The following is a 288,358-nucleotide window of genomic DNA, read 5'->3' on the forward strand; positions in this document are numbered from 1 at the left end:
AGGAAGTGGAGAAGCGTCGTCCATCTACATATACAGTCTACACGCAGATAAATAAGATGGAAAATAGAGAAAGAAACAGAGAGAGTTTGCTTGGCTTGGTGCTGGCAGGCCGGTTAGATAACTGAAGCTCAGAAGTAGGGTGTAATGTACTGTGAGTCGCACCGGGCTCTGAAATACCACGGGCCCGGGGAAACAGGGCGAGCTCTCGACCCACACCTGACCTCAGCACCTTTTTCCCACCCTTCGCTCTCTTCCACAACACTCTTCTCCTCTCTTTCATAACCTCCTGGTCTTATACACATCCTATGGTTAGCATGTATCCTGCCCTTTCTCATTTTAACCCTTTAAACCTCCCTGACTTGCTGATGGCCCAGTGAGCAAACTTACCGGTGAACAAACACAGCAAACTCCTGCAGTTCAACCAAATTCAATTGAATCTATTTCACCAGGATAATGCACACAGTATCAATACGGTTTTTCAGGGATACATATATTAAAAAACAAAAAATTAAATGCATGAAACAGTAGTAACATATGCAGAGTCTGTTGGTAGTGTCCAGTTTTCAGTTTACATTTGAGAGCCTGTAGACGACTTTGTTCTCTTGTACACCGGTCTGACTGGTTCCAGATAGTGACTCTATGATAATGCAGGCTGTTCGTTAAAGCAGCATTTTTGGCTGCAAACAAACACTGTTCAAACTCATGAAAATTAGTTTTGAAGATCCCAAACACATTTTCCAAAGATACCAAATATGGCAGACTCAAATTTGAGTAAATGCGCATAACGTTATGCATATACAAGACACCTATAATATTTCTATCCAACGGAAAAGTACAGCCATAATCAGGTACTTTTTGACCCCTACAGACCAATAACAAATGGCATGCCAAACCTGTTGTCCCTTGTTATCTCGCATGTCAAGCTGTTTACATAAGATGCAGGCAGGACGCCCGGGTCAGGAATAGTGTCACATCATTGTCTGCTGTGTGTAATCATGTCCTGCCTTAAACATTCCTCACCGAGCATCCAGAGATGGAGGACGTATTCAGATCCTTTACATAAGTAAAAGTACCATTACCGCTATGTAAAAAGACTCCATTACAAGTAAAAGTCCTGAATTAGACTTCTTCTTAAGTAAAAGTACAGAAGTCTTATCAGCTAAATGTACATAAAATATCAAAAGTAAAAGTATTTGTTCTGCAGAAAAACGTCTCTTCTGACTGATATATTATTATATATGACATTATTAGATTTATAAAACTGATGCAAAAATGTGTAAGCAACATTTTGCTGTATTAGTTGGTCATGGTGTCGCTAGTTTTAACTACTTTATATAAAGTTTAATTTAGTCCAGTGGAACCCAAACCCAGGGGTCTGGGCCCCTCCAGTTAGTCACAAGATACATCTGAGAGGTCATGAGATGATTAATGGGGTAAAAGAGAAGAAAAAAAGCTACACAATTTGGATTAAAGAGGACCTATTTTGCTTATTATCAGATTCATACATGTATTTTGCGTTTCTAAAAGAACATGTTTACATGCATTAATGTTCAAAAAAAGGCTTTACTTTTCTCATACCGGCTGAGTTGTAGCACCTCTTTTCGCCCTCACTGTTGTGATTGGTCAACTGAATCAAACTCTTCAGACTCTGCTCCAGCTCCGCTCTAACTAGCTTTGTTTGAGGGCGTGCCAAACTAGCCGCTAGGCAGGTATTATGTAAATGTATTTCTTGGTGACATCACCACGTTACGGAAGAAAAGGCGGGACCTCAAGCGAAGCGTTTCAGGCAGTTCCGGAGCAGTGTTCCTGTGGGAGGATAGTAACTCCCTTTGGCGTGTACCTTGGGTTGGGCTTTGTAACTTTGCAGACCTTTTTCATGCACAAAAAACTATACAACACACTAATGGAGAGAGAAAAAGCACAAAAGCATAATAGGTCCTCTTTAATCTTTTGGACTTTCCTCTGATCTTTGCTGGTTTTGTGAAATATTGGATAGTTTTACCTCAAACTGCAATTTAAATGAAACCATCTGAAAGGAAGTGCAAACAACTCAGACATCTGTAACATGACAAGAGGCCCCAACAAGACACTGCTTTTTTTGTAAAGGGTCACAAGCCATAAGGTTGGCAGGCGGTTTAATCTTTAACAATATGTTAGTTTTTTTGCTAAAAAAAAACCTTATCTGAAAAGTAGCAAGTATGTAGTGGGGTAAAGGTACAGTATCTCTCCATGTGCTTAGTGACTTTCCACTGTGAGCAACCCATGTTATGTGTGTGGGTGTACCTGGACTCAAATATTGTTGTCCATATGGACGGACCACTGAACAAAGGTCAAACCTTTCAAAAGGACAACAAGCCTGTAATTACCACCCTTTACTTACATGTGATCACACCAAAACAGTTATTATTAGTTATTTATTAGTAGTAGTAATTGAATGTGTTGTAATGGAATGAAATCAGTGGGCTATATAGATAGTAGATAAACACAACAGTATATAATGATGTAGTTATTAGAGGGGGATTTGAGGGACAAACTACTTTTTGTGTTTAATGAGGTAGACGAGTGGCGCTGGCTCAGGAGGAGCTGTGCCAGAGGGTCACCTTGCCTGATTTTTTGTCTGTTTTTGGAAAAGCTCAAGTGTAATCTGTGTGTAGAGCAGCTCACAGCTGAAGGTAACCTGTTGTTTACAGATTAAGTCCCATTCCTTCGGCAGAACATGCTGACCCAAATCGTTAAGGTCAGGAGGAAACCACATCATACTGAACAGTTACAGTCATGTTTGTGTGTGTATGTGCGTGTGAATAATGCACACCTGCTTGTGTGTAAGGGAAAATGTCCCTGCTAAGGCCCCCGCTGCAGCCTCTGGGCCAGTGTCATATGTGAGTGGTTGAGGATCCTGTGGAGAGAGTAGAGTATTGTGTTTCTATTTTATTTATTAGCCTCTTATATAAGCAGCAGCAGGGGGAAGGGACATACTGAGATGGGGGTAAAGGGCAGCGAGCTATGAAATACAGCCAGTGTACACAGAGTTAGACTGTTAGGATTAAATCAAGTGAACAAAAGAGATATAACAGACAGAAAACATAGAAATATTTTGACTGAGTCTATGAAATTAAATGGGAACTAAGTTTAATGCAAAAAGGTTGTAATTTCTTCCTGTTTCCAGCAGAGGATAAAAAAAAACTTAATGACTGCACTGTTTGTATCTCTTTATATTAATTTTATGGTTACAAACGTGTTCATCTGACCATCTAATAAAGCTGTATTCATTTTCAGTTAAAGGGACTCACTTTTTCAGTGCTTGTGTACATACATTTGGGTATCTGGAGTGCCTACCAACCCACAAACTGTGAAGTAAGACAGTTTTTTGTGGGCTGTTTAGATCAGAAAACATGTGACACAACAAGCCATTCACATTTGGCTCCATTTCCTCTGTCACATGCAGGTTCATTAGAATATACCGCCCCCATCTGAATATGTCCATTCACGGCTTGAGAACTACCTATGTAAAGCTAAGTTCACGCTATAAGACTTTCAAAGTCGACAGATCTCTGTACTGTTCACACTATACAACTTGCTGTCTTGTAATCAGGAGTCTCTAAGTTGTTGTGGTTTTCACAATATGACTGACCAGAGACAGGGGGGTCACACGCTACAAGATCTTTAGCCAGGAGGAATCCCCGATAAGGTCTCCAAACTATGTTTTGTCACAAAAACCCACACAAGAAATACACGGTAAATGGCGTGATACATACATGAGACACATTGCTGATGATGTCATTGGCACGTGTTCACAAAATAGTCTGTTTCCACCGGTTTCCACACTCTTTTTTTTACTATTTATTCCTCTGGGTGCAACAACAACTTTGCTCCGTGTTGCAAATGCAGTTCCTATTGTTACAGGCGACCCCTCAACCTGTGTCTTGCGCTCTCATTGGCTGCAGCTCGTGGCCGGAGTCCCCGACAGGTCCAGATATTGAGCCCGCTAGATATCTGGAATGTGTCTGCGAGGCATCGGCGAGCCTCTCGGTGCGTCTTTGAGCAGTTCATACGTGGACCTCGAGCACCGATGTGCGAGCGGCGAGCCAGCGCCGATTTGCCTCTGAACTGTGGCTTTTGTTTGGGAGCTCCAAAAACTGTTGTGGAGCGGAAAATCTGGGCTAAAGTCGTGTAGTGTGAACTAGTTATAAAGTTGCACCAAATTTTCTTGCAAGCCAATCAGAGCAGACTGGGCTTTTTTCGGCAGAGGGGTTTAAAGAGACAGGCGCTAAAACAGAGCGTTTCAGACAGAGGGTTAGGGTTAGGGTTAGGGTATATTCAGACTGACAGGATGAGAAAAAGAATGTGTTTTTTGAACATTAAAGCATTTAAACATGTTCAAGTAGAAACCAAAAATATAAGTATGAACCTGAAAATGAGCATATTATGTCCTCTTTAACACCACTTTGTGTCTCTATAGAGGGTCTGCTGGGACTGAAATTTACACCATTTGTATTGCATTTTGAACAAGTACAACACAGAAAACATTGCTCTATTGAGACAATACAAAATATGAAAATATAATACAAAATATATATTATTATACACAAGAGGAGGGGAAAAAAAGAATGGCAGAAAAAATGTTAACGTGAATAAACACTGTTAATAAACAAATTTCATGTCAGAATATTTTCTGCCCCTAGATTAGGGCTGTACAATTGTTAAATATCGTGATGACGATATCACTTGCGATAAATAAACAGATATTAAAGTGCAGTTCTGCCTTTCTGCTTCTTTCACTATTCTGCGAAAATACAACAAATTGCTTGTTGAGTGAAAACAATAAAAGGAAATTATTTCCAACATTCTTTTATCGAACTAAATGAACATTGAACTGAACATAAAGGCACAAATAAAAAAAAAAGTATGATAGTTCTTTTCCTTTTCGTTATCTCAACCTGTTTCTGCCACCGTACAGCGTGTATAATATCTACTGTTTCAACCTGAACGACAATAGAGCTACACCAAATGTCGTTTCCCGGAGGAAGAGAGCAGTCTATCCTCGCGACACAGCGCAGTTTGAGCTCTGCTCGGCGCTGGGCTAAGCGCACATCACAGCGTGTAGCGCCCAAAGTTGCGGCACAAGCCATTTAAATTAATGGGTTTCAAAGCGCAGTTGTCACGTTGTGTCTGAAGGGGCCTTCAGTGAGTGAGAGACGGAGAAAGAAATGGAGAGAGTTGACAGAAAGAAAATACTCAAGCAAAAAATGAATAAGAACTGATGAATATTAGTTTATGCTAGATAGTCTCACGCCAAGTTAACGCCAGAGGGGCAAATTATTCAGTTTTATTTCCTTAGAATTAAAGGTAAAATTAAAAGTTTAACATTAAAATGCTGTTGCAGTGTTATTGTTATTTTGTTATTGTCATTCTTTGTAAGTCACCCGAATGCAGGAAATAAAAAAAATCTCTGAAACTTTCTCGGGGGGGAACCCCAGACCCCCCACTTTGGCTTTGAAATCCTCCCTATTTGTAAGATCTCAAGGTTGACAAGTTTGGTGATGACAATAAAAAAATGATACATTGTACAGCCCTACCCTTGACTGGGAGGAGGTACGAAACGTTACTTAAATCTTCAGTAGGCAGTATATTTTGGCATCATTGGGCAAAATTCCATAATAACCTTTCAGCATATTGTAATTCAAGTGTTCTGAGAGAAAACTAGACTTCTGCTCCTCCTCATGGCTCTGTTTTCAGGCTTTAGAAAATCTAGCCCGTGACGGCAGACTTTGACCAATCACAGGTCATTTCATTGAGAGAGCGTTCCTATTGGCTGTGCTCCGGTCATGTGACCAGAACTTGGCGTTCCTTCACCAGATTCCACACCAGCGCCGGTGTCATAAACTTTCTAATTTTACAGCTAAACCGTGCACTACAAGATGATCCTGAAAACATTTGAGGAGCGAAATAGACATTAACGTAACATAATATTGATTCATATTTGATCAGCGCTGCCTAGTTTGGTCGGACTTCGCGAGTGATTGACAGCCGGCTCTCATAGACGAACAGCTGGACAACAGACCTCAGATCAGCTCTTACTGCTTGTTTTCCCTCCGGTGTGTGAAATCTTGCAGATGCCGTTATGAACACAGGAGGACACCGGAGGACACAGGAGGACACAGAGATACATGATTTTTTTCAGGTTACCTGTTTCATGTACTACTGTCACGATATAGCGACCGTTTTATAAAAATAACTTTTTTTTAAACATATTTGCTCCAATCTCACCTAGTTCAGCTTTAAGTTTGATGTACTGATTCAATAGATTCTTGAAGTTGTGTGCAGGACTCACACCACCGCAGCATCAAACTTTGACTAACAAAGCAATGTTATAGATGAATCCGGGAATTAAACCAAGGTATGAGTCAAGGACAAAAAGCAGGCAGAACAGCCAAAATATTACCTGAGTATCCAATCAAAGCAGGTATACACGTGGAGTATCTGGATACACACACACACACACACACACACACTCAGGTCAACTCAGGCATCGGTGCAGGCAAACAAAGGAGGCTGAGACTAATGAAAACACATCTCTGTTTACTTCAACAAGCACCTGGCCTATTACTGACCCAGCTGCCCGTCTCCCCTCAGGCCTGATGGGCAGAACAGTTTCCCCTGAGTGACACTAGAGTTTATCCGAGTGGCTCAGCCGTGTTTCGGTGTGTGTGTGTGTGCGTGCCCGCAAGGCCCTAGCAATAGAAAACATACCCTCTCTGCTCTGCTTTGCTGCTGTCTGTGCTTTCTTTACAGAAAATGGGATGTTACGGAGTCCAGGTTCAGGCTGGACGGTGGAGGTGGAGGTGGCGGTGGCGGTGGCGGTGGCGGTGGGAAAACGGGGTGGCTGGGAGAAAGAAGTGACACAGAGAGAAAGACGAGATGAAGAGGGAGGAGAAAATAAAAAAAGAGGGTGAAATGCTGCAGCCCTCCCCTCTGCCTCATCCCCCGTCAGTCATTGCTGACTGTGTGTAGCAGTGCCTCCCCCTCTCCTCCCATCCCCTCCCTTCCCCACTCCTTACTGTGTGGAATTGGGTTTACATAACCCACTGCAGTCTGAGATAACGCAGCACACCACTACTGACGACACCTTCTCTTTCAAGGCAACAAAGACACACAATATTTGCATGAAGCTGCATTAAACATACACGGTATGCACTATATATAGCTCAGCATGCTCCATCGAGAGGAGGAATCTACTCACAGCTGTAAACATGCATGTGCAAACATGTGCACACACGCAGGCCTGACCTGAGTAAATGTTAAAAAATGCCGTCTGGTACAACTCGCCCCCTCAGCAATGAGTGGTTTAGTCGCATAATAACCTCATTCCAAACACGCAGCTCCCTTATGACTTTTCATGGAACTGGTCTCTGATTCCAGACACTCAGAAAAATACCAACGGCTCTTTAAACTCTGCTGTCTTGACAGAACCTCTCTCATATACAAGCCTACGCCGTGTGAACCGTACTCAAGGGGTCTTTGGTACTTTTCTCTAAACTGAGAGTAGCGTGTGGCCACGTCAGTGCAGTGTGGCACAGAGAGGTCGTTGTCAAGAGAGAGAATGCAGCCAATTTATGTAACTCTTACTTAATCACTTAGTTGGTGCTTTACCAGTTTTGTATTCTGGGTAGCTACAGCCAGTTCTGTCTGTACAGGGCTGGGGGGGGGGGGGAGGCACGATTCGAGGGTTGTTATCTATCTCTGGGAACTCAGTTAAATGCTCCTGTGTGTGTGTGTGTGTGTGTGTGTGTGAGACAGTGTGCGTCATTCTGGCCGGTGAACTTGAATCAGTAACCGGGACTGTTGTTCTCTACATTCCCCTCTCCCTCTGTGGCTCAGAAGAGATCAAGTCACACAATACCTCACCAAACCTCACTTGCTTACTAGCAATTGGAGCACTGAGAGTCCTCCAATCTTTACTTTTAAATATTTCACACAGTATGGTTTGCATTATACTATTGGCTTTTGGATTTGAAACAGGGAGGCCCCAATGATAAGGTTGACTTGTAGGCCTATGTAAAATATCATGCTTGTAAATAGTAAATAAATAAATAAATAAATTAGGGCTGTCAAATGTTGTTTAACTGTTCAAAATGTGCCTTAAAAGGAGATTTGTCAAGTTTTTAACGCTCTTATCAACATGGGAGTGGACAAATATGCTTGATTTATGCAAATGTATGTATATATTTATTATTGGAAATCAATTAACACAAAACAATGAGAAATATTGTCCAGAAACCCTCACAGGTACTGCATTTAGCATGAAAAATATGCTCAAATCATAACATGGCAAACTGCAGCCCAACAGGCAACAACAGCTGTCAGTGTGTCAGTGTGCTGACTTGACTATGACTTGACCCAAACTGCATGTGATTATCATAAAGTGGGCATGTCTGTAAAGGGGAGACTCGTGGGTACCCATAGAACCCATTTTCATTCACATATCTTGAGGTCAGAGGTCAAGGGACCCCTTTGAAGATGACCATGTCAGTTTTCCCTCACCAAAATTTAGTACAAGTTTGGACCATTATTTAGCCTCCTTCACAACAAGCTAGTAAGACATGGCTGGTACCAATGGATTCCTTGGTGGTTTTCATATGATACCAGTATCTTCACTCTAGCTTTAAAACTGAGCCCGCTACAATCTAAAAATTGCAAGTTGCGTTAACGCTTTAAAGGAATTAGTGGCGTCATTAACACATTATTATCGCATTAACTTTGACAGCCCTAAAAATAAATAAATAATTCCACCAACAATGATTAGTAGAAGCACGTAGAAAAATAAAACGGAAGTTAACAAGCCCCTGTTATCATTATGCTCACATAATCTTATTTGTAGCCATGATAGCAGCGTGGCTCCATGGCAGCAATGTCAGTCCACCAATTTGGTCCAGACTGGAATATCTTATTGGATATATTAGCATGCAACTTTGTACTAATATTTTATTTATCAAATTCAAAGACCTCATCCACATTGACAAAATCATCTAAAGATTCAGCCATGACATTGAAAATATTTTAGATAACTCTAATCTACACTTTCTGTGTTCCAACACAACAAACTCTGCCCGGCTGGCACTCGCATCTCTATCATTATTCCACCGTTGTCTTCCGGCAACACGTCACCGCGTGAGATTTCAGAATGAGATTTCGTTTCCCCCAGTAGGATTACACTGCAGCCTGTGAGAGGTCGTGTTTAGAAGGTAATCCGCAAATTGCAACAAAAAAAAAATCACTTCCCGACGACCCATCCTGACCATGACCAATCGAGACAATGATTAACCTTAACTATCTTGCGAGAGTTTACCTTATTGTGGGTTACCTTCAAGTCACGACCCCTGTGAGTGGCTGCTGTCTACAGCGCTTCACTAAAGGTTGTCCCTATTAGTCAGTTAGACACAAAAACATGGACACAGGTTGAAAAATAGGCTACCGAAGTTACCCGTCACAGACAAAAACATTTACATTTTCTAAATGTCAGCATTTTAAAAAGCATGTTTCTAATATGCATTCAGTGTGATATGCATTCAGCCCATTAGTGCTTGATATCTTAATAATAAAAGGTAAATACACCAGTCCAGAAATATAATTAAAATTGTTAACAATAAAAACATAACGCTATGTGGTTATTTTGCATGGTTCTTGTTGTGGTTATTTTGCATGGTTCTTGTTGTGGTTATTTTGCATGGTTCTTGTTGTGGTTATTTTGCATGGTTCTTGTTGTGGTTATTTTGCATGGTTCTTGTTGTGGTTATTTTGCATGGTTCTTGTTGTGGTTATTTTGCATGGTTCTTGTTGTGGTTATTTTGCATGGTTCTTGTTGTGGTTATTTTGCATGGTTCTTGTTGTGGTTATTTTGCATGGTTCTTGTTGGAAAGCTATCAAGCTTTTGTCAAAACCCTGTTCATTCAAATTCAAGATTTGTTGGACAGTTGCCCCAATATATCATCATGTAGCCCAGCAGCGTCTTCAAGCTGTGGATGTGTGACAGAGGCACGGTGATGATGAGAGGATGAGTTGGAAAATAGAGTGGGAACCAATGTCATCTTGTTTTTATAAGACCCATAATTCCTAGCTAGTAGCTAGGACTCTATTCCCTCCCTTTCCTCTCTGAGCTGGCAGGCAGGTTGAGGAGGATCTTATCTCACAGTATTACAGCTCCTTTGTCTCAATTCCCAAATCCCCTGTTCTCTTTTCCTCTCCTGTCAGGTGGGTTTAGTTGGTTCTCGTGTCCCCCAACTACCCTCTCCAGTTCTTTCCTCGAGGGCACATTTCCATCTACATGAACTTCAATGCTAAACCGGCACACTGGTAAAACATCAATGATGTGTTTTGTTATGAGAGTAAGCAGTAATCTGAAATCAACCTACAGCACTTATCGCATTAAATTCCTTTTTGTTTGGAAACTGGACTAAGCAGTATGTTTCATAAACTCACAACAGTGTGATTCATGCACATGAATCATAATGGTAATAAAAGATAAAAAGGGGCCTTGGGAAACTTTGGTTACATAAGACAACCATTTCTTTATTTCTCACCTCTGCTGTACATAACATAAACAAGCAAACACACAATCATACACACATACACACACACACACACACATACACTCACCCACACACAAGTCCTAAGAAAATATACAAAACAAAATATGGCTGTTTATATGCCATGTGGGCTGAGCACTGATAATACAGTGGAATGATAAAAAAGGGAATTATTCATCATCATCGTCTTCCTCCTGCTCCTCCGGTTCCTCCGGCTCCTCCGGCTCCTCCGGCTCCTCCGGCTCCTCGGGCTCCTGCTCCGGCTCCTGCTCCTCCGGCTCCTGCTCCTCCTGCTCCTCCTCCTCCTCTTCGTCGCTAATGACATATTTCTTGGCCTTCTTCGTGGCCGTTTCCTCGTCCCCGTCCTCTGCCTTTCTCTTGCTGGATCCCTCGCCCTCCTGCACAAATCACAACAGGACAGATGACGCACCGATGCTGACAGCAGCAGACATTCTGTACGGCTTCTCGGTACTTCCAGTTTGTCATGTTAGTTACATTTTCTTTTCTGGCAGCACCGTCAGTTCAGAATTAAGTGCATGTTGTTTAGAAGGACTAGTATTTCTTGTCCTGTTCGGTTCACATGAGGGTAACAACTGGGCTTTTTTAAGCTCCACAGTGAACTGCGTCACACTGCCCCCTGTCTGTCCAGCAGGATACTACACCCACCTCATCGCTGTCTAGCTTCTTGGCTTTCATCAGCCTCTGGGCCTTGTCGTCATCAGAGCCATCATCACTGTCTGATGAGTAGATCCTCGCTCGCTCCTCTGGATTGGGTCGAGAGGGGGCCACAAAAAAAGGAGGATGTTCATTAGACCTCAGTGACTTCATAAAAATCTTGTGAGAAATGATAGCGTGACCGTGTATTCATCCTCACCTCTCAGGCCTCCTCCTCCTCCCTTGTATTTGCTCTTGATGGCTGCCAGGCTGATGGCTTCGTCGCCCTCCTCCTCGTCATCGTAGCGGTCGGGCTCCAGGTAACTGCTGCTCAGGCCTCTCTGGTGCTGCTTCTCCCTCATCCTCCTCTGCTGGGACTCTCTGCGGATAGAAGCTCGCAGCCGCTCCTCCTCTTTCTGTCGGGAGACACACCAGTGGGTATTAGTTTAAGTTTGACATTTTGTTTCTAGCTGGTAATCTAAGTGCATAATCACTGTATGGCACTTCTATGATGGGTGTGGGTGTGTCATTCATTTCTTCTAAATATAAGCTGTAAGGTGGTCTGTCCACCTTTTTACATATATGAAAAAAAGAATGAACACTTTATTTGAAAAAGTAGGATGCAGTCATCTATCCAAACTAATTAAACAGTCAATTATTTCAATCAAATATTGGTTTTCAGAAGGCCGCTTCAACATGGGCTGTATTTAAATATATTTAAATATTTTAATTAGGGCTGTCAAAGTTAATGCGATAACACTAATTACCTCCGCCAAGGCCGAAGGCCTAGGAAGGAGGTCATGTTTTCACCGGCGTTGGTTTGCTGGTTTGTCCGTTTAGAGGATAACTCCAAAAGTCCACGATGGATTTGAATGACATTTTTTGAAGGGGTGGGGTGTGGCACAATGAACAATATTAGATTTTGGTGGCGGGGGGCATCGACGTACATGAAACCTGCCTTGGGGGAGGTATGCACTCTCTGAGTGCACTTCTAGTTTCTTAACTAATTTCTTAATTGACGGAATCTGCAATTTTGAATGTTGTAGCGGGCAGGTAGTTTGAAGATACTGGCATTATATGAAAACCTCAGGAATCCATCGGTACCAACCATGTCATACTAGCTTGTCGCCAAGGAGACTAAATAATGCTCCAAACTTAAGCTAAATTTTGTCGGGGAAAAACTGTCATGGACATTTTCACAGGGGTCCCTTGACCTCTGACCTCAAGATATGTGAATGAAAATGGGTTCTATGGGTACCCACGAGTCTCCCCTTTACAGACATGCCCACTTTATGATATTCACATGCAGTTTGGGGCAAGTCATAGTCAAGTCAGCACACTGACAGCTGCTTTATGCTAAATGCAGTACTTCTGAGGGTTTCTGGACAATATTTGACCTCGTTCTGTGTTGTTAATTGATTTCCAATAATAAATATATACATACATGTGCATGAAGCAGCATATTTGTCCACTCCCATGTTGATAAGAGTAGTAAATACTTGACAAATGTCCCTTTAAGGTACATTTTGAACAGATAAAAAATGTGAAATTTATTTGCGATTAATCGCAATTAAATATTTTAATCGATTGATTAGCTAAAAACATTTTTTCTTTTCTTTTTTCAAATCAAGAGGTTACATATGATAAGGATCATAATGATATATGATAAGGTTTTCAGCTATAGTATAAACTTTAGTTTCAGGGTTTTTTTTTACATAAATATTAACCATGTACTATTTGCACCATCATTATACAGTATATATTCAGTTCATGTTTAAAATGTCAGTATGGATCAAGCTGTTCAGTTTCTTGTCTCAGAGTCTAGTCTGTTATTTACTGTACTTTGTTTCATATCTACCTTGTTGAGTACCCTTATCCTGCTTATTGTTTTGTGATCAATGTAATATGGCTGCTGTAACAAAGCCACTTCCTACTGGGATTAATAAAGTACTCTATCCATCTTAAATGGACAGCTCAAGGCGGTGAGAGGAAAGAAAAGGGAGAGTGGGGTTACAGTTAAAGATATGAGGCTAGGGATGCACCGATATTGATATCAGGCCGATATTGACTCAAATAGCTTGATTCAATTCACGTCTATGTTTATATACTACATACAATATATACAGGAATTTTAATTCCTGTTGAAGTTTTGACCAATTTGTTGCTGCATTATAAAAGTTTACACTTGAATTATAATTTTGAAGATTTTTTACCAAGTTGCTGGTGTACGTTTTATATATATAATATATATCTATATCTTTGTTACATTTTGTTTTACAAAGTTAGGAAAGCAATGTTTAAGTCAAGCCTGATGTTGCCGTACACATAACAGAATGATCCCAGTCACTTCCACACAGTGAGGCATACAGCTCTCTCAAACACTGATATCGGATCGGTACTCGGTGTCGGCCGATACCCAGAGCCAGTATTGGGACTAAAAAAGTTGGCTCGGTGCATCCCCATAATGAGGCTACAGTGAAACTCAAGATGTTGCAAGCACATGGTGTGCATATAACTGTGAAAATAAACTATAAATGTAACAGAAATTAGCTGCAAGTGCAACTTAACAGCTGCCATGTTAATCAGTTTAACACGCTGCAGTGGGAAAGCGCTAAACTGAAGAGTTCTGTGTCAGAATATGGACCACAAGCATGACTGTCACGCTGGTCTGACAGATCTGGTGAATCACATATCACCAGTTTATAGAAGCAAAAAAAGTATAATATATTCCCTTGTCTAACACTTCACACAAAATGTCTAACAAAAATATCTACAATCTTTTGACACGTGTATTACATCAACGTTTTCTTTATCAATATTTGCCATCCTCCACCAGCCAGTTTGGGATGCCAATCTGCTACTGCTAGTTAGCCAAAAGCCTCTCAAGTCACACCCCAGCTGAATAAGCTGTACTTTGTAGAACAAGCTGTTTGATGGATCTTTCCAATGGTAATTAACATGTCCATTGAAAAACAAACAAAAAAACAACAAATTGTTCAACCTTCTGTTGTAGTTTAATGCCAGTACAAATGCGACTGGCAAGTATAAATTGCAAATGACGAGGAAAGTTGTGTTAAGATTTTAACATTACCAGCTCCTAAACAACCTTATGTTACAGATCATGCTGAAGTCAGACTACATTGATACCTATAGTGATTACAAAGCATGTAGGTATAAGCAAAAGATAGAACATCAAAGTTGTGTTTCTAAGTTTGAAAACCGCAGTAGCCTGAAGCCTGTACAGTCATACTGGCCATGTTGAGCGCCGGGCACAGTGAAACTATAAATTCTGCTGTCAGCAGTACTTGTTTGGGTTGACAGTAGATACATAATCAGTCCCCCTCCAGACACGCTCACACTATTTCCATTTCACTGACCACTGTGCAACCCTATTATGTAAGCACGTCAGGTTATGTCTTTATGTAACCGGTCATGATGCTTGTCAACAACTGGCCTCGTGCCACATATTTTGGTCCCTGTGGCAACGAAATCTTTCTCAAACAGGGCTGAGGAAAGACAAGCAGAACAAGCACAGATGGACAGAGTGTGAGAGCGTGTTACCTTGATCATTTCGTTGCGATGCGACTCGGGATCTCGTCCGGCCATGGGGAGGATTCTGATCTTCTGCGTCTTGGAGCAGCGGTCAGCCAGAGACAGCGTCATCTTCCTGTGGGTGGCGCTGTCTGTGGAGTGGGGCCTGGAAATACAGAAGAAACACAATGTCAGATTTAAGGTGCATATTTCCCATAGACTATATATAAAGATGGACGACATAAAGCCTCCCCGAAAGTGAAGTCAAAACATCTTGATCGCCCCCTGGTGGCTGGCTGCAGTATAGGGAATAAATCCCGCCCCCTCCATGTTAGTGGATGAGACATGGGCCAAACTAAAAAGTATGCATCAAATTATTTTTCCCAACGATGGTTTCTGTCATTTTAGGTCGTTCTTATCACACTGATGTACATGTACTGTTAATTTTTTTGATACGTTTGTTTTTTATTAGTTATTTGATGCCATATAAAGGGGGTGAGATGTCATGATTGACAGCTGTGATTGACAGCTGCTCTGAGTGAAGTAGTCGCGCAGCCGGAGGCTCGGGAATTGCACAAGAGATGATATGTAACTTTAATTTTTCATAACCGTCAAGAGTCTGTTTAATAGATCATGTGTTAATTTGATAATAAATGTAGTGTAGTTAAAGATATTCTGGTTAGTTGTTGTGTCTTTCTAGCCAAACAGCTACCGTGGTGCTAACGTAGCAGCTAGGTGGCTCACGCTCAGAAGCCGAGGCTGTGTTCGGATAGTGATTGGTTCAGGCGCGTGTGTGTGGACGGGACCTTGATACCGCGGCTCCAGCCCCCCCGATCACCACGGCGCAGACTCTGGCTCCAGATGACGTTAAAATCTCAAAATAGCAGCTCCCGTATCCGGGATGTTTTGGCTTCACTTATGTACAGTGGGAGGAAGTGGAGACGCGTCGTCCATCTTTATATACTGTCTATGATATTTACCCAGTGCTTTTTCAAAATGTAAACATTAAGGCAGTTTTCCCCTTTTCTTTGATATTTATCTCATTTTTGTGTGTAATTTTGAACAAAAGCTTAATAAAAGCTTATAAAAAAAGGTTTTAAAATGATACCTTTGCATTGCAAACTAGCAAAAAACATCAAAAAGTATACTGCCAAACCTGTTTTAATCCACACTCATTAAAAGGTACTTTGTGGAGTTTTTCACTACTAGTAGCGCTATGGAACAATGTTTTTATGAGTGGGCCTTCTTTCTCGTGCACGCACATGCATACGGGCCAGGTGATGCATATTTCAGCCAATGCTGTCATGCTCTTCCACTGATGTTGTTCCATTGGAACAAAAAGACTGCTTGAGAACACACTTGGATGTAACCAATGTAGGTTTGTATTTTGACAATATTGGCTTTGTAAAAGTTTTTTTGCGGAAGGAAATGTTTTTTGCAGGATGCATCATACACCTCAGATTTCTTGCCTCGGGCTTGAAACTGTTGTGCTGTTTTCCCACACTGAATTGAATGTTGTTGATCCATTAAAGTGTGAAGTTGCCTCTTTAAAAGAAAAACACTGTGTCCTAACCACTTGTACCCTGCTTGAGCTCTAATCCTAATCAAAACTCTGATGATATTACACAACCAGAACAAATGGTAATGTCCTGTCTGGCAGCGTGGAGGGCTGTTGTGCATTAAAGCAGCTTTGGCCAGTGTCCTACTAGTCCCATGTGGTCTGAGGAGACAGAACATCCAGGTGGACTTGGGGGCCACTAAGAAGCTTACGCACTTCTTACTGGGAGAAACCTGGACGGCTTGCACAAGGTGATCCAGGATTTAAAGCATAGAGTACATTTCTGAATGAATCAAGGCTGCTATTGTTGTTGTTGTTTGGAATTAGAAGTGGCCTGGGGCTGATCTAGTGCCTGTACGGATGTCAGGGAGCCACACAGAGGAGGGGTAACCCTAGCAACTCATAGGTTTTGCCTCAAGTGAAAACATTAGTCTCTGTGTGATACTTGTGTCTTAATAGCAGCCTATCACCAATAACGACAACGCCATGTTACTGTGTTACCTGAATGTGAGCTTGGTTTTGAACACAGCCTGTCCCTGCAGTCCAGTACCCTGCCGGATGAACAGGTGGTTGTGGTCTCCCTGGAGAGGAGCTTTGTAAACATCAAACACTTCGTTACCCAAGTGGAGGGACATGCTGTGGCAAGAAAAAAAAAAGAAATTTAAAACCACATAGTGCAGAGCACGTCCTGTACACTACTCTGCGTAGTAATAACTTATCAAAGTTCAGCTTGATATGAGACACACCTGCCATCAGACCATTTGACAATGCGTGCGTTGCTCTCTCGGGTTTCATTTCCCTCCTCGTCTCTCTTGGCTCTCCACCGAATTGTATTCTCCACCTGTGGGAGAGAAAGAATAAACTCTTTTGACAACAACATCGGCCTTATATACAAGATTTTTTAAGAAGCTGATACTGCTTTTTATTTATTTCCACTTCAGCACACACAGACGACTACAAACGGGATGTTAAGGTACCAGAAATTTAGTATTCGATACCAATACCAGTGATATTCCATGACTCACGATACCAATTCGATACCGCGGTGAAAAACAAAAGTAAAACAATAAATCCCATATACTTCAACATACTGTACACTCCTTTATTACCGTTTGCAACTGGTTTTTGTTAGGAAGTTAAACAAGTCATAATTCCCTCTCTGTTATCTTTTCTGTATTGCTGTGAAAACATCTCCTTCAAACAACTGGATTTATTCAAGTTTCTCAACAAAAACTACATTTTACAAGATTACATTTGAACACATCATGATAACGTTTGAATTTGCCTTCGCCAAATACAAATTTTTACTCGAATGAATCGTCCATCCGATTTTAACACGGATTTGTTGTTTGTTTTGTCGTTCCTCTGTCGCCCCCGGGCGCCGTTAGTCTTGAGCCCTGACGTTTTCAGAATTTTGGCATGAACTTGGTACTAGGGCTGGCCAGAATAAAATTTTTTGGGCTTCAAAGCTTCGCTGAGAAATATTCAAAAGGTATTCAAAGTTTTGCGGAGGAGCGCGCCGTGGCAGGCTGACATGTTCTTCTGTCTGTCTGTCTCCATCTCCCCCGTTTCAGTGCCCGGGACGGTGCTGCTGCCGCACTACTGTACACACACACACACATCTCTACACACAACAAACAGTGATATCCGTCTGAGAATAACTATTAATAATTAATAATTTTGTGGGATTATTCCTTATTTCATGGGCTATTTTGGGATTTATACATTATTATTACTACATACTTATATAAAAAATAAAAAACGAAGCATTCGATTAGTGATTTGGAGGTCAAATACCAAGGTAGCGCTCAAAGCTTCGAAATATTCAGGTCAGCCCTACTTGGCACCGAAGTATCGGTTCTCCCTATTACAAAAACATTTCCATACACACTTGACGTGGACAACAAACCTTCAGCTTGAGCCTGGTCCGTCCCTCTTCATCCAGCATCTCTTCATCCTCAAATTCATCCTCATAGTACTGAGGATCAAAGGGTCTGTAAAGGGCGATTCAATGAAAATCTAAATGAGTATACCTTAAATTTACACAGAGGCTTTTGTGCTCATCAAGACCCAACAGTTAGCTGAACACTTCAAAGTAAGTATAAGCTCTTTCACTTCTCCTCCTCACTAGCAGCAGAGTAAAATGATCCTAGGCACTAATTAAAAGTCCCTTTTCATTCTTCTTTTTTTGTAATTCTTTATCCTTTACTTATATTTTCAAAGGACTTGAGAGCTCATCAAGTACAATATGTGTTTATATTGTATATTTTGACAGTGCCATTGATCTGACCTGGGCTCCACAGACAGGAAGTTGGGCAGCTTGACAAAATAAAGGTCAGATCCCAGGTCTGTGCTGACTTTTGGGATCTCTACTTCGATACGAGTTTCGGCCGCAGCCTCCTCTGCGCGCTCCCCCTCCATCCCGTCCTCTGTATCCTAGACACACACACACACAGGAGAGGGAGAGAACATTAAAAAAATACTGTATGATTAAATGACCCATGATAATAAGGATCAGCTCAGAGAGGCTTAGCGAGAGGCTCTGAGAAAAAGAGATTTGGGAACTCTTATTAAAAAAAAGACTGGGCACAATTAAAGAGGCTTGATGATCAGTGGAGGACAAAGACAGAGAGCGAGAGGACGGACGCGTACCAGGGGCTGTCCCGGGGTCGGAGGCTTATCTGCATCGCTGTCTGAAGAGATGTCGTCAGCCTCTCCAAACAGGTCGTCTGCTGCCGTCTTCTTTACTGTGTGTAAGAAGAGTATGGAAGAGTGACTAATTTAAAGTACATAAAAGCAATAAAAATGGCATCTTCAGCTGCAACTAATAGAATTAAAACTCAGATTTGAATTGTAGATGCCACTGTGAACCAGCGAGGTTAGGTGTGCAGTAACAATAGTGTTTGCTCAAATGGCATCTTACCTTTCTTTGTTCCGACATCGCTGTCTGAATCTGAATCAGAGGCGGCTTTTGCTTTGGATTTCACTCTGAGGAAATCATCTTCACTATCACTGCCCTTTGCAGACTCTGAAAAATATAAATCACAGCAGGCGCTTAGGCAGTATAATTTCCACATGACAGTATGGTATAAAGTGAAGGTGCAGGATACAAGAACACATCTTAGAGTAAATAAAAAAAGGACCATTACCACATACATAAAAAGTCTAAGAGAAAATTTGTATCTCCTATTAATCTGAGTCCTGACCTCATGGATCAGGATATTTTTCTCACTTTTGGCCCTAATCCTCTTCCACAAAAATCCAATGTGTCAAGATTATCACAGACGGCTGGTTCGTGATCCACTTCATGTAGGATATTTCCTCCACATGTAACACGAGACTCGGTGTTTACCTGGCTTCCTGTTCCTCGGCCCCTCGTCATCGGAGTTCTCTCTTTCTTCATCAGAGTAATGACGTTTCTCCTCCTCATCCTCCGACTGGTCACTCTTAACACCTCCTACCCACTTCTCATCATCTGACTGGTTCTCCCTGCCAGAAGCTTCTGCCTCAGAGTGAGGGGTGCCCGGTCCTGACTGTGGAGTGGCAGGTTCACTGTGCACGCTGGTTTAAAACAAACACATCGGAAGAAATAGATCAAGAAACGGAAATCTGGCCCTCTGACAACAAAGGAACGTTTCTTATATCTAATAACATTACAGGTTAGGTTGTTACTTTGTTTTCTGTCTTCTGAGATTAAGAAACAAGTACATGTTGTGATAAAGTCTAAGGCTACATTCACATTACAGGGCTTAATGCTCAACTCCGATTTTTTGCCCAGATCCGATCTTTCTGCCTTAACTGTCCACATTCATGTTTGATGAGACCCATATTTGACCTCAGTGTGAACGGATCTCTGTCCTGAAACGCCTCACAAGCAACCAATAACGTCACACACACGGGGGACTGCCGTCCAAAGGCCGACTGTTCCAAAAATACACACTGGAGTTGTTGGAGTCCCAGTGTCTGCCAGACTCCTTTAACATATTGCTCAATTTAACAGAACTGGCTTCCCCGTTACACCGATGTTACTCCTAAATCATAACGTCTGTCTTTGTAAGATTCCTAAAGAAAGACTTTTCATTTTGGCTGATATTTGACTTTAACAGCTCTTCTGTGAACTAAATTAAATAAACTAAAGTACGATGTGTAACATTACTGTTTGACATCCGCCAGTCAGCACGTCCACGCAATTTGTATAACGTGATTTCATTAAATCAGAGTTCTGCTTTGTGAAACATGACGAATTTATCAGATGAACTGAGTGAATTGTGAAAAGTCTGCTTGATGAAGTTAATTTACATTTTAGACGAGTGAAAGATGGTCTTCAACCATTTCCTACTGTCGGAGGAAAACCTCCGTTGACATATTGGTAAATTTAACAGAGCCGAGCTTACCAGTAAACATCTACTAATACAAGATAGTTTAGGATTTCTTACGACTCATAAACAGACACTAACTTATTCGGCGAACATATTTTAACATTTTTAGCTCCAAGTCAATTCTAAACTTGATGTTTCCTAGATAATGCTCGTCTGCCTTAACGACGCAGTTTATACATTTTGTAACTGCTGATTTATTAAATCGGAGTTCTACTGAGTGAAACATGACGCCGAACTTGGCAGAAGAATAGAAAAAGTATTTTTTTGTCAGGTAACAAACATTATAGGTGTCTGATTGACGCACACTGTCACTGTGGAGAGAGGTTTGTCTTCTTCTGTAGTTTCAACGGACAGCTCCGACACTGTATGGTGAGTGCTCTGCACCTGCCCCGTTAAGTATAATGTGGAAAAACACACATGAATTCCGATATGATCGTTCTAACAGCTGTCGCATTGCCAGTGATCGGATATGTGTTGAATTTAGGACCACAAATGAAAGTGGCACAGATCTGACTGGAAAAAAAATCCATTTCTGTTTTCTGTGTCCACTCTACTCTGGAAAAATTTGATCTGTGTCGCATGAGAGCAAAAAAAACAACGGATTTTGGTCACATTTGCTTGCTATGTGAACGTAGCCGAAGAAATGTCATAAAACAGCTTGGCACTTTGGTTTTATGAAACTGGAGTAAATAGTATATTTGTTGGGGTCCCCTCTGGCATCATCTCATGTTATGTCAGTTAAACAATAAGGAACATCCAGTGTGTGTTGGCGTACCTTCTGTCTGAACGGACACTGCCCCTCTCAGAGCGAGGGCTCCCCGCTCCAGACATCCCGCTGCCAGCCGGGCTTCCAGCCGGACTGCCAGCCGGGCTGCCAGCTGGGCTTCCAGCCGGGCTTCCAGCCGGGCTTCCAACCGGGCTTCCAGCCGGGCTTCCAACCGGGCTTCCAGCCGGGCTTCCAGCCGGGCTTCCAGCCGGACTGCCAGCTGGGCTGCCTCCATCCGACCGGCGGCCAGCGTCCTCCTCGTCTTCATCTTCATCTCGATGTCCGCGCTCTGAGCCGCTATGCTGCTCTGCGTCGGAGTGATCGTTGTCCGCCTGGTCGGAGTGCATGCTGGCGTCCGACTGGTTCCCTGACCGTTCGGACTGGTTGTCGCTGCCGCTGTGTTGACTGTGCCGACTGTGTTGCTCATCCTCACTGTCGTCTCCAAACAGCTCCTATTAGGTAGAAGGAAAGGTGAGGACGTTTGTAAGTGAGAGAGGCGAGGTAAACACAGTGCAAGAACCACTCTTATGAACAGATTCGTTGTCAAGTGGTTTGTACGAGTGATTTAGGAGAACTTGTTGCATTCACCAATTTCCTCGTATTTGGAATTTTCTCTTATGTACGATTTTACGAGTGGTCCAGACCCGTCGTAGGAGACGTGCAGTAAGTCTACAGTTATCAAAACCTACGTTTTTCACTGATGGATTTTATATTTCATTACTCTGAAGCAACTTTGAGTTTGAAAATCTTATATAAATTACACTTCACAATTATGTTGACATTATCCTGTTTGACTCTGCAATACCAATTATAATATAATTCTAAATATATTCATATAGCCTAACAGTATCATCATTAATTTAAATTGGCCGTTGATGCTATTGTATAACACTGCAAAGTCAATATGAACATCTCAAACTGCACTAATATAAATTTATGGAAGGTTAATTTGTCTCTGTATATAATAATACTGGGAGTGTAACCAGGCACGTCGTGGCTGACTTACTTCTTTTGGATGCCCGTCAGGCTCTTGGAAGAGAGCGTGTCTTTAGACAGCGTGCTGATATATTGGTAGAGACAGATAAATGGGGAAGGAAACGCCGCCTTATATGTATCATTGGGGCATTAATTATGCTAATATACAAATTATCATGAACGCGCACTCATTTACGCACCGGCGGCATTCATCATGTTTAACTCAGGTCATTTACACAGGTATGTGAAGTTAGGAGTATTTGCTGAATCTGACGTGTAAACACCTGTACGAGCCCACGGCCCGAAAAAAATAAAGAGAAAGTCAAAACAAGAATACAAAAATGGTTTTGCATGAGGCCCAATGTTTGTAAATGACTGTGTGTACTTCTTCTAGCAGGTTGATGGTGGCTGACCCCTGGTGTAAAAAGGTAGGCTTAACATGCTACTGGGAAAGAAAACATTATAGCTGATACTGGCTGCAAAACATTCACAAGATACACTTCAATTAGGGAAACATCTGTCTGAGTGCACATGCACCGTCCATTCCAGTATACTTTTCAATCAGTCCATAGTTCTCTTCTAAGCAGATGTTTTTAAAGGGAGAAAAAAATTACTATGTGCACACTAAAATGTGTGTTGGGCAGAATCACTGTTACTTATGTGATGATATCTCAGTGTATCCGTTGTTTCAAATATGCCTACATATTCTTTGTTTTTATATTTCATCTAATTATTTTTGTAACATATGCTACATGTAATTAGATTTCTGAACTCACGTTTAATTGTTTACACACTTTACAGTGTGAAACCTGAGCTCAAAATTTACCTTTGTTCTTGATAACAATGACGTCTTCAATGAGAAAACGAGGATCGGAATATGTCAGCCGATGTTTTGGCGAGACCGTTTCCTGGTTGAGTTTTCCGTTTCTCCTCTTGGTGTGATAATAAGCAGAGTCTAAGGTAACTGACCGTCTAATGTCACTGATATTAAAAAACAGGCACAATAAAATAAGAATGTAAGATAGAAATGTTCACTCATTTCTTGTCCATACACCCCTATTACTCCTCAGAGGTTATTGTAGGAGCAGCATTTGCAAGGCAACCTGACTTACACCTAAGCAACTATGATAAAAATGACATTATCAAATTAAAAGTTTAATGAAGTGATTATTGGATAGGGGTCAGGCTTGCTGGCAGAACATGTCTGACTGTTGTCTATTCTTTCAGTGCAAGACCTAAATAATCCAGTTTGTGCTGAGTTTCATCAGTCAAAAGCAGGCACACACACACCTTATTAATACTGGGTTTTCCCGCCTCATGGCCTTCTTCATCATCATCCCGTTCCCTCTCACTGTCGCTGCCGCTGCCCGAGGCGTTGCTGGCAGATCGGGGTTTCTCCGGCTCCGAGTCTGAACCGGAGCCAGAGCCAGACTCTGAAACACAGTAAAGCAGACTGGTTTTCTTCTGGCACGTAGAACAGTTCATCAGTTTACAGCAGGTGAGTGTTGTAGAGGCTTGGTCACACATTTCAATATCAATATCCAATCATGATTCACTGCATGATGCACTCTACATTGATAGCTCATCACTGTATAGGTAGATTTCACTCCTTTCACACAGAGTGAGCCTTGGCGACCAGAGTAGGTTACGTTGCTTTTCTAATTAATTAGATTTCACCCAGACCCATTTATTAGTATTATTATTAGATTTTATTTTACCTTTCATTTGTTTTCCTGGACTACATTATATTACCAACATCACTGCAAAGTACAACCTGAATAATAAACATATACTCTAGTTAAATGAATAGCTCTCTGACAGTGTCAGTCTAAAGGTTGACTTTGGAGCTGTTACCTAATAAAATGGCACGTTTGCAACAGTGATTATCAATATTAAAATGTAGATATGCTGTATTGTTTTGTCCATGTCTTCCGCCCCAATGCATACTGTGAACAGGTTGCATACTGGTTAGGTGCATGTTTGTTAAGAAACTTCTGAATAAATATTTTACATATGAAACTGGTGTTTGTATGGCATGAGATTTGGGCGGTTGCTTTTATTTGGAAAATGTGACTTAATAACTGGGTTATTATACTGTTAAGGCTCAGTGAATGTCAGTGTAATGTTACTCTCTCATACTGACAAGATGCCCTTTAGCTATTCAACGGTGCAAAAACACATTTTGTGGCACTAGTTCAGTTCAGACGACTTTATTTATCCCCAAGGGGGCAATTCATTTGTAGCATTCCCAGTCCATACATCCATACATACAACAGACAACCAATAATTAGTTAAGACAAAGGAAACATATTAAAGGCATGGGGCAGTTGGAGGGACAAGTTACAATAAGAACCATATAAATACATAGGATTATGGCAATAAAAGCCCAAAAAAATAAACAATATATGAGAATAACATATCTTAAAGTTCCTCTAAATAACAGTCATTTAAAACAGGTATGGTCTGTGATCAGCAGCTTAACAGCAGAAGGGATAAAGGACTTGGAGTAACGATTTGTTCTCCTTAAGGGCACATTATAACGTCGGCCTGAGTTCAACCCAAACAATGTGATCTGGTTGGCTGATCATTTTTCTTGCTTTCTCAGCCACCTGTTTCTCCCAAATTGTGTCTCCCAAAAGTCCTTCTGCTGAACTCCAGTACTCGTGGAGCACACTTTGACTATAGTATTGAGACTGTTCTTGTCCTTCACAGACAGCCCGTTAAACTATATGCACTAGTTGGTGTATAAATCACATCTTAATACACCATGTAATCATGTTGAGCAACAACTGACTGATGAAAGCTCAGAGTTGTGCTGCACAATAACGTGAAGGCTGATGAGAACATGTGCTTGAGGAACATAATGTTGTTGCAGTAACTTCAGAGCAGCTAACTATGCTAGCTCATCAAAACACAGAAAGCGTGTTAACGCTGGCTAAGGTAAACATTTAGCTTAAATGAGGGATTGAACAGACTTGTATTCGTTTCTAACAAAGGTAGCTTTTATAAAACATCTAGTTAGTGCATAACTTATGATAGATATCAGTGTAACGTGACGTCCAGGCTCCACTTCTCCCGGTCACTGTTTGGGTAAAGCTGGTTTAACTGCTTAGCATCAGGACAAACTGCACACCGCTAATAAGCTATAACACTGTAAACAACTAAGGTTTTCAGCGGCTGATCGGCATCATTACCTCGCTGGTCGTTGTCGCTGTCTCCATCACTCCCGAACAACTCATCCATGTCCGCCATTTCTCACAAACTGAGGTACAATGTGACCTAACAGGAAGTGATCGCCGGGGTTTGAGGAGAGGTTTTGTTTCCGAGTTCAGGCCAAGGCCTATAGAAGGAGGCTAGATCATGCGTCATCAATGCGTCATATCATAGGGGGTACGGCACATGCGCAGTAGAATCTGGTCTGCACTCGCCGAAATTGAGCCAATCGCAACACACGACCGCAGCTTCAGTTACACTGCGCATGCGTTATACCCCACACCCCTAGACCCGTGTCCTAGCCTCCTTCTATAGGCCTTGGTTCAGGCTGAGGTGGACAAATTTACAAACAACATGGCTCATATATTACTGCATTAGAGTAAAAAGACAAGGTGCATACAGAACAGGAACAGATACAATATGTAAAATTATACATGAAAATAATAATAAATTAAATTAAGGGCTATGGGGCTGTACCTGTATTTCATATTCTTCTATTATACTAAGAAGTTTCAATGCATTTTTGTTTTTCATGACTTTAAGGGCTTTTATGTAAGAAAGAAACTCAGAATGAAACACATTAAACCTAGGTTTCACTTTCATATACTTGGATTTGTGCAAATAAAATTTACCAAGAATGAGAATGTTATTTACCAGAAAGTCATCTTTGTTGTTGTCCATGACAAGACCATAAACAATGTCCTTTTGAGAGAAGTTTCCCAGATGAGAAATTTTTAGGAAAAGCCAGTCATGTATATGAAGCCATAAAGCTCCAGAATACATACAAGGAAAAAATAAATGATCAGTAGTTTCAGTATCATCTCAAAATGTTGGTGTAGCAACAGATAACGGCCACAAGGAGGAGGTCCACACCACAGTAAACTCTGAGGCTCTGGTTGTCTCAACAAAAATACTCCAATAAATGGAATAATTTGAAAAATTGTATGTTTTGCCAATAACCTGATACATTTTGTGGAATTTCATTTAATTCTCACTGTGCAATATTATTTTCCACTTGTGCAATTGTGTTAATAGTCTGTTTATTGTTAATACTCTATATACTGCTCCTATTTTTATACTTCCTTCTATTTAAATGGTTCATATTTTGTTACACTTTGTTTAGCTCTTTTTTTACTGTGTTAGCTGATGCATCTTGTTTTTTGCACTATCCCCTTTGCTGCTGTACATTGCAAATTTCCCAACTGCGGGACTAATAAAGGAATATCTTATCTTATCTTATCTTATCTTATCTTGTTTTTTTCGTTTAAATATTTTCCTTTTATAACATAGTTTTTATTCATTTAATTTTTTTCCATCATATATTGTTGAAGAACATACATATAAACAATATATAAAAATCAGAGTGTGGCAAAAAAAAATAAAAATGAAAAAAGACCCTTCCCTCTTTTTTGCATCACTTTCTTCCCACTTTTCTTTCCTTTTCCAACTTACATAATGTATATTAAGAAAAACAGAAGGATTGTCACCAACATTTACACATGTAAAAATATAACAAAAAATCCCCCCTAAAATTTTAAAAAAAATGACCATATGAGGTTAAGTTATATCTTATAAGGTATACCATTACATTATTAATATGAAATTATATTAAAATATTTCCTTTTTATACAAAATAATTAAGCTGCCAAAAATCCACGTAGCTACTTGATTTCTGAAGATATAATAGGAGAAAAGTGAGTATTATAAAGTACCTTATGAAGAAGTATATGTTTCGCATGTGTGAAACAATCTGCGATATCATGGCTGGATTAAAAACCTGATTATCGATTTCATTTTATTTTATTATTTGTTATAGCAAAATTTGAATGACTTTCTTTTTGCTTGTAATTAATTATGTTGGCACATGAATGATCTTTGAGTTTATTAGTAGTAGCAGTGTGATGCTAGACTATGGTTCACAGTAGGAATATTATAGCAATCTTATTGTGATGATATAGGGGATAGAACAAAAAAAAACACAATTTATGAATGGTTAACTTGTACTAATAACAGTTCCAATAAGAATATTACATGACATGTATGACATGTATATGATATATTCTTAAATATTTCGTCTGATGAAGCCAATCCCAGCTGACTGACATAAATCTTCACCCTTGATTTGTTATGTTTCCTAGAGGCAGAAAAGGTTCAGCTAATGTGTATTGATGCACGGACATTTATCTCTGGTGTAGACATGGTTTAAAATGACAGTAAAGAAGTCTTCCTCTCAGTACATTTCAACCCCTTTATCTGATTACTATCACTCATCTGATTTCAGCACCCACATCTCTTCCCAACGTTTCTGTGTTACATGCAAGGCATCTTGTTACAGTGCACATATTGTGTGAACCGAGAGGGTACATGAAATTCTATCTCCACTATTGTGCAGCACAGTGTAGTCAAAAGAGGATGAGCTCCCCTTGATCTTTACAATCAAGGGTAAGGTAAGGGTTTTAGTGTACACACTGTGTTTCGTGTGTGTATTTGTGTGAGAGAGGGAGAGTAAGACAGAAAGAGAGAGAGATTTTTGTTTCACATGTGTGTATGTAGTCTGTCTTTCCAGGTCTCTGTGGTATTTTGTAGTCCACTGCTTGGCACATCTGGAAGAAGCTTGACATCTTTGATCCACAGACATTTTGCCTGAAACACCTTAACTTATTACACTTAACATTTACCCAATATAACAATGTTATGTTTGTGTTAAATTAATTCATTCTTAATAACTATAATTCTATATCTTATAAATTTGTATATCTCGTTGCAATTCTACCACTGATACATCTGTCTTCTCTGTATATATGACATCTACTGTATCCCTGTTCACCCTGGAAGAGGAATCCCTTCACTGTTGCTGTTTTTTGGTTAGTTTTTCTTTTATTGGTGCAAAAAGAAAACAGCAGTGACTTTACAAGTAGTACAACAATCATAAGAACAGGGGAGAAATACGCAAGAAAAGACTAAGAAAACAAGGTGACGCTCAGAGCTTGACATGAGACATAACAAACCAAACAAACAAAACAAAACCAACATAACAAAACCAAAAAAGGATGAAATAATAGTCATAATAATTCTAGTAATAACATCTTAAATAAATTAAAAATAAAACAATAAACAATACAATAATAATACTAATAATAACTAGGTGGTGATAATAAAGAAGGAATTGAAAATAAATAAATGAGTAGTTAGATATTTAGAAGTGACAGCTATTCTAGTAATGAGGGACCTGGCAGGGCTTGAGAACTGTCTATTAAAGTGTGTGGTGGTGGTGTCACTGGTGTCACTGGCAGTTGCTGTTGTCTGTGTGTGTGTGTGTGTGTGTGTGTGTATGTGTGTGTAGATAGATAGATAGATAGATATCACTTTATTGATCCCGAGGGAAATTCCACTTTCTAGCATCACAGTTCCATCGTGCAAAACATGTTGGTAAAAAGGCAGAACAAAGTTAGTAGTGGAAAGTACTGTGCAAAGTGTGTGTGTGTGTGTGTGTGTGTGTGTGTGTGTGTGTGTGTGTGTGTAGTTTTTCCTTATTCAAATCTAGAGTCCAGCTCTTCCAGGGGCTTTCACCTGCTTCTTATGGTCTCCAACAGCAGACTGTAGTACAGTGTTTTTGTTTTTGTTGGCTATACTGTAGATTGTCACAGGATACAGGTATGGCTTTTTATTATACATGGGAAATATATTAACACTAAAGTAGTGGCAGTAGATATTTTATTTTATTTTATTTTATTTTATTTTATTTTATTTTATTTTATTTAGTTTTGTTTTGTTTTGTTTTGTTTTGTTTAATTTAATTTAATTTTGTTTTGTTTTGTTTTGTTTTGTTTTATTTAATTTAATTTTAATTAATTTAATTTAATTTAATTTAATTTAATTTAATTTAATTTAATTTAATTTAATTTAGTTTAGTTTAGTTTAGTTTAGTTTAGTTTTATTTTATTTTATTTTGTTTTATTTTATTTTGTTTTGTTTTATTTTATGTTATTTTATGTTATTTCATTTCATTTTATTTAATTTCTCTTCCCTATCTCTCATCTGATTGGTTCTTCCAGATAAAAGGGGCGGGCTAACTAACGCCATTGGTTCCCGCACGGCAGCCTCTCTGCTGATTGGCTCAACCAGCCGTCACTCAGAGAACAGCTCCGTCTCTCCCCACAGTGCCAGTCCTTCCTGTGTTACCGCCCTTGGGCTGAGTGAGAAGAAATCAAGCAGTGGAGACATCGCATTCATTGAGAGAAGACTGGCTTTATCTGGAGACTCCTTTAGGTTAGGTCCCATTAGCCTCAGGTAAGGAAACAGATAAATCAGTATGTCAATTCGGGGTAACTTGTTGTGATTTACATGTAACTTGTATATATGTGCTGCTTTAGCTAAACGCCTAGCAACTAGAGTTGTTAGCCTGTTAGCTGCTACATGTCATCGAGTGTTACTGCATCCGACACAATGTTGCTAAGTTACCAAAGTAAAGTGTCCCATAAACCGACTGCCACGACTTTAACTATGTCTTATCTAATGTGTGGCACCTTTAGCTAGTCGGTGATAATCACTATAATCAACGTGTTTACTGTCAGCGTGATGAAACATAAACATGTCAGGAGAGAGTTAGCTAACACCGTCCAGTAGCCTGCTGTGTGTCCACCAGAGAGATGGAGGGAACTATCTCAGTTAGGGTAGCTAAGTCACCACCAAAGGATCATAACGTTTTATATGTATGATATGATATCTCATTTTATGGCAGTGCTACGTATCATCTAATGACTCTGCTATCTGCTGACTGTTGCTTATTGTATTAACAATGTAGGATCAGTTTAATCTGAGCTGCCCATCCCTGTCAGCCTGACAATGCATTTTACAGACAGACAGGCAGGCATCAATACCGAGATTGTTTGACTAAGACAAGAGTTTCAGTGTTTTTAAGGACGTGCTTTTTTGGTGTGAACAGTCACACTGGTGTGCAGGGTTATTAGGGAAAGGCTGTGGCTTTAGCAGCAGTTCTACTTGTTTGATAGGTGCAAGGTCATTGTACATGTGTCACTGAGTCTCTAACAGTTTAATGTGAGGGTTAATATGTGTGTGTGTGTGTGTGTGTGTGTGTGTGTGTGTGTGTGTGTGTTCACAAAGGTGCTATGGTAGTTTGAGCAGCAGGGCTCAATGGTGAATGAAGGGTGTGGTCCAAGATAGTCTGCTTAGGGAAGTGTGGCCCAAAGGCATATTGACCCTCCTGAAGGTGTGCAGCAGGCAACTGAGTGGAAAGTCATAGTGACTGCTGCTGACATGGCATTTTTTGGTGATACTGCCGACCGTACCACCCTCTGCCTGCAGTGCAGTATTGCAGATAAACAGGCTCCTCAGATAGGGATGTGTTGTTTAACCTGCATACCTTTCACTGGAGTGGAGAGTGAAACCTGGCTGTGAGTGCCTGGTTTCACCCTCGGTTTTAATGCAGTTGCAGTAGTGAAAAGCAACTGTGCAATTTAGTTTTTACAAAGTGTCAACCTTTCCAGATCCTGCATCATTCACACTCCAGCCCTTACAAGTCCGGGTGGAGCTGAAAGACGAGGCACACCTTGAAAGCTGTTCTGATTATATGATAATGGAGTGTGTGTCTGTAGTTTGTGGCTAAAACAGGGGAATATACAAATCATGTGTGTTTGTTTGAGAAACACCCCACTTCCTGTCTGGCCCTTGCCAGGTCTGTGCAAGAGTTGGAGGGACTGAACGTGCATAAATGTTGGTTGTTTTCTTTTTCTGACATGTAGTTTTATTAACTGTAGAGATAACAAGGAGGACTATTATATGGGTCTAATGGGGGAAAAAAGCCTGGTCATCGTCTGCACCATAACTGTTTCTCTCCTGACACCTATATCCTCTTGTTTTTACTTGTCCATGTATTGCCGTCAACATACCTTAGTGACAGCATGATCAGTCCCTCTGTTGCTATCTTGGTCTCCTTCCATCTGTTTTCCATAATTTCTGACACTTCCAGGCACCTTAGGAGGCGGAAGATAAAAAAGGATAAAGGAGAACAGAGTAACAACAGGGTGGAGAGACAGAAGAGTAGAGAATCAAACTGTAGGAGAGTAGGTGGGAGGATGAAGTGCAGACTCTTGTCCCATGGGTAGCAGAGCTGGGTCATTCTAACTTTAGTCTTTTTGTGCGTTGATGGGGCGGTGCTCTATAATAATGTAATAACCAGTCAGTGCTTCCTGTTCATCTCTGAGCTGCAACTTACTATTCCTCCTGCTTCTGCCTCTGAGATCTAGAATAGGGCATGCAACCTGGATATTGATTGCAAGAGTATATGACGGAGATAAACTTACTAGCTGCTAAGGGTTACGTAATATAAGCCAGAGGTATATGGGATGGCGTCTGATATTGTATCACATAATTAATGGCCCAAATAATCTTACAGTTTGCCTGTCAGCAATACTTTTTGAAAGAAGATGAAGCCTCATTTCATTGACCTGAAACATGTTCAGACATTTCAGGTAAAAACATGGTTAGGTTTTGTTGGATGTGGTGATGACAGAAGTAGAAACAGATATGTTACATTTCACTTTCCCCTTTTCTATTACTTAGTTTCTAAAAGATTGTGGTCAGTATTATGCGCATGAAAGAAACATATTCTCACTCCTACCCACAGTGTAACTTCAATTAAATATTAGGGCCGTCAAAGTTAACGTGATAATAACACACATTTGTTTTAACGCCACTGATTTCTTTAACACATTAACGCAACTTGCGATTTTTAGGTTGTAGCTCAGTTTTAAAGCTAGAGTAAGATACTGGCATCATATGAAACTAGAAAAACCAAAGGAATCCACTGGTACCAACCATGTATGACATGGTTAGCTAGCTTGTCGTGACGAAGGCTAAATAAACTTACGCTCCAAACTTACGCTAAATTTAGGTGAAAAACTATCATGGCCATTTTCAAAGGACTTTTATTATTTATACATATTATATATTTTAATTTTGTTAATAGGACTGTCAAAGTTAACGCCATAATAATTCATCATTCAATCATTTTAAACTAGAAAACCTAAGGAATCATTGGTACCAACCATGTCATACTAACTTGTTGTGAAGGAGGTTGATTTAACCTCCTTCACGACAAGTTAGCTCCAACTTGTGCTACATTCTGGCGAGGAAAAACTGGCATGGCCATTTTCAAAGGGGTCCCTTGACCTCTGACCTCAAGATATGTGAATGAAAATGGGTTCTATGGGTACCCACGAGTCTCCCCTTTACAGACATGCCCACTTTATGATAATCACATGCAGTTTTGGGGGAAGTCATAGTCAAGTCAGCACACTGACACACTGACAGCTGTTGTTGCCTGTTGGGCTGCAGTTTGCCATGTTAGGATTTGAGCATATTTTTTTATGCTAAATGCAGTACCTGTGAGGGTTTCTGGACAATATTTGTTATTGATTTGTGTTGTTAATAGATTTCCAATAATAAATATATACATACATTTGCATAAATCAAACATATTTGACCACTCCCATGTTGATAAGAGTATTAAATACTTGTCAAATCTCCTTTTAAGGTACATTTTGAACAGATAAAACAATGTGCGATTAATTTGCGATTAACTATGGACAATCATGCGATTTAAATATTTTAATCGAGATTGACAGCCCTAATTAATATGCATACAGGTTATGCACACTCTCAAGAATAATATTGCTGTTTCTTTGGTCTTTTATGCACACATACAGTGGAGGAGCTTTTAAGGCTTTGTTTAACTTTGTAAATGGGATCATCGGCTACATCTTCTGCTTAAATCAGCATGGTTTCTATCACTTGACCTTTATCACTAAACATCTAGCCTGTCAGGGGAACTTAAATCGGGCTATTTGTGGCTTTGTCCTTGTGCAGTCCCCAATAATGTGTTTATGTGCCCAACAGTAGCTTGAGTGCACGGGTCAGTGTGTGGAAGAAGAGTAAGGTGAGCGTAGAGTGCAGACAGATATGCAGTATTATTGGCTCAGAGCCATATGTTGTTGTCTTGAAGGATTAGCAGAGAGGAGAAGGAGAAAGGAATCAATCAGATTGGACTAATGGATCCTCTCAGCGTCTCCACTTCGGCCTGAGCCCACCCATCGCCATCATTATCCGTGTCTGCACGCTCCATTACATTTCTGTAGTGCTGGACCTCGCTGTAAACAGTGGCTGTCTGTTTAAATGTGTTGAATTACATGTCAGTGAAGTGGAAAGTGTTTTTGAGAAAGTAGGAGAATATGGTAACTGCTGTTATTTTGGGCTTATCTTGTCATAAGAGCATTATGTGTGTTTGTGTGTGTGTACATGTGTGTGACTTAACGCTTATCCCAGGCTGGTGTCGCTGCTTTCTCCAGACCCTGGCTAGAAATGTCATCACATCATTGCCTTCCGCACAATATTAGAATTAATCTGGGAAATTTAATTTTTACCAAAAATAGGATAAAAGAAGCACTAAATCAAACTTCATATGATGCAAGACCAATCTTTGACTGGTGTGGAAGGAAATGAAAAGAGTTAGGGCTAGATGTGGGGGCTTTTTGGCAGAATACATCAAAGTCCACATAATCACAGTAAAGCCTGATTTGATGATTTGATTAAAGTTGATTATGAGAGATGAACAAAACTGCCCTTTCCAAAAACATGCGAGCAAAGGCTCGTGATGACGTCAAACAAATCCTGGCGCTGTTCCATGATCAGCACAGAAGACTGCTGTTGTGGTCGCCACATACAAAACCGTTTTCATATGATTTGGATTCATTTTTAATCCGTCAGATATAATGCTCGAGCTAAACACTTGTTTGGATGTGTGTTGGTTGTCCAGTTAAGTGTTCATGGTTTTTGATAAATAATTATTTCATCTTTATGTAATTTTTTTGGATTTTCTTCTGTAAGCCTATGTAAGTGACAGTTTTATGTACATTATTTTTGCAGCCTGAGATTTTCATTTGGGACAGATTTTAATGTCCATTCATTACGGGTGGGGAAAAACCAATACAGTATAGTATCGCAATATTTTGCATGGCAATATTGTATCAATACATGGACGTCAAGTATCGATCTTTTATTATATAAACTATTAACCTCTTATCAATCCGACGGCCCGGCTTAGACGCTATTCTGTCTTTCAGAGGTTGTAGCGGGCTTGAAGCTTAAAGCTAGAGTGAAGACACTGGTATCGTATGAAACGAAACGAATTGCTGCTAACATGTAATGTATAACGCTCCAAAGTTACGCTACATTTTGTTGAGGAAAAACTGGCATGGCCATTTTTAAAGGGGTTTTCAAGATATGTGAATGAAAACTCTGAGATGAACAGAGTGAAAACTGTATCTTATTCGATAAAACAGATGTTGACAAACTGCATAATTTGCTGTTGAAAAAAGGTAATAAATCGCAGTATATCTTATCGCAATACTCAGCATATCGCAAATGTTTAAAATCGCAATAAGATCGTATTGTGACTATAAATATTATATATAATGTGATTCCCCTCCCGACCATTCATATCGTTTTACTACCTGGATTGTCTAGCATCATTAGCTTAGCTTCATTGCAGCTTGAATGTCTGATCTCCTTCCTCCCTGTTACTGTAGCTGTGATAATATCCTGCAGTAGCCGTGCACCAGTCATTACTCTACTGACTCTGTTTTGCAGAATGGGATTAAGCTACTCTACAGTGGAACATTAGGGTGGGATTATTATCGTAGCTCATTATATTCATACGCTTTTATTAAAGTCATCAGTGCTGACATTTGAGGCCCAGCTTCGTCTACTGGCTCTCAGGCTTGTAAATGTCCCTGCCATGACTCGTAATAATTTCAGACATAAATGTGTTTAGCCGTAGTGGTTTAATGGAGGAGCTGAGGGGATGAATTAGTCCGGGACAGAGCCTGGATTGTGGAAAAGTGAACATTGCGAGAGACACAGACAGTGTCAGACTCCGAGGGAATTCCTCTGAACTGGAGAAATCACTCAGGCAGCTCCGGGGAAATGGCACTAAAAGTTTAAAGAATCCTTCAGCTGGCAAAACCAGAGCTGGAGCACAAGGTATTTTTTCTGCTGTTTAGAGAAGGTGCTGTATTTCACAATTGACATGAATCAGTGAGACTGATGCGATATTCCTGCAAGTAAGAACTTGTTGTGCCTAAGTCTGTCTTTACACAAATGTAAACCGCTTTGTCTTTCCTGAAAAGGTGTTTTTTTTTAACAATAGTGTCAGCAAGGCATTTGGGAAAGTACAGTGTAAGTTTAAGTGTGTGTACAGTTAAAGGGAAACTACGGCCATTTTCAAAATTCATACATTTTATTCCTATGGTTTAAGACCGTCCAAAAAATACTAAAGCTGTTTAGTATTAGTAATTAGTAGACATGAACAACTCTCTCCCAAATCCAAAAACTAGAGTGCTAAAACTCGAACTTGTTATGTCATAGGGTATAAAGTGTGGAGCTGCTCCATAGACAATGAATGGGAGACCCAAGGAATGTTTGTTTTCTTTTCTATACCCAAATGAGCTTTATTCTGTTGTGGTGTTGTCAGTTGTGAAACAGAAAATGTACCCATATACTCAGATCATCCCCCTGGGTACTCTGTGTCATCTATAACATCCCCCTCCATTCATTGTCTATGGAGCAGTTCCACACTTTATACCATATGACATCACAAGTTTGAGTTTTGACTTTTAGCACTCTAGTTTTTGGATTTGGGAGAGAGCTGTTCATGTTTACTAATACTTTTGGACTTTCTTAGACCATAGGAATAACATGTATGAATTTTAAAAATGGGCATAGTTCCCCTTTAAATGTCTGCAAGTGATTGGGACCAAGACCATCTGTGGAGTCCTGCAGGGAATGTGGAAATCATGAGGTCATTTAGTGTTGGACTGTGGCGTGGGAGAGCGAAATGAAGCCTCTTCATTTTGTTTGACAGGGTACACTCTCACTCATTCACTTATCTGAGCTTTATTTAATCTTAACTGAGGGTTTTGTGTTGATGTGCTTGTACATCCACATAGTTTACTCCAGTGTTCCTTGCCACTGTTACAAGTTTCCTTTATTTTTAGGCCCTTAATTTTCATATCCGGTAGAATAAGCTTCTTTTGCTTCTTCTTTTAAGTTGTCATTGTTTTTCCAAAGTAGCACAACGTTTGGGTTCTCAAAGAGTTGTTGGTGCTCCTCTTGGGAGTGGTCAGAGGATTTATCTGAGCCTGAGAAAGTTCTCTCTTTGTTCCAGCTGTGTGTATGTGTTGCATCACTGAAAGGCCTCATTATCCGACCCAGCTGTGATCCACTATTGTTTCACAGGGATGAGATAAACAATATTTCATTTAGATATATTTATATTACATTGTTTTAGTCAGGTAATATATATATAATCATGCATTTTACGCCCCACCCTCATGAATGTTTCTTTGTGTGTGTTTGTCTTCAGGTAGCCTCTCCCTGTTCTAGAGCAGTGAGCCGGAGAGGGAACATTGTGGCTGTGGTCTGCTGTTCAGTGTTGCTTAGCAAGCGATAGCCGGCACCATGGCGCTGTCATTCAAGAAAGACTTGGAAAAGTACAAGGATCTGGACGAAGATGAAATCCTCAACAAACTGTCGGCGGAGGAGCTCAAACAGCTGGAGACGGCCCTCGAGGAGATGGACCCTGAGGTCAGAACGCAGTGAGGGTTGGAGGAGCTCCAGGGCTCTTTAGCGGGAGGGAGGGATTTATTGGAAAATGGCCAATTTAAGAATAAAAGAAATAAATACTGTAACATTTTACACACTCAAATATAATCTTTGCAGCCATAATTATTTTTCTCAAGTAAGGGACACAACTACAATAAAAAATGACACCTAATTTATCCATAGACTGTATACAGTATATACTGTAGATGGACGAAGCATCTCCACTTCCTCCCACTGTACAGAAGTGGAGCCAGAGTCTGCATAGTAGTGATCGGGCGTTGGAGCCGCACTATCGAGGTCACCTGCTAAAACCATTCGCGAGCCGAGCACGGCTGCAGCTGGTCAGCGAGAGAGACTCACAGCTGTCAATCATGATGTCTTACCCCCTTTTTATAGCATCAAATACCTCATTAAAACCAAACTTATCCGAAAAATAAAAATGTGCACACACATCAGCGTGATAAGAACTACCTAAAATGACAGAAACCACCTATGGGAAAAATGTATTTGACGTGTACTTTGACTTTTTAGTTTGGCTCATGCCCCATCCGCTAATGTGGAGGAGGCGAGATTTATGACCTATACTGCAGCCAGCCAGCAGTCAAGATGTTTTGGCTTCACTTTTGGGGAGCTGTCATGTCGTCCATCTTTATATACAGTCTATGGTTTTACCTAGTACCAACAAGTTTATGCCTCTTGTCGGGGTTGTACTAAGTCTAGTGAATTTTAGAAAGTGGACATAGTTAAAGCAGATGAATGAAAATGGAATCCACCAAAATATATTATTATCCCACATCATCACAGTTCAACTTCCTGTGATGCATTGAACGTTCAAATCCAAGGGTGGATTTTTCCATTGCACCCTCCAACCACCCCTCCCAGTCCCCAGCCTCCATGGTTGGGGAAAATCATTTAAAGGGGGAGCCTCATCTGCAGCAGCTCTGTCAGCAGGCTGCCAAGTGTTTGTGTGTTTATTTGTGAGTAGAGCTAGAGAGAGTATAATGAAATCCCCCCAGGCGCCGGGGCGTTTTATTTAAATTCCATCTAAACTGAGTGAGATAAATCGCCCCACATGGTGAACCCACAGGAAACAGTCACTCAGCAACACTGGGAAAATATTAATCTCATGTCATTCAATAGACAAAGTAGAATGTGGTGTGTTCACACAAGGAAGCACTGCATTTAGATTCAGTTAACACAAGCTGGCTAGACCAGCTTCTCTAAATGTTCACACATCCTCGTTCACCTCCTCCAAGCTTTCACTCACCTACAACAAATGGTCCACAATTAGATGCATTTTATGGTGGGTGGAGGTGTTTTAAGCCACGGGGTTTTGGTTCACACACATCAAGTTCAACAAGTTCATAGTATGTTTATTTCCTTTTCTGAGGAACTCGTAATTCATGTCTATTTCCCATGTGACTCTCAGACTCCTACATCTGGCATTGATGCAAACTACCACACAGTCCTGAAGCACTGTATCTGACAGAAGTTAAAAAAGAAAAAATACATTGTCTGCTTAAATACATTTGATGCTACTATACTGATGTCATAGTACATGTACCTTCACAGAGTTTCTGACATCACAATCTGACAACACAATTTTAGCATTTAGCCCTTACCCTTTTGAAGTCTTCATCAGTCGACAGGTTTAATGTGTCTCCTTGTCTCCTCTCCTCAGAATGCTCTTCTGCCAGCGGGCTTACGTCAGAAGGACCAGACGGCCAAGGCAGACTCAGGATCATTCAACAGGGATGGCCTTCTGAAATATCTGGAGAAGGAAGCCATGGAGCACAAGGACAGAGAGGATGTAGTGCCCTTCACTGGGGAGAAAAAAGGTGTGTGTTAGTCTACAGAGAGTCATTCCAACATATATATTTACTCTTTTAAAACCTTCTCATGACTGAAAATCAAAACAGAGAAAGTTAGGATAACAGTACTTGGTTGACGGATTACTAGGGCTGTCAAAGTTAACACGATAATAACGTGTTAACGCACATGTACGCTAAATTTTGGCGAGGAAAAACTGGAATGGCCATTTTCGAAGGGGTCCCTTGACCTCAAGATATGTAAATGAAAATGGGTTCTATGGGTACCCACGAGTCTCCCCTTTACAGACATGCCCACTTTATGATAATCACATGCAGTTTGGGGCAAGTCATCGTCAAGTCAGCACACTGACACACATTCTTACAAACAGTCCCTTTTAAAGGTACATTTTGAACAGATACAAAAAGTTTGATGAATTTGCGATTAATTACGATTAACTATGGACAATCATGTGATTAATCGCGATTAACTATTTTAATCGATTAACAGCCCTACTTTCCAATTTAGAAAAACTACTGAAGTCAAGTGTTGTCATTGAAATGATGACAACAAAATAAATTCCAGTGGGGATGTTGTACAGTGTTATATAGTGTACCCGCTCTCATTAAGAACATCATTAGCGTGGTGCTATCACATGTTAGTAATGGGTTTCTCAGGGGATGAAGAACCGATGTGTGTTTGTGTCTGTATCAGCAGTACAGACACATGGCAGTAATTACTGCTCTGCTGTCTTAGGCAGGTATTATTAATGCATGTCTGCTCTTATGCAACATACAGCAGTGTGGGGGAGGTGTGTTTGTACCAGGGGAGAGGAGGTAGGGAGTGTCAAAGGAGGAGGCAAGGTTAGGATTAAATGTCTTTCATCCATCTGTTTTTTGATGTTGGTTCAGTTCAACTAGAGATTAGTAAAACTTGACACAAAGTGCTCAGTCAGGACGCAGGCTCACGCTGAGGTTTATCCTCGCACAAAACTATGCAAATCTGAGCATGAAGACTTATTTGAATGGGAGTGATTTCTCAAGTTGACGTTTTTTTTTTGTTTGGCTTTGCTCATCGATTGAAATGGTGATGAACCAATATGTTGGGGGGCCCATTGGTTAAAGATGCATACTGTGAGTCCAGCTGTGGATAGGGGTGTAAATCACAAGTTTCATCACGATACGATGTTATATTGATTCTTTGCACGATACGATATGTGCTGATATCACAAAGTCTGCCACGATACGATTTCAATTTGATTCGATTCAGGGGCCTGCGATGGATATGAGACAATATCATATTTCCTATATATTTAACACTCGGTTACATTTATATCAACTCAAAAAGCAATTAAATTATGATTTGAAAGTTTTATACTGGGCTCTTCCAGACACTTGAATGAAAAACAATCTATTATTTTTAATAAGAAGAATAAATATAAAGTGGGAATAAAGGTGCATCTTAATGATGATGATATGTATTGATATTTTCACTTTGCATCGATATATTGATACAGATCGATGTATCGTTACACCCCGACCGTGGAACGTTGTCTCATGTCCGTAACTACACAATAAAGTCTTAATGCCATAAAGGTAATCTTTTATATTATAGTAGTTGAATGTGGTTGTACTCACACAGTTATATAATCAGGCTTTTTAGCAGCCTGAAGGAGTGAAAAGACAGAAAGCCTTGAACGTGGGATGCATCATCATAACAACAGTCTGTGATATCCCAAAGGGGAATACAATTGTCAAAGGACTCCTGAGTTTTGAACACATTAGATGTTTGTAGCAGGAAGCTTCTCACATAAAGGTGAAATAAACACCCACTGCTGACCCAGATGGATTCATTTTGCTGTAACTGAAATAACCTGATCTTCTTGAGAGAAACCAGTTCTATTCAAACGGGTTATAAGACCTACTTGTGGTAATCTTAATCACGTTCTAATGAGAAAAAGGAGATGATTTATGTGACAGCATGACACAGAAAACAAAGCGAGTAAAGTCGAAACATTACTGGGTAGAAATCCTCGTCCAGAGGAATTCCTTTTGAACGCTACTCCCTCACTGGAGAGGAAATATGGAGCTGACATCTTCCCTCTTACCCAACCCTGGCCTGTTAGAAATTATACTCCAGCTGTGTGTGTGAATGTGTGTGTGCGCATGAGTGTGTGCACGCCCTGTGACAACATGGAAAACTGAAATCACTGTGGTGGTTCTGTGGAATGTAGCCGATTCTCTTCCCCTTGTTAAACTCACCCCCTGCTGATAAATAATGTGGTCATGAGTGTGTGCGTCTCCTTTCAATAACACACACAATTCAGAGGGAAAACAGCCTGCTTTAATGCCATGGCAACCATTTGCAGGCTTTTAACCGTTATTATATTGGGTCAGCTCTTATTTTCTATAATCCATTGTTCGTTCTGTTTGTCCTTGATTTCCTTCGGGGGTTTGGGAACATGATTAACATGAAGAAGTTCTGGCTCGATGACGGTGGAAGTTGTTGAAGGAAGATAAGCAGTAGGATTGTATTTTTCCGTGGGGTTCAGTTGAAGTTTAAAATGGGCACAGTTGACTTAATCAGTTGACTAATGTCAGCGCAAGGGAATTACTTGTTACTCTAATTGGAGCATTCACGGCATGCTTCTGTTCAAGGCTGATAAACATCATGGTTGTGGAGGGTGTGGCTGTTGGACCAATGAAAACATACCACAGCTTTGTTCAGTTCTTGTTTTGAATTGGTTTCACACTTGATGCATTTGCTATTAAGTAAGCAGCCATGTGTAACAGGGAACTGGTGCTGCAAAGACAATAAATCAGTTACTGCAAATGTACTGCTAAAGATGTAATAATAGTAGGGCTGCCTGCTCTTAGTCGACTAATCGGTAATTTTGGTCTTAGCTGATTAAGATATCTTCAGTCTATTAGTCATTTTTTTAATGCTTTTTTTCATGATGAATTACTTATTTCCAAGAAACTTATAAGCACATCTTTGGTAAACACAAGATTTAAAGTGGTGCTTTTGTGTGATCCTTTGTGGAGAACCTCAGTTTTACAGATCTGTCGATTAATTCAACTAATCGATTAGTCGACAAAATCGTGAGTCTTGGTCGACTAAAAATCTCTTTGGTGGAGGACAGCCCTAAATAATAGTTCGGTTTACAGCATTATTCTGGTTGATTACATCATATTGCCGTCATTTTGGCCTCATTTCTTTGCGGTCAACAAACCCCACAGGTTAGACAAACTTATTTGGAAGACAAAACGAAAGCCTACAGTTTATTGTAAATACCAATGACAATTTACAGACCAATTCCTGGGTTCAACTAACTGACCCATCTCACTTGCTGTGATCGTATGTAGCGGGGTAAGAAAATATCGATCCACTTGAGTAAACTCGCGTTATATATTGAATCGTAACTCTGTATCATGATACGTATCGTATTGCCAGATTCTTGCCAACACACAGCCCTGTTTGTACGTAAACTGTTTTTCTGTGCAATGAGGGATTGTTAGCATCATTTTAAGGGCACTCAGTTTCTGTTCAAATATTGTGGTTCAGGTTATCTGGCTAAACGGCTTGTTTGTCTGATTTTATGGGTATTTCTTGCCTCATCTGACTTTGTTATAGCGATTTAACCATGTTCCCAGACCTCAGCAGTTACTTTGTTGTGTAAAATGTTATCATAATCCATAAAATTGATCTCCAAAACTACAAAAGTCAGTAATTGGAATCAACTGGAAATATCCTTTAAGTTTCAGTACTGCTACTTTTACAGTACTGCTGCTATCAGCATGCAACAACAGGATGATTGTATTATGTTTGTAGCTTTTTGTATGAATGGCCGGGATGAATGACTCGTCACATTGAATTAAAATACATTTAAGGCATTGCTTGCATGAATGACAAAAGCTTTGACTGGAAAGAATGTGTCTGATACTCCAGTTACAGGCAGACGCTGGGTTATTGACATGCCTGTTTTCCCCTCAGGATTTGTACAATGTTGTGTTTTCCTCCTTCGGTCCATGATATATGCTCCTTTGGTATCATACACATGACAAGACTTTGGGGCTGTCAGTCTCTTGGCTCCGTCTTCTTTTGGCCTCTAAATGTCGCTCCAGAGGGACTGGCACAGGATGCTGCCTGATGACTGTATTTTACTGTTTACTGGCTTTCAGGAAGTGCCAGAGCCCCCACTCGGGACCAGTTTGAACAGTTTGACTGGCTTGGAAGGAGGGAGAGAGGGAGGGCCTGTTCTTGGGGTGTTTTTGTTTAAAGAGACGGGCATGTAGAGGCAAATGGCACCCGCTGGATGGTCTCTCCGTCCACTGCAAGTGTTTGTTGCCTCAGCAGTACAGCTTAGATTAGACGCCAGTCATTGTTCCATAACTTCCTTCGCTCTTTCCGTAGATAGGTTACTATGGCAATACCAAAGTTGTCAGGCTGTCGTGGCTGGACTGAGTTCAGCTGGTCTGAACCACTGATGGTTGGGGAATGTTGTGTAATTAAACAGTAGGAGGCCCAGACTTGTTTATACAGCCCATTTCTGTTGTTCAGACTTCACTTCCTTGTCAGAAAGATTACCATTATTATAAAATGGCTTAAACTAGGATTTCGGTTAATTTTATATTTTCATTTTGTTACTGGGTCTGTCAAAATTAACTCCATAATAATTCATCATTCAATCATTTTAAACTAGAAAACCTAAGGAATCATTGGTACCAACCATGTCATGCTAACTTGTTGTGAAGGAGGTTTATTTAACCTCCTTCACAACAAGTTAGCTCCAAACTTGCGCTACATTTTGGCGAGGAAAAACGGTCATGGCCATTTTCGATGGGGTCACTTGACCTCTGACCTCAAGATATGTGAATGAAAATGGGTTCTATGGGTACCCACGAGTCTCCCCTTTACAGACATGCACACTTTATGATAATCACATACAGTTCGGGGCAAGTCATAGTCAAGTCAGCACACTGACACACTGACAGCTGTTGTTGCCTGTTGGGTTTCAGTTTGCCATGTTATGATTTGAGCATATTTTTTATGCTAAATGCAGTACCTGTGAGGGTTTCTGGACAATATTTGTCATTGTTTTTGTGTTAATTGATTTCCAATAATAAATAAATACATACATTTGCATAAAACAGCATATTTGCAAACTCCCCACCCCAATTTGCAATTAAATGCGATTAACTGTGGACAATCATGTGATTAATCGCAATTAAATATGTTAATCGATTGACAGCCCTATTATTTACACATATTTACATTCAATCCCAGTGGAAATATTAGGATTTTGTAAAACTAACTAACAGAAACAAATACAGTAAATGTCAAAGTGAAATTAAGTATATAGAACTTAATCTGTGCTGATTCTCTGTGCATTGCAAGAAAGCATAAAACATTTAATGGATTGAAGTAAACAAGCTAAGAAACGCAAAGTGTAGCAAAAACTTAAAATGAGAGATTAAGGCTCAAAAGTAAAGGAGATTTCACGGTCCTGCTGTGTGAAGTGTGCCGTCTGATGTCAAAGAAAGAAAGTAAAAAGTGTAGTGACTCGAGATACAAGCCCCTGATTCGTGTTAGTGTTAATTCCAAACCTACGTATATTAATTATACAGTTGCTTTATCTGAAGAATGTGTCCATTTACTTGTAGGCACATTTACACAGCACTTGACAGTCATGCGGTCTCATGATTGTTGCATAAGGCAAGCAGATAGGAATGGCTGTAGGAGAATAACGAGTCACATTAACTGACAGATAACACTTGGACAGTTTTAATAGAAATTGAAGTTGTGTGACCTCTCATAAAACCTTCACCCAGCCCGCATATACCCGTTTCCTTCATTTGTGTTTATGTTTAATTCATTTATTGTCTGCCCATTTTTATGAGGACTGAATCATCTTCTTTGAGTCTAAAATTCTCCTTTCCTTCTTTCTCCGTAGGTAAAGTATTTATTCCTAAGCAGAGACCAATAGAATCACGTCAGGAGGAAGTCACCCACCTGGATCCAGAATTAGAGGAAGCCCTGTCCAGCGCCACTGATACAGAACTGTGTGATCTAGCAGGTAAGAATGAATTGAGAATGATCCTTTGAGAAAGCTAAGAAGTTATTGTTAAAAGACTTTAAAGACATAACTCTGTATTAGGGGTTCTTTGAAAAGTCTGCTGCTGGGACAGTAAAACACAAGCTCCTTTCACTCTGACTGTCCTTCCCACGGCTCCGTCCCTTACTGCGTGTGTTGATGGGGGAATAAAAGGGCTTACTGAGCAAAACAACACCACTTGTCTGCTATGGGCTCTAGATTTGGTTACCCTTCATTCACTGAACCCTGGAGAACCCATGCGTAGTTTGCGTACTCACCGATTCTTCACCACAGCTGCTGAGTCTATGGCTTGCTTTTGTTTTGCAGCGATCCTGGGTGTTCACACGCTGGTCACCAGTAGTCAGACATACGATGGGACTGCATCTAAAGAGGGTTACAACAGTAAGTACAATCATATGATTGAATTAATTCAAAGCTCCCTGAAGGATCAGTATGTTGACCTGTGCCTGTGTGTCTTTCCTAGATGTGATCAAAGGAGAGAAGATGAACCCGGTGTTTGATGAGCCTCCCAATCCCACTAATGTAGAAGATACTCTGCAGAGGATAAAAAGCAACGACAGCTCTTTAACAGAGGTCAACCTCAACAACATTAAGGTACGCAGACACACAAGCTGAGAGTGTCAGAGTGTGTATATAGCCCCGTTTCCACCGCAGGAACTTTCCCTCGGAAATAGGGACCTTTTGCGGAACTCATTGTGTTTCGATCGCAGGGACCAGGGTCTAAATTAAGTTCCAGAGATATTTTACGGGGCTTTTTTACCCCCCGAAAAGGCCCTGGTCGTGGGATAGTACTTTCTGAAAGTACCAGAACTTTTGGGGTGGGGTTTGCAGGGATGACCGTCGCTGATTGGTAAAATAAACACACAGCACCGCTGCTTCAACCGTACCGCTTCATTCATAAAACCAGGAAGTACTCTAGTATCGATACAAGGGGAGAGCATTTCTCTTTGTTTGATAACGTTAAAAGTAAAGTTAAGCTCTGCTATCGGCTTCCCGACTGATTAAAAAAAAGACAGAGAGAGATCGTGCGAGCAAGCCGAGAGGGCGAGCGGTAGAAGAGAGAGATGTTGCGCGGCGGTGCTGTGAACGAGAGAAAGAAAAGTTATTTTCTGATTGTTTCACGGCGTTAACATTCTAAAGCACAAATAAATAACCATCAATCAAAAGATGATTTACCATGGAGACATATGCTCTTAGTTTCATTTTCCTCTTCTGCATTTCATTCATTACTGCCATGATCATCAGTAAATACTATGCAGCAGTAAATATTGTCGCAGTGAGACAAAAATATTTTTTTCAGCATGTTTTTTTTTTTTTTAAACGAGCGGACACACTGACCTGCAGGATGCCGAGTGTGTTTACTGCTGTGACCACCAGCAGCCCTCGTCTCATGTCATTTTGCTTTTTCATACGTCAGCGCAGTGGAAACGCAGACAACAGTGGGCTGAAGGAACCGTTTAGTTCCTTGAAAAGTAGTTCCAGGGACTAAAAGTCCCAGGAACTTTTGTTGGAAACCTGGCTTATGCTTGTCTATCCCCGGACCAATGGCAGTGTGTCTTTGTTGGTTTTCCAGAACATTCCAATTCCTATGCTGAAGGAACTCGCGAAAGCCCTGGAGAAGAACACGCACGTCAAGAAGTTCAGCCTGGCAGCAACACGGAGTAACGACCCAATCGCTGTGGTGAGACGGAGGGGCTAGTGTGCTTTTAATGGTTTTGTTGACACCTGACAACTCCATATTTACATCTTTGCTTTATTTCCTCCTCCTCCTCTTCCTACTTCCTCCTCCTCCTCCCAGGCGTTCAGTGAAACGCTGCGAGAGAACAATACGTTGCGAAGTTTGAACCTGGAGTCCAACTTCATCACCGGGACGGGGGTGCAGGCTTTGGTGGATGCGTTGCGAGACAACGACACACTCATAGAGATCAAGATAGACAACCAGGTACCAGATGCTTTGTAACCATGATGATAGACAATGTTAATATAGAAAGAGTAAATGAAAATACATTTCTAAGTGTGATATTAGACCACAAAATCTGTTGGAAGCAAAGTTGGCAAAGGAGCGTGGCAGTTAGTGTATTAGGGTATCTAAATTACTGTGTGGAGGTGTGGGATAACACGTACAAAAGCACATTGCACTACAAAAAAGAGCCATGAGGAGAGTAAACAATGTAGAATATCGCAAACTAGGGCTGTGCAGTTTATCGATATTATATCGATATCATGATATGAGACTAGATAGCGCATAAGTGTTGTACTTTTCTGGTTTTAAAGGCTGCATCACAGTAAAGTCATGTAATTTTCTGACTGTTCTAGCTGTTTTATTATTTTCCTTTACCCACTTACTCGTTATATCCACATTACTGGCGATTATTTATCAAAAATCTGATTACGTGAATATTTTGTAAAAGCACCAACCTTACAATATCGTAGCAATATCGAGGTATTTGGTCGAAAAGATCGTGATATTTGATCTTCTCCATATCACCCAGCCCTATTGCGAACACACTAACATGCTGTTTTTAAAGTCACATGCAAGTTAAAACTGCACAAATTATGTACAAAGCAGGAAATAATTTACTTCCCTGGCAACATACAACAATATGTTCTCAGACAGAGAGGGGGGTTATAACCTAAGAGGAACATTTAATCTAAAAAAACATTGTGTTCGAACCACTAGGAAGAGCATGTGTATATCAATACGTGGGGTGAATTTTTGTTTAGATGGTTTAGATGAAGAAATTAAGAAAAGTACAAACAAAACATTTTCAAAATCAATTAAAGAAAATGTATTACAAAAATTAGTTTTTGAGAGGTACAGGGATGAGGAAGAGGCTTTGTGTCTCTCGGGACTGTGACGTTCGTTGTTGTTGTTGTTTTTTGTAGTACATATTAAGATAATTATTTATGTGTATATGTGATAAATATTAAGTTAATTATTTCAATTATTAAAGTTATAGAAATGGGCAGGACCTTATAAGGGTTTAATTTTGCCTTATTCTTTTCAAACATATAAATATTTATTTATTTATTTAAAATTTGCTGTATATGTTTACTGTTCATTTTAGTGGTTATTCCTTTTGTTTTCTTATTTGTTACATTTTCGAAAAATAAATCGAATCGAATCTAAAACATGCATCAGCACACCAGGATCTGAAATAATCAGAAGCTTCATAGTTCATAAAAAAAAATCCTGTATAATTAAAGATTACTATGATAAAGAGTATTTTTTTCTCATTCAAGGTCACTGTAGCTGATTACAGGGAACTTGTGACTAAAGAAGTCCTTGCACTCTTTTAAATAAATAAAGTGGTTTCACGCAGCCTGAAGTAGTAGAAAATGTTTGTGTTATGCAGTTGAAGAAAAAGCCAACCAACACAAACCACTGCCTGAATAAAACATAAAACACCGGTTGAGAGTTTCCAGAAGTGGAAAAGAAGTTAAATCATAACCCTGTGGTACGAGTCTGAGTGTTATAAGTGAAGCTCTGACTCTGATGTTCAGATCTGTGTATGTGTGTGTGTGTTTCAGAGGCAGCAGCTGGGTACCACCGTAGAGATGGAGATAGCTAAAATGTTGGAAGACAACAACAACATAATTAAGTTTGGCTACCACTTCTGCCAGCAAGGCCCTCGCTCCAGAGCTGCTGCAGCTATCACCAAGAACAACGACCTGGGTATGACACACACACACACACACTAGGGCTGGGACGATGCACCTATCTCCCGATGCGATACTATCTCGATACTTGGGTGCCAATTCGATATGTATTGCGATTTGATATTAAGATTTATTGCGATTTTTGTTAACTTTTTTAACACTAGACTATGAGAAAAAGTTGAATCATACACTTCTAGGGACTTTGACTTTGGAAAATATCTAAATTGATACAGTAACAATGTTTGATTTTCAGCATGTATGTAGTCAGAGATGTCCTGAAGTCAAATATATCAGTTATTGTCATTATCAATAATGTCATTAGACGTTATTTATTGATACATTTCCCTCACAAATTAGTGGTATTTTCTTTTAATTTATAAGGGACATGTAATGTTTTAAACTACTTGTGAATATAATCTAATCAATCTTATTTCCATATATGTATTTTGTATATACAGTTCCTTTCGTTAACACCTTATTTTGAAAAATAGACGTAGTCACACGTGTATGCTAACTTCGCCAAGTCCGTCGCTAGCTCTCCTCATCAGCTCCGTTCTCTTTATACATCCATGTTCAGCTCCATCGGGGCCGTTTGAATGCCTTTAACATAAATGTCAGTATATGGGTGCTCTACAGTTGTAGCGTCGGCCGATTTGACCACAGAGATGTGAGTAACGGCTGGCTTGACCGCACCTTACCACAATATGATTACGTTTCCTTTCCATGACAGAGTCAGCATGCAGCTTTAGCTGTGATGTCTAGCTCTGCTTTTCCTGGTAATGTGTGAAACCCAAAGTGTTTCCATACTTTACTGTATGTGTAGTGTTTACCACTTTGGATTTAACATATGAGGGTGCAGGTCGTATCCATGTGGACCTTCCGCCGTTTTCTACTTTATCGATTCGGTTCGCTGAGACCAGTTGCGGTTTGTTTTGGTAACGAATACGGAATGGATTTGACGTCACGTTACTCAGACTACAACAATAAAAGCGGTAACTTCCTTCTACCTCTGCATAGACTCAGATGAAGCAAATAAAAAATCGTGATACATAGGTGAATAGATTTTTTTCCCCCACCCCTAATACACTCACACTCTCGCACACACACACACAAATTTGAGATTTGTTTAAACTTGTAACAGCTGGCTGAGTTGTTGCCCATTACGTTATCTTCCACCTGGTATTTCTGTCTCTGGGACAATGAGTCATGATGATGCAGTTCATCTGCGTCTGTATCTGCTATGTGTTTTTTTCCACAAGACGTCAGTCAACAGTGACGACCTCTGCTCTCTTTTAGCTCCTCGTCCTGTCAGAGTCGCTGTAGCACAGGTCTGATGCATGGGTGTGTCAGTGCATCAAAGTGTTTGAATGAATTAACAGTATGGAGATTGACACGGTGTGAACACACAGCTTTGAGAGTGATGACATCTCACTTCCTGTTTTCTGCACACACTGACACATGCTGTTGAAATGGGTCTAAACTTTGACCGCTTTAGCTCATGACGACTCACGTAGTGTTTTCATGACAAACTAACAGGCCTGTGTAGGTTGAAGGTTGTGTAGCATGTTTGCAGTTATTCATTCTTATATTCTTTACTCTGTCAATCACTTGATTTTGGGGGGAAATTCATGCTTTTTGCTCTTTTTCATTGTACTTCTCTCCAGTCCGCAAGAAGCGAGTGGAAGGGGACGTGTAGAGGCGGAGCCAAACCCGTCTCCCAGCCAATCCTGTTGCTTCATCTCACCTTGTGGAATAATTACAGCCAATGCCCTGGTCTCATCTCACTGTGTGGAAACTTCAGTCTTGTGCCAAACTGTGGGGCAAGGCGCGCTCAACCAGAACATACATCTGAGAAGAAGGGAAATAACTGGAATTGCCCTCTCCCATTTACATGTTCATACTTATGTTTATTATTATATGTTGTTATTGAAGCTGTAAATCTGATTTAGTTTTTAGTTATTTCATTTTTTTGAGCCTTTATGTGATCTGTCCAGACTTTTTACTCGCTTTTTTTTTCTTTTATACTACGTTATAATTATGTGGAATAAACATGAACATTACCAAGTAACGGAAACAATAACAGCTTTGTGGAAACAATAACAGCTTTGTAAAAACAATAACTAACAGTTAGAGAGCCCTGTACACTCTACCATGAAGCTAAACCTCTCTACCTAAAGCTACCAGTGGAATACCTGTATTGAACCAGCAGAATTTGTCATTAGAACGATAGGGATAGCTGTAAAGTCAATCTAGACTTAAAGGGATAGTTTGGGTGTTTTGAAGTGGGGCTGTATGAGGTACTTATCCATAGTAGGTGTATTACTTACAGTAGAAGACGGTCGGCACGTCCCCAACTTGGAGAAATAGACGAGTACTGGAGCAAAGCAGTACAGTGCTGTGGACGGAGACGGCAGAGCAACGTATTTTAGTCACCTAAAAGAAAGGCTCACATAAAAAAATCATTAACCGTTTAGGTGTACGAATATTTTCACCGCTTTATCTTGCCGTCAGACAGTGCTTTCCGACGGGGAACTGAAGCCGTTGTATTCATCTATGCTCTCTTCAAAGACACCAGACTAACCGATCGAGGCAGCGGTAGACCAGCAACTCCCGTGTTCTGCGAGGTAAAATTACTGTTTTTGTCAAAGGAGTCTGGTGGCTTTGAAGAGAGCATAGATAACGGCGGAAAGGAAAAGGTAAGTGGTAAGTGAAACTTATTTATGCTCTCTCCCACGCCAGCAGGCTCAGATGACGAAAACAGTATAGATACGTATCACTTTCAGTTTAGTTCGTTGTCGGAAAATAGTCTACATATAGCGTACACTTAAACGGATAGCAATTTAATTGGTGGCTAAAATACGTTTTTCTGCCATCCCCGTCCACAGTACTGTGTTGCTTTGCTGCGGTGCTCCTGTCTGTTTTTTTATGCTGGGGGCACGCCTTTTAACTGTAAGTAATATCCCTACTATGGATAAGTACCTCATACAACCCCACCTCGAAACACCTGAACTATCCCTTTAAGCTTCAGAAAAGTGACGTGAAGCAAAGTCAGACCAGGCTATGACTACTGCAAACCTTGTCAGACTGTGCAGCTGTAGGATAACACAAGGTACCATAAGGTAACATAAGTCACAGTGTGATCAGATCACGGATCACTTCCATCTGCATGGTGGTTTGCAGGTGTTTATTGGAGTTGCCTTGTAAAGCCAGCTTGACTGTCTGGCTGCTGTATGTAACGGTTAAGTTTGTGCAGGCCTCAGAACAGATGCTGGCTCACCCCCTTATATGAATTTAATACTGTAAGTATCAATGCATAATGTTTTATATTACTTTACTGTTTTATTCTAACTAAAGATCTTGTTTTCATATGGTAAAAAAATTCTGATGTTGGTTATTCTGGTCATGTATATCCCTGAACAGGAAATAATAACTAGGTTTGGATATTTTGGATCATGTAAAAGAGGGATTATACTATAAAAGGAACAGGATATTAACTCCAGTCTAGACTTGAGAGGCTTTGACCTGCTCTTACAAATGCCTGCTCAACACACTGGGTTTCTCTGATGCTTAACAATGCCAAAGACTAACACATGCAGTGCTCCAAGCATCAATATGTAACGTAATGGTTATTGGTTCAGGTTTTGGCTTTGTCAGCTACAGTCACTTCCTCGCAGTACACATCTGGGAAAGGAGTCTGTGGGTTAACAACAGGGATTTACACATTTCTTTAGATTACATCATGCCATTACATTTAGTTTTATTTCCATTTTGTGGGCCGTTCAAAGCAAAATGTTCAGCAAGTAGTTCACTAGATGTGAGGAGGAGTTGGCAAACAATTTGTATGCGTTACTTCTCAGGCATACTACTTGTGAAATGTTTCCATGAACTACATCTCCCAGATAGAAAGTCATATACATATGTTAAATTTCACTTTTCCTACTCCCTCTTTCACACTTCCACTTGGCTCTCAGCAGTAGCATGTCATCCATTATGTAACCGATAACAACATGCTACGTGTGCCTCAAACTGAACTTCCTGAGGTGCACTAACCTGCTTGAGATGGGTATAACAGGACTAATTCAGGATTACTTGAACTTGTATATACTGTTAATGTGTAATAGGAACAATATGCTGGCATGAACATCACTCGTGAACATCATGTTTCTATCTACCAAAAATGTTCTTTCATCCTAACAGCCTCACATTCCCTGGACAAGAGTTGTACGGCTGAGTTCAGTACTTTGGGTTTTATATCCGTGTACTTCGTCCATGGTCACATCTGATAGTATTTCTCCTTGGACCTTTTTGTTTTTTAAATTGCTGTGCTTCGCTGGTGGACAGTCGGCTAAAGTGGAAAACTGCTTCTTTGCCTGGGCTTGTTAAGAATATTCTGTGATTGATAATATGTATATTAATTGTAAAATGCCATCTCAAATTCAAAGTGCACGCACACACACACTCACACACACTTTTATGTGTCTACACGACTCATCGCTGAGATTTTTTTATTTTTACCTTAAATAAAAACCCAGGTTTCAACTCAATATAAGGAATATGTACTATTATAAAACCACAAGACTGGTAAAACGCACTGCTGAATATAAGATATCCTCAACAATAAATGTTTTTAAATACTCAATGTGCCAATTTTTTGCATTTTTAAAAAAATTTATTAATACAGCTGAGATTATCGACCCAGTTTTCTCTTAAAGTTGCATAAATATCTTTTAATCTCGTAAAATAAAACTATATTCCATACAAAAAAGAAAAATCCACTTTTGGAAAATGTCCATAGCTTCCAGCTTCCTCTAGTTGGTTTCATCAGCAGATGGAGTTTCCTCAGTTGTCATGGAGACACTCAGTTGTTAACAAAGGAGCAAACTCCACTCGCTGATTAAAGGCCACCAAATGTTTCTGAAAAATGGGAAATTATTTTGTCAAACTACTATTTCTTATTAAGGTCAATAATTCAACTTCAAGCTCAACTATATTGTAGATATCTTGTACATATTCATTGATAGAAAGAGATAGGTGGAGGTGGAGATGGTGTTGATATGGATGTTAAAGAGTAACTTGTGTATTTTTCAACCTGGACCATATTTCCCCATGTGTTTGTTCCTAAGTGACTTATGGAGACAACGTGATCATTTGGGGCAACCTGGCACAGTCATTTGGCGTCCACTAAAAGTGCTTGTTTTTGCCACTGACAGGCTCTGATTGTTATTATAAGAGTCTTGACATTATTATGGAAAGGACCCTACAGAGAAATGAAATTTTCTTCTTAGCTTTGACTTGATCCGGTCTGTCTGTTATTGTGTGTCTCGCTCGGAGAAGCCACGTTCTGAAACCTCGCGTGGCATCAATATTGTCAAATCAGCTAAATATTCAGCCAAGACATTGAAAATCTTTTAGATAACACTAAGCTACGCTTTCTGTACTCCAACACAACAAACTCTGACAACACCAGCACTCCTCTCTCCAACTGTCACTCACATTTCAACCGTTGTCTTCTGGCAACAAGTCACATGACACAATGATAAACAGGAAGCGAAAGGCAAGGAAAACGTTTCATTTCTCTGTAGGGTCCTTTCCATAATGTTGTCAGACACTTATAATAACAACCAGAGCCTGTCAGTGGCAAAAACAAGCACTTTAGTTGATGGTGCCAGGTTGCCCCAAAGGATTACATTACAGATCGTTTAACGACTGGCGGCTGCAGCGTTCTCCCTCAAAACTGGACCAGTTTCAAAAAGTGTTGTTCCTATTAGTCACTTGGACACAAAAACATGGCAAATAGGGTCCAGATTACCCTTTAACATGCCAACATTTTCTATTCAGCACTAAACACAAAGTAAAGGCTGATGGGAAAGTAATTAGTTTAGCAGGTATTTGGTCTTAAATCAAAGTCTTGGACAAATTGCATTTTCGACCTGATGCTAGAGGAAAAGTCAGAGGATCATCAAAGTCAGCAGGCTTCATCCTCTGGGGACCAAGAATGAAGGGAAGTTTGGGGTATGCTGCTGGAACTGTTGCCCTCGCGACCCAAGCACGGATAAGCGGTTGAAGATGAGAGTTCCAACTACAACCTGAGCCATACCGCTAGCATGAGTAAAAAACTACCTAACTGTGTGTAACCACTGAAGTGCAGATTTAAAGTTGGTTGTGGTTCAAACAGTATTTTTCATGCCTGACAAACAGGCCCTGTGGTTTGGGAGGTACTCTAGGTGGTGTAGCTACGTATGCGCCCTGTAATCAGATCCAGTTTTTCAGATTGTTTGCACATGCCTGGGAGGTGATGTCATGTGTATGACTATGCCAGTGCCTACATGTGCGGTGAGCTGCTGTCAGAGAAAACTCTACGTTGCTGGCAGTGAACTGTGGCTGGAGTGAATGACTCAAGTGTTTCCACTCTGTGAGAACAGAGAGAACGAGAACAGCAGCTTTATATATGTCATGTCTGTTGATCACACCAGACGGCATCATTTCAAAGGAAAAATCTAATCCTAGAATCTGACACTACAGTACAGTAGTATACAGTTGTGTGCTTATGTAAGTACAGCACAACTGTTCTCTCAGACTATTAATAAGCACTGCTCCTCCGCATTTAGAAGTAGAACTAACAGCTTCTAATTCATGTCTCTATTTGAGGTTGTCCAGAGAGAACTGTCATAAAAAGGATGCTATGTTTAAGGGGGAGTCTCTGGCAATCCATGAAGATGAAGCCTAAAAGTGGACATGAAACACTAGATGTAGTCAGCATAAATTACAAGACGGATTCCCACTCTAAAAAAACATTATAGGTTTAACACTGTAAGTGCAACTGTATTCAAATAATAAGTAATCTAATTCACATTTTTCAATCAATTATAGCACCATCTTGTCATCGCGTAGCCTGTGACGTCATGAGGTTGGTTGGCTTGGATGTCCGATATTAGCCCACATTAGCTAACTAGTGACAACACTGACAATCACTGGCTCAACGGAAAATGAGGAACCCCAAACTAAAAAGTGATGCAAGGGGGGTCACTTTAGTATTACCCCTGGATGCAGCAATACATTTTACAGAGTCACAAACCAAGGAAAGATTATCCACTTTTATACTTTGCCTCTTAAAGGAGATATTCATGGGTCATCTAAAACCAAGCTTGCTAGTTGTGTTTAACATCAAACAGCAAGGCACCAGCTCATAATGAAATAACAGTAACTGAGTATGAAGTTGATGATATTCTCTTTAACACTTTGGTATGGGCAGTCTGATTAGATGTGATATTAATGCACCTTCTGGTCAGCAGGTTGGATTAGGCGTATCTCAGCCAGGCAGTGATGCTGACAAGGATTAAACATCACTGGACTGGACCCACTCCAACACCAGTCAAGTCGCCCTCACATGAACATCCTCTCCAAAAATCTTTGCGCTAACATATTTATGTGAGAACACTTAAAGGTCCCACATTATGCTAATTTTCATACTTGTATTTGATGTTTCTACTAGAGCATGTTCAAAAGGCACTTTATTTTCCTCATACTGTCTGCCAGAATGTGCTTGTATTTAGTTTACCCTCTGTCTGAAACACTCTGTTTTAGCACATTTCAACGAAATTGCAAAGGAATTGTGTTGCTAGGCAACAGTTAGGGTCCATGTTGACTTCCTGTCAGCTGATGTCATTCACATACACTGCAACTGCGAATCTACTGCTACACATTTAGAATTTGTCTGATTAAAACTGTGAAATGGTCTATTATTGGTGTCTTCAAATGAAACTCATGAGCTCGTGTTTACAACATGGGAAGTTGTGTACACATATGCTTCAAGTGGTTCAAGTGGTTAAGTCGTGAGAACACCGCTGCTAAGCAACGGCAATATTAACGCTACTGTTGGCATCTAGAAGCCACAGAGGCTAACAAGCTAGCAAGCGGGTAACATAAAGCAGGAAGTGCAAAAGCATAATGAGAGAGAAAAAAGATTTGGCAGTTGGAAATATCAACATTTTCCTCAGACCTACTATAAAATTACGAAGAAAAACAATATACGACTAAACTTACAATATATTAACTTATTATGCACCGAAAAATTAATTTCCATGGCCTCCGCTATTTCTGTCAACAAACACGTCACAACTTATGAACTCTGAGCTTTCAGAAACTTTCCACTTACGGGGTCGTGAATACCACAAGAGGGGGGCATTCATATGGACTCTTCATGTGAACACGGTAAACACGACCCCATTTGAAGGCACCATATGCAGCTATAAAATTAAGACCACTGACAGGTGAAGTGAATAACATTGATTATCTTGTTACAATGGCACCTAGCAGTGGGGGGGATATATTAGACAGCAAGTGAACATTTTGAACTTTGAACTTTGTGTTGGAAGCAGAAGAAATGGACAAGCGTAAGGATGTGAGCGTCTTTGACAAGGGCCAAATAGTGATGTCTAGACGACTGGGTCAGAGCATCTCCAAAACTGCAGCTCTTGTGGGATGTTCCCGGTCTGCAGTGGTCAGGACCTACCAAAAGTGGTCCAAGGAAGGAAAACTGGTGAACCGGCGACAGGGTCAGACCCGAGGCTCATTGATGCACGTGGGGAGCGATGGCTGGCCTGTGTTGTCTGATCCAATAGAAGAGCTACTGGAGCTCAAATTGCTGAAAAAGTTAATGCTGGTTCCGATAGAAAGGTGTCAGAACACACAGTGCATCGCAGTTTGTTGCGTATGGGGCTGCGTAGCTGCAGACCGGTCAGGGTGCCCATGCTGTCCTAATGTTATGGTTGATCGGTGTATATTGTAGATTTGTGACATCACAAATATAAAGAAATCCTGACAAGAGTCACCATGGCCTCATATCAATGGTTTTGTTTTACCCCCAAACGCTGCCCCTCTGTCCTTCCCCTACTTCTCTCTCTCTACCAGCTCTCACACAGGGGCTTTGTTCTTAAACAGGTGTGTTCACCTGCAGTAGATTTCCCATCAGAGTGAGTGCTGCAGTGAGTCATCACTGAACAAACTCTCAGCAGTCCCGCTCTAGCATTACCTCATGCGCTTGGTAAACAAAGGCTCACAGATTACAAGGGAGAGGAGAGAATGGGAAGGGCACCAGTTTTGTACTGTATTCACAAAAAGCCAAACAAAAAAGTGTGAGTCAATCACTCACTGAATAAACTACTATACCACTGTTTATTTGAGAGGAAATCAAACTGAACGTACAACCTCATTTGATGTAAAACAGAACTAAAAATCACCAGCTAAACTCACTGGGCTCCTATCAGATTACTGACATGGTATCAGGACTAAGAGAGCGGTGAGAGAGAGAGAGAGTTGTCCTCCAAACACTGCCTCAAACCTGACTGGGTTATGTAAGCGCCCTGACTGAAAACACCTTGACGAAGAGAGCAACATCTGTGTGAGTGTGTGTTTGATCTAAGCCTGAACCTATGCAGCTGTTGTTGGTTTAGTATTAGGGAAAGCAGACAGATCACTGTTTATATAAGAAGTGATGGTGGATTTGAAGATGTTATAATGAGCCATGAATCGCCGTGATGAATAAAAAGTGCATCCTGCCCTAAATATCAACAGTAATCTCTATTACAAGGCAGCCAAAGCAACTCTGTATTCATTTCCTTTCCTCTTGTGTTAAAAATAGTAAGTTATCTCGGCCTCATGATGTCAAACACAGTCTGCCAAGTGAAACTTCCGGTGCTGTTCGGAGTGGAAAAATAATTATCAGTAGCACTATAAAACAAAGGCTGACTGTAGAAATCTTCTCTGTGGGCTTGATTGTAACAGAAAGTTTACAATTTAAAGAACTTAAAGACGACTAAACCATTACTTCCCATTATATGAAGGAGTGGATAACCTTTTGTTGTCCGGAATCCAGATTAAAAAGTACAATACTATGATAACACAAATCGCGGTTGTTCATCAGTCTTTCATAATGGCTCTGGTTGTTGAATATTTTTTGGACAAACAAATCCAAAAAAGAGTTTGTATATAACCAAATCAAATCAAATCAACCAGTTCCCTTCAACAAAGAAAATATCATTCTTCTAAAGTGAGTGGATACTCTTAAAGAGGAACACCAGCTAAATTAAGAGTCCCAGTATGTTATTTCCATGGCCTAATAAAGTTCAGTCAATATGCGTGAACATGAGCTCCTCTCTCTCAAAGCCAGAAACCAGAGAAGTAAGTCTCAAACTTGTGATGTCATAGGGTATAAAGTGTGGAGCTGCTACATAGACAATGAATGGGAGACTGATTTTGTGTTGTTTTTCTTTATACCCACTTTTTTATACCCAAATGAGCTTTATTCTATCGTAATGTTGTGAAACAGAAAATGTCCCTATATACTGAGATCATTCCTCTGGGTGCTCTCGGTGTCATCTTGAACATCTCTCCCTATTCATTGTCTATGGAGCAGCTCCACACTTTATACCCTATGACATCACAAGTTTGAGTTTTAGCACTCTAGTTTTGGGATTTGGGAGAGAGTTGTTCATGTTTACTACTATTTTTGGACTGTCTTAGACCATAGGAATAACATGTATGAATTTTGAAAATGAGCGTAGTTCCCCTTTAAATGCAGAAATATCATCATGTAATTATATGAGTACTGGACTAATTTCTACAGTATTAAATGGTGAAAAACAGACACGTTTCACTTCATTTATGTTTCAAAAAGTTGCAGGAGTGACTGGCAATTAAATGGCACCACCTGGTGGTTGAAAACATTAAGGACTTGACACAGGTGCAATACCCAAAACTGTCCAGTAGGGGTCAGAATATAACTGACTAATACTTGGAGGATATTGAAAGAGATCCCATAGGTGACTCATGTTGATTATGTTTAGTATGACAGGGCGCTGGTAGATAGATAGATAGATAGCCTCTATTCAACCTCATTACCCTAACATAAACCTCATGTAGATGCATACATTTAATTGTATTGTAATCCACAGACAGCAGGGAAGCACTTACTGATTTAACAACTGTAAACTTTTAAACCACATGTGTATAATTGGAACAAAAAATACTATCATCTGATTCACTTGGTCAACCTATTTTCCTCCAACAATTACAGACTGAAATGAACTTCAGTCCTATCAACACCATAAAAACCTGAGAAGTCCTGCAGGCTTAATCACATGTAGCTTACTGCCTCTTTAAATATGATAAACTGATGGAAAGAGTGATACTGCACTGATTGCAAAATCTTCTCTCCCCCAAGACCTGTGGGTGCAGCTGGATCAGGAGGCAGCTCGAAAGATTGTTGTCATGGTGACGTTGTGACATATGACTCACTGTTTTGTTGCTTATCCTTCCTCGTTTCTTCTTGCCTTTGTCTCCTTTTTTTGTTGTTTCCTATAAAAGAAAGAGATAGCAGAGTGATTCGTACTGTAAGGTCAGTCTGCTCATGCAATCTCCTCTCTCTGTTGACCCCTGAGTAGATCCTAGGAGTTCATCGTAGATATACGTTTTTATAACAATTAACATTTCTGGGAAAAATCGGATCATTTTTTATTTAGACAAAAAAAGCTGTGATTTTTGTTTCCCCCACAGCAGATACAACATGAATAATGAACTGATTCGTAGTTCAATCCAGAAAGTGACATCTCCCATTGAGAACATTATGTATAATTAATGCATTGAGCTCCCCCCTCTAGGTCTGTCTTTGTACTCTTACATAAGTTTAATGACCTGATTTCCATTAGAAAATGCCAGACAGGGAGATTATCTATAACCAAGAGAGACTAATTGAATAAATGAATCATTCAGAGATCATGAATCCACTTGTGCTTCCCAGTATTTGTTTGGCAGCGAGTTCGATTTCATGGAGGTACATCCTGTGCATCCCAAAGTAGCACCTGCAGTCTTTGTGTTCCTGTTAAATAACATTCTATCACCTTTCACCAACACTACATTAAAATCACTTAGTATGTTAATAACATTTGTACCATCTAGAGCTGCAACGCTTAATCGATTAATTGTCAACTATTAAATGAATTGCCAATTATTTTGCTAATCAATTAATTGGTTTGAGTAATTTTCTAAGAAAAAAAAAGTAAAAATTCTCTTGATTGCAGCTTCCTAAATGTGAATATTTCCTGGTTTCTTTACTCCTCTATGACAGTAAACTGAATATCTTTGAGTTGAGGACAAAACAAGACATTTAAGGACATCATCTTGGGCTTTAGGAAACACTGATCAACATTTTTTTCTGACATTTTATAGACCAAACAACTTAATTGATTCATCAAGAAAATAATCAACGGATTAATTGACAAAGAAAATAATTGGTAGTTGCAGCCCTAGGCAACGCAACGCAAGGCAGCTTTCTTTGTATAGCACATTTCAGCAACAGGGCAATTCAAAGTGCTCTACATAAACATTCAAGAACATTGCGACAAAGTGCAAAAGAACATTAAGACATAATTAAAACAATTATAAAAACATTAAAGATTAGAAAATAAAAACAAGCTAAAAGTAAAAGCTAGGATAGAAGCTAAAATAGAATATAACACACCAGAGTAAAAGCTCTAGGGCAGTAAAAGATCATTATCTGGTTTAATAAAAGGCAGCAGCAAACAGGAACGTTTTAAGCTTTGATTTAAAAGAACTCAGAGTTGGAGTTGGTCCTGCAGGTTTCTGGGAGCTTGTTCCAGATATTTGGTGCATAAAAACTGAATGCTGCTTCTGCATGTTTAGTTGTGACTCTGGGGACACTAAGCAGACCTGATCCAGATGACCTGAGAGGTCTGGATGGTTCAGAACATAGCAAAGTTCAGAACTCTATTTTGGCCCTAAACCATTTAGTGCTTTGTAAACCAGCAGGAGTATTTTGATATCAATTCTCTGAGAGACAGGGAACCCTAGTACCATCACTGCTTTCCACTGCCAGCACATTGTTTCTATGAGTAAGTAATCGCATGGCTTTAACTTCCGAACACAGGGATTCAAAAATAGAGAAAACAACCTCAAAGAATTCAGCACCATTCAGGGATCTGAATAATCATGAACTGTAGTGTACTGTTACCTGAGATTTGAAACAAGGGACTTTTCTTCTGAATGTAGAGATGTTTCTAACTCAGTCTCAGTCTCTGAGCAGGACGCCAGGTTGGTGATGGAACCTCATAAAATAAAATCACTTTTTAAACAACTCTGTACTAAGAAGGCCACAGGGCCAGATGGGATATCTGCTTTTCTTCTTAAAACATGTGCAGAGGATCTAACAACAGCATGGTGCCCCATCTTCCAAAAATCTGTGGACTCTCACACCATCCCCCCCCCTCTGGAAGAAATCAATAATTACACCGGTCCCTAAAAAAACGTGCCCAAAGGTCAACAATGACTTCAGGACGGTGGCTATGACATCCATTGTCATGAAGTGTTTTGAAAGGATTATGGTGACACTGCTCAGGAAGGAGGTGGAGGTGCATTTAGATCCTTTTCAGTTTGCCTATAAGCGAGGCCGCAGCACAGATGATGCTATTAATTGTATCACTCATTTGGTAAGTAAACATCTCGAGGATCAAAAAGCTTATGCACGTGTGTTGTTTGTTGACTTTAGCTCAGCCTTCAACACCGTGCAGCCGCACTTGCTCATGGGAAAGATGAGGGAGATGAGTGTAAATCCTTTCACCTTAAAATGGTACCTCTCCTTTCTGACAAACAGAACGCAGCAGGTCAGGGTCAACAGCGCCCTCTCTGAACCAAGGTTGATCAGCACTGGTGCCCCTCAGGGTTGTGTTAGCTCCCCAGTCCTTTTTACATTATACACAAATGACTATAAGTGTTCCCATCCTGAGAACTTTATTATTAAGTTCTCTGATGACACAGCCATACTCAGCCTGCTACACAGGGATAGAAGCCCACTGGACTATTTCTCTGAAATAGAGGAATTTGTGCAGTGGTGTGACAACAACCATCTTGAGTTGAATGTGAGGAAGACAGAGGAGATGGTGTTTGACCCAAAGATGGTGGGTGACCTCAGGCCTGTGGTTATTAAAAATACACCTATCACACAGGTCTGTTCATACAGGTATTTAGGGGTCCACATCGACAACACTCTCAGCTGGAAGGTACATGTTGGAAACCTCTGCTCCAAACTTCAACAGCGGATGTACTTTCTACGCAGACTCAGGTTCTATGGAGTGGAGCAGAAGATCATGTTACTTTTCTACCGGGCTGTCTTGGAAAGTATTGTAAGATATGGCATCACGGCCTGGTACGGTAACCTGACTGTGCAGTCGAGGTCACAGATTTCTCGCCTGGTGCAGACTGCCATGAAGATTATGGGGGTCAAAAACCACCCTACCCTCCAGATGCTTTATGAGCAGTCTGTCATCAGACAGGCACAGAACATTGTGTCAGACCCAACTCACATCTTACATCAGGAGTACCAACTTTTACCTTCCGGCTGGAGATATAGAGTCCCACGGTGCTGATTGAACCGTTACAAACATTCATTCCTGCCGATGTCTATTAAACTCCTCAACAACTCGTAACATCAAGCTATCATAATGACAGTGCAGTGTGTTGAATGGGGACAGTGCAGTGCAGTATGTGAGATTGGGACAGTGCAATATGTTAAATTGGGACAGTGCAATATGTTGCATATGTGTAATATTGGACTATTGTTTGTGCAATATGGGCAACGCGGTAGACGGTGCGGTGCACTACCGGTGCAATACCTGCCATGGTGTGTGTGATAGTGTGTGTGATAATATGTGCCATTATGTACGTGGACTGTGTATGTGTTGGAACATCTGTTTCTGTGAAACTGTTCCCCTGTCTGATGTGGAATTGTTTATTATTGTTGTTTATGCTGTTTTAATTTAGTGTTTGTAACTGCAGTTGGACGGAGTCCAGGAAAAATTTCCCCACGGGGGACAATAAAAGTATATCTTATCTTATCTTATCTTAGTGACTGCACAGGCGACAGGGACAGAGGACAATGAAAATTTCCCCTCAGCTACCATCCATGTTCACATATTGGCTATCATGGTTATTTACCTGGGATTTATCTTGTTGTTCATTTATGGTCTTTCATTTTCCATTCTACAATGATTAACTGACCTGTCGCAGGGAGTAGGTTGATATCTCATTATGGTAAAAGATGCTCAGGTTATCGTCACACTATTTAGAAAAAAACAGATTAGATAATAGGGATTTTATTGCATGTCAAACTGTAGAAAAACTAATTTACGTTTGCTACCGTCAGTGTCGTACATGTAAACATCAATGTACTGAAAAACATTTAATTATTGGTGTAACCATACAAATAAAAATAAAAATTGGTTTGGCATAAAGAAGACAATAGTTAAAGCCAGAATGGAAAAACCATAGAGCACCTATGTATTCTTGAACATGCTAGTATGTATTTAAACCAGTGATTTTCAAAGTGGGGTCCGGGGATCCCCAGGTGTTCGTGACACTGTGTCAGGGGGTCCGCGAAATAAATTGCTATAATTATAAAAAATTGTGCTGTATCATTAAAAAGTGCATATCTACAGATGGGGACCATTTGTGCCAATAAAACAAGCATATTGTGTCCATTACTACAACTTATGTTAGAAACTCTGATATTAGTGTGACACACAGCAATAAGTTCATTATTTTTAAATTCAAGCACTAACTGACAGTCAGCTTTAGACTGGTAAAGTTAAATATCTGGATTTATTAGGACTATGCCTGTTTTGCCACTGTTAATTTTCTGAAAGCTTTTAAGATCAATTGCTTGAAATATAGGCTATAAATGCTGTCAAGTTGAATAAAATCACCTTCTGTTTAAAGGTATATAAGCGGTATTAACATTCAATAACATTCCCCGCTGTGGCACTAATAAAGGATTATTTCTTTTTTAATGCTAACATGATCTATTTATCACTATCAAAAGGTCTGAAATATTTAGGTTCAACATTTTTAGAATACAAATAGTTCCAATGGCATCAAATAAGTACAAATGGTAGTAAGCATGTGCTTAATCTGTGTTATGATTATGAAAGGGTCCTTGGAAAATGTTCTCCCCTGTAAGGGGTCCCTGGCCCAAAAAGGTTTGAGAGTCCCTGCTTTAAGAATCATATGGATCAAAACACAATATCACAGGAAAGAATATGGACCTTAAATGACGGACTATGATTATAAATTTACACTGAAACAAACATCTTCCAAGGAATTATATCAAAACCCTCATTCAATACACTTAGACAAAGTGTAAAGAAATATATATATAAAAAATATACAGTTTCTACATAATTAATGTTGTTTTACTGTAACTGTATCACCTCAATTTAATTCTTCCTTTCCCTTCTAAAAATAAAGGTGAATGTTTTGTTTGTGCGACTGATGTCAATATGACTGCCAGGAATACGGGAAAATTCTGTTTAGTGTATAAACAGTCAGGTCCTCATTTGGCAGACTTTATGACACTGATATCCCAGCTTGGGAAAATCCCTCATATGTTTTTTAATAGCTTTTACCATGTGGTAATAATGAAAAGCACGTTATTTTTATGCATGGTGGTTGGTCATGGGACTGTTAACCAGGTTCCTCTCACAGAGGCCATCCAGATGTCACATGCAGTGGTTAGTGGTCACAGAGACCTGCTGAATATTTTCACCCAATGTGAAGGAATCTCAGTCCTACTTCATTATGTGTTACACAAGAAAAGTGAGCTAACTAATAACCAGCTCAGTCTTGGATTTATAAGGACGTTTCATTGTAGCCACCTAATGAGGGACTATTTTACTGCTGTTTTACAAGATCAATGCAATTGATGGCAAGTATCTGATAAAAAGGGATAACCGGCATAACTCTGAGTCTAAACTCCTGGGCTAGCTTTGTATTAGCGAGCAATAACTGGTTTGTTCTAACTGTATTACTCACAACTTTATTTAGTAAGATAAGCACAATAAAATTTAAACAATAAAGCCCTTAAAACTAGATTTTAACTACATCAACAAGATGCAGCCTCAAGATTAGATAGCCTAATAATGCAGGTGTTGCTTTAAAGGTCTCATATTGTAAAAAGTGAGATTTTCATGTCTTTTATATTATAAAGCAGGTTTATGTGCTTTATATAAATACTGTTAAACTATCAAAACGCTCAATTTACAGAGAAACACACACAGCCCGTATTCAGAAACTGAGCGTTTGAAACAAGCCGTCAGGATTTCTGTCCATTTGTGATGTCACAAACCTACAATATTTAGACCATTTCACAGTTTTAAACGTTAACATTCTAATTGAGCTAGTAAATGACTCCACTATGTTGTTGCTAAATGTTAGCTAACGTTACCAGGAGGTTAGCAACTGTTCTTTAACAGGCAAACTGAACGGTTACTGTGACGTCATTATTGCTGTCATTCATGTTATTAGACATTTCAAATGTATTCACATTGTTTAACAGCCACGGTGGGTTTTTATCATTTATTGATCATTTCATTTCATTAAAAAAATTATTACGAACATGTAGAATACAAAAATAAAGAAAAGAAAAAATAAAGAAAAATAATGATCATACTAGTGGACAGTCAGAAACAAGTAGTATTTACATACAATGAAAAGCGTAAGAAAAATAAATTGTCTAACACTTGATGCCTTGATTTACATATTTGAAAAGGAGTGAGAAGAAGTATAAACTTATTTAATCCCAGCCCCCATCAATCAATTATTAATTATTAACCATCTTCCTTATTGAGCCATAAATATATACTCTAATTACATTTTCCTAAATTTGTTTAACTATAATTATTATTTATAATTATCCTAACTATAATTATTACCTTTAATCTGTGTCATACAGAAATATAAATTAATTACTGATGTAATTATCCTTATCAAAATATAAATTTGTTATCAATCCAGAATACCAATTCATTACTTACATATTTAGCTTAATCATATTGACTATTTGTTATCTTTTCTTATATGCGCAAATTATTATTTATAATATACAATTTATAATATACAATATGCACATGGAATACAACCCGCAATATATATATACATACACATACACATATACATACATATATATACATATATATATATATATATATATACATACATATATATACATATATATATATATATATACACATACACATACACATACATACACCGCACATTGCACTACATGCGCACACTGCATACCACATATACATATATATATAGAGACATATATACTGTAAATATATACAATACACAGCATCCGACCATGCATATTCTTAAACCCCAAATCAATGCTTTTCCTTTCCTTACATTTTATTTGTTGTAAAATTGTTTTATTTTAATATTATTTTTATTCCATAAAATATTTTTGCTGATTTTTTTTGTAATGAAAAATCTGAACATGTTTATGTAACTATTGAATTTTCGAAATAAAGTATGAAAAAAATAGGTCTATTTGACATTTTCAGTTGAAGCAATACTTATACATTTTAGTTTACTCCACCTTATTCCAAATACTTACATTACTTGCATTTTGTACTTCAAACCCTTTCAACAAATATTTGTAATTATCATATTATGAATTATTTTGAAAGTGTAACCGGAAGCTGTATTATTGTTGTTCCTGCCGGGTGTTTTTACGTCAGCGTGAGGATCTATGACAGAGGCTACCCGTGAGGTAGTGGTAGTGGTAGTGGTCCCGAAACATGTCTCTGATCCCCCGGGTGACCTGCTGAACATGACCAGGGATGGGAAGCTCCCTGCGGCCTGAATCAGAGACTCACTCCGCCGCAGCGACTCAACCGGAGCGGTAACACAAACGAACCAGAGAGGTAACCAGCTCTTTATCTATCTATTCAAGAGAAGATGGCGGAGTTCTCGCCCGTCCTGCCGCTGCGGGATGGAGGAGGAGGAGGAGGAGGACGGTTCGGCCAGCCCATCTTCCCTCGGTCCAGGTCCGGTTCCGAGTCAGAGAGCGAGCTGTCCCAGAGCCTGGCCCGGACCAAGATCCGCTCGTACGGAAGCACAGCCAGCGTCACGGCCTCTCTGGGGGAGAAATACATCGAGCATCGTGTTGCAGACAGTGATACCCTGCAAGGGATCGCTCTCAAATACGGTGTCACGGTAAGGGATGCTACACAACACAACCGCTGCATCATGGTAGGCTGTGTTGTGATGCTTGACGTAATGCATTCGATCAGTCCTCACCATAGACTGTATGTATGGTCCTCACTGACAGATCAGAGGAGCCACACACAGCAGCATCAACGCCTATTTCCTCTATGCATGACATTTCATTGATCTTCATTGATTTCATGGATCTGTCAGCACATCAGTTCATGGAGCAAAAATAGACTTGAGACCAGAAATAACCACATGAAAGCCTTTGAGCACTCTGTTATGTTGGTGTTTCAACAACCAGAGCTCTTTAGAAATGTTGCTGTAGCATCTCATAGGCCCAGTGGAGGGAGTTTTCACCTAACACATTTAGATTATTTCTGTATTAAGTTTCACTTTTTGGGAATAGAGCTCACTTCTTGATTTTACTCTCATTTTCACAACACAGGCCAACACCCAAGGTGGTGACATTCCTGAGAGCACACTATTAATGCAATAGGATTATTATATATATATATATATTTTGATACTTTATTTATATTGTGTTTCCATCACAGAAAGACAACATACACATAGAACATTAAAACAAAAACATGAAAGGATATAGATGGCCCTGTCTTTACAAAGTTTTTTTTATTTTTCTATGACATATTCAGTGGTTCATTTCTTCATCTTGTGGTTGACATGTAAACATTGTCCATACTTCTCTCCACATTGCTCCTCTTGTGCTCTCATCCTGTGGGTTAACAGTTCCATATCATATATTTCATTCACAATTTTCAGCCATCAATCTTGTGTGTAGGTGGTTCTGCCTTATATCATCTCTTCGTAATGGCCTTCTTACAGGCCACCAACAACACTTTCAGCAGGTATCTTTCTTCTCTTAACACAGTTTTTCCAGTCATATTACCAAAATACAGTACTATACATGACTTGTGTAGATCATAGCCCAATTTTTTTTTTGCAAATAACCTCATGAACATTTCCCCAAAACTGCAACTTCAGGGCAAAGCCAAAATATATGTGAACGGTCTACATTTATGGCCCCACATCTTCTCCAGCAAGGATTATTATATTTTAATAATAAGGAAGTGGAGAATGAGGGCAGACAGTATTCATTTACAAGTTTGCATGCGTACTTCTCCATACGAGGCTGCATTACCACCCTGGTAAAGTGGAAACTGCCCCGGGGCCCAAGTTCCCCAAACCCTCGTTGGCCTCAAATACCCAAGGTTCACTGTGTTGATTGGTTGTCGGAAATGTAATTACATGCACATTTGTTTGCCCAAATGTCAATTAAAACAGGACATGCATTATTTTATTTTAGAAAATATTCTACATTCCTCTTTATCCTACTTTTTAAAGAAATATTGCATATCTAAGTACAGTCAAAATAACCATCTAATTTAAATGTAATGTTTGATAAGACGCTAACTTTCAATTTAAAGACAGAATTGCATAGGTTTCCTCTGTTCATTAAATTTAGGACACTCAAACAGATGCTAACAAACCTAATTTCTGACCCTAATTTCAAAGTATAGGGTTTTAATGGAGAGTTTGTGTCCAAAGATGCACGTATAATCTAGTAATTTTGGTCAATCAAAAATATTTAAAGGGGGCTTATTATGCTTTTGTGCCTTTTCCCTTTCCTTTAGTTTGTTATATAGTTTTTTTTTTGCATGTAAAAGGTCTGCAAAACTACAAAGCCCAAAGTCCACGCCATTGGAGTTACTCTCCCTATTGAAGAGGTATTCACTTAGGACTGGATAGGTGTTGGTTGCAGAGTAGTGATGTAGAAGGTAACATTCAGGATGCTCAGATACGGTTGGTTCCTCTTTACTGTCTTATCTCAACCCAACAGCACAGTATTGCAACCACAGGCTTAAAGGTTTCCAGTTGAACAATGTGTGAACTTGAATGTGTGGTCAATAACAAGAAGAACATACAAAAGTGCCACAATATAATGAGCATTAATAACTGACCAATCAGCCAGTATGAGAGAAATGGTGTTTATAGTGAATAGTGTTCTAGTAGAAACCTTAAATACAAAAACCCCCCAGAAAATAAGCACAATAGGTCCTCTTTAAAGACGGACTGTTGTGGATAAATAAAAGCAACTCCATATATTTATATCAGTGACACCACATATTTATATAAGGGGATTTGGTCCTCAGGTCTAAGCTTAAGTGCAACGGATCAAAACAAGGAAGGTGATACTATTTTTTTTGAACACTGTATTTTTTGCTGTCACCCTGATCTGCCAGATGGAGCAAGTCAAGAGAACCAACAAGCTGTTCAGCAACGACTGCATTTTCCTGAAGAACAGCCTCAACATCCCCGTGATGTCGGAGAAGCGCTCCATATTTAACGGACTGTCTCTGGACTCTCCCGACGGGGACGGAGAAGCAGCGTGCCTGGAGGCAGATACAGATTGTGTCGTGTTGCAGGATATCGAGGGACCCTCGCCGCCCCCTTCCCCGCCCCCCGAGAACTCCAAACCCCCCCAGCAAGAGGAGCTGTCAGCCAAAGACTTCTTACACAGACTGGACTTGCAAATTAAACAATCAAAGCAGGCAGCGCGTCGACTGAAAGAAGAGGAAGTAAGGTGAGACGTTGAACAACACCCAAGCAAAGCGCTGCTTCTTTTTCAGCATGTTGTTGACAGGTACACACTTTTTCAGACCGGGCTGTTGATGCTCATCGCCCAGGAATTATCCTCCTGAATATTGCTAAATTAAAAATAAGTGGAGCGGTCCTTCCCTAAATGGTCCATTTAGACTTGTGCTTGTTGAGCATCCAATCAGATGGTATTTATGGTGGGTGTGAGGGCTGACTGTTGCCTCATAGAAATGATGGATACCTGTCAGCAGCAAATGGTGCTTCTGTTTCTTGGTTAGGATAATGGCCACTGAGTGATCATTAAAGCAGACTCATTTTTTTTCTGCCTGCCAAAGTGTTGGTAGCACATTTATAGTTTAATAGACAGGAGGATACATTAAGTTTGCTATGATCAAATCCGACATCTGTAGGCATGTGTCTTGGGAAAAGCCTGGGTGTTTTGTCAGTGTCTTGTTACCGTTCACAGCCCCTTTTCCCCCAAAAAGCAGCTCGTAGTCTTAGACTGGGACTAAAGATCGCTGTAGCCTTGAAATTCTTGCAAGAAATGAGGCCTAGACTTCTTCCTGAGCTCAGTAGGTGATTGTCAGAAGTCCCTATCAGCACTAAAAGAGACATAGAAGTGCAAATGTTCTCACAGAAGGAGGATCGAAGACAGGAATCAGGGTTTTTCCCGAACCTGCTGTACTAGTCAGATGCCACATTATGCAACAATCAGATATTTAGCAGGAGGTTTGGCTTGCTGAATCAGGCCTGAGCACGTCTTCCTGACACTGCATGTTGAGACAACTGAGTAGTGAGGTAGTGATGGATGCCTGGCTGGCATACCTCCATTCATTCATAGACAGACACACAGGCGTTGTTGGTACTATCAGTTTAGTCAAGACTGAGTCACACCGCAGCAGTTTCCAATACAGACCAGACGACGTATGGAGTATACATCGTTTTTCCACTTCAGCCTTTCTAAAAGTGTTTGGCTCATACTACAGTGGGTACAGGCACTCCTGTAGCAGCTGTTGTGTTTGTTTCCTTCCTGTTGGCCTCAGGGTAACATTACCTGACCGATTTGGCAGCTGCACTGGCATCAACTGTCCATTGTCTCTATTATCACGGCTGATCTGAAACCAGGTTATAGATCTCTAATTTCCCCTGAAAGAATAAGGAGGGTCTTATCACATTTATCTACTAAACAGTTCATACCATAACACAACTTGTCATTTTGACCTTGTAGCGGGCTCAGTTTTAAAGCTGAGTGGTACCATATGAAGCTAGAAAACCTAAGGAATCCATTGTTACCCACCATGTCATACTAGCTTGTCGCAAAGGAGAATGAATAACGCCCCAAACTTACACTTGATTTTGGCGAGGAAAAACAGGCATAGCCATTTTCAAAGGGGTCCCTTGACCTCTGACCTCAAGATATGTGAATGAAAATGGGTTCTATGGGTACCCACGAGTCTCCCCTTTACAGACATGCCCACTTCATGATAATCACATGCAGTTTGGGGCAAGTCATAGTCAAGTCAGCACACTGACACACTGACAGCTGTTGTTGTCTGTTGGGCTGCAGTTTGCCATGTTATGATTTGAGCATATATTGTTTTATGCTAAATGCAGTACCTGTGAGGGTTTCTGGACAATATTTGTCATTGTTTTGTGTTGTTAATTGATTTCCAGTCATAAATATATACATACATTTGCATTAAGCAAGTGTATTTTCCCACAAATCTCCCTTTAAGGTACATTTTGAACAGATACAAAAAAAATGTCAATTTGCGATTAATCACACTTAATTATTTTAATGGACTGCCAGCCCTAATCATATGAATATAATTAAACCACAGAATAATAACATTTAGGATTTTCATTGTTTCCCTATTTTCTGTTAATTTGATTTTAATTTGTTTTTTTATATTATGATCTGGTATTGAGTTGTAACTCCTTTTTTCATGTGAAAGAAATCCTCAAGGCGAAATAGTTTACAATCTTAAAAAAATTCTAGTAGAAAGTAGAAAATAGAAAGTAGAAAATTTCATGACTAAATTAAACTAGGACTATCTTTATTAAAATCATGTGATTAACTGTTATTACTTGGTCCATGCTTGAAATACTACTACATAGTATATACTGTACATACTATGTGTCAGTATAAGGTACTATTGTAGTATTTCCTTATTATATGACCACTGACTGCACATTTCCTATGTGTGTTACCGTGTTTTGTTTTTCCAAAGACACGAGCCTTGAGTAAACGTGCAAGACACAGTTTTTTATTTCTCTTTAAATGTTTACCTACCGGCTGAGGCGAAGCCGAGCTTTGTGTTAAAGCTCTGTCTCTCTCTGTCTGCAGCCACATCAAAGGTTGGCTGTGTGGAGCTGCTGCTGTGTGTTTAGACAAACCTCTGCTCGCTTGTTTCCACACAGGCCCAGAGCAAACACAGACCGCATGCCTGTTTGGCTTCCTCCCTCGGATGGAACAAACCACTAACCTCTTAAGCTTAACTGTCGGGAATAGTTGACTTGTTGACACATTTTCTTTTAGAAGACCTGAGATCTTCATATATCTCACAGTTTGATCAATAACTATGATGTTATTATATGGATCTACATAAGTCCAAGTCCAAAGAAATTCTTAGTCGACTAACACTTATACGATTTTGTCGACTCATCGTTTAGTTGATTTAATCGACAGATCTGTAAAACTGAGTTTCTCCACAAAGAATCACAAAAGCACCACAGTGCTCATACGTTTCTTTGAAATAAGTCATTCAGCATGAAAAAAGCATAAAGAAGCATAAAGAAATCTTAGTCGACTAAAACGATGGATTAGATGAGGGGCAACCCTACCTGTCACTTACATTTATTGCAATCGTTTAATACCTTTATTTGTAAATCACTTTTTAAAAAACAGGAGTTATAAAATTATTATAAAGGATGATATGGAAAATAGGGTGAAAAAAGAAACGCTTCCAACACCTAATAACTGGTTATGCCAAATTAGATGGAGTGAAACAAGTTATGAGTTAGAACAGGTTTATAGTTACCGGTTTGAATTAAAATGTTAAGTTGTTAAATATGCAAATATATATCCCCAAAAAATCATTTTCTTAAAGGTGGTTATAAATACCATAGGGCTGCAACTAACGATTATTTTCTCGATTAATCAATTAGTTGTTTGGTCTATAAAATATCAGAAAATGGTGAACATGTCGATCATGTTTCCCAAAGCCCAAGATGACGTCCTCAAATGTCTTGTTTTGTCCTCAACTCAAAGATATTCAGTTTACTGTCATAGAGGAGTAAAGAAACCGGACAATATTCACATTTTTGAAGCAGGATTCAGAGAATTTTGTTTTTTTTTCTTAATAAATGACCCAAACCAATTAATCAAGTATCAAAATAGTTGGTAATTAATTTAATAGTTGAGAACTAATCGATTAATCGTTGCAGCTCTAAAATCCCACCGGAATAACGTGGGATCAGGCAGGTTCAGTCTCCACCAGATCCCTGCAAGAAATGAGTACATTTGGAATCTATTGGAACCATACCCTGTTTCCATGAACCGTCTCTTTAACTTTATTTTTTTTTATCATCACATATAATCATACACGGCACAACGTAGTGAAATTCGACCTCTGCATTTAAGTCATACATAAGCATTAGGAGCAGTGGGCTGCTGTAAAACGCCCGGGGAGCAACTTGGAGTTCAGTGACAATGTCTCAAGGACACCTTGCTACAGATGCCCCTTTTAGACCAAACACTGAGCCCTTCATAGCGAGTTGTTCTTAGTTTAAAAGATTGATCCAGTCATCCCTCAGGATGTTTTCTACTCAAGAAGAAGAAGGGAATCTATAAAGCAACATTATTTCTGCCTCCTACCTTCACTGTTCTCTCTCTCTCCTCTCTTCACATTTTCCTGCAAAGTCATGGTTTAAAACCTTCCTCTCCATCCTCTATTGATTTTGATCGTTCTATATTTCTTCCCTTAATTAAGTGTAATCCTTGGCAGCTGGACTCTCCCTCTCAACCTTGTTGTATATTTTGAACGTGTGCAGTAGCTCTAAAGAGAAACGATTTCCTCCCAATTAAGGAGTTTGTGAAGGCTTGCATTTCTCAAGTAGCTTCTCTAAGAGATTTACCAGCTAACAGCAAAACGTTCAACTTCACGATTAAGCTCAAGACACTGGTGTGTTGTACTGAGAGAACAGATGAGCCTTCAGCTGTGACGGAGAACAAATACGTCCGTTTGGTTTGCCTCATCCATTATTCACACACAGCAGGCTCACCTTGGTGACCAGACAAGCAGAGGGAGAAAAAGGGGAAAGGAGTTAAAGGACCAGTGTGAAGCATTTAGGGGGATCTATTGGCAGAAATGGAATATAATATTAATAAGTATGTTTTTTTTTTAGTGTATAATCACCTGATAATAAGAATCGTTTTGTTTTTGTTAGCTTAGAATGAGCCGTTTATTTCTTCATAGGGAGCGGGTCCTCTCCAGGGAGTCCGCCATGTTGCACCACCATGTTTCTACAGTAGCCCAGAACGAACAAACCAAACTCTGTTAACTTTTCCTGTTCGGGCCCGAGTCGATAACGTTACTCGCTCCCATCGCCGCCGCTCTCCCTCTCTCTCGCTTCACCACTCACTTCCCACGTACACACACACTCTGCTCCAAATGGCTCTAGAGAGCGCGATTCACGTTTTCGCGCCGACCACCGTAGCTCTCCAACACGCTTGGCACACGGGAGAAGCTTCACTAGATCCCGCCAGATCCTACACAAAGTGTGTGCGATTATATTAAAATGTGTTTCCACTGTACCTTCTCAACACAATTAAAGGTTATGTATCTTTTTTCTCATTCGCAGGAACAACGAGGAGGACTACACGGCCCCCACATCATCATATCAGGAGATATAAAGGACCCGTCCATTTACTGCTGACACATCCATGCTCAAACTTACAAACAGCACGGCAACCGCATCGCTTTTTTTTTTTTCCTTCTTTACCTTTTTGGTTTTACCGAACCACGTTGAACGAAAGTGTCATGTTTGCCTTTTATTTATTAATATGCAACTATCACGATGTAAACGATTGTTATTTTGTACAGTTTTAGTTGGAGACTTAACAACGCGGAGGAGCATCTGATATAAATAGCATCCGAGCACACGTCATCATATGCTTCTGAAGCTGCTGTAAAGAAACCCACCTGCTGCATATGTTCACACATACAGTATATAAACTCACACACACACACTGCGCTAAGCATTTCCAGAAGGATTAGCTAGTTGCTAACTGCTTCTGATGTGCTAAATCCCCTCCTAGAATAGTATCATTGGAGAGTATATTCAGGCCTTCCTCATCAGTGTTTTTCCCCAAACAGAAGCGGTGGATGGACTCAAGCCTTTCAACACGTCCCATTAGCCTCATAGACGCTTTGTTCTTTGGGGGGAAAAGAAGGGACTGCTCTATTTTTGAAGTGTGAATGCATTATTTATGTGTGTGGAGAACTGTCTGTAACAGCTGTTTTATTGTGCTTTTAAATTCTATTGGTTTTATTTGGGGAGAATAAATATGTGATTAAACCAGACATGAAGATCTCGTGTGTTTTCATGACGATGCACAACACAGTCTCACGGCAGGTTGTGAAATAGTCACGAAATTTAATCTATTTGCTTCATGTACATAGACACGAATTTCCTTTTTTTTTTCATGACGCATATTTTTAGTGTGTTTTCCTACGAATGTCCAGCAACATGTGACACACGTGTCAATTTCCGCTCCAGTCTTTTCAAAATAAAACTACTTAGTTAGGTTTAGGAAAAGATCGACTTGGTTAGGGTTCGATAAAAAACGACTTTGATATGTTAAGGAAACGTTTGCGGTTTGGGTTTAAATAACACCTGAAGTGGTGTAACTTAAGTAAAGAAGTTATGTGATAAAAACGACTTAGTTATCTTTAGAAAAAGATCGTGGTTTGGGTTAAAATAACTTAAGTATTGAGGTTACGAGACACATAAAACAACTCTGACTTGTGGTTTCACATGGGAGACAAACACCGGGCAAAAGTCTGGTGTTTTTTGTCCCACCCATCCACCTCGACCTCCTCTCTATGTGGCGTTTGTCACTCTTAATACTTCCTGGTTCACGATTACATGGATTACATACAAATTGATTTTGTGCTGAACATCACGAAAAAAATGTGAAATTCGTGTCTATGTACACGAATCAGTACATTCAATTTTGTGACTATTTCACAAACTGCTGTGCAACTGCAGGTTCTTGTGAGCATGTGGATGTCGGTAATTGGTGTGCTTTTCCAGTGCTGCTTCATTGTCACATTTAAGTACACAGATAAAGAAAAGGCAATGTTTTAATTGCGTTTAAACTTTAGGAAAAAATCACAAATATTTACATTTAAAAATACTTATCTTGAGTCTCTACAGAGATGGAAATGTTGAACTCACAGAGACATGCAGAGAGCATTGATGGTACAAACACGGCCCCCTAGTGGTCATCCAGAGGAGTTACAGCAGAACATAACAGGAGCACGGAGGGCACTGACATGATGCACAACAAATATATTTTTGGTAAAATAAAAAGCGAGAATACATTAAGATCTTACATATACACCGGAAAAAAAAGGAATATAATAGGCTAAGACAGGTTACACAGAATGAGTACAATTTGATATATGTGCATTTTGTTGCAAAAACTGTATTGGAAAATGACAAAGCTACAGCTCTCATAACATTCATTTCCCACAGGAGTCAGGTTGGAGTAAATGCTAGCATTTAGTCTGACGTGTGAGTTGGTTAAATAAAATACTTTGATTTCTCTCCTAATAATATTCTAGTGATTATTACTCTGCGATCTTGGCGTGCAAATATAATCAGTTAGGTAGCTGTAAAGAATCATTTTGCTGTTTTGTTGGTAGTATTATTAAATCCCTTCTCTTGATACATTTTGGGAATGTCCAGGAGGGTCAAAGAATTCCCCTCAGCAGGTAGTTTGGAATACACAGTATATACTTTACCATGCCATGGGAAATAACTGTAAGTAGTCGGGGTTTTGTTGGAGATGTTAATCAGTCCTGTGATTTAGGCCAGAGGCTTGTTGGAGGATGGGCGATGGCGTTACAGGCTGCTGTAGATCCTCTTGATGGTGTCGCCTTCGTCCTTGGCGATGATGCCCTTCTCAATGTAGGAGTCGACCTGCTGGTCCATGAAGTCCTTCAGCTTGGACAGGTCGTAATCTGGAAAGAGACAAAACAAAGGATGGGTTGATAATCTGAGATTCAAAGAGGAAGATCATGAGGCAATGGTGGTTGGCAGGATAGATCAGACATTAAACTTCTTAAGACGGCACACCCAAACAAGACCTAATCCGGTACGGTAGTTCATTATCAAGGAGGATTAAGGTCAGAGTTAGCATGTTTGTCTGGGGTTAAGAAGATACCACATACATAATACTGTAAGAGGGCTGAAAGATCAGAGTGAAACATGATTGTCAAGTTATACTTCTTACAATGAAATGTCTCATAGTATTCAAGGAGAGACACCCCACTGTACTGGGTAAACATTCTAACTATCAGTTGATTACTTACATTAAGACAATTATTTTTGTATTACAAGTTTTTTGAAAATGTCTGTTTAAATATGCAAATGAGGCATTATCTTATAAAATATGTGTTCATTTTCATACATTTCCAGAACAGAAATCTGAACATTGGATAAAGCCAGCTTCAAAATTCATGTTTTATTTTTTTTGACACATTAGAGTCAAAGGTTTTTAAAGGGCGAATTTAGGATATATTTCTTTATCACTCCATAAATCAGAAAATACTGTCAACAGTCCTAAAAAAATAATTTTTTGCCATGTTTTTAGGAATAAAATGTTCTATAAATCAGACTATGAATGATATATGAGCAAACCCCTCTGTAAAACCCTTCAGAATATACTGTAGATAGGAATGAAACTGGAAGGTTTGGTGAATATAAGTGCTACTGAAGTGGAGGTTTCTGGCTCAGAGAAAAAACTCATTTTGAGAAAACGGATGTGTTATAAAATTCCATACATTAAGACACTACAGGTGAATAGGATAGAACAATTAACTAATAGATATCACCATGAAACTTCCCCAGTTGATTACTTACATTAAGACAATTATTTTTTTGTATTACAAGTTTTCTGAAATTCTATGTTTAAATGTGTAAATGAGGCTTTACCTAGTGATAACATTGGGTGAATTTAGGAGAAATCTACAGACGCAAAGAGCCAAAGTAGTAAAATAAACACCTAAATGTGTATTTGACACCGTGATTTTTCATGTGGTTACTCTCCTCAATTCCATTTCAATGTCATACGTTTCAGGTAGTAATTTAAAAAAAAACTCCCTCAAATACTAAAAGATCTTGATACATCTTTTAAAAAAATACCTCTTTTGAAGCATCATTTGTATTCACCTTGCTCTAGACAAGCCGTTGTCATTTAACAAAGCAGCATAAGGCAGCAGCAGGATGTGGCTATATTTAGAGATGAAAACAACCTAACTCTGTATTATCCATCACGGTAACTAATGAGTTTCAGAGAGGAGGCAAACAGCTGCTGCACCACTTCTCCCTGCTTTGACTGACTCAGAAAAAAAAAAAAAAGTAGGGGATCAGAAGGACGGCCAAGAAGTCACACAACTTCCTAATGACATTTCTAACAGCAGCAACTTATTGCACTGCCTCAAGATACAGTTGCTTTGCAGATGACAAACATGGCGCGTGTGAGGGATTAACTGAATGTGATTAGAGACGCAGCACCGCTTCTCTCAATCTTGGCTACGAGGAGCCGAACACAAGGATGTCGACTCGACGTCCATCTGCTCCTCTGGCTAATCTGTGTGGTGTGTAGGCGCACACACACACACACACACACACACACACACACACACACACACACACACACACACTGAGATTGTCCTAATGGGTGCTTCTGGTATAGAGTAAACACAATAAATGGCCCGTCGCCCACTCTGTTACTATGACACTGCTGTTAGGTTGAAAAGGCTTTTGTTCTCCTCCAGCTGTACTTTCTCCGGAGAGAGAGAGAGAGAGAGAGAGAAATATAGAGAGAGAGAGAGAAAAATATAGAGAGAGAATAAGGACGAGGTTTAAAGTGGTACAAAGTAGTGTATCATTTCAGCTACTGAGTGCCACTACGGGAACATTGGGTGATTTTGGGGGCACATTTTGACTCTGTGTGTGCTCAGTGTGTCTGTTATCTGTCTGCCCAGATCGCTGACGGGCAGGCGGGGAGGCTGGGAGGCCCCTGTTGTCCCAGACAACCACTCCACGCACCAGAATGCTAATCAAGTGTCCTATATAGAGCCTGGTAGGAGATGAGCAGCGAACAAAACTTCCCTGCTGCTTCGGCCCCTCTGCTCCGGACTCTGCAGCGCTATAAGCTCTGCCCTTTATTTCCTTCTGCGTTTAAGATGCACACAAGAATCTAGGCCAAACTTAGTCATTTTCTATGTCTTTTAATTGTTTCACTGACTCCCAAGTGGCTGAATCACCTATTGATCGGCTCAGATTAGATCAGTGAACCCATAAATTGCACTGAGCTGGATCTTTTTTGTGTTTCGAGATGTCCTGCTGAGATGATCAACAGTGGACGGTTGGCCTGAATAGTGAGAACTCATTAACATTTCATCCTCTGCTGCTTAATGAAGCACCACTGGGCATTGATTTTACACTGTGGAGAGCCCAACAGCAGGCTTCTCCTATTAAGATGGGTGCAGCGTTTTCACAGCTCTGCACACTGGTGCACTTTCTGGGTCACATGCGGATTCTTTATGAATCCTGACAGTTACAGTATGGCTGAGGCAGTAAGTAAACATGCACACTCACCAACACTGTACATCCAGAGACAAGAGCATCGTCATAATCATACCATAAATGTTGGGGAACAGGTAGGAGGGAATAAATGAATAGACCTTTGTGTCTGAACAAGGAAGCTGCATCCCGAGTAATTAGGACAGACTCGTCAAGAATGATCCATATTCATGAGATCTGGAGTGAAGCATCCATCCTGGTATCCCACACTCATTTTAATTGCAAATCGAGGGCTAACAAAAGAGCCTTCAAATGTTCTGTACTTCAGTGCGTCGCCTCAGACCTGTCCGTGACCCACCACAGTTTAGCGAGGAGGAGACGAGGGTTTGCAAATGAGGATGTTTTCTTGGTCTGGCTCTTAAAGGCAGGGTTGGTAAAGATTTTAGAAGCATGTTTTGGTATATTAGTTGAAAACGTCATTACTTCCCAACAGAAATCAATAAATCAAATGCTCTGGAAGAAAAAAGAAAATCATCTGGCCTGAAGCGACGGACTATCAGTGTTGCCGACTTGGCAACTTTCTCTCTAGATTTAGGGACTTTTGGAGCTGGTGCTGTTAGCTACTTTCACTGGAAAAGAGTTGGCAACACTGGGTTCGTTTTTTCAGTTGCATCATTTTTAAAAATCTAGTGTACTCTTGAGATCTCAAGATCGCCCACCCTGCCTTTGAAAGTCGATTTGGAGAGCAGTTTAGACTGACTGGCTGAAATAGAAATCCTCCAGTAACGGAGTGTGTCTCACCATCTTTGCCTTCTTCTTTGTTGTGTTTCTTCAACCACTCGATGTTCTTCCTGATGGCCTCCAGATAAGTCTCTGACTTGCCGGGCCGATCTGAGAAAATGAAGAAAAGGAGACATGAAAAATTGAGAATAAGTCGATTTCCCTTCTGTAGTACATTCACTCAGAATAGCCTACAGTAGTTTCCACCAAAGAGTAAGACAGTGCTAACGTATCAATTATTTACACCACCAAATTGTCCTAAAGCAAGACTTTATGCTTTCACTTTTCATTTTCTGTTACAATGAGAGCACTCTGACGGCCACGATTTTACTTTCACATTAAACTAGCAACACAATAAGACACTTATTTTTCAGGCCCTAGTCTAAAAACGACCCACCCAATGTTTTAAAAGGTAGCTACAGTAAATATATAACATCTACAGTTTGAGATTTACGTAGATATTAACCACTAATTAAAATCAGACTATTGCTTAACCACAGATTAAAGTTGGATTGTGCCCCTAATTTTCATCCATAAATATCATATTTTGCAACAGGGTGCAGCCTGTTTACATACAGATAACAGAATTTAGTTGACATTGCTCAGGATTTACATCATTTCCTGCTGAAACGAATGTCCTGGTGGTAATCCGGCTCTATGTTTCGTTTTGTTTTTCTCTTTTATGCGTGCCTGCATGTGTGTTAGCGTGGATTAGACTGATGAGCGAGTACAGTACAGTGTGCAGGGACAGTGAATAATGGCAGCTGTGGTAAGCTTTCCTGTGAGTGTTATTGGACTGGCCTAGATCAGGGACAAGCAGGGACTTAACTGTGATTGGCCTGGACTACACTGTGTTGTTCACTTCCTGTCAGCCTTGCTGAGTGAATACATGAAATGGTCTCGGCCATTAAAAGACCTTTCACTGAGTGAAGACGACGTTTTGCTTCATTGAACTGATGTGGTGGGAATCTGAGAATTCTGCATTTATTTGGGACATTTGACACAAAACAAAACAATAAAATCATAATTGCAAAAAACAAAACAAAACAAAAAAGGAGTCATGGAATTTACAAGGCACACAGATTATCATTTTTGAGGGGCAAAATTGTATAAAATTATTTTAGCAAATTATCAAATCACTAAACATCTATCTACAATCTATATGCATTTTTCCTCTGGTCATCAGGATTGGGAAGTAGACTGACTGGTCTCAGTTGATGGCTGCTCCTCCTTGGTTGAGTCTTTCAGGTTCTCATACTCCTTCTGCATCTTGGCGGCCTCGGCCTTGGTGTTGTCGTCCTCATCCAGGTTCTTTCCTACAGAGAAGAAACAGTACATGGAGCATTATAACTTATACTTATACTTATAGCAGTAGTTCCTAAATCAGTAGTATTTTGTGAAATATGCGTGTTCGCTTTCTGGCTTATTCCTAATTTTCGTGCATTTTCCTACGAATATTCACCGTCTTTCCGTATTTCCGCTCCAGTCTTTTCAAAATAAACTTCCGTCTTCACAGGAAGTGGCGTAACTTAAGTGCGGAAGTTATGTGACAAAACCTACTTAGTTAGGTTTAGGAAAATATCGTGGTTTGGGTTAAATTAACACTGGAAGTGGCGTAACTTAAGTACGAAAGTTACGTGACAAATAAATGAACGTTGACTTCTGGTTTCACACGGAACACGAACACCAGCCTCCGCGAAAGTCTGGTGTTTTTTGACCCACCCATCCACCCCGACCTCCTTCCTACGCGGCGTTTGTCGCTCTATATACTTCCTTGTTCACAGTTATGTGGATTACATACAAATTGATTTTGTCTGATATACACAAATTACTGTGCATTTACTTTTCGTAGGTATAGCTACGAATTGTATACGAGAACAATCTGTTTTTTTGTTGAGCTTTCGAGGTGCTGGTAGGAGGATTTTGTTATCTTCTGACTGAGCCAGGCTAGCAGTTTCCCCCTGTTTTCAGTCATTATGCTAAGCTAAGCTAACTGGCTGTAGCCTTTTATTTAACAGACAGTTTGAGATGAGATGAGAGTGGTATTGATGTTCTCATCAAACTCTCCGCCAGAAAGCTAACAAGTATATTTCCCAAAATGCCAAAATATTTCTTTGAAAGAAAATTGAACCTCCCGAAACCTAGAGTTTTGTCCCACATCTTTCTAGGTTGGTTTGTATAACTTAAAATTTGGTAATAACTAGGTCCCCAAGTGTTTTTGTTAATTAAATCATTCCCCATAGATAGCAACATGATCAAACCATATTTTAAAACATACAGTATAACCCAAAAAAAAGCATTAAGCCTATGTAGCTCCACAGAGCCTAATAATGATATCTGACCATGTTGAATAAAATGATGTGATTTTATTGATATCTGACATGTTTGGAGAATAACTAGTGAGATTGTTTACCGTTGGGTCCAGTGAAGTCAGGAGGCCCGAGGGCCTTGCCCAGCTTGTTCTTGGTCTGCATGGCGATCATGGCATCCAGGTTCTCTGTAGGTGGATGAAACAAACAGGCCAAACATTTACTTTAGATCTGTCCAGCTTTGTGATGTCAGGTCACTCTACAATGAATGAAAACCTCTTGACCGTTTGAAAGTCCCACGCTGTTCCTGTGTGACTCAGAGGGTGATTATCATTAGAAAAGGGTTTTGTCTAATTAATGAAGAGGAGGTTCAAGAGGAAGTTCAAGAGTATGACAATAGCGATAAACTAAATTTTGTTCCTTTCCACTATCATTTTCAATAATTTAGTCATGCACTGTAGAAAATACAGCATAAGAACAGGCGTTATAGGGATCATTTATCCACAATGTATCCAAACAAACACGTTTATTTATTTTGGGAGTTAGTTTGTCATCAGGGTGTGTTACCACTAATATTACAGTGGGTTACGCTTTCACAACAAGATTAGAGAATATAAAAGACCCCAGATCAACCGGGGAATGACACAAACAGATCATATGGTTGAAAAAGACTGAAGGTAAGTGTCAACTGATCCTCTCTGGATTAACAAAGGGGTAAATATTATGTTAAAAAACAAGAGGAAGCAGATGTTCTGGAGAGACACACAACCCAGAGATCAGCTGGAATTTCATCCTCTATATCAAGATCTGGTAACATTTTAGTTTAAGTCCCCTTATTTAGCTTTAGAAGCAGTATTTAAATATTTAACACACGGTTTATCACACACTATAATGTAGTTGTAGGCAGCTATAAGGATCTATATCTTTTTGGAAATTGGACATTTTGGTCATTTACTTTAAGTACACCTCTGTGCAAAAGTCTAAAAAGAGGAGGAAATATGCAAGTTAGAGCAGAGGAACGTTTTTTCTCTGAACTGGGTCCAGATCTTAAGGGAGTTCTGCATGGTGACAGGATATTCGATTATCTGGATATTACGTCAATAAAGAGATGAGAGAAACAGGAAGGCTTGATTTCAGCGCCGTCTAACTGAGCATCGAGGAGTCGTACAATTCCCTCTCTCATCTGCGTTCACTCCAGCCTCATTTAGTAGCATCTCACTTTCATGTTCTGAGTATTCAAGCTGCTTCCTCCCACCTGTAGCACAGTGGAAGCCCATTATTTCATCCTCTCTCTCTGCCCACACACACAAACATAACATCTTTCTTCCTCCCCCACTCTCTTCCTCTACATCTTTCTTTCTCTATCTATCTCGGGGCCTGTAACGCCCGATTAGCGTTGACTTGCAGCCCTGTGTGTATTCAGTTATGTACCTGGTGACTCATCGGTGCATCACCAGTCGGGGGAGGAGGTGTGGACGGAGGGCATTAACGCGTTGCTAGGTGATGGCGGAATTCCGTCCTATTATCCCCTCACAACCTATAAAGCCAGAGGGGTTGCCTAGGAAACCCCTGTGTAATGGTATATGCCTGTTTTGTTCCGGCGTGTAACGTCAGCAGTGGTCATTTGTTCCGCTGTAAGAGACAACAAGCTGCGGGCGGTCATCTGGAACAGTATTGATTAATCCTTACATGAGGTCAGCCTTAGTTATAAAATACTCGATCGCAGCTCTTACTGTGGCATAACACAATGTAAACTTATTCTAATGAGCTACAAATTATATTTATCATATGTGTTATGACTAATTGTGAAAAAATAAGTTAACAAACTGGTTGATCAACAGTTTTTGATTAATCATTGAAGTCATTTATCAAACAAACAAGGAAACTTATGATGGGTATTTATCATGATTTCAACCTCGAATTTTGGTGATTTCTAAGATTTTAAACCGCAACATGAAATTTTAATGATTATTTAAACTATCAATGCCCATCAAGGGGCTGGTGTTAGAATTAGCTTTGGCTTCATGTACAGTACATCGGACGCTGTTTCTGCAATATTGTCAATGTTTCTCTGTACTTGTCCCTTACAAATAAACAAATACATAAATAAAAAAAACATTACCGATAACAGTAATCTTGCTGCCCTAGATGAGACCACGTCTGCCAAGCTGATTTTAAAGCACAACTAATCCCCTCCTATGTATGAAAGAGCACATCATTTTTTTTTTTTCTGTCTTGGTCTGCGTCATTTGAACAGAGAGAGAGAGAGAGATGTTGGGTCTTGGGTTTCCTAAGGCTCACACAGAGAGATGACAGCTGTCCTTTACAGGTGGCTGACCTTTCCACTGGCTACTGATGTGATGGCCAGCCATAAAAACAAGCCTGGGTATACAGGGTGCCCCTGACACTAATCTGTCCGTGCAGGCTTCACACTCCACTGCACCGGCTGATAGGGAACATTAGCTCGGCTGAACACACATAGAACACGAGGAAAAAGCACATATAACACACATAGACATGTGATCTAGTCAACTAATGCAGTGGATGAACTTCGATTTTAAATCTGTCATCCACATGTAAGCCGCACATGCAACATGGTGGGAATAAATATCACATTATTCTCAACTGTGTTCTACTGTAATGCATTTCATCAGCAAAACTCTTCGCAAGTGTAAAACAGAAACCTCCTTTTTGTTAGTTTAGTTAACATTTGCTAGGAATTAATTTTCACAACATCAACATCATTTTGTAAAACAATAACATAATATGATCATATAATCCTCATTCCAGAGAGGAGATATACAATAATTTGATATAATCGTCTCAAATCAAGGTCTACAATACCAGCTTTTATGGGACTTTTTATGGGACTTTTTCCTGGTCCTTAAACCACATTATGACTGGATGAAAGGTTCATAAAAAGCTAATAAACTGAAATTTAGTCAAGAATATTTTGTCAAGCTACAATCTCAGAGGTCAAGAATGGACAATCACACTAAAGTTATACGATAATAAATAAAGATATACCTGACCTAAGTATACGTAAGGGATGAAGTACAGCGAGTCGGTCATTGTTGTGAAATAAACCCCGACGGGGGTCCACCCCTCTGCTTTGCGTCAGATGCCGCATCGCCCTGAATGGGTTTATTGCACAACAATGACAGGCTAGCTGTACATTATCCCACTTATTACACGGCTACTTACTTAAGAAATCAATAATTTGACACAAAAACGGTCCGCCAGAGTCTGAGATCAGGACTGTGTCCATAGCAACGGTTTGTTATACATAGCAAAAGTCTGCCATAAAGAAATAACACGCCGTTAAATGCCGTGATTGAACAAAGAGTATTCAACAAAGCCGTGTAATAAATAGTATTAATTACCACAAATGCAGTGAGGACTTCAATGAGTGAGGCACCTATTATTCTATTCTATGCCTGACGTTCTGGCACAGAATGAATCAGACTATAGACAAACAGTTGTGGTGTTTGTGTTATGTCTTACCCAGATAGGACACTCCCTCCTCCGGCGTGATGGTGCCGTACTTCACCATCATCTTCACAAAGTCGATCAGCGTCTTCATGATGGTGATCAATGTCTCTCTCTCCTGAGAGTCTTGGTCTGCAACAGCAAACCAGAGAGCAAATTTAGCACCAATGTTTTCTTACAGTTAATTGGTTGCCACGGTGTTAATGTTACCACATGGTGTTTGACAGTGGGGGTCATGACGATGGGATTATAAATAATTAGTTATGTGGGCGCCTTTCATCCACAATTCCTAGGGAGATGTGTCGGGGGAAGCAAAGGAGGATAAAACAAGCATGGACTCATCCTTGAGAACAATATCGCCATGACAACGACAGCTCTCTAGTCCTGAAGAACATCTATCTTTGGATGAAGGATGCTGTGAAGCAATGATTTATAAACTGTCACAGTGACCTCGGGGTGTGTTTGTGTTTTCACCTGAGTCGAGGCTCTTGAGCAGACGGTAGAAGTTGGGGAAGTACTGCAGGTCCTGGAGACCGTCTTCAGGGCTCACCTCGTTGCCCTCCTCGGTATCTTTGTCCCAGGTGTTGGCGTCTGTTTTGCCCCCATCTTCTTCTTCTACGTCCCTGTCCACCTCGTCCTCGTTCTCATCATCGTTTTCTTCTTCCTCGTCCTCCTCATCTTCCTTGTAGCTGCGCCTGGGTGGCTCCCACGTGTCCTGGAGAAGCCAGGAGTTTTTGCTGTTATTATCATCATCCTAACTGTTATCATCACTATCACTTCTTTGCAGGGTTTTTACCTTGTTTGCATCTGAGCCCTGGTCGTCCTGCACTCCCCTGGTGTCTTGGTTGTCGCTCTCGACGTCCTCAATCTCGTTGTTTTTGGCATTTTTGGTGATGAGATCCTGGAGAGCCTCGGCCACCTGGTACTCCAGAGTATCTGCCTGACTGTCTGTGATCTACAGAAGGATACAGAGAAAGAGACAGACTGAGAACAATCATGTGTAATAACAAATGTGCTGTACGAGGTGGTAGAACAGAACAGCATGTACTGGCTATAAACCTCTTTGTATCAAATATTGATCACTCTCACTGAGAGAACCATCTCTGGGAGCAATTTGGACAAATTCACACATTTTTTTCCTCTCCCGGTGAAACAGAGCGTACAGAGAGAGAGTTCCTGTTGAGTGAATGTCACGCTACAGGCTGTGTCGAATCGAACAGGCATACAAGCTCACAACCTACCAGCCCCAGTTTGAGCAGCTTTAAGACGATCCTGTCGAACACCCCTCTGTCATCCTCCTCGTAGATCTTGTTTGCGATCTTCTGGACGATGTCTTCTGCTGTCAGCGGAGTGCCGTCGACCTGACGGAAGCTTTCTGGGTCATCTGAAAAGATACGACACATATGTTATCATGTGTGCTTATTAGATGTGTGCAGGTATGAAGCTGGTGCTTTAATTCTTATGGTACGTGTCCACAGGGGGCGTTATTTATCGCGAGTGATCTCCTCGCTTCCCAGCGTTGGACGATTGATGGGCTGCTACTAGGCACTTGGCACCTGATTGAATGAACGCTCTTCCTCACAGGCTTCTGCTCCCCTGCTTTCAAACCGGAAACTACATGGCGGCTCGTTTGGAAACTTACTTCTCTTATATCATGAAAATAGTTCCTCGAAATATGTTGCTGAAAACATTTTATGTGAGAAATAAGCCATGCAGTTTCTAAATCTGTCTTGACTTTGGATCGCCCCTGATTTGCATAAAGGAGCCTGGATCTCAACTTTATGCAAATGAGCAGCGGCCAACGTGACGCCCCGTCTCTTCAATCTTGCCGCCACGCTACCAGAATGCATTGCACGGCTGCTTACATAGACTATGAATGGGAAGCGTGGACTGAGGCTTTTTCAACTTTTTACCCCCGTTTCATTCTCTACTCTCTCCTACTTCCTCTCTGTCTCTCCATTACATCCCAGGAATTAAATCTCTCTCAGTAGGTGCAAAAAGAGTTGTCACTAATAAATGATTGGCTTTCTCCTCTCCTCACATTCAACACATCTATATCAGCATGCCTGAGTAAGAAATGTGCAATTTGTTACAGCTTGACTCTTACATAACAGTCCCTTCTGCTTCCCAACGTCCACGCACAATAAAAATAAGCAGAACCGGAATACCTTTTTGCCAGTATTGGCGGGTTGAATCATCAGTACTTTGCCCTCAAACACCGGGCCTATTGCTGTCTCACTCCAGGAAATAAGAAATTGAATCCAGACCACGCTTGCCAAATTTAGATGTAGCGTAACCTGACGAGCTGCTTGTTATTGGCGGGCCGACCACACGAATCGATGGAAGTGTAGCACTCAGCGCTTTGTGACTGAGTCACCTCGCCTCAGAGACTCTGCTTTATGCTGATGATTAGATCAGATTACATATGTGTACAGTGAAATGTGTGCTGATCTGATGAAATCTATTGAGACTCAAAAATCTATGTATATATACCTGCAAATGATTGGATTTTGAGTGAACTTCTGGTCGGTGTCTCTGAGGAAAAACCCCAGGCCATGCATTTAAAAGTCTCCTGTGAAGAGGAGAAGCTGGTACAGTAGCTCAGCATACTGCAGTGTGTCTGAGAGGATAATCTTTCTCTCTGGCATGCACGTGTCCTGTCTTTGACTCTTTCTATCTGTCTTTGCTTAGCCCCATCACACGCACGTGTTTTCTCTGCCTACTCTTTCCTAAAATGTCTGCCTGGTGGCCTGCCAGCGACAGGCAGAAGCACTCTGCATGAGGCCTGCCCTTGGCGACGGGGGGCAAAGGTCACACAAGCAGAAAGAAGTCAGACCCAACACCGTGTTCAGCAGCACTGCTGCACCTTAACCAACAATGTCAGGACAAGGTGTGTGGTGTGCGTACCCTGGTACTTGCCGTAGTCCATCCCGTTCTTGGTGGAGTCGTAGTCCTCAGCCAGACGCCGGCTCTTGGTCGAGTCTGATTCATCTGGAACGTACTTGTCCTCCTTCTTCAGTGGTGCCTCAGTGGTGTCCTTTGATTTCTGGCTGTCAGCCAGTGACTTCAGCACGGTGAAGTCATCAAGGTCCTGCTCTGACTCTGCGTCCTTGGAGGCAGCAGGACGCTTGCTCTCTGAAAGAAATACAAGTGGTGAACATGAACTCCTCTCACATTAATATTTGCTATTTCTCAGTACAGATGACGCCCGTCTTTACTGGAAGCGCTGCAACATGAACCCAGCAGGCGGAAGTAAAGACATTAATTGATTGGCAGTGAGGTTTCCTCTTACCAGCTGACTGTACCGCAGCCTTCACGCTGTCCGCCTCAGCAATCTGGGGAAATGACGAACATTAAACAAACAATTTCCACTCAGGATATAAGCTCTGATTAATAATGTTTGCTGGGCTAATACCTTGGTTGTTTGATAAGTGACCATAAAGCCGGTTTGGCCGGATATTGGATGATAGAATTAGCTGTGAGACATGGAGAAAGAGAGCTTACCTGCTCTTGTAGTGGCCTTTCTTCTGTCAACTGTCTGTTGTACACAGTTTTATCTGTAAAAGAAAGAAACGCATGTAATTACTAAACTGGAGGCTCAAACCAGACTTTATTATCAAATTTCTCACAGATAAATATGCTTTTTAACAAATCTATAAGATAATGCACATCTATTAAAAGTGTCACTTTTTTTTTTTACTTTAAATTATGTTTTCCTTGTCATTTTAATACATTCGTATCTAGACTTATGTATGCTCGTTTCTGCATTCCCAGCTCCCAGTGCACCGCAGAGGCAGAGTTTAATCGGATTATCAAACAAAAGATTAAACTGCGTCGAAAATAGACCACAAGCGGCCATAACATGCGACCAGGCGTCGTTACAAACTGCTGAGCTGCAGCTCAACTTTACAGACACTGCTTTGCTCTATTTTGTTAGATGAATAATATAAACGAATTAAACAATGAAGCAAACAAAACATAATAAAACCTAGACAAAAATGAACAGATAATCCAATAGGCTCATATCCCTTTAAATGCCAATATACATGTATACTGTACAAGGTGTACAACTTGCACTGGCAAAATGTAGTTTCTCTGCAGATATTCCTATATTTTTATGCTTTTTTTAAAAGGATTACATTGTCAGTAATGACTTTATAATAGCCTTGTTGTATTTTCTTGTCTGTTTTATTCCAGGCACCATATGTGTGTGCTTAAGTGTTTTGACCTTATTGCACTTTGTGGCGTTTTTAAAACCTCTTTTATAAACACTGACTGCCTCCAGTATCAGTTTCCAGTAAAACGTTTCCAAACATATCATTGCACAAATGCTTCACAGTACAGGACTACTAGACTACATTTGTATGGCAGGTCTATAGAGGCAATAACTCACCATCCGCTGAGGCTGTAGGTGTTGGGAAGGCAGAGATCTGGCTCAGGGCTACAAGGTGGAAAAGGACGAAAAGGCCGACGCATTTTGACGCCATTGTCGTGTCCAGGTGGAAGACGTGTCCTGTCTGCCCGGAAGCAAAGTGCTGAATGTGTTGGACAGCTCCGCTCCGGCCGCTGCTGCTGCTTGGTGCTGAAAGTGCCGCGGACGCTGCGCCCTGGAGTAGCCGCTCTGTGAGACGCACCGGGCGGGGAGGGGCTGGACTGATCACCGCCGTGAACTAGTGGAGCTGTTGAACGAGCCGCGGTGCTGAAACCAGGTCACCTCTCTTTAGTTATAACAGGATAAAGCAGGGAGGCTCTTCAAGCCCCGTGTGAGCTACAGCAGCACCTGCCAAGACAGTAATAGAGGAGCCCACTACAACAAGACCTGCCCACTCTGTATCACACAGGAGGAGGAGGAGGAGGAAGAGGAGAGGGAGGAGGAAGAGGAGGAGGAGGAGGAGGAACGCTGCAAAAAGTGTCCATCTTACCATAAGACCTTGCAGCTGGTGGACTCCTATATATTTCCATTGTTGATCAGGGGAAACAATATACAAAAGCAAGATGATTCCACATATTCTAGTGCCAAAAGATTTAACAATTGTTTAAGATTTTCTATTGAAATAAGCAGAAATGTATTTATTTTAAATATTATAAAAAATGTAATAAATAAGTTTTATATATTTGTATTATTTTCATTCAAAATCCCTTTTTTGCAGGAAAATTCGGAGAAACAATGAATGAATGAAAAACTTTATTTAGAACATAAAAATAAATAAAAACAGATACAAAATAATAACAAACAAAACAAGAGTAATAGTGTCCGAAAAGGAAGAAATAACAGTGAATAATAAAATGGAATTTATTATGCTTTCTCAACGTTTTGACATGTTGGTTCATGTTGTTCCACTAGTGTGTATGTTGACATTTAATGCAATTTATTTTGTAGCCTAAAGATGTTCATTAATTTAACAGTAAGGTACAGTAGTATAATATATCATCATAAAACATTTTCACCTTAACTAACCTATTTTCTTTATTTTTCATTCAAGTACATTTTTACACAAGTAGTTGTCTTGAAAGTACTTTTACCTGAGCACAATATTCAAGTACTCCTTCAAAAAATAATAACAACTAGAAGTAAAACTTATATTTCCCTACCCCTTTCTCACTTCTCCTCTAATAACTCATATATCATAGAATGATAATATAATATAATATATAAACTATCCCAACAAGAGACTGCATTGGAAGTAAACAACATAGTGTTCTGTATCATTTGCTTAATAGTTAACCCATAACATTGATAAGTGTACAGGAGAGTGTGCAAAACGCTGAGTGGAATATTTTTCGCAGCGTTTGAGCAGAAACAATCCGCCCATTTCGTGCGTCACACACAACCTGCGTCACGGTTGTAGATCTTCCACTGGCCGGTCAATAGCAACCGATATTAAAACAGCAAACAATTAGACACAGAAACAAAAGGGGGAGAGATATATTAGGCCACTTTTATGACCCCTTTGCTTTCATGAGTTCAGGGAATTGCTAATTAGATGCAGGCTCACGTCAGATGTGGATGATTCAGGTGTTTAGGATCAGTTTCCATGCAGTGGCCTATTCAGCTCCCATATAGTGTTAAAGTGAGGCTCAACAACAAGACCAAGTGGTTTCATTTCACAGTTCTTTAACAAAAGGAACGCAGAAGAATAATTTGTTTTATTAAAGTTCATCTTCTCCTAACTGAAGACACTGCACTGATAGAAATGTCTTTAAATAGGGATTCAATTTCATGGTAGATAACCCTTACAATAAAAAAAAAAAAAAAAGTTTATTCAAGTCTGCTATTAGTATGCTTCTAACTTAAAACAAGAGAGTGTACTTTTAGTTGACTTATCAGAGATATGCTTTACAAAATTATACTGAAGTATCCTTAGCTTATACCGACAAGTATACAGAAAAGTCCAAGTATACTTAGCTTATACTGAAAAGTATAAGCACATTTGGCTAAGTACTATAAGCTCATCTTAAAGAACACTTACTTAGTATATTTGGACTACTAGTAAACTAAACGTATTCCTATAAGTTCACTTGTAGTATAGTTCATATTATAGTTGCAGTACAATATACAACTTGGATGTAGATGTGTACTCAAAGTTTACTACTCTTACATTTAAAGTATACTTTTATAAATTAAACAGTGGGCCAATTTAGTCACAATAAGTATTGAAGTAGTACACTTACAAGTATACTACTAGTACATTGATATTAGTATACTTATTACATAAAGTATACTTGGGAATATACTTGAACTATACTTAAATTTACTTCAGAAAATAAACTTGAAGTATACTTATTTTTTGAAAGGGAAAACATGTCAAATGTGAGGTAAAATCATGCAGAAGTCATGAACAAATGCTGCATGAATGCAACAAGCAAGTCATTAGTAGCATCAGGACATATGATCATTTGGATAATGTGTCAGTTAATCCTCTGGTTTAAATGGCAGCCTCATGTCTGAGATTAATCCTGGTCAGTGATGGGACGATTATTCTCTCAGAGGAGTCAGTGCATTTCACTTCACACCATACATGTGTTGGTGTTTATCATTGTAACAAGAAGTAAGTGAGATGAACTTCAGCAGGCTAACGTTAAACCTTTCCTTTGGGTTGCATAGTCAGTGGTGGAAGAAGTAATCAGGTCTTTTATTTGAGTAAAAGTAGCAATACGACAGTGTAAAAATACTCTGTTACAAGTAAAAGTCCTACATTGAAAACGAGTAAAAGTACAAAAGTATCAGTAAAAGTGGGCAGAGTGTTGTATGTAGAATATTTGAAGCTTATTGTTGACACATAAGCAGTACTTATCACCTTAATACCACAGCTGGTTTTAACTATGTTGTTGTACACTGTTCTGTAGTTTAATATATAACAATGTATCACACTTTATGAATTGATCATGTGTTTTGTTTGTTTTGTAAAATCATAATCTGCAAAGTAAGTAGTTTTCAGACAAATATAGTGGAGTAAAAAGTACAATATCTCCCTATGACATGTAGTGGAGTAGAAGTATAATGTAGCATAACTCAAGTAAAGTACAAGTACCTCCAAAATGTACTTAAGTACAGTACTTGAGTAAATGTACTGCGTTACTTCCACCACTAGGTGGAATTCACCGCAGTACAGCTAGCTAGCTAACTAGTTATATGAGCTAGCTAGCTAACTAGCTAACAAGTTAGTGGAGCATTTAGCAGCTACAGACTACAGAGCCAAATATTTCCCTCTGTAGAGACACATAAACAGAGTTAAAACAGTGAGTATCGGACTTACCTTCGCCAGGGCGTCAGAACATGAACTGAATGTTGATGTTGCTCCTGCTGGAGCTGTTTGACAACAAGGTCACCATGGCAACGGCAATAACGGTTTAGCTACAGTTAGCTAGCTAGCTACACTAGCGTTAATACACGACCGTTAGCTTTGACGTTAGCATAGCAACATGTCGGTGTTGAGTTCACAGCTCGTCTCCGCTGCCCCCACGTGGCAAACACAAACAGTAATTGTAGGTTTAAGATTTATAAAATATAAAACCAGAGTTTTATTGTGTTTTCTCTCTTCTTTCCTCCAACAGTCGTTCAGTAATCAGTTTGTCTCTCTTGTTGCTATAGCACCGTTCAGATGGGAAGATTACCTGAGAGAAACATCCTCCACTGCTGCCTCGCCTACTTCCTTCAAACAGGTAACTACATGATTATTAAGGTCACATTTCACTCATCCCCCTTATATTGTTTTATTAAATGATTGTATGTTTTAATGTTGTTAAATACAGTCTGTTATGACTCAGAGTCAGGATGAGCATGCTTCATGTTTAGTGAATAGGGGTTGTTTAGTTAAATGTGTTTAAAGGATAAGTCTGGTGATATTATACTGTATATTTTAAATAGAGGTTGTTTAGTTAAATGTGTTGTTTAAAGGATAAGTCTGGTGATATTATACTGTATATTTTTCTAATTGTCAACAAAAACCAAAAGCAACAAAACACAAACCAACTAAAGCTAAAGCCTGATATACAGTAGCGTATTCATCTGAGCCACAGAGCTCCATTGTTGTCCAGAAACTAAAACACATCAATAAGCCACACTGTTGTAGTGAGTGACATGTTTCTTCATTATGATGACATGGAAGTTTATTTTTAAATATAGTAAAATAAACTGGTGCTGTAAAACCTTGGCTGAAAATAGTCCCAAACAAATAGTTTATTTACTCCTGTTAGCACACAGCTTTTTTAGGAAATAATTTAGTCACTTTCTTTTAATGAAAAATGTAAACATTTTGTGACCGATTTTTTAAAGCTTTACATCTTCAGTAGGAACAAATGGACTGAGTATGACAGATGAAGAATATCACCAGCTTTATTCTTTATTCACTGTAAATTAATTTGAAGTCCCAGTGTGCAATAATACAGTATTTAATCTAATAGTACTAGGAATAGTAGTAGTAATAGTAGATTTCTAGAATGTTGGGAAACATAAATACTAAAGCACCCAAGTTTTGGATCAGATACAGATCCCGATTGTGACAGAGTTGCACATATCAAGAGGAGAAGAAACACTGAGTTTCAGCGAAAGACTGTTTGAAAGAATGCTTGACAGTGGAATTCAATTACAAGGAGGTTGAACCTCAAAAGGATTCTTTCCTCAGTTCATTTGAAGAACAACTAAGGTATGAACTGAAGGACAGCTAGGCAAGGATCACCAAAGGATATATAAATATATATATATATATATATATATAATCCAGCTAAAAGCATTAAATACAGAACTATTCAAACTTCTAGGCATACATCTTCATATTTCACTGCCTCTATGAGCAGGGGAATATCATAAAATAGTGTCTTGGCTAAGCTAGCGTTAAACAGCTTTTCATATCTAACATGAAAGTTTAGGACAGACTGTATGAAAGTCAAAAGTTATCATTGTCTGCTGTGTTAAATGCACCGTCTGAAATAATAGGTGGTTGCTGAGCGCACATGGTTACACGGAGAAACTGGTGTCCCAAATGGCACATCCTTGTGTGTACTGCTCATGTGCAAACACATCCATGTTTCACTTCTTCTTTGCCACATTTTAGGAATCATTATAAATAAATTATTAATATATTCAAACATAATCGAACTGGTATCCAATAGCAACAATAAGACCAATGATAAAATGGATTATATATCAATTCAATTCAATTCAATTCAATTCAATTCAAAGTGACCTTATTGGCATGAAAGTTTCATAAAACAATGTTGCCAAAGCATCAAAATACCAAATACAAATACACAATAATATTAATATGATTATTAACATAACATTACAGTTGTTATATATTAATGATATATATATACAGTATACGCTGTGTGTGTGTTCAGCTTACTTTTAGGTACATTCAAGAGAGAATACAATACAACATGATGATGCCAAGCTACACCATCTGATATGATGCAACAGTAACATTTCTTCACAGCAGACATGTTGGATTGTCATAGTAGGAAAAGCACAAGTGTTACTAACATCTTTACAGATGGCTCCATTCTCTTCAAACAGCATGCACAATACTGAAATCTCTCCGAAATCATTCGACTCTGAAATCATCCATCCACCCATCCATCCGTTATCTGTAACCCATTATCCTATTCAAGGTCGTGGGGGGGCTGGAGCCGATCCCAGCTGACATTGGGCGGAGGCCGGGTACACCCTGGACAGGTCGTCAGACTATCACAGGGCTGACACATAGAGACAGACAACCATTCACCCCTAGGCCAATTTAGAGTCAACCCTGAAACCAAAAAGGCTAAAGAGAGTTAAGCCATCATTTATCGTATTATTTTCCTACTATGAAAAAGGCCTATGCAATATAAAACACCCACACAGGTGTTTTCAATCACTCTGGCTGATTAGATCTCCAGTCAGGTTGAAGCTGTTCAACGGTGCAAAATACAGTGAGAAAGAAGTCGATTAAGCTCAGTTGTACGCGCCCACACAGTCCTGAGAAGAGGTCTAATCAAGCTACATAAGTGAAAACACTTGTGTGGATACCTCCACCTGATAGAAAACAGTACACGTCTTTATTTTCAATATAATTTCCACACACTAACATCTGCTTTCCTACATAGCATGATTAAGAGTTGATGCCATTTATTAATCTTTTAAAATCAACTCGGGGAGGGTAGTTGTGAGGGGGTGTGTAATGTTGTTAAAGGAAGGTTTCAGTGAATGAAGTGAAGAAAACATAGTATGCAATGTACACACTATTTATCAACAAGGAACACTTTTTGTTTTTGGTCCAGTATTGAGGGAGAACGCTGCAGCCGCCAGCTGCTAAACGAGCTGTAATTTGATCGTTCGGGGCAACCTGGTACTGTTTACGTCCACTAAAAGTGTTTGTTTTGGCCACTAACAGGCTCAGATTGTTATTATAACTGTCTGACAACATTATGGAAAAGACCCTACAGATAAATGAAACTTTTGACTTACTTTTCGCTTTCTGTTTGTCATTGTGTCATGTGACTTGTTGCCGGAAGACAATGGTGGAAACGTGAGTGAGAGTTGGAGAGAGGAGTGCCAGGGGACACCGGTGTTGTCAGAGTTTTATTGTGCTGGACTTCAGAAAGCGTAGCTTAGAGTTATCTAAAAGATTTTCAGTGTCATGGCTGAATATTAAGCTCATTTCAACAATGTGGATGCGATGTGAGATTTCACAACGAGGCTTCTCCGAGCGAGACACACAATAACATCAAGCGAAAGGTGAGAAAAACCTTTAATTTCTTTGTAGGGTCCTTTCCATAATGTTGTCAGACACTTATAATAACAACCTGAGCCTGTCAGTGGCAAAAGCAAACACTTTTAGTGGATGTAAACTGACGGTAATAGGTTGCCCCAAATGATTACATTACAGCTTGTTTAGCGGCTGCAGCGTTCTCCCTCAATACTGGACCAATTTCAAAAAGTGTTGTATCCATTAGTCACTTAGACACAAAAACATGGAAAATAGGATCCAGGTTGAAAAATACAGAAGTTATCCTTTAAGTTAATCATATTGACCAATACAACAACATCATGTGGCCTCAAAAGGATCATAAAGATAATCACACACCTTTTGCTCAGTGTCAGGACATATGCTTCGGTTATATGTATTCATTAAGTCATTTGTTTCACATGTAGAGTTAAGAAAACTCCCATTCTGAGTCTGACACTTAATAATAAAATAAAGCATCACTGCGTCATAATCATTATCTTTAAATATTCATACTTTAGAAAATTCTGCCGACTCAGTGCAGATGCTTTAAGATGGTAGGATTAATTCTGCCCTATTTGCCCTGTGCAGTGCAGGATTGGATGTTGCGTGTGGGATGACTGTACTTCCTGTCCTCTGCCTGCCTCAGCAGTCTAAGAAGCACGGAAGCACTGCCAAGAGAAAGGCCTATCAGATACTCAGTCCAGTAAGTACACCTCCAAGGAATATCATGTAATCACCCAAAGTCGTGAAAATCCCCAAAAGGAATCAGCTCATTTTCCTCAGCTTTATTTATTTGATTATATTTACTACCAATCCATTAAATTTCATAATTTCTGTGTCAGTGTTATCTCAGTCTGTCACCATGAGCAAAATGCATAACACTAGTGACATCTTGTGTGTAGTAGCTATAATTACACTCCCTCTTCTGTTAATTGTTTCCTCCAGAAGTACCTTGACAAAATGCCAACATGTAAACAAAAAAAAACCCCAAAACAAACAGCTTCCTCCCTGAGAGAGAGGATATTCACAAGGACTTTCTGACCTCTTGTACCAAAAAAAATACCCTCATCTCTTATAAACTACTGGTTTGGCTCGGTTCACTACTGCACTCGTCTATAGCTGTATTAAGAGTGAACCACCTCATAAACAAAACGGTTAGCATTACCTGTTGTGTTGTTATAGTATTCAACAACAACATAATCTCAGCCACAGAAGCACTGTCAAAGCCTCATATTGGAGATACAACTGTTGACTTCTAACTAATAGTTGGTCTTTTGCCTTTGTTAAAATTAAGAGTTTTTTAGATGATTTGCTTTTTGGTCTTAGTTATAATAAGTGAGATTGTTGCACATCATTTTAGTTTTATGCTCATTATTTAAATGCATGGTGTCTTACTGTATTTTCATGGTATCTTATGTAAACTGTTGCTGTTGGTGAATGTTTTTAGGCACAAACATAATTTTCATCAAGTGAATAGTGAATATACTGCCACCATGTGTTCACTGAATATACCACAATTTGTGCTGAAATGACGCTTTTGCTTACACATACATATCATCAGGGATGGAAGGAGTACTTTAATATTGTGCTCAGGTAAAGTACTTTCAAGACAACTACTTGTGTCAAAATGTACTTGAATAAAAAATTTAAAAAATAGGTTAGTTAAAGTGAAAATGTTTTATAATGATATATGATACTACTGTAGCCTACTGTTAAATTAATGAACATCTTTAGGCTACAAAATAAATTGTATTAAATGTCAACATACACACTAGTGGAACAAAATGAACCAACGTGAAAATGTTGAGAAAGCATAATAAATTCCATTTCAGCATACAACTGGTTATCAATTATAAATATACAACAGTCTTTCTCAGTGTAGCCTCACTTGAACTAACCAGAAAAAATATACAAAACTTAGACAGTTAATCAAAAATAACCGTCACCACGGCGGGTGCAACAAGTATTATTAAGCTACATAAATTACATAATGATTATAATAAATTCTTAATAATAATTCTTATAGAATCAACAGTAATCAAACATCACCAAGAAAGCCAACACAGAGATGTATAAACAACATAAACTCCACAGCAGTTTTTAGCATGCACCCACAACGCTACATTGCTAGGCAACGCAGTGATTGCTGACATTCACATCTGGAGAAAGAGTTAACTACATTTGTCAGTGAGTGTGTTGTTGTACTCACCTGTCTGAACGTCATACAGTGAGCCTCGTGTACCACAAAGTCCTCATCAATCTGCTCCAGGTTCAGCTTCCCTCAAAGCGCAATATATCCAGGCGACTGGTCTCTCTCTCCCACTATAACCAGTCCACTCAGCCTCTCTGTCCCACTATAACCAGTCCACTCAGCCTCTCTGTCCCACTATAACCAGCCCACTCAGCCTCCCTATCCCACTATAACCAGTCCACTCAGCCTCTCTGTCCCACTATAACCAGCCCACTCAGCCTCCCTATCCCACTATAACCAGTCCACTCAGCCTCTCTGTCCCACTATAACCAGTCTACTCAGCCTCTCTATCCCACTATAACCAGTCCACTCAGCCTCTCTGTCCCACTATAAACAGTCCACTCAACCTCTCTATCCCACTATAACCAGTCCACTCAGCCTCTCTGTCCCACTATAAACAGTCCACTCAGCCTCTCTGTCCCACTATAAACAGTCCACTCAGCCTCTCTGTCCCACTGTAACCAGCCCACTATAACCAGTCCACTCAGCCTCTCTGTCCCACTATAACCATTCCACTCAGCCTCTCTGTCCCACTATTACCATTCCACTCAGCCTCTCTGTCCCACTGCGATCCTCAAAGTTTTCAAACCTTTTGAGCTGAATGAGGCTGTGCAGTCCCTGACAGAGATTAACAGTCTCAAACAGCAGAAAGGCCTCAAACACCTCACTGAAGCTAGATGTTCCTCAGTGAACGTAGAAGTCCCTGCCGGAGGATCCACATTGAGAATTTTAGCATTTAGTATGTTAGCAAGACGCAGAATGCACCTGTTGATGACACAACATCATGGATGTGTTTGATTTGGGTCGCTTAGCGTGCTCGGCTGGGTGGCGCAGTAAATCAGTGATTATTAAGGTAGATGCAACCTTGTTTAACTATGCTGGGCTACAACAATGCTAACCATAATCATACCTCATAAGGATGTGATCCTTAATTTGATCCAACAGACATTGACTCAAGTGACATCACTCAAGGCAATTTATCACAGCCTCAAAAGGCTTTGTACAATTTTTTTCCACATATACAGTTGCATTCCCCAAGATATGCAAACAGGCTCTGATGTGTAAAATCAGCATATCATTTAAAACTAACATTTCTAGACGGTTAATGATTGAAGTGTCTCAATGTTTTGACATGCACATGACCTGACATGTCAGCCCGTTCTCATTCCCAGGGCTTCAAATACTGAAGCTTTGTCACAGCCGTTGTCATGCAATACCGCCGCACAAGGCACCTTTAGGCAAAAGGCCTTTCTTTAACTACAATATCAACCCATCCACGGCAACAGTAAACGCTCAGAAAAGTCCACCGGGAGTGACTGTGGTGACGTAGTTTAAAGAGCGAAAAGAGACACACCAGGCGGGCAGGAGGGGAGGTGGATGGGTCCAACAAACACAAGGCTTTCATCCAGGAGACCGCTGTTCGTGTCCCGTGCATTAAGTTGCACTTTCACGTTACAATCAGCTGTTCGTTCGTGTCCTGTGTTCACAACGTTTAGTTTAATTTTCAATTTTCAAACATAGTAGTTATAAGCCCAACCATGTAGTTTTTTCCTAAACCTAACTAGGTGGTTTTGTTGCCCAATCCTAAAGTGACGCCAAGGGTAACTATAGTGGTTTTGATGCCCAAAATTAACTGACGCCAAGGGGCGTGACAAAGCAGCTGTATGTGACGAGTTGGTATGAGAACTTGTTGCACATGTAAGTTTGTTGAAATTGGGAAAAGAACAAAAATATGAGTCATTGAGGGTGTGTTTGGGGGGAGAGGTAGTGTGGTGCACTGTTGACAACATGGTATTTATTTGTCTTTTTCTGTTGTTTGTAAATGTCCTTTGACTCTCTTCGTTTTGGGAAGGTCTAAACAGAGTCTGTCTCCAGAGAACAAAGCAGATATGGAAGGACATGAATTTCCTCTTTATATCAGACCCAAGGGCAAACTGTTTGTAGGACTTCAAAGACTGGAGCGGTGACTTTATGGAGCGGGGAGGCTTTTGATATTTCATCTATTTACAGCCTTTTTCAAACACTATGCAGAGGACAGAACACTTTATTTGTTCAGTGTTTTCCAAGAAATCCTGCGGTTATTTGGGACAAACAACCCTTTGTGTGGACACATTTTTTAAGATTCAGATTGCTATCTATGGTCACCAGGTTTGTGTAATTAGGTCCCATTTGAAGTGCGTTCTTTGTTCCATTTGAACAGCAGTTTTGACAGAGAAAATACTTCTGTAACATAAAGAAATCCCTTTAATAAACCTTGATATGATATTATTTCTTATTAGTTACACTGGTTTTTGTGACCTCAGTGAAGTATTAATCATTGTGAGGAGTCACTTCACCACTAGAGGTCTATGCTTTCCCCTTAAACGCAGTGAAGAGTAGAGAAGTTACACAGAATCAGAAGAGGGGAATCTGGCTCAAAGATTTACAAAATTAACAAAAAAAAGCAGCAATTCGAATCATCCTCTTATTTGTTTTTTATGCACTTTGGTTTAATGAAACATAACTGTCGGTAAGCCTCTGCAAAAGTGTCACTCTGGTTTGTAATTTTTTTGTTTTAGTAGCTGTACTATTTCGACCAACCTCAGGCAGGTTACAATGAGCCAGAAGTTCTCTGTGTTCCTTAAGCACATTTAGAAAGGTCTCTACTGTTGGGGATCAAACATGTGACCTCCCGGCAGTTATCAACAGTTGGGCCTCTATTTCACCAGCTGACACTGCTTTAAGTGATGATGCTGCTGATTCCTTCCTCATTCTCTGATCCTTTGGGTGTTCATTAAGCCACGGGCGGTTTCAGTCTATCGACCCTCCTCGATGTTGAGATCATACATGTATTTTTTGTTTTGTTTCGTTTGTGTGGTCCTGTTTAACTGCACGTCTGGGAACCAGTTTTAGTTTAGTAACAACATATTTAATGTTGTGTTTCAGGAGAATTCCACTGATTTTACTCATAATAAGTCATTTTACTAGTCATGGTTACTACTCAGCCTGTGAAAAAAGTTATATAATGTTGTCATAAGTCTGAGAAAATGACCCCTAATGATGTCTTGAGAGTTATTTTTACTCAGGCTTGGAGACTGTTTTTACAAACATGCGGCATGGAGATTGAAAGATGTGGGTTTATACCAGGCAGTTTGAGTTTAAAGAAAATATGCTATTGGATGCATTGTGGGAATTGTAGTGTCCAACTGACTTTTTCAAAGTCAGCATATCTTTTGACCATTCTTTTTGGCTGGCCTACAAACGCAAAAGTCACTGAGTGACTGAATGAGTGATGAAGTCACACGATTTGTCAGCCGAGTGTTGGAGTTTCCTCAGTGGCCGTTGCTCTTTCAAAATGAAAAGGCGGAGAACAGTCCTTTATGCAAATGAGCCCATCCGGCGCGACGCATCCGGCTCATGAAACTTGGACCAAGCTGTCAAACTAGGCGATCTAGTTCTAAAATGAAACCAGATTCAGCAGTGGCATAGCCTATTTCTCTCTTAAAATGCTTTCAGATGTAGGTTTTGGTGGATTGTTTAGACGGAATCACAGAAAGTTTACGAGCAGGCCGCCATGTTGTTTCCTGTTTGAAATGGCGAGCAGAAAACCAGGGACCAATCAGGTGCATTCAATGAGATACATGGTCCAGCCATATACTCAGTTTTGACAGTCTTGTTTAATCTTTAAGAATACGGTTAGGTTTAGGATATGATTAGGTTTGAATTAGGGTTAAAGGAAAAGTCCAACATTTTGAAAAGAGAGTTAGATGAGAAGATTGATATCACTCTCTGACCTAATATAATGATTACTCCCTGAAACTACTCCCCAAACTACACACTGATTACTACTACTTAATTCAATGGTGTTGAGTTTTCCTGCAGGCTTTTGAAGTTTAGATAACGGTTACAAACTGACTCAGGGAATGTGACAAAAAGGGAGTCTACCTAAGGTTATACTGAAAACCAAACATCATTTATTAAAGTTAACTCAAATGAACAATAGAGTGTGTAGATCAGCAATGTCAGCATGGATGTGTGGCATATGTGCTGTAGAGGGGTTGAAGGTGCAGAACCAAAAGACAGGGTGGACTTGGCTGTAGGAAGGGAGAGAGAGAATTACCATATGGGGCAGCTTTTATAGCCTGGAAGGCCCAGGTGAGCTTAATCAAGCTGACAACCCTTCCTGGTAGATATATATGTGTATGCCTTCTCCTCCTCTAACAGTTCTCTAATCAGAACTTATCTACATAATGAATTATGTGTTTGAAACATTTGATCTCTCTCTCATGTCCAGAACGTCTGATTCAAAAAGCTGGAATCAGCTGGAGACAGCAGGAGATAAAAAGAACAAAGGGTAATAGAAGTAAATGAAGTACATCTACACCCTTTTCTTGATGTCCAATGACATTTAAATATACTATAACTACATAACAACCTTGATGTGTGTGCGTGCCTGACAGCAAGTATGTGAGTGCAAATGGAGGCTCAAAGGGTGGGTGGTCTGTCTGTTTCGTGTTTCTACGAGGAGACAGAGGCATAAAACTGGACCTCTTCTCCTCTGGCTGCCAAAATCATTCAGCTGGAGTCCCCCCAAGCCACCAGTAATATGTTTTCCTGGACTGGAGAGCAGGATAGACCAGAGGGCATCTAATGAACCAGAAATGACAAATCACTGATTTTCCTGCTTATTTCAAAATGAGTCTTGGCAAATTTATGCCTGGCGCGCATGTGTGTCAAATGGACGGGAAAGTAGTAGCTTAATGCACCATTTGTGGCTTATTTTCCAGATCTGATCCACCCATGACTTTTCTGTCATGGTGGCTGTTTCCCCCCAGAAAGTCAGGCAGCAAAATCTTTAGTTATTTTAGTTTTAGTAGATTATTCTGGCGTAACTGGTTAGCTGGTTGTTTGATGAGTCATGAGAGAAAATTATCGTTATGACAGGAACAAACGGATCTTCCCTAAAACCTTTTCCCAGTTCACGTGGCGGTATCGTTGTCAGAAGAACTGCAAAATAATGTTTACAAGAAATCTTTAATAAAAGACAAGTGTTACACCCTTGTAGAGAAGATTGACACAGATACATAATACACACACCAGGTCTTATGTACAAACACATTATTCAAGCGAATCCCATACAAACACATGTGCACACACTCACACACACACAAAGAGAGAGAGAGACTGATTACTACTACTGATTTTCTTCCATATCCGACTATACCTAGTGTATGTTTTTTGGCCATTGGTACAGTACACTTTTGCACACAAAGGGGGTGACTGGGAATGCTATACTGCATACAACATGATAGAGGCTGTCCCAGTGTGCAGCAATGATCCGCTGAGTGGAAAGACAGTCTAAAAAAATCCCTCATGGAACCACTGCAGCAGGATGTTACAGCTAGCCTCATGAAAATGGATGAAGAAGAAACAAGAAGACGAGAGCAGACAGAAATAGGAGAGTGTGAGCGGTCAGGGGTGAGCGGGTGAAAAGGAGATAGACGGAGGCAGGAGGAGAAGGAGCTAGAGGTGAAAGAGGTCAGGCGTGTGAGGTTAAAGCGTTCCTTCGTCCAGCAGTTTGTTGATCCCATTGCAGATCTTCCTCAGGGAGAGTCTGTACTCCTCTCTGTCCCCGTACAGCTCGGCCAGGAACTCCCCGTGGGCAAAATGGTTGAAAACGTGATCGATGCGTGCGTGTGAGCGCGCCGTCAGGTGCTGCTCGACCAGGGTGTGAAGCAGGTCCCTGCACTCCAGCAGGAGCTCCGACAGAATATTCCTGTCAAAGGTGTACTCCACCTCGTAGAACGACACCGCCGTCATGGCCGCCTGGTTCATCTTCTTCTTGAAGCGCTCCACTGTGTCGAGCTCGTCGGGGCTGAACTGATGGTTGCGGTACAAGATGCCGATCTTCAAGGCGATCTTGATGACGTCCTTGATGATCTTGTGGGCCTCCTTCTTGCTCTTTGTGAACTCCCGGCTCGTCTTGTAGAGCTCGTCCAAGATCTCGCTGCTAGTGTCGTCTGTCAGCATGTTGGCCACCACCATGGTCGCCATCTTGCTCAGGATCTTCTTCTGGGCCTGCAGGGCCAGGGAGCGGGAGTTAAAGCTCTCCTGTCCTGAGGGGACAGAAAAGAGAAAGACAAGTGGTTTTGGGTTAGTCCTAAAGGTCACACATCTTTACTCCGACATTACCGTTTTTAAAGGAACAGTGCAAACAAAACAGTAAAATAATGATCCTGCTGAGGCAGCTTGTCATGCACTGATTCTTTATCAGTACATTGTTTTGGCCACTTGGTGGCAGCAGAACAAGCTGGAAACACTGACACATTATTACCTTATAAAGTTTATATGGCAAATGTGTTAGCAGACAGTTGCCTGTTCACACACCCAGCAGACATGGAACAACATTAGCATTAGTTTGGAGTCTTGTACGTGTCCACCTTTTGTACCAGACCAGTCATACGAAAAGGCATGTGAATGAAACAATAATGTGCAAGGCAAAAGCGCGTAAGAACGCTTTTCTTGCTTTAGGCGTGTCATTTTCACGCCATGTAGTCTGTATTGACTGCAATGTAAATGCATCCACGTGAATATGCAACGCTCAGAGTTAGTGATGTAGAATAAGAAGGGAGAAAGACTGCTTACGGCAGATGGGTGGGGATGTGGATAGGTCTAACAAACCCAGGACTTTCAACCAGTGACGATTGTCACATGTTTTCCATACTGATGTCACGTTGTTTCCGTACGTTTTTTTTAACTTAGTTTACATACTTATTTTAAGCCTAAGTGAGTGGTTTTGTTGCCCCCTGCTAGTAGGCTACTGCACCTTCATACAGGCGTGTAATATTCACACCTCGGTGAGGCAAAATGTAACACTGACACAATATCCTCTGGTGGACCGGCGAGTCTATTACACACTTTGGCGTAATATCAGGTTGGATGAACGTAAATCCAACCTTCACTCTCCTTTTAGCTCTGTTTTTGTCTCCACCAACTCCTGAGGGAAATATCTGGCTCTTTAGCTGCTAAATGCTCAACTATGTTCACCAGCTATAGTCGCTAACTTTGTCTGTCTTTCCACCTCCATAAATGTTGTTTGTCTACACGTAAAGTGTAGTAAATCCTGGTGTTGAGTACATTGCACCGATTAGAAAAGCCAATCCAAAACAGAAAGTCCTGCTTTAACAAGTTTGACTGAAAACAAATTTGTAATTCTGATACTTTTCAAGTGACATAGGTAGGTAAATTAACAGATTAACAGTGTGCTGTGCCTTTAAGAGATATTGAATAGATAAACTTAAAAAAAGAATAGAGTAGACTGAACATTGGAAAAAGATAGAGCACTTCTACAGTACAGCTTGGTACATGTTATTATTCTAGTTCTTCTTTAACCACGCCCCTAAACTTCAGTATGTTTACATGTAACAGCTGACTTCCATCTGGACAAACAGGCTTTTGAAACTCTGTTGACCCTTTGTAATAAAAATATGGGTCCTTCCTTTCTCCTGTTCTCTCTGACATTAATTTGTCCTTGCATGAAGAACTCTGTGTGCTAAAAAAAGTCTTTTGTTATATGCAAATTTCTCACTTATTCAGAGGAAGAGTTTTTCCTGTATTTATTGCACAACTTGTGCTGTTGTGTAACAAACTAATTGGTAGCAGTATTTAATGTGATCTCAGTAAATAGGAAGGCACAGCACCGGTGCAAACTGCTCTTGGATGATTCAGTTTTTTCTGGCATGAACAAATCCTCCAATCCGTTCCAAACTTGGATATACAGAACTGCTGCTGACTAAAATTGTATTTGCCAAAAAACAAAATTCTTCTTTGATTTTAAAAAAAGTTGCAGAAGTAACTCCATACAGAAGACAGTCTGAGCAAGTGAGAGCTGAGGAGTAGATGAAACGTGGTGCAGCCACATTCAACGCAGGGCGGCGTCCTTCCTGGAGCCGCCTGTGGTGCGGTTGGCTGACTATGGGAGGAATGATTATCTGCTCTGGATAACATCAAACAGCTGCACACCGATAAGAACCACTGTGTCTCTTCAGACTGATCCCAGTTTTAGGCCGTGTCCCACTGCAGTCGCAATTTATCATAGAGGACTTGAAAGGCCTCCTGTGTCATCATACAGCGATTCCAGCAGCTTAACACATGTGTCTGTGTGAATGTGAGGAGTGGGAGGACGGAGGAAAGGTTTTATTTAGGTGCCACCCAGCTACAAATTACACAGCAGATAACTCCTAATATGATTAAAGCCCAGGAAAGAGGCCTCACTTTTTCCTTCTGTTCCCTGGGCACATTGTCAGCCTCGTCCTCCTCCACATGTATGTCCAGAGAAAGAGAGAGACAGAGTGAGAGAGACAGAGAGAGACTCGATGGATGGATGGGGGCGTCATTGGCAAGTAAGCTCAGCACAGAACAGCAGATGAGCCCAAAGACACCTGCTTTGTTGTCATTATAATTTTGATCAAAACAGACAGCTATGTGACCATGCAGGATTCACACCACCGTCGCATCATCTGTGTGTGTGTCCATACACTGAACATGTGCTGTTTAAACACACACACCCATACTGTACACAAGAGGTTGTATATCCGTGGCATTTCATGTGAACGCACAGAAGTGACATTTCACGTTTTGGTCTGAAGCCAAATGACATTTCATGTAAATATAATCAGCCCGCTATGACATTTACAACTAATAAGGCAAATGTCTGTCTGCAGTCGTTTCCCAACACATAAAATCTCATCTTCATCATCTTCACGAGAGTGGGGGTGAGACCAATTGTATGTTAGACAAAAGTGGAGTGGGCAAGTATGAAGATGTCAAATCTGCAGAAAGTAAGTTTTATCAAAGCCGTTGTTATGATGAAAACAAGTTCAAAAGCAACCTGAAAGGGAATAAATTCCCAGTTGTGCCATAATGCTTGAACATGACACTGACATATTCACTTTCATAAAGTTATTACAGCCCGTTCTCATTCCCAAAGCGTCAAATACCGATGCTTCCGTTCGATACCGCCGCACAACACATCCTTTAGTGGCAGTATGAAAGGCACCGGGTTTTCCATTGACTACAATGTAAATCCTTCCGCTTCAATATTAAACGCTCAGGGAAAGTGCTGTAGTGACGTAGTTTAAAGAGCGAAAGAGACACACCGGGCGGGCGGGATGGGCGGGGGGTGGATGGGTCCAACAAACACGAGGCTTTCATCCAGCAGGCCACTGTTTGTGTCCTGTGCGTTACTTTTCACTTTCGTTCGTTCATGTCCATGTTCACAACGTCCAGTCACATTTTCACTGTAAAAACGTAGTAATCTTAAGCCCAACCATGATGTTTTTTCCTCAACAATCCTAATTAAGTGGTTTTGTTGCCTAAACCTAAGCAAGTTTTTTTGTTTAATTATATATAATAAATCACAATATTAAGCACGTGTTTACTGCGACCGAAAAGTGACGCCGAGTGGTCTGACATAAGAAAGCAACCTAATCAAAATGTACATGTACAGTAAAAAACAAGTACATTAGTGGACAGTTTATATGTTACTGCTCTGTGCTTTTTGTTGTTAGGAAAGATGCATTTTGCATTTATGAAAGGTGTAAATATACTGTGACCACAACCATCATACAGTACTAAGAACAGTCTTCAATGGCTCCATACAAGACTTTATACAGTCAACATCAGCCGGGGAGAGTTTGTGTCACATCTCTGTTCACAGACTGCTCTAAAAATACCAAATGTAAACTAAATGACCTGCGGTGACCGGTAGATAACACGCATATAAGCATCACAACAACAATACGATATAGTTTTCCATGATATTTGAATAGCACCACCAGGACGTACGACTGTGGCTCTCATTAGGCAGATCTGTGCCTCTCATCAACAGGCTCTCTTTGTCACTGTTATTTCCTGTTTCTGTGAAGCAGCTCTTTGTTCCAGTGAGCCTCTGATATTCAGAAACCCAACTGGATAGATTTCTGAAACCCTGGCACACTGATAAAGGTGACAGCTTGCTCCATAAAGCCGGCCTTGTCAGACCAGTAGTCGTGCAGACTATTTGGATTTGGATCCTACCAGTATGTGTGACCAGCCCCTCTCTTCAGTGAATTTCTTTTCTGCGCAATTAACTAACCGAGATCTGTGATTCTCAATGCAAAGATTAGTTTAATTTAACGCATAAAGGAAGTGATTGGATCTTTTCTGTTTTTAGTGCAGAGCTAAAAGTAGACTAATTATTCTCCTGCCGCCACACAGCCTGGAGCCTCTTTCTGAGGACCAGCAGGTGGCTATCGACTCACTTGTCTTGACCCCTGTCTCAAGTCTGTTTGCACATCACGGAGTGGCGAAGAATGTAAGCAAAAATGAAGGAGTGTGGGGGGAAAAAGCGCTGTGAAGAATGGACATGAGGCTGCTTGAGGTGTGAGTCAGATTGCTGGGGAAGGAGGTGGGTGATTCAGAGTCTGGCTGGAGATTTTAGCACATACAGTAAGTGAGCGTAGATGATTATAAGAGTGCACATGGAGACGCTGAGTAGCTCTCTCTCACACTCACATACAGCCTGTCACCCAGAGGCCGAGATGAGTGACATGCATGAGCCCGAGTGTCAGGACGAGTTAGAGAAGAGTCCAAGCTGTCGGCGGAGCGATGGAAAGAAAACTGTCTTATCCTGTTACTTATCTCTCTCCTGCCTGCTCATTATTTTCTCACTTGTCCTCAAGAGTAAATTTTTCACAAAATAAAGTGCGTGTTCTGTGTAGCAGGTGGGAATAAGTGACTGAAAACAAACCAGGATCAGGAGTTGTCCACCGATGCAGGGCCGGTCGCAGCAGCCACGGTTACATAAGAGTGTTTTGGGAGTTGGTGAAGTTTACTTTTAACATCAGGATTAGTAAGGTGCTTGCCGCTCTCTGGCCGTGGCTGTTGACTAGACAGTCTCTCTTTGTCCCGCCTGATGTTTTTAGAGCGCTGAGTCAACAGTTTCTGCTGCGCTGCGTCAGAACATACATACAGTGTGGAACATGGAGAACAGCCAAACCTGCCCGGCTAAAGGTGGTACCCTGCAAAAAATGTCCATCTGGGCTGATTTATTTTCATTTCAGTCAGACACTCATATCAATGAAGTGGCCATTTATAGCAAATGGCTCCATAATAGAGCTGTCACAAAAACAAGGATTCTTCTAACCCCCCCTTCAAGTAATAGTTTGACATTTTGGTACATGAATGTGCTTATTCAGTTTCTGGCAGAGAGTTATGGTGTATTCCCACAATCGCAGAAGAACATCCTTTGTGCGTGCCTCGCTATTATGGTGTGTGCGTGTATTATGTGGTGCATTATACATTGAACTTTTTCTTTTAAAGATTTTTTTGGGCTTTTTTTGTCTTTGTCTCATGATAGTACAGCTGAAGAAAGGGGGATAGAGAGATGGGTGACAGTCGTGTCTAGAAAGTAACCCGCAAATTGCGAAATCTGATCTGAGATCTGCAAAAACTCTTGCAAGACTCGCTGCCCGACGACCTATCCTAACCTTAACTATTCAAGATCAAGGCCTATACTCGCGAGAGTTTGCCCAATTTGCGGGTTCTCTTCTAGACGCTACTGGGGTCGACATGCAGCAAAGGGCCGCAGGTCGGATTCGAACCTGGGCTGCTGCAGGCCGGCGGTAAGGTACAATAAGGACATGTTCCACCCGCTCTAACAGGTGAACTACCAGGGCGCCGTAGTGCATTGAACTTTGACCCGAGCTGTGTTGACCTTTGTGGCCGCAGCCAATCGCCGTGTTGATCACTGCTTGTACTGAAAAATGGATGAAGAACGAAATAATTGTTTTGAATTTCCAGAACTGTAGTCTATAATCACAAACTGGCCTCATATCAAGAAAGATATTTGCTTGCCACAATATCAACATGCAGATGCACAGGATTGTTACAAAGATACTGTTTGAGCATAGAGTGTATATAAGAAGTGGACGTTGGTTTGTGGACTGCCATTTTGAAGCCTCGAGTTCGGCATTTTGGCCGTCGTCATCTTGTTTTTTGCAACCAGAAGTCACACGAGAGGATGGAGCTAAGTACAACCAAACGCTGAATAAGACGTTTTCAGGTGACAAAAAAGGTTACAATTAACTTTCATGAACTGAAAACACACTGTGAAAGGGTTAACGTTGTAAGAAGAAAACACAGACAACTCCCAGACCGGACAATGCTATGGTAGCAACCTGTCAATCACAAGGTAGCCACGCCCTAAAGCATCCCCTGCTTTATGGTCTATTTGACTCCTAATGGGACCATAATTTACTAAATGAACATCATGCTGTATTGAAGAAGACTTGAAACTAGCGATTGAGACCATAAACTCATGTTTACAATGTTTACTAAGGTAATAAATCAAGTGAGAAGTAGGCTCATTTTCTCATAGACTTCTATACAATCTGACTTCTATTGCAACCAGAGGAGTCGCCCCCTGCTGGATGTTAGAAAAAAATTACAGTTTAAGGCAATTCTACATCGGCTTCACTTTTCAGACCCTGGAGTTGCCCTCTGAGGGAACGTGCAGTGCAACACCCTTATTTCTCTGCTGTAATGTGAATACACCTTTTGATGAGAAGATTGATACAAATACGATAAATGTACAGTAATGCTACAGCCAGCAGCCATTTAGCTTAGCTTAGCACAAAGACTGAAAACGGGGGAGCAGCTAGCCTAGCTCTGTCCGAAGGTAACAATATCCCAAGGTAAAAATAAATATGTTTTCTTTGGAAGTTAAGTGAGCTGATCCTTGCCTCTTAGCAGGTTTAAAGCAATAAAACTCAAGACTAAATGAAATGATTTGACATTTTCTGCAGCGTGCTGGGCAGCTGGGCTGTGAGACGGGTCCTGAAGCTTGTGTTAGTCTCGTTCCAGAGTAACCAGAGGAATGAGCCACTAGCAGGACCAGCAGCTACCGCTGACGGGGGCCGACTGGCCTTTACTGAGTCAACCTTGGAGGCACTTGTGGGCTCATCAGCTGGAACGCTGCAGAACACACACGTCTGACTGAGGCATGTGAGTGTGTGTGAATATGTGTGTGTGTTGTCTTTCAGTGGCTGTTTTTGTGTGTTGGGCTTCATGTCTGGACAGCAGAAAAATAACTCCAAGATAACTAGAATATAGTTCATCATCACAATTTAGAAGAAAGACTTACTGACAGTGATGATCAAAGATATTGATATTGATAGATATTGATAATAACTGAACTGATCTGTATTCAGCCACTTACCGGTCAAGTTATCAAAACTAAGACGAAAGCCAAGCAAGATAAACAAATATCCTATAAAATGAAGTCAATAAATAAGGGAAATGATGTTCATCAGCAGAAAAGTACCCACGTTAGACTGTGATATGGATACTTATATATAATATGGGTAAATGGGTGTGTGTATATACTGTTGTATGTTAATGTGTATACAGTACATGTGTAGATAAATTAGTGAATAGCATAACTGACGCACTGTTTACCAAAACCTGCACATTATACATGTACCAGATCTGTGGAAGTTTATTTAACCATTTAGTTAGTTAGTGATAGCCCATACAGTAGTTAAATGTAATATAGATATTGGAAAATATTTTTTGTTCTTTTGTATTGTTTCATTCTCATTTTATTGTCTGGAAATGAAGTGAATTGAATTGAATTGAAAAAAAAGAATAGAATAAATAAATAAATAGAAAACAAATCTAAAACGGCATTTATTTAAAGAGCTAACTGATTTAAACAAAACAAAAATAATAAAACATATTAGATACAGTATATAATATGTTGTATAATATAATATAACATTATATATAACAACACTTTGACCTGACGAAGAACCGAGTAGGATCAAAACGTGTAGTGTGCAGGCGTTACCTTTTTCTTTACTGATGCTGTTCTAATAGCCACGCACCTTCGTGATGTGTGTATAATTAATCTTCTTCAATATATACAACAACATAAACATATACTGTACATTTTCATCTATATATGGTGAAAAATCTAAATGAAACTACCACAAAACACAATAATACAAAGCAAAACTAAGCTGAAAAAGGGAAACTAAAATAACCCTGTAACAAAATATAACCCTCCAGCTGACTGTAATTGTCTTTTCTTACAGTTTTTCAAGTTGTTTTGCCTGGAGAGCTGTGAGTCATTTACTTCTGCAGCCACTAATCACATGATCTGAACCATTCAGAGCTTCTGCAGGTATCAGGTATCTGAAATACACACACAAACAAACACACTCACACACACACACGCACACACACACACACACAAGGAAACACAATGCTCGGTCAGTGCTTCCCTGTTTGGGGTTGCTACTGACAACATGCTCATGTTTAGTATTGGACAAAACCAGGTCACGCTCTCTCCACAGGTGCATGGGATGTTTTTTTGCCAGATAGATACGGATACACATGTTCACCACACATGCTCCTATTCTCACACAACAGACACAGGTGTTCATACACCATATTCATATTCATATTCGATTAGGGTTGGATATTAGCACAGGATGAACATGTGACGTTCAATAAGAAGAGAGAAAAGGTAAAAGAAAAAACGCCTATTTACCACACTCTTGACTGCTCATCACCTGACACTCCTTCGTCTAAACATTATTAGTTCAAACATTAAAGGTTGCTGACAGACAACCTGGCTCAGAGATGCAGAAAGGTAAGAGAGGTTAAGGGTGGTTTTGGTGAGTGACAGAAAAGCTATTGAGCTCTTTAAAGCTTCCTCGCAGCCCAGTTGTTGCCGTCATCAAAATCCCCCGCTGCCCATGTACTTTCCGTGTGCAACCTATTATTTTAATGCATTTTATAGCTGAATAACCAATACATGCCTCTCTGAAATGAATGGTTGCCAGGTCATTCTTTGCACCCTGTAAATGCTAAAACGGCAATAGTTTTCCAGACATTTTCCTTTTCAGATATTTTCTTTTATAAGGGGAACAGCACTTTTAATAACCCTATGCCTCATATGTACTGGACTTCTGCAGTAGTTGCAAATGTTCATATTTCATATACAAGATACACACTTTAAAGTCTGTCAGCTTGTGTGCTCACCCTGTGGTAAGAAATCCAGCAAAAGCCCTTCGTAATAAAGTGTGTCATCCATCAGCACTGCCATTTCACAGAGTACGAGCACAACATTAACAATGTATCAATAGCAAGAAAATGTCAGGGAAAAGAGAAGAGACGTAAACTAGGGTGACAGCTTGACTTCCTCTTCTTTTGGCCTTTTCGTTTGCTGTTGGAGGACTCTCTCTGGCTGCATTTACAAGGCTCCAAGAGAACAATGGAGCAGGTCATTCAGCAACAGTAAATAGGTTTTAATAGCCTGCAGGGTTAGTGTTAAGCAAGCCTGAGAGGCCAGTGGACTGGAGTGGGGAACAGAGGGATGGTTTGTTGGGCCAGCTGGTACCAGAGCTCGACTAGCAGCGGTGGAGTATTTAGATATTTTACTTAAAGGACCAGTGTGTAACAATTAGGGGGATCTATAAGTAGGAATTAGTATTAGTAACTATGTTTTCTTTAGTTTTTAATCACCTGGAACTAAGAATCGTGTGTTTTCATCTACATAGAGAGCCTCTTCACGGAGTCCGCCATGTTGCTCTGCCATGTTTCTACAGTAGCCCAGAACGGACAAACCAGACACTGGCTCTAGAGAGAGCCATTCATGTTTTTACATTACCTGAAGGCCACCGTAGTTCTCCGACACGCTTGTGAAAAAGAGATAACATCAGCCGCAGAGTGCAAAACTGTGGTACCGCCAGCCACCGTCTGACTTTCGTTGCTCCCATTATGGTAAGGATGGCCTCTGAGCGAGGCGAACAGCGTTACCATGGTTTTGCACTCGGCAGCTCACGTTACCCCAGTCTTGGAAGGGAGGAGTGAGCGGAGGGGAACTCCGTTGGTTGCAATCTGCAACCACACCACTAGATGTTGCCAAATCCTACACACTGTATCTTTAAGTAGAGTAGCAATATCACACTGTAAAAACACTCTGTTACAAGTAAAAGTCCTGCATTAAAAATGTTACTTCTGTAAAAGAATAAAAGTGTTGGCAACAAAAAGTACTACCAAAGCTGTCAGATAAATATAATGTAATAAAAAGCACAATATTTCTCTGTGACTTGTATAAAGTATAAAGTAGCTTAAAATGGAAATACTCAAGTAGGCCTACAAGTACATCAAAATTGTACGTATCTACAGTACTTGGGTAAATGTACTTAGTTACTTTCCACCACTGTTGACTCAGCCGTTCTCATTCCCAGGGCGTCAAATACCGAGGCTTTGTCACGGCCATTGGTGTTCATTACTGGCACACAAAGCACCCTTTAGTGTCTGTATGAAATGCACCTACCGTTCCTTTAACTACAATGTAAATCATCCACGGCAATAGTAAACGCTCTGAGAAAGTACGCCAGGAGTGTGATGATGTAGTTTAAAGAGCAAAAAGACACTCACCGGGTGGGCGGGAGGGGAGGTGGATGGGTCCAACAAACACAAGGCTTTCATCCAGAGACCGCTGTTTGTATCCCGTGTTCACAAAATTCAATGTAATTTAATGTAAAGTCCAACCAAGTAATAATAATAATAATAATAATAATATTAGATTTATATAGCGCTTTATAATATTCTCAAAGACGCTTTAACATAGTCGGGGGGGAAAACGGTGTGAGACAGACAGACAGGAGACGAACGACAAGAAGCGACATACACAGGCACAATCACATACATACACACGGACTGATGGGGAGGGGAGGGAGGGGGCTACGGGTAAGCAGATGAGAAGAGATGTGTTTTGAGGCGGGACTGGAATATGGTGAGGGAATCAGAGTCTCTGATGAGATTGGGGAGTGAGTTCCAGAGCTTGGGAGCTGCCCTGGAGAATGCTCTGTCCCCAAAGCTGCGGAGTTTGGACGTGGGGGTGGAGAGTAAACCAGCTGAGGTGGATCTGAGGGACCGTTGAGGTTGAAAGTAGTTCTTTCCTAAACCTAACTATAGTGGTTCTGTTGCCTAAACCTAAAGTGACCTCAAGGGTAACTATAGTGGTTTGATGCCGAAAATAAAGTGACGCCAAGAGGCAGTACGAGTTGGGATGAGAACGTGTTGGTCGACTAGTGGAACTGGAGGTGAGACACATTTATTTTATAGTCACTCTCCGGGCTGCAGGCTTTGTATTTGTCGGTTCACTTCCACACACACACACACATATATTAAATAGTGTAAAGGTATATCACGATGCAGGCCTTCATACACAAAGAAAGGGCTGCAGAAGTAGGTTGTGGAACAAATTTTGTCTTTTCACGTCCCTCCTTCTCTTACTCCAGACCTGCAAAGGCTCCGTTCTGGCGTATTTTTGACTCCCACTGCTCTATTTAGAAGATGACTCAAACACACCACCCCTTCTCTGTCTGTTGTAACGCATGTGTGTGTTTTTGTATCTAGATGAAAGTAACTTGGGATAATAAAGATTGAGTAAGATACGGTTTCTACTGAGAGACAGAGAGCGAGACAGACTACGGTGTAGTGCATTATTCATGACATGTAAAATCTGACTGAGCCAGTTTCCAAAGGGCACTCTGGCGCTGAAAGAGGTCATTCACCGTGCCATTAACATCTGCTCGGGATGTAGAGGGGCATTCACACCTTTAGGGTTAATAAATAACTCCTTTTTAATACCTTAATGACTCTCATTTGTGTGAAGTTGGGTTACAGAGTTTAAAGTTCATCCCCTTTTGTAGATGTGGATCATTTAGTGTCTCTGGCTCAAACTGGTTACAGCTAACTCGTGCTTGACTGGAAGAAAGCGTTATAGCAGGAAATACAGATTTATCCTCCACACAGATCCCCAAGGCTTGTAAAAGGCACACTGCTAACTTTGTGTAAAACATATGACAAATGGATGTTAGGATTTTGTTGTGCTGTTAATGGGTTTTGCAGGTGTTTTCCGTCTCTGCTTGAACCTAGTTTTTATTTTCCCAAATGGGGAACGTGGATGAGGTGAGGCACGAAAGAAGCTGCATTCTCACAAAAAAAAACATATGAGAAACATAAAGATAAGGCCTGATCCTTTGAGTCAGTTTTTATGATTTTTTTTTTTGGAGGACTGTGTGAATTTTATCGTGAGAAGAGGAGGATGAACAGCAAATGTGCTGCAATGGTTTCCTGTGAAAGCCTTGCCACTTGACTTTATAAATCTGTTGGGCTGATACAGAAATGCCAAAGATATGTTTGAGGTAGGTTAGAAAGTTTTTGTTTCATCTGTAAAACATCCCACAGTGCAAACGTTGGTGACAATTCTTTAATAACCAAAATTATTGGATTCCTATCATAACTGTTTCTGTTACAAAATAAATATAGGCTGATATATCATCATCAGATCTTTTAAAAGCTCTCACATATTGGCCTTAATAATCCATTATCGGTCAAGCTCTATTTATAAGAGCTAGTTGTTTGTATGTTCTGATGACATTATATAACATGATACAATGGCTGCATATGTTTGATCCAACACATTCTCACTCCCAACTCGTCAAATAGCGATGCTTGGTCAGCGGCCTTACACTTCAAACTCTAATGCTCTGGGTACAACTCTAGCATCAGTTTTGGACTCACTCGCATAATTTCTTTTCAAAATAAACTTCTGTGTTCACAGGAAACATACAGTTTCTGCTCGTTGCATACCATAGACTGTATGTAAAGATGGACGACATGACATCTCCCCAAAAGGGAAGCCAAAACATCTTGATCGCCCCCTGCTGGCTGGCTGCAGTATAGGTCATAAATCCCGCCCCCTTTATGGTAGCGGATGGGACATGATCCAAACTAAAATGTCAAAGTACACGTCAAACAAATTTTTCCCAAAGATGGTTTCAATCATTTTAGGTAGTTGTTATCACACAGATGTGTGTTCAAGTGTTCATTTTTCTGATAAGTTTGGTTTTAATTAGTTATTTGATGCTATAAAAAGGGGGTGAAAGAAGAACTTGTTGACTTGGTTTCACACAGGACATGAACAGTGTTCTCCTGGGTGAAAGTCCTGTGTTTGTTTGACCCATCCAGCCATTGTCCCCTCCCATCCACCCTAATTGGACTTTCTCGCTATTTAAACTATATAAGTTGTTCTGATCGTCTAATAATGACGCGGATGGGTTTATATTGGAGTTAGTTGAAAGCCTGTTACGTCACATACAGATGCTAAAAGGTGCCTTGGTGCGTCGGTATCAGACGCCGAAGGCCACTGACCAAGCTGCGCTACTTGACGCTTTGCGAGTGAGACCGGGTTGGTTTGATCAGTGGCTTAATGTGATTATGCTTTCCCCGCCCACACACCTTTCCAACGTCAGAATTTGGGGGCTCTGTGTCCGACAATTTCCTTATCCGACAATCTGACAATTGCCCCCACTTCCGATCAGGTGTGCAGAGTTGTTATAGTAGGATTTGAACTTCTAACTTCTAGCTTTGTTTTGAAAACAATCAGAGCAGGCTTTCCACTTGATGTGTGAGTGTGTCAGTTTGATCAAAAAGAAAGATTTAATTGAATGAAACAGTCAAAACAAAGGCATATGTATCGGTCAGAATACAATGGGCAGCCAAACATAACACGGTTTGACTCAGCATTACTGGCAAATGCATAATGGATGAAAATCGCATAAACAAAACCTGTTCGGAGTGTTTTCCAATAAAAGCTAATTGATGAACAGTTAACTGTAATGAATAGGTCTGATATACAGAACGAGACGGTGTTTGAACCTATAAGTGTGTTTATCCTGGGACTGGACTAAGTGTCTCTACTGTGACTAACAGTCCAGGGAAAAGCACTTAGAAGCCTCTCTGAGTCAGGAGGGACACAAGAGCAGATTGCCTTTGGCCGCCGTGCAGCCTTATTTAATGCTCCATCCCTCATCTCTTTCTTTGCCTCTCTCTGTCTCTTACTTTTAATGGCCATGTCCCTGTAGAGCTGAACCAGAGAGATGAGGCCAAATGAGGCAGTGGCAGGAGATGTCTGATTGATTAATGTGCCACCGGCTTGATCGCCTGTCACAAAGATTGGGAGAGGAGGGGTAAAGGGAAAAAGAGAGAGAGAGAGAGATAGCAGCGATTTGACCTCCACCTTTAGCTCCAGCCTTGTTTTTCATCAAAGTCACTCCTCATTATGAAGACCAGAGAAGCGGCTGGTCTGCTGAGGATGAGAAGTGGTATCCAGGACATCCTGTTAGGGCCCTGTGAGATGCCTGCCCTTTGACCTCTACTCTGCTGTAAAGCGAATGTCTTCACCAGCTGTGGTCTGCCATTGTTTAGCTGATAAAGAGCCAGGCCACAGTTAGCTGGTTAGCCGGGCATGGGAACTGGCTGGAGGCTGTCTCCCTCTCTGCTTCTCTCCTCTGGGAGCTTCTCTGGAAAACTACTCCATCGTTAGCTGTCAGATGGGCGTTGGTTGATGTTACAATTCTACATGAATAAATAAATGTCCACTGGTAATTTTCCAGTGGGGTCTGAAAAGTGAAGCCAATGCTGAAGTGCCTTGAACTTGCATTCTTTCTAAAAGCCAGCAGGGGGCGACTCCACTGAAGAAGTCTGATTGTATAAAAGTCTATGAGTAAACAAAGGATTGTTCCGGCCTTTTGATTTTGAAAGAGCAATGGCCAATGAGGAAACTCCAACACCCGGCCGACTAATCGCGTATCTTCACTCACTCAGTGACACACTTTTGCATTTGTAAAGCTGGCCCTCTGTTTGATTGATGTGATCCCTAGTTATTGCAGCTGAGGAGCAGAAAAGAACCCTGCAGATAACCACCTCAAAAAATATATTTGATTCATAGAAAACTCTATTTATAGAAAGCCGGGTACAAATGTGTGGGTGTGTGTGTTTGTGTGTGAACCATAATGATAGACTGTGAGACTGAGGCCTAATAAAAAACAGAGGAGGATAAAATATTCGGGCTTTCCTTACTTTAGCCGGCCTGGAGCCCAGACAGACAGACAGAAAGTACCCTTGACTTTTTCCATCTGAAATAAAGAAACTAAGTCATTTACAGAGAAAGCAAGAGGGCGAGAGAAAGAGGAAGGCCGTGCGCAGAGCTGCCAATATGCACACTTTCATTTCACACCAGTCAAGACTGATAGAAGTGAGCAGGATAAAGTAGAAAAAAAGGAGAGGAAGGAGGATATGTCTGCTTTAAAAAGGCTCTGAATTAGCATATGAGGAAAATAAAAATACAATCACAGCCACTCTGAAAGCCTGCAGATGTGTCACTTAATTTAAAACCAGTGTGGAGGAGTGATGGAGAGAAGGATGGAGGGAGGTGTTAAAGAAAGAGAGGTGAAATCATAATATGTCCATATTTTGATTGTCCTGTCAAAGTGCCTTTACGTCAAACACAGACCCACACAACATCTCACCCTCATTCCCTTTTACATCATCTGCAGCTGTATGAAGAACCGTGTGTCTCTGTCTCACATTCATGAAGATCTCGTCGTATCTTATTGTCTATCTCTTCCTCTCTCTGTTCATTCCTCATCAGATCTACTCTGAGCCGAGAGTGAGTGGCAAGGAAGGAAGTGTTTTCCGGCCCTGGGTGAGTCGCTCCTCTCACAGACCTCAGCCAAGTCTCAGCATGCCGTGGCATCGCTTACAAAGAGACACACACGTGCACGCACACACACACACACATACACACGTGCACAATTATCCGGGCCTTGCCAGCTTTCCCCATAACTTTGGCCTCCTGGTTTGTTTACTAGTTCACCCACTATAACGTAAAAGTGAGGCACTGGGAAGCTTCAAATCACCAGAGCCCCATCTGTTTTGAGGTGACATTTATGATAACCAGTGATGGAAGAAGTATTCAAATCTTTTTCTTAAGTAAATGTAGTAATATCACACTGTAAAAATACTCTTTGCATACATAGTTGTTTGGTAGGACAATCCTTAACAACACATCGTTTTAGAAACTCATTTTAGGTTTTCTGTGTAAAATTTAAATCTGAAAAGTAACTAAACGTGTCAGATAAATGAAATGGAGTGAAAAAGTACAATATTACAAAACAATGTTGTTATTTATTAAATAATTCCGTTTTTAAGAGCTTTAAGCAAACTCAAATCAGGGAAGTCACTTTGCTGTGGCTATTTCAGACATGACTCTAATAACAGGAGGCCAGAGCGGGCTGGACAGAATTATGTTTTTTAGACAGCAGAAATTAAGTTACAATTTAAATGTTGGTAAAATGACATTAGAAGAATAGGGCATTAGGGAATAAAATGAAGGAAGAAACCAAGTTGCAATGACATAAGTAGACTAAAACTAAGTATAGCAAGCTTTTTGTATGCTAACAAATTAATTGATGTCAAATTTGTGCTAAGATAACTTTTAATAGCAAGTGATTAGACACTACGTTTCACTTTTTCAAAAAAGTTTCCAGCCCACTGGAACAGCGGGTCAGCGGCTGGCCCGGAAGTGACGTCAGGACTTTGGCTGTACAGTATAACATTATAGCATTTAGCATTTAAAGGTGCTAAATGCAAGATTGGAAGCATTTCTATTGCGTCCTCTGAACATGGCGACACATAGCTAACGGTGCTAACAGTGCCAACAGTGAATACAACGGCAACAGTGCTGACTGAGCTAACAGTGTTAACCTGAGGGGGAACTGGAGGGCAGGTGCTACGCTTCCGCTACGATACCGTAGGTCGGGATGGCGTTTTCAGCTGTAACCGCTGTATGAGAGCAGTGCAGAGCGGCAGCCATGAGCTGTCCAGTGGGGCACGCTCACATGCACGAACATGCACTAAAAGCACATGCGGCCGGCCCGGCGATGTCAGCAAAGTATCGAGAAGAGGAAGAGCGACTTCATTCTCTGCTCAGGTAGACATTACTCCTCTATATCTTTACATAGCAAATAGTTGTTTGCTGCTATATTAATGCTCTGAATATCATATAGAGAACCTTTAACAACCACAGCTCCCACGGGTGAAGCAAACTTAGCATCCTAAAAACAAGCATTTGTTTTTTATTTTCAAACGATGAAGTGTTCAAATTCTACTAGGCAGTACAGCAGTTGATAGTTTTTCAAGAAGACAGATGAAATAAACCCTCAGTGAGAAAATAACATGGAGTTATGAAAGTTATGGGAGCAAAGGTTAGTGGGCGGGGTTTCAGATGTCTACGCTGCCTCAATTAAAAGGTTGCTCTCCGTTTGACTGCAGTGATAAAATAGGATATACTTTGAGCTCTCACTGTGCATGACACGCTTTAGTGTAAAGCCAAAGTGCTGCTTCTCTCTTGGCTGCCAACCCACCACTAACTAATGACCAGGAAATAACTGTGGTTCACACACACACACACTCACATAAACACACACTCACATAAACACACACATATGTGTAGATTTGTGTCTGACTTTTAGTGACTACATTCCTTCTTTAAACTTAACCCTCTCCACTACCAGCAGAAACTGAATCCTTCCACAAATTAATTCAAATCCTAGTTTCGCTCTGTTGTCATTATTGCCCATGAAATGTCTAAACCCACAAATGTAATTTCCACATTTGCTACTTGTCTGTTCCGCTGTCTTCTACCTCCCAGAGGCAAACCGTTTTAAATCTACTCTAAAAGCAGCTTAGTATGACACACTGCTACACTGTCTGTTGTGATATACTATGCCGAACATGGGTACTTTTTCCTATCATAACCTTATAATGCTATAATCAGCGCAGTTGTGCCAGAGTTAAGTGCGAAAAGCTTTGTGTGTAATTGCCTCCCACTCTGCCTCGGTTTCTTTTGCCTTTTTGTTGCTTTAATCGGTACGTGGGAGAGGAAAAGTCTTCATTTAACTTGATATAATCTGCATGGTGAAGTTATATTAGGAGACGTTAAACTGTAGTTGTTGAAACCAGAAACCGTACCTAAAGAAAACACATAACTTTCCTCAAGATTTTCTATCAATGATTGTGAAATTTAAGTCAACACAAGTGAAGAAATAAAATAAGTTCCTGCATCACAGATCTAGATACCTGTACAGGCTCAATGCTCCACTGACGCCAGCCCAGTCTTCCCTTAATACACACTGCCCTCCCTCAAATAGCTCGCCTCTCACACCAGGCGCCACTAGTGACTGTTTGCTTTGCTCCGACTGGCCCTCCAGTGAAACCGCAGCCTTCTCCTCCTTCTGAGTGTGTGTCTTTGTCAAAATGCCTCTGCGGTCTAATTTCATGTTTCAGTATTGGCGCAGTCGTGGGGAAACAATTCCCCCTCCAAATGTCCCACAAACACTCTGAAATGCCACAGTATTATTGTGTCAATGAATGCATGTGCAGACAAGGGAAAAGACACTAGTCCGGTCAGGGACCTGGGACTTTTAGTTTTTGTCTTTCGCTGCAGCTAAAGGGGAAAAAAGGACTTTCTCCTGAGTCGTCTTTTCCACTTACGGCTTCACTCCTGTTTTCTATTTTTTTCTCAGTTCATGTTACAATTTTCCAGAACCAGCTCCTGGTGTCTCGAGTGTGTGTGTGTATGTGTGTGGAGGGCTGGGGTGCAGTAAGCACTCTCCATCTGTGGGCCAGATTAAAGGCGGAGGAAAAAAAAATCAAGGATGCATGTGTTGGGAGACCAAAGGAAGGAGCAAGAAAAGTACGGGCATTTTTTCAATGTGTATGTGTGTGTGTGTGTGTGTGTGTGGGAGTGTTACAGTGTATGCAGGGCTGGCCCACTCTGCCGGTCTCTCATGTGTAAAGCATGTGGCCAGTCTGCCAACATGGCAGCCATGAGGCAGAAGCTCTTCTCTGATTGCTGGGTGCTCCTGGCCCGCTCTAATGCAGCACTGATCTCTGAAGTGTTTGTGGAAGTGTGGATTAGTGGCAATTAACACGAGCAATAGAGCTGTAGTGTTTGTTAGTATGTGAATGTGTGAATGTGAAGATCACCTGGCCCAAGATTCAGTTTTGTCATCAAACATCTGCAGCTTTTTTTGTTTATAATAGAAGCACAGTAACAGCCCTCAGGCCCATATGCATCCCACAGCTGTTATTACAACAGCTTCTCTTTTCAACAGCTTTCCGTAGAAAATTTGAAGTAAATACAAACGACTGTAAATAGCTGGCAGATTGGTGTTATAGTGAGCCGCATCACCACGATGAGCCAAAAGTAGACCGCGGGCTGATAATTCACCAATATAATGCCAGACTAATATAACAACTAAAACAATATTCAAATCAGAAAGCAGAAGTATCATTTGCTTAGTGAAATGCAAATGGTTCAAGATAAAAGGTTCTTTATTTGTCATTTGTAAATTCCAGTCGTCCAGGCGTTGGGCATAAAATATTGCAGTTGAAATATAGAGCTTGAATATAAACATAAGTAAATATAAAATAGGGATTTAAATGTAAATTTGTAATTTTGAGGAAGACATTATTTCAGATGGGACAACTGAACGTAAACAGGATGTAGTATGTATACTGTACGCATGATGAGAGGTGATATATGTACACAGAGGTGTAAACAGGAGTGTAGTTTGTGTAGAGAAATAATAAATATGTATACACAGAGGTGTAACAGTTTGTAAAACAGTATGTAAAGTATATAAAGGCAAATAAAAGTTGTTGTGTTGTGCTACAGGAATGAGTCCTAAAACCCAGAAATGAGTTTGCATTTAAGCACTTCCTGTTCCCTTGTCTGGAAGTAAAGGGGTTTTTAATTAGATGTCCGAAATAAGGTCTGTGATTAACACAAGCTGAAGAGATTTCAACGTTTTGTTCTACGATATAAAAAACGTCAGTAAATATCCCAATCATGAATTCTGAAACTCTTATATTTCTTAAAAAAGGCGGTTGCCAACAAGTGGCTAAATAAGACTACAAAACATCATCACGCCGAGTCGTCCGCCTTTATAGCCTCGTTGGCGATTACATTCACATTTCAAAAATCATAAAATTTGTGTTAATTTGTGAAGATTATCTTGCTGAACAAAATGTGTAAGTATCATAAACGTTTGTTTGTCACAGAGTTTATTTTCTGCAATAATCCAAAACCCAATGGAAAAATCCCATTGGCTTTTTGTCGAGGGAACCAGGGCGATGCCAACTTCCTGGTTGGCCTACAAAAATAAATCATCCCTGTTGCAGTGTATTGTGCGATGTGGACTACAGTCGTCCAGCAGAGCAGGTGTGTTGACAGCCAGCCTCGCTTTGACTCATAATGAGGTGTGGTCATCTCCACTTCACCACAGGAAGGACTACTGGATGAATCAGTGTATGGTCAGCGGCGTGCTCATTGCATGACTGGATGATTATGGGAAAAAAATGTGAGCTTTTGTGTGTGTGTGTGTGTGTGTGTAAGGTCTAAGGGGTATTTCTTTCAGAGTAGTTACAGCTAAGCTCTGTGTGTTGTGACTGATCTTTGTGCTTTAACACAACAAAAGGTACAAAGAACACAATGAAGAAAAACAATTACTGCCCTGTCCCACTCCATAGTCCAAATCCTGATTCTCACATGATAACCTGTCATAAAAAAAAGTTAACTATAATGCACACGTCTCCCCTGAAACACTTCCGTTGTCTGTGACTTTTCTTACATTCCTGGTGTGAGATAACTGGACAAACATAAGTCACGCCGAATCATTTCCACTACAGCTTAGAAAATCTTTCAGCAGGCACATCAGCAGCAAGGATCACATTTTGGTGTTAACCTATACTAATCCAAGTGCAAGGGCCTCTTATGTAAACTGTACATTTTGTAGAACAACCTACATTCACCTGAGGGAAATTCACCAGGAAGAGGAATAGATAATGACTTTTCAACTAACAGAGCCTGTTTAACGTGCTGCCTTTATCTCCAAACATACTTGGCGTTTTTGCATTATCCAACTCCATTCGAAGAGTTGGACATTTCTCATCATGAGTTTTAATGTTTGCTAATATTTAAAGGAACAGAGTGTAACATTTAAGGGAATCTATTGGCAGAAATGGACTATAATATTCATAACTATGTTTTCATTAGTGTATAACCACCTGAAACTAAGAATAATTATGTTTTCATTAGCTTAGAATGAGCCCTTCATATCTACATAGGGAGCGGGTCCTCTTCACGGAGTCCACCATGTTTCTACAGTAGCCCAGAATGGACAAACAAAACACTGGCTCTAGAGAGGGCCTTTCATGTTTTTATGTTACCTGAAGGCCACTGTAGTTCTCCGACACGTTTGTGAAACTGTGGTAACGTGAGCCGCAGAGTGCAAAACCGTGGTACCGCCAGCCGCCGTCTGCTTTCCGTTGCTCTTAAAGTAGTGTTATTATGGTATGGATGGCCTCTGAGCAAGGCGGATGATGTTACCACGGTTTTGCACTCGGCGGCTCACGTTAGCGAAGTCTTGGAAAGGGAGGGGTCAGCGGAGGGGGACTCAGTTGGTTGCAATCTGCAACCACACCGCTAGATGTCGCAAAATCCTACACACTGTACCTTTAATTTATTTTTTCTTGTTCCTATGACAACAAAATGCAAAACACAAAATCACTCACCATTATTTTATGTTTCAATGTGCATGCATGGGTGACCAAAGCAGTTTCTATCTATCTATCTATCTATCTATCTATCTATCTATCTATCTATCTATCTATCTATCTATCTATCTATCTATCTATCTATCTATCTCAGTCACCTAGCAACAATATTCTAATGACTTATGTATACCACTTGAACCATTATGTGTTTTCTTGACTTCCCATGTTGAAAACACAACTTCACGGGTTTTACTTGGAGGCAGCATAACCTGCGGCTGAATGGACTAAGGTCAACCATGTTCTCTGGGGCATTGTGGGAATTGTACAACTGAAGAAAAATATAAGCTAGACTGAGGGAAAGTTGGTTCAACCGCAAGTGTTATCCAGGAATGTACCAAACATCACTAATTGGTAATAAAGACTGAGGGTGAATTTAAAGGAACTGTAAGATGTCAGCGTCACTCTCTAACAACAGCAACAAACAGCTGGAGGGCGGAGGAGAAGGCCACCTCACACAAAACACCTCAATATTTACACTGCTGAAGTTTAATGCCTGAATCCATATTAAAGACATAGATCCCTCATCCGCACATCCCGGAGGCATACGGGTCATGTTTGTGTACAGCAACGCTTTCAAAATACGCCTGTTTTCACAATACCTTTGCTCAGGTTTCGTTGGGACATTTGACCTTATAAAGTCAGCCATACCAGTTTTTTTTTCAGTGACACTGGAAACTGCAGCATAGCCACAAAGCACGATGCATTTTGAGTATGAGTCAGGCACTCGCTTTCTTTCTGGGATAAATGTCATTCTGCTTTTGCTCTCACGTCACTCTTCCTTTTTCAACATGTATAACATTGTTTTTACGCCAAAAAGACTCGGCTACAAGAGTCAAACCCAAAGACTATGTCGTTTTAGATTGCTGGAAGCTTTAGAAGATCACAGCATTTGTAGGAAGATGAAAAATATTTCCGTGATTTACCTCTGGCTCAGTCTCTGGAAAACAGTGTACATCACTTAACATGAAAGTGAAATGGATAAAGCCTTTGCCTTGGTCTGCGTAAAATCAGCAGATGATACAGATGTTTTTCTGGCTCATATTAAAGGATAACTTTGGTATTTTTCAACTTGAACCCTATTTCCCATGTTTTTGTGTCTAAGGGACTAATGGGGACAACAATTTGTGAAACCGGTCCAGTATTGAGGGAGAACGATGCAGCTGCCAGCCGCTAAACTAGCTGTAATGGGATCGTTTGGGGCAACCTGGCACCGTCATTTACTTCCACTAAAAGTGCTTGTTTTTGCAACTGACAGGTTCAAATTGTTATTATAAGTCTGACAACATTATGGAACGGACCCTACAGAGAAAAGAAAGGTTTTTCTTACCCTTCGCTTTCCGTTTGTCATTGTGTCATGTGACTTGTTGCCGTAAGACAGGGGTGCCCAATACGTCGATCGCGATCTACCGGTCGATCGCAAAGTGTGGGTAGATCGCATGGCATTAAAAAATAAAAAAAATAAAAAAATAATAATAATTAAATTTTTTATTATTTTTTTTTTTTAAATAGACGTCAGCCAACAAATTGCAACACTGTTTCACCTGAACTCATCTGGAGTGGAGGATGATATTTTGACACTACAAGCTGACATTCAGCTTAAGTCCAGGGCTCATGGACAGTTCTGGAACTTACTCACAGAGGAAAAGTACCTCAACATGAGGAAATGTGCTACCTCCTTGACTGCATTATTCGGCTCCACTTATTTATGCGAGTCAGCCTTTTCCCACATGAAGATTATTAAGTCCAAATGCAACCTTGACTGATGATCATTTGGAAGTGTGCTTGAGGCTGGCTATCAGCAGCTACTGTCCGGACTATGCATCCCTGGCTGATTCCATTCAGTGCAAGTCATCAGAGTAAGGTAATGACAAAAAATGTACAGTTATATTGTACAATATGGGTTCATGCAGTTATGCAAGGTACACCAACATATATTGTACATATAAAGAATACTCAATATATTTATAAATAAATATATGTTTTGCATTTTTATAGTAGGTAGATCATTTTGACTTGGTCATTTTATAAGTAGCTCGCATGCTGAAAAAGTGTGTGCACCCCTGCCGTAAGACAACGGTTGAAACGTGAGTGAGAGTGGAGAGAGGAGTGCCGTGGGACACCGGTGTTATCAGAGTTTGTTGTGTTGGAGTACAGTCAGCGTAACTTAGTGTTATCTAAAAGATTTTCAGTGTCATGGCTGAATATTTAGATGATTTTGACAATGTGGAGGCCACGCAAGATTTCAGAGCGAGGCTTCTCTGAGCGAGACACACGATAACAAACAGACCGGATCAAGAGAAAGGTAAAAAAAACAAACATTTTATTTCTCTGTAGGGTCCTTTCCGTAATGTTGTAAGACACAATTTGAGCCTGTCAGTGGCAAAGACAAACACTTTCAGTGGACGTAAACTGATGGTACCAGGTTGCCCCAAATGATTACATTACAGCTTGTTTAGCGCCTGCAGCGCTCTCCCTCAGTACTGGACCAATTTCAAAAAGTGTTGTCCCCATTAGTCACTTAGACACAAAAACATGGGAAGATAGGATTCAGGTTGAAAAATACCAAGGTTATCCTTTAAGGTTCCCCTCTCTTTGCAAATGGACTGACTGACAGACAGGCAGACAGACAGACAATGAGCCATATGGACAGACAGATGGTCGAGTTCAACAGAGCATCGTTAACATACAAACAGCCACACCATCATCAACATTATCAACATTATCACACGACCACTAACGGGGTCAACAACATGCCCTAAATGATATGTCCATTATTTGACACCTATAGCAGATCTGCAAATAGTACCCAGGGACAGTCCACACATGTGTCTAATGAAAAACACAAACCCACAGCTCTCTAATAGAGGATAAAGTCATTTAAAAGCATCAATTTGAATCTTTACAAGGAGTACATAAAAAAGCAAAGAGGAAAAGGTATTTAGCTGTTCCAATATGCTGCGGTGTTATGAAAACCTCCTGGAGACACATTTGATTCATGATCTTTGAACTTATCTCCAGAAGGCCGTTTCATCTCCTGGCTCGAATCCTCCGCAGGATCTCATTTCAATAAATCTCCAACTCGCTTGGAACGCTGGGAAATATCCAATGAGAGACACTAAACTTAAATGTAAATTAATCTTTGCTTTGCCTTCACTCTGACAGCATAAAAAACAACTTCCAGTAAACTGTGAATCTCAACGTTGTCAGTCTCCCTGCTGGTGGTGAGACGCACCACAGAGAAGGGAGGTTGTGCCCTCTCTGTAGCTGGATGTGTTGATGAACAAACTGGCTGCACGTGTCGGAGCTTGTCTGTTCCTGGTGGTGACTGAGCCGGCTTTCATCCGCACACTCGGCGAGGCTCTGCCAGTCACCAGCATCACAGTGTACGTGCATCACAGCAGCTCAGCGATGAGCCACAGATACTGGATTAAAGTGACTTTTTAAAAGTTGATTTTTGATGTTGAGGGGTATTAAAGAAGTATTCAGATGTGAAGGCAAACTACTGATCAGTGTAATGATGGCTGCATTGTGAGAGAAATAGTACAGAGTTGATGAAGGTACAACCCTGTATCTGATAAAAATGCTGAAAAACAGGCAAAACTGCCCTTCTGGATAAACTCACATGCTACAATGTAGAATGTGTGTACTTCAGTGTCAATAAACTGATGTTGCAGTTGCAGTACTGGTCTCGAGGCTTACCTGGAGACAGGTCTCCGTCACTCTGCTCTCCGGAGTCTGAATCCATCTTCCCCTGCAGGCTGCAGAAGCTCTCTGATTCCTCTTTCTTCTTGTTCCCTTTCCTCTCAAGGGACTCTTCTGATTTCTTCACCCAGAGGGAAAAAAAAATGCAATTTCTTGTATTTGTTTCTTGATCTCCTGGTGAGCTAAACTTCCCCTCCCAGCCTGGATCACTGCAGCTGTGAGAGGAATTCTACTGGACTGATTTGCTGAGCTGTCCTCCTTTTTTTTCCTTTTGCTCTCCTCTCTTCTCTTGACTCCCTCAGTTTCCCTCTTTCCTTCTCCCTCTCATCTACTTTGCCTAATGCTCCCTCCCCTCGCTCACTCTCGGTCCGTCCCCCTCTCGGTTTCTCCCTCCCTAGTCCCTGCCACTTGGTCCCTCCTCCTCCTCCTCCTCCTCCTCTCATTCGGTGCTGTCACACTCAGCCTCTTCACGCTTTCTCCACTCAAACTCTTTCTCTACCTCTTTCTGTATGCTGTAAGTGGCGTCTCTTCCTCTCTCTCTCTCTCTCTCTCTCTTCCTCTCTCCCTCCCTCTCTCTGTCTCTGGGTAAGAGTGCTGCCTGTGTTTTAGCTGAGACTCATTCATGGCAACTTGAAATTCATCTCCAGCAGTAAAAATCCCATGACCCCTTGTTACTGGCTGTTCTAAAATCAGTCACTTTCTACAGTAATCATAGGGTGGATCTCACAGGTTTGGGGTCATTTAAATGTGACAGGAAAGTCATTTTTGAGTAGATGATGATGCAATTTAGAAGAAAAATCCACCCTAACTCACATCACCTCTTCGTCACTTCCATCTGTAGCATACTACATATTTAGATTGCCTTTCTTTCTTACGGGAATGTATTTGTTTCCATTGGTTGCAGAGACTTGCTGCTTGTTTTTGATAGATAGTTTAAGGATGCTCCAGTATTTCATATTCTGTTAACAAACAGCAGCGTTGATTTTCTGATCACTCAGTTTATGAATGCCAACTCAGTGTCAGTGTGTCCTTGAATGCCCCACTAAGAGAGTTTTCACAACACTTGCTGCTTTAAAAGGCATCACCATTCAACATGTATATAACTTGAAGAATGATATGAGACTGTTGATGTATCTATCTCCGGGCAGATTTAAGTCTTAAGAATAGAAGACAATGGTCGGAGCCCAATCTAGAAACTTTGGTGAGCTTATATAAAACTTATATAACATAGTTAACAATAATCCAAACTTTACATTTCTTCTTCCCATTGTAAAGTAATCACAATGAGCAGGTGTAACAAACCTGCAGGTTTAAAAGCTACTATATCTATCTATTATAAACACTACAAAACACTAAAATCAAGGGGAAATCACTTGTCTTGTGGCAGTACTAACTATCTTTGAGGGAAAGCAGTCAGTGTCCTATTATAGACTATATATAAGAGACAGTCCAAGGCCAAGGGTCAGCTGCGCCGCATGTTAGTTGCTTCCTCAGTCCATTTTAATCAGTAGAGACACCATATCGAGTGAACAATAATTTATTACATGGTGCATGATAAAATGAATAGTGCAAAGTCTTTGGCGATTAGACTCCATCATGACGTAGTATATCAAAGGGGGTAGTGATGCTGTGGTGAGATTAGGTATATTCCCCCTGGAGTCTAGACACTGGTGGTGGTGGTGAAGGGAGTAGCTGAAGATTCAATGAAGGAATGTAGAGCAGGACTTGGCACTGAATATGATGAAGACTGGAGGTGATGGGGTGGAGGTTGCATCAGTTCATACTGAAATGTCAACTGACGGCAGCAGAGAGAAGAACCGTTTTTGATTGTGAATGAATGAGTGTAAAGAGGGTCTTCCTGACTGAACTTCCGCATACGTTTCATTAAAGCTGCAGTGTTTTTAAAAAAATATATATATATTTCAGTATTACTGTGGTTATTCGTATTAGTATACTGTCTACTCGTTTACCGCTATTATTACTACTATGTTTTCACTACCTTCAGACAATATCAACATGCATAAATGTATTTCTATTTTGATTTTTGACTTCTTCATTTATTGTTATCATTTTTGTTATTATTATTATTATTACTATTATGTATGTGTGTATGTGTGTATATGTATATATATATATATATATATATATGTGTATATGTGTGTGTATGTATATATGTGTGTATGTGTGTATGTATATGTATGTATGTGTATATGTATATACATATTATTATTATTATTATTATTATTATTATTTTTAACCATTATTATTACTACTACTATTACAATGAATCAATCGGATGGTTTGATGGTGGATGGATTGGTTAATTAATAGATTTATTTAGTTATTTACTGGATAATTTATTTACTTTACTTATCATTGTTATTATAATAATCACATATAAAAAACAGCATTGCTTGCAAAAAATACATTGCACCAACAATATTGCACTATATCCGTCTGGCATAACACCCTCCCCCTTCTCCCCCCATCGCATCTTTACCCCATCAAGTATCACCACTCCTCCTCTCCCCTTTCTTTTTCCTCCTCTTCTTTCCCCCTTTCCTTTACTTAATCATCCACCTTCACCTTTCCCTATTTCCTGGCTGGGGCGGCCTGACGTCCGGTTTAAAATAAATACAAAAAATGAAAGAAATGAATTGGGAAGGAGGAAGGGAAAGATAAGGGAAACATTTGTATTTTTTTTTATTTTATTTTTTTTTAATAAATCCCTCTTCCGACACAGAACAGGCTCTCTCCTGACGGGTCTGGGGGCTGTTCAGAAAGGGAAGAAGGGTGACAGTAGACACCTCTGACAGCTAGCCCCCTCCCCAGGGTCTGGGGGCAGCTTAAGGGGGGTAACCTGTCTCAGGAAACAAAAACAAAATATATATATATATACAAATGTAAATACAAATAAAGACCAATATATAAAGACAAAATATGATAACATAACATTCTTGGACCATGGGATATTATAAGCCACCCCTGCCACGAAAAATACTCAACTCCCCACCCCACCCCCTCTCTCTCTTTCCCGCCCTTTTCTTTCTCCTCTTTAAATACAAACAAACAAACACTCTACACCCCCCACACTGCATACATACAAACACACACAACTGTACACACACACTGGAACCTTACACAACAGACTGCCCTGCACTGTCAATAACACCACACTCCCTCCACCAACATCTCTTAATTATTTGTCTCATTTTGTTCGTTTTGTTAGAATTGGCTTGTCCCGTTCATTTTGTCATGACTTCCGATGTATTTTATTTATTTATTTTTCTCTTTTGTTTGTTTCTGTTTGTCTTGTCAAATTTCCACTGTTTTGTCATGCTTCACTAAATAAAAATAAAAAAAATAAAATAAAAAAAGCTGCAGTGGGTAGAACTGGAGCAAATATGCTAATAAAAAAAGTTATTTTTATAAAACGGTCACTATATTCTGACAGTAGTACATGAGGCAGGTAATCTGAAAAAAATCATGTACCTTTGTGTCCTCCGGTGCTCCTAACGGCATCTGCAAGATTTCACAGACTGGAGGAAAACAACCAATCAGAGCTGATCTGGAGTCTGCCGTCCAGCTGGCGTCTATGAGAGCCACAAGTCAATCACTCGTGAACTCCGATCAAACGGTCAAACTAGGCAGCGCTGATCAAATATGAATCAATATTCTGCTACTGTATTGCCTATTTCTCAAATGTTTTCAGAAACATCTTGTAGTGTACTGTTTAGCTGTAAAATGAGAAAGTTTGTGCCCCGGCAGCCATGTTGAGATCAGCTGAGGAAATACCAAGCACCACCCACCAGCCCGAGCACAGCCAATAGGAACGCTCAATAGGAACGCTCTTTCTCTAAAATCACCTGTGATTGGTCAAAGTCTCCCGTCACGTGCTAGATTTTTTAAAGCCTGAAAACAGAGCCATGAGGAGGTGCAGAAGTCTAGTTATCTCTCAGAACACTTGAATTACAATATGCTGAAAGGTTTTTATGGAATTTTTGCCCAATGATGCCAATAACTTGTTGCTTACTGCCACTTTAACTTTCAAACATCACTCGATGGCAGTCTTCTGAACCATATCATGGACTGGGCTGGCAACACACTTCAGCCTCAAAGACTCAGACTGCAGCGCTTGGAGCTGAACCTGCACACGGAGAACACAAGGAAAATGAGAGAGCAATGTCTGCTGCATGTGACTTAAGTAGACTAGAGAGTGGAGGCACAATCAGGCACATTCAATCAGCACCTGCATCACAGCAATTAGCTCACAGCAAAAGTGAATTCCTTCTACCACCACAAGTACACACACACACACCCCAAACCACTCCCAGTCAGTGTGAAGGTGAGCCAGTATGAAAGTGATGATACAGGTCTGCCCTGTTACACTTGCAAAACCGGTGTATTTTTGTGTGGCAGCTGTTTTAAAAGAAAAAAGCTCCAGTTGACCCTTCCTAAGTCACACCCCTTTTTGCTCTGTGCTCCAATAACAGTTGAGCAAGCTTGGAGCCTCTGTCAACTTCCCCTTTCTTTTGATACTTAGATATGCTAGGTCTTTTGAAAGATAACATTACATAGTTGCATATAGTCACAGTTACTACGAGGAACTTTCATTTTCTGCTGATTTTGGCGGTCCCTGTGGACAAAAGCGGTAGTTTTTCCGAGCACCAGAGTCCCTTCAGAAAACCTCTTATTTTTCCGACTGCAGGTCGAAGGCAGAGGCCCCGTTGGAGTCCGAGCTGAAGGGTTTCTGGTGAACCTGCATGATTTAGTATGATTTCATTCCTTTGTTTATATTATCTCTGCTTCGTGACACCCCGAAGTAACCTTTAGTGCTATTTATTTTGATGTGAAAAGTTAACTGAGTAAAGTTTATCCTGATGAATATATCCTTCCACTGTCGGCTTCTTGAAGCTATATTGCCTGGGGACTTAGGATCAGTCAATTTATGCTAAATGCATGCACCAAGCGGCAGACAGAAAAAGTTAGCGACTAGCTGTCGAACATAGTGGAGTATTCAGCAGCTAAAAAGCCAGATATTTCCTTCAGGAGTTGGTGGAGACCAAAAACAGGAAATATTGGACTTACATTCATAGAGTGGTCAGAAATACAACTCCAAATTACAGTAAGAAAAACAAAGATACAAAATACAGCACAGGCAGTGTCTCTAGGTATTTCCAGGACAGCTGCATTTGATTTTCAGCAATTGAAGTCAGGTTTTGGTGTTTCAAACTCAACAACAGACTCTTTGTTGACTCACCACTTTACACATTCAACAACCACGCAGAGAGAAGTTTATTGTAGAAGAAGATATAAAAGTTTCTCCACCCACTTAAAGCAGCAACACTGTGTTTGGAGTAAAGGTTATTATAACTTTCACTGGAACTCTCACTAATCACAAAAAAACTAAGTCTCTCTCCCACAGCTGAAAACAAGAGACAAACAGAGACATTCTGGGACATACTGTGTGAAGGAAGATGAGTTTCATCAACTTGAATAACCTTTAGTCTTCAGTCTGTGAGACAACATAAAGCTCAGACTCAGGAGTGTGGGGGCAGGTGGGCGTACAGTCGGTGGTCCCACAACGGTTGCAGGCGATACCATCCCCCAGGTGTGGAGCTGACTGTTGCTCAGCGTGAACACCGAGCACCAGATGGTATTAGCCTGCCTGCCCACTGCCCAAGGCTCACTTATCTTAGACACTGCGTGCATGTAATTGCAGTGTGACCGCCTCTTCTGCAATATTGCAGTGACAAAAAAAATATGTTGGTTATCGCAACAAGCTAAGCTAATTCTCACACAATGCTATATTCCTGAGTATCCACAGTATCAGTATTTTTTTATATCAAAAGTTAAGAGAACCCAAATATGAAATTGAATCAGAATATTATTCCTGAGTGCAGCTCAGTGTATAAGAGCTCTTTAGTTTTGGCTGAGCCTCAGTACTTCAGTTTCTGACGTAATCACCGTCATCAGCATCTCCACAAATGTGCCCTCAGTGATGTGGGGCCATTTAGTTTGTAAGTGCTTTTGCTTGTGTAACTACAAGCTACTGTCAAATCTACTGTGTCTCTGCGTGATAGGACAAACCAACCACACTACACTAATAGGAGACAATGACCACCGGAGAAAGAAGAAGTCATATCCAGTAGCACGATGTAAAAATACTCCATTACAAGTGAAAGTCCTGCTTTCAAAATCTCACTTAAAATAGAAGTATTATCAAAAAAATACAGTACTTCAATATCAAAAGTAGTATTTATATTGTAGAATGGCCCATTTTAGAGTGTTATAATATAATCTATAGGATTAGTGATTCATTAATTGGTAAGTAGCATTTTAAGGTTGTAGCAAGTTGAAGCACATTTTAAGTACATTATTTACTGCTGAGTAGTTTAATCCATCCATCCACTATCTGTCCTTTGGAGGGTCACAAGGGGCATTAGCCTGTCACAGATCACACTGGGCTGGAGGGGGGAGCACTCCTGACGGGTCACCAGTATGTCACAGGGCTCACACATACATACAGAAACCATTCAAACTTACAGTCACACCTATAGGCAATTAAGAGGCACCAGTTTACCGCACCAGCATGACTGTGGGAGGAAACCAGAGCTCCATTTAGTAGTTAAATCTATTACATATTAAAAACTAAAATGTTAGTCTCTGCTTCCAGTAACTATAATTATGAAATAAATGGGCTGGAGTAAAAGTATAATATTTCCCCCTGAAATGTAGTGGAGTAGAAGTGTAAAGTAGTAACATGCAGGGTGGTACAGCTGCACTATAAGGGTTGAAGGTCGTGCAGCAGTTCTTGAAATAGTCACGAAATTCAATGTATTGATTCGTGTACACAGACACAAATTTAAAAAAAATTGTGATGGTCAGCACAAAATCAATTCTTATGTAATCCAAGTAATTGTGAACCGGGGAGTATAAAGAGCGACAAACGCAGCGCAGGGAGCAGGACGTGGTGGCTAGGTGGGTCAAAAAACACAGGACTTTTGCCCAGGAGGCCGGTGTTCGTGTCCCGTATGAAACCAGCAGTCAAAGATTTATTTGTTACGTAACTTCCGTACTTAAGTTACAGCACTCCCGGAGTTATTTTAACCCAAACCACGATCTTTTCCTAAACCTAACTAAGTAGTTTTGTTGCCTTACCCTAACCAAGTCGATCTTTACCCAAACCTAACAAAGTAGTTTTATTTTGAAAAGACTAGAGTGGAATTAACACGTGTCACGTGTTGCTGGACATTCGTAGGAAAGCGCACAAAAAATATGTTGTTGACAGTCATGTTAAGCGTCACGACAAAAGAGGGAAATTCGTGTCTATGTACACAAATCAAATAGATTAAATTTCGTGACTAAATCACAAACTGCTGTGAGACAGTGTTGTTTGTTTGCAATGTAATGTAATATATAAAATATATAATAATAATATAATGTTAATAAGTTTGATGTTTTTTTAATGACAAATGTTTCACCACCATCTGTATTTTTGGTGTCTTATAAGTGTGTGTAGGCTGGACACTTGTCTGTGCAAGACATAATAAACAACACTACTATAGTCAAGAAGAAGTATAAAGTAGTATTAAGTGCAGAAGTAGAATCGAATGTAAATACCAACACGTTCTCATCCCAACTCGTCACATACCGCCGCTTTGTCGCCCGCCTTGGCGTCACACGATTTTCGGCATCAAAACCACGATAGTTAGGTTTAGGAAAGAACGACATGGTCAGGCTTAAAACTACTACGTTTGTACAGTGAAAATGACACTGAACTTTGTGAACAGGGGACACAAACGAACAGCTGATAGAAACGTGATGCATGTGACATGAACAGCGGTCTCCTGGATGAAAGCCTTGTGTTTGTTGGACCCATCCACCTCCCCTCCCGCTCCGCTCCGCTCTTTAAACTACGTCACCACACTCCCAGCGCACTTTGACTTTTAAAGCACAAGTGTCTTTAAATTGTACTCAAGTAGGCTACAGTACTCAAGTAAATTCACTTATTATCCACCGCTGATAAGGATCCATCCTCAGTCTGGGTGAATGCTTCTGTAATGGACATTTGTTGGAAAAAGTTTTTAATTTCAAAACTCTCCCAGTCAAACCCAAACTGGTGCTAACCGACAAATGGACAGGCAGAAAAAGAAGAGAAACAACAACAGCGTAGATGTAAAGAAGCAGCTGCACCAAACTTTGCGGCCTCAAACCGAAACCTCCAGACTGGCTTGTGTTGAAAGCGGGCAGAAAAGGAGGACTAAAAGAAGAAGAAGAGCTTCCTGTAATGATGAGCGCCGCCGCTCTCCTCTGATGTTCAATGAGAAACAAATGAGCTGACTTTGCAAAGCGGGCCGCATGAAAAGGCCGTGAAGTGAGAGTTTCCCTGTGAGCCGGTGCCTTTACTGGCAGACAGCCTCCCAGACTGGGCTTCTTCAGACGGACCGGCCTGATGAGAGAGATTCACTCCAGTTTCCATTATCATGATTAGATTTCTATGATGATCAGAAGCACTGAATTATGCAGTTCACATGAGCAAACAGAAACATTAGCAAATGTCTCACAGCATTTTAAAAAACAGAGTCATTGCTAACTGTAGGAGGTGTAATTCACATTGACAATGTACAAACAATGTTGAGAGATGAGTACATTGCCAATTTACCATTTCTGGTAGATGTTTCCATGGAAACCAAGGCTCTTTTAATGAAGCAGTAATCCAGCAGGGGACTGAAACAGAGAGACAATATGGCCACTGGCATTTGAGAATTTTAGCTCAACATAATGTGTGTGTGTGTGGGCGATAAACAGCATGTAATCAATCAGATTGTCAATCAGAGCACGATGCAGGACAGTCTAAAGTTTTCGTCTGAGTTATTTCAGTAAAAGCTGTCTGGCTTCCTGCCTCAATAAATCTGTCACGGAGCAATAGCAATAAATGGAACGAGAAGGAAAATATACATCATGTGACTAACAAAAACCACAAATGAAGAACCGTGGACTTCCTTAAGAGGAAGACCAGACTGAATATCTCAAAGAAGTGCGTCAGATTCTGCAAGGCAAGCTGTTATGATAGCTTAAAACCGTACACTAATGCCCCTGGCTGGTCCAAAGAAAATTCAGTTCTGTGTGGATTTGAAATATTCATATGCATTGTTGAGGTGCCTTACCTTAAAATAGTACAAAAAAAAGTGTTTCAAAGTGTGAAAACTCTCACTTTAAATGACTGACATGATGAAACTGCGCTCACTGTGACAGACACACGGGTGATCTTTGTGCCAAAAGCAGGCAAGTCTGACACAGTTTGAAACCACAAGTATTATTCAATTCTCATTTTAAAATATTTCCTAGAGTGACACACGCACACACAACCACACACACACACACACACACACACACACACACCACAGTCCCCAGTAGTAGACTTGAAGTGAAAGTTACCACAGATCTATTTAGCAGATGCCTGACATGGGGATCACATTAGCTCAGTATATCTGGATACTGCAGCGCTCCACATTTTCTCCTCTACGCAGCTCAAACTGCCTGAATTTTAGTTTTTTTTATGATTTAATAAATTTACTGTAAAGACACTTTTATTTTATAGTGAAATATCTCAACAGCCATTGGATGTTTTGCCATGTCATTTGTTACAGACCTGGCTCCTTTAAAGATGAATTGTGATAATTTTGGTGGACTTTTCTATCTAGTGCCATCATCAGGTAGCTAAACATTTTAATGTGTCCAGTAGGTTATTTATATAACCACATACCTGCAAAACGAATGGCATTCTCATCAACTTCATGTTTAGCGCTAATTAGCAAATGTTAGCCTGCTAAGACGCTAAACTAAGATGGTGAACATGGTAGACATTGTAGCTGCTACACATCAGCATGTTAGCCTTCTTATCATTGGGAGCATGTTAGCATGCTGACATTAGCATTTATGGTGCCTTCAAATGGGATCGTGTTTACCGTGTTCACAAGAAGAGTCCATATGAACGCCCCCCTCTTGTTGTATTCATGACCTCACAAGTGGAAAGTTTCTGAAAGCTCAGAGTTTACGAGTTGTGACGTGTTGGTTGACGTTGTCAGAAATGGCGGAGGCCATGGAAGTTCATTTTTCGGTGCATAATAAGTTAATATATTGTAATTTTAATCGTACATTGTTTTTTTTCATAATTTTATAATATGTGTGAGGAAAATGTTGATATTCTCAACGGCCTCATCTTTTTCCTCTGTCATTATGCCTTTGCATTTTCTGCATTATGTTACCCGCTTGCTAAATTGTTAGCCTCTGTGGCTTCTAGACGCCGTCAGTAACGTTAATATTGCCGTTGCTTAGCAGCGGTGTTCTCATGGCTTAACTACTTGAACGTCAAGCATATCGTGTACACGACTTTCCACGTTGTAAACACGAGCTCATGAGTTTCATTTGAAGCCACCATTAGCTCAGAGCAGATAGCATGACTGTCGACTCTTATTCTGGTTTGTTTAAAGATTCTCTAAAAATATTCAGGGCATTAATATATCAGCAAACAACTATTTGCTATTTAAAGTCTGTGTGTGTTGTAATACGAGTTTCTCCGTGCTTTGTTGACATCGCCAGGCCGGCCATGATTGCTTTTAGTGCGTGTTCGTGCATGTGAGGGTGCCCGACTGGTTAGCTGACGGCCACCGCTCTGCACTGCTCTCTTACGGTTACAAATGATGACGCCATCCCAACCGATGACGCCGTTGTAGAAGCATAGCGCCCACCCTCCGGTTCCCCCTCAGGTAAACACTGCCGTCACCATGTTGAGAGCCGTGTAGAGGAAATAGAAATGCTCCCAATCTCACATTTAGCACCTTTAAATACAACTGAGATAAAATCTGAAGAGGTAGATATGCATAACCTATGATACGTGAAGCAGAGGCGGTTTATCAAAAAGTGAAAGTAGAAAATGAATCAATAAAAGTAGATACATATATAGATAGATAGATAGATACTGTAGATAGGAAGGCCCATTGATGGAGATTGAAAATGACAGTATTAGGCCTTTACTTGGGGAAGTGTTAATTAAAGCATCTTTTCTCCCTGAAGCTACTGTACACTGTAGGAAGTGCTAACAAATATGACAGAAGCTGTTGGAAGCAACACTTTAACACGTGAACTGATACAGATCAGATAATAGGCTACATGGTGTTTCCATTAATTTAAAAACTGGTACACCACCTCTGTTGATCCACTTGTTTGGCCTTATCACTGTTGGCTGTTCAGCCTTTAGTCATCCTCTCAATTTAACGTTATTAGCAGAAATAGCAGAAGAACAACAGGTGGCGTATGAGAGGAAGTTAGCAGCAACAGATTCAGTGGATATTTAGCGTGATATTTCCCAGTATTCTTCTATTTACATCAATTTCTAACGACTTCCTGCTCTCTTAACTCTCAACAGAGGCCTGAAGCTCTACCGAGATGATGAAGAATATTGTGAAGAGGATTGTTTTCCTGGTAAGTTTACAAGATACATCTAACAAAGTGCAGCAGAGCTACTGCGGCGTACTAGAGATGATTTGCATCCTGATGGAGGACAGAAGTGAGACTGAGGATAATGAGAATATAATGATTTACTCGCCGTATCCGAGGACACCTGCAAGGACCAGCCTGTCATACACACACACTCACACACTTACAGTTCGCCAATACAGTATGTACACTTGTTGCTGAGATGATGAAATTAGTCTACCATTGATTAGTCTACCAAACACTTGTGTGTGTGTTTTTTTCCCGACATACTCTCCTCATCTCCCTGTAATCAGCACACGCAGCTCCCAGGTGGTTGTGTGTCAGTGAAACTGAGATGTTTCACTCTCTTGCATCACTGATAGACGGCTGATGGTTGACATCTCTGGAGAAACAGCCATGACTTGTTTGCAAGTAGAGCCCCTGCAGCACAATCCTTTGAGTGGTGTTGGTGTTTAGAGAGTGGAGGCAATAAACAAAACCTCTGTGTGTAAAATGTGTTGCCACGTTTGCCCCGAGGCAGAGACATTGAACATAATGAACAGATTGGTTGCTTTATTTAGGCTGTGTGTGATAGATGGCTGTGTTATGTGTTGCAGTGCCCTCTCCTGACCAATATTTGCAAATACGAAATGAGAAAAAGAGGTGAGTAATGTAGTTTTTTCACTCTCTCTATCTAATGTGCATACGTTATTCCTGCTCCTTTATATGTGGCTTTTCATGATGTACACGATTTTAGAAATGCTATTTTCATAAAATTCTGCATGTTCTAATAATAAAAGCACACAATTATATAATTGTATGTGTATTACATACACAAAATGCTGCTGAATGTGTATATGCTGTGTATATGTATATATATATATATATATATATATATATTAATCGATTAAAATATTTAATCGCAATTATTCGCATGATTCCATAGTTAACCGCACTTTTTTTTTAATCAGTTCAAAATGTACCTTAAAGGGAGATTTGTCAAGTATTTAATACTCTTATCAACATGGGAGTGGGCAAATATGCTGCTTTATGCAAATATATGTATATATTTATTATTGAAAATCAATTAACAACACAAAACAATGAAGAATATTGTTCAGAAACCCTCACAGGTACTGCATGTAGCAACAACAGCTGTCAGTGTGTCAGTGTGCTGACTTGACTATGACTTGCCCCAAACTGCATGTGATTAACATAAAGTGGGCATGTCTGTAAAGGGGAGACTCGTGGGTACCCATAGAACCCATTTTCATTCACATATCTTGAGGTCAGAGGTCAAGGGATCCTTTGAAAATGGCCATGATAGTTTTTTTCCTCGTCAAAATTTAGTGCGAGTTTGGAGCGTTATTTAATCTCCTTACTGACAACTAGTATGACGTCGTTGGTACCATTGGATTCTTAGGTTTTCTAGTTTCATATGATGCCAGTATTTTCACTAACTTTAAAACTGAGCCCGCTACAACCTAAAAATCACAAGTTGCGTTAATGTGTTAAAGAAATAAGTGGCGTTAAAATGAATTTGCGTTAACGCGTTATTATCGCATTATCTTTGACAGCCCTAATATAATCACATTCAGGAAAAATGAGAAAACACCAAAAAAGACGACAACGACAAATAATATTGGCACAATAATTTACATTTACTTCAGTATTAGCATGCCTAAACTTACATTTCACATAATGCATAATAGTTCAAGTAGAAATACAATTTTTAATACATACCAAAATATAAAACTTAGCTTTGTACAGTCATGAGATAATATAAAAGAAGTAATAGAGATCCTATCTAAGTATATATATTCTGTATATAAATGTACGGGTACAACGAGTTTCAGAGTGTTGGCCAGCTTCCTCTCTGTCTGGGTAAGAATGTCATGCTGAGTTGTTGGGCCTCCTGCTGATGCTCCACAGGCTGCTGGGAGAGGTTGTTGGTCTGCGGGAGGCAGTCCAGGGTAAGGCCCTCATGGGGGCAAACAGAGTACTGGGAGAGCAGCGTCACCAGGATGGATTTCATCATTACCATGGCGATGTGCTTGCCGACGCAGGCGCGAGGGCCCGAACCAAATGGCTGGAAGTAACGACGAGGAGCCTGAGGGAGACAGATGAGAGAGGTAGTAAATCCCCTGAAAACTTGGTCTATATCATCAATATTCATGACTTAAAGACAAAAACAACCTCAGGTACTATTCATAAAAAGTTTGACAGTGCTTGTATCTGCTTCACCAGGACTGTGTGAGGTGGTTTGCCCAGATTTCATTGACAATGGCAATGCAAACAAACAAAAGAAAGAGCCTTTATCTGTGCCGGTTGATCGGTTTCTTCTGTCCTTGCCACTATCGTGCACCCGATACTGTTCAAGATGTGGAGACGTGCTCGCTGCTGCTTATAATATGTCATATAAACAAACAACCCACTAAGTGTCATCAGATTCTGATTCAAATGTTGCTAGATCCTGATTGGTGCACAGAAGTATGTGACATCAGGCCCCGCCCACTTCAAACCAGTGATAAAGTCAAAGACGAACAAAGAAATGCATAAATCTCTCGTGTTCTAACGTCTAAACGTCTTGGCAGAAAATTGTCTCTGCACATAGGATCCATCACTGATGAGAAGCTGAATGGGAAAACAGGCTTTCAGAGTTCATTTATTCACTTTAAATTATTCTACCTGACCCTTTTGAGTCCCAGAGTTGCAGATAGAAACTTAGAATCTACTTACATTTTTCTCAAAGTGTTCCATACTGAATTCATTGGGTTTGAGGAAGAACTCTGTCCGGTGCATGCGGCCGGTGTTCAGGATGATATTTGTGCCCTTCGGTACCCTGTAGCCGTCTATGATGTCATCAGACAGGGCTTTACGCATGGTGAAATCCACCACAGGGTGGAAGCGCAAGCATTCCTTGATGAAGCTCTCCAGCACCTGCAGCTTCTGAAGGTCCCCGTTCTGGAGCGGTCTCTCACCTGCAGCCAGGCAATGGCATTTACTAAATCTAGCCTTGCTTAGACATCTTTGTCATTAGTGTCTTTTAAGTCTTGATTCTCTCAGCTTCTTACCTACAACAGTGTCTATCTCCTGAAGTAGCTGCAGCTCCACATCTGGATTCTGTTTGAGGAGCAGCAGTGTGAAAAAGAGGCTGATGGACAGAGTGTCTGGTGCTGCGATCACCATCTCCAACACACACTGCCTCACATTCTCCGCAGACAGCTCGCCGTGGTTCTGGAAACACACACAAATGTGAGAATTTTTGACAGGTGGGTTGGAGGAAGTGAGAAGAATGAAAAAAGGACAGAAAGGGACAGACTTTTCTTAGAAACTGAAGAACTCTAAGTATTTGGATAAAGAAATTCAATCCTCAGACTGACCTGTGCAAATATGAGCTCGGCGGTGAAGTTGATGTTATCCAGTTTATCTGCCTGCTCAATATCTCTCCTCTTCTGCTCCACAAGACTCTCTATGGCGTCTTGCAGCTCCTGGCTGTAAGATATATAACAGATATATAACACTTGGTTATTTAAAGTCAAATGAAGAAGCATGCTGATATGAATGATAAGGTGATGGAGTGACTCACGCTGCTGTCTTGTGCCTCTGGTGAATCCAGTTAAACTTGAAGTAAACGTCTGGTTTGATCAGCACAGTCTGCCACGTGTCAAAATATGTCTGAATCTTCAGCAGCAGCTCTTTTTCTGGACACAGACATATAATAACTCAGTGGTTCACAAACGTTTTCACATCAAGGACCCCTTAACGGACACAAATTAGACCACAGACTCCCATTTGATAAGATTTTTGCTTTTAGATGTTTTAGACGCACGGTGGTGCAGTGGTTAGCACTGCGGCCCTTCTGGCCCTTCTGTGTGGCGTTTGCATGTTCTCCCCGTGTTAGCGTGGGTTTTCTGGGCTCTCCGTCTTCCTCCAACATGCCGGTAATCGTTGACTCTAAATTGCCCCGTAGGTGTGAATGTGAGCGTGAATGGTTGTCTGTCTGTATGTGTCAGCCCTGCGATAGTCTGGCGACCTGTCCACAGGGTGTACCCGGCCTTCGCCCAATGTCAGCTGGGATCGGCTCCACCCCCCTCACGACCCTGAATAGGATACGTGGTTACAGATAATGGATGGATGGATGTTTTATTCCAGAAAGTGTATGAAACCCATGACCAAAATAGTCCTACATTCTGTCATTGTGTTACTTATGGATAGAGTTATAGTGAAAATAAATGATTCCCCTTTTTGCTGGGGACCCCCTGGAACCCCCTCAAGGACCCCACTTTGAAAACCACTGTCTTCACTGACCCAAGTCAAAGTATTAAAACAGTTTCCATGCGTGTTTGATCATCTTTCCAGACAAACGCATACCTGATTTACAACTAGCACGATAACATAACATAAGAAATGAATGTATGCCTTCTTACCATTGACAGGTACGCCCAGGAAGAGTCTGTTGGAGATGTCGACTACGGTGCAGCGCAGCAGACTGAGGACATCCACATGAGCCAAACTGTCCAGGTCGTCCAGATGAGTCTGTGTGGAGGAGACGCTGACCTCCACTGTCTGCTGCAAGCCCGGACCTGTCAGGGCTGATACAGGAAATCAATTGAACTTCAATCAAATATCTTGCATCTGAAATCACTGAATAACTGGATCAATCAGTTTGTCTGCAAGATACCTTTGGTGAAGTAGGTGCGTATCTTTTTCCACAGAGTGACGTTGTTGTTGAATATGATGCCTCTCTCATTCATGCCGACGCAGCTGAGTCCCTGCTTGCTCCCAAAACGTGAAGTGTAATGTCCATTCTTCAGCACATGGTGCACCGCTGATGCCCTTATGGTTAAAACAAAAATAGACAGATTATAAATTTACTCTTGGATTGATTGAGTGGCGACTTCATTCACCAGCATTAACAGAGACAACCAACCTGCTGAGTATGAGGGTCTCCTCTCCGTTGATCCACACTCTCACAATGTCTCCGTACTTGTTGTTGTAGTAGTTGCTGGCGGTGCCGATACCAGTCCAGATGAATCTCCCATATGACAGAAGTGGCCCCAAACCCAGACAGAAACAAGGACCTGTTGTGTTAAATGACAAAAAATATGCGTCAGCTTAATAGTAACAGAATTGGCACCAGCACAAGGAAAGAAACTGCAAAGTGTGAAACCATTGAAGCTACCTGGTACAGTTTTCTTGTCCTTGTGGCTCCATGCAACCAGCAGCAGACAGACAAGCAGGATTAGGGTTCTGGTTGCCATGGAGATCCCCGGTGACCCCACTGCGGTGGCGTTTGGGGACATGGAGACCAGGTCCATGGCGTTCAAACCTACAGGAGTCATCGCCCGTTAACAAGCAGAGATCAAATCCATAAAAAAGCTGGTTTTAAAAGCACAAACCCAGCGAGCGGTCCGAGTGATGAGAGCTGCCTCAGCTATCTGGGCTGTCTCTTTATACGTAGTCTGAGCTGGTGATGAGCCAGGTCAGGGTAATGCAAAAGCCACAACAGAAGAGGGAAATGGTAAACAATACACGTGTAACCTTGAGGGGCTGGATTGGTGCCTGTGCCCTTGAGCGAACAGGACGTAGTTCATGTTGTGGAGTCCAATCCGGTGGGTTCATGGGTTGTATTTGACAGTTTAGGGATGAGAAGCAAGTTTTGCTCCCCTTTGAACATCAAAACAATCTGATTGGACGTCCTACAAAAGAGCATCTGGCCTGTGAGAATAAGTGAAAATATGTGTTGTTATTGTTACTATCATACAGCTTTATCTTGCAGAATTAAATTCATTTTTTTTTTTTTAAGAAACATCCATACATATTTATTTTTTTCTATCGGAAGGAAGAAAAACAAGGAAAAGCTGGAATAACATACTACATTTATGTTCACTGATACTTTAAAAAAATAAAAAATATTAGGCCTACATATTGTAACTCTCATTACAATCTCTTCAATTTACAGTGATTCCTCTCAGATTGATCCATCAGACCACCAGTAGATGGAGAAACAGAGCTGTGAGGCATTAAGCATGATGGAAGTTATGAAAACAAAATCATATGCACTATTATTATTATGAGATCAGAGCCCACGTTCTGTAGCAGCTCTTGTGTCTCACTCACTCAGGGCTATCACTGCTGTTAAAGCCAGGAAGTTATGTCATCGGAATTTTTTGAGTGGGATTGGGGTACTGAAATGCAGTTAATATTCTATAATTCAAAGTTATACATAATGGGGGTTTAAAGGCAGATAGCATATATTTTTTAGACCCAAGACCATTAAATTTGTCTATTTTCAGAACACGAAAAATAAAGAAATACATATATGAATATATACTGTGTACACTAATGCAAAAGTTTTCTTCACCAGAATTGTAAATCAAGTGAAGCGGAGGAAGCATTCTGTAGTAAAGCTGTTTTATGAATTAAAAACAAACAAACAGTTGAATAAGATATTGAAATTAATAGTACATTTTACAGACTTTTTTCAGGCTCAGATTGATGACCTCAGTGTTTTTAAACTCTAGTCTACAGTGCTGACTCCACTACTTACTTCTTATTATTTTGTTTGCTATTATATGGTTTCATCAAACCTTATTATTTGTGAACAGACTCATCTGCTGTGCCTTTCTTAACATTTCTTACACATACCTAACTTCTTTGCGACAGAAAGTCTGTGTAATTTGTCAACACAGTATGTTATAATTTGTAATATTTTTATCCCAGACTAGATCTAGAGGTTTGTTAAATAGTACGTTTTTTTAGTCAGTCCTTTATTGCTTTCATTGCTTTCTATGAACTACGTATGCACTCTGGAAACTGTTTCCTCCCTCTACTTACAGTCATTTTAAGCAGGGGGATTCATTTTATTTCTAAAAATTATTTTATTTTATTTTATTTTATTTCGCAATTCGTGACAAAGCCAATTCTGTTTGTCTCAGTCTTTGTTCCGTTGTCTCTTAGTGTATAAAGGACTCTGTGAATTCACTCACCGCCCACATCCGAGTCCAAGAATGTGCAGTTCAAATGGCCGACTGTGTGCTGAGGCGCTGCCTTGATAACGATGCCCTGTGTGATGGCTCGGACTGAGATTGTTCTGCATGATTAAGCGGAGACAACTCCCCGTTTTTCCCCGAAAACAGAAGTTAATGTAACCTTGTCTTGTGGTCAACCACATCTTTGTCTCCACCGCATGTATAGGCAGTTGTTCAGAAGTGAACAAACAAGATCAATAGAAAGCTGAAGGAAAGCGGTTAAATGTCAGAACATGTATGATGTCTGAACAGAGTTTATTCATTCCTCTTTGAGGTATGACATGCAGCAAAAATGAGTGGATATGAGTTCAGACAATATATGCTTTGTGCTATGTGACCTGCCTGAACAACAATTCAGATTTAAAGGGGCATTGCAGAGTTGGCAAAGAGATACGATAACAGCTATGAACTCCCCAACCAGCTCTCTCACAAGACACTGGGAGTTACATACCATAGAGAGTGTAGCTTTACTGTCTGCTCCATCACTTACGTAATACATTTCACTTACATAACTTAAAAATCTGAGACATTTTCATTGCGTTTCATTCAAATTCAGTCCGTTTTTAGATGTTCAATAAATGTAATTTTTCTTTAGTGTGCCATTATACTGATTCAATGTAATTTAATCTGTTCTTTTATTCTCTCTGACTGTGCTGAATTGTGGCATTCAAAATAATAATGATGTTTTAAAACTTGTCAAACTTCATGGATAAAAGTGTAAAGACTAAAAGGTTTCTTGGACGGAGAAAAGAGGTGGGTGGGAGGATGAAGTCTGTAGGAAGACATGTGAAGTCATCTGGCTGGCCTTGGCCTGCAACAACAAGATGGATGTGGACCTGTCAGCCCGGCGGTTTATAAAACAGATAAGGCTGCTCTCCCAGCAGCTGCACCGCGGGAAGGAGGAGCCAGAACCAGAAAAGATCAATGAGAGATCAGAGGTGGAGAAGATGTTGTGGGCATGCCGACATATTAACACTTCAGGGTTCATTTTCATGGATCCTCACTTTATGTGAATCATCCGGCAGCTTTGTAAACAGTGTTCAAATATATAACAATTATGAATCAGAGATCCGTGTAAGAAATGCTTGCTCTCCTCTTCCTTTTTGTTCCCAGTCCCAACTGGTCGAGCTCAGAGTGCAGTGAAGGAGAGATAACAAAGGAACGACCTCAGTGCTCTTAAGAGTGTATTGTGCGTACACGTCTACACATCTGCTGTCTGTCAGTGACCTACAGCCTCAAGCAGGAGAGCCGGTCAACAGAGGACCTGAATCTAACAGTAATGTTGCATCTCTACTTTCTCTCTTCCTGTGTGTGTGTGTGTGTGTGTGTGTGTGTGTGTGTGTGTGTGTGAGCGTAAAAGTTAGATGGAGCATAACATGGCTGTGAGAGCATGTAGGTCAGCTACATGAATCTAGCGCTGCTCCATGTCAGCAGAGAGGCAGATTAACAGAGTTATTGTATTGTTATTGAAGTAATATTACTTAGGTGATTACAGAAAATGGGCCAGATACACCTACAGTTATATAGATGTTCATTTCATTTCTTATTTTATTGTTAGTCATTGGTGCTTTTTATTAGGGCTGTCAATCGATTCAAATATTTAATTGCTATTAATCGCAAATTAATCACACATTTTTTATCTGTTCAAAATGTACCTTAAAGGGAGATTTGTCAAGTATTTAATATTCTTGTCAACATGGGAGTGGGTACATATGCTGCTTTATGCAAATGTATATATATATTTATTATTGGAAATCAATTAACAACATAGAAAAATTACAAATATTGTCCAGAAACTGCAGCCCAACAGGCAACAACAGCTGTCAGTGTGTCAGTGTGCTGACTTGACCAAGACTTGCCCCAAAACTGCATGTGATTATCATAAAGTGGGCATGTCTGTAAAGGGGAGACTCGTGGGTACACATAGAACCCATTTTCATTCACATATCTTGAGGTCAGAGGTCAAGCGACCCCTTTGAAGATGGCCATGACAGTTTTTCCTCGCCAAAATTTTGCGCAAGTTTGGAGCGGTTATTCCTTTGCGACAAGCTAGTATGACATGGTTGGTACCAATGGATTCATTTGGCTCTGTAGTTATATGATGTCAGTATCTTCACTCTTCACTTTTCACTCTGCGTTAAAGAAATTAGTGGCGTTAAAACAAATTTGCGTTAACACATTATCGCATTAACTTTGACGTACATACTTTCTATATATATTTATATAATATTTACATATACTCCTATTTTCTCACTACTTGTGTTCATAACAGTCCTGTCTATTCTTCACCTTCATTTGTCCAGCTTTGATGTCCTTGTCCCTAGCTGTTATTTTTATGTCTGTGTAAATAGATGCATAAAACCGGAGTCAAAATCCTTGTATGTATGTACTTGGAAAATGAATCTGCTTCTGAAAAGAGTCGGTACCGACTCCCTTTCACAGTGAAGAGTACTTCAAATGGAGTTTTTCCTGCTTAACTGTCATTTTATTGTCACTTTTCAGGCCCTAATCAAAGAAATGGAAATGGGTCATTGTTGCAGTCGGTGGATGGAGGCTGTGAGGACGTGATGAGGACCGACGCCGGGGGAGGAATGAAGGAACGATACTGGAGTTGATGTAGAGAGGACATGAACCAACTCAGTAGAAACTATAATGATGGTAATGCATTTTGATGTCATCTATTTTTTTCATTCAGGACTGGTTCTGTTGTAATAATTATAATACTACTAATAATAATGTGTACACGTATGTAAACATGAATGACCAGACAGCTTGTCTGGTGTAATGCATGCTTTCATGTGTTATGTATGTGAGTGCTTTTGTGCGTACATCATACATACGTGCATACCCGTGTCTGTGTGTGTGTGTGTGTGATGTCAGTCTGCCCACGGCGCTGCAGTAGAATGGGTTGTGCTGAATATAAATCAGGTGACTGAACAGGCGGGGGTTTCTTCCCAGACAAACCCAGAAGATTGTGTAATGCCCACTCCTACATTACTGGTTTGCATGTGCACACGCACACACACACATTGACACAACCCCTTCTCCACTTGGCGACCAACACAACAAGCCCTGTATTTACCAGTCTGCCCTCAGATAGACCACAGACCCTGAAGCTGACTGGACTCTATTTGGACAGGATTTTGAATTTCTGCTTCCTTCCTGTTGGATACTTTAGTTTGATTTGATTTTTTGTGGCAGCATCTTGGACTACAAAGGTCATATAACTTGGACTTTCTCTGTCCTGTTTCTCCTTTTATATTCACTGCCGTAGTGGACCTGTCTCCTCCTGTGAATGCTGACGTTGGTGGGCGACCCTCAGAAGAGAGGAGGTGAAGTGGTGACCATGTGGATCCCGACCCCCAGCATGACTCTCCCTCAGCGGATGGTGCTGTACGGGACGTGTGTCGTGGCGCTGATGAACACTGTGGGCCTCCTGGTGCTCTTGGTCCAGCAGAATCAGCAACGTGCCTTGTTGGAGCAGACGGAGGCGAAGCTGACGGAAGTGGAGCAGAGCTCGGTGGTGGAGTTCCTCCAAGAGGTGCCGGCGGGGATGCGGGCACATCCGCAAAGCCAGTATCAATACCAGTACTCCAGGAATAAGAGGAGTGATAAGCTGGAGAAGGAGCTACAGCAGGAGATTCACCAGGAGGAGGGACAGGAGGTCCATCACAAGGAGGGCAGCCAGGAGGTCCATCACAAGGAGGGCAGCCAGGAGGTCCATCAGAAGGAGGTGAGTCAGGAGGCGAGCCAGGAAGCGAGCCAGGAGGTGGGAGAGGAAGCAGAGAAGAAGATGAAGGATGAGATGAAACACAAGCACCGCCACGGCCAGAGTTACCACAAGGCGCACGTGCAGGACGACATGATGATGATGATGACCTACTCCATGGTCCCGGTGAGATGAGACACCTGCTGGTGGATTGTATATAAGGGAGAAAGAGGGATTTAATGATACTGTACACACTCTATATACTCTAGTCTATAGTGTCTTATATTATGTTGGCATTGCTGACTAATGCTGCATCACCAACTGTTAAAATGAGCAGCGATCCTCGGGCCTGTGACCATCAGGGGGACTGAAGGTTTCAGGTCCAGGTTGTGGTAATTTGATTCATTTCAAATTTGTTTGGTAATGCTGTATGTATAATGCACCACTAGCACAATACAAACTGAAATAATAGGGGCCTAAAGGCAACAACGGTATTGTTATGTAATCTCGAGGCCCTCAAGTACATATTTTAGATATTTGTACTGTACTGGAATATTTCCATTTTGTGCTTTTGAACCATTATGCTCCTACTCCACTACATTTCACAGGAAAATATTGTACGTTTTATTTCACAACATTTATTCGACAGCTGTAGTTACATTGCAGATCAAGATTGTACAACGGGCTGTCAAAATTAACACGATAATCACGCGTTAACGAGAAATCGTTTTAACGCCACTAATTTCTTTAACGCACCTTGCAATTTTTAGGTTGTAGCGAGCTCAGTTTTAAAGGTAGAGTGAAGATACTGGTATCATATGAAACTAGAAAACTAAATAAAGAATAAAGAATCCATTGGTACCAACCATGCCATAGTTACTTGTTGGGAAGGAGGCTAAATAACGCTCCAAACTAACGCTAAATTTGCAGTACCTGTGAGGGTTTCTGGACAATATCTGTCATTGTTTTGTGTTGTTAATTGATTTCCAATAATAAATATATACATACATTTGCATAAAGCAAATATAATTGCCCACTCCCTGTTGATAAGAGTATTAAATACTTGACAAATCTCCCTTTAAGGTACATTTTGAACAGATAAAAAAATGCGCAATTTGATTAATCGTGATTAACTGTGGACAATCATAAAAATAATCACCGACAATCATGCGTTTAATCGCAATTAGATATTTTAATCGATTGACAGCCCTAATTGTTACAGATTAAACTGCTTAATAGATTTAAAAGTAAAGAATACAATGTTTCTTACATGTTTAACATCAGTAATAATACTCCTATAATATAATATATATTAAAACATTCGCCATGGGCATTCTGCTGCATGAGTTTTTTTACTTTTGATACTTTAAGTATATGTTGCTGATTATACTTTTAGTTATGTTACATTTTAAGTTTGACTTATAATGGAGTATTGTAATGTAAAACATATTATTTGCCTTTATTGGACAGAGGAAAGAGTAGAGGTCAATGGGGGCCTATAGCTAATTTTTGCTTACATTTATTGCATTGCAATATTTTAATTATATTTTGATATTTTTCAGATCAAATTGTTGATCGACATTTGCAACAGCACCAAGGGAGTCTGCATCGCTGGTATGTCTTACTCATGTATTAAACTACATACTTGTGTCCAAAATATCACTTTTTATTCTCCTAAAATCCTCAAACCTTTCTGTTGCAGGACCACCAGGACCGCCTGGTACGTGATCCCTTCATTCTGGATCCAAATTTAAAATACTGTATGTCTCCTTTGTGGTTTAGTGACCCATACCCCTCCTAAATGTGTTCTCCATTCATGGTGAGGACTTTTTTTGTGTTCCTGTAGGTTTGCCCGGTGTGGACGGTATGCCCGGCCACAATGGGACTGATGGCATCCCCGGACTGAATGGACTGCCGGGGGCTGATGGGAAGAGAGGAAAAAAAGGTAAGGAATGTGTTTTTACTCACCATCCATTTGTCTCAATGCCTCGAGCAACGCTGGCCATTTTAGTGAAGAACTAAGTAACAGTCAAAGGGTTAAGTACAACCTGGGGTTAAAAATACCAAAATACCAAGAAGCTCACTCAGCTACTTAAAATCATACACACAAAGACACAAACATACCAACACACTCTGATCCGTCCATGTATCATAACGACGTCAGATTAGATTCACTGTAAATGACAGAAGAGGTTGAGTCAGCCGCCTTTCTCTCACATTCTCAGCTAATATTATTCATCGCTGTGGTTTTGGGCTTCAGCTAATTGAACCGGAAAACTCCCACCCAGTATTCTCCCACTTCACTTCACCGTCAGTGGACGGCATGATTCACCCTCGGAAGTCAATGGAGTAATTCATGGTTTTAACAATAGGGCAAAGTGTGTTGAGTTTATGAATGCAATCTTGGATCTATTTGTCACAACGTCCTCCATCAGGTGAGAAAGGAGAACCGGGAGAAAAAGGAGAGGGCGGAGAGGCCGGTCCGCCTGGAGAGAAGGGACAACCGTCCAATGACGTCATTATTGAGGGCAAGTAGAGCTTTACACTCTTTACTTGGTGTCACTTTAACCATTATGCATAACTAAATTTCAATTAAAATGATGTAAAGATTTGCAAAAAACCTGGAACATCTTCAGAATAAATCTACTTGTTTACATCCCGAGGGTTTAGATGTTGTCTTCTCTTCTTTGTACAGGTCCTCCAGGTCCTCCAGGTCCTCCTGGGCCCATGGGAGCTCCTGGCCCTCAGGGCCCTCCCAGAACCAGGCACCACAGAGCCAACCTTCAGGCTGCTCATACCCTGGGTATAAAGGCCTTTGTTTACCATAATCAAACAAATACTCTGCAGTTGAGATTGAAAGTTTATTCTTGACCTTCAAAGTTGGCAAAACAATCTCACCACAAGGTCCATGTAGTTGTTGTTTAGGAGCTTTTGATCGTATCACACAATCTCCCAGTTTGCCCAGTTGTCACGGAATTGTTTTTCTTTTTCTGAGATCTTTAAGGACTTGGATGAGAAGTCCTCTAAGTCAGTGGTTCCCAACCTGGGGTCCGGTCTCCCATTAGAGGGTCGCCAAAGATCACAGGGGGTGCGCCAGGATTTGTATGCTTTGAGGTTGTCAAAATTAGATTTGCTCATATAAAACTAGAATCATAATAACACACTTACTGGATAATTTATACAAAAGTCTGTATATAAAGCTATTTAAAAAGAAATATTTTCTATCTACTTTATATCTAATGAAATATTCTGTTTCAATCTATATTTGTTGGCGTTTAGCCTTTCAAAAACAACAATTTAATTTGCTCTCCTGCTTGACACTCCTGTAATAAAGGGGCGGTCTACCAACAATATAACAACACCATAAATTGCATTTATTTAACCACGATAACAAAAACTATATTTTGGCTTTAACATAAGTCGTTACAAAAAAAAGATCATATTATGTATCTGCATTCACTTGGCGAATGTTGACAAAACTAATGAATTCTATTCATTAAAAAAGAAGACTAACTCATTTTATACACTGAATCAGTTTATTCAAATTGAGGATTTTGTTCTAGGATTTGTAATTTTCTTTATGGAGATGACGTCGGGGGGCCTCAGCTTTTCTTAGACACAAGTCAAAATCGATTTAAATTCAAACATCTAATGTAGCTACATTCCATAAAAACTGGGCAGCTCCGTCTGCTGAGGAAGATCATGTGATAGGATCAAAAGCTCCAGAACAGCTAAGACATGGTCCTTGCAGTGAGATTGTTTTGTCAAGCACACACCGTGTGTGAACACAGTGAATGACGTAAAGTGAAATTGTTTCTGAAATTGTTTCTAACAGGGCTGTTACACGCAAATCCAAATGATGAAACCTCGTCTGTAAAGGAGGCTGTGAAACTACACGAGATGCCAGCTAAGAGGAACGGTGAGTGTTGAGAGAAATGTGTCTACATGTATATACAATACAGTATGATGCATACAACACGAAGCATCTAAGCTTGGTGTTATTGTGTTTCCCCTCAGACTGCCTGATCAAGTCTCTGATCAACCCCAGGAATGTGTCAAAGATGGAGAGCACATTTGGCACGTGGATGAGAGACACCACTCAGCTGAACGATGAGCGAATCTGGGTGGCAGAACACTTTTCTGGTAGGTTGGTTAGAGAGGACCATCAGCGTGGATACTGATGTGTCAGGCAATGCAGCGCTGTTACACCAGTGTTTCCCAACCCAACCCAAAAAATTACAAATCCTCAAATAAAATCCTCTATTTGATAAAGTGATTCAGTGTATTAAATGAGTCTTTTTTTAATATTAAATCAACTTTTTTTTTGTTACAACTGTATTAATTTACTATAATATGGTTATAGCCAAAATAGATGTTTTTTTTACAGTGGATAAGTAAATGTAATTTATGATGTTGTTAGATTGTTGCATCAAGTGAGAGAGCAAATAGGATGTTGAGCACAGTGAAAATGTTGTTTTTGAAAGGCGAAATGCCAACAAATATGGATTGAAGCAGAATATTTAGTTGGATTTTTGCTACTAAGTAGCAACAAAAGAAAATATATTTTTAAATAGTTTTATATCCAGACTTTTGTATAGATTATCCAGTAAGTGATAATATATATATATATATATATATATATATACAGTATAGCAGTAAACATTTTCTGTGTTGTTCCCCAGGTCGTGTGGTGAAGGAGTATAAAAGCATCGCCTCCTTCCAGAACAGCAGCAGTGACGTTGTGGATGTTAGAAAGTTCTACCAAGGCTGCGGCCACACCGTTCACAACGGATCCTTCTATTATCACATCGCTGGTACTTCCAGCATTGCCAGGTAAGCCGATAAGACGGTCAGATGCTTTGCTATCGTTTCCATTCCCTCTGGTTAACAACCTGCTGCTTGTTTTTGTTCACAGATTTCACTTTCACACCAAGAAGCTCAACACTCTCAGTATAGAAAACGCTTTGTACCACAACCTCGCCTACCTGCTCCAAAACTCCAAGACCTACTTCAAGGTGGCAGCGGATGAGAATGGCTTGTGGCTGATCTTCGCCTCCAGCGTGGATGAGAGCATCACGGTGGCCCAGCTGGACCAGAAGACCTTCTCCGTCACGTCCTACATAAACACCACCTACCCCCGCACCAAGGCCGGCAACGCCTTCATCGCCTGTGGCGTCCTGTACGTCACGGACACCAAGGACGCCAGAGTCACCTTTGCTTTTGACCTGCTGAAGGGAAAGCCGGTCAATATGACCTTTGACCTGAGGTCTCCAGGTGGAGTGCTGGCGATGCTCTCCTACAGCCCGAAGGACAGACACCTGTATGTGTGGGACCAGGGCTACGTCAGGCTCTACGTGGTCCACTTCATCTCTGATGAGTGAAGAACACACCGTCTGAACATGACGGACAACATGCAGACATGACTGTTAAATAGTGAGAGCAAAATACCTGCTGACCGCCAGCTATTCACTCCATCTTTGGAAATTGGTCATATAGAGAGCGACATCAGTCTCAACTTTATCTTCCTGTAGAGGAGTGGTTCCCAACCTATTTTCCTTGATGTCCACCCAACTTGTATCTAAGAAAAGCTGAGCCCCCGACGTCATCAACATAAGAAAAATTACAAATACTAGAACAAGATACTCAATTTGAAAAAAAGGGATTCAGTGTATTAAATGAGTTATTCTTTTTTTAATGAATATAACTTTTTTTAATGAATATAAGTCGGTTTCGCCAGCATAAAGAGATGACGTTTTGACTTCACCAAGCGAATGCAGATATATAATATGATCTTTTTTTTGTAACGACTTAATTAATATACTATAATAGCGTTAGAGCCGAAATAGATTTTTGTTATTGTGGTTAATTAAATGTAATTTATGGTGTTGTTAGATTACTGCTTCAAGGAGAGGAAACGGGATTTTGAAAGCAGTGAAAATGCTGTTTTTGAAAGGCTAAATGCCAACAAATATGGATTGAACAGAATATTTCGTTACATTTTGCTGCTAAGTAGCAAAAAAAATATTTTTAAATGGTTTTATATGCAGACTTTCGTATAAATTATCCAGTAAGTGAGTTATTATGATTTTACATGCAAATCTAATTTTGACAACCTCAGAGCAGACAAATCTTGGCGCAGCCTTAAAGGGGACCGGACCTCAGGTTGGGAACCACTGCTGTACTGTAGAGCGTTCCTGTCAGTAATCAGTTGTTAAGAATCAGTTTTACTGAAGGAAAACAGTTGTTTGTCAATAATTATTATCAAATTGTCAAAGATAAATACTGCTGAATTTATATCCTATTGTACATGTGAGATTTTGGAGTTACTAACGGTGTGAAAACATTTTATCATTTTGTATGAAACAGTTCATAATTTATACAAACTGAACTTATAACTCAACATTTTGTGGCCGTCTGTGTCGTAAGTTGTTACATTATTTAGTGCAGTGGTTCTCAACCTGGGGGTCCGAACCCCCTAAAGGGGTCACAAACTAATTTCCGGGGGTCGCCAGATGGTTGTGGAGAAAAAAATTAAATAACATATTAAAAATAAAATAACATATTCTAGATAGGGGAATGTTTTTTACATTACATCGGCTGTACCAATGGTATGATTTGCCTTGGAACCTTTAACCTTTATTACAATCATCATATACATACAGGTACATTTGCAATGTCATCGCGAACACCAATAATATCAATATTATGGGGGGGGGGGGGGGGGGGGTCATGACTCAAAAAGGTTGAGAACCACTGATTTAGTGTATTTGCATGACAGTTATCTTTTATGTATTTTTCTATAGATGTACATGTAATGAAGCAGCATGGTCCCTGCTGGTCGCTCATTCCTCTGGACAGAAACTTAAAAAGAAAACAACAGCGCCAAATCACCCTGATGAAATAAAAAGAATTTATTCACTTTACAAAGGTAAAACTCTGACCATGACCTGTTCTCTCACACTCCTCCAGGCTCAAGTGCCCTAGTAAGCGTCTACCCATGATATTGGCTTCTTTAGCATTATTACATGCACACACACATACACACCAGACACCAGTAGGACCATTGGTAAAACACTTAAGCTACATACAGTACACATAGTGGGCCGAAAGAGGGAGAGAAACACAAATCTCTTTAATAAATACCATACATACACTTAACAAAAGTTACAACTAATCCAGCTGGTATGATACAAACCAAAAATAAAGAAATGCTTTCATGTTTGTACAAGCTGTTGTGGTATTTCATATATATATATATATTTATATAATTTATATATTAAAACTATTTCAAACATTTTAACTACTAGGCCAAATAAAGCCAGACATTCATTTGTATATAACAAGTTTCTTCTTCAATATCCTATTTATTTGAAATAAACTTTTTAGTGTCTCCAGATTTTGAGTGCAAATATCTATTCCTTATGGATGAAACAGTAAAAACAACTAGCGAGGTAACACGCACTTACATACAGTAGACTGTGTTGCACATCTCCCAGTCAGATACAGTTAAAACCCCTTACATTCCTAAAATAAAAAGGCAATAAGTTAAATAGAAATGGTCAACCAAAAACAAAAACATATAAATAATTTAAATAATGCCATACAAATGAATTAAAAACAACAAACAAAAATTCAAGAATATCTTGTGCAAAACCAGAAGTGAACCTTTGTGTTTCTGCTCTGGGCGGGTGGGCATTCGGGTTTGGACCAGACAGATGGGAACATTGAAAATCACAGTCACAGGAGTAAAACACATCATCTTCCAAACAAGGAATGTTCTAGCAGTGAGTCGGCCACACAAACAGGCATTTGAGGGCAGGAGGGCAGGTGGGCGGGCAGGCGTACAGATGGCGGACACAGCAGAGTGAACACACACACACGCACACACACGCACACCGCGCCGAACTGGGTCGAGCCCAAACCAGGAGGTGCCAGAGTGGATGACGGGCAGCCAGTGAGAGGGGGGGTGAAGGTGATGGGGGAGGGGGTGCACCATCAACGCTTCCATAAGGGCTGAGAAAAGCCAGGCATAAAGGCAGGTGGGGGGTGTGAGAGAGAGAGGGGGGTAAAAACCAGTGAAACAAAATGCAGATTCCAACAACTCGATTCACACCGGAAACCACTGACTTAATAACAAACCACAGTGCTGGTTACAGTAGATGCTAAGAGATTTCAGCTGTGGGCACAAAATGACGACAGTTACACACTTTTTTAAAATTTTTGCTTGAGCACTTTTACAGAGCACTATCAATAGACCTGTGATTGCACCGCGGAACGAGAACAGGACATGCATAGCTTCCCTATGGACACACTCTAAGAGTAGAGATTCTTCAATAAAATTACAATAAATCTAGCTTTTAAAATCAAGTATGATACCTTTTGCTTGTAACGTTGCCTTCAGCCTTTTGGGGGGGGGGGTGTGAGGGGAAACAAAAATATTTGCAGCTCCGTTTTTTCCGTTGTGGGTATGATTTACGTCGACAGTAAACCCATGAACACTGCACACTCTGAAAGATTGCCAAAAGCGTGGTGATCTTTTGACCAGCTCTTCCCCCGTCAATTATTCTATGAATGCCTAGCGAGTGTTACGTTTTTAGCTTTTTGTGTTTTTTCTTTCTATCTCTTTTCCTCTTTGGACCGTCAGACGTGGAAGAAGGCGTTACAGGATGTCGACCAAGCTGCTGGGGATGTTGTAGCGGTCGGGGATGACCCTCATCTTCAGGGTGCCGTCTGCTCCGCAGGTGAAGATGCGGTTTCCGGGCCGCGTTTCCACCTGCATCACGCCGGCGCCGATGTTGCGGAAGATGGACTGCTTGGCATGCTCGGTGCTGAAAGAGTGCATGAGCCCGTGGCCGGTTAACTTCCACACCTGGAGACGGAGAAAAGCAGAGGGAAAGAGAGACAAAACAGATGTTAAAGCTTCCGCAGGCAGAATGTTTTTGGCATCATTTGGCAAAAATTCCATAATAACCTTTCAGCATATTGTAATTCAAGTGTTCTGAGAGAAAACTAGACTTCTGCACCTCCTCAATGGAAAATCTAGCACAGGTCATTTCAGAGAGAGAGCGTTCCTATTGGATGCTCATTCTACGGAAGCAGCTCTCAATCACTCGCGAACTCTGATCAAACGGTCAAACTAGGCAGCGCTGATCAAATATGAATCAATATTCCGTTACAGTAATGCCTATTTCTCGCCTCAAATGTTTCCAGAAACATCTTGTAGTGTACTGTTTAGCTGTAAAATGAGAAAGTTTGCTCCAGCTGGTGGGCGGTGCTTGGTATACATGTTGGAGAGCTACAGTGGCCGACGCGAAAACGCGAATGTCCCTCTCTAGAGCCAGTTGGAGCAGAGCCAGTGTGTAGAGTGTATGTGGGAAGTGAGTGGTGAAGCGAGAGAGAGCGAGCGACGTCGAGCAGCAAGTAACGTTATTGACTCCAGCCCAAGCAGGAAACTTTAACAGTGTTTGGTTTGTCCGTTCTGGGCTACTGTAGAAACATGAGAACATGACGGAGGAGGCAAAGAGGACCTGCTTCCTAAGTAGATCATTCTAAGGTAACGAAAACACGATTTTGGTGGAAAATGTGCTGCCACTTCGTTGATTTCATCAATAAGAGCAAACTAATTACTTGCAGCAAATGTGCAGAAATAATGCTTAAAATGTAAATAAGCTATTTTAATTAAACACTCTACAACAAGCAGGGTTTAAATCAGCACCAGAAATAACATTTAAACCCTGGTGAATCAGTCTATAAATTAATTTGATAGACTATATGTAGGTATGAGGGAGGATTTTCTGATTTCATCAAGCAGGTCTGTACCTAGAATAAAACATTAATGCTCATAAGTATGACTGCAGTGTGTTTTGGCAGGTCAGTGAGTGAGTGAGTGAGCGACGGAGCGATGCATCACCTTCATGTTGCCCTCTGCAGAGCCGGTGACGAAGAAGTCCTCGAAGGCATCCAGCGCCAGGGCCTTGATGGCTGAGTCATGGGCCTGGAAAGTGTGGAGCAGCTGCCTCTGGCGGATGTCAAACACGCACACAAAGCCCTTCCTGCCTCCGGTGATGAGCAGCTGCTGTTTAGCAGCGTACTGAAGCACAGTGGCCCCGTTCTCATGGCAGGGAAACGCTGGAGGGGGGTGGGCGGGAAGAAATGTTGAGCTGGTTCACAACTCGTTATATATACAGGGAGAATCATTAAATCAGGTGTTTGTGATTTCTTACCGTGGACCATGGTATTGCTAGGTGAAATCAGAGTATCCCACAGGCAAACATTTCTGTGGACAAAGTAAAGCAGACGTAACATTAGTGAGTCGACACCAACAGAGAGAGATTAGTGTTGGTTCAATAGATGTGTTTTCTGTGCAGACGCTGACCTGTTATCATTGGACTGTCCAGCTGTGGCGATGAGGCTGGAGGACGTGATGAAGGCGAAATCACCGCAGGTCTTAGTGTGGCACTGCCAGCTCTGTAGAAATACAAACAATACACATTCATTTTAATGATTCATATTGTGGTTTTTTTTAGGGCTGTCAAAGCAAATTTGTTTTAAAGTTTGTTTTTATCTATGGATACCTACAAGTGCCCACTTTATGATAATCACATGCAGTTTGGGGCAAGTCATAGTCAAGTCAGCACACTGACACACTGACAGCTGTTGTTGCCTGTTGGGCTGCAGTTTGCCATGTTATGATTTGAGCATATTTTTCATGCTAAATGCAGTACCTGTGAGGGTTTCTGGACTATATTTGTCAGTGTTTTGTGTTATTAGTTGATTTCCAGCAATAAATATATAAAAACATTTGCATAAAGCAGCATATTTGCCAAATCCCATGTTGATAAGACTATTAAATACTTAAAACAAAGCTTCCTTTATAGTGCATTTTGAACAGATAAAAAATGTACGATTAACAATGGACAATCATGCGATTAATCACGATTAACTATTTTAATCGATTGACAGCCCTATTTTTTTTGTCTAAAGAAGTGTATGTGTGTGCCGGGCTGGTGGTTAAGGAGGTGAGGTAGGTGGGGGGGGAGCTCACCAGGTAGGGTTTGGGGTTGGAGGATGTCTGGTTGACCTGCCAGAGACTGAGGAAACCCTCTCCGTCAGCAACTCCACACTACAAAACGAGCACAGAGCAATCAGAACAAGCACACCGAATAGACAAAACACAGACGTTGCAGTGTGTGTGTGTGTGTGTGTGTGTGTGTGTGTGTGTGTGTGTGTGTGTGTGTTAGTGTGTGTGTGTGTGAACCTTATTGCCCTGGGAGTTGAAATAGAGTCGGGTGACTCTGGCGTTGCCTGCTTGTCTGAAGCAAATGAGCTGCTGAGGTCTGTTCCATTCAAACATTCTCACACTGCCGTCCTGAGCCCCCGTCATGTCTGACGCACACACACACACACACACATAGAGAGAGAGAGAGAGAGAGAGAGAGAGATGGACAAAGACAGAGGGGAAAAGAGAGAGGGAGAAGGGGAGACATTAATCAAAATTAAAATGTATACTGGTGATAACCTCCTGTTAGGCTCCAAAGTAGATACTTACAATACTGATATATGGGATGGGATGTCATTCTCTTCACATTGTTCAGATTCCTCTTCATAATCTGAAAAACAACAATAAAAACATCCATTTATATCATTTATTACACGGCTTTGTTGAATCCTCAATTCTGATTGGCCAATCACGGCATTCTACGGTCTGTTATTTCTTTATAACAGTCCGTTGCTATGTATAACAGACCGTTGCTATGGGCACAGTTCTGATGTCGGGATTCTGGCGGACCGTTTTGTGTCAAATTATTGATTTCTTAAGTAAGTAGCTGTGTAATAAGCAGGATAATGTACAGCTAGCGGGTCATTGTTGTGAAATAAAACCCTTCAGGATGATGATCACAACAATGACTGGCTCACTTAGCCCTTATTTATCAGGAGTGTTGGATGATGTCGTACTGTGGTGGTTCTTTACTGCTGAGTAAAACAACACTACAGACTCAAAGGCCATTGAATGTCTGGGATCTTAACTAACCAGACTTCACTGAACACTGAACGAACCCACTGAACCTGTGTGACACCCTCTGTCCTGTCTCGCTTCGTGTATCACACACCACCACCACCACCACCATTTATCAACACGGCTGGGACATGGAGAACCCTGACAGCGTGTAAGTGTGATGCAAATCTGTACCTTGGGTTACCGGCTGTGAGAGCGGCCGCTATCTGTGTTTATATACGTCCATCTCTGCCATACAAACACACCCGCCTCTCTGTATCAGCCGACATAGACTCAGCAGGCCAGCTGTTTAGTCGGCACTGCTCAGTTTGGCTCGACATTGATAAGAATTAAAAATACAAACATCTCCTGGAAATGTGCAGCAGGCCACAGACTGCAGAATTAAATCCAAATAGTCTCATGTTTACATTTGGGGTTATTAAAGCTAAAACTTTACTTATGCATCTAATGCATGTTATGAAAAGAAAGACTGCAGAGTGATAGCGCATCTTCTCTGCCATCAGAACAGAGCTTAGTTTCCCCCTACTGGCTTTTACTGAGAACTGCACAGCCATCACTGCCTGCTTTGGCTGTGTTTGTGTATATCTGTGATTGTATAGACTCGTACCACACTGGCTCCCATGCTGGTCTGCCCGCTGCCGAGCCACGGCATGGATGCAGAGACCGCCATCTGTGGTGGTGCAAAGGGGGCAGAGCTCGCCTGGGCGATGTTGGTATGAGAGGAACGATGGTCGATGTCGTCAGAGCTGCAAAACAAAACACAACCAGAACCCGTCATGTTCAAAACACAGATGATGCACAAAGACTCAGTCAGCTATTTATCAGTCAGCTATTCACATACAAAACATTTTGGTCGACCAGTTACTTGCAGGGTTTCTGCAGTTAGATTTAAGACTATTTAAGATCTTTTTAACACCACATAGAAATCAATTTAATACCTCTTTTACAGATAAAAGTCTGATGGAAAACCAGTAGGGATAATATGGTCTACAATTATTTATCATTATATCACATTTTTTCCTTTACTTCCCAGCAGTATGTAATAATATTTCCTTATGATTTAATCAATTAAATTAATGTGAAATGGATCTTGAAAAGCAGCAGAAAATGCATAGATGGATTGACCAAGTCATTAATAATTAATTAAAGTTTTTGCTAAAATTGACACTTTTTTTTCTCTTTAATAACGAGTATCTGCTGATACCAAGTCCCATCTGATAATTATACGTATTTTATTTGATCGGCTTTAATTCTGCCGATACCGATTCATTAAAATATGTAGAGCTGCAACTAACGATTATTTTCATTGTCGTTTAATCTGTTGATTATTTTCTCGATCAATTGATTAGTTGTTTGGTCTATAAAATGTCATAAAATGGTGAAAAATGCCGATCAGTGTTTCCTAAAAGCCCAAGATGACGTCCTCAAATGTCTTGTTTTGTCCACAACTCAAAGATATTCAGTTTACCGTCATAGAGGAGTAAAGAAACCAGAGAAAATTTACATATAAGTAGCTGGAATCAGAGAATTTGGGGGTTTTTTTCCTTAAAAAATGACTCAAACTGATTAATCGATTATCAAAATAGTTGGCAATTAATTTAATAGTTGACAACTAATCGATTTATCGTTTGCGGACCGGCCCCGATACTGATTCTTAGGATCGGTTCAGGACATCCCTTGTTATGTCTGGTGATTTTCTTTTGGTTTTGTATGTGTGTAACTAGAACATGCAACATTTTTGATGTTTAATAAACAGCTTTGTGACAAATATTGATGCAGAACTTGAAATGATTGAAATTGTTTCTTTGAGGACCAATGGACCAATGCCACCTACAATCTACCCTGAATCTCACCTGCGGGACTCCTTGTCAAAGTCGTCCCCTATCCAGGTGTACGGCTGGACAGCCACCAGAGTAGACACGTCCACCTCCTGGACGTCATGAGTGGAGGCCAACACGATCTCGTTGGAGTTAGACTGGAGCAGGAAGGAAGGAAACAGGGAGGAGAGGGACATGGAGGGAGGAAAAGACACCATTAAAGGTGGACTTTGCAACAGTTTCCTCTCATTTCCTAGAAATGAATTTATGTAAATATAGAGGAAGGTTCCTGGAAAGGATTATGTGATTTGGTCTTTGATCGTTGTCTCTATTTGCCCTTCACTTAGTGCCAAATCACATAGTTCTTTCCAGGAAACATCGAAGGATATGGACTCATAAAATAAAGTGCTTAATCACTTACCTTATTGATGGCAAATGCCATGATTATATCAGACTCCTTATGAATGATTTTAGCCTTGCCTCCTGGGTAGCCCAGATCTGCCTCCACCTGGAAAAGAGAACACAGATGCATCAAGGTTCAAAGGTTAAAGCTACAGTAGGGGCTCCGGGGACACTGAAGCCTATTCTTTGTAAATACTGTTTATGATCATTTTCCCTTTTATGAGGAGCAGGGCCAAAACACATCAAGTTGCTCCGACAAATATTCCCTCTACAACCACGTTCACCAGTGGAGAGGAGTAATCACATGTAAAGGTACACACTTAAATATTGACAATTTGGACTATTGAATCTGGATTCCCTGGTGACAACACCCTCCATGATTAGGAAGCCTTTTACGGCCCTGACAGTGAGCATGCAAGTTAGTAAGTCTACTGTATGAGCCGACTCTCTTACGGGCCCAGCAGAATCAGAAAAGAGTGAGAAACACAGGAAGGCGTGTTATTGGTCAGGATCGGATGTGAGTGGATGTCATAAGTGTCCCAGTGAGGCGGAAAGATTAGAGGTTAGATCTGAGCCTCAGAGCCTGATTATATGCCAGAAATATTGCCAGACTAGTCACTATCAGGCCAAGCTGGGGAGGAGACATTAAAGGGATAGTTTGGGTGTTTTTTGAAGTGGGGTTGTATGAGGTACTTATCCATAGTCAGTGTATTACCGACAGTAGATGATGGTCGGCACGCGCCCAGTTTGGAGAAACAGACAGGACTACCGACACCGGAGCAAATCAATATCTGTTTAAGTGTACGCTATATTTAGAATATTTTTATCGCTGGCTGTCTATCCATCTATATCCACTTCAAACCCATCAGACTCCATTGACAAAAACAGAAATTTTACCTCTCAAAACAGGAGAGTTGCTGGTCTACCGCTGCATCGATCGGTTAGTTTGTGCTATGTGTGACTTTGGGGAATCCGAACTAACCTTTTAAGACACAAACCCTGTGCAAACAGGTGCACAATACATCTTTTAAAGTTGAATGTACGTCCACGCTCCTTCTAGCTTGGCTTTACAGTGACTCTTCTGGACAGACAGACTGACAGACAGAGCCAGGGCCTTGGCTGGTACAGTAAATGATACTACCTTATAGGGACTGCTTGCTCCTGCTATGCAGTTTGGGTTTATACGGTCCATATGGTTCTCTACAGACTACAAAACACAACACAACACGAACACACACAGGCAATACAGACACACCAACACGGCACGACACAAAACACATGCACAAACACAGAAAAATAAAACATGGAATGAAAAGAAAATGTAAAAAAGGTTGGCAGGATCTTTGATGTATACATGGTGATAAAATGCAAACAACTCTAAACACCTCGTTAGCACGGAGCTACAGTCACGTAGCAGGATTAATGGAGATATGAGCTATGGATCTGAGCGCTACTGTTTAATTTGAAGTCATCTGACTACTCCATGTTGTAATAATAATAAACTATAAGCGTCTGGGACCATAATCTCTGGGATTTTTGTCTAATTTTGGACTGGCAGCTACAGTCTGTTATGAATGTAAGTACATAATAATGAACATTTCCAGACATAAGATGTCTGAGGAGTCAAAGCAATGATAACGACTGCAATATAAATATCAACCACAGAGATAAATGCTCAGTGAGCACTTCTCTGTGTGTTACAATGAAGATAAGGCTTTAGATACACGGGTAAGACCTGAGTATCACAGCAGGACAGTCGGTCGTTGAGGCAAAGTTTAAAGGTCTCCGATAAAAACCTCAATAAATCATTATCTCCGAGCTTAAAGGTGCAGTGTGTAACATCTGGCGGCGTCTAGCGGTGAGGTTGCAGCATGTAGCGGAACTACGGTGGCCATATAACGTAAGAAAAGCATGTAGAAACATGGCGGCCGGCTCTGTAAAGAGGACCGGCTCCCTATATAGATATAAAACGCTCATTCTAAGGTAACGAAAACACGATTCTTATTTTCAGGTGATTATACACTAAAGAAAACTTAGTTATGAATATTATATTCAATTTGTGCTGATAGAGCCCCTGAAATGTTACACACTGCCCCTTTAAGTGTCTTGCAAAGCAAAAGACTATGTGGGAAGTGTGTAGATTGTTTTCCATGCGTATGGGCGACCTTCTGTAGACATGCTGTGCAAAACAAATCAAAGTGAAATTAAAATATATACTGCATTGGCCCATATATATATAATGTCCCTGACTAAAATATTAGCTCCTTTTGAAACACCAGTCAAATAAACAGGTAATTTTGTATTTACTTTTTTTGCAATGTGGTTATATGATATATATTACACGTCTTAATGCAAATATTTGTACATATTTTCATATTCTGTATATTCTCATTTTCTTATTTTCGTACTTATATTTCTTTAAATATATTTATTATATTGTAGCATTATGTACATAATTTACTTGTTACATAGTCCTTTTTTTCTATTTTCTTACATTTCTTTATGTTTATACAATAGCAACTGTAACGCACCAATCTCCCTCCGGAGATTAACAAAGTATTTATGATTCTGAACAGAAAGTAACATTCTTGTTCAGGTATTTCAACAAATAACATCTTAACATACACATTACTGTGTTCTGTCTTTTAGTCACATACTTCTCAGAAGCAGAAATATTTTCTCTGAATGCTTTTTTTCAGGCTTCTAATGCATTCATCCTGACACTACTGTACATTTCTTGGCTGCAAGTCAGTTGTTTAAAGACTATTATTACGTATCTCATCAATCACCATCATCATGGGTGTCATGTGGTCACAGTCAGTCACAATGGCTATTAATCTGTCGATCCTGGCACTTTAGAGTTTAGTGACAGTAGCTCAAACCTGTCAAAAAGGTCATTTTGTTTAACAGATCGGTTTTAAACCTCTAGCAGTTAAATGTGACACAGACCCACTTTTAAAAATGTAATTTTCAAGATAATATAGTCATATATTTGGGCCAATACAGTCATTGTGTTAGGGGAAGTGAGCAAAATTAAAATAAAAAAAGTAAAATTCAAACATTCTGGTGTGAACTAATATGACTTGTTAAATAAAATAATGGTGGGTTTAATAATCACAGCTAATGAACACCAAACTGAAAGAATAACATGCAGATAAGTTTATATTCATGTGGGCCGCTGACCTCACTCTGCTTCCTCTTCTTAGTGAAGATGTAACGGATCAACGTCTCCTGAAGAACCTCCTGTTTGACCAGGAAATGCCAGAGACGTCGGGCTGGAAAGGACTGATGGTTCTTTGTCCTGAGAGAAAATACATGGACAAAAACCAGTTGGTCACATATGAGTGCATCCACTAAGGGGTCTTATGTCACGGTTTATTTTCAAGAGACGACATGTATGACTGGAATTTGTTCTATGTTGTGTGAAACGCATGTACGCGTTATCGATTTGGAAAGGACAAATAAAACCAGAATGATTTTAATACTGTAGTTTCCCTTCCTCTGTATTATCCAATATAATCCAACTACTTCAACCATGTGGACATCTATAATTGATCTTTGTGTAAGTGATCAGTTGAATCTTGGTGGGTTCCTGAGCTAAACTAATGTCCTTTTGGTATATGAGTTAGTTTGTGTTAGTATTGCAGTACTAGTATGTATTTCATTTCTTGTCATTCACTCTTACTAAAGTTGTTAAGTGTTGATGTTAGGATTGGATCTATTCTGAAGTAAAAACAAAATGTAGATGTTGTTGTTTTCTCCCCCAGCCCCAGTGTGTGAGTGTCTCTATATTGTTGCATACTGTATTATGATTTAATACTCACTTGAAGGGTGTGTTGTCTGGCTCCAGCATGGCCTTGTGTCGCAGTATAGCGGGGCCTCCTCCTGCGCTGAGGTCAGTCGGGAACGTGTTGATGTAGTTGGGAGGCGGGCCGTCAAACTTATTCATTCGCTCCAGCAGAAGCTGCTCCCAGTTCTCTAAAGTCTTCAACACGGCGTTGCTGAGAGGGGAGACGACTGGCAGGTCTGGGACACAAACACATATACATATACAGTAGATATACAGTATATACACCAATGAATAGTTTATCTATATACATCTATTCAAATTATACTCAAATGTCTTCATAAAGAATAAATCTTGGTGTTTAGGATTAATGAGGCGGTGAGTGTGTACCTGTGCAGTCGAGGCCAGTGAGAGGGAGGAAGTTCTTGACGTTGTGATGAGCCAGTTTGACCATCCCCAGGCGGATCAGAGCCCAGCTACATACCACACACACACACACACACACACACAGACAGACATGCACTGAGTTGAAAATCTGAAGCAAAGGCTCCAAATTATGCATCAGAAAAACAAAAGCGGGTGAGGCTCACCTGTAGGAGTTGGGGTCAGAGTGCTGCGTCATCTGTGTGTCAGAAAGGAAGGCGTCGTCATCGTCTTCATCGTCCTCCGCGCCGCTTTCGTCTGAGTCACACAGAGCGTTGCTGTCCGACACCGGCAGGAAGGGCTGAGAAAAAAGGATGGAGGAGGAAAAAGCAAATGAAGAAGGCAGATGAGGGAGGGAGAGATCGAGGAAGAACTTTTTAATAACCTGAAGACTATGAGTCACAGATCTCATTAGTCCATTCCACATAATGTGGAATTTAACGCCTTACTTTGGCCACAAAGTAGTCCCACATGCTCAGCTCCGGGGGGATGAACTTCTCCCTGTATGCGGGTCTCTCCGTGGGAACAGGAGGCGGGGCGGCCGGCGTCTCCTTCACGGGGCGTCCAGGAACGAGCATCCTCATGTTGAACCTGCGTCTGTATCGATCCACATCCTCCGCTGGGGGCTGAGGGGGAGCCGCTGGGGGAGGAAAAGAACGAAGAGGTGGTATCTATCAAACAGTGAGCTCTGATGAAGTCAGTTTGTGCTGCAGGTTTGTACAAATGATGACGATGAGCTGAGACTCAGCATCATTTTATAGCCAAAAGAAATAGATCAGGAGGAAGTGAACTGCACCCACACACTCTACTAAGAGCTCAGTATACTCTATACTGTATTATAAACTTTGAACATTAAAGGTGCTATTGATAACATTGATGTCATTCAGCCGCTAGATGTCGTTGCCAGGCACTTACCGTCAATCTCAGCCATTTATCTGTTTTATTCCACACTAACTGACGACCCAGAGATACCAACGTCGTTTTAGTATTGGCTCACAAGCCTTGTTAGTAGTGTGAATTAAATGTTAGATATCTTCCACAGAGAGACACAAAAAAATAATTTTGGACCCGTCAAAATTTCTAAAATAAGACAACAGGGCTGGGCGATATGGCCAAAATCTTCTATCACGATATGGTTTGTTTCATATCTCGATGACGATATATACTGGAAAAAAAAAGTTTGGAAACTTGTGTTTGGTGGATTATTTCTCTGTTGTTACAATACTAATGGTCATTGTATTTTACATCGTTGGAAAGCCTGTTTATTTACCTTCGCAATGATGTCCAACTTGTAAGGATCATGCATTTGTGGGATGAGCAGCACAGCTGATTATGTGGGTAGCGCCCAAGAAAAATTTGCTAAAATGCTCTGCCAATGGTAAACAGTGTATTCTCATAAGGTTACCAGGAAGCCTGCAATGACTGCCCTTCACCGTCAGGCCCGTGTGCGCTGGTGTCGACAACACAGACAATGGAACCTGAACATGTGTGGGAATGTCATGTTCAGTGATGAGTCCAGGTTCTGTCTGCCAAAGCTGGATGGCAGGGTGAAAGTATGGAGACGACGTGGAGAACGCTATGCTGATTGTTGCACCGATCGAGTAACAGCTTTTGGTGGGGGCAGTGTCATGGTGTGGGGCGGCATCTCCCTCACTGGCAAAACAAGGCTTGTCATCATTGAAGGCCATCTCAATGCAGTGAGATATCGGAATGAGATTCTGCAGCCAGTGGCGATCCCATATCTCCACAATCTGGCACCTAACTTCATCCTCCAAGATGACAACGCTCACCCCCACAGAGCCAGGGTTATCACAGACTACCTCCACAATGTGGGAGTAGAGAGAATGGAACGGCCTAGAGTCCAGACCTCAACCCAATTCAACACTTGTGTGATCAGCTTGGGCGTGCTGTACGTGTTAGAGTGACCAACACAACCTCGTTGGCTGACCTGCAATGAATCCTGGTTGAGGAATGGAACGCCATCCCACAGCAACGTGTGACCAGGTTGGTGACCAGCATGAGGAGGAGGTGCCAGGCTATTGTGGCTGCGTATGGATCTTCCACCGCTACTGAAGCTCCTGACGGTGTATTAAATGAATAAAGTGTAAAATTGCCAATATGTCTTGTTTGTTCCTTGTTACTGATAGAGAGTTCAATCATCCAATCCACCAAACAACTCAAAACAAGAGTCAATACCAACAGGGGAATACACTGTTTACCATTGACGGAGCATTTTGGCAAATTTTTCTTGGGCGCTACCCACATAATCAGCTGTGCTGCTCATCCCACAAATACATGATCCTTACAAGTTGGACATCATTGCGAAGGTAAATTAACAGGCTGTCCAACGATGTAAAATACAATGACCATTAGTATTGTAACAACAGAGAAATAATCCACCAAACACAAGTTTCCAAACTTTGTTTTTCCAGTTTATATCACGATATAGCATGGTCTCTGTAATTCGATAAATAAACAGTCTATATGAAATAACCACATGGTAAAGCCTATTTTTGTATACTCCTGTGTGAATTACATACTGAGTATTTTCTCATTTTAAGAACTTGAGTGCAAAATGAAGATAACAGTTTTAAGTAGGGCAGTCAAAGTTAACGTTAATAACGTGTCAATGCAAATTTGTTTTAACGCCCCTAATTTCTTTAACGCAACTGAAGCGGGCTCAGTTTTTAATTCTTAGTGAAGATACTGGCATCATATGTCATATACTGTATGTCATACTAGCTTGTTGCAGTTAAATAACGCTCAAAACGTACGCTAAATTTTGGCAAGGAAAAACTGGCATGGTCATTTTCAAAGGGGTCCCTTGACCTCTGACTTCCAGATATGTGAATGAAAATGGGTTCTATGGGTACCCACGAGTCTCCCCTTTACAGACATGCCCACTTTATGATAATCACATGCAGTTTGGGGCAAATCATAGTCAAGTCAGCACACTGACACACTGACAACTGTTGTTGCCGTTGGGCTTGATTTTGCCATGTTATGATCTGAGCATATTTTTTATGCTACATGCAGTACCTGTGAGGGTTTCTGGACAATATTTGTGTGTTGTTAATTGATTTCCAATAACAAATGTATACATACATTAGCATAAAGCAGCATATTTGCCCACTCCCTTGTTGATAAGAGTAGTAAATTACTTGACAAATCTCACTTTAAGGTACATTTTGAACAGAGGAAATATGCGTGATTAATTTGTGATGAATCGATTGACAGAAATGATATAGAAAAATATATGCAACATTTGTCATATTGCCCAGCCCTAATTCACAATCATATTAACGTTTTCCAGGAAAAGCCATACTTGTATTCAGCACCTTTCTAAAAGCTCTGTGGTTGTATTATTCTTTTTTTTAAAATATTTGTCTACATAAAAATGTTATCAATAAGACCTTTAATCTTAATCTTGTCTACAATATAACTTTTATATTTTATGACTTTGATGAGTCGTAGCACACAACAGAAAAACCGACACATTCAGAAAAGAGACACAAATGCACACAAACAAACAAACGTTTAGGGCAAGACACGCTACGTTGTTGTGCACAAACCTGCACCATTATCCTGGGTGACTATCTCTGGCATCGCACCAGACAAAACAAGACAAGACACAAACCAGAGTTGACAGTGCAGTTAGACACACACACACACACACAGATACTCCACAGACACATTACATAATTGAGTCAGTGTGTGTTTGATGTAGAGCGGTGGCGCAGAACACACACAGAAAACACGTCAAACAACGATGGCAGATCTGTTGAGCAGTCATGTGCTAAGCGTTTTCTGGCTGAGGGGAGGCAAACACGATGAGGTCGGTGACTGTTTACTTTGTTTTAAAATGAGCGTTAATTGGAATATGAGGTAAGAGATGTGTATGGCTGTGTGTTTGAGACATGCATGTCTTTTTGCTGGGGCACTCCGGTTTTAACATTTAGCAAAGTGATATCCTGTCAACAGGCTGACATTTAAGATCCTCTAAGCAGCTCTTCACACGGCTCTTGGCTGCTCTTGAGAGCTATCTCAGACTCCACAGTGATGTTGAGTCTAAATGCCAGCCCATATCTTCCTCCCCCACTAATACAATGTGAGCACAGATACTTTGGCCTAATGAATATGAATGAACGGTCAAGTTCAACAGCACAGCTACTCAGGAAAGGGCTTCATTTCTACAAATCTGAAGCAGACAAAACAGCTGAATCAAGTCACACAAGAGCTGCTACCACTCTATGATGTAGTTGTTACCTCTACAGTACTACAAACTACTGATCTACAGTAACGGGTCCATTCACAATCTTTCTTTTTAAACATTTAATGCTACAAAAACTGGACAAGACAGAGCTGGTTGTGCAGTTCCAGCTCTAGAGTTTGGGAGAGCCGGTGCGAAAGTAACGCTTTTCAGACAGACGTTATTTTAAAAGATAATGTTTCAGACAGAAACACATATTCGTTGTGATTAACTCACACATGTGTTCTATCAATACCAGGTGTTGTATTGTACAATTTTGGAACGAGTTTGGTATAATTTGATTTTGAATGGATGTTGCGCATTGTTACTTTCATCAGTCGGGACGAAACCGAACGGTATAAACTTGAATTGTTTATGTTTGACAATGTCCTTGTTAATATTTGATTGCAAACATATTATGTCCTTTATCTTAATAAAACATGATTACATTTCATCCAACAGTATAAACAGTATAACTGTTAAAGAAAATTGAACAGTACAAGAGTGATTCAGACTCAGACAACTTTATTAATAATAACAAGGGCTGTCAAAGTTAATGCGTTAACGCAAATTCTCCTTAACGGCACTAATTTCTTTAACGCATTAACGCAACCTGCGATTTTTAGGTTGTAACGGGCTCAGTTTTAAAGCTAAATTTTGGTGAGGAAAAATGGTCATGGCCATTTTCAAAGGGGTCCCTTGACCTCTGACCTCCAGATCTGTGAATGTAAATGGGTTCTATGGGTACCCACGAGTCTCCCCTTTACAGACATGCCCACTTTATGATAATCACATGCAGTTTGGGGCAAGTCATAGTCAAGTCAGCACACTGACACACTGACAGCTGTTGCTGCCTGTTGGGCTTTCGATCTTTGTTACTTTCATCCCGCTTTACTCTTACACCGGCTCTCCTCTAGTATATCATTGTCTAATAACCTCTCAAGGTGTACCTGGTTTAGTCTCAGATTCAGATTTAGTCTGAGAAGGCGGCTCAGCCTTGGCCTCTGAACACTCCTTGCTAGGCCCAGCTGTTGCTTCGGTGGCACAACAGGAATGACACAATGAGATGAGCAGAGAGGACGTCACAACATGTACGTGCAATGCGGTACACACACACACACACACACACACACACACACACACACAGCTGCTGGCTTATCATAACACTGAACACAGATGACAATGTCTTCATAGCACTAGTGAGCTTTGCTGTTTGTTATGGGGCATTCAGTAGTAGCTGCACGAGAGAGAGAGAGGGTAAGTTCAAGCATCCGCAACAATGCAAACCTGTACGAGTACCATGCACTGCAATCCTGCAAACCAGCACTGCAATCCACCAGCTCAGTTACTCACAGCTGGCCTTAGTTGCTGGTGCCACAGCGCCCAACCCCTCTCCCCTTGAAACGGGAGGAGGGGGGCGTTTGGGGCGCTGGGGGTCAGTGGGGATGGGAGAGGGGTTTGGGGTGAGGCTGCTCTGCTCGGGTCTTCCTGCCTCTTGAGAGTCCTCTGGCCTGGCTGCCTCAAAATCAGCTGGCACTGGGACACAGGGCAGAGGACACACTCACACAAGACACCACACAGCAGCAGCAGCAGCAGCATCACTACTAGGTGTTTGTGACTATGAAGACAGGCCTGAGGGATGGAAGCATCGCCTCAGATCAGAGAGAAGTCAGGATGTAGAGAGTCAACAGGTGAAGCAGAAGAGGACAACGGCAAGTAAAGAGTACAGGGACAGATTATGAGGAAGACAAAAGACAATGATGACGCTGATGATGGAAATAAAAAGGTAATTACTGTAACACAATAATAATAATAATCTACCTGGTGCGGCCTCGGGCCTCTTTGGCTTAATAACGAGTTTGGCCCCTCCCCCAAAGACGGCGGCCCACATGCGGTTGTTGAGGGGGTGCGCTGCCAGGCGGAAGAGCTCGTTGCTGCTGTGGGTGCCCAGGCCGTGAATGAGCAGAGCGAGATAAACAGCCATGACCCCCTCACACAGCAGCACGTTGAGCCTCGGCTGGTCTTCCTCTCTGGCAGACGCCAACAGAGAAATCAGGGACGACACACCTGCAGAGACAGCGCACACACACACACACACACACACACACACACACACACACACACACACACACACACACACACACAACATGGCATTTGATTAAAAGATTAACCTGTAAAAAAAAGTTCCACAGCAGAACATCTCTGCACAATACAGAACCCATTTATGAAACATTTGCATGATGGCGTGATCGGTCTCTGTCTTTCCGTTTCCTTCCCAGAGGCCATGAAGCTCCTATTATAGAACACCATCTGCCTCTCTGCATAAACACAGACGGCCTGCTCTGCTCTTCCTCTCCCTCTGCTTTTCATATCCTCTCTGAATCATCCTCTTTGATGCTCTCACATATGCCAGTTTCCCTTCTCTGTGCATTCTGGAATACGATCTAACTTCGCTTCAATCTCATTAAAACTATTCTTTAGAGTATTAAGAGCAAGACGTTAATGAATATCCATCCCCTGATAGCAAAGTTGACCATGTTAAAAAATAACCTGTCTTATTTTCTGCCTCTAGTAAAGAGTCTAACTGAATCTAACTTCCAAACATGCCAGTGGTTGGTAAAGCAAGGACTTTGTTACCTGGCCACTGTGCAGGAGCGGAGTTGGGAGTGATATGTTCTTCGATGCTTTCTGTGCGGAGTCGTTTCCTCTCACTGAGCAGCAGGCCCTGGTACACCATCCCTGTAAACTGGTTGGCCTCTGCCTGGCTGCTGCAAAGCCAACAACAGAGAGGTTAACCGTGAGTCACAACCACACAACACATTTAGGAAACACGCTTATTGGCTTTCTTTCTTTCCAAGAATCTCTTGTTTGTGTCTCCTGTCTGAGCTAGAGGCAGGGTGTGGTTAGCTAAGCTTAGCATCAAGAGCAAATTTCCCAACATGTTTATCTACTACTTTAAAGGCAGAATGAGTAGGCTTTTCCTAATGCTGTGTTCACACTAGGAGCGACACAGCATCAGGGTACAAGTCATTTTCAATGGAAGCCGGTGACATGAAGCTACAAACTGACGCCCGTCACTTGTCACTGCGTGATGTGCTTCAAAATAAAGTTGAGCTGGTCTCAACTTTTTTCAGCGCTCTAATGACACGGTGAAGCTCAAACCAATCATATGTTTTTGTTTCACCCTGTGCCGTTCCATCTAAAAGAATGCAGTTATGGTACGTGTCCACAGGGGCGTTTTTTATCGTGAGGGATCGCCTCGCTTCCCAGCATTGGACGCTTGATGGGCTGCTACTAGGCACAAGGCACCTGATTGGACGAACACTTTCCCTTGTGGGTTGCTGCTCCCAGCTTTCAAACCGGAACCAACATGGTGGCTCGTTTGGACACTTTCTACAGTTCACCAAATGTGTTTTTGAAAACATTTTATGCGGGAAATAAGCTATGCAGTTGCTGAATCTGTCTTTATTTTGGATCGACAACGGTTAGTTTTTCGAGAGTTGGAAACTCTCGAATTGTGCCGCCACGCTACCAGAATGCATTGCACGGCTGCTTACATAGACAATGAATGGGAAGCGTGGAAAGGACGGAGGCTATAAACAAGTACCGTTAGCCAGTTCCCAGTGCTATTTAACGATATAGCTACATCAACAAGCACTTGAGTAACACTTCAACAGCGACTTGATGACAACGTAGCTGGCCGTTTTGTTGCTTTTGTCGCTTTGAATGTTGTGTTTACAAATCGCAACCGACAAATCCTCCTCATCCTGCTTTTAACTTACAATAATGCGGTCTTGGAGGGAAAAAAAGGATGCAGTGAGAGCGAACTTTGAGGAATGAACTGTGAAACCAACACACACCAAAAATAAAAGCACCTATGGTGTTGTAGAGATATTTTTGTTTTCAGGAAGTGAAAAGGGAAAAGGGAAATGAAATCTTGCAGAGACTGTTGGGTTACCTGTAGCTGTGGCTGTCACACAGCGCCTGATAGATGCAGGCAGACAAAGATGCTGCTAGTGTGTGCAGAGTGTTCACCTGGAAGTGAAAAACAGACACATTTAACTTATTAAACATCAAAATGAACGACTTCAGATGAAAAAAGGCTGCAGACTCTATATAACGTTAGATTCTTATTTGAGTTCCGACCCGATCGTCCATGATGTCGGGATGCGGCGTGGTCTCCATGAGGGTGATGGTGTGGAGGATGTCGTGAATGTGGTTGCTGAGGTGGAGAACAGGATTGGCTATGACCGTCTTGGTGGGGGCGATGCAGGCTGACAGCAGGGGCAGTGTAGTGGGCAGAGGAAGAGGAGACTGCAGCTGCTTCACTGTGGTCTCCTACACAGTGACACAGGAAGATTTGCTTTTACTGAAGGGAGACTGTTCTGCATTAATCCAGTAGAAGTATATAATGTGCTTCTGAGTGCGTTACCTGCTGGCTCTCCTGCAGGAGGAACAGGAGCTCCATGCGGACCGAGGTGACTCCTCCTCCCTTGGCGCCGTGAAGGCTGCAGTAGGACAGAAACACCCTCAGCAGCGCCTGGTTCTTCCTCAGCCACGCCTTGCGCCTCTCAGAGTGCTGCTGCTTGGCCTGAAGGCGACGGCGCTCCATCTGGTGGCGCTCGTAGGCCCCGGCCTCCGTACGCTCCGTAAAGGCGTCGTCTGATATGTCCACTGATGCTGTACGCTCCCTCCAGCGCTCCACCTCTGAATCCTCCTCCTTCCCCTCCACCTTTGTGATAGCAATGTTGAATAACCATTGTCAACCAGGAAGGAAAGAAAACAAACACTTTTGCTAATGTCTAGTGATGCACAAGTGAATATAAAGTTGCACAGACTACATCAAATATCATCTACCTTGTAGTTGCAGATGGTGTGCATGGCTGCGATCTCCTTCTCCAGCCAACTGTAGAGCTGAAAGCGGAGCTTCCCTCCGTCCACCTCGAAGCCCGTGGCCAGCGTACGCAGCTCAGTCATCAGGATCTTCAGACAGGCACGGAACTTCAGCTGCTCCGCTATCACGTCCACCTCGGACTCACCCTGAAATGCATGAGAGTGAGTTATGTTTTATTAACATAGTGAGGCTTTATATTGCAAATTATTAATGTGAATTCCATTAAGAACCGTAACAGAAGACCTCAGGATGGGTCATATCTATGGCAACGTATCATCTCCTAACACATTTTACTTTCTTTTGTCTGAGATGTTAAATACAAACGAGTTTCATTTGAATGCAAAACCCTGGCATAGAAACTGCCCTAGGCCAACATTTGTCTTCACATGACATCAAAATGACGTTTGTGTGTTTGCTGTTCTGGTTAAGGAGAGATCAATCTCGGAACCCATCAGCTGATGACAGATAATCCTCTGGGGGCAAGGGGCTATATTTCTGGGGTTCCAGTGTAGCCAGATATCTGGGCTGCCAAGACTTCCTTTTCCGTGCGCTGCTCATTGTGTACGGTCCGATTAGCAACTTGAGATGCGAGACTGGAGTTGCGAGACTATGTAACTGGATTGTTTCACAAATAGTCAGTTTACGAGCTAATTTTAAACCAATAAAAAGCTAAATCATCATTACGCGATAGCCGGTGGGTTCCAAGAGTGCATTCAACCAAAGCCTGCTCGAACATGATTGATCGGTACTACTCTACAAACGGAAACCAGAATGCTTCCGATGCTGAAATCTTGTCCCGTTGCTCAGTGGGTAAAATGGTCGTCCTTTAATCAAAAGGTTGGAGGTTTGATCCCCGGCTCCTACTGTCTACATTTTTAACTGTCCTTGAGCAAGACACTGAACCCCAAATTGTTCCCTGGGTGCTTTACAGCAGCTCACTGCTCCTACAATGCTTAGGATGGCTTAAATGCAGAGGTCAAATTTGATGTATGTATCTGTATGTTTATGATAAATGTAATAAAGTTTAAGTTTTATAAATTAAAGCTAAACACCTTTTTTTAATTATTTGAACTAGAGTTACGGCCTCACGGTCAGACATTTGTATAAAATGGTCATAATTAACAAATTAATTCTTGAGTTATGGCCAAAATGATCTTGACCTTTGATGACCGAATTCTAATCAATTCATCGCTGAGTCCAAGTGGACGTTTGAGCCAATTTTGAAGAAACTCCCTCCAAGTGTTCCTGAGATATCACGAGAATGGTATGGACTGACGGGCCGACGCAAAACCCGAAAAACATAATACCTTCGGTTGTCGTCGGCGGGAAGGCATAAAAGATTCTATAAATATTGCAGTAATAGTTCTAGTGGATTCTACCTGCGAGTCGTCTCTCTGCATTTTGGGGTCGTCGCTCTCCGAGCCTCCGTCTGCGGTCTCAGCCTCAGGTTTCTTCATGGTCAGACCGTCATCATCATCATCATCTTCATCCTCGTCCTTGTCCGCTTCCCAGTCCAGCTTCAGATCGTCGTCCTCCACCTTCACCAAAGGCTGGCTCCAGTCCAACCCCCCAGCACTTTCGTCTCCTCCCCAGGCGTGGGCCGGCGGTGCAGGGGAGCCCCAGTCCACGCCTCCCTGGGTGCCGTTCTCCAGCGGTTTGGTCGAGTTCACGTTGGCCTTGGATGAAGCTTTGCTGAGAGGAGAGGAGCCTGATTTCTTGGTGACTTTGGGAATCTTGGAGAGCACTTCCAGAGCCAGAACAGGGCAGCCCACCTGCAGAAGATTGATATGATTGAAACCATTCTATCAGTCTGTAAAACAACTGCAATAGGAGAGGTAGATAAATAAGAACTGGATTGGAGTGAGTGGCTCGTATTAATGATGAGCCCACCTTGAAGTGAGCGTTGGCGGTGGTGAAGAAGAGTTTGCGCTCTATAAGGTTGATCTCATCGGCGTTGTTCTTCTCAGCAGTGAGGCCCACGGTCGACTCGGGATTTCCAAAGTGGCGGCGGATGATCAACGGGTGTGTCCTCAGGTAGTTATAGAAACTAAACACCACGGGGTTGCAAGCTTTCACCATCACATCTAACAGAGGGATGAAGAACGGGAGAGAGGATTTAAGCATAGCACACAATGCAAAGATGTTTTAGTGGCTCATGCTGTGTAACACTGAAATGTTTGCAACCAAACTGACCGGGGTTCTCATCATCCTCTTTGGGGATTCGTTCCAACAGCGTGTCCAGAGCTCGCGTGTAATCCTTCATGATCCAGTAGGCTATGCTGCGGAGGAACGGGTCAGGGTGCAGTCTGGAGCAGTGGTAGCCACCTCCGTCCTTGTTACAGCCCAGGACCTTCTCATACAGGAGGCCCTGGCAGGTGGATGAGTTCTCAAAGTCGGCCTCATACAGCCTCGCTACTATCATGGCTAACTGGAGATCCTCCATCTTCTCCAACAACACCTATGCAACATGGAACAGCAGAGGAAAAGTGAGACTGACTGGGTTAAAACTGAAGTAAGAAAATGTAAGTAAGTAATCATTATAGCTGCTGTTGGTCACTCTGAGCAAATATGATAAAAGTTATTTTTATAAAACGTCACTATATCCTGACAGTAGTGCATGAGACAGATAATCTGTGAAAAAATCATGTTCCTCTGTGTCATCCTGTGCTCCTAATGGCATTTGCAAGATTTCCTTAAGGAAAACAACCAATCAGAGCCGAGCAGTCTCTACAGCAGGCGTCAATCGCTGTTTGTGAAACTCGCTAACTCCGATCAAGCGGTCAAATTAGGCAGCCCTGATCAAATATGAATCAATATTCTGTTACTGTAATGCCTATTTCTCTCCTCAAATGTTTCCAGAAACATCTTGTAGTGTACTGTTTAGCTGTAAAATAAGAAAGTTTGCTCCTACCGGTGGGCGGTGCTTGGTATTGGCTCAACTGTTTTCATAATGGCCAGGTCACAAACTTTCTAATTTTACAGATAAACAGTACACTAAAATATGTTTCTGGAAATATTTGAGGCAAGAAATTTGATCGGCGCTGCCTAGTTTGACCGTTTGATCAGAGTTCGTGAGCTTCACGAGCAGTGATTGACAGTTGCTGTAGAGACCCCTCAGGTCTGATTGGTTGTTTTCTTTTGGGCGCGGTGAAATTTTGCAGATGCCATTAGGAGCACCGGAGAAGGAAGAGGAAGATATTTTTTTTCAGATTACCTGTCTCATGTACTACTGTCAGGATATAGTGATAGTTTTATAAAAATATCTCTAACTAAAATTTAGTAACTGCAGCTTTAAAGCACAGAAAATTAAGACATTTTGACGTAGTAATTTCCACTGCAACCGATACATAAAGCTGAAGCATGCAAAGCTCACACTTCTATTTATTTTTTTGGCTATCTGCATATTTTGACTGTGCGGTGTGAAAACCCTGTTCAAGGAAAACTAACAGGCTTTTTATGCATCTTATCAGTGTCATTTAGACTTCTCTCATGTGATTAAAAGGCTGCAGAATATACAGCTCTCCAAGCAACACAGTATGGTGATGTAGTGATTTGACTCTCATATAAACACACCTTCACACTCATATTTCCATAAAACAAGGCTATGCCAATGAAGTGTTGGAGCAGACTCAACAGTAAAAAGCTGTGTCTGTGTATCTGGGTGCTGTTGAGTGTAAAAGTGTGTGTGTGTGTGTGTGTGTGTGTGTGTGTGTGTGTGTGTGTGTGTGTGTGTGTGTTGTTTCCACCTCTATGGCGTCTTTGAGAGATCCAGCCAGCAGGAAAAAGGCAGCGGACTGTTCAAAGCGCTGCTTTCCCAGCAGGGAGAAAGCATTTTTCAGAGCGGCCTTCCTCCAGCGGTCTTCAGTGAAGTTGTTCTTGAAGAACTTAGTCATCTTCTCATCGTGCTGAGACCTGAGAGAATAAATCCAGACACATCTCAGCATCCCGTAAAAGGTTTTGTGATTAAAATTAAACAGTAACTCTATTAAAAATAATTATGTGTTCAGAAGCGATGTCCTACCTGAAGAGCCCCCAGAGGACAGCTTTCTTCTTCATGGCCAGAAAGAACAGAGCGGCGTCTAAAGGGTCGTTTTGTCTCTGGAACGCAGCTTTACCCACCTGATCACACACAACCGCCACAGTTACTAAATCAATAATTACAGTTTTCACTTATTTGCTGGAATGATGTTAAATGCACTTCAAAGACAACACAGGAATCAAAATAGTCATTGCAGATCGTCACACACGTCAGTACAAACGCTCCCCTTATTTAGCTACTCTTAAAAGACCTATCTACATCAACTATTAGCTTTGGAGAGCTGTATTGGAGAGACTGACTTACATAACAAGAGGAAAAGCAGGAGAATTTCAAAAAGTGTGTTTCTTGAAGTTTCTTGGATGTCAGTCATTTTGAAATTGCTATGTGTTGTTGAGTGCTTTTACGTTGTTGTTGTTCTTCTTCTTCTTCTTATCTGATGTTTTATATTTTATGTGAAATATGTTAAATGTTTCTTTTCTTTTGATGACTACAAAAATCATGACTACATGTTTCATTTTTAAATTATATTATTATATTTGTCTATTTGCGTGTATGAAATATATGCAAAATTCAATAACAATATTGTTTAAAAAAAACTATTAGCTTTGCTTTGTGCTTTACAATAATCAGGTGCTTATCATTATAAAAATCAAACCACAATTTCATCATTCTAATATGTTTTTCAATGAAAATGAGAATAATGATCACTCCCTCCAATATCGAAAATCTTGTCGCAATTGCAATATCAGTCCTAGCAAATGGTCTAAAGTATTACAGTTAGCTGTGTTCCATATTTAATTTCCTAGTAAATTGTTTGCATCACTCTCCAAATGTTAGAAACTGAATTTGTCCTGTGTACCTTCTCCACCATTTTGCGCAGAGTGTTGATGTTACGTATCCACCAGCCCACTCCCACAGCTCTGAGCTCAGACCACTGTGGGTCTCCTCTCTGCATGGCCGGTATCATGTTCAGCAGCTCCTCCTCCGCCTCCGAGTGGAAGGCCCAAGCAAAGTGGCACGTTGATAGACCTGCACAGAGAGAAAAGAGATGTCTGGAGTTCATTCCCAGGATTAAATGCACTTTCAATCTATCTCTCATTCCCCACAACATCTGAAAATATAGTCATGTATATGTTTGACGGCAGCAGTGTCTGAGCAGTGTGTTTACCCTGGTGGAGCAGCTGCATGCGGTAGAGAGGGGGCAGGGAGGTGAGCAGGCAGGTGTGCAGACGCATGGCCAGCAGGTACCTCAGTCCACACTCATCGAGAGCCTCTCCACCTACACAAACACAACACCGGGGAGCCGTCAGCTCGGTCGTTGTTATTCCACCGACCACTCTATTAAAAGCCACACAGCGAAGCCCTTTAAAACTCAACAGTATCACTTGAGTTCATGCGATCCTGTCGGAGACGGTGTCCCTGAACCTCCTTACCCTCTCTGTGCTTACCTAGCCCTGGAACAACCTGCTAACGTCTACCTCTCAAAAGACTAAATAAAAAGGATGGAAAAATGGAGAAAAGACAAAGATAACGGAAGTGCTGTGTCTGTATGTATGTATATAGTTAAAGAGGAACGTATAAGCACTGATGTTTATGTTAATAAAGATTTGATCGCTTGAAATATTCATGAACACACGGTCAAGAAAAATGATGCTTAGCTTTTATGTCTATAACCTTTAGTCAACTTTCATACAATCTCTTACCAAGGGTAAAAGTTAACGGACTGGTAGACATTAAAGCCGCCAACACGCCAAATCACAATACAACCTTATTCCGCAGGTGCGAGTGCATTATGTATCTTTCATACAAAGTACAAAATAAGGCAACAGAGTGCTGCAGGAATGAGTCCTAAAACCCGGAAAACAGTTAGCATTTTAGCACTTCTGGTTCCCTCCTATTGAAGTCAATGGGTTTTTTGAATGGGTTTTTAGTTAGATGCCTGAAATAAGGTCTGTGGTTAACATAAGCTGTAGAGATTTTAACGTTTAGTTCTACGACATAAAATACATCAATACGCTTTTGAAAATCATAAAAGTGGGAGTTCATTTGTGGAGATTATCTTGCTGAACAAAACGTGCGAGTATCATAAACCTGTGTTTGCCACAGAATTTATTTTCCGCAATAATCCAAAACCAAATGGAAAAATCCCATTGGCTTCTTGTCGAGGGAACCAGGGCGATGCCAACTTCCTGGTTGGCCTACAAAAATGCGTCATCCCTGTAGCACTCTATACTTTCTTCATTTGCAAAAAATTCTCTTGTCTCTTGTGTCTCTTGACAGATCAAAACGTAGGGACAGCTACAGAATAAAGACCCTGGAGCTGGTCTGTCTCTTGCTAAAGGACACTTCAGTGGGGAGGATTCCCGTACACGACAGAACTACTAAACGTAAGAGCTTGGATTGACACCGGTGACTGTCACATGGATGTGAGCATGAAATCAACACTTGAAAATGGCATAATAGCTAAAAAACGGAATTAGTTGTGTGGACACTAGAAAAATATGATATTTGAAATACTGAGAGAAAGAACTATTTTGCTCGTTGTAAAGGTGTAACTGTGAGGAGAATAGAGCATCAGAAGTAGGCTAAAGATATTGCGGATGGTTAAACTTATTTGAGTGCTGTGTTACAATATAAGGTAGAGTGTTTATTGTGGTTTGATATAATAGTATTTTAAAGTGGTGACGACTCCAGTTGAAGAAATACAGACACAGCAGTCCCTAACCTCAGTAAACCTCGGTGCAATAGGTTAGATTTACTCTGTGTACTGCACATACATATCATAAATATGATTGTAACCAAACGTATATGCTGACCTATGTGCTTTTGATCAGTGGAGCTGGTGACCTCGGCGCTGGTGGTTGCGACAGTATCAGCCAACGCCACCAAGAACATCTGCTCCAGTCTGGTCAGTCCTGGGAGGCTGGAGTGCATCAGGTGACTGGACAAAACCTGGACACATGAAGAAAGAGAGAGAGCAAAGAGAAACGGGTTATTACTTTGAATTTGCAAAAATTATACAATACTTAACATATCCCCGTTGAGAGAAAATTACTCTCATATAACCACAGATTAAACTATTATTACCATATTACTATTGTCACATTTCCTCCCCTTTAAAAGAGTGCTGCAGGAAGGAGTCCTAAAACCCAGAAATGAGTTAGCATGTTAGCTCTTCCGGTTCCCTCGTCTGGAAGTCAATGGGTTTTTTGAATGGGTTTTTAGTTAGATGCCTGAAATAAGGTCTTTGGTTAACACAAGCTTAAGAGATTTTAATGATTTGTTCTATGATATGAAATACATCAATAAATAACCCACTTGTGAATTTTGTAGCTTTTACGTGTCTTCAAAGAGGCGGTTGCTAACAAGTGGCTAAATGAGACTACTAAACGTCATCACGCCGAACACTAGTCCACCTTTAGCTTAGTGGTGGTGACGTGAAGTCATGCAACCGCGGTGTAACGTTAGCTTTTTACTTCTGGCAACTGCATTTACACTTCAAAAATCATAAAAGTGGTAATCCAAAAGCCGAATGGAAAAATCCGGTTGGCTTTTTGTCGAGGGAACTTCTGGGTAGGTCTACAAAAATATGCCATCGCTGCACCACTCTATTCCCCTCTTTCTTAATGACTTAATTGCAATACAACTGAGGATTGAAAAGAATATTAATCTTCGGATGTTATCATAAATAGTCTACATTAATAGTGCAATTTCCCTTTTTTTTTTTTTTTTTTTTTATAAATGGGGTCCCATTCTAAAAAAAATACAAAAATACCTGAGCATGCTCCGGTCCAAAGTAGGTCGGTCCATACTGAGAGAGGTTGATAACTCGAGATTTCTTCTCTGGTTTGTCGGTGGCAAAGTTCACAAAATCATCTGTGGTGACGCTTTGCATCTGTTAACACAGGAGTCAGGTGTATTAGTGGACTACACCTTTAACAACAAAATCAGAGCTCTTAACTCTACCTACCTGGAAGAGGTCAGCATACTGGTCCTCTGCGGATTTCTGGGATCCCTCGCCGTCGCCCCCCTTATTCCCCTTCGCGGTCTCTTCCGCCCCTTTGTACGAGGTGTCCAGGTCGGCCAGCATGAGGGAGTAGAGGGGCAACGGAGGGATGGAGTTGATCTCGGTGTAGTCTCTCCCCCCGTCGCGGCCGGCCACAATGGTGTCTTTCGCTGTGCTGCCGGTCACACTGATGGTCCGGGACAGGTGTCTCCTGGCTCCGCCCTCGCCTGCCTCCACGTCCCTCACCACGGCGACCTCCCCGGCAATACACTTCACCAGGTGAGCGAGGATGGCCTGATGTACAGAAGAGCAATGGGTTATACAGCGCATACTCCCCCTTCTATCACCTTCACAATATTGCTAAGCTAGGGAACCTCTCTCGCACGCCCTGCTGCTGAAATATTGATCGATGTCTTCATTTCCTCCCGTCTTGATTACTGCAATTTACTCCACTACGGCATCAGTGCTAACTCCATCAATAGACTCCAACTGGTCTGGTTTGTATATTTTGGAGTCACTGAATGAGGCAGAAACAGACTCACCTTGGCGCGGCGAACCTTGCCCAGGTCCATGAGCTCCAGCAGCTGGGTGGGATGGTACTGGGGGAGAGTTGGAGACAGGGAGTGAGCTGCTTCAAACAGTCCCCCTTCCTGAAGTCCTGCCGGTGCACGAAGGGCCTCATCCACTGCGACGCTCCCTTCAAACACACTCTTAGACCTGGTTCTCCCTTCAAAGGCCGAGGATGAACCCCCGGTTTGACCTCCAGCAATGTCTGCGGACGACAGGTTGCCCTCGTCTCCCTCCCCGGGCTTCTTGTCCTGATGCCACTGAGCATACACGTGCATCTCACAGTCCATGCCCACCACCAGGATGCCGTCCCTCACCCAGGACAGGGAGACTGGCAGAGACGGCGTGCCGTCCACGGAGGACAGGAGGTCCACGGACCGAAGCAGGATCCAGCGTGAGCGGATGCCCTGTTTGATACTGCCCCCTAGAGGCAGGTTGATGACAGCCACACCCTCCTTGCTGCTGGTCGGCTCGTTGACCACGCCAGAGATGCGTCCGTACATGAGAATGTTGGATCCGACCCCCACGGTGAGGATGTGAGACCCGTCCTCCTTTGACAGCCAGTCCAAGTGAACGTAGTGCTTAATGTTGGGGGAGCTATGGTCTCTGCTCATGTACAGGTCCGACCTGGCGTGGAGAAAATGATAAACGTATGAGACACCCATACTGGTAAACATGCAGAATATGACAAGCAAGCAGTGCCCTCCTGACCTGCTGTAGACAAAGAGGTTGGAGTCCACGCTGACTCTTGGATCCAGGGTTGACGTGGGTCTGGTGAAGTCGTCCAGGTGGAGCGTTTGCTCTAAAACCCACTCTGAGCCACCGGTAGATTCACACTCATAGATGGACACATGCATGGAGAAGTCCTCTCCAGAGCCCTGCAGCTGAGGACAAGAGGAGAGCTTTCTTAAAACGTCTGGTTTCTTAGAAAATGACAAATCTAAAGACACTGTGCAAACCAGTTAACCAGGCGTACGGTAAATACAATAAAAACACCTCAATGGATCCACACAGACCTCTATCCTGTATCACATCCTGAAGTATTAACCTCAACTCAGTTTCAGTTCAACGACATCAAACTCCACATACTTCAAATACAGAGTAGTGATAGGAAATGGAATTAGATCCTCAGACAGTCTGGTTTTATCACTTCCTTCTCACTCATGGCTAGGCCTGTCAAAGTTAACACGATAATAACGTGTTAACGCAAATTAGTTTTAACGCCACCAATTTATTTATTTTTTTATTCTATTTTTGGCCATTTTGTCTTTATTAGATAATGAGAGTGACCGTTGTGAAAGGGGGAGAGAGAGGAAAAACTGGCAGGGCCCTTTTCAAAGGGGTCCCTTGACCTCTGACCTCAAGATATGTGAATGAAAATGGGTTCTATGGGTACCCACGAGTCTCCCCTTTACAGACATGCCCACTTTATGATAATCACATGCAGTTTGGGGCAAGTCATAGTCAAGTCAGCACACTGACACACTGACAGCTGTTGTTGCCTGTTGGGCTGCAGTTTGCCATGTTATGATTTGAGCATATTTTTTATGCTAAATGCAGTACCTGTGAGGGTTTCTGGACAATATTTGCCATTGTTTTGTGTTGTTAATTGATTTCCAATAATAGATCTATACATACATTTGCATAAAGCAGCATATTTGTCCACTCCCATGTTGATAAGAGTATTAAATACTTGACAATTCTCCCTTTAAGGTACATTTTGAACAGAATATTTAATGTAGTTAACTATGGACAATCATGCGATTAAATATTTTAATTGATTGACAGCCCTACTTATGGCTAATGACGGTAAACACAAATTTTAAACACACTGCAGTGTTTAATGTACCGAATGTTTATTTTATGTAGTTCCTCCCTCACTATTCTCTGCTTTACATAAAAACGTATTAATATGCTGATATAAGGAATTTGTATCTATTTCTGGAGGATCCAGGCTATACCGTCAAAACATGTTTATTCACCGCATTTACATTTTTATTGCCACAGCTACATTTAATAGGTTTTCGGTACATATACACCAAAAAACACCGTTGTAAAGCCAAACTCTACTTTCCTACCTGTCCTTGCCGTGGCTTTTTAAAGGCTATGGCCAGCCTGCCGATGTAGGAGCAGGACACCGCAACGGGCCGTCCAGACACACACACAGCACTGTTGTTGTCATCCTCCTCGTTCATCAGGGCCCAGGGCTCCCAGCGGTACGCGCGGTTGTCCTGGTCATCCTCGCTGTACCCGTCGTCGCCCTCCACGGCGCAGCGCCAGAACCGCACGCGAGAGTCGGAGCAGGTGGTGACGATCAGGTACGGAGCCAGGCACACGGGGTAGATAGAGGAGGAGCTCAGGTGACCTGGCGGAAAGAGGAGGCAGTACGAAAACAGAGACAATTTCAAGCATGTTCTGTGTTTTCTTGCTGATTTCCACATTAACATATGGCAAACAGATTTTTTCAGGTAATCTCTTATTTTATTTCTAAACCGCTAAAATAAATGTAGAACCATTTTGGGATAATGTCACCTAGTTATGAAAAAGGGGGTTTTACACATTCAGCAACAACAACATGGTGTGAGTCATATGTGTGACAACTGTGTGGCCGTCCCAACCTGCAGAGGGGGTGGCCCTGGTAACCTCCACACCGTGGGGCAGGTCGAGCCGCTTGCTGTACACCAGCTTGGAGCTGAGGATGAGTTTGCTGGCTGACTGCAAGTTGGCTGTGGAGGCTGAGCGAGGCAGGGGTCTGACAGGTGACATCTCCGGAGACGAGTCGGCATTCATAGCCTGATTGGGAACCATCAGCTGGCTCTGGAAGCTAAAATCTGGGCTCGGCTCATCTGGAGACAGAGATGCAGGAACGTTATAGCCGGCCTACACCTCAGTAAAAGAAATTCATGCTTAAAAATATGCAGAAAACGTCTAATTCTGCCAATAGCTGCTCAGCTGTGTGTAGCCTACACTTACCAACACAGGCCTGCACAGACTTGAGGTGCAGGTGCCACATCTGCAGCACAGAGTTCCTGTTGAGATCCTTTTCTATCACCACCAGGAAGAACTTCTCAGAGAACGGGGCAGGTTGGTAATCTGGATAAAGTAAAATTACATTATCTTCTTCTAATGACAATCAGGTTTTTAAAAGGTATGAGGAAACAGCTCTACAAAGTTTTAACTTCCTCATTGACGGTGCTGGCCTAAAATAACTGTTGACATGATGAATGAAAGACATTTTCTGCAGCCTAAGCTAGCTTTATCCCCAACGCCAATATTACTGTGGTGTACTCCAAAATAATACCACGGGAGACAGCTACACATTCAGCAAGTGCCTGCTTTACTTAACATGTGCTTCACAGAACAACAGGATCTCCCAGCATCCTTTGCAGACACCGCTGACTACTGCACGACCTAGTTTCCAAAATACCAAACTCAAATGTTTAATACACCGCAGCGTGTTATACCTTCACCAGATGGAAAGGCCGGCGTGTATGCGTCTGGTTCTTTCTGAGGCTTGTAACCGAGAATGAAGTCCTCTTGGAAGACGTGCAGCAGCTGGGTGTTGGCGCCACACTGGATGCACATGGAGAAAGCATCAAACAGGTTACTACGTCTATTGATCAGAAGGTTTCTGTACACCGCTGATCTGAGGTGGGTGTGAAAAAACACAGAGCAGCTGCTAACCTGGTTTGTAATGACGTCCAGCTCGATGATACATCCAGGTCTGGCAGTGGACTGCTGGCTGACGATGTTGAACACTTCGCCCACCAGTTTCTAAACAGAAACACAGGAAAATGGTAAGTTATCCTTTTAGCGTACTGCAATGTAAACCACTAACGTGGTGAAAATGTATTGGATTTGAAGTGATGTAATGTAGGCTGGTGGGTGTTATGAAGCAAGAGATAGAAACATTAACCACATCTGTGTGCCTGATGTAGACGGAGTATTGTTGTTTTGGTAACATTTAGAAATGAAAGCAGCATCAAAAGGAAATGAAAAGCTGGCTTATAACAAGAATTTAATATCTGTGAATATCAGATTTGTGATGTTTCATGGTTGATGTACACAAGCTTGCTTTGGACTTGATTCCTGATCCTTTGGGACTAAAAGTTTAAAGAGCCACAGTGTGAGACATGAAGACCCAGATACATAAATTCACTTAACAGAGACTCTAAACAGAGACGATCACATCCCAATGAGCAACAACATCATTGTTTTTGTATGAGCGTGTCCACTCACAGATGTTTCAGGGTCCGACAGCTCATCCAGTAGTTTTCTGGCGTCCACCACGGCTTGATAGAGACGCAGGTTTTTACCATCTGATGCCACGAAGCAGGCGCTGGCGCTGTTGCAGTAAGTTCCTGAGGGACACCACACAGAGTTAGTGTCAAAGAATGTATTAACTACTATTTGGTGAACAATACAGAAAAAAACACACACATTTAATATTTGCTTAGTTTATAAAAAGTTGAAGGATACTTGTAAATTAAGCAATGTATCTGTATCAATAAAAAAAACATCTCCCAACTAAAAAAAATTACTTAAGGGATAAAGTTCCCTCCTCAGGCAGCAGAGAGCAAGGATGGATCTTAATCGGAAAAGGTATATTGTTGCTTTTAAGGCACAGTCAAGAAATATGTTTATATCTTGGTAGTAGGGCTGTCAATCGATTTAATCATGATAAATCGTAAATTAATGGCACAAACCCTCACAGGTACTGCATTTAGCATAAATAATATGCTCAAATCATAACATGGCAAACTGCAGCCCAACTCGTGGGTACCCATAGAACCCATTTTCATTTACATATCATGAGGTCAGAGGTCAAGAGACCCCTTTGAAAATGGCCATGCCAGTTTTTCCTCGCCAAAATTTAGCGTAACTTCGTAGCGTCATTAAGCGTACTTCTTGACATGCATGACATGGTTGATACCAATGGATTCTTTAGGTTTTCTAGTTTCATATGTGCCAGTATCTTCACTCTAGCTTTAAAACTGAGCCCGCTATAGCCTAAAAATTGCAAGTTGTGTTAATATATTAAAGAATTTAGTGGCATTAAAATAAACTTATATTAATGGGCTGTTATCACATTAACTCTGACAGCCCTAGTTGGTAGGCAATAATGAGTATGGAATAATTAACTTTTTAGTACAAATCTGACGTGCAAAACTGGCTAAGCTTTACTATTGCAGGTGGACTAAATGCCATTATATACTGTGCATATATTTGGCACAGTTTCGCCTGACAAATAGTGAACCAAAAGCAGAAGCTCAGATGATTCAGCAGTCAAACTTCCACTTTTATATTAAAGTTCTTGGTAATTTACGCATAACAAGAATCACTGAGGTTAAAACTGACGCCCATAATAAACATGCATGGTGTGTTTACCGAGAACAGAGCTGGGTACTAGTGTAGGCAGCCAAGCAACATTGCTGAAGGCAGAGGTGTGCAGGGAGTTGATGCGGGCCAGTTCAGAGACCCCTCCGGTGCAGGACAGCGGTCCAATGTGGTCCACCCTCCACAAAATGAGCTCGCTGTAGATGGCGTTGGGGTCATGGAAGGTCCTTGTAGCTGCATTACGAAGCTGCTTCCTGCTAATGGAAAAGGAATGCATCGTTAGAAAGACAAGATCATTTCTGAAAGCGAGTCACAGTGTGCTGCAATAAGCATCAATGTGCTCTTTGCATATTCTTTCTTCTCCTCATCTCTTTCTCTACCTTGGAAGTCCCTTTGGTATTGGAAAGGTAGGCGGCTGCTCTCCTTCCAGGCTGCTAGGGGCCGAGGGAGGGGTGAGCAGAGCGTTATGGTGGGAGGAGGTCAGCAGCAGCGGCAGCACCGTGTGGCAGGCCTGGTCGTTCAGATGGAAGCGGTGGCCGCAGTACCGGAACTTGTGTGATACGGTCAGTACGTTGGAGAAGGCAGAGCGCTCCGCAAATGTCACTGCCCACTGCAGACAGAGGGAACCAAAACAATTAGAGAGGGCTGGGAAGGCGGGATAATACACAAACATGCAAGTACACTACATTCATTTGGTTAGGACATGGAATTATTTGTGTTGGTGTGACATTTTAAAAAGGGTTAAAGGAGGTTTTTGGGAACATCTTATGAAAACATGAATTGACCCTGGAAGAAAGAAATGGTACATTCCAAGCTCTCAATCTTGTACCTGGTTGAGAGATCCATCAACATGCTTGGAGACCATCATGACAGCGGGACTGATGCCAAGGCGAGGGAAGGAAGAGGGGGCCAGTGCGGGTGAACCCAGGAAGGCCGAGGTTGAAGCAGAGTGGGAGACGCGTTGAACCGTCCTCCCCTGCTCCCCGGCACCGGCAGTCTCCCCCTCACTCAGAGTGCAGGCGTACATCAGGATGTTTTTACTCAGCGAGTTGGCGTCACCTGTAGGAAACGCCACTGGGATACGGGAGGAGAAGGACACCTAATGGGAGAGTTGGAGGGAAATAGAAAAAACATCAGGACTATGGCCATATATTCTCTATAGAGAGCTAATTAGCTCTTTATACCAATGTCATGTCATCTCTCTTGTTCAACATTAGCAAGACGATATTTGGCTTCTACTGCATTCTCACAAATGAACCAGAAACACACACAGCTTACTGCATATTACATACATACACTACCACTTTCTACAGAATATGGACTTCATATGTGTATATTAGGGCTGCATGATTTTGAGAAAATATCTGATTGCGGTTATTTTTGACTGATATTTTAATTGCGATATGATTAGAGGCAATGATATTTTCCACATCATTATTCTCATTTTCACCGAAAAAGCATATTAAAATGCTTATGGTGTGATTTTTGCAGGGATCTGTACCAAACAAAGATGTTTTCTTAAGTCTGTATAATATAATGTGTAAGCCAGGACATCTCTACAGCACAACAATAATTCATTTAAAATGGTATTTTGCCACACATTTAACCTTTAACAAATATTGCGCCTCCTATGATTTGAAAATTGCAGTGGGCCATATTGCAATTTCGATAAAATTTAAATTAATTGTGGGGCCCTAGTGTACATGGCATTATAAAGCTCTTATATACAATGCCAACGTGTGTGTTCTCTTATTGCGATCATAAAGACAGATAGCTACGTGTCCATATACTGTATCATTGCAGCCCATGCAAAGTAATTATAATAAGTGCGGGCCTGTGTGAACTTATTTCTAGCAGCTACAATAAAGCTGATCAAAGGTGGTCTCTACTGTGTTTTGTCCTCCTCAGCCTTCTCGTGTTGCAGCGCGCTGCTGTCCTTTAGGACGGCAAGGCTCCACAGTGACATGACAGAGTTTTAATAGCCCACATGCACAGGTAAGAAAAGGAATATTAGGGGTCTTACATAAGGCTGGGGGAGTGCTGAGTCACCTCACATTTGAGACAAAGTTTAACTACACTGCTGCCTGTATGAGTGAGCGAATGAGCAAGTGATTCACTAAAGCACTCATTTGGAAAACACATTTCTCACTTGCTTGTGGAAACAAACATCCGGCCTGATTTTCTGCTCACCTGAACCTGTCTGAAAATGCCCTGGTTGAACTCGTCCAAGTACTTGACATGCCAGACCAGGAAAGACCCATCAGTAGGGTGGATGGTGAACAACATGTCTGGGCTCTTGTTCCACTCTGTGATCAGAGTCTCCATCTTCCTCTCCAGCAGCATGGAGGGCAGAGGCATGCTGGAGCTGGATCCCGGGGAGGACGCCTTGGTGCTTCCCTGCTCCCCCGGCTCGCCCTCCTCACCCTGCTCCGAGGATGCTTTGTCAGACATCTCGTCCAGGTCTAGAAAGCCAGAAAACAATATGCTTTTATGTTGCTTTTAAGATTATGTGTTTTTAAGGAATGTACGTTGGTCCGATTGTGGGTCATACCAAAGTCAAACTTCATAGGGGATCCTTCGGGGTCCAAGGGGTCCTCAGTGGTCTGCTCCAGCTGCTGCTCAGAGAACTTGCGGAGCTGCAGCATAAAGAGGTCCATGGAGGAGGTGAAGCTGAGGTCCTTATTGTTGAGCCAGTGAACGACGAAGCCTCCACCGCCAGAGCCATCGTCTGGGTTGAACACGGCAGAGTCAGCCAGCACTGATGGGATATCTGACCGACGAAGAGGAGAAAGAGATGCATGGATGAAAGCACTAAAAAGGGAAATGGCTAAATAAAATATGACTCAAGCTTCGACTAGGTTCACAGCTGCACTGACTGTGCTGCTCACTGATGCATTTACTTTCAGTCATAGAAGCCATTTCTGCTTTCTCATAAATGCAAAACTAATTCTGTTTGGATCGCTATTTTATTATGTTTTGCAATGAAGCCACAAAAAAAACACACTATAAGACAATTATAAGCTATAATCAAATTAATCTTGAAATGATCTTTGCAATTAACTAATGCAGCAACCTAAATATTATTTGGTTTATGAATGGCGTCATTATTGCAGACATTACAGACAACATTATAGAACAGTCTTATATGGTCCATAGTCCAACTATGTATGGATCTTATGGTTACGAAATATAGAAATGCTTCTGAGCCAGTTGCTACCTGTGTTGGGGTTAATACTGGCTGAGATATGGAAGTGACACAGGGCGTTGGCATGATGAGCGATGTGGCGGTGAGTGTGTGCGTCCTGTGTGCCCAGCTGAGAGGGCAGCAGCTCGCTGTGAGCCACCAGAGCAGAGGACCGTCGCCGGCCACGGCGCAGATGTTTCAGGTGGTGGATTGACTAATTAAGCAGGAATAAAACACAGAGAACATGCGTATGTTAATCAGAAATATATTCCCATTTATGAATTATTTCCAGTCAGATCTGACGGAGTGAGTAAGTGTACCTCCAGAGCGTGCTGGATCTTGTCCTTATTTCCTGCCAGGCCTGGCAGGCTGGAGCTGACGGAGTGACTGTTCTCAGAGATCTGTCCTCCAAGCAGGCTGTCTTCCGGTAGCAGAGTCTCCGACCACAACCTACACACACCATCCTCGCAGGACGTCAGCAACACGTTGCACACTGAACCCCTAGAAAGCAACAGGAGAACGCAGCTCTTACACAATCAGTGATTACTGTTTCGAAGGAAAGTGAAATATAAAGAGAGGCTGCATTAAGTTGATGAAATCACTGATACACTCAGTGGAACAGACAAACAGACAACTTCCTCTGACTGGCTGCTTCCACCAGCAATTCACCGTTCTTAATTTGCACACATGTCGACACATAGCAACTGGTGATGATGGTCAGCTACCAGCATTCAACAAAACTTCACACCTAGCAGAGTGTCCTCTCTAAGGGAAGCTAATCAAAATCAGTAACACCAGTACTAGATGGTGTTCTGGGAAAATTCATTCAAGTGAGAAAATGTTTTAACTGTGACAAGCCTAATACACAAATTATGTGAATTTAATGTCGAATTCCTGCTTACTGAGAGTGAGAACCAAGGGTGCATCACAAAATTGTGCAGTCCTCCATAATCTATAGTTTGCGTGAATACAGCTTTTTCAATGTTACATGTGAGAACATACACTGAAATCACTGTAAACCTCATCATAAACGTATAGCACGCTAGGTGCTTGAATTTCCCTTGGGAACAATAAAGTTACTTTCTATCTATCTAGGTATTTCATTACTGAAAATCATTTATTTTTATTGCATTACTATCCATGTTGCAACTTAGCCCTCGAGCCGTGTACTAAACAATAAACATGTCACTGGCCATGTGACTGTGCGTGTGTGCTTCCTTACTTGGGCATGTACTTGCTGGTCTTCCTCCAGGACATACCGGTGAGCGAGCGTGGATGGGCCAGGTAAACAAAGGAGAAGTTAACAGGAAGGGGCTTTTTATCGTAGGGGTCGTGGAACACCACTGCAGAGCGCCAGCCCGTGGTGGGATACCACACCTTGAGTAGACAGTCATCCTGCGTATGCAAACACATGCGTGAACGTATATTATATAAACACATCCATACAATTATGAAAACTGTTCAACAATTTGTTGTTGTTTACATGAATCATGTACCTTCCCAACTGTTGCAAAGTACTCCCCGTCAGGAGACCACTTGGCAATGTGAACAGATGCAGCGGTCCTGAGAGAAACACAAGCATAAACAACGATATCAGCTATATTCACTTCTCCATGGGAGACTCACCACTGAAGAAACACACCAGTGGTGCTCCTGTCAGCTGTCAATAGGTATGTGTGGTAACTTTGTGCACGAGTTAGCACTTCCCTGTTCTAGTTGATTTCCTGGGCATGAACATGAGTCATCAGATGACAATTACTAACATGGTATTACAGGATACGTCTATGGCTGTTTACACGGATTAAAGCACAGGCGACAGACTCAAAAAGAGTAAAGGTGGGGAAGAAAATTGATTCTTTCTCTGAAGGCCCTACTATTTTTGAGAGGTGTCATTTTTTTGTTCATAAAATATTTCAAATTAGTAATAATTTATAAGTTATTAAAAACATTGATTTGATTTTTAAAAATAGTTTTGGTTTGATTTCAGTTTCTATCATATCCATAAACCCACTATTTGGAGCTGTTTATGCTTCTTCATACAGGTATTTCTGCCCCCAGGGCCTGCTGTGTCATTGGATGCCGGTGTTACACTAAAATCTGTGACCGCAGAGGAGCCAGAGGAGTACCTATCTTTTGCTTTTCTTTTAGAGTTTTGTGAATAACGTGCGGTCAAGCCAGCTGCCACTCGCATCTCTGTGGTCAAATCAACCGACGCAATAACAAGTGCACCCATATACTGATATTTATGTTAAATGCGTTCAAACAGCCCCAATGGAGTTGACCATAAAGCTGACGGGGAGCGCTAGTAGCTACGGACTTGGCGAAGTTAGCGGAAGAATACATATGTGACTACGTCTGGTTTTCAAAATAAGGTGTTAACAAAGGGAACTGTATATACAAAATACATATATGAAATTTAATTAATTGGATTACATTCACTAGAGGTATAAAACAAGCTATCTCTGTCCCTTAAAAAATAATTAATTGTGAGGGAAATGTCTTTATTCTTTGATTTTTGGGTTATTGTAAAAAGAAATTATAAATAATTCCTGATTATATTCCTGATATAACTGACTTCAGGACATCTCTGACTAAATACATGCTGAAAATCAAACTTTATTACTGTATCAAGGGAGAGATTATCCAAAGTAAAAGTCCCTAGAAGTGTATGATTCAACTTTTTCCCATGGTCTAGTGTTATAAAAGTAAAAAATTGCAATAAATCGTAATATTGAATTAGAATACATAACGTATTGGCAAGTATTGTGATAGTAACAAATCGGGAGATAAGCATATCACCCCAGCCCTACAAAAGAGTGGCTTACAACAGTGCATCCAAACCTTTCATGTGTGCAGGTGACTTTGGATAATCAGTAACTGCCTATGCGTTTTTATTAGTAAAGATTGTGTAATTCCACAACCTTCAAGAGGAAAAATGAAAGTTAATATTTTGTCTGCAAAGGGCCGGGACAAAGTCTTTACTGCATGACAGAAAAGAAACTAAAAACATCAGCTGACAGAAAAAGACGGAAACATTTTGCTACTGTTTTACATGTAATATTCGACTGTTCCCTCAAAAGACACTTCACTATTCAATCACAAAACTAACAGTAAAATGTTGTATTTTCAAAGATGAACAAAGTATTTTTTCACTTACAATCGCCTATGACAACTTGGCTTTAGAAGGTTTTTACTGACTGCACATTTACAAGACAACTGAACACGAGTTGAGAGAGGAGAGAGGAGAGAAGGAAGAAAATGAAGACACACAGGTCTGCTTGACCCTCACATCAACATTCACATCAGGGATTCATATGTGTACTCGGGTACGGCTCGCATCAGCTGTGAACGCCAACTGTACTGAAACACGGAAGTGGACTGCTAGTTAACGCGAGTAACGTTAGCAGTCAGTGTGTAGTTTTGAAAGGGCAGAATCTTTCAACGCCACCGGTCTCCTCCGAAATCTGTATGTATGCAGCTTGCACTGATCTTATCCTCTGAACTGCACGGCCATGACCGATAAAACAGGAAGGCAGGCGAGAGAAGAGAGCCGCTCAGCTGCTCAGCGGGCAGAGAGAGAGAGACAGCGAGGGGAAACAGAGTGTAGAGTCGGCATATTTTCACATCAAACTCGGTGAAATAAGAGTTTATTTCGACCAAAAGTTGGTGATTGTTGAAAAGACTAACGATGACTGTTTTGGTGAGTTTTATTTTGTTTCTGTCAAGTTTGAATGAAGTGTTTTTCGATGCTCCGCAAATAGAACAGCTGATCTCAACAAAAACAAACACACGTGGATAACGATATAAGTGTACTCGGGTACGGAACAACTTTACTGAGCGGTGGGAAGTGGAGAGGGAGGGCAATCGTGCTCAGGCACGGTACAAATCAATCGTACCTAATAAGAAAACACCCTCAGTCTACTGGTCAGTTAGCTATCAGGATATTTGCTTCATCAAGGCAGCACTACGGGACCATCTACTTCAAAAGCCACTCTCTGTATAACTGTATTGGCTTTATATAAAATTATCTTTGGATGATTCTGCTGTTGACCAAATGTACATAACCTGGAAGCAGCAAGGTTTTTTTTTCCATGTCCATCATGTCGGATGCTTTTACAATACTGTATGTGCAAAAGCAAAAAACTTACTTGCACTGCCAGACACAGTTCCAGTCATTGAGGACAGGGTGGGGCTTGTCATCAGTCAACTGTCCATCCTCCTCCTCTATCAGGGCATCTGCCAGCGGAGGAGCCCACAGCTGGAGGCGCTCGGTCGCTGCTAGGATACGGTTCCCTGTGGACACAAAAGCACTGTGTTACACACCTCTCATCCCACGTCGACTACTACAATACACATAGCCACATGCACACTGTCACTCTTACATAACACGTGTCGTTCCAGACAAACCACAGGGGGCTGTAATGGGAGCTGCGTGTAGTGTGGATTAATTTAGTCAGACAGTCGGTGAATCAGTTAAACACAGAAAGCATCGGCGTACCTTGTGGGTCCCAGGCCAGGTTGTAGGTGATGGCCTCGAGGAAGAACTGTCCCGTCTTTTGCCATTGATAGTTAAGCTGCTGTTAGTGGTAGGAGAGCGACACACACCATGCGATATTATTGATTAAGCTCACTAGATATTGATTCAAACCACTATATATATGTCTAAAATACCGACATTCATGCTCACCTTGTGGCGTTTGTTTGGGTTGGTAGAAAGAGGTTCAAAGATGCAGACTGTGTTTCCGTAGGATGCAGCAATCTAAAAATAAAGAGCTGCGTTCATCATCACAACATTACTCACCCCATCAGTGCTTCTGCACAGCCGTTCCCACAGGAGAGGGGAAGGAGGGGAGTGGAGCGAGAGAGCAGGATAGCAAGAGGAGAGGAGAGCATGGGCAATACAAGACAGGAGCAAACGCAGGGCTAAATGGACTTCTTTTAGCTCAGCGTAATTGATAATGTCTTCAGGGCTGCACGGAAAAATGAAAACTGCGTGTGGGAGTGCGTCTCAGTGTGCAGTCAACACTTACCCTGCCAAGCTGGTGGGAGCATTCCACACAGCCCACCTGTATGTTTCCATTCTGAGCTCCCGGGATAATCTGCACACAGTCAAAGTTACTGGCCAAGATCACTACATCACAACCTGAGCCGTAGGCCTGAGAAAGAAATAAGCACAGGAAGAGGAACTGAGTCAGAAACAAATAAAACCAAACCACAAACATCCCTGCAAAATGCATCAATGCTTTAAATAATATGTCTGGACAACACAGAGTCCCATTTATTAATATAAACTTAATATTTCATATAGTTTACTTTACACCTCCGTCCAGTATGTTGCTCACAGCTTTGAATATCCATATGAATACATTTAAAAATTGTGTATACAATATAGGGATGTCACTAGAACCGATACTTTGGTACAGAGTCGATTCCAAAATTCTGAAAACGTGAAGTACACAATAGAAAATTCTTGGGACACAGTAAACTCACCATCGACTCTATTTTGTCCCAGATAATGCTACATTGAGAACAACAAATCTGTGTTGAAATCAGCGGAATGAGAGCTAGTTAACATTAGCTAACGTTAACAGGAAGTGCCATTGATTACATTATGATGCGTTCGGGCTCTATTGATATTGGGCGAAGTTAAATTCTAACGTTATCATGATGTGTTCAAATGTAATCTTGTAAAATGTAGTTTTTGGCGCGAAACTTGAATAAATCCAGTTGTTTGAAGGAGATGTTTTCACAGCAATAGAAAATAGAAAATAGAAAATAGAGAGGGAATTATGAGCTGTTTAACTAACAAAGAAAAACAGTATGCAAACATTAATAAAGGAGTGGATGTTGAAGTACATGGGATTTATTGTTTTTCTTTTGTTTTTTACTGTGGTATCGAATTGGTATCGAGAACTAGGGCTGGGACGAAACATTTATCTCCTGATTCGATACTATCACGATATCGGGCACTAATTCAAAAATCCTACACTTCTAGGGACTTTTACTTCAGAAAATCTCTAACTTGATACAGTAAAAAAGTTTGATTTTCAGTCAGAGATGTCCTGAAGTCAAATATATCAGTCATTGTCAGTAATTATTTTTATTTTTTTTCCAGTAACCCAAAAATCGAAGAATAAAAGACATTCCCCTCACAAATTAGTGGTATTTTTTTTTTTATTTATAAGGGACGCAGGTAGCATGTTTTATACTTCTGATGAATATAATCCAATCAATCTTATTTCCAATCTAATCTTATTTATGAATATTCCATTAGGGAGATATTACAACAGGATTATCACAGAATGGATGTTACCTTAAACCACCATCATCATAGCACTGGCAGCTTGTGGTGGTAAAACTAGCACAGAAACCACCTAACAGTAAAACTAACATGCTGTTTTACAGATCCACTGCATGAAAGAAGTAACACCTACTCGTGTGCAATAAGTAGACAAACACAGCTAACACGAACACAGTGACCCACACTTAATGGGCAAACGTGTGTGTAGATTTGGATTATGGGCAGCAAGGTAAACTGATACAACGGTGTTCGCTGGCAGTTGGCGAACCATGTGTGGAATGGCAGCAATGGCAGCAGCACCTGGGAGACAGGCAAGCTGGCCTCGAAGCAACAGTACAGTCAGGATGACGGCTCGTGTCTTTCATTATTCAGGAGAACAGGAGGAGAGGCTGGGAACCACTGGGTCACACAGCGGGACAGCATTACAGCCAGTGGTATAACACAAAGCGACAGCCCAGGACGAAGTTATAGTGAAGATTGTCAGATAGGATTATTCTTTACATACTATACGATAATATGTGAAACAGGTTGAAAGAGAAGTAAGGTGGGAGCGCCCTGCGTTTTACTACTACTGCGGCATTTGCTCCTGCACATTACAGCTGGAATTAAAAGCGGTCACCGTCACACACTGTCTAGGACTGTTCTGTACCCCTGTCTCACACACACACACACACACACACACACCTACGTAAGATAATGTGCAAGTCCATTCTACTGTATTTTACAGCGAGGTAATTTAGACCTGGTAGGACCTTGAGCCAGGCTGGCACTGTAAGTGTATCTGGCCTAAACAGGATGAGCTATCATCACTGCTTTGTGCTTTTGGTTTGGGCTTGTGTGTGTGTCCTGTATTTCTTTCAACATCCACAAATCCACATGCACACACGCAGAGAACAACAAGGTACTGAGGGATGGCAATACAAAGGATGATTCATTATAGTAGTAGCAGGATAATACATCATGGTATCATGGTAAACATTGACACAACTTAATATATACAGATGGAAGATTTAACAGCAAAAAACAGTCAGGACTAAAATGTCATTAGTGTCTTCATCAGGTTATGCTTGCAGTTGTTTTTACGTTTGTTTTTGGGTCCCTTAGTAGGGAATGAGATAATCAACAGTCATTACTAGAAAATTACACCTCCCATCTCTAGCATCACGATAATAACGCTACGCTTTGGTCTTTAATAAACACTCGATTTTAAGAGATCTGTGTGGATTACTGTGTTTATCTACTGAGAGAAAAACGTAGAAAAAGGGCCGCACACTGTAGCTCCCTTTAAGTGCAATTTATTGTCACATCTTCGAGCACCATAATATACCACATTCTATATCCATGGGCTCATTTACATAGATTCCTGCTCCTATATATATTTGAGGTACATCCTATTCACCTATATTATTAATTGCTAATTGTTTGTATATTAAGTTTTGTATATATTGTTGTATATTATGTATATATGAGTCTTTCTTAATATACCGGTACATGTAACATTACGTTTGATTATATGTGGGATATTTGGGTCACTGGCGGTATCATGTGACTATCATGTGACCAGAGCGTTTACCTTTTAAGATGGCGTATCTGTGCAGATTTATTAAGTCTGAAGAAGGTTTTGGATGGGCGCGACTACTCTCTACTGAGGGGCAAGAATATTGGAGAGACAGTCAGACAGATCTTTAAAATAGGTCAACTAAGATATTAGAAGCCAAATGACTTCAAGTCAATGCAGAATTTATTTCAATCAGCCCTTCAAACAAATAAAATGAAGACAAGGAGGCATACTTGTCATCCTTGAGACCTTAAAAATTGTTTCCTGCATTCTGGTGACTTTAAAACAGTGTAAATAACAACATAATAAGTATACTGCAATTACAGCATTTTTATGTTATGTTATGTACTTAATTTTTCCTTTAATTCTCAGGAAAGAAAACAGAATTATTTGCCCCTCTAGTGTAAACTTAGCATGTGAATATCTAGCATAAACTAATATTCCTCAGTTTCTATTCATTTTCTGCTTGAGTATTTCTTTCAGTTAGCTCTCTCCATTTCTCTCTCCGTCTCTCACTCACTGGAGGTCCTTTCAGACACAACGCAACTACGGCCCTCTGAAACCTATTATTTCAAATGGCTTGCGCCACGACGGCTTTTCGCTACGTCGAGCAAAGCCCAAGTGTGGGCGCTACACGCTGTGATGTGCGCTGAACCCAGCGGCGAGCGGAGCTCAAACTGCGCTGTGTCGCGAGCATAGACTGCTCTCTTCCTCCGGGAAACGACATTTGGTGTAGCTCTCTTGTCGTCCGGGTGGAAACAGTAGGGATTATACACGCTGTACAGCGCCAGAAACAGGTTGAGATAACGAAAAGGAAAAAAAAGTGTGAAAATTTGCCATAAAATCGGGAGAAAAACATCAGGATATTTATTTGATTCAGCAACTGACAGCATTAAGAGGCCAGTGCTTCTGTCTATGAATGTACTTGGATCTACTACCGAAGAATCTGTAGCTCATAATAAATCTGCTGACTTAATGAGAACAACCCTGAAGCAGCAAGGTCTCTTTCCTGTCAGTCATGTAAGCAGCTTACATCAAGAATGTTGCTGCCTTTGGATAAATATTACCTCTCTGTAACACATTAACATCGACAAAGCAGTTACATCTCCGCTGAGCAGGGAAACAACTGCAGTGTAAATGTATTGTTTTAACTACTGTCTAGTGGGAGTCATGTGACTTTTTTGGTTGAATTACTTTTTACCTGGCACTTTGTTGGGAGCATGCTATTGATATAAAGCTCTTCAAGGGCTTACAGATTGCTGCATTTACAAGTTAGCCACAGATACAGTATGTGAGAAAAAGGATATTAATATATGATATGCTTTGTTGCAACTACCGTCTGATATAACAAAAACATCTCTCACTGAATCACCGATCTGGGCTGGGTTTCTTTTGCCTAACTCTGGGAAACCCCTGTATCGTGCTTTTGAAGTCCGGTCAGACAACTCTATTTCTAGTTTACTGGAAGACAGCGTGCTCATCCACGGCATGTTTATATTATGAGATCTACAGAAATCGATTCACGTCTTGCCTCAGCACCTTGAATGCTATTTGAATAATTGCAACCCCTGTGGAGGCAGCGATGTGGCTGCTTTTCAGGGTAAATCTATTTTAGAAGAAAAGAGTGAATGCAGTCATGTGTGGTGATGATGAAAGTAGATAAGAGGAAGAGAGTGAGAGATCACTTCTGCCTTTCCACCTAATGCCGCTCATTCCCCAAGCCTTACGCAATCATGTGAGCATGTTCCTCTGCCACAGCTGCTACCATGTGCACCATTTCCATGTTTGTGCTAGCTGCAGTCAATAGCCTTAGCTGCAAATATTTAGAAACGTGAATTGATCAATCGTGGCCTGTAGTAACCTGGTCTCTCTGTCAGTCTGTACTGTATGTATCCCAGGCAAAGCCCATAGCACAGTCCTGTACTTTGATCCCACTGTGTTTAGTCATATCATCCAGTAGGGGCCTTGTTATTCTCTGCAGCAGGACTGTAGTGAAGCAGTGGGCATTAAAAGCCAAACTACGCCAAGTCTCCATTCTGCCTGCTAGTCATAACATGTCCGACTTAATCAATGTATCCAGCCAGCAGTTGCAGAAACTTAATGGATGTCAAAACACAGGCAAGGGTGATAATGTTCTGTTTGTTTGTCTATCTTAGGTCAGCAAGATATCAGGAAACTACAGAACTGATTTCTAGGAAATGTTTGGAGGATTACGCCATGGGGTGAGGAAGAGCTTTTGGCTTAGATCTGAAGCAAACAACTCTACCGTGTCATCATCTATAACACACATTGCCTTAATTCCTTGGTTTGGTGTAGTTCGCTCCCATTTCTGCCAGATGTTCTGTTATTTATCGGACTGTCAAAGTTAACACGATAATAACACGTTTTTAGTTTTAATGCCACTAATTTCTTTAAAGTATTAACGCAACTTGCGATTGTGAGATTGTAGCAGGCTCTGTTTTAAAGCTAGAGGGAAAATACTGGCATCATTTAAAACTAAAAAACAATCTAATGAATCCTTTAGTACCAACCATGTCATACTAGCTTGTCGAGAAGGAGGCTAAATAACGCTCCAAACTTATGCTAAATGTTGGTGAGGAAAAACTGGCATGGCCATTTTCAAAGGGGTCCCTTGACCTCTGACCTCCAGATATGTGAATGTAAATGGGTTCTATGGGTACCCACGAGTCTCCCCTTTACAGACATGCCCACTTTATGATAAACACATGCAGTTTGGGGCAAGTCATAGTCAAGTCAGCACACTGACACACTGACAGCTGTTGTTGCCTGTTGGGCTGCAGTTTGCCATGTTATGATTCAAGCATATTTTTTATACTAAATGTCGTACCAGTGAGGGTTTCTTTGTTTTCATTGTCATTGTTTTGAGTTGTTAGTTGATTTCCAATGATAAATATATACATACATTTGCGATTAAATATTTTAATCGATTGACAGCTCTAATCCAACTTAGTCAATGTATCCAGCTAGCAATTGTGGCAACTTAATGGATCTCAAAACACAGGCAAGGGTGATAATGCTTGTTTGTTTGTCTATGTTCAGCAGGATATCAAAAAAACCTCCGAAAAAAAAAATCCAACAGATTTCTATAAAATTTTGTGGACAATTACACTATGGCCCAAGGAAGAGTTTTTGGCTTGGATGTCATGTCATCATCTATACACATATACGTACATTACTTTTTGACTTGAACTGTAAGACAAGGAAGCAATTGTTTTTTGCCTTAATTCCTTGATCCTATTTCTATCGGTTGTTGATAGGGCCATAGGTCATGAGAAATGTTGCAGAATTCATACATTTTGCATAATACACAGAAACTTGAAAATTCCCAGAGAGGATATAAGTATTCTCAGAAAACCCCGTCTGCTTTCAGCCAGTCGGCATCGCAGTCTTACATTATATGACGACATCTGTATTCTGATGTAGAATATCCAGATGCAGATTAAACATTTTCTATTAGCAAAATATCAAAATGCAGATGAATGTGGAGCCTCAGTGGGGATAATATGTACCCTCTCTCTCGCTGTGCTTTGTAGTTTACACGTGCTTTCTATTTTTAGTGGATCACACATCTGCAGCTCTGCATATCAAACCCACTAGGCTGTTTGAACATTTACAACATCAACCACAGGTCAAAAAGCACTGAAACAGACACGAAAATAGTCTTTCTAACCAGGATTTCTACAACCTCTCAAGAGCACATTATCATCTAGTCTTCAGTGTTTAATAACCTTCACAATGTAATCAACACTGAATACACAAAAATGATAAACAGTTGCTTTGTCATATTTGTCATTCAACCGACATTTCACTGTGGAAAAGAACACAATTTTCTTTTGCCTTAATAATGAACAGTTTGCTTCTTCTAGCCATCTTGTTCCTTCATATTCCTACTCATTGTTGTAACTATTCTAACAGTGGGTTCTCAACACAAAACTATATCTAGCATTCACTGTCCCACTGGACTGGCAATGTTAGGACACATGTGTTTTGCTGCCCATCATTCGTTATTTAGCCTCCTTCACAACAAGCTAGTGTGACATGATGCCAGTAACTTCACTCTGGCTTTAAAACTGAGCCCGCTACAACCTCCGAAAGATCAAATAGTGGCCGGGCCCGATGGTGGGCTGTTGGATTTTTAAGAGGTTAATAAAAAATCAATAGTGTTTTACAACAATATCGCAATACTCATGTGTATCGATATTTTCTCACAACCAACGCACAAAGTTGAGCATGCAACATTTGAATGATTAACTAATGATAAAGTAGAAAAACAAAGATTTTAAATTCGGGGTGGTCCACATGCATTTCGGGATGGCTTAGGTTGTTTTTCGGGGCGGTTCCGGGAGGATGGTTAAAAGAGTTAGTTTAGAGCCCTGGTGCAACATTGTAGAGGCCATCCTGGAGCACAGAAACAAACCGCATGGACATAGAATGATTTCATAGGAGGCTCTAGCTTCATGCTTGCTCATTTGAGCTGGTGAATGCATGGCTGCTGTAGGTTAAGTGTGTGTTTGTGTGTCAGGGTCCGGCCTATGAGCCCCAAGGGTCAGTGTGATTGTAATTGCATTGGACATGATGTCTAGTGTTCTTCAAATACCCTCTCAGACACAGAAAGAAAACACCAGGCATAGAAACTGGGGCCCTGTGGCAACATACAAGGCTTTAGCTTCACAACAAACTCTGTCCTATGCTGTTGATATGACCCTAGGTACAAAGCTCGCCCAGATCTAGGGTCAGTGTAAGGGGAGAGGGGACAACCTCTATCTATAGTCTAACATAAATGAACAGGATAATGAATTACTGCACCATAATCTAAGGAACTGAGGGATTCAGAAAGGAGTGAGAAGAGGGTGTCTGTATTTCTGAAAATAAATAAATAAATGAAGAAACACTTCACTAATAGGCAGCAGGAACAGACCAAGCACAGATTTGGCAGCCATTAGACAGGCTCACAGTGTTCTCAGCATGAGGGAACGGTGGCGTACAACATAGCTGCTCAGGAATTTACTGTGAGCCTGCGTTGGCAGAGGGTAACAAATGCATTCACATTAGTTTTGGTATGAACTAAGATCATAAAGACTACATGAACCTGGTCCTGGTGACTAACATGACAGCTACAGCCTATGCAGCAGTCATCAACAAGGTTTCCATCTTGAACCAATCTTAAACTGAAAGGCTACTCTGTCTGATTTCCATCATGTAATGGCTGGGACACGGGAGGACACGGGTCTTAAGGTGTGGGGTATATAACACATGTGCAGTGTAACTGAAGCTGTGGTCGTGCGTTGCGATTGGCTCAATTTTGGCGAGTGCAGCAGACCAGATTTTACTGCGCATGTGTTGTACCTGTAAGATATGACATGTTGATGATGCATGACATCTCCTCCTTCCATCCACCTTGCAGGCATGCAGGAAGTGTGAGTATTGTAGCAATAGGGATGGCACACATTTCCCATCATGCCTGCCTAGGCCCGAGTGCTGGACTGAGTAGTTAAAGTTTGCCGTTTTATGTTCCAAAATGCAAATGCTACTTATGTTGGTAAATGTGATTTCTGTGCTGATTAATAGTTGTAACCATGAGTGAGATGGCTGTTACATTTCTTGAATAGAGCTGTAGTTTCCTTCGAACGCACGTATGTAGGTGGAGCAGAGTCAAATAAAATAACCATCGATCCTGCTATTGTCTCTCAATGATTGAGATCGGAAGCTAATTTCAATCAATTTCCGATTTAGAATCGAAATTGCGACACCCCTAGTTCCTCCTAATTGGATGTTATGAAAGCTCATCCAGCCATCAATAAAGTCATCATCATTCATCTTCTGCTCTCAATACAAGAGCTGACTCAGGACGCTAGAGTTTGGCTTTCTACTATACTCTCGCCTTTAACTTCAACCGATCCACATTAAGAAAAAAGAGCCACAACATTTGTTGGGGTCGTGAACACCTTTTTCCTATTTGCAATAACAAAAATAGGATGTAATATTATAGGTTCTTCCCATGTCTCGCTGCACTAAATGGAGTATTGACTGGGCTTCTCGGTGCTGTCAAGTTGAGGCACAAAGAGAAATGTTGGGGAGTTGCCAGACCTCAGACAAAAGAGTATGTAGAAGTCAATACATAACAGACACAGGATTTGGTTCAAGGTCTAGTGTTTGATCAGCATACATACGATACGATAATATGATAATACTTTATTGTCAGACAGGTCTGAAATTTGTTTTGCATCACAGCAGCTCCATTTGCAACATCACAGAAAGGACAAAGACAAGAAACAAGGATACGTACACTTAAACATTACAATCACAGAAGACAATATTCAGGGACCTTCAACGCACATTTGATCTGGGATTAGGCTCCATATTTAGTTTTAGGATTGACTGGTGCACAAAAGAGTGCTTCAGTCTAACCGTATTAAATAGTGGAACCCTGTATCTCCGATTTGATGGTAACAATTCATATACACGTGTTCAAAACATGGTTGGGGTCAGAGACGATGGTGTTAGCCAAATACATACAGACTTATGTATTATACAAATACATAAGTGTAAATGTCGAAGATTAGAGCTGATAAAGAACCAATACACATCAGTGATAAAATGTAAGTGTATTATATTTCACTGAAGTCAAACTGATGACAGATGGCACCATAACGAAAATAGGATGTAATATTATAGGTTCTTCCCATGTCTCGCTGCACTAAATGGAGTATTGACTGGGCTTCTCGGTGCTGTCAAGTTGAGGCACAAAGAGAAATGTTGGGGAGTTGCCAGACCTCAGACAAAAGAGTATGTAGAAGTCAATACATAACAGACACCAGGATTTGGTTCAAGGTTTAGTGTTTGATCAGCATACTAGGAATGTCATGAGAACCGATACTTCGGTACCAAGTCGATGCCAAAATTCTTAAAAAGTGACTAAATTATTTTTCTACAGTACCGAAGGTACCGTACGATGCCTGTAATGGTCTGTGGTAGGGATGTGACAGCGAGGAAAATGTTCCCATTGATTAATAAACTTGTGACAACACCGGTGTTACCGATTACACCGGACATTTTACAAGAAAGTTGGCGGTCAACATGTGCAGAGTGCTGACTCTGATCTTTACTGTCGGGTGGCGGTGTGTCTGGCCTCTCCGGTAACGCTTTTGCTGCGGGGCTCCGCTGCGGGGGTCTACCTGGCGCCGCTGGTCTGTGCACACCGGCTGTGCCCACTCCATCCGCCACGCGGCGATTACCTCATTAACGTTATGGTTCCTTTAAAGCATTGGGATTAAACGTGAAATATTGCCAAATAGGTGCGTTTGCATTTCACTTCGACAATAAATCCTCTGCCTACTGCTCCGACTACTCTGAGCTGACGGACCAGATGCATTCACGGTCAGTATGTGTATGTCCGTCGTCTAAGTATCGATTGATAACATGCCGCTGATACGCCAAAATGAACAAAATGGGTCAATTCTATTTATTTAGTACTTAAAGCCTACATGCCTCTGTTTTTTGTAATGTTCAAATGCTTTTAATTAAAGAGTGCATGTTGAATTACATGGGATTTATTGTTGTTGTTTTTTTTACCGTGGTATCGAATTGGTATCGAGAATCGTGTAAATTCACTGGTATTGGTATCGTCTACTAGATTTCTGGTATCGTGACATCCCTACAGCATACATACAAATACATAAGTCTAAATGTCTGATAAAGAACCAATGCACATCAGTGATAAAATGTGTTATATTTCACTTATAAGTCAAACATGATGACAGATGGTTATTTTCACCATCATAAGGGTGCCATTGAGCCCCTCTAGCTCATGTATCCATATATGGCTGTCTACGTCACGGCTGGCGCAGCTGATGCTAGGATGACAGCGAGCTAATGATCCGTGAGGAGGATTTAACGCCAAATGGTAGCAGTGCTTAGCTGGTCCTGCAACCACACCAACCAAACACTGCTTTCTATCCTGTAGCGGTGCGCAATTTGTCTTTTTTATATATATCTCAAAGCCTGTCATAGTCACCTGAAGTGTGCACTGCGAAAAATGTGCTCAGAGTGTGTCCCATTGTAAAATACATCTGCACTATAATGTTCCGGCTGCGCAAAAGGGATTCCCTTTAATGTAACGAGATGCAGCTAAAGGTCATTTGAGTGGCTAGTCCTGGAGAGATAAATAATATAACGTTACCCTAAAAAGAACAGCCCGGTTGAGTACTGGAGGATGTTATAGCTTGACTGACTGACTGTCACGGTGCATAGGAGAGAGAGGGGCTTGTGTGTGTAGAGGATGCCCCGAGTTAGTCTCACTATGTGTGGATGTCTCGGTGCGGCACAACCCGGCTAGCCAGCAGCTTTAGCTCAGCTAGCCAGCCTCGTTCACTCCCAATGTAACGTTAGCTCGCTAAGCTAGTCAGTGAGTTAGCTTCATCTTGAGCAACATAATAATATCAAAATAAACCCTCTCACCGTGAAAGGGATGTCATTCACGCTTCCCACCGAGTAGCAGCAGTCTCCAGGGTTCACAGCTCCCGTCAGCACCTGATGCAGATGCATGTTTCCCCCTTATATATGTTATATATAGCAGCAGATGTAGAGATTTAATTATTAATAACGAGTCCACCCTTTCGGTTTCTCCTCCTAGCAACGACTGGGGATTCCATCAGTCCTTCCTCGGCCTGGCAGCAGCAGCGTCGTCTTCCTCCTCCACAATAGGTGATATCGATCCGTATTAATGTGGTTTCACTGGCTCCTGTCATGTATTTTAAACATGCAAAAGTGTCCGCCCGTCGCCTGTCGCTGTCAACACCATCCCTACGGTTAATCGTGAGAGCAGAGCGGCAGAGAGAGAGAGAGAGAGAGGCAGCAGTGGGATCTCTGCAGAGAGACTCACACATGCGCGGTCCCGACCGATGTCCAGGCACGACTGAATGGATATAGAGATATGTCACCTAGACTGGGAATACTCACTCCTGATTCACACTCTCTGGGACTTTATGTTCTACTAACTTTATAATAATAATAATAATAATAATAGTAATAATAATAATAATAATGACAATAATGATAAAAATAATAAAAATAATAAATAATAATAATAGTAATAATAATAATAGTAATGATAATAATAATAATAATATTGATAATAATAATAATAATAATGATAATAATGATAATAATACAAATAATACATTATAATAATAATAATAATAATGATAGTAATAATAACAATAATAATAATAATAATAATAAATTAATAATAATAATAATAACAAATAATCATTTAGGTAATTTTTCAGGCAAAGTGCCAAACATTTGATAGTTCCATGATTTTTCTTGTCTTACATTACAGCAAATGAAATGCCAATCCAATCCAAATTTATTTATAAATCACATTTAAAAACAACAAAAGTTGACCAAAGTGCTGTACAATTATACAGAAAAACAACACAGAAAAACACTAAGACCAACTTAAAACCAACAGGACATTAAAATAATAAGGGCGTTAAGACCAATAGGAAAGGAAAAATGATTAAAATAGTCAACTCTCAAAGAATATAAGAATATAAGGAATCCACTTTGAAGAATGTAAAATGTTATTTTTTTCATTTAGTAACTTCATATTTTATTTGTTATTAATTTGTATAAGTAGTGCTCCTGTAGACATATAAATGACATCAGAGTCACATTTTGATAAGTGAGATAACAGAAAGATGTCTACGGAGTGGTATCGTTTTTCACCTAGTTAAATACGTGTTTTGTTTCCTTCTTCAGTAAACAGTTCAAATTGACCTCAGAGAAGAGTTTAATTTGAGTCAAGCTCATTGCTTCTTCTTGTGGACGTACACAGTATCAATTTTTGATCAGACGATGCTACAACAGCGTTAAAATAGACCTAGAGCAGAGAGCAGGCATACTCTAACAGAAACAATGAAGCTGTAGTGTTTTCTTATGTGGGATTGTAGTGGACTCGTTCTCTTCCTATTCAAGTTTCAAATATAAAATTGTTGTTTTTATGATGCCTAAGCAAAAACTATCTCTGCTTCCAACCTACGTAGAGTTTAAATTATTTTTTATGGATGCACCACTGACCCAACTTTTTCAGTCCCGATAGCTATACCTGGGCTTTGGGTAGCCTATTGGCAGATACTGAGTACTGATCCGATACCAGTGTTGTAATTAATAAGCTGTATGCCTCACTGTGTGGAAATGACTGGGATCAGTATGTGTAAGGCAGCATCAGGCTTGACTCAAACATTGCTTTCTTAACTTTGTAAAACAAAATGTAACAAATAAATATATAGATATTTATTTACTGAATTGTTATTTAGTATTAAAATAATAAACCGTACACCAGCAACTTGGTAAAAATATCTTTAAAATTAGCAGGAATTACATTCAAGTGTAAACCTTTTTAATGCAGCAACAAAGTGGTCAAAACTTAAACAGGAATTAAAATTCTTGTATATAATGTTGATCGTATATAAACATAGAATTGACATGAATAGATCGGCGCCATTGTCACTGATACCCGATCCAGCTATTTGAGTCAGTATCGGCCCGATATATCCGATCCGGTATCAGTATCGGTGCATCCCTAAATTATTTAATTGAAATAAACAGGGTGTGTTAAACTGAAACAATGAGTTGATTAATGGATTAGTCTATCCACAGACATTTTATTTTCTACTAACTTTATAATAATAATAATAATAATAATAATAATAATAATAATAATAATAATAATAATAATAATAATGATAATAACAAGTAATCGGTTAGGTAATTTTTCAGACAAAGTGCCAAACATTTGATAGTTCCATGATTTTTCTTGTCTTACATTACAGTAAATTAAATACCGTTGAGTTTTGGACTGTTACAAAACAAGCAATTTGAAGGTGGCTTTATTTGTGTACAGCTCTTTGAACAGGACCACATATTTCCATGAACTGTATTCATATAAACGACAATTCCACAATTATTTGACTCAAAATAACTCCAAACTCAGACCTCCTATGTGTCGAGCATCTCTGTTACAGTTTGGTTTAATTTAGCGAGGTTCAGTGATATGGAACGCTCGGCCATTTCATCTTTTAACTTTGTCTATTTACATATATGGATGTCTGCTAGAGTGTGTAATCTTCTCTTTTTCTTTATTTTTTTCTCTCTTCTCTCTCTCTTTACCATCCTTTTTAATAATTTATTCTCTTTTTAAAATTGATTAAGGTATGCATTGGAGAGTGCCCTGATCAAGCCCCACAAGTTTTTTTTGCACCTCTCCATCACATTTGTTGTTGTTTATGTAATCTCTACTTGTACCCTTTTTTATACGTGTAAACAAATAAAATCTAATCTAAAAAGGTGTCACCATAGGCTACTGGAAATTATGACGGTCATTTGCTGTCACAACTACAACATAAGATATGAAATGCTGTGACAACGATGTCCACAACTGTTTTACAGAGAGCGGAGCATGAGTGAGCTCGACCTGGCTGAGGTTCATTGTAGCTGCAACTGTCCCTCATCTCCTTATCTCTCCTAATTCATCCCACTGATGAGATTTAATGGAGCAGATGACCATAATACTGTTTATCCCCTTTCCCCTGTTGTGCCCCGCCTCTCTTGCATAACCATTGTCACTCTCTCTCCTTCATTGTTTCTAGATAAATGATGAGAGGACTGACAGGGATCCATAGTGGTGATACACAACCGACCATCGTGGCACTGGCCTAGTTATTTAAGCCACACTGACATCATCAGGCCTGCCAGCCACCATGACACACAGGACAACAGAACAGAAAATTTGTGAGGCAGTAGCCCAGAGAGAATGTGACACATACACATAAAGAGTGTCAACAACAATGGTGGGGCACACTCATCCTATAGCATGCGTATTACTGCGTCTGTCCATTTAGCATTTGGTGACTAGCATTTTTTGATCTGCTAGTGTCAGACTTTACAGCTGTTCTGTAATCATAGACTGGACACAATGACTGATGCTTAGCAATAGGTCACCATAGGACAGTACGAGCTGTGCTGATTGGAGGGGGGGGGGGAATGGGTAGGCTCAAGATCGCTCAAGATATTGTTATTTTAGTAATTACGATCACAGGACAAAAAAAACAGTGTGATGTTTAGACTGAACAACCATCTCTTTGTAAGCCATTTTAAATCAGCAGCGAACTCTCAGGATGAATATGTAGCATTATGTAACCCAGATAACCATCCAGTAAATTGAAAATCAGTGAAATCTTGCTATAAATCTGCCTCTTTCAGCTCTTTTGGCTTTGAATAATTTGAAAGGCCAGACTGCTGTGAGGGCATGTGACTAAGACTATGAGTGCATCGCCCCCCCAGCTGAAGTCTGTACCTTAAAGCACCTCTCTCTGACTGAAAAAAAAGCAATCTAGCTAATAGATCTCAAATGATTTTAAGGCAGTTTCTACTCCTCATCCCTTTTGACATCAACCTGGACAAAAATAGGTTTATGCAGGTTCATGCAGATTCCCAGCAAGCTTATTCATGTGTGCCTGTGATTATTCTTGAGATGATGGACGGTATCCACTTTCGATTATTAAGAAACAGGGGATTCATCTCTTAAGTACCAGAGGTCGCCTATTGCAACCCGGTCTCACAGGAAGGCGTATAAATTAGGGATGTCACGGTACCAGAAATGTAGTAGTCGATACCAATACCAGTGAATTTCCACGATTCTCGATACCAAATTCGATACCATGGTAAAAAAAACAACAACAACAATAAATCCCATGTCATTCAACACGCACTCTTTTATTAAGAACATTTGTAAATTACAAAAAACAGAGGCATGTAGCCTTTAAGTAATAAATAAAGAATAATTGACCCATTTAGTTAATTTTGGCGTATCAGCGGCATGTTATCAATCGATAGTCAGACGACTGACACACACATACTGACTGTGAATGCATCTGGTCCGTCAGCTCAGAGTAATAGGAGTAGGAGCAGAAGGCAGAGGATTTGTTGTCGAAGCCAAAAGCAAACGCACCTATTTGGCAATATTTCACGTTTAATCCCAGTGCTATAAGTGAACCATAACGTTAATGAGGTAATCGCCATGAGGTGGATGGAGCTATCACAGCCGGTGTGCACAAAGTAGCGGCGCCAGGTAGACCCCTGCAGCGAAGCCCCGCAGCAAAAGCGCTACCGGAGAGGTCAAACATACCGCCACCCGACGGTAAAGATCAGAGTCAGCGCTTTGCACATATTGACCGTATTCCTTCTTGTAAAATGTCCGGTGTAATCGGTAACACCGGTATTGTCACAAGTTTATTAACAGGTGGGACAATTTTCCTCACTGTCACATCCCTACCAACGACCATTACAGGTATCATACGGTACCGTCGGTACTGTAGAAAAAGAGTACCGTCACTTTTTTTTAATTTTGTCATCGAGTTCTCGTGACATCCCTAGTATAAATAGCAATATATTACAAGGACATTCCGTGTGTCATGATGATGTATTCTAGGCTTAACTAACATCTGCAGTTTTCTGCAGGTTTAGGCAACAAATCACCTTTCTGACAAATGGTTGGGCTTAAAATATGTACGTAAACTAAGTAAAATACGTACAGAAACAATGTAACATAAGTATGGAAAACATGTCACAAACGTTACCAATAAACATCTGACAAATAACTACAAAAACACTTAGTTAGGTTTATGAAAAACATCATGGTTGGGCTTGAAATAAGTACATAAACTAAGTAAAATATATATGGAAACAACGTAACACAAGTACGGAAAACACGTCACAAACGTCACTAAAAAACGTGTGACAAACGTCACTAAGGTAACTTACAAAACAAAACACCGGTCTCCTGGTTAAAAGTGGTTCAAAGTTGTGTCTATGTTGGACCCATCCACCTCCCTTCCTGCCTGCCATAAGGGGTCTTTCTCGCTTTTTATTCTATGTCACTAGCTCTGAGCGTGGCATATTTACGTAGATGCTTTTACATTGCAGTCAGTACAGACTACATGGCCAACAAATGACCCGCCAAAAGCCAGAAAAGCATTCTTACTGCACGCTAGATGCTTTGCGCATTATCGTGGCATTCATATACCTTTTCCTGAGAACGCGCTGCCTATTGTGCAGTTGGCCGAGAGTGCTGAGATCATTGCAGAGAGAGCCATCAAGTATGTAAAGATTTTCCATTGCTACAGTGGAGCTAACCTATGAGGAGAGAAGAGCGTATTGAAGCAGGAAATGAGCCTCATGCAAGTGTGTGTACCGTAAGTGTGTGTGTGTGAGACAGAGATGGTGGACACTGTGAGTAACAGCTACTGTATATCTGGATATTGCAGTAGGGTTGGAAGAAGGTTGATGCAATGTTTGTAGTCCCCGCGGTGCCATTGGGAGACAGAGTCTTGATCTACAGAGAGCAGAATTAAATGCATTATAGATTTTCTCATTTCATGGATGGCTGCTTGCTGGAGGGAGCTCCAGTCTGGCCCCAAGGTGCAAGACATTCAGCTCCCCAGGACAAAAAATTTAATGGAGCTTCTTCACAATCTTAAATAATTAAATCAGTGCATATTGTTTAAATGTAGTTGTCATGAAAGTATCACTATTTACAGTGTGAGTGTCTTAGTTTTCTGCCCAAGCAGCACAGATATACTGAGATAAACAACAGCTTAAAGGAACAGTGTGTAACATTTCGGGGGGATCTATTAACAGAAGTGGAATATGATATTCAAAACTATGTTTTCATTAGTGTATAATCACCTGAAGCTATGATTTGTTGTGTTTTCATCAGCTTAGAATGAGTCCTTCATATCTACATAGGGGGCGGGCCCTCTTCACGGAGTCCGCCATGTTGATCCGCCATGTTTATACAGTAGCCCAGAACGGACAAACCAAACACTGGTTTTAAAGAGAGACTTTAGCATTTTTACGTTACCTGAAGGCCACCGTAGTTCTCTGACATGCTTGTGAAACTGTGGTAACGGGAGCCGCAGAGTGCAAAACTGTGGTACCGCCAGCCACCGTCTGACTTCCGTTACTTCCTAAAGTAATGTTATTATGGTAAGGATGACCTCTGAGCGAGACGAACGGCGTTACCACGGTTTTGCACTCCGCAGCTCACGTTACTGCAGTCTTGGAAAGGGAGGAGTGAGCAGGGAGGTACTCAGTTTGTTGCAATCTGCAACCACACCACTAGATATCATCAAATCCTACACACTGTACCATTAAACACAATGGTGTATTGTGTGTGTTCACAGTAAATGAGGAAAAGTGAATGTGACATTTCAATCACACTTTCATTAAAACTCGATCAGCAGTTTAAATTTTGGTGGAATCTTTTTAATCTAATTTTATAACCAACAGAAACACCATTCATGCTGCTCTGTGTGATTGGGCTATTTTTGATTACTGGCATCATGTGTGTATTTTTCATCTACGGTATTTCAAAAGAAATGGGCCATAAGCCAGCAGGGAGCAAAGAATAACTAACATCATTATTTACATGGTTCTCTGAAATAAAGGTAGTTTTGAATAGAGTTAAGCTGGAAATGATGAGATAAACACATTGTGATGTTTGCAAATAATGCTAATGAGGCCCAGGAGAGCAACACAGGACATCTATTATATTGATTGTTGCTTTGAAATGTTAGAGTAATGTGGAGAGAGAAGAGTCAAGATAGCTTTCAGAACTGCTTCTAAATTACACTATTAGCTCTGAGCCTACACTAAAAGACTCACTGACGGCAGCTATGAGTTAGAATAACAACATCAAGATATTACTGTTTCAGGAATCAGCTGATGTGATCAGGTTAAAACAATTCTCAACTCTTACAGTTTCTTAGCACAATCAGAAATCAAAGCTCAATCATCACTAACATGACCAGTACACTGTGACTGTATGCAGTGGTGGAAGAAGTACTTTGATCCTTTACTTAACTAAAAGTACTAATACCACAATGTGAAAATACTCCAATACAAGTAAAAGTCCTGCATTTAAAATGCTACTTAAGTCAAAGTACAGAGGTATTATCAGCTAAATTTGCTTGAAGTATTACAAGCAAAAGTACTAATTTTGCAGACAATCGGCCCCTGTGACTGATACTTTTTAATAAATTAAATTATGAAATGAATACTGATGCATCAATGTGTAAGCAGCAGTTATAACTACTTTATATACAGTTAGATAGATAGTCTTGTCCAGTGGTTTCCAACAAATCTGAGGGGTCATGAGATGATTAATGGAAAAGGAAAGAAAAAACAACAACGCTCTGATACACAAATGTATATTAATCTTTCAGACTTTTCTCTATTCTTTGCTTTTTTTTGTCAGAATATTGGATAATTTGAGCTCTTTGGGTCTTGAACAGTTATTGAAATGAAAAGTTTAGAGGAACAATCACTCTTTGGTGGAACTCTGAAAACACCCTAACTACACACTGCTTTTTTGTTAGAGCAAAACAATATTGGTAACCACTGGTTTAATATTTCACAATGTGTCGTATTTTTTTAAGCTCATCATGTATTTTTATAATGTTATTTTTTAATCTGAACTGTCAAATAAATGTAGTGGAATAAAAGTACAATATTTCGCTGTGAATTGTAGTGGAGTTGAAGTATAAAGTAGCATTAATTGGAAATACTCCAGTAAAGTACGAGTACCTCAAAATTGTACTTAAGTACAGTACTTGAGTAAATGTACTTTATTTTCCACCAGTGACTGTATGTAAATATGATACTTGAGCGAAATGCATGCAGGCCTACATTTTTATCTTTTATGCATTATAATTTCGATCCTTTATTTCCTTATTATCTCCTTAGAAAGTGGAGATGAAATGTGTCGTGCTAAAGACAGAAAAGCAGTGCTGCATTCCAAAGAACAAGACGTTTGTACACGATTGGGCACAAATCTCATCCATCCGCTTGTAAAGGAGTTATCAAGGGCCCTGAATGAGACGGAACAAGGGAGGGATTTGGAAGCAGGCTTAAAACAGGCCGCTCAAGTGTTCATCCATCTACTCTATTCATGAACAGATGTGCAGTACATGCCTCCAGTCTCAGACCAGGAGGCATGCAGTCTCTGTGATAGAACCCATTTTCATTCACATATCTTGAGGTCAGAGGTCAAGGGGGCGTTAATGTGGTAAAGAAATTAGTGGCGTTAAAACAAATTTGCGTTAACGCGTTATTATCACGTTATCTTTCGCAGCCCTACTTCAACTATTACACTATGATACCAATGAAATACAATATGTAAATCATTTAAAATAACACAATCCATGAATGGACAGAGGCACCAACAAAGATTTAAAACGCAGGATTGGAAGCAGCTTTCACCAACAAAACTGAGTAACGTGTCTTACTATACATGTATTATATGGGCCGACCCTATAACTTGTAAGTTCTTACTTTTTATGAGGACCTGTAAACACAGGAGTAAAACAGGTCACTATTTCCAACTATAAGCAGTTGAATGATAAACACAATTATTATTAATAGTCATATTTTTTCAATCTTTAAATCAAACTATTCCGTTGAAACTGTGTTTTACCTTTAAAACAACAGTAAAGGGAAGTAAAACATTTCATAACAGCGTCAATAAAAGAAGAGAACAGTTTTATTGAGGCGCAGAGTTTGCTGTTAAACGTTGACGTAAGGTCAGACCTTTTTTAAAGCCTGTAATGACACTTTACCACTTAGTGCCGTTTACTTTGTGTAATGCAGACCGAAAGCTGTGGTCGGGGCCAAGGTCTACTCCTGATGGCCACTTGTTAACTTTGTTAGCTTTTTTTTGTCTGTGTGAAAGAATACGAAAGTGGCTGTGTCATTGCAATCGGTCAGTAGACAGCATACTTAGATGTGCACATCTTGAGTCACATGGTTAGAGTTACGCACATTGGTCCTTTGGCCTAACATGTCAAACTATACTCACAAATCACAGTACACTGATTATATACAGTATGATGACAATAGTCTATTTCAGGAATACCTGACTGTTGAACTGTTAAAAGTAGTCAAGTTTGGTTGATATAACTACAGCTTTGTCTTCTTTACTAGACTACTATGTCATGTTTATAACACTAAGCTTCCTTTTCACTTTGTAGACTTCAAATGCTCCTCCACTCAAATGAATACAGACGGCTGGAATCTACTCAAAAATGATCCAGAGACATTGGAGTAGCCATTATCAGCGTTGATATGCCCTCGAAGTGGCTCGAACACAACTTTTGATTACAAAACAGCAACAAGGTAAGACATCATTTATGGCTGTATAAAGTGACGTTTATTTTGTCTCTTCTTCGGCTGCTGGTTCAGTGAGTTTTGGTTGTAGAGTGATGAGACCATTGAAATCTGAAGTGTCTCAGCTTTCATAGCGACATGTCGTTTGTGCAGGTAACAGGAAGTAGCAAAATCGCTACCACCACTATGCGCTCCGTCAGCGTGTTTTTACTGTGTACATGTTTAGTTCCTTGGTGTTGCTGTTGAGTTTCGTTCAGGTGAAAACGGTTATAAAGAGCTGTAAACCGAGCTTCTTCCCGTTTTGTGGGTATGCAGGATGAATATGTTGCTACATGTTTAACATGTTCTTATCTGGTGTTTGTTGCAATATGTGCAACGGTTCCTGGAACCAGCTCGGTGCTCAGGTTCAAGATTAAACATTCTTTTGTTCAAATCTAAAGCGCGTATCGCAGAGCAGATTCCTTCAGCTAGAACCAAAGCATCCTGTGACTGCTTTTCAGGACTAACGGAGGCCATCATGTTTGTTATTGTTGTTCCCAATCTCTGGCATCTTCTGTCATTACAAAGTCAATCAAAAGCATAATGTCCATAGTTCGACACTCAGCTGGGGGACCTTTGTTGCATGTTATACCCCTCCCTCTCGCCATTTTTCCTGTTTACCGCTAACCCGACCCTTTCAGATGGTTTGTTAAACAGAAGCATCTGAGAAGCCATCATGGGAAACTTTTTGGCATACAAAATACTTTGCAGGTGATTGAATGAACCAACTGTCAATCAAACCAACAAAAGCAAAACAAACCAAAGGCAAAAACATCACCTTCAGTGCTGTTCTTTGCTTTTCTTTCAATGAAGAACTACTCTCCAGTTCTGAAATAACTGATGCTACTGCAGCATCTATGCTAACCTCTTCAGGAGCCGCCATCGTAGTTGCCTCTCTGTGTCGTCACATACTATGGTCTCACCGGGTGTCTGGCAAGTCGGACACAAACGCATTACTTTGGGGTTAGGCATTGACCTCGAATAGTTAAGGTTAGGCATTGACCTCGAATGGTTAAGGTTAGGCATTGACCTCGAATAGTTAAGGTTAGGATGGGTCTTCAGGCAGCGAGTCTCGCCAGTTTTTGCAGATCTCAGATCAGATTTTGCAGTTTGTGGACTCCCTTCTAGACACAACCTTAGTCTATCGCTACACTGACAAAAATGCCAAAATGCCAAAAGAATAATCTTAAAAAAACATCCAGGTCATATTTTTAAGGAGCTATCAAACTTACCTTTATTCAACAATTCCTCATATATACAGACTCATTTTAAGCATTTAAACAAATGCTGCAGTTCTTCGTGAGTGCAGGTACATTATAATATTTAATAATACCTGTCTGCAGTTAAATGAATGCGGTTCCCCTTTGTTAGAGGTGTCCTGTAGTGTAACAACATCTGCTTTCATATCTCTATTTACATTTTTCTCATCTACTTTGTGTTTCTGCTTTGTATTGCACCTTGTAACTGTTGTTTTGAGGAAAGTTAGCATCAGTAACAAAATTATTTATGACTTGTTTATGGTGCTAATTGAGCTGGTTCATGTGACCGAGTTTTTAGAGAGAGGGCTAATAATTAATTCATATTTCGGAAAGGTTAAAAATCCCGTCTGTATCCTCTTCAGCCTCGGTATCTAGATGGCAGCCAGGGCCTCTGCAAGGATGGATGTTAATGTTGTTTCTCTATCGTGGAGTTAAAATCACAACCGCTCACAGTTGGTGATTCTCATAGCAGGTTTATTTGTTCTTCTATCAGTAGGCGTTTTCTCACAGTGTAATTTCCTCTCCTCATCCCTTCGGCTTCAGTAATTTCTTCCTCCACATCGCACTATTTGATTTTGGTGTGAATGCTTTTTAACCACATACACCTGCTTCACTATTATACAATCAGTCTCATGTGTTCTGCCTCCTCTATCTCTGTCTGGCACACACAGGAATCCTGCTCCGACTCTCACAGATTTCTGTGTCTGCAGAGATACTGAAGATTGATGACAGCTATTCCAGAGCGTCGTCTCCGTCTTTGACACCGCCCCTTCTTCTCCATCTCTCTCCACACTGTTTGTCGCCTTCCCCTCCTCTTCCCGCTCTGAGGAAGGTCAGCAGCCTCTCTTACTGTGGTTAAACTAGTCCATCTGTCTCTCCTGCTTTCCTGTCCAGCCAGCCTTGGGCTAACTGATGAATCTCTCACACCTGCAGTTGTTTCAGGGGATGATTCACTGCCACCGCTGATGTGCGTGTGTGAATTATTTCCTTTCCTATTCACGGGTTCACAATCCTATTCAGGTCTGTCCCTGTGCTCCATAATGCAATTTAATAGTGTGTGTGTGTGTGTGTGTGTGGGGGGTCGCTCACATGAGTGATTTGAAGTTTCCTTTGCCCCCTTTTGTGCTGTAACAGGATTACCTGTTTTTTCATCTCCACATTATTGAGCTTTTATTGTGTTTCTCTGTCTCATTCATATTTGATCCACATCCTAACCCGGTCTATTTTTAGCAGCAGGTGCCTGTGCTCACAGTGTGTGTGTGTGTGTGTTTGTGTGTGTGCATTTGTCTATTTTCCAAGCACCATTGAATATGAGTGATATACTGTAGTGTAGGCAATAATTTGTCAAACACAAATATGAGTTCTTCTATGTAGATTACAGTATATGATAGAGGACCAGATGGTGGGCGTGAGCAGATTTCTAAAGTGTGAGGAGAAGATCAAGGGCTTGGCACACAAACACTCACACACCCACACGCATGCATGCACACACACGCACACACACACATACACTGACACACAGACACACACACAAACAGACACTACCAAAGCCTATAATCCCAGTTGGGTTGCAACAGGTTACTGAATCACTGTGACAGAAAGTGATGAGCTCCTGAAAGAAAAAGAGAAGAGAAGGCATGTTAGAGAGAGCATACCAGCTGTAGGGTCATTTGGTTTATACAATGCATTGGCTCTATTTACATACATGAACTTTAGATGACTTTACTTTGGCATTCGCCGGCGCACGCAAATTTGCATGTCAATTTATTTCTCTACAATATTGAACATTTGCATAGAAAGAGGTTCACACATCGGTTATTCATATATGCATCATGAGGCTTCAGCTTACTGTGTTATCCTCCTAGCCCATGCTCTCTAATGATGAATACTACTGTATCAATGTTGTAGTTTGGTTAAAACCCAGAGTAGATGGTTAGGTCATATTTTGAGTTGTAAATGTAAGAGCAGACATGCATCTATAGACTGTTGACGAGGACAGACAAAGTGTTTCGTTGGTCAGTTAGTCATTTTTAATGCTTTTTTCATGCTAAATGACACTGGTAAACACAAGATTTTAAGTGGTGCTTTTGTGTGATTCTTTGTGGAGAAACTCAGATTCACAGATCTGTCAATTAAATCAACGAATCGATTAGTCGACAAACTCGTATCACTGTTAGTCATCTAATAATTTCTTTGGTCGAGGACATCCCTAGTTTTGAAATACCAAGGAGAATAACATTAGGAAAACACTACTGTGACTGTCACTATGACCTCTTAAAAAACAAACATTGACTGTATTTGTGTGCAGAAGATTGGCCTTGATTGGACTGAGTTACTATAAAACTTCTGCAGTCAACCACTAGAGGTCAACAGGGGATCATCACTTTCATTTTAGCATTAGAAGTAAGGGTTAGTCAGACAATGTGCTCATTGAGTCAATAACAATGTCTCAGAGATCTAAGGTGGGCCTACTTGTCAGCTGCAATATCCAAGTTTGAATCTGACTCAGGACCTTTGTCCAGTGTCATTTCTCTTGATATTTCCTGTCACACAAGATGAAGATTCACTTTATTGTCCCACATTGTAGGAAGCTTGGATTGGGCTTCCACCCATGCTGCATCCAGAAAACAAAATAAAAGAACAAGGGTAAAACAGCTACAGGAAACAAGAAACTTATCCAAGAACATAATAATAAAACATACACTGATGCTAAAATAGAGAGAGAAAATAAACTATAAAAAGAAAAAAATAGTAAATCATCACTAAATAAGTAAAGATTAAGCTCCGTTGGTTTCCATCTGTCTCCTGACAACTATCTAATAAAGGCAACATGCCAACAAGTGGAGCAGACATTGTGCCTCCTGTAGTGTAACAATTTCACACCTTTGATGCTGCATTTTGTACGGTTTACACCATTTGATGCTCAGCAAATTCCATAAAATCATTGTTTTTCTGCCATTTCCTCATTTCCTGTAATAGTAAATCACATATAATACAACTATTTGGAGCAGACTTCAAACCCCATGTCAGTGCTCTGTATCTATAATTCACATAAATTAAAATGTTTTTAAAATGCCCTGTTTAATCAGGTTTAGACTTTGTGTTTATGACAGGGAGGTTTAGGTGTGGTGATGTAAACCCACTAAGTGAACTGATTTCGGTCAAGTCAATTTTTACTTATCCCTATACAATGTTTTATTTATTAGTGGTGCTCAAATAACAACAAAGACTAAAGCTAATTGTCACGTTTAATTTCTATTAAGTACATTAATCTGGAGTTTTGCCTACAGCCTCTAAAGCCACCCAACTAAACTCCTGCTTCCAGGATAATTGAAATGCTCACTTGCCTTTCAGCTCATAAACTGCGTCTTTACCTGTTGCCATTTTCTCACCAGTGCCTGATCGGTCCAGAAAAACGGATGAGTTTAGTTATTGTTTACTACTTGCCCGATTGGGCAAGTTAGTTGCTAGATTTGTGTGACACTTACAGAAGAAACTTTAGCTTATTGCTGCAACTTGCACTGAAAATGGTTCGGTGATGTGCAGTACAACATATATGCCAGAAGAGGGCACTGTTGACTGATGATACTCACCTCAGGGGCTGTTTTTGATATGAACAAGTAAATAAGATGCAGACGTAGCTGGTCTGGGGCCTGCTCTGTGTGGTTTTGGTGTAGGAATAAACTCCACAAAGGATGTGAATTATTTCCATATTTTGATTTGTGGGTGCTGGCAGTAGACCAGACTAGGAGAAGTAGTTGTAGTGGATGAAATACTGTATGTCGTGGTATGTTGATGCTTGTGAAATGTATTCTTGCTGACATGTGTGTGCTGTCTCTTAGCTCTTAAGTGCCTTTCACTGAATGTGTGCATCTGCTTGTGTGTATTTTCTTGCATGCACATATGCAGTATGCATTTACCTGTAGGCAGACGGGTTAACCCCAGGAATATAGTAGCCTATAGAGCAGGAGGAAATGACTATACCACACGGTGCCACTGCTGCTGCTGCGGGGCAGCTTCGACCCTCCCTCCCCTCCCAGTTTACATACGGCTCTGCTGGCTCAATTATCAGGATTATATCATGACCATAGAGTGCTACAAGAATGAGTCCTAAAACCTGGAGTTGAGTTAGCATTTTAGTACTTCTGGTTCCCTCGTCTGGAAGTCAATGGGTTTTTTGAATGGGTTTTTAGTTAGATGCCTGAAATAAGCTTAAGAGATTTTAACGTTTTGTTCTACGATATAAAATTTGTGTCTGAATGTGACTACTAAACGTTATCATGCCAACTCGTCCACCTTTACCGCCTCGTTGTGTGTATACTCACGTTCATGAGACCGTGTTTTAGTTTGTTTATAGCCTAACGTTAACTTTTTACTTCTGCTTATTGCATTCACACTTAAAAAATCATAAAAGTGGTGTTCATTTGTGAAGATTATTTTACGGAACAAAACGTGTAAATATCATAAACGTTAGTTTGCCACAGAGTTTATTTTCTGCAATAATCCTAAACCCAATGAAAAAATCCCATTGGCTTGTTGTCGAGGGAACCAGGGTGATGCTAACTTCCTGGTTGGCCTACAAAAATACATCATCCCTTGAGCACTCTATCAAGAAAAGACAACAGATAGTGAGATTAGGAAGAATGGATAGATAGAATGAAATAGAAAATAGTAGCAAACAAACCAACATGTCCTGTGTGTTTCTAAAAAGTAGAAGCAATTTCCGAGTTTCTGTTTTTGTCAGAGTTGGCTGAGTGATAATTAGCATCTAGAGCCAAACATCCAGCTTCAGTAGGAGGGAATATGGCACAGATTTAATACCTGCTTCATAGTTATACAATAGACCTCATTGTGTGCTCAACAGTATTTAACAGAAACTACTTTAGTTAGGAATTGTATTCAGTGTTTCTTTCTAATGGAGATTAGATATGAGAGAAAATGACTGCAATAATAAATGGTGTTTTTCAATAGCAGCTGATTTAAAAGTAGACTGTTGTAAATGGTTCTGTCTGTGTGTGTCTTTGTACTCTGGCTGGTCATTAATCTGAACTATCAGGACTGATAAGATGTTTCTAAAGAGAGAGATCCCTCTCAGACTGATAGGTGTGCTGTGTCAGAGAGAGAAAGAGAGTGTGTTAAGGCCACAGCACTTGAAAAGACCTTGAGTTTGATGATGGCCGTACTGCAGCCGTTGTAAATTGTAAAGGAAGCTCATAATAGACTTCTTATCTGTGCTGAGGAGACAATGAAGGCCGTGAAGAGAGAGGACCAAATAAAGGGAGCAGGTCTATGAGGTGGAGAAAAAGGTGAAGACTACTCCATACCTGTTCAAACAACAACCATTAGGCCTTAGCAGGGAGAAAGAAAGCTGCAGTGAGATTAGATTCAGTCAGGTGCACAGAGATGCAGAGATCACTTTAAACCTTATTTTCCAATAAGTTTTGTGTTCATTTTCTAATTAATTCTGTTCAGAATAGTCAAAACTGTTAATCGTAGTCAATTAGTCAATGGTTGAGTTACAAGCTAAAAATGTCTTGCTTGCCAATGCGCTCTTTCAGTAAAATCCAACAATTTTTTTTTCCAAAGATGTCTTTAGTTACATGTAAACACGCAAAAATAAAAAAAGATGCTATCAAAACTGTGTAATTTTACTGGTATGTGTAATGCAAGTGAAACAATTAAAGGGTAACTTCGGTATTTTTCAACCAGGACCATATTTTCCCATGATTTTGTCTCTAAGTGTCTAATGGGGACAATCATTTCTGAAATTGGTCCAGTATTGAGGGAAAACGCTGTAACCGGCAGCCGCGAAACGAGCTGTAAGGGCAAGTGAGCAGCGTCAATGTCACATTACGTTCACTAAAGGTGCTTATTACACATCTTAGTTGAATACTTGATTCTGATTGGTCAATTACGCCGTTCTACGGTTTGTTATTTCTTAAGTAAGTAGCCGTGAAATAAGCCGGATAATTTACAGCTAGCGAGTCATTGTTGTGAAATAAACCCCTTCAGGGTGACACAAAACCATGTCGCCCTGTCTGGGTTTATTTCACAACAATCCCCGGCTCGCTGTACATTATCCCTTACTTGTTTTTGCCACTGACTGGCTCAGATTGTTATTATAAGTGTCTGATAACATTATGGAAAGGACCTTACAGAGAAATAAAACATTTTCTTACCTTTTGCTTCATCCGGTCTGTTTGTTATTGTGTCCAAGTTCTCAAGGAGAAGTCTCGTTATGAAATCTGAATATCCGTATACTCTGTCTCAAATATGGGAGGCTATCAAATTCAAAGACCTCATCCACATTGTGGAAATCATCCAAATATTCAGCCGTGACATTGAAAATCTTTTAGATAACGCTATGCTTTCTGTACTCCAATACAACAAACTCTGCCCGGCTGGCACTCGCATTTTCACCCTGGATGTATTCCACTATTCCACCATTGTCTTCCGGCAGCATGTCACCTCGCCAGATTTCACAACGAGACTTCTCCTTGAGCGAGACTCCTTCCATAATGTTGCCAGATACTTATAATAACATTCAGAGCCTGTCATGGCAAAAACAAGCACTTTTAGTGGACGTAAATGACGGTGCCAGCTTGCCCCAGTCGCCCCACCTTGCAGCTTGTGAGCAGCTGCCGTCTACAGTGTTCTCCTTCAATACTGGACCAACTTTAGAAATTGTTGTCACTATTAGTCAGTTAGACACAAAAGCATGGGGAAATATGGTCCAGGTTGAAAAATGGCAAAGTTATCCTTTAATACTGTATGTTGCGAGAGATGTGCGTGTTGATGGATTGCAGTGGAATATGAGGACCTTATTTTGTAAAGTGTCACACTGTTGAAAACAACACTTTATTACCATGCAATAAAGCTGTTAATATTTTGTTCTGACCCGATCAGTATGACAGATATGATATCAGGGCACTCAGCAAGCAAGATAGTGCCATTCAGCTGACTCACGATGTCACATGTAGATTGTGAAACAGTTCTTCCCTTCTCTCTTCATTATGACAGCACTGCATTTTGCCAAACTTACTTTTCATTTCAAAAAGCAGTGGGATGTTTTGGGTAGAAAAAGAGGCTTGATGGAAGTACTTTCTATTTCTAAATTACTCATGATGACATTGTCTTCAAGTTTTAAATAGCCAATAACAATAATAACATTTGATTATGGGTTAACCTTTCCCTCTACAGTCACTGTAATCAGGATTTGTCTCTTTACGATCACTAGGGGGCAGTAGAGACCAAGAATAAAGCTCAACTACAAGTGACAGGAAGTGCCATTTTAGGCTTCACTAATAATTCCTACCTGAGAATCCTCTAAAACCATTTATGTCATCAATAGAGATAATAACAGAATTCAGTGCTTTAAAAAGCTAAAAGAGATTTTTTTTTTCTATTCAGTCAGATGGAGATGAGCTCATAAAAATACTTTTGTAAAAGATGGAGATAATAAAACAGTGACCACAAACAGAGGCAGACAGGCTGTGTGAGAGAGAGAAGGTTGGCAGCTCATTCAGTTTTGTTTTTATGTCCTCATGTGGATTGAATGACACTGTTATGATTGTCTGTAATGGATTCTGCCAGTGATATATGAGGGAGGGATTCAGCTGCCCCAGACTCTTCTCCACTTGGCCTAATATCAGTCCTCTCCTCTAAATGGCTGCTGTCAGAGATGCTCTTGAGCGTCAGCCTATATATATATATATATAGTTTCTGCATGTGTGTTTGATGATGTGTGTGATTCCAGATGGGCATGTTAACAAGAGCATGCATTGCACTCTCCGAGCCATTTGTTTCTGTGATTAGACTGTGCTGTTATGTGATTCCGTCCATAATCACCTCATAAACCCCTCCCGACCTGCAGTCACCCTTCCTCCGGCTCTCCCTCCTCCTCCTCCTCCTCCTCCTCCTCTCTCCTCCCCCCCTTTGGTCATCTCTTTTCTTCCCTATCGCGGCGCCCACTTGCCTCTTGTCTCTTAATGTAGTGCATCCTCTCAACCTCCCGCCCCCAGTATGGGATGTGGATGCACCTGGCCTATAAGAATGAGCAATGAGTGAGAGGAAACTGTGGAGCGTGTAGTGGCTCAGGGCACACGGTAGCCATTATGGGGCTAAAGCACCGCCAGCGTGCTTGATGAGGGGGAACAACGGAGCCTCGCCCTGGGACACTCCATTAAACTCCCCCTCTTTGTCTTTCTGTCTCCAGCTTATACGAACACACACAGACACACACATACAGTTCCATATGGGTCTCTGGTGTGCTCCTGTAAATGACCATAAGCCATGTTTTTCATCTCATTTTATAGGATAACCCATCACCTGGACAATGGTGACAGCAGCACCGGCTTCTTCCCACATACCCCCAGCATCGCTCCATCCTTACCAGGGCTGGGACACCTATCTCCCGATTCGATACTATCACGACACTTGGGTGCCGATTCGATATGTCTTGCGATTTTCAAGTATTGCCATTCGATATTAAGATTTTTGTTAACTTTTTTAACACTAGACCATGGGAAAAGTTGAATCACACACCTCTAGGGACTTTCACTTTGGAAAATCTCTAAATTAATACAGTAAAAACTTTCGATTTTCAGCATTTGATTTACAGTATGTAGCCAGAGATGTCCTGATGTCAAATATATCAGTCATTGTCAGGAATTCTTTATTTAATTTTTTTCCAGTAACCCAAAAATCAAAGAATAAAGACATTTCCCTCACAAATCAGTGATATTTTTTTTAAATTTATAAGGGACATGTCACATGTTTTATACTTCTGGTCAATCCCATCAATCTTATTTCCATATATGTATTTTGTATATACAGTTCCCTTTGTTAACACCTTATTTTGAAAACCAGACGTAGTCACACATGTATACTTCCACTAACTTCGCCAAGTCCGTCTCCAGTTCTCCTGTCAGCTCCGTTCTCTTTATACATCCATAGTCAGCTCCATCGGGCCGAGATGAGAGTGACGGTTGGCTTGAGCGCACATTACCACGATACGATAACGTTTCCTGTCCATGACAGAGTTAGCATGGGGCTTTAGCCATGATGTCTAGTTCTGCTTTTCCTGGCAATGTGTTAAATCCAAAGTGTTTCCATACTTTACTGTATGTGTAGTGTTTAACATGTTGGATTTAAAATGTGAGAGTGCAGGTCGTATCCACGCCGACCCTCCACCGTTTTCTGCTTTGTCGTTTCGGCTCCCTGCGGTTTGTTTTGGTGACGGATACGGAACGGATATGACGTCACGTTACTCAGACTACAAAAATAAAAGTGGAAACTTCCTTCTACCTCCGTATAGACTCAAATTAAGCAAATATATTGATTCTGGCATTAAAAAATGCATTTCAAAATCGTAAAAAAAAAAAAATCGCGATATATACAGTAGGTGAATCTTTTGAATTTTTTCCCACCCCTAATCCTTACTGCTCTTTCCTCACCTCAATATACTTTCTCATATGCAACTCTCAAGAGGCAATATATTTAAAACCTTTCTAATATCCAACAAGGGAAGAAACAGCCTTGAGCCATTTGAGGTTATTGAGGATCAAATCTTTACAAAACTGCCAAGTCTGTATTTCAAAGGCCGAGTTAAACGTAAAGAAACATTTAGGGGGCTTTTTGCAGAGTATGGCACTCAACTATACTCATAAACCTAGGACAAAAGACAAAATAAAAATCAATTGAGCTTCTGAGAAAGGCTCGGAGGATCACCTTTCATAGCTGTGGATATTGATCATGAATGATGCTTGTTTGCAAACAGTAAAGCCGAGATTGCTTAATGCGCCTCCCTCATTACACTGACAATATCATTTTTCAGCAGCGAGTTGGACAAGTTTCCCACAATTTGTCTAAATGAGAAATGGGCCATGAAAATATGTTTCAACTATTCGTAACACGTTCCTTGCTACTGAAATGACCGGGTGGGGCTGAACACCCATCTCGCCATGTGTTGTTATTCGTCTGGAGTTATTAGCATGCTAATGGGTTAATAAAAGTCTTCTGGTCCTGCGTTGCCTTTGGAGTTGAAATATGACAAAGCACTTTTTAATGAGGATGTGCTAGTGTTATTGCTTTTTATTGGACTCATCTTTCATTGTAAAACTTTTATTGAAAAACTTTTGCAGAGGATTTCTGTATCTCTTTCTGAGTGAAATAATAGAGTTCGACCAAAGAGTAATCATAGATTTAAATGATACTTTTAGGGTAAACCTTAACAAAGATAGCGAGGCAGCATCTTTAGCACAGGTTCTCAACAAGAAATTAGAGGGTGGGGGTTTGGCTGTGCTGCAGTGTCATTTATCATTCATTAATCACTTAATTGACTGAATTTTACACCATGAGACCTAAAGCTTAGAATGAATGGATTTTTTGGGGGAAACCCAGACAGACAAAGCACTGCTTTAGGGCTTCCATTGTTTTTTCTAGTTGCTATGGCTAACCAAATAACTACCTGCATTGTCATCCAGGGATATGGTTAGGAGGACTGTGACTAGCATCTACCTTAGTTAATCTGTAATTTAACTAACACTGAATAAGACATTTATAGGCGACCAAAATGTTATAATTAACTGTCATGAATTGAAAACACTATGAAAGGGTTAAAGTTGTAAGACAAAAACACGGACATCTCCCAGACCTGACAACGCCGTGGTAGCAACCTGTCAATCCCAAGGTAGCCACGCCCTAAAGCATCCCCTGCTTTATGGTCTATTTGACTCTAAATGGGACCATAATTTACTAAATAAACATCATACTGTATTGAAGAAGACTTGAGACTAGTGATTGAGACCATAAACTCATGTTTATAATGTTTACTGAGGTAATAAATCAAGTGAGAAGTAAGGTAATTTTTTCTCATTGACTTCTATACAGTCAGACTTCTTTTTGCAACCAGAGGAGTCGCCCCCTGCTGGCTGTTAGAAGGAATGCAAGTTTAAGGCACTTCAGCATTAGCTTCACTTTTCAGAAGCTGAGGTTGCCGCCTGGTGGGACAGAGATGATGCTCAAACTGGTTATATTACACACCGAGAATGAACGAGCAGGAACATGAAGCACGTTCAGACAGGTGAGTACAACAACAACAAAGTCATTAATGGTTCTAACTTTCTCCCCATATGAGAAAGTCAACAGCCACTGCGTTGCCTAACAACGTAGCCTTTTGTGCGTGCGCGCGCTATGTGGTGTGCATGTTCTTTTTTGCTTTGATGTGGGTGTTTGTATGCTATAGCTACTGTGTATACTGTATGTTGTCTACATCTCTGTGTTGGCTGGCTTGGTGATACTTTATTCTGTTAAACTGGCAGGGTATTTAATATATGTTACCAAAAATGCTTGTTGCAGTGTCCACAGCTTTTTTTTTTTATTTATTGTCGCCATTTTCGTTCTATTTGGTTTTGTCTGTTTTCTGGTTAATTATAGTAAGGATACACTGAGAAAGCCGTTTTTTATAAGATAATCAGTTGTACACACACACATACTTGCCAACCCTCCCGATTTTCCTGGGAAGCTCCCGTTTTTAATTGCGGTGTCCCGGTTTCCTCCCGACGTCACAATTCTCCTATATTTTTCCCTTTTTATGACAAATTTCAAACCATTTTAGTTATCTGGCACTGTACAGCGTGTATAAGACCTTCTCTTTCCACCACAATCCACAATAAAGCTACTCCAAATGTTGCTTCCTCCTGGCAGAAAAGAGCCACCTGCGACCTCCCGACACAACGCGGTTTGAGCTGGGCTTGCTGCTGAGTTTAGTGCACATCACAGCGTGCAGCGCCCAAAGTTGGGCTTTGCCCGACGCTGTGAAAAGCCGGCACAAGCCATTAGAAATAATGGGTTTCAGAGGGCAGTGGTGCTGTTGTCGCATTGTGTCTGAAAGTGAGTGAGAGAAGGAGAGAGCAATGGAGAGATTCTCAAGCAAGGGCAAAAATTAATGAAGGAATGAATGAAAACTGATAAATATTAGTCTATGACAGAGATTCACACAAATTCACGCCAGACGGGCAAATTATTCTGTAGCTATTCTTTCCTAAGAATTAAAAGTACGATTTAAAGTATTTAAGATAAAAATGATGTTGCAGTGTACTTGTTATTTTGCTATTTTGATTCTTTAAAAGTCACCAGAATGCAGGAAACAAAGTCTCTCAAACTAGGTTTTTTCCTGGGGAGGACCACCAGACCCCCGCTCTGGTTTTGAAATCCTCCCTATTTTTGAGGTCTCAAGGTTGGCAAGTACTGTATGTACACACAGGCTGCAAATGTCCATCTATAGAAAAGGAATTTATTAGGTAATTGGTTTTGGTTTGGACATAAAGGCTTGGTGGTGTGGTTCACACCTGGGAGGGATGGCGTGATGCTGTACCTGTAGTCTGTACGTTCACATAATGCACTTTATTTTGTAGCCTAAAGGTGTTTGTTAATTTAATAGTTCTGTCATACTGTATAACATTATCATCATCAAAATGTAATGCAGTAATGTTAACTCAAATTATATTTTATTAGAATTGTTATACTTTAACTTGAGTAAGATAATCTAGTACTGTTTCCATTAAAACAGTACTAAACGCTGCACAGATCTCCATATTTGGCTACAAATTTCCATTGAGTTTGGCTATAATACTAACCCTTTTACATTACACACAGTAATTTGATTTGATGTAAATATAAAACACATTTCTTAACAAAGCTTACATTTTTTGCCATCAAAATGATCAGTAAGGTACTGCTACTTGGTTATTTGAGCAACATCAGCCACTAAAAGCGTTTCTGTCTGAGAAAAGGTTTTGGTCCCCAGTGGCCGAGTACATTACAGATGAGGCAGAAATACAACCCAAACACCTGTCAGCTCTCATGAGGAATCACCTGCATGCACTGTAAGCAGAGTTTGTGCACTATGTCCCATCTGCAAAGGCCTCCAATTTACTGTCTTTCACGGTGGCATGAGAAGACAAACTACTGAAGCTAAGAATAAAAATGATGGAAGATTAAAGATTTATTTCACTTCCCATTATGTTGCTGGATAAAGTGAGTGCAGAATACCCTGAACTCACCACAGTGCTACGAAAGACTGTGTTGCCTTTACCGTCCATATATTGTGTGTAAAAATAAGACTCCACACCTTACTAGATGTTACAAAAACTGTATTTATAACTCATAATTTAAAAATCACATAAAGCTATACCGGCTTCAGTAGACCCACAGACCATCATAAAACAACTTCACACTGGGATTTTATGTTTGCTTTCATCATTCATGTCATACGTGTTTTCCATATTCTGTGCGTACTGGCTTTGATATAAAAAAAAAAATAACTTTATGATGTTACAGCACAGGGTAACAGAGGTACCAGTGAGAAAGAAATGATAATGATCTCCTTCCTGTCAGCATGGAAAAGCATCTAAAATGCAAATGGCATTGAGTCATATTCAAATGTATCTCTGTAAACCGCAAAACAGATGAGACTTGAAGGCTGAAACAAATTCTCAATTCAATATGCTGGACAGCTCACATTTCTCCTGAGGTGACATCCTCAATATGATACTCATACATCTGTGATCCTAACAGCATTTGGCACGCAGAAATGACTTTTCATGAATATCATTGAGGTCCGTGTGGACTAGAAAGTAACATATCCAGAACAAAAATAGCCAACCGGGCAGAAAAATGTGCTTTCTTTGTACTGTTAATCATCATCGGATGGGCTTTATTGATTTGATTTTGGCACAGTGTTTGGTGTGTGTGTGCGTTTATACTCCTGTGCTTAAATTGAGGCTGTGCACTAATTGTGTGGGATAACGAGATACACTTGCGAGCTGTGAGAACGTAGAGGCACCCGATTTCATCAGGCCATTAGATAGATACCACCATAGATGTAGGTCAGTAGGGGCCCAATACGTTGTAAAATTGAAAGTGAAACTTAAAAGCAACACATTCTAACACTTAAAACGACATGAAACGTTACATTTTCAACACAAACAAAAAGGCTTCTTTAGGTTTAGGCAACAAAACTAAAACTTCTTTATGTTTAGGCAACACAACTACAACTTCTTTAGGCTTAGGCAAAAGAAAAGTTAGGATTAGGCAACAAAACTACAAATTCTTTAGGTTAAGGCAAAAAACAGTTAGGTTTAGGCAATAAAACTACATCTTCATTATGTTTAGGCAACAAAACTACAACTTCATTATGTTTAGGCAATAAAACTACAATTTCTTTAGGTTTAGGCATCAAAACTACAACGTCTTTAGGCAAGAACACGTTGTTGGTTTCACACGGGATGCAAACTCAGGTCCCTTGGTTTGTGACCCATTAATTGTCCCCGTCCTCTACCCCATATGGAGTTTCACACTGTCTATACTACAGCGCCTGACTTCTGCTTCTGCTCCTGTCATAATGACTACGGTCACTAGAGGTCGCTGTCGTGTTCTTTTATATCTTCTTTAGGTGATCTACCATGTGTATAGATGATAAAACCTACTAATGGGTGTAGTAGGCCCCTACTGACCCACATGTATTGGGCTTATAGCGACTGATAACGCCTATTTAATAGCCTGACAACAGTCTAATCGGTTGGTAGAGGACATCAGAGGACATCAGTGTGTTCTTGCAGGCCTTATCATCATCATCATGTTTCATTCTAAGCAAACAGTGCAGTAACAAAAATTGCCACCATCTACCAACACAAGCTGTTTCTCTCATCATAAATAATAAAAAAAGCGAGCTGACTGTCGATAAACCAGTCTACTTTAAGTTACTGGATTTTACCACACATGAGAAATACGTGTATTGAAACAGGCCAAAAGCTAAATGTTCTTCCTTTGACACTTGCTGAACTTTATGTAAAATCATTACGCTCCAGAGAAAGCGCATGATGCAATATCTGACCATAGCTCGGCAATAAAGCCACAGGAAAGAACAGAGGTAGTATCCTAGTTCTTCCTCCCGTTCATACACGCTCGCCGACATTCTTTTCTATTCCCATCTAAATAATTCTCTATCATGAGTCCACCTGAGTGAGGACGGGTTGCTTTGGGAGCGCCCAGCTTGACTCAAGAGTTTCTCCACTCATGAAATATTAACTCCGGGTTAAGAGCAGCAGAAGCGTTGATCCTGACCATGGCTTTGAGCGTGCAGCATTTAAAGCAGCTCTGCTGGAGAGCATGACATGACGGGCATGTTAGCAAGGTTCCACATAAAAGGACACAGTGGAATTTGCATCGTAAAGCACTGCTAGTAGCTCTCTTCCAAATAAAGTGGAGTGAATCTGTGTTCGGCACATCAAACTGGCAGCTCTAGGTGAGACACGCACATTCCTCTAGTATGTGTGTGTGTGTGTTGAGGAGAGAAGGGCAAGAGAGGTGCCCCCTCAGCATCTGCTGGCTCAACAGCCACTCGGGCCTCTAATGAGGGTCTCCACCACAGGGCTCCCTTCACACCCCTGTTAAAGACATGACACATTTGGTGCAATGGCTGGTTGGTGTATTGTTTCTGCCATGGCATTGTCTTTGATGTAGTGTGTGTGTGTGTTTGCGAGAAAGAAGGGAAAGGAAGTTCATTGTTAAAGCTGTGATTACAACAGACGGATCGTGTGGGGACTCTGATGTAAGACAGGACAAACAGTTTGGGTTTGAGGATTGCCTGGCTAATTGGGATTGTGTAACATGTCATAGCACCTCAAACTTTTTTTTACTTTTCTTTGTTCCTTTAAAAAGACCTGAGTGTGACCTGAGTTTCCTGTTGCTTGTGAAGCTATACCTCACTTAGTTCATATTCTTTCCACTATGACCTGTAAATTCCCACGACTAAATACTAAAGGAGTGGGCAGTATGAATAGTAGAACATGTATGTGTGTGATGATGATGAGGAGTGCAAAGCATAAAGGAAAGAAAAGCCTCTTTCAGCTATTTATTCTAATTCTAATACATTCTGAAGGTCTGCTCTTTTGGCACAAAAGATTTATACAAATTTCAAATAATTTGCATTGTTCAAGCTGTTTCATACATGCTTGCTTTTGTCAAATCAATTACATGTTTATTTTCTGCAATGCTTCATATTCAAATGTTTTCGCTTCATGTACGCCCACACACAACTAGTAAATTATACATGAAGTTTAGTGTTTCAATTCAATATTAAGCATATTATGCCCCCAGGTTTTACAAGTTCTTTTGAAAATATGCAAAATATTTGGTGAGGAAAAACTGTCATGGACATTTCCAAAGGGGTCTCTTGACCTCTGACCTCAAGATATGTGAATGAAAATGGGTTCTATGGGTACCCACGAGTCTCCCCTTTACAGGCATGCCCACTTTATGATAATCACATGCAGTTTGGGGCAAGTCATAGTCAAGTCAGCACACTGACACACTGACAGCTGTTGTTGCCTGTTGGGCTGCAGTTTGCCATGTTATGATTTGAGCATATTTTTTATGCTAAATGCAGTACCTGTGAGGGTTTCTGGACAATATCTGTCATTGTTTTGTGTTGTTAGTTGATTTCCAATAATAAATATATACATACATTTGCATAGAGCAAGCATACTGGCCCACTCCCATGTTGATAAGAGTATTAAATACTTGACAGGTCTCACTTTAAGGTACATTTGGAACAGATAAAAAATGTGCGATTAAGTTTAAGTTAAAGTTATAAGATTGAAGATTGAAACTATCCTATACCATCTGTCCCGGTTTTGTTTCTTCACTTTTGCAGCTCTTCGATTTCTCTCTCATTAATTGTCTCCTTTCTTTATCTTCCTCCTCTACTCAGTCCATCTCTTTCATCCATTATCCACTTAGCCCACCCAGTAAATCACAACAATATCTGACATTTTGAAACAATAGCTGACTAATTGGCGCAGTAATACTGAAATAATACGGCCACAGCTGTGTGTTTATAGAGTATTTTACAACGGCTTTGAACGCGACTCAGCGTTTCTCATTCATTCAAGGACCGGAACTATTCGTTTTATAATAGCTGGATTAAAGCATATTTCTTGTTTTATGCCCTAACAGACGCAATCTGTTGTCATCCTCTGTAGATAATTGCCATGATCGCTGAAAGAATGTCAGCCTGAGTTGAGCTGTTTTTTCTTTTTTAATTACATGTAGTTGATCAACGAATTCATTGATTTATTTTTTGCCAGCGTCCTGAAATAAGAGAGCAAGTTGCAGTCAGTTTGCTCGAAGAAGCCAGATGTTTCCAGTCTGTAATGAAACATGTGTTTGGTGATTTAATTGCAGCTCTTATAGCAACTTGTATCTGTCAGTAGGTCATGAGGTCCAGCGAGGCACCCAGAGACAAAATGCCTCATACTTGTTCTTCTTTATCCATCTCTCTATCTGTGCTCTCGTTCCTCTTTGTCTCCTATCTGAACACAACTACACTCACTAGCTTATACACATGCACACAAGTGTTTTATTCAAACACCTTACAGAGGGCTATCAGCCAAATGTGGCCAGAAGTGGTCCATTGTGTTTTCCCCCCTAATCTAAACCATCTGGTAATTGTAAAGACTGCTGCTGGGACCAGAGCAGAGTGGCTGGTAGAGAATTTACAACTCTGTGCATTAGACATGGTAAAACACACCAGGGTGTAGATGTGGGCTGCAGCCTGCTGGCTATTCTTAGATAAGTAAGGAAACAGTGATTTTTGTGGCAGTTAATGTCATAGCTGCAGAAACAGAGCAGGTCAGGGGTCACAGAGCCCCAATTTCACCCTTTTAGTCAAACTCCAGGAATCAGAACCAAACGTTGACGGAAAACGTTGTGTTAAGAGAGGCATCAGAGGGGCAATAGTTTGGAGACCGTTAATAGAATCAGCAGATGTTGTCCAGCCATTTTCATACAGCAGTATCCTGAGGTTATAATTTGCTCTACTTGTATAGTCTATTCATTTACCACACAGCCATCTCTAGTACGCATTATGAAACTTATCTTATGGCAGCATTAATAGACTGGAAAATGAACTCTCCATTTGAGATGGCATTTGAATGTACAGTATGGGTGGTGTAGCATCAACCAATTAAATGGATAACATTATTTTCATTATTATTATTACTATTAGCAGTAGTAAATGTGTTTTTGTTGTTATTACCATTACAGTATGGTATCGGGTGTCACAGTAGACATTTCATCTAATAAGTAATTTCACTCTAAAATGCTTAGCCTGCAGTAATGTGTGTGTAGAGTTTTTTTTAAAGCCGTTTCTCACCAGTGCGATGCAAAAATGCGGTGTAGGAATACAGAAAATCGGCATTTGAATTTTCCACATGACAACTATGTACACAACTATGTCATAGCCCAGCTCCTAGGCCATGACAAGTACGAGAAAGAACACGGTGGATGATTGTAAATTAAAGATGTTTATTGTAAATAAATTAAGCAAGCAAAGAAATAGCTACAAATATGGAGTGTGTTGGTCTGTAACATCAGTAATGTAGATGTGGATGTGTGAGCATAATGAAGTGTGAGGTGTTGTTAGCGAAAACAAAAGAAAAAGCCAAACAAAGGCAGACTCTGGCAGGGACGAGTCCAGGTGAAGGAGAGAGACCAGAGCAACGCTGGAGAGGGGCTTTTATGCCCGGGGAGTGCCAGGACCAGGTGCTCTGAATCAGGCTGCCTGTTCCTGTGATACCTTTGAGGACACAGGGAAAATAGTAAATGGCAAATCCACACTGGCATCTCAGTATTGAGGCAGGGGCCATCACAACCGGATCCGGTGTGAATTATCCGTGTTGCCGTGTTCCATTTTTGTCACAAAATAAAAATCCCTTATTCTGTATAGTGCCTGTGTTCACTCCACACAACAGAAACCTATCCAGACAGAGAATGTCTAACGGGCTAATGTTAATTACACAATACATAAACTAATCAGACCCCAAATGTGATGCTACCTGTTGTGGCTAGCCCCATTCCGTGACCAACATATAACGTTAGCAAGTGCATATCAGCTACATTACCATCTTCACCGTTACCCAGCTGCTGGGTGATCTCAAGCCATATATTGTCCTTCATTTGGTTGTTGAGGTAGTCGTCGCTGTTTTTCTCGTACTGTATTGGGTGTTGAAAAACTAAATTAAAAAGATGTTCCCCTATTTTGGCAGCAAGCTTACTGGAGCTATACCAGGTGGTACGACATCACTTGGAACAAAGGATTTCATTGGTCAAACAAACAAGGTCTGTCCAAATATTTTTTTCCCCCGCATGAATGTTCAGCAGGGGGGTGCAAGCATTCATAAGAGCCCACAAAATCCCTTTTTATAAATTTCCGTGCAAATTTTTCAGACGAAAATCCATGCTTGGTACGAAACGGCTTCAAGTCTGGATTTAAAAAATGGAAGTTTATTGAAATTTATTGTTTTGAATTTAAAGACTAATAAATACAAATCAACAGGGTGAAACATATAATGCCTACCATACACCTATAGGAGACCTACCACCTACCAACCTCTCAACTTTTCCAGTAGATTAAGTCATAAACTTAAAGAGGTCACCACCCTTTCATATCTCCAGGTCAAAGGACATGTCACTGATTACCATTTATCTAAAGTGGGTCAAGGTGCGTTAAGCAGCAGTTTATTGTGATGAAACAGCTTTAGGTTTAAACAAATGATCTGCTCAGTGACAAAACACAGAATTAAACCAAGCCTGCCTTCACCTCTCTCACCTCAATTATTTCCCCCACTAACCTCTTGAATGTGTCAGCTGCCAACACACACACACACACATGCACACACACTCCAATTAGTTCCTTCAACACATTTTCTATTGCCCCTTGACCCCTTTCCCTCCTCGCTAATAAAAACGGCGTGACCCAGCAGAAGTATAAAATCTGATGTAATCAGAAGTTAGAGAGCAAAACAGTCTAGTGTGTGTGTGAGGAGTTTTTACAGAGAGCAGCGAGAATTATTTAATCAGCAAAACTAAAATTAGGCTGAGAGAATACAGAATGAAATATCTACAGAGCCTCATTTAATTTCTCATGACGTGGTGGCCGCACTTCGCAAAAGATAAGCTTCGCAAGTTACTTTATCTTGCATTCACACTTAGCAAACTTATTTCAAAATATTTAAATGTAGAATATCACACTGCGTTTGCAGTTTTCGCCAGATTTAAGAATTTTCACTTATTTCAGCACAACTAGACCTGAATAAAAAAAAAAGCTGTAACATCTGCAAAGCCGACAAACGTTATTTTTCCTCAGGAGAGTTGCTTGTTTTGAATATAAATCCCTTAAAATGCAAGTACAAGTAATGAGACAGAGACTTTGGAGACGGTGGCACAGTTGGGCTTTCTGTTTTGTCAGACTGTTTTATTCTCTGTTACCTTACTGTAACAGTTACCTGGCTCTCCTCTCCGCTGCCTAGATCATCCTCGGCTCTGCTGAGATTCACTCCCAGCTGTGTGCTGACAGGCCAAGTGCACAGTTAAAAAGCTAAAAGGTGTTTTCCCTCCAGATGCACTGTGGAGGAAAGTTGCAAATTACACTCTTTCATTCTTTGCCTCTCTCTCTACGCAGCTGTCCAAGTGGGAAATAGGAGTTATCCTTCTGAAATATTCATATACTGTAAAACCATAAACACTGCTGGGGTCAGCTCCTTTTGAGCATATGGTATGAGAGGGATGCACGCAAACACGTTTTGTTTACACCGTTACACTGTGAAACATGTTTACATGGTAAAACTAACGAAGGCACAGGTAAAGTGTGCATGTGTGGTCAGTAGAACACTAATAAGGCCTTCGTTTTATATCATAAATAACAGATGTCATGGCGTAAGCAGCCAACTCAATTATTCATCAGCCCGAATGTCTTGAAAATGGGGCTGACGAGACAGAGGTTTAATTTTAGCTCTCTATAATTTGCAGTGTAAATGGGAGGTTTCCAAACAGCCAAAGCTCATTAGGAAACACCGTCGTGACTCACTGTGGAAAGAGAGAGCCACAGAGACAGATAGCGAAATATAAATTGGTGCTATCCTATAATGTTACAGGTGTACCTGCTGCTGCTGCTGCATAGAAACGATCAATGGTGCCCTTCGAGAGCAAATTAAAATTTTATTTCTACAGCTTTCCTTAACAATGTGCTCCTGCGAGGGGAGCTATCACACTTTGATGGTCATCACGATCTAGCTTCAGGCACTGACACACTGTGAACTGCAGCATAGAAGCACTAATAACAATGCTGTCATTAAATAATACAGTTCATAGGGAATTTATTTAACAGTAACTACTTTATTCATCTAGAGCTAATTGTTCAATTAGCTGCGATAGTTCAATGCTTCACAGAGCTGTAAAATGGTCAGTCAACAGTGACTGGATATCGTGGCGCTCTGCCTGCATGAAAATCTAAGCTCTGTGTATTATGCAGTCAGTGGTCACCCTCTCTTCCTCCTGAAGGCCCTGCGCACACATGGTACACCCATAGGGGATTTCACTTATTTTAGGTTAATAAGAGCTCCTCTCAGTGAGCATTGTGTACTCTTTGGCCACCAAATATCCCCAGTAGATGGCCTCCTGTGGCCACCAAGTTTTATCAGGTCTCTCTTGAGAATGAGACTGCGTGACTTAATGAGATTACGGTGTCTGTGTCCTAACCATAAGCTGTATACTGAATGTGACGCCAGCTGATTGCATTGTTTTCTATTAGAGTGTTCTAACTGGCCGCAAGTGACATAGTGCTGTACGGCGTGACTGAAGTTTTGTCAGACGCCCTTTTTCTATTTATTCCTGTCACTCGCAATGGACGAGGAACAGCTGATTCTTGAAGTTGAAATAAGGAGTTGTCTTTATTGATGTGATCGGGAGATTGGCATTGATGCTTTCTAGTCGCAGTTAGCTTTTAGTAGCTGGTGGGCAGCACAGTCCTGCTTTGTTAAATAACGGAGGTTCCATTGAGTTCCATTGTGGTGCGTTCAGGCTCTATTCAGTAAATGAGTATTGAGCGAAAGGAAATTATAAAGTTATCATGATGTGTTCCAATGTAATCTTTTAAAAAAAAAATTGGGGTCGAGAAACTTGAATAAATGCAGTTTGAAGGGGGATGTTTTCACAGCAATATAAAATAGATATTAGAGAGGGAATTATGACTTGTTTAACTTCTTCATGTTAGCTCTAAACAGCTTGTATACAGAATACAGAATTAAAACTATTGATGCCCAAATTTTTTAAAACAAAGCAAATATTTAAATAAAAGTACAATCATTCATTTCCTAATCATTTGAATTGTGTGTTTTTATGCCAAAAAGATAAACTATCTTTTGTAGAGACTGTGAGAGAACAAAGTATCAAATATTTTCATTCTCTTAATGTCACAGTTAAAGCAGCAGTGGGTAGAAATGGAGCAAATATGATTGAAAAATATATATTTTTATAAAACGGCCACTAAATCCTGACAGTAGTGCATGAGAAAAATCATGTGCCTCTGGAGCCGTCTATGAGCAGCTGTCAATCACTCGCAAAGTCCAATCAAACAGTCAAACCAGGCAGCGCTGATTAAATATGAATCAATATTCTGTTACCGTAATGCCTATTTCTCTCGTCAAATGTTTTCAGAAACATCTTGTAGCCATGCAGCTACATGTTGCCCGGCAGCCATGTTGAGACCAGTTGAGGAAATACCAAGCACCGCCCAACAGCCGGAGCACAGACAATAGGAACGCTCTCTCTCTCTGAAATGACCTGTGATTGGTCAAAGTCTCCCGTCACAGGCTTGATTTTTTAAAGCCTGAAAACAGAGCCATGAGGAGGTGCAGAAGTCTTGAATTACAATATGCTGAAAGGTTATTATGGAATTTTTTCCCAATGATGCCAAAAACATTCAGCCTAGTGCAGGTTTAAGGGAGGCGATGTTAATTTGCATTAAATTGCCTTATATTGTTTTGACATACATGTACATTTGGGCCACCAAAAATTTACTTTAAATTTTTAGGGACTTAAAATATCAGCGTCTATCCCTGATTATTCTAAAACATTGCTGGAAACTTGCTCATCTTGCTTTCAAAAGATTTTTGTTAACTGCTGTTTTGCATCAGATTGCTTTCTTTCATGTTCCTGTCTTTCTCTTTAAGTGATCTGACTTTACTTTTTTGTTGGAAAGACATGATTGTTTCTTGTTCTCTTGGAGTGCCCGGCATCAGCATCAGGGCATTATGCCACCATGTTTGTAGATAATGTATTTTTGTCCAGCCCATAATATACCATGTGCACCTTTCAGAGCGGTAGAGCCCCAGAGAGAGTTTCCGGCATTCTATCCTATTATAGTTTGTTTTCCCAGCCAACAATAACAATTTAATTTAGACTCTAATAATGTTAAATGCAGATTGAAACAAACTTAATTTAAAACTTCCTTAGGGCTCTCCCCATGTAGGAGCCCTGTGTAGTTAGTTTAGTTTAATGTATGAGATTAATTATAACAGAGCACACTGGGAGCTGTGAAGTTTATTTTCTCCTCCATTTGGACAAAGACCCCAGAACAGAACTGGGCTGAGCAGCGATTTCGGCATACTTACCAGTAGAATTGCAGATCAAGTGACGTCCTCTGGCCCAGAACTACGTTTTGTCAGACACATCCATTACAAAATATCCTGAGCATCGCATGCATTCAAAAAAGATGCTCTATTGATTACAACTCTTAGTTAACAGTTTTTAAAAGAGCTGTATGGACATATTGATTATGCGTCAATCATGCCTGCTGGCAGTCAGCCGGGTTCAGCCAGAGAAAGATGTGAATGCATTACTGGCCAAGACAGCAATATCCATTGGTATGAATGAGGCGCCATCTTGGAAGACCTTATCCAAGTCTCATATTACATCCATTATTTGGAAAGCAGTTAACTATAGATAGCTGGCTACTTCCTGGAGGATATTAAATTATGAAGTAACTGTCTCACTGTTGTCATTGGCTGGTGCTTCATCACGCCATTATAGCTTGGAGAATGCTGAAGACTGCCAGCTGGATTTTTTAGTGTTGCATCTCCCAGAGCAGCCTTTGTGTTGTGTGTATGCATGCAATGTTGGTGCACATCCAAGAATAATTAATTCTCCCCTGCAAGACAAGAGAATGTGTTTTCTGTACAGAGGATCTCTGTAAAAATGGGAAGTATTAGATAAATGTCTCACAGCCAACAAGTCCTCATACCTAAAGGACAAAACAGTTTATGAGTGACGTCCAAAGCAACCTTTTTTTATGACTGATCCAAAAAAGGCTTATACGAGCAGGATTTAGTCATGCTAGCATGGTTCGAGGAATGGCAATATCAGTCTGTCAGTTGGTCAGTCTGTCTGTCTGTCAGTTAGTTGGTCAGTCGATCCACCACATTAGCCCAGATATATTTAAACAACTGTAAGATGGATTGCCATGACATTTTGCGCAGATGTTTATGATCTACAGATGATGAATCCTAACGACCTGACCTTTCATCTAGCGCCACCATCAGGTCAAAAATGTAATTTGTTCAATTCCTTTTGTTTATGACCCGCAAAACTAATGACATTCACGACATTCACAGGTGAACTTTGTGTCATGTTAATTATCATGTTAGCAGCTTCACAGAGCTGCTAACATGGCTGTAGACTCTTGGGCTGTGTCATTTTGTAGTGCTGTCCAAATGTGTAGTGAGAATTATTATACCCTATATAGTGCACTCAAAATATCCCACAATGCATTGTGAAAAGTTGTAGCAGTGATGGTCACTAACTGAGCACTACATACCATCATACACTGAAGGCAAAATGGCTCGACTGCCGAGTGATAAAGTACCCTTGGATCTTGCAGCGATCTCCTCATCCACTGGGCCCAATAGAGCAAATGCACTAGCGTTTTCCTTTAAGTCTAGCAGCGCCGGCATTACTGCGGTGGCAAGTCGTAGTGACTCTACTGTCTGCTAACCGCAGACTTTCAGCCGAAAGCGTCTGTGGTTTCTCGTAGTAACTTATGTAAATATTCGTCGCAGATAATAAACACAGATAAGGATGTATTTAAAATGGATTAAATTCGAATTGAAGGCTTTTACAAGGACACCTACGTGTTCTGTTTGTGTTTTTTAACAGCTGCGGTCACTACGAGCAAACACATTCGGCTGAGAGTCAGTTAACACGGTTAGCAGACACTTTGTGATGCCGACCGAATAGTTAGTGCAACTAACTACATATTTCACAATAACGCCACAGTTGGTTGATTGAGTTCATTTATTCTTAGGGACGACCACAGTCTCCCAGACAGTGTCTCAGCACACTAACACCGTTAGCTAACGTTAGCTAAGCAGTGTTAACTTAGCTGACATTACATTAGGCTATCGTTAGGCAGCTGAGAACTGCTCAGATTATTCCTGGACTCCTAGACATCGTTGTCAAAAGTAAAGTTACATTGAAATTAAAGATAAAAGTAGAAAATTGTACACTTCTTAGGACAGCTTGTATTCAAACATGTGCGTATTGTACGGAGATGCCACTGCAGTAATGGCAACTTGGTTACTTCTGGTATTTCGCTGGATTCGTTTATATAGTCCTCTACATAGAACTCCCTGGATAGTGAGTAAGGAGTAGTGAATGAGTGAATGATTTTGGACACAGCTTTAGTCTTGTTTACCTGCTACCCCTGCGGTTAATTTTAGGCAACGAATAACCAGTAACTCAGTTAAGATTATGGAAAGATCACCCTTCATGGTTAAAAGCAACCAATGCTGACTGTTGGTCATTGATGAGTCTGTAATCTCTGGCTTGTACACCAAATCATCCACCCAGACCTCCTTCCTTAGACTTGTTGTGGTGATATAACAACATTGTGATACATTCACTTCTTCTGCTTAAAGAGAACCGTCATTGTTGTCTCGACAAAAGGTCACTTCACAGGGAAATATAAACAAAAGTAATTTCAAGCTTCTGAACAAAGCACCAATGCTGTTGGCTGTCATGTTATCATGTTGTTCCATCACAGAACGGTAACGATTAATGAGAAGAACGGGGCTTAGCTCTCTGCAAGGTCCCCATGAGGCTGACATTATGACCACAGCGGCTCATTGGAGACTATGAGTGATCCGTAACTCTCGAGGCTCTGCTCTGCTCAAAAGGAAAGAAAGAAATACATTTCATGTTCCCAGTGGTGCACACCACCACGCTCACATCCATTGTGCCCACACATGTGTGAAATTAAAGCTATCACGACCTTACATCTGACTGAGAATGCTATTTCTCTTGATAAAACATTTCGGCTGCAGAAGTATCAGCGAGGACACATTTTCTTGCTTTGATGGCCTCGCAAGTCACAAGGGTAATAGCAACAAGATGCATCTACATGTACTGTAGGCGGTGTCAACAGATAGAAATGGAGGGTGAGCTAATGTGAGTGTGTGTGCGTGTGTGTGTACATGTACACCAGCTCGCTTATGTGTGTATGTGTATCCATATTCATTAGATGTGCGGAGGAGAATCCAATAACGATTGTGTCAGTTGAGATTAAAGAGATTGACCTTTGGTGACTTCAAGTGGAGCAGTTGTGTTTGTGTGTGTATGTGAGTGTGTATGGGTGAGGGTAGGCGGGGTTGTGGAGGTTTGACAGTGAGGTAGAGGAGGAAATAAAAAGGAAGGAGGCAAAGAGGGGAAAAGGGACACAGGAATGTCACCAGCAGAGCCTCCCCTCCAGTGGGGTTTATCTCAGGTATCACTGGTTTGCTTTGTTACAGCAGGTGCAATGCAAGCTGTTCTTTTGACACCTGTGGAAACACTGGGAATTGCTTCAAAGCAACAGACAAAGTGAACAAAAGGAACTCAAAAAGAACAAAACATTTACAAGTGTAGGTAAAAGTAATTTGCTTATAAAGCAGGATGCGATTAAGCTGCATTAATAGATTGTTTTTGGCCACCTGGGGCCATTGGAACAAGCTGTGAACACAACATTATTATCACCTTATAAAGTTGTCGAGGAGAATGTGTCGGAGAAACAATTGGTTTATGCATACAGCAGACATGAAGCAACATTAGCATTCATTTTGAGTCCTGTTTCTGTCGACTTGAAGTCCAATAATCACTCTACCTTTAGCTCTCTTTTGATCTCAAACAACTCAGATTTCTGTCTCTTTAGCTGCTTCTGTATGTTCACCAGCTAGTCCCTAACTTTGTCTGTCTGGCATACAGCAGCTTTATCAGAGCTTTTTCACCGAGTACCAGCTGTCTGCTGCAGCTGGAAACAGAATTGATTAGAACAATGAGCTGAAAGATGTTGAAACCATAGACTATATATAAAGATGGACGCCGCGTCTCCACTTCCTTCCACTGTACAAAAGTGAAGCCAAAATATCTTGGATACGGGAGCTGCCATCTTGAGTTTTTGACGTCATTTAGAGCCAGAGTCTGCGCAGTAGTGTTCGGAGGGGCTGGAGCTGCAGTATTGAGGTCCCGCCCTCACACCATCCGCAGCACGGTTACAGCTTGCTAGCGTGAGCCACCTAGTTGGTACGTTAGCACCACGGTAGCTGTTTGGCTAGAAAGACACAACAACTAACCATAATATCTCTTTAACTACATTTATGGTCAAATTGACCCATGTTCTATTAAACAGACAGGTGACGATTATGGAAAGTTAAAGTTACATCTCCTCTCTCGTACAAATCCCGAGCCTCCGGCTGCGACTACTTTACTCAGAGCAGCTGTCAATCATGACGTCTCACCCCCTTTTATAGCATCAAATAACTAATTAAAACCAAACTTATATTTGACGTGTATTTTGACTTTTTAGTTTGGCCCACGTCCCATCCGCTAACATGGAGGGGACGGGATTTATGACCTATACTGCAGCCAGCCACCAGGGGGCGATCAAGATGTTTTGGCTTCACTTTTAGGACACTGTCATGTCGTCCATCTTTATATACAGTCTATGGTTGAAAGACTCCAGAGAGCTTAGGGGTAATGCAGAGTCGGGTAATAATTGCCTGTGGGATCATTATGGAGAGCAGCCCCTCTCACATTACAAATAAGTCATTTGATCCATTATAGGGATGCTAATTTAGATTTTTTTTCCTAATCGATAGCCGACCCTCGTTAACTAATTATTAACCATTAACCGACAACATTAGTGCGTTGCACAGAGCGGTGCTGTGGTTTTAATGCCTAACAATCTGCCCAGCTGCAATGTAAGCCGATGCACAGACAGGTTAAATCCATCATTTATCGCCAGCTGCAGTCAAACAGACAACTGAGTCCCCAGTTCACTCGTCTGGGAGAGTTAGCAGCCACGATGCTGCGTGTATTGTCGTGGACACATGCAGCCACTTTCCCAGTAAGTCTCCACCGCATCACTTAGTTTAGCTGCGAGGTTGTCAGCTGTGTGTCTGCCTGCCATACTCTGTCAGCCGGTGTAACGTTAGTGAGTGTCCAGCGGACCGTGTGTGAATGGCTGCAGTGAGTATGGGGTTGTCGGTGGTGTTATAGCTGTGAACAGTGCAGTGTGTGTACAGTTTATTTGTCAGTGAATAAATGCTACAACTCGTCAAGACCCGAGCCAAGCTCTGTGTCTTGCATCACCGGGTCAGGCTTTCTTAAGGTGGCTGTTGGACCAGCTTTTCTCCTTAGAGTGACAAGTTGCTCCTCTGAGTTTTGTTCAGCTTTTTATTTAAGTTTCAATATTTCTTTTAACTGTCTCAAATTTGGTTAAACGGTTAATTATTAACATTCCTAGTTTGTGCACATCTCTTCTGTTTACACTTGTCAACATGTCAACATTATGTATCTAACATTCCATGTTTCTAAAATACCAACTTTTGAAATTCCCGCTGCAGCTTAAACATTGATTTTTCAACCTTTTCCAGTCTACTCCATAAACACGGCTGGGCATGGTGAAAGCAAGTCTATTCTGGGAACAGTTAATGGAGTTTCAGCTTGGATCACACACAGAGAATGTTGGAATGACATTTCTCTTCCATCAGGGAGAAAGTACTTTTGAGCACTGTGTCGACGAGGCCCGAATTGGCACTCAGTTAATCAAGGAGTCTCTGTTTGTCTGAGTCAGTTAAGAGGGTGGAACAGGGTGGTCATTTATTTTGTGGTTGTAGAAATAGCGGGGACAGAGAGGAAGAAAGACACAAATGGGAAAAATGCTTCTCTACAGGATGATTTTAGTGCGGTAGTAACTGTGCTGTAAACACTCCCATTGGTGCTCCTGTGAATGGACACACACATGCAGAGACACCTTGAGAGTGCAATAGGATCTTATGTCTGCTTGTGAGAAGATTTGCAGGGTGTCTGGTTCATTGTATTCATGCCATGAATGGCCTTTGTTGACACACATAAACACGCTATCTGTGCTGTGTATGCACTGAGCTTGAGCTGACTCTCCTGTGACCTTTACCTGCCCCGCTCCACTATTGCAGAGTGAAAGTGACTGGGGAGAATCAATGGTCTCCTCTCATCAGACACACACATACAGAGAAACCGACACGCACACTCACCCGCCACGACCATCATGCTGATGTAGGTGGGGGACATGAAGCCAGCGCTTGTCCCCTGGCGTCCCTCCAGCAGCCGGTGTGTCCTCTGTCAGACAGCCTGACATTCAGCACAGCAGTAACTCATCGATCCACATACAACAGGAGAGAGAGAGGGAGAGACCACAAGAGAGATGAGGGGGAGGGAGAAGATACGCTGCAGGGCTGATGGAGCGATAGCTAGCTGGAGCAATAGATAGCATCAGAGAGTTGATAGAGAGCTATCAGGAAGAAAGTGGGGGCGTAGAGCCTCGCTGGAAAGCTGACTGAGTGATGGACTGGTGAAAGTGGGATAGCCTGCCACTGGGTTGACAGGAACTCTGTCAGCTCCGAACAAAGTACCGTGCTGTTTTGATGACTGGGTACTACTGGGTACTTTGAAATGGTTAGGGCTTTTTCATACCTCTGTAATGCCGTCTGTCTGTGGTCAGCACAGTGTGTAGGCATGCTGAGCATCTAAATCTCTGATCTACTGTGTAGGTTACATTGAGTTTGACTTCAAACTCAGAAGCACCCTGCGTAGTTGTCTTGTAAACAAACAGAGGTATAAATATTGTAGGCAGTGTTTCTCAGCAAAGGGAACTGTTTGCATCCTTCAGGCCTAAACGTGTTGAATGCAAACATCTCTTTGCTGTGTAAAGATATAGAGGAGTAAAGTCTACCTGAGCAGAGAATGAACTCACTCTCCCTTAGTGTGTGTTTGTAATCTCTGTGCTTTGTTTACGTAGTCGGTCCGGGTGTATGTGCATGTTAGTGCATATGAGAAAAAATGTGTGTGCCCCACTGGCGAGCTAATCACTGCTGAACTACACTGCGCTCATACGGCAGTTACCGCTGATAACGCCGTCCTGACCCACGGCGTCATCGCAGACACATAGCCCCAAACTCCGGTTCCCCCCAGGTTATAGGATAACTTAAGTATTTTTCCCCATGTTTTTTGTCTAAGTGACTAATAGGGACAACACTTTTTGAAACTGGTCCAGTACTGAGGGAGAACGCTGCAGCCGCCAGCCACTAAACAGACTGTAATGTAATCATTTGGGGCAACCTGGCACCGTCAGTTTGTGTCCACTAAAAGTGCTTGTTTTTGCCACTGACAGGCCTAGATTGTTGTTATGAGTGTCTGACAACATTATGGAAATGGCCCTACAGAGAAATAAAACATTTTTCTTAGCTTTACCTCTGTACCTTTTCTTGACCTAACTCAAGGTCCACATACAAAGCTGTTTTTTTCCCACTGCATCTCACAATCTACCTCAATGGATGGAGTTTGCTCAGTTGTCGTGGAGATAGCTTATTTGTCATCATGTGACCTAAGCATGAAATGGCAACAGGTCGTCATCAGGTGGTCTTTTAGTGTAAGATGTGAATTTGCAAGTCTGATATTTTGAATGATTTTAAACTTGCACTGTTTATATCCATGTTTAAATTGGTTACCAGTCTTCTTCTTCTTCTTCTGCACTTTCTTGCTGGTGCATTGCCCTATTTTTTGGCATGTTACTGCCACAAACTGCCAATCCAATAATATGGTTAATATTTCATGGATTTACCTAGCCCTCCTCTGCTTGTTTCACCCTTTCATCTTCTTTTCGTGTTTAACGGCTGTGTGTTGTGTGCACAAAACGCTCAATTTGTGTACTGTGTCACCCACATTCTCGTGCACGGATCCTCATGCAATTGCTAGTAGAGCACAAGACTGAACGCAACAGTGACTTGCTCATGAAAGTATTATACCACACAGTGCCACCAGAAGTCAAAACTTCCACAGGGATGATGTAGAACAATGTCTAAATTGTATTTTGTGCCACTACACCAAACCTTCTGACATAATACATAGTACATAAAAGATGGTAAATAAATACTTTGTTGGATAATGTTGTGGAGAATACCTGTGGGTGCAGCCAGCAGTGAGACATACAGTAGCAATAACACTTATCTATTCCTACTGGCAGTTGCACTTAATCTGCATTAGGTATTGTCCTTATAGCTTGTACTGTATATCTTTGTCACTCTCTTTGTAACTCGTATCTTTCTTCCTCACACACACACACACACACACACACACACACACACACACACACACACACACATTTCTGCAAATACATCACTACGCTCACATCTCCTCTGGTTTTTCTATCCAGCATTAGGACTATTTTATTTTATTTCCCACGAGATTTTATATATTTCATTGTTGTTACAGTATTTTTCATCATGCTGATTGCATTACCCACGCAGTCGTGTCTTCGCTTGTCGCCTTCATCTTTTTTTATTGTTGTTTTGTCTGTTTTGTTGTTTGTGGTTATTGATTACATCTCTGCCCACAATGTTTTTTTTTTACCATCATGATTTAGCACTGTTTTTCTGCTCTTGTCATTTCTCACTGTGCAAATATGCTACATTCTAGATTAATTATGTTTTATCAATTAAAAGGTATTTAACTGTAAATCTACGGTAGAAAACGTGTAGAGTGTACTGCTATGGTTGGTCATTTCAAAATACATGTTTGTCTTTTTAAATCTTGCCCAGCTGTCCCTCCATTTGATTTGGAGCAGAAACGATGTTCTTGTCATCCTCTTTTGGTCGGGCTCCAGACAGAGTGCTGCTAATGACTGCTGCTGCCTCCATTCACAATCATCCTGGATGATTAGGACTGTGACCTTTAGCGGAGCCAGATAATTCAGAGCTTAGTGATTTTTATCCCCCTCTAAATTCTGACAGAGAGAGATAGAGAGAAAGAGAGAGAGGCAGATTGGGGCTTATCAGAAAGGAAGAGGGAGCAGATCAGAGAAACAAGGTGTAGAGGAGAGGATGAGGAGAGAAATGAATGATGAGGAAGAGGGTGTGGAGGCTCAGATGAAGGGGGGGAGGATCGCACCGCGCTACTCACCCTGGAGGCACTGACATTATCTAGGAGAGACAGGCATCAGGGAGAGGGGAGGCGATGAAAGGAGAGGGGGAGGAAAAAGGTGGAATAAAAAGGAGTGAAATGTAGCTTTTGACGTTCTTCAAAAACACCTGACATTTACCTGTTTTTCATGTGTTTGGGCTAGACAATCGGAGTCCGGTAAAGGCCACCAGTCCCTCCCACCCCCTCTCTTTCTCTCTCTCTCTCTCTCTGCAGCAGGAATGTCACCTGTGTCTGCCGGGTTCACTCCATTTTCATTAGCGTTGAAAACAGCCTTTACAATATACTTAGCAGATCAATCAATGACCAGGACGGAGGAATGTGTTGTTTGTCAGGCCCAGAGGAATCGATTCCTGATGCTAACAATTTCTGTTCATATACAAGTATCGGGGGGGTTGAGATTAGCTGGAGACCAGAAGGGTACTTCATGAATGATGCCAGGAGGAATGAAGGTCTCGCTTCAGGTGAAGTGCAGGGCTCCAGACTAACTTTTTACATTGGTTGCACTGACACACCTAACTTTTTCATTTAGGTGCACCCAAATTTTTCACTTTGCCTTTTTACACTGCAATGATACATTTTAAACGTTTTGTCATTTCCCATAGGCCTACATTAGAGACGTCTCCATCCCTGTACTTAGTAGTCGTTACCAATACCAGTGAAATTCCATGATTCTCAATACCAATTCGATACCAGAGTAAAAAACAAAAGTAAAACAATGAATCCCATATACTTAAACATCCATTCTTTTATTTCTGTTGCATACTGTTTTTTGTTAGGGAAGTTAAACAGGTCATAATTCCCTCACACTTATCTATTTAATGTGAAAACATCTCCTTCAAACAATTGGATTTATTCACCAAAAACTACATTTTACAAAATATCATTTGAACTAGGGCTGTCAAAGTTAACGCAATAATAACGCGGAGACGCAAATTAATTTTAACGCCCCTAATTTCTTCAACGTTTTAACACAATTTGCAATTTTTAATTAACCTCTTAAAAATCCGACAGGCTGCCGTCGGGCCTGGCCGCTATTCAATTTCGGAGGTTGTAGCGGGCTCAGTTTTAAAGCTAGAGTGAACATACTGGCATCATATGAAACTAGAAAACCTAATTAATCCATTGGTACCAACCATGTTATACTAACAACTTGACCTCTGGCTTTAAGATATCTGATCAAGATTAGGCATCTTACCGAGGATCGGGAAAGACAGGTGGCGGAGCGGTGCTCTGCAATGATGTTGGGTCTGGGCTGGGCCGTTTAGGGACGAAAAAACAATCAATAGTTCTCTTCATTTTAAATTACCGGTATGTTTTATGGTTGTGATGTTTCTCGAGGAGGAGTAAGCACATAAACACACAGAGACAGACCTGCTAAAGGTCAGACGCACCGGTGCGACCAATGAAACTGTTTAATCGCACTTGACAGATTTTTGGTCGCATATGCGACGCACTCTGGAGCCCTGAATGTAACGTGGTACTTCCTGTTGGACTGGTTTCAGAAAAACTGCCTTGTGACTTCTTCAAGGTTTTGTAATTGCAACAGAAATAACATTTAAAAAGGAATTAATAAGATAAAGAAAAGGCAGTATTGTGTGGCCTCCTCTTAAGTGTGCTTCATGAAACTGAACTATGATTTACCAAAATTCGTCAAGGCTTAGTGCCTAAGCTTGCTTTGTGAAATACCCCCCCAATCATTATCATGTTCTCAAGCCCTCATCCAGCCGCTCATGTGGAAAACCTGTTGGCTTTGCAGTCATTTTTCCTGTCCATTATAGTAAATTGCATCATTACAAACCAAACGCGAGCAGGAAAGCTAACACAACTCATGCAAGGGTGCATCATTAATTGCATGGTTAAGTTGAGAGAGAGCCACCCGCTGACCTCCAAATCACTGGCAATACAGCGCAAATTCATATAACCCTTTATTATAATAAACAGCCGCAGTCTGTCCCCCAATTAACCATCCAGGTCTGCTGAGTCAGCACTCTGGATGGATCTGTGGAGGAAAGCAGCTTTACCTCAACATGCTGGGGCAAACATCATTTCATCATGATTAAAACTCAATGGTTTGAGACCTTGTCAGATGCCACACAATTAGCCTACATGGCAAACCGCCAAACCCGCAGCATGTGTGTGTGTGTGTCTGGGTGGGCACATGTACAATTGTGCATGAATGTGTGTCTCCCATAAGGAGAGCCTGCACTCTCCAGATAAATGCCGATTATCAATCTCAGCTGTCACCGAGAGAAGCAAAATGTAGAAAAGAGGAAAGGAATGAAGAAATAAGAGGTGTTGAAACGCATACTGTATCTACTGTACATGTCATTCTATCAGATTAGACAAAGGTGGCAGAGGTGAATACATTCACTCAGCTGAAATGGCTGCTGTTTACATCTGTCCAATAGAGCAATTCAGCAACACACACAGGGATTGCAAGATGGTTTGCAAATACAGCACTGAAATACTGAGGGCCGGACCAGCTGTTCCCTGCAGAACACTAACATTAATTGCCTAAGACGTATGGAATTGAATGCAGCTCATTTCCTTTGTACCACTGACATCTTGATAAAGAGACACATTGGAAGAGTCATTTTGCATTAACCACAAAGGAAAGTTGTAGGGCTGCTCCCTTCTTATTCGATTAGTTGACTAATCGGTCGTTTTAGTAGTAAGTAGTAATACCACCGTGTAAAAATACTCTGTTACAAGTAAAAGTCATGCATTCAGCATTTTACTTAAGTACAAATATAGGAATTTTTAGCATCAAAATATACTTAAAGCACCAAAAGTAAAAGAACTCATTATGCAGAATGTCCCATTTCAGAATAATATATATAATATCACTGGATTATAATTATTGATGCATTAATGTGTTCATCACTAATGTTGCAGCTGGTAAAGGTGGATCTCATTTCAACTACTTCATATGCTGCTGGGTAGCTTAACCTATAATAATACATCATAATTATTAGTTGATTATATAGTAATAATTTAAATCTGTAAAGTAAATAGTAACTAATGTTGTCAAATAGATTTAGTGGAGTAAAAAGTACAATATTGGTTTCCAAAATGTAGTGGAGTAGAAGTATAAAGTTACATAAAATGGAAATACTCAAGTAAAGTACAAATGGTAAATGGTAAATGGACTTGGACTTATATAGCGCTTTTCTAGTCTTCCGACCACTCAAAGCGCTTTACACTACATGTCAGTATTCACCCATTCACACACATTCATACACTGATGACAGAGGCTGCTAAGGTGCCAACTTTGCCCATCAGGATCTAATCTAAATACTCATTCACACACCGATGGCTATGCTTTCGGGAGCAATTTGGGGTTAAGTGTCTTGCTCAAGGACACAGCGACATGTGACCTGGAGCAGCCTGGGATCGAATCACTGACCTTCCGATTGGTGGACAACCTGCTCTGCCCCGGCTGTGGCTCAGAGGTTCCTCAAAATTGTATTTTAGTAAAGTACTTGAGTAAATGTACTTAGTTACATTCCACCACTGCTCGGCAGTGAGGAGACAACTGAAATGGGTGTTGAACCGTAACACCAGGGATCCAAACTTGGTTGCTCTATGCAGACAAAGCTCAGAGAAAAATAAACCCAAAGATATAAATATTAAAGGAGAAAAAGACAGCTACAAGCATTTGAAATAAACATATAAAGGGGCATTAAATACATGAGGGACTGATCGGCTTATATTGGCAATCACAGGGAATTGCAACAACATCCATAGCTGCTGTTCTGCTTTGATACAACTCTACACAGGCCAAATCCCTCCTGTCCCCCTGAGTCACACAGTCCTGTATCTGACACAAACAACAAAGTTGCAGAGGAGACGAGAGAGTTTGTTAATTGGAACAAATATTCAACAGCGATGTCTTAGGAGAATTAAATATATTAAAGTGCAAAATAGCAAAACTTTCTGTTGTTTGGCTTGACAGTAAAATGCTTCATAAAATACCAGCTGCTTGCTAATAGCTGTGTACGTTCTGTTAGCGGACGAGTCTCCTTCATCTTTGATCTATTGTTGTCTTTTAAGTTCATTTTAATGTGAATACTAAATATTTGGTAACGTTCAACACATAGCCAAACTGCTACTGAAATAAACTCAAAATACATACTTGCATAACATCTTGTCAATTACTGAAGTCTCCATACACAAAACAGTTTGTATGACAATACAACTGTTGCATAGTCGTTTCACAAACAAACGTGAAAGGGATGTCATTTCATTTAGAGCTTTGGTTTATTCTTCACTCCATTGGGAGAAACTGTTTGTGTGAGCATGCTCTTGATGTGTGTGTGTGTGTGTGTGTGTGTGTGTGTGTGTGTGTGTGTGTGTGTGTGTGTGTGTGAGTGTATGTGTGTGTGTGTAAACAGGACCTCAGTAGCAGGTTCACTGTATTCTGGGGAGGTATGTTTCAGAAGAGAAGCCAGAGGAGAGCAGAGTCAAATATCCGTGTTGACCTGTGTATGTGTGGGATCCGTCTGAGGTCTCTGAGCGCTGGCCCTCTGCCAGTTGCAGCAGCCCACACAGTGAAATCCTATGAACGCTGTGAATCCCCACGTGGATATCTCCATTTCAATAATGCATGGATTATACAGTCAAAATCAATCCCTATTGACCTGCCAGGTGCAGCAAAGTGAAGTCAGGGCAGAAAGACATGATGTAATTCAACTTTGAAAACTACATTGTTGTAGGAGAGAAGTTTTAGTTTGTGACTTTCTCTCTGAATGAATAAGCTGCTACTGGCCTGAATCCCTGTAGTGCACCCCCTTAACTTCTCGCCACTCACCTTTCAGATTGGATGGAATATTAAAGGGTCAACTGCTGAGTATTCTGGTAAGATGTATTGTGATTTTTCAACTGCAAATTATGTAGTTTGTCAACATCTGTTTCATCTTATTAGATACCGTTTTCACTCTGTTCATCTCAGATTTCATTCACATATCTTGAGGTCAGAGGTCAAGGGACCCCTTCTTTGTGATTAGCTAACATGACATGGTTGGTACCAGTTGATTCCCTCTAGTTTCATACGACACCAGTATCTTCATGCTAGCTTTAAAGGTCCCATATCATGCTCATTTTCAGGTTCATGTACTTGTGTTTTGTGTTTCTACTAGAACATGTTTACATGCTGTTATGTTAAAAAAACACATTATTTTCCTCATACTGTCTGTCTGAATATACCTGTATTCACCCTCTGTCTGAAACACTCCGTTTTAGTGCATTTCAACGGAATTGCAACGGAATTATGTTGCTAGGCAACAGTTTGGGTCCATGTTTACTTCCTGTAGTCTGATGTTATTTACATACACGGCAACAGGAAATAAACTGGGACATATTTAGAATGTTTACGTTTAAAACCATGTAATGGTCTAAATATTGTAGATTTGTGACATCACAAATGGACAGAAATCCTAATGGCTTTTTTCAAACGCGCAATTTCTGAATACGGGCTGTGTGTATTTCTCCATATATTGAGCGTTTTGATAGTTTAACAGTATTTATACAGCACTTAAACCTGCTTTAAAAGACATGAAAATCTCACTTTTTACAATATGGGACCTTTAAGACTGAGTCCACTACAACCCCTGAACGAGGGAATAGCAGATTGTTAGGAGGTTAATTGTTTATATAATAGTAAAAGATCGATACTTTACATCTGTGTATCGGTACAATATTGCCACGCAAAATATCGCGATACTATGCTTTATCAATTTATTTCCCCCATCCCTATAAATTACCACGCTGAAATAAGAGCAGCCATATTCGTATATGTTGAATACTCTCATAGATGCTGGGAAGTACAACTGCTAATATAGACATTCATTTATTTATTTATTTATACATCACAGAGCAACCTTATAGTTTGTCTCTGTGTGTTTGTGTGTCTGCAAGTGGCAGAGTGAGAGAGATTGATGGAGTTGACACCGTTGGTATGGCTTTGTCTTGGATCCAGTGGCATGTGGTTCATTAACCTCTGACACATGATTGGTTAAAGATGTCTGTCTGCTGGTTCGTTACAGCCAATTCTCCCCCAATCAGAAGTTGTTAGCCTCCCTCACAGCGACGAGCTAGCTGTCATGGTGACATCTCACCGCTTTCTGCTCTGATCCCCAAACCTTCCCCATTACTGATAATTTGGACTATTAGTTAGGGAGCGCCATCTGGGAACTGTAATTATCCTCTTACGTTTCCCAGCTTCCTGTCCTTTCCTCAACATCTTTTCCTCTCACCCTGTGACACAGTTTTAGGCAGAAGAGTGGATCTGAGGGGAGATAAAAGTAAAGGAGTGCTGAAGATGAGAGACAGGGAGGCGTATTAAAAGAGATACAGAGCGGTGGAAGAAATCAGATTTGAGGAATTCCAAATGAGAAGATGAAACTGATCTTTTTTCCTCTTTACCTTGTTTCCCCAGACTGCCTGCTCTGTTTGCTTATAGCTTCTCACATGATAAGCAGAGCCCCCACACTTCAAACCCCTCGGTAAATAGAGAGCAGGCACTGTGCATTACAACCTGTTTCATTAAAAGTGATCCTTTCATCAGGATTTTATGCATTTTATCAAATATTTGTTTCAGTTTCAATGAATAAAAATCTCTTTATGCAATTTTTTTTAGAAAGTGTTTTGCATAAAGGACTGTGTCAGTCATATTGAATATGAATATCACAACATGCACAAACACAAGCAAGCCAACAAACCAAATTAGCGTGTATCTGCATCCCTCTCTCAAAATGGCTTGCAGACAGCTGACTGTATTATAATTACAGAACAAATCATTCATTATATGTTAATTATGAAACAAATAATAAGCAGTAATGATTTCAACAAACACTTAGAGGGTGATGTCAGGGGTGCCAAACTGCCAGCTGAACTAATGATTCACACATTGCTTTCAGTAGGCTACATACGGTACAGTGTAGGTGATAGACTGTAGCTTTTTTAGAGACATTTCTCTGGTTCTTTTTGACCCTTTATTAAGTACATTTTTCATTTTTAGTTTGATTTTGTATTTATATTAGGGCTGCCAACGTTAACACGATAATAACGCGTTATGGCAAAATCGTTTAACGCCACTAATTTCTTTAACGCATTAACACAATCAATCTTTCGGAGGTTGTAGCGGGCTCAGTTTTAAAGCTAGAGTGAAGATACTGGCATCATACGAAACTAAGGAAAAACTTAAAGAATCTATTGGTATCAACCATGTCATACTACCTACTAGCTTGTCGTGAAGGAGGTTAAATCAAGCTCCGAACTTGCGCTAAATTTTGACGAAGAAAAAAACTATCATGGTCTTTTTCAAAGGGGTCCCTTGACCTCTGACCTCAAGAGATGTGAATGAAAATGGGTTCTATAGGTACCCACGAGTCTCGCCTTTACAGACATGTCCACTTTATGATAATCACATGCAATTTGGAGCAAGTCATAGTCAAGTCAGCACACTGACACACTGACAGCTGTTGTTGCCTGTTGGGCTGCAGTTTGCCATGTTATGATTTGAGCATATTTTTTATGCTAAATGCAGTACCTGTGAGGGTTTCTGGACAATATTTGTTATTTCTTTGTGTTATTAATTATTTCCAATAATAAATATATACATACATTTGTATAAAGCAGCATAATTGTCCACTCCCATGTTGATAAGAGTATTAAATACTTGACAAATCTCCCTTTAAGGTACATTTTGAGCAGATAAAAAAATGTGCTATTAATGTGCGAATAATCGCGATTAAATATTTTAATCAATTGACAGCCCTAGTTTATATCATTTGAGTGTATGATACATGCAACATTCCAGATGTTCTGTTTAATTGCTTTCATTCAACAAGAGTGAATACATTTAGATAACTTAATCTTAACTCACTAATGTGAGTATTAAATCATATATGGAAACTTCTGAAACTTCTCATGCACCATAACTTCCCCCGTTGACCAACATATTCAGTGTCCCATCTATAACAGCGCTAAAATACACTAGATGTTGAGTTGTACCTAAAGTAAAATGTATTTCAGAACTGAACACAAAGAACAGTGCATTATAAATAAGTCTAGCTCAAAGCAGTACAAATGGATTTTATTTGGGCAGCGGAACAAATTGCATATAAAACATTGGTCTTTTTCACATTAGACATTTAATAGGAAAAGCAAAGGTGTTAATAATACCATTAACAATGGCTCTGTTCTATTCACAAATCCCAGTGAGTCATGACAGTGTGACGGTGGCCCTGTTCAGACCTGGTATTAACATGCGTCCTGGGTGATCCATCACAAGTGGACAGCTCTAAGTACAGGTGTGAATGCACTCGAGACATATTGAGATCTGAATGCTCAGACCGCATTCAGAGGTGGTCTGGGCCACATACGGCCACATTCTTTTAGTAGTGTACGTAGTGTATACTCACCTGACGTCCCGCTGGGATCCGCAGGTCTCACTGCGCGCCTCATGTGAATAGACGGGCAGACGCGAGCGTTTGCCTGCCTCGCGGCATGAAAACGGCTTCTGTGCACTACTGTATCCCTGTCAGTTTTCTTTATAGCAACATATTTAAATATATCATATCTATTAGGCCGATAGGCTACCTTTATCGGACTAGGCACGAGACGTGCATTGCTGCCTGCTGTCGGTGATGTGATGTGGCGGTGTTCTGGTGCTCTGCACAGATCTGACACCCGCCCGCCGACTCGCTCGCTCGCTCTCATCCCCGGCTCTCGAAGCTTTGTACGCCGCTGTTGCCTCGCAAAGGCGGCGGTGTTGGCAGCACGGAGGTCCCCGGGGATCGCCAGTAGATAATAACCGACTGACATCCCTGTAATATTACGTTGCGACATCTGCTGTATGTGTTTACTACGTCTTTATTTGCATATAGAGCAGGGAAGTGAGATCAGATCACAAGTGGTCACTCAAGACGCATGTGGAGACGCATTCTAATGCCAGGTGTGAGCAGACGTACTTAAAGCTGTCCATCTGTGATCGGATCACCCAAGACGCATCTTAATGCCAGGTCTGAACAGGGCCAGTGAGCCAACAAATACCAGGACCCGGAAACCGAAGCAGCTCAATGGAATTCAGCCATCATTCATTTAATTATTTATATCTGTGCTTTTCCTATACTGTGATATGTCAACATGGCTTCTGTCTCGTTCTTTCTCTTCCCGGCTGATAAAAAGACCAGGAGTCGCTGGGTAAAACACATCAGGTAAGATAACGTTACATTTGTGCGTGGATCATAGCTGAGTTAACTAGCTAGCTAGTGTTGGTGACGTATATTGTGCGAGACGAGAGACATAGTTCACTGAGCGGTTTCACACAAAAGTAAATGATACTACGACAAACTGAGACTTTCTTGACTTGTAAAATTATTTTTTAAATTGACAAACATGTGTATTCCACATTTCACAGTCTGTATATGTGTTATTCAAGGCGCAATTCAAATTATATCAAAAAAATATATGACTACCGTTCATATTTTTTTCCGAAATAACGGCCCATGGGGTTCACCGGAAGGGGAGGGACTTTGCCTCTCTATTGGCTGCCAGTGTGTGCTTTGACATAATAAAAAAGAGCACATAAGAAGTATGAAAAAATACATTGCCAATATGCTGTGATATGATACATGTTTTTATATACTTCCCTCCCTTACTTCTTTCCTCTCTTCCTCCCACCTTGTATCCTTCCCTTCTTTGACTTCCTTCTCTTCATTGCAGCACAAATTAAACATCTGCCCAGCAGTTCATCAGCATCAGCGTTACTTCCTGTACCGGGTTTGTGAGGTGGAGCCATCAGCACCAAGTTATGAAGCTTTTTCAGTTCGTATAGCTGTAGAGAAAAGAACAGTTATACTGAGCTAAAATCAAGGTAACAAGCGCAGGTGTACCAGGGGTGTCTGCTTTCTTGACAAGACGCTCGCTGTTTCTCTTTGTGCCCAATTGTCTGCTTCACAACTAAATGGATTGGGTTGAGAGGAACACTGTTGGATCAATGTGCTGTCTAGGAGAAGGAGTGGGGAATGAAAGTGATAATGGTAGGAAAGCGTACAACACACACACACACACACACACACACACACACACACACACACACACACAGTCATCCACTCAGACCAGTCTCAGCATGCCTCACTGCAAGACTTGCTGTTCTTTTCAATCACACACACGCACACTGACGGCCTGTCGTACCTACACACACAGACACACACACACAGACACACACACACACGGAAGGGGTGTCAGTCTTGATTTGAGTTGTTCTGTCAGTCTCTCAGTAGTGATTTTTATTCCAGTTTTATGCTGCCAAGAAGACAACAAACCGTTTTTTTTGCCATCCCTTTCATTCCCTCAGACAAACAGCTGTCTGTCAGACAACACACACACACACACACACCACACACCACACACACACACACACACACACACACACACACACACACACACACACACACACACACACACACACACACAACACACACACACACACACACACACACACACACACTCACACACCACACACAACACACACAGCCGTCAGAATACACTGATGAATTCCCTTGGTTGAATTATTGCATCTGCCAATCAACTTCCCCATTATTCTTGTGAGTTTTGCATCCTGTCACTAGAGGATTTGTTTTGTGTGGGTGGACGAGGCAATAATGTTGCTATTTCTTCTCTCTCTTCTTTGTTTATGTTACTGATTTACCTCAACCCCTCCTATCTATACGTCTTCTTATCCTCTTTCTCTCTACGTCTAAGTAGGGCTGTGCAAGTAATCGAATTTCAATTATGATTTTGTCTTACAAAGATAATGAAAACAAGATAATCGACATAAAACAATTATCGCTCCGCATCCCATTTCACAATGCCACTCTTGTGTTATAAATGCATTCCTTTCCTTTACAGCAATGGGCTTTTTCGCCCCGCTCGGCGGGTCAGGGACTGCCACTTGTTATGGGAGGATCCACTTGTTGGGACGGAGCTCCCGGCGCCACTGTCAAACAGGGCGGACTGCCCTCTGTGTGGCAATGTCAGCAACCCACCTGACCCGTCTTGAAACACGGACCCATCCTGTTTATCGTGCTTTGAGGGTGTGACTTTTTTTTTTGCCATGTCATCACCATTCATATCTATTAGGGCTGTCAAAGTTAACAAGATAATAATGCGTTAACGCAAATTCGGTTTAATGCCACTAATTTCTTTAACGCATTAACGCAACTTGCGATTTTTCGGTTGTAAAGCCAGAGTGAAGATACTAGGTTTATCATAACTGAAAAACCTAATGAATTCAATCCATTGGTACCAACCAGGTCATACTAGTGTGTCAAGAAGGAGGCTAAATAACGCTTCAAATTAACACAAAATTTTGGCGAGGAAAAACTAGCATGGCCATTTTCAAAAGGGTCCCTTGACCTCTGACCTCAATATATGTGAATGAAAATGGGTTCTATGGGTACCCACGAGTCTCCCCTTTACAGACATGCCCACTTTATGATAATCACATGATCGCAGTTTGGGGCAAGTCATTGTCAAGTCAGCAAACTGACACACTGACAGCTGTTGTTGCCTGTTGGGCTGCAGTTTGCCATGTTATGATTTGAGCATGTTTTTTATGCTAAATGCAGTACCTGCGAGGGTTTCTGGACAATATTTGTTATTTTTTGGTGTTGTTAATTGATTTCCAATAATAAATATATACATTAATTTGCATAAAGCAAGCATATTTGCCCACTCCCATGTTGATAAGAGTATTAAATACTTGACAAATCTCCCTTTAAGGTACATTTTGAAGAGATAAAAAATGTGTGATTAATTTGGGATTAATTGCAATTAACTATAGACAACCATGTGATGAATCCCGATTAAATATTTATATCAATTGACAGCCCTAATATCTATACAAGCAATGTGTTTATGATTAAATTGTTTACTAGAGTTCTTAATAGATCTAGCCTCTAAATGTTGCTCTCAAAGTGCACCAGATTGATGCATTTAACTTTAAAATATACATGATTTTCTTTGTAAATGCATGATGTTTCCAAAGACAATGAGTAATCATGTTAAATAATATTGATCAATAATCGTGATTTAGATTTTTGCCATACTGAGCAGCCTTACGTCTAAGGCATCAGCTTCTTACCTTGCCACCCCACAAGCTACGACTATGACTAGGGCACACTAACCTGTCTGCCCAGTGTGAGCGGGTCATGTACATTTATGAATTCTGTTCTCCCAAGTCACACTGTCATCAGACCTCCATGTCAGAGCCGTTTCTATCTCTGCAGATCGCTACATTATTGAAGCTTTTTTCATTTTCAAAGGAGCAGACCATAACAGTTTAAACTTGCCCTTGGATCCTGAAAGCGTGACTGACAGTCACACACTTCCTGCTCGCTCTTTATCTCTCACACACACATGCCCTCGGTGGCTCTGCTTTATTATACAGGCAAAGAAGAAGGTAGTGTCAAGCAGGTAAAGAAGACAGAAAGTGCAGTGAAAAGACAGTTCTGAGAGCAAAAGAGCAACCTTGTCCAGTGATCCACAAAGCAGGACAACACACAGAAATAGAGGAATGTCACCAGCAAATAAAAGTGTGTGTGTGCGGCTGTTTTTTTATGGTTTGACAGCTTTAAAGCCCTGACACACCAAGCCGACGGTCGGCTCTCGGACAGTTTGGGACCATCGGTGAGCGTCTGTCGGCTCTAGTCTGCCCGTGTCAGAGATTTTTTGGCCGATTCAGCATGTTGAATCGGCGGCGGAGCTCGCCGGTGAGAGAAATCACTCTGATTGGCTGTTCAGCTTAAACGAATCAGTGCACGAGAAGAGAAACGGACGTGAGGAAAGTCAAGAGGAAAAACACAGAACGCTCTTCTCATTTTTCATCTTCTTCTCTCATCTTTCCAATACACAGATAGTTTCAAAATGACATGGCCTCTGGAATGAAGCTAAGTGGTGAGTGAGAGTGGTGTGAACTAGCGATGTTTCGATACCATTTTTTCCGTTTCCAATACCTGAACTTGCAGTATCTGCCGTTACCGATAACCAATCTGATACCAGCATGATAAAAAAATATATTGTTATCATTATTATTAACAGCTTGTTGGATTTCCACTGTGAAATATTGCGAAGCTGTGCTCTGACTACCGTTACCATTACACTCGCACTGTTGTTGTTTGCTATCGTCACGTGACAAACTACCTGCAATCAGTTCTTCTTCACTGCTCTAAAACAGTAGTTGCCAGTGGCAGCCATGATTCATCCAGGGCAACAGCACAGTGAAGGCTACTGTTTTGGAGCGGCGATAAGGAAGAATTGATTTCCTGTTAAACCAGTCGATGTTTTCTGGATTAATAAATGATGGTATCGGATCAGTACGTAGACTGGCATACTCGCCGATACCCAATCCTGAATTTTGGAGAGTATCGGACGTTTTTCCAACACTGGTATCGGTATCAGAAAAAAGCTCTTGTGTGAAAATAGTCGTCAATTGCCGCTTTGTTTCCTGTACGTATCATAACAATGGCTTGTTTATCTGCCGTCCTCGGTCTTCCGGTTTCCCTTTTTGAATGATGAATACAGACTACCGCCACCTGCTGGTGTGGAGAGTTATTTCCTCTCACGTAGGCGCAGATAGTACGTGCTAACTGGCCGTCTGCTGTAGTCTTTGCTGTGTGTTCAAGTGCAACTTGTCAGCCAAGACAAAGGCGACGTGAGGCGACGCAACAGTCGACCTTCATCGCCACTAGTTCTCTGATGTCGGGTTGGTGTGTCTGAGCCTTTAGAGCATCTCTGTGTACCTAAAGGACTAATCTACTCCCTCTGCCGGGCTTATTTTCACACAATATGACCACATGGCACTTCCATGGGGGGTTTGCTGCATCTGTTTATTTACACTGAGATGGACATGGGAGTGGACTGGCTGAGTCGCTGATACTGGGGGCTTGATCAAAGAGGCAATGCTGTTTTTGTTTTTTAGGATAACAATCCCCTGAGGATTTGAGGCCAGGGGCTATTTCTACAGCACCGAGAGCCCCGGTAACCTCCCGGGGCCAAAATAATGTTTAGGGTGAACGGGATTGAAAAGAAGGGGAGAGAGTTAAGACAACAGAGGTTTGGATGAGGTAAAGACAGCCAACAAGCTTTCTGGCTGACTAGTGTGGGTATAGGGTGAGGTGGTGGGAGCTGTGTTGGTGGTGGGGGGGAGCATTGTTTATTAAAATGGGGATTGAGAGGTAAGTGTGGCTGTGCAGACCAACAGATAGAGCCATATCGCAGGGCTCCAGCTTAAAGAGGCATGTTTCAATCATTGCCACCGGCTCCATCGCACTGCCAGAACGCACAGCTGTTGGCATGTAGGTGTGTGGGAGATTGTGTGTGTGTATGTGTGTTTTTGTCTGTATTTTTGGCAGCATGTGTATATGGATCTGGCAGAAGCATGCGGCTAACCATACCGTTATTGAGATTTAAAGCATCTCCTGAGCAGGGTCATGAAAACAAAGCTGCTAGTCCGAGGGCAGCGTTAAGAGACTGATTCTGTTTGTTTGCTGCCGCTCCGTGCTTGTACAGTATCTGTAGCAGAAATGTAATCAGGGTTATGTGTGTCCTCTGGGGCTCTTAGTGAGGGATGTTGTCATTCTGTACGGAGCAGAGAGGGCTGGTTTTGCCTGAGATGGCCTGATCATTTACATTGACACTGATGACGCCATTAGCCAGCTGCCAGGAAGCCTGTCAGACATGTTTCAGTAGGCAGCTCAACAGCGAGTCTCCGGCTCTAAAACTCAACTTCCTTTTCGTTGTGTCTATCTTTAATGTTAGTTTACTTTACGATTTAAAGGTTAGGATTCAATGAAAGTAGCTCAGATTTGCCGTAAGAAATGCATGACATTACAAAATGCCAGAACAGACTGGAGATCATCACTGCTGGAGGCGTCTATTTACCTATTACTGACAAACAAAAGCTTGGGTAATTGTTTTGATTTGAAGGCATAATAAAATGACAAACATGGGCATAATGATACAGTAATAGCTTTTTTCCAACACTGCAAGCAGATAATATGTGACTGAAAAATGGCTGAAGTACTCGTTGACTTTGTCTTCATCTTTTCAAAAAAAACAAAACTGTTCAAACAGTGCAGCCGTATGAAAACAGCATCTTTTTTTCAGCTTAATGACAACTCTCTTTCAGGCTGTCTACCCCGATCTCCACACCATCTATTATGTCAGCTTGCATCTCAAATTGCAAACGCGCAGTAATAAAGACTAAATTAAATTCTTCACAAGACACACGTGTTAACTAGAGGTGTAAATCACAAGTTTCATCACGATACGATATTATCGATTCTTTGGATACCATATTTGCTGATATCACAAAGTCTGCCACGATACAATTTTGATCTGATTCAATTCAGGGCCCTGCGATCAACATGAGACGATATTATAGTTCATATATATTTAACACAATCAGTTATATTTATATCAACTCACAAAAAGCAACTAAATTATAATTGGACAATTTTATTACTGGGCTCTTCCAGACATTTAAATGAGAAACAAAAAAATAGACCTCCTGTTCACTATAAAGTGACACATTACTTGCAACACACAGAATCTCAAAATAAAGGCGTATCTTAAAGATGACGATAAGTATCGATGTTTTCAGTTTGTATCGATGATTTTGGATCATTGATCATTGAATCAATATCGTTACACCCCTAATGCTTACATTTATATCAACACACACACACCCATACCAAATATTTTAACAGTACTTTAGGGTTAGAGGCCATCACACACCGGAGGCGTGACGAATAAGCGACACGAAAATGCGAAATACTCGCCTGCAAATTTGATATGTCTAGGGCTTTTATCGTAAAATGTAAGAACAAAAGGAGTGGATCTGGTCTGCGCTGCCTTTGTCAAGGTTGAAAGGAGGACTAAAGTTTGCCGTCCTGGTTCGGACTACGGAGCCTCCGTGTTGTTGTTTCATAAATAAAGGCGCAACTCATCCCGTTCTGCGCAACGTGATTCGTTCATGCCTTTATTCACGTTGCGAAAGCTCAGAAAAGCGACCTCGTTCAGGAAATAAATCACAGCTTTTTATTATATATTATATATATTTTATTTATAGTGCAGCGTTCTGTGTGAAAGTACTCATGACAAAAACGTCAGTTTGAAAAATAATATATTGATGTGCGAAGTAATCGTGTGAAAAAAACCGCCCCCGGTGTGTAAAGGCCTTGATGCTGTATTGCAGTGTGATGTAGGCCTAGACCACCTTCTCTCAGTTACTATGTCTGAACACATTACAGGTACATCATAGCATAACAAAGCAGCCAAGCTCTTGACAGGCAGTGAGATTACTGGATAGTATGTTTGAGTGTGAGTGTGAGTATGTGTGTGAGTGTGTGTGTCTGTAGGTTAAGAGTGGTGAGATAAAGATGAGAGGAGAAACATTAATTCAGGCACTTTCGAGGAAGCTCATTTTGATTAGCTTCTTTTGATATATGTGACAAGACGGTGAGAATTTTTCAGAAGTGGTGAAGCAGCCTGGTGGCTAACAGGCAGGAGGGTTCAGCTCCTTTGTCTCACACTTTTACTGATTAAATCAGCTCCAGAGGTACAACTAGGTGGAAATAGTCGGATTGGCAGTGTACTTGAGACAAAATACAATTAGATGCGTTTACAAATGCAAAATTGTGGATTTATGACCAGAGGTGTAGCGTTTGGTCATGATTGCTGGGGTGTGTGGGCTGACACAAACAGACTCCTACTGTAATTCACTGGCCCCCTGTACACCAGGACCTGCTATAGAGCAACAGTATGGCTGTCTCTTGTATGTCTTAGTCAACACGTTGTTACTCCCAACTCGTCAAACACGGCAGATAGGTCAGTGGCCCTATGCTTCAAACTATGACGCTCTAGACACGTCAATTTAACCGCTCGTTACATGCATACACTGTCTTTTCAAAATAAACAACTTGGTTATGTTTAGTCAACAAAACCACCTGTTTAGGTTTAGGAAAAGATTGTGGTTTGAATTGGAATAAGTATGTTTGTTACGTGGTTAAGTATGCTATGTTACGTAAGCATCGTAACGTTAAATTAAACGTTGACTTTTGATTTCACATGGGCGGTCTCTTGGGTGAAAGTCCTATGTTTTTGGTCCCGACCGCCCACCCCGACCTCCTCCCTTCGCAGACTTTATTGCTCTTTATACTACGCAACCTCACTTCCTCCTTTACTCCAACCATTACTACAGCCACATAGAGCATCATAGTTTGACATATTTAACGAGTTGGGAGTGAGAACGGGCTTGTCATAGTATGTACAGTATGTCAAGCATGTCTTTTGGGCTGCATGTTTTTGGTTAACTTCCTGCAGAGAAGAGCTTAATGTTCACCCACTACAACTCCTCAGATCCCCCTCTGGCATGGACATCATTATATGAATGGTTCTTGAGCTGAAGTGAGTGAACTGGCAGCGACTCACTAATTCATACTGTAACAGCAGCGTCAGGGCCTTTGCGCCAAATCTGATTTTGTTTAGAGTATACTGGAGCCTTGAGCAAGCAACTGAATGCACGATGTGGGGACGACTGAATCTCTTGAGAGGTGACAGATTTCATATGGCGAGGCGAGAGTGAGACAAATGCGTTTTTTAGCTGGCAAAGAGAGAAAGAGACTGTCAGTGCATTCCTTCAACGCCTCCGACAGTATCTCTTTTGAACAAAGAAGTGATAGCATGATTAGCAACTGTAGGAATGTGGAACAAGAAGGACAATCAAGAATATGAAGGGAATGCTCAAACCACATATACAGTAATTACAGTCACAGTAATTCCCACTGGGGTCACTGCAAATGTGCAATTTACATACAGTTAGGGGTCACACATGCTTACATGATCACAACTTGCTTTGTGTGGTTTTAAAGGTATGGTTGGTAGTGTTGTTCAAATAATTTTTTTATTATATGTGTTGAAATTATCATCATTCGGCTGTTGCAGAACTGTAATAAGCCCTAGAAAACATGATACTTTGTAGTAAAGCTCAGGTATCACAAACTTTCAATTCATTTCACTTCGTTTCAGATAATACATAAATTATTGTAGACGTCAACATGATTTGTGACACATGCAGCTCCTTTAAAGGAACATTACGACATTTTGGGAAATGTGCTTAACCACATTCTTGTCGAGAGTTAGATGAGAAGATCGATACCACTCACGTCTGTACAGAAAATATGGAGCTGGTTAGCTTAGCTTAGCATAGAGACTGGAAATGGTGAATGGCTCTGTGCTTAGGTGATAAAATCCACCTCTATAGCTCACTGACACGTTGTATCCTCTTTGTAAGTAGTACAAAACCGATGCGTCAAAATGACAATAAGTTGATGGGCTGGACTATTACTGCAATCCATTACACTCAGACCTCGCAAAACAATGAAAAGGAAAGTGAAGGAAAAATGCAATGGAATGGTCCTTTAAGTCGGAAATTCCAAGTCCAAAACTTGGGCAAGATTTATATACAAATTCGCCGTCATAAACGAACCTGACATCACAGCAACATGGCGGCACAGACAGTGAACTAAATTTTAAAAATGTTTTACTTTATGTAGTGTCTGTGTTGTGAAACGTGCTGTAACAACGTATAACCAGGTTCCCGCGGATCCTTAAAATGTCTTAAATTAGATTTTCAGAAATATTTCCCCACACAGTTAATTTAATGTTTTAATGTCAACATTTTTAAGTTACTGTATACGCCGTTTCTCTTCGCTAATGGCGCTGTGGTAATTGATGTAGGTCCTCTGTAGGTGCTTGTGAAGCTCAGACACTTGACATACAAACATCAGTTTGCTGCCGGCGTCCATGTTTTCCCGAGCAGATGCACTGGGATGCATTGAGACTGGAAGGAATACCAACTCGGATCTACCGACTTCCAATTTGCAATGGATTGCAGCCTATTCCCTGGCCAGGACCAGTTACCAGGCAACCGGCAAAGATCCCAGGAAGGTACTGGTCAAGAAATAGTCTGGTATACAGTATAATCCTTCATACTTACCATATAGACGTGAGTAGCATCAGTCTTCTCATCTAAAGGCCCTGACACACCAAGTTTGGGGCCGTCGGTGAGCATCTGTCAACCTAGTTTTTTCGGTGTGTCCCACACCGTCAGCTCTAGTCTGCCCGCGTTGTGATTTTTTTTGGCCGATTCAGCATGTTGAATTGGCGGCGGAGCCCGTCGGTGAGAGAAATCACTCTGATTGGCTGTTCAGCTTAAACAAATCAGTGCATGAGAAGAGAAACGGATGTGAGGAAAGCAAGTCAACGGGCAAAGTCAAGAGGAAAAACACAGAAGGCTCTTCTCATTTTTCATCTTCATTTCATCTGATCATTCCAATACACGGATATTTTCACAACGACATGGCTATCTGGAATGAAGCTAAGTGGTGATTGAGAGTGGTGGGAAAATGGTCACCAAACAGTGCTTTATTTCATGTAAGTAACAACGGCTTGTATATCTGCCGTCCTCGGACTTCCGGTTTCCCTTTTTAAATGACAAATACAGACTATCGCCATCTGCTGGTGTGGAGAGTTATTTCTTCTCACGCAGGCACACAACGTATGTGGTAGTTGGCCGTCGGCCGTAGTCTTTGCGGTGTGTTCGAGTGCAACTTTTTGGCCAAGACGAAGGCGACGTGAGGCGACGCAGCTGTTGGCATTCGTCGTTGCTAGTTCTTTGATGTCGGGTTGGTGTGTCTCGGTCTTAACTCTCTGCAAGAAAGTGAATAAGCCTAGCTCTCAAAATGTCTAACTTCCGATTTATTAATGCATTTACCATGGTTATGGTTAGGTACCTGAATTGAAGCACTTTTGCTCAGAGCATGTGCTCAGCTGTTATGACATTCGCAAAGTAATTGCCACCACCTTGAAGTAATTTGCTTCTTTTGTTCAGCTAATGTCAGTCACCTCCCCGACACTGCAAATAACCACTCTTTTAATTGCAAACACTGCGACCTTTGTGGGAGGATTTGTGTTTGGGGGTGTTTAATTTTAAAGAGATGAGTCATACACTTTCATTAAAAAAAACTGGGAGAAATGAAGAGCATGAAGTTGACTTAGGCTGGATTTAAAAGTAATGGTTTGTCATAGCTCAGCGGCGGAGCTTAATGCAACATAAGTCGGCTTCAAAAGGGATTGATATAAGTCTGAGGTTTCTCATAGCGAGTCAAAAATAACTATGGAAACAGTCTTTAATAATCAAACATGAGAGCTCAAATTTATACTAGGTCGCACTTAATGCACGAGAAAGTGTGTTGAGTTATTTGTAACTGCTTTATAGTCTCATCTTTTTAACCATTGGTCGAGATTAGCATTAGATTTATTGCATGTGGTTGTTGTAATTGGATCTGATGAACACATCAGCTAATGTGGGGTGATGTCTTTTTACCACAAACAAATGGACAATCAGGGTACACAGTATATCTCTACATGTATTATGCATCCTGGTTGACCTCATATTACTACAGGTCTGCCTCCTATGGGAAACGCACCACCCATTCTCATCTGCTATAGCAGCTTCAGCGCAAGTAAATGGAGACACAGCCTAGCGCTGTCCATAAGGGCACCGGGGAGATTGTCCTGCTCTCCAGCCCATTAAAGAGGACTCCATTATCTGCACTCTGCTCTGCACACACACACACACACACACACACACACACACACACACACACACACACACACACACACAAACACACACACACACACAGCAATGCAGACTATGGGCACATAAAGTAGTCCACCTTAAGTAGCTCCCTTCCACGCCACGCCATGCATATTTTATAACAGCCGGCATTAAAAGCCAAAGGAATAAAGAATGCCTGGCTAGGCAGCTGGGTTAGCTCTGCGCCCTACTTCTTTTCTAGTTCAGCCGCTTTTGTTTTTGTTGCAAACACGCAGAGAACTGGACAGAGGAAGTGTCATGAGATTGTAAAATGTAGGATCAAAGCGGACGAATGCCAGCAAATTCCTCATCGGGACGAGATTGCATTCTCTGCATTTTTACGACCTTTTCCCCATCTTGCTGCTTCTGCGACTTGTCATACCAAAAGTAAGTGGAGACAAGGTCAAACTCAGAGATATGTTAATACTGGAGGCTGATCAGCCCTCCCAGCTGAGAGTCGGCGCACTGCTGTGAACCAGGACGACACCAAGATTGTCCTTTAGCTGAAACACACTGGACTGAGACCATAAACACACATCCATCACCGTATGTGGCTGATAGTAGCAGCTGGATGGCGTCTTCGGGGTCCGGTGGTTTCTGTTTGCATATATTTGTGTGCATCAGCATTTGATTGGGTGATTACAGCTCACTCTGCTGTATGTTTACCCGTGTTTACTTGTTTGCATGTGCACATCAGGCAAGGTGTAACACGCTGGTAAGTCAACATCCCCGTCTGTCAGTGCTGGCAGTGTTATGTGCAGTCTGCCTCACACTGGGTCACACAGGCAGGTTGTTCTGTCAGTGTAACACTTTGGAGTGCAGCAGTCATCTTTCTTTTTTTTTTTTTTCTTGGTCCCACCTCCTGGCTCCTGATGGAGGTGAGCGGAGGATTCTGAGGTCAGGTGCGAGTCAGTTCTGTCACACACACCTTGAAGACTCCGGATTCGCACTCTCTCTCTCTCTCTCTCCTTCCGTTGAACTTTTTCCCTTTGCTGTTATAAAGATAAATATTTAATTTTGACCCTTGCTTCATCTTACCAAGCACTTACCAACTAGAATTAACAGCGGTCTGCATCTGTGTATGTATGGGTCATATAAGACTGTCTGTATGTATTATATATAAAATGTAAATGTGTTTGGGCTTGACCATTAATGCGTTCATGTATCTGCGTCGTGTGTGATGATGGGTGTCAGTTAGCTGCTGAAAAAGTATATAAGAAGTATTATTGGAAGTGTAGCTGAAACTCAGCTTTACATTTTTGAGGCATCAACCACACAGTGACACTTCATATCCATTGATAGTGAATAACACTTAAAAATGTCCCCATCTTGTTTCCCAACAATATCAATCTGCTCGTGAATTTTCAGCACAATTTACTGTTTTTGCCAATAGTGAACTTTTAACAACCTCTGTAAACCCAGTGACCTGGCATACAGTATATTAATATTTAATAAGCGGTGCAGCCTTACGGCGCATTTCCACCAAATCCGGTGACGGAGGGCGTCTCAACACTCTCCATTCATTTCCTATGGAAAGCATGAGAAGCAACATGAGAGTGGGCAAATATGCTGCTTTATGCAAATGTATGTATATATTTATTATTGGAAATCAATTAACAACACAAAATAATGACAAATATTGTCCAGGAACATCATTACAAATCATAACATGGCAAACTCAAACCCAACAGGCAACAACAGCTGTCAGTGTGTCAGTGTGCTGACTTGACTATGATTTGCCCCAAACTGCATGTGATTATCATAAAGTGGGCATGTCTGTAAAGGGGAGACTCGTGGGTACCCATAGAACCCATTTTCATTCACATATCTTGAGGTCAGATGTCAAGGGACCCCTTTGAAAATGGCCATGCTAGTTTTTCCTCGCCAAAATTTAGCGCACGATTTGAGCGTTAGTTAACATTTTTCGTGACAAACTAGCATGATATGGTTGGTACCAATGGATTCCTTAGGTTTTCTTCACTCTAGCTTTAAAACTGAGCCCGCTACAACCTCCGAAAGATCGATTGCGTTAATGTGTTAAAGAAATTAGTGGCGTTAAAATGAATTTTGCGTTATTATCGCGCTAACTTTGACAGCCCTAGTATTTATGAAACATATTTTTGATTCTGAAACGTCGACATTCAACGTATCCCGTGGTTTGCAGGAAACACACAATATCAAAAAAGAATTTCTGGCGACTGCGTTGTAGCCTGAAATGAAAATATAGAAAGGTTGAATGTAGTTGTAGAAAAACACATTACTGACAACCACAAGGTTGGAAGAGCTGCTTATATCCTAGTGTTCATTGCTATTGACCAATGATAGTCTTGTACCACTCCTCCTCTTATCCTTCTATACTGTGATTATGAATATTGTTGTTGTTTCCTGTCCATAAAACTAATGATTTCATCATATCTCAAATGTTGACAAAACCTAATTTTAGCCATTTTTTAAGCCATATTAGCAACAAGTCCTCAGACACATATAAATGTTTTCTAATCTGATGCCGCTATGGGCAGGAGGATGATCTTTCCGCTTTCTGATGTTACACTGCTGTGTTTAAGGCTTCCTTAGGTTTAGGCACAAAAACAACTTGATGAGGTTTATGGAATCATCTCGGTTTAGGTTAGAATAACTACTTTTTTAAGGTTATGGGACCGTTGTCACCCTGTTAACAATAATAACCACTTGGGTTATGGGTTAGGGAACTAGAGGACTTTGTTTTTGGCCATTTCCTGAAACGCCTGATGCTCTAGCTTTTCTTGGGAGAACAGTCTCCATTCTACTGCTCTGTCATTACAAATTGTTTAGACATTATCCCTCATGTGAAGACATTATTCAAGTACAGTGATTAGACATTGCAGCTCTATCTAAAAACTATCTTTCTCTGTACTGTAAGGAAGATACACAACTTGCGGTTGTATTGGCTTTGTGTCTTGTTGGCCTTCAATGTAAAGGAGCAGAAAAAGCCTCATCCCAGTTTGATAAGGTTCTGTGGAGATCAGGGAGGCAGTTTGGCGTCTTGGAATACCACACTGTCCAAGAGAGCTGTAACCTGGCAGCACGCACCTCCAGGATACAAGGCCCTGACTCCAGGTTGGCTCCGGAGGTTTGTGTGTGTGTGTATGGTTGGCATGTTTGGTTGCCATCTGCAAACCCCAGGGATTCTGGCTAAGGTGCGCACACAGAAACACACAGGGAGTCACCCTTATGCAAGCACATGTACACATTCTCCTACACACTCGGCACCCTCGCCGCTACGGCTTGTCAAAGTTTGGGTGCAGGCATGTGTGAACAAAGTGAAGTATAATCACTCTCAATGCAAAAGATCAAAATCCTATTTCCAGGAAAGTAGGCAGCTCTGAGCAGAACAAAGCCTCCAGCAAAAAAGTCTCTCCATCTCTCAAGCTCACACACGCACGCACACACACACACACACACACACACACACACACACACACACACACACACACACACACACACACACACACACACACACACACACACACACACACACACACACACGCACACGCACACACACACAACTATGTCCTGTGATATTAAGGAATGTGAGTAATATCACTGTAGGCAAATCAATTATTTTGGCCAGCACAGCACTCAGATGTTGTATTATTCACATCGTCTGACTCCTGTGATCAGCTGGAATAAATAAATAAAACATGACATATAAAAGTCTGGGATGTAAATGTGAACAGTTGGTGTTGCCAAGGGGACATAAAAGTTCATTACGAACGTTTTAGTGATTTGGCAGAGATCGATACGAGCAGACTTCGTTGCCAACACTATTGTTCGAAAGTCCAGATTAGCTCCTTAATGCTGCAGGTCTATTGATAGTGATTATGAGCTTAACTGAACAAAGAGATTGGTGATCATACACATTTAGGTGACGAAGATGACGACAAAACAGGACAGTCAATCAAAGCTATGTTCACGCAGTTTCTTTATGTTAATCTACTGGTGCACTGCCGCCGAAGATACTGGGAATCAGAGCGTAACACCAACAGAAAAGACAACATTTCCACTCTCGGTTTGTAAGAGTGTCTGTTTGTTTGCACTGATGCAAAGTGAAGCAGTTATAGATCATATTTGTTGAATACACTGAAGCTGATTAGTGAGGACGAGTTGAAGGCCCAAAGCTGCTTTTCCTAATCCCCAGATTAGTAAAATAATAAGAGGCCCGTCTTCCCGCTCACACTCACACAGAGACAAAATGCTGGTTTTGGCTCAGCGCTGCAAACAGAGCTGGTATCTCCACTCTCTCAGAACGGTCCCTTGGCCACAGTAGTGACAGTCCTAACTGGGAGAGCCACAGCAAGCCAGTAAGGCTTAGTGCCAGACCAGTGTTTCCAGTGTGAGCAGTGCCTTGGAACCTGCTAGCATGTTGGGTAGTGTAGACCAATGCTGGGTTGAAGATTAACCTACTAGCACAATTGAGAAAGTTCCAGACGCTGCTGAGTTTATTGGGTTTTGCAGTCTCTTCTTTGTCTACTATGGTTCACTTGTTCAAATATGCCTGGAAACCTGCACACAAACAGGCACACTAGTACGCACACACTCAACCTTGCACACAATTCACAACCTAATTGCTAACCTCAGGGGGCACTTTTCAGTTTTATCATGAAAACAGAAGCTACAGGAATTTACAAAGGTTACGTCAACTACAGAGGTCTAAAAATACCTCTCATGGATGAGAAATGAAACGCTCGATCCTGACTGACTTTACTGTCTTTCAGAGGCTGTGGCAAGTTCAGTTTTTCAGCTAGAGTTAAACTACATACTGTATATCATATGAAACTGGAAAACCATCATACTGTCATGCTGGCTTGTCGGTAAGGAGGCTAAATAACGCTCCAAAGTTAGGCTAAATTTGGGCGAGAAAAAACTGGCATGGCCATATTCAAAGGGGTCCTTCGACCTCTGACCTCCAGATTTTTGAATGAAAATAGGTTCTATGGGTACCCACTAGTCTCCCCCTTACAGACATGCCCACTTTATGATAATCACATGCAGTTTTGGGTAAAGAACATGCATTTTTTTGTATGTAGTATAAATATGTTTTATTCGCCTATTCTAAAAATGGTGTGTTTGAATACTTCTGCATACTGGGGTCCAAACAGTCTTGGAATTACATAAATTGGGTATCAGTGTATCAGTATATTCATGTGTGATGATGTTAGTTCCCATAGTAGCCATTTCATTGTAGTGAGTCCATTTTTCAGGACTTGACCTCAATGTATAAAATGACCTGTGGTGACCTCTCGGATAATCACAGCCTCATGAAACTTTACAGCCACAAACTAAAGACCTAGAGCATTCAGAGGATGGATGGCTTTCCTGGGTAGATTAACAATAAGGGGGTTTCTGAGCAGTTTCCAGAACAGAAGTGCTCGCCATCCAATTGCCGAAAAATACAATTCTTACAGAAATCTCCAAATGTCAAAAGTGTTTGAGACCAAATCACAGCATGACTTTTTCCATGGTGTTCCTCAAGGTCTTGGTGTCTTAATGAGGTATTTTGGAAGGATTATTGATCATTTTTATCAATTCTCCAGTGGTAAAAAATATATATTTTTTAAATTTAGCACCGAATCTGTGTAACAAATGGTATCAACCCTTGCTGCAGCAACTTTTGAGACATAATAGAGCATGGGAATGGTAATTATATACTTCTATCATAAGGTTCTAAGCCCCACTTTTACAATTTATTTTAATTTATTAATTAATGTTTATTTCTAATTTATAACTAGAACAACTTGACACACAGTGCTGAGCTGCATCTCAAATTAATCTTTAGGTTCCCAGCTTTCAGATGATGTACACCGCTTCTATGTGACGTCTACTGTTGACCTGCTATCTCCCCCTAAAGACCCCCTGTACCCCACTAAAAAGGACAAAAATGGGTCTATGTGGGTCTATGTGGGTTAACAAGAGCTCCACTAACATACTTTACCGTGAGAATAAGATTTATTAGACATTTTACCATTCAAGGAACAAAAAACAAATGAGACAAAAAAGATTTAGACGATCAACACAGATATAAAACCAATGCACATACATGTAAGCAAAGGGAGAAGCAAAGCCGAGCAAATAGAAAATACAATTATCCGTGTCTGTTTGACCCCAGGGAACTCGCAGTATAATGCCACTGGATCTAATTCACTTGCAAAAGAGTTGAGCAGGATGTAAAGCTCGATTCACAGTGGACTCGGACCATGAAAAAGCCTCTTTTCCTCCAACCTTTCACACAGACAAAGAGCTGCCGCATCTCCACTCCATGTGAGAATCACAGCTTTGAATCTGCATGTGGGACAGAGGCACCCGGGCTAAAAAACAAACACTCACCATGAATGAATATATACTTTTGCTTTATACTGATTGTCCTTTCATAGAAACGCAGTGAAAGAGGGCAGGCCAGCATACGCTTGCTACTCGCCCAACATTAGAGGGAGATCACGGAGTGCATCTATTAATGTATTCTTTTTAAAAAACTGCTACTCAGTGGAGCGTGAATTGAGCCCTTTCATAGCCGCCCATCTCATACTGGTGTGAAATGAGGTGAAAATAAGCAGACTTAAAAGAGACGGCTTTGCAGGAAGTCTTCCCCGAATGTCTGTGGAGGTTTGCTGAGGTGACCCAAACAAATCAGCTTTTGAAGGGAGTCAAGGATGAATTCAGCGCACTGGGAAACAAACACACGCGCAGGCCTCGCTCGCTGTCAGCGGATATGCATGTCAGACCTAGTGCTGTCATTTTCTCATTGCGAGGCTTCTACCATGTGGTCCGCCGCCTCCTGGGCCCTGCGCTTGCAGGACTATGCTTGTCCCTGTACTGCCAACTGTAACCACAACATACTACAGCCTGTCAGACTGATCGCCATGCACACACAGGCAAAAACACACACAAGGAATACCAACACACACTGTTGCACTTTTAAAGGACCAATATGTAATACAGTACATTTAAAATCATAAAATTACCATGATATGTCATCAGAGATTAAGGAAACATGCTGAATTGAAATACTGGCTTCTCTGACAACAATGCTACAGTCAGTATGTTCTTCTTTTAATTTCCATTCCGGTCCGAAACGTCTGTTTTTGTTTTGGTTGGTGTGATCCCAACCGCTGAGACAAATTGGCATACAAACAGCCTTCTGCAGCCGTGGAAGCAAGCAAACGAACTGAATCAACAGAGATAACGTAACATTAGATTCTACCCGACCTGAAAAGCCTCGGCACATCTCTCTGTGGCTCTGTGTGCAGCTGGGTTATCAAGGCAGCGAGTATTTGAGACACACAGCTGCTGAAGTGATTCCGACATCTGCTATTGGACAGAGGCTAACGCCGTTGTGTCTAGAAGGTAACCCTCAAATAGCGAAAAACATGCGCTCACTGCTATCTGTTACACCGGAGGAGCGAACGGGCCCAATGTTTTGAATTTGGATTGCTGTTCCCCTTTTTACTGCTGTTCACATTGTTCCTTTAAGTTTGATTCTAAACTATTCATGGTAATTAATAAATTCTGAGGAACATAATAAACTAAATGGCACCTCTATCTGCGGCAGAGAACTGTTGCATGGGAGGGCATCTGTGCGCCGCATATTTATCAAAGTGACAGCAGGCGTCAGGGATACAGGGGCTCCAACATAACCACTTACTCACTAATGGCTTACACAGCCACGGATCATTATCCCTCACAGCATAGCACAGCACAGCACAGCACAACACAACACTGCACTGCACTGCACAGCACCATGCTGCACCGCAACCCCCTCAGTCCCGGCATTACATTGGCTTGACTGCAGTGTGAAGTGTGTAGGAGGTTGATTAGATATTTCCCAGAATGCTTCCTCAGTTCCAGCATGAAAATGTTCACATGGATAGTTTGAGAGTCCAAAATTACAACTAGTCCTGCTGTATATTTATGTGTTCAGTTCTGAAATGCCATCATTTGTTTTGTTTTTTTAATTTGTAGCAACAACATAAGTGTTTATATAACATGTCTCCATGACGTCATTCATTATTTTTATTTTTTTCTTCATGAATTTCAGTACAAAGTAGTGCAAAAACTAACATTGCTAATTCTTCCTGCCGGTTGTCCACCATGTTTGCTCACGTTTGATCGCGAAAGATTTTGCGAGATCTTTTTTATAGTGTGATAAAGTGATTACAAAACAGTTGAAGACAAGTGCAGGGGCATATAAAAAAACAACAAAAGATATTATACAGAGAAAGACAAATAACAAAATGCCATAATTCAACAATTCACATTTTTAGCCATCATCTGTTAAATTGCACCCATCAAAGTAATTACTAAGTCAAACAGGTCAAGAAATGTTTCACTTTCGTTTCAGTTTGCCGTCAGAACATATTCAAAATATAGCGTACACTTAAATAAATATACATCTTTTTAGGTGAGCCTTTATTTTAGGTAACTAAAATATGTTTTTCTGCCGTCCACAGCACTGCATTGCTTTGCTCCGGTGTCGGTGCTCCTGTCTGTTTCTCGATGCTGGGGGCGTGCTGACCGTCATTTACTGTAAGTTATACACCTACTATTGATAGGTACCTCTTACAATCCCACTTCAAAACACCTGAACTATCCCTTTAATTATGGATGCATTCCATTTATGGTGAGCCAGTTCCAGGGCTCACTGACATGGCTTACTGGGAGCCATTACTGGGTGGGCGATATGGCCAAAATTTTCCATCATGGTATATATATATATATATCATGGTAACGGTATATATCACGATACAGATTGTAATTGTTCTGTAAATTCAATTAAGAAGTGGTTCAAAATAAACATACCGTACTTCATCACATTTGATTATTTTTTATTTTATTTGGAACTTCACAAAAACAGCTGCCTTACATGAGACAACAATTGAGTTAAAAAGAAAAGACTCACAACAGAGTCACAACTAAAATTCTTTCAAAATGGAAGAACAATCATTTTGAATGTTACAGGTTTTAAGGTGGAAATGAATACGAGATCATGCAAGGATCATGATATATATACCTAGCATATCACCCAACCCAAGGAGCCGTCGTTGATAAAATGCTATAATACACAGGAATTATCCTTTAACCATTTCCTGTCATCCTGATGGTGACATATACAATGTTTGACTTCATCACTAATAAGATCC

General features: G+C 40.9%; 8 protein-coding genes and 2 long non-coding RNA genes across 28 annotated transcripts; 5 read left to right on the forward strand and 5 right to left on the reverse strand.

Annotated features, from left to right (window-relative positions):
- Positions 1–10,545: 10,545 nt before the first annotated feature.
- Positions 10,546–25,785, reverse strand: leo1 (LEO1 homolog, Paf1/RNA polymerase II complex component). Its single transcript, XM_074620056.1, has 14 exons — positions 25,641–25,785; positions 23,737–23,879; positions 21,481–21,923; positions 19,679–19,887; positions 19,250–19,354; positions 18,979–19,073; positions 18,617–18,762; positions 18,236–18,320; positions 17,073–17,167; positions 16,828–16,962; positions 14,799–14,934; positions 11,458–11,653; positions 11,250–11,347; positions 10,546–10,981 (listed from the first exon to the last, which is right to left on the reverse strand). Exons 1-14 carry the CDS (start codon positions 25,696–25,698, stop codon positions 10,754–10,756), a joined length of 2,172 nt encoding a protein of 723 aa, XP_074476157.1. The 5' UTR covers positions 25,699–25,785; the 3' UTR covers positions 10,546–10,753.
- A 4,006-nt stretch (positions 25,786–29,791) lies between these two features.
- Positions 29,792–53,561, forward strand: tmod2 (tropomodulin 2). Its single transcript, XM_074620323.1, has 10 exons — positions 29,792–29,949; positions 37,100–37,320; positions 39,020–39,176; positions 45,101–45,223; positions 45,569–45,643; positions 45,726–45,856; positions 46,836–46,943; positions 47,061–47,204; positions 48,794–48,938; positions 50,587–53,561. Exons 2-10 carry the CDS (start codon positions 37,195–37,197, stop codon positions 50,616–50,618), a joined length of 1,041 nt encoding a protein of 346 aa, XP_074476424.1. The 5' UTR covers positions 29,792–29,949; positions 37,100–37,194; the 3' UTR covers positions 50,619–53,561.
- A 13,928-nt stretch (positions 53,562–67,489) lies between these two features.
- On the forward strand, positions 67,490–76,188 carry lysmd2 (LysM, putative peptidoglycan-binding, domain containing 2). The gene is made up of 3 exons (XM_074620088.1): positions 67,490–67,990; positions 70,249–70,589; positions 75,467–76,188. Exons 1-3 carry the CDS (start codon positions 67,733–67,735, stop codon positions 75,516–75,518), a joined length of 651 nt encoding a protein of 216 aa, XP_074476189.1. The 5' UTR covers positions 67,490–67,732; the 3' UTR covers positions 75,519–76,188.
- Positions 76,189–76,957: 769 nt separating this feature from the next.
- On the reverse strand, positions 76,958–91,845 carry scg3 (secretogranin III). Of its 2 annotated transcripts, none has more exons than XM_074620069.1 (12): positions 91,394–91,845; positions 90,505–90,557; positions 90,293–90,335; positions 89,908–90,135; positions 88,242–88,384; positions 87,797–87,955; positions 87,475–87,715; positions 87,016–87,132; positions 83,616–83,699; positions 82,408–82,518; positions 81,224–81,313; positions 76,958–77,853 (listed from the first exon to the last, which is right to left on the reverse strand). In XM_074620069.1, exons 1-12 carry the CDS (start codon positions 91,485–91,487, stop codon positions 77,735–77,737), a joined length of 1,482 nt encoding a protein of 493 aa, XP_074476170.1. In that variant the 5' UTR covers positions 91,488–91,845; the 3' UTR covers positions 76,958–77,734. The 2 variants fall into 2 exon arrangements, with proteins under 2 accessions (XP_074476170.1, XP_074476179.1); XM_074620078.1 differs by having other exon boundaries at positions 89,920–90,135; positions 91,394–91,835.
- Positions 91,846–94,868: 3,023 nt separating this feature from the next.
- Positions 94,869–143,936, forward strand: LOC141758566 (uncharacterized). 7 transcript variants are annotated; one of them, XR_012591896.1, is made up of 8 exons: positions 94,869–94,986; positions 95,093–95,163; positions 98,801–98,910; positions 113,341–113,481; positions 114,573–114,668; positions 121,994–122,047; positions 143,156–143,211; positions 143,520–143,934. It is a non-coding gene; the product is annotated as an uncharacterized LOC141758566 (long non-coding RNA). The 7 variants fall into 7 exon arrangements; XR_012591894.1 differs by having other exon boundaries at positions 143,823–143,887; XR_012591892.1 differs by having other exon boundaries at positions 143,156–143,936.
- Positions 105,453–132,073, reverse strand: tnfaip8l3 (tumor necrosis factor, alpha-induced protein 8-like 3). The gene is made up of 2 exons (XM_074620097.1): positions 131,722–132,073; positions 105,453–106,553 (listed from the first exon to the last, which is right to left on the reverse strand). The coding sequence occupies exons 1-2, from the start codon at positions 131,765–131,767 to the stop codon at positions 105,991–105,993; spliced, it is 609 nt and encodes a 202-aa protein (XP_074476198.1). The 5' UTR covers positions 131,768–132,073; the 3' UTR covers positions 105,453–105,990.
- Positions 143,937–144,845: 909 nt separating the features above from the next.
- Positions 144,846–148,595, reverse strand: cyp19a1a (cytochrome P450, family 19, subfamily A, polypeptide 1a). The gene is given in 9 exon segments (XM_074620307.1): positions 144,846–145,315; positions 145,945–146,186; positions 146,280–146,442; positions 146,589–146,700; positions 146,795–146,909; positions 147,636–147,800; positions 147,890–148,044; positions 148,139–148,289; positions 148,391–148,595. Coding segments are annotated over 9 exon segments (1,551 nt in total). The 5' UTR covers positions 148,581–148,595; the 3' UTR covers positions 144,846–145,057.
- Positions 147,763–160,882, forward strand: gldn (gliomedin). Of its 3 annotated transcripts, none has more exons than XM_074620280.1 (13): positions 147,763–147,903; positions 151,353–151,515; positions 152,742–152,897; positions 153,514–154,134; positions 155,511–155,562; positions 155,651–155,668; positions 155,795–155,893; positions 156,384–156,476; positions 156,644–156,751; positions 157,784–157,867; positions 157,966–158,091; positions 158,631–158,781; positions 158,864–160,882. In XM_074620280.1, exons 4-13 carry the CDS (start codon positions 153,535–153,537, stop codon positions 159,327–159,329), a joined length of 1,797 nt encoding a protein of 598 aa, XP_074476381.1. In that variant the 5' UTR covers positions 147,763–147,903; positions 151,353–151,515; positions 152,742–152,897; positions 153,514–153,534; the 3' UTR covers positions 159,330–160,882. The 3 variants fall into 3 exon arrangements, with proteins under 3 accessions (XP_074476381.1, XP_074476389.1, XP_074476396.1); XM_074620288.1 differs by lacking the exon at positions 147,763–147,903 and adding an exon at positions 148,516–151,177; XM_074620295.1 differs by lacking the exons at positions 147,763–147,903; positions 151,353–151,515; positions 152,742–152,897 and having other exon boundaries at positions 153,245–154,134.
- On the reverse strand, positions 160,840–215,442 carry dmxl2 (Dmx-like 2). 10 transcript variants are annotated; one of them, XM_074620212.1, is made up of 56 exons: positions 215,007–215,442; positions 203,700–203,825; positions 203,357–203,428; positions 203,168–203,243; positions 202,818–202,962; positions 200,166–200,232; positions 199,892–200,064; positions 198,990–199,170; positions 198,703–198,883; positions 198,037–198,255; positions 197,676–197,947; positions 196,315–196,584; positions 195,866–196,095; positions 195,537–195,742; positions 194,388–194,509; positions 193,833–193,922; positions 193,613–193,721; positions 193,122–193,241; positions 192,767–192,994; positions 192,227–192,513; positions 190,860–191,032; positions 190,124–190,775; positions 189,546–189,875; positions 189,351–189,470; positions 188,392–188,527; positions 186,744–186,854; positions 186,435–186,604; positions 185,558–185,655; positions 185,283–185,448; positions 183,730–183,994; positions 183,427–183,620; positions 182,916–183,308; positions 181,500–181,682; positions 181,075–181,374; positions 180,789–180,980; positions 180,601–180,677; positions 179,280–179,410; positions 178,464–178,709; positions 177,996–178,178; positions 177,593–177,676; positions 172,843–173,033; positions 172,561–172,694; positions 172,361–172,446; positions 172,008–172,209; positions 171,367–171,484; positions 169,325–169,390; positions 168,203–168,289; positions 167,818–167,939; positions 166,572–166,710; positions 165,497–165,557; positions 165,206–165,333; positions 164,993–165,070; positions 164,324–164,415; positions 164,172–164,224; positions 163,859–164,076; positions 160,840–162,817 (listed from the first exon to the last, which is right to left on the reverse strand). In XM_074620212.1, the coding sequence occupies exons 1-56, from the start codon at positions 215,091–215,093 to the stop codon at positions 162,608–162,610; spliced, it is 9,450 nt and encodes a 3,149-aa protein (XP_074476313.1). In that variant the 5' UTR covers positions 215,094–215,442; the 3' UTR covers positions 160,840–162,607. The 10 variants fall into 10 exon arrangements, with proteins under 10 accessions (XP_074476313.1, XP_074476304.1, XP_074476296.1 ...); XM_074620203.1 differs by having other exon boundaries at positions 195,537–195,739; positions 203,168–203,246; XM_074620195.1 differs by having other exon boundaries at positions 203,168–203,246.
- LOC141758709 (uncharacterized) lies at positions 202,218–228,877 on the forward strand. The gene is made up of 4 exons (XR_012591932.1): positions 202,218–202,369; positions 208,685–208,750; positions 224,639–224,783; positions 226,744–228,877. It is a non-coding gene; the product is annotated as an uncharacterized LOC141758709 (long non-coding RNA).
- Positions 228,878–288,358: the final 59,481 nt, after the last annotated feature.

The sequence above is a fragment of the Sebastes fasciatus genome, chromosome 2 (genome assembly GCF_043250625.1).
Source record: "Sebastes fasciatus isolate fSebFas1 chromosome 2, fSebFas1.pri, whole genome shotgun sequence".
NCBI lineage: Eukaryota > Metazoa > Chordata > Actinopteri > Perciformes > Sebastidae > Sebastes > Sebastes fasciatus.

Bases quoted from the DNA above. Each gene is read 5' to 3' on its own strand.
- leo1 (XM_074620056.1), bottom strand. From the start codon at position 25,698: ATGGCGGACATGGATGAGTTGTTCGGGAGTGATGGAGACAGCGACAAC. The intron at 19,355-19,678 runs GTAAACACCGAG...TATATTTTTCAG, and splicing joins GCCGAGGAACAGGAAGCCAG to AGTCTGCAAAGGGCAGTGAT. The intron at 14,935-16,827 runs GTAACACAGTAA...CTGTATTTCCAG, and splicing joins AAAACCAAGCTCACATTCAG to GCCCCACTCCACAGACAGCG.
- tmod2 (XM_074620323.1), top strand. From the start codon at position 37,195: ATGGCGCTGTCATTCAAGAAAGACTTGGAAAAGTACAAGGATCTGGAC. The intron at 37,321-39,019 runs GTCAGAACGCAG...TCCTCTCCTCAG, and splicing joins TCGAGGAGATGGACCCTGAG to AATGCTCTTCTGCCAGCGGG. The intron at 46,944-47,060 runs GTGAGACGGAGG...TCCTCCTCCCAG, and splicing joins GTAACGACCCAATCGCTGTG to GCGTTCAGTGAAACGCTGCG.
- lysmd2 (XM_074620088.1), top strand. From the start codon at position 67,733: ATGGCGGAGTTCTCGCCCGTCCTGCCGCTGCGGGATGGAGGAGGAGGA. The intron at 67,991-70,248 runs GTAAGGGATGCT...CTGATCTGCCAG, and splicing joins CTCTCAAATACGGTGTCACG to ATGGAGCAAGTCAAGAGAAC. The intron at 70,590-75,466 runs GTGAGACGTTGA...TCTCATTCGCAG, and splicing joins CTGAAAGAAGAGGAAGTAAG to GAACAACGAGGAGGACTACA.
- scg3 (XM_074620069.1), bottom strand. From the start codon at position 91,487: ATGGCGTCAAAATGCGTCGGCCTTTTCGTCCTTTTCCACCTTGTAGCC. The intron at 90,136-90,292 runs GTAAGAGGAAAC...TATTTCTTTCAG, and splicing joins GGCTGCGGTACAGTCAGCTG to AGAGCAAGCGTCCTGCTGCC. The intron at 87,133-87,474 runs GTGAAAACACAA...TTGCTGTTGCAG, and splicing joins GCTCAAGAGCCTCGACTCAG to ACCAAGACTCTCAGGAGAGA.
- tnfaip8l3 (XM_074620097.1), bottom strand. From the start codon at position 131,767: ATGGATTCAGACTCCGGAGAGCAGAGTGACGGAGACCTGTCTCCAG. The intron at 106,554-131,721 runs GTAAGCCTCGAG...CTGTCCCCTCAG, and splicing joins TGACGGAGACCTGTCTCCAG to GACAGGAGAGCTTTAACTCC.
- gldn (XM_074620280.1), top strand. From the start codon at position 153,535: ATGCTGACGTTGGTGGGCGACCCTCAGAAGAGAGGAGGTGAAGTGGTG. The intron at 154,135-155,510 runs GTGAGATGAGAC...GATATTTTTCAG, and splicing joins TGACCTACTCCATGGTCCCG to ATCAAATTGTTGATCGACAT. The intron at 158,092-158,630 runs GTAGGTTGGTTA...GTTGTTCCCCAG, and splicing joins GGTGGCAGAACACTTTTCTG to GTCGTGTGGTGAAGGAGTAT.
- dmxl2 (XM_074620195.1), bottom strand. From the start codon at position 215,093: ATGCATCTGCATCAGGTGCTGACGGGAGCTGTGAACCCTGGAGACTGC. The intron at 203,826-215,006 runs GTGAGAGGGTTT...TTTCTTTCTCAG, and splicing joins TGAATGACATCCCTTTCACG to GCCTACGGCTCAGGTTGTGA. The intron at 186,855-188,391 runs GTCAGCATATAC...GTGTTTGTGTAG, and splicing joins CACTGATCAAAAGCACATAG to GTGGAGAGGCTCTCGATGAG.